This window comes from Bos grunniens, chromosome 20, assembly GCF_055505025.1.
Source record: "Bos grunniens cultivar Pamir isolate PY7600 chromosome 20, Bosgru_T2T1.0, whole genome shotgun sequence".
Taxonomy (NCBI): Eukaryota; Metazoa; Chordata; class Mammalia; order Artiodactyla; family Bovidae; genus Bos; species Bos grunniens.
In genome coordinates, this window is record NC_141184.1 from 33,260,758 (window position 1) to 33,519,751 (window position 258,994).

At 40.1% G+C, this 258,994-nt stretch overlaps 1 protein-coding gene and 1 long non-coding RNA gene across 11 annotated transcripts; one reads left to right on the forward strand and one right to left on the reverse strand.

The window, feature by feature from the left end:
- Window positions 1-18,775: 18,775 nt before the first annotated feature.
- SPEF2 (sperm flagellar and cilia associated 2) lies at window positions 18,776-226,852 on the forward strand. 10 transcript variants are annotated; one of them, XM_086361399.1, is made up of 36 exons: window positions 18,776-18,920; window positions 29,910-30,012; window positions 39,798-40,050; window positions 42,551-42,691; window positions 44,266-44,330; window positions 48,466-48,652; window positions 62,447-62,635; window positions 66,988-67,175; window positions 75,015-75,183; window positions 91,761-91,980; window positions 95,041-95,195; window positions 97,189-97,270; window positions 99,410-99,471; window positions 101,846-101,949; window positions 104,969-105,225; window positions 110,161-110,269; window positions 111,422-111,579; window positions 119,723-119,899; window positions 124,942-125,016; window positions 135,664-135,812; window positions 142,108-142,235; window positions 142,319-142,457; window positions 145,961-146,098; window positions 152,454-152,605; window positions 155,460-155,640; window positions 166,876-167,041; window positions 174,922-175,050; window positions 177,586-177,724; window positions 181,361-181,590; window positions 194,472-194,578; window positions 195,681-195,863; window positions 203,744-203,836; window positions 210,906-211,085; window positions 218,951-219,190; window positions 219,385-219,507; window positions 226,583-226,852. In XM_086361399.1, exons 1-36 carry the CDS (start codon window positions 18,863-18,865, stop codon window positions 226,670-226,672), a joined length of 5,319 nt encoding a protein of 1,772 aa, XP_086217525.1. In that variant the 5' UTR covers window positions 18,776-18,862; the 3' UTR covers window positions 226,673-226,852. The 10 variants fall into 10 exon arrangements, 9 of the variants coding, with proteins under 9 accessions (XP_086217525.1, XP_086217526.1, XP_086217517.1 ...); XM_086361400.1 differs by lacking the exon at window positions 226,583-226,852 and adding an exon at window positions 222,214-223,292; XR_015148649.1 differs by lacking the exons at window positions 218,951-219,190; window positions 219,385-219,507; window positions 226,583-226,852 and adding an exon at window positions 189,977-190,179 and having other exon boundaries at window positions 210,906-210,951.
- Window positions 145,446-146,459, reverse strand: LOC147350219 (uncharacterized). The gene is made up of 2 exons (XR_015148650.1): window positions 146,312-146,459; window positions 145,446-146,089 (listed from the first exon to the last, which is right to left on the reverse strand). It is a non-coding gene; the product is annotated as an uncharacterized LOC147350219 (long non-coding RNA).
- Window positions 226,853-258,994: the final 32,142 nt, after the last annotated feature.

A 258,994-nucleotide genomic window follows, 5' to 3' on the forward strand; every position in this document is an offset into this window, starting at 1 on the left:
ATAACCCACATAATCCTTGCATTTCTTATGTTTCAATCCAGAGGTTGCTGAAAAATTTACACATACAAAATACTTCACAAATTCTCAGCAGAGATGTCACTTTAAAAGTACAAGTATTCAATTCAAATGAATCTCCCAATAAAAACAAATATACATATTTAACTTTTCCTACTGTTCTTTATATTCTACTTTCAAAATTTAATTGTTGAACAATATTTAATTGTTGGACAAAGACAGTTTGGGGTTTTTGAATTCCTGAACAGGGACACAATTGTTTTATTTATTTATTTTAATTTTCATTGGAGTTTAGTTGCTTTACAATATTGTGTTAGTTTCTATTGTACAGCAAAGTGAATTGGCTCTATGTATACACCTCCTTTCTCCTGAATTTCCTTCCCATTTAGGTCACCACAGAGCACTGAGTAGAGTTCCCTACCCAAACAATAGTTTATTAGTTATCTTTTATACATAGTATTAATAGTGCATATTTGCCAGTCCTCATCTCCCAATTCATCCGACCCCACCCTTCTCCCTTTGGTATCCATACGTTTGTTCTCTACATTTGTGTCTCTATTTCCCTTTGTAAATAAGATCATCTATACTAAGTATTTTCATATTCCACATATATGCATTAATATAGGATATTTATTTCACATTGTTCTTAAAGAGGAATAGAAGGAAGACAAGCCACTTCCTAGTATTGCATACAAAGCCTCAGCATTTCTTCATATAATACCACTGAGAAGAACTTGTCTTGAAACTTCTGAAAGACCGTGCTCCTCCACTTTGTTCCTAGAAAAAGAGTGCCCATTATAATCATTACCTGTACATTTACAGAATCCTTACTACTGGAAGTGTGCATACTAGAAACTTCTCTAAAAGTTTACCACTGCTATTCTGGAGTTACATGATAAGCTTAAAGACGGTTGCAGGAGGAAACAGACAGAACAAGCTCCATCTTGAAATCAGGACTCCATCTTGGGCCAGACTATGGACTTTGAGCGATATGCCCAGTATCTATGAAAATGACATACCAACTGGAAAACCAGACTCCCTGGATGGAAGAGTCTCAGGGCTCGTACCTAGGCTCTCCCATCGCCTAAAAGAATACACTAATTATCGGTGTAACTGAATAGAATAATAAATTCTATTATGCTTATTGGGGTATGACCACAGGCCTATTGATAATTGTCCACTGTTAACTACCTATTCTTAAGGCATACAAATCATGGGTTTAAGGCATACTAATCATGGGTTAACTTTGATTGTATCTTTCTTTTCCTTTGTTCAGACTAGTTGCAAAGAATTTGGATAGGTGGGTTTGGGCACGTACACTTAGCGTGTATAAGGTTTTCACAAGCCTCTAATTAAAATAAATAAATTTAAATTAAAAAAAAAAAACTGGTCCAGATCCTTGGCTAAGAGGAGACTCTGCCTTGGGCCTGACGGTGTAATAAACTGCACTGCACTATCTGCATTGTCCTTCTGAGTGAATTTTGTTTCCCGGAATGCGTGGCTACAACATGGTGACTTGATCTTGTATTTGAGTGGAAAAGTGATAGGCACTTTGTGCTTGGAGAATAATTTCTCCTACCCCAACTATCTAAAGTTTCACAGAAACAAAAGAATTTCCATTGCAAATCTGGAGTTCAGCTATTGTGACATTTTTAATTATAGGAAACTAAATTGTGTCTGATATTAAAATATGAAGTCTATTATTTACTTCTGAATACACAGTGGTTACAAGTCATTGTTTGAAACGATATGTAAATAACTATATGCACCAAACTGAGAATTATACATTTAATATATGTTGGCAAGACCCTATTTTTGAACAAGAGTAGTTAAATAAATAGCACACTTAATTAAAATTTAACTATTGTATTAAACAATAAGGGTGTTTTCAAAAGCATTTGGATTACTTAATGAAATTAGAACGGATTAATATAAATGCCAGAGTAAATAAAAGTTTCCTTTTTTCAAATTTAATTAAAATTTCCCTGGAAAAGAAATGTGGCATGACTTTTTAAAAAGTCTCTTCTTTGGACTTCAGAATATTTCAAATATATTTTTCAGCACATTGGGACAGAATTTGGAAATGATATAGTAACAGAAAATGGTGTGATGTGCATGATTTGAATATAATGCCATCAAGAAGTGGTGGCAATTTTTTACAATTGGAAGAGTAGATGTTTGGGTTCAGAGGGTTGTGTCTCTTCCCCTGCAGTCCCTCACACCAAGCTCAATCTCTGTGAAACATTTCTCATGAGAGTATATTGGGAGCAACACTTTTTCCCCCAGCCCCTTTCCTCTCATTTGGGCTTCCCCAGTGGCTCAGTGGCAAATAATCCATCTGCAAGGCTGGAGACACAGGAGACTTGGGTTACATCCCTGGGTCAGGGAGATCCCCTGGAGGAGAGGATGGCAACCCACTCCAGTATTCTTGCCAGGAGAATCCCATGGACAGAGGAGTCTGACAGGCTACAGTCTGTAGAGTCACAAAGAGACAGGCACGACTGAAACAACTGAGCATATCTCTGTCATGCAAAGCCTCTTTTGTTCCTTGGGCTTTGATGACTTGCTGTTGGGTCTGTCCACACCCAGTCATTCTAACCCCAGAGGCTGCTGTCTGTTTTCCCTACTTAGCAACTCATTCTGATCTGCACCGCCGCCCATCCTCCCCTTCCTGGCCACCCCGACCCCCACCCCCCACGTCATGTTATGTTTGCATCACAGCCTAGGCCCTTGCTTTTTCCTGGCATTTAACCTGGCCAGCTCTGGTTTCACTTATTTGCTAACCCAACAAGTATAGGGAACCCACTGTGGTCCAGGCACTGTGCTAAACATTTATCAAATAGTCACAAATATTATCATTATGACGGCAACCCCATGGCAGAGCTGCTGTTGTTATTAACCCCATATTATAGACAAAGAAATTAAGTAACTTGAAAGACTAGGATTCAACCTCCCAAGCCTGACTGCAGATGCCCGCTCTGAACCTATACTACCATTCCATCCAGGACTGAAGGACAGGGCAACATGTTTTGAACAGTAATCTTTAAACCATATACACAGATACCACATATATGACAACCCAGACATTTAAGATACATAGATGCATGGGGCACTAAGCAAATATCATCTTTTAAGATAAGCAGTAAGAATACATTATACGGCATTGAAAATCTAGAGTCTAGCTTGATCACTTTACCATTTATCCTTACTTAACTCTCCCTTCATTTTATTCACCCCAGGCTAATGTTATTGTTGTTGTTCAGTCACTCAGTCTGACTCTTTGTGACCCCATGGACTGCAGCACAACAGGTTTCCATGTCCTTTACCATCTCCCGGAGTTTGCTCAAACTCATGTCCACTGAGTCGGTGATGCCATCCAACCATCTCATCCTCTGTTGTCCCCTTCTTTTCCTGCCCTCTATCTTTCCCAGCATCAGGGTCCTTTCAAATGAGTCGACTCTTTGCCTCAGGTGGCCAAAGTATTGGAGTTTCAGTATCAGTCGTTCTAATGAATATTCAGTGTTGTTTCATCCACCTGGCATGTGGGATCCTAGTTCCCTAAACCCATGCCCCTTGCAGTGGAAGTGTGGAGTCTTAACCACTGGACCACCAGGGAAGTCCTTCATACATGATTTTGAATTAAAGAGTTTATTTGTTACTTACATTGAGTCTAAACCATTATGGAGGTTGGGGGAGATTTTCCAAGTGCTTTATCTTCTTCTTTGGGGTTAGTTGAGCATTTAAGTGCCTCTCGTCCTTTTCTCTGTATTTTAGATTCATTTGCTTTCTATTTTTCCTCTTTGCTACCAAAGGAAATACTTACTGCAGTAGTTGTCAAATTTTTGATCTCAGGAACTCTTCAACTTTATAAAGAAGTTTTGCTCATGTGGATTAGTACCTATCAATATTTACTACCTTTGAAATTAAAATGCAAATTTAAAGTATTCACATAATATACATTAGTTATGAATATGCATCAAAATATATTAAATGCATTATATATAATAAATATATACATAAATTATATTAGTTTAATTGAAGCATAATTATTTATGTGAGAATATAAATAAATACATTAAAATTATGTATAATACATTAATATATAACAAAACCCTTGACATATTAACAAAAATAATGTTTATGAAAAATATGTGATCAAAACCAGAAATATTTTATAGGAAGAATGGCATTATTTTGTATTTACGTAAATGTTTTTAACCTCTAGTTTGATAGAAGAAAGCAATATTCTCCCGTCTGCTTCCATATTCAGACTGTTGTGACATCACTTGTCATGCGCTCAGTTGCTCAGACGTGTCTGACTCTTTTCGGCCCCACGGATTGTAGCTTGCCAAGCTCCTCTGACTATGGAATTTCCCAGGCAAGACTAGTGGAGCTGTTTGTCATTTCCTAATCCAAGGGATCTTCCAGACCCAGGGATTGAGCCCAGCTCTCCTGAATTGGCAGGCGGATTCTTCACCACTGCAGCACTTGGGACACCACATTGCATGTCATACAGCTAAGGAAGACTCCACTGTACACTCATGGGAGAAAGAACAGGAAAGAGGAAAGTAATGTCTTACTTAGAATTACTAGGAAAATCATTCTGATGCCCTGGAAGGGTCTCTGACCACACTTTGAGAACCACTGGTTTACAGAGAACAGACACTGGTTTACAAGAGAACGGAGGGGAGAAAAAGTAGGTTCCCTGGTGTCCTGTTCCCAACTGCCAATTCATCCTTTTTACAGCATGGCAAAAGGGAAGGAGCAAGAAATAGTGAAGGAAGATTCTCTACATTGTGAGCAAAAAAGCACTGTGAAATTTTCTCTAACTTTGAAAAAAATTTTTATTCTTCTTGTAAGAGAAATGAAACAGCCTGCCTTATTATTTTTTCAGATCAGAATCTCCTTAAGTAAGTGAACATGACACTGATTTAACAAGACAATTGACAGTCACTTTGTCCTCGGAGCACTTAGGAGCAATTTGGAACTTCTATTAATATAACGTGTCTTGGAAGAGACTTTTACATTTTACTGAAAATGTTGTAAAGAGGGGAGAGTTTGATGTTAGTGCTGAGAATTTAGTTATGAACTAATTGTGACCACACAAAGGAAATAATAGTAGCCAGTGAGTCATCTTTACTATAAATTTTACACTGCTACCATTACCACCACAACCACTGCTACTACTGGCCATAATAAGAATGTTGTGTACTGCGTAACATAACTCACTGTTTCCGTTTCCAGGCTCCCGAGCAGACACTAGTGGTTCACATGATAACAACACTATATATACTGAATATTATATTAGGCAGAGTATTGCCTCCACAAAGGTCCTGGAAAAGCAGAATCCCAGAAGAGCTAGGCGTGACTTTTTCTCAAAATTCTTCATTTCATATTAATTAAATAATTAAGGTCCAGAAGAGCAAAGTGAACCATAAGTGAAACAATATCTAGTCTTTTCTATGAAAAGAACTGGAAAACAGATCTCTAGACCTTAAGTAGATCAAATATGTTTCCATTACCTCCTTACACTTAAATAACTATAATAATTCACAGTCACAGAGACCTTTTTATAGATATGCACACTTCTGATTTGATCAAATCTATTTTTAAAAATAATTTTTATCCTATCACATTAGTTTGTTCTTTTTTTAAAAAATAACTTATTTCTAATCTCCAATTTCTTGAGAAAGGCCTAGACTCATTGATTTCCAAACTTTATATTTTCTAAGATATTTATTTTAGGCAACAAATTTTCTGGTAAATATTATTTTAGTTACATCCTATAGTTTTTTATATGTAGTTCTTTAAGTGCTACTCCGTTTCAAATATTTTGTAATTTGTGTTGTGATTTTGTTTCCGATGCATTGATTGGCTCAGATGGTAAAGACTCCATCTGCAATGCAGAAGACCTGGATTCGATCCCTTGATTGGGAAGATCCCCTGGAGGAGGGCATGGCAACCCACTCCAGTATTTTTGCCTGGAAAATCCCCATGGACAGAGGAGCCTGGCAGGCTACAGTACATGGGGTCGCAAAGAGTCAGACACAACTGAGCAACAAAGCATGTGGACATGGACTGGTTACTTTCCAAGTACATATTTTGTGGGAAAAGAGTTTATTTTGTTTGTGGTTTTGTTTGTTTTTAATCACCCACAGTTCCTAGTTTACATTAGGGTTCATTTTTTGCATTGTATTGTCTCTGTTCTCACATCTGCTCAGTCTCGCACTCACTCATGTCTGACTCTTTGAGGCCCCATGGACTGTAACCCACCAAGCTCCTCTGCCCATGGAATTTTCCATGCAAGAATACTGGACTGGAGTGCCATTTCCTCGTCCAGGGGATCTTCCCTAACCAGGGATCAAAACTGAATCTCTGTAGTCTCCTGCATGCACAGGTGGGTTCTTTACCCTAGCGCCACCTGAGAAGGAGTTTTGATAAATGCATAATGTTGTGTATCCACCATCATAGTATCAGTATTTTCACTGCCTCCAAAATCCTCTGTGCTCCACTTATTCATCTTTCCCTCCCCTCAAACCCTGGCAACCACTGATCTTTATACTGTCTCCATAGTTTTGCCTGTTCCAAAATGTCCTATAGTTGGATTATATCATGTTTTAGTGCCTTTCATTTGTTTTTATGTTATTTTTTTATTTCGGTTCTAGCACCACACAGGTTGTATAAATGAAAGTCTGATACATACAATTGTCCTAAAGCTTGGGAGTTTTTTGGTTGTCCATTTGTTTGTTTTTGGATGACTTTGCCTGTATCACCAAATCTCTGAAAGATGAAAAATATTCAAAAATCAAGTTAGTTTTCTCAGCATTTCTCTGAGGTGGTAGGTGAAATCTTTTAGCCGTGAGGGAGTACTCTGAGGCAACTGAATTTATGTCAAGGATTCAGATTCTGTTCTTCCATTTTGCAGAAGCTTTGGAATGCTAAATTTGGTTAAACTTATCTCTGGGTTCTGTGTTGCCAATAAGTTTGTAAGTTTGGAGAGGAATGCATGGTCAGTTGGTACATTCACAAAGAAACAGTGAAGAGTTGCAAGGATTCATATTACATAAAAAATTCAATTACTTAGCATTTTTTGTTGATAATAATTACATGATTGATATTTTTAGTGAAAGAAAATCACCATATCAGATTTTTCATCTTTGGCCTTCTCCCTCATTAGCTATTTCCATAACATGAGTCATCTGAGAAAAATACCAAGTCAACATCAAATTGTAATTGGGTTAATTTTAAAAAAACAGCTTTTTCTCCATTCGGTTCTTGACTTTTCCCTCTCTTGCCGCATGTTGCAAACTTGTCTATAACGAGAAAGACATATATTACATCATTCATCTTTGAGTTTTTCTGCCTATTCCCTAACAGAAGGTTCTTTTGGCTCCTTACCTTCCCCTCACATCATGCTGTCATTCATGATTGTTCAAAGTGGATACCAATTCTGGGAGTCCCAATATTATATTTTGGGCTTCCTAGATTGTGCTAGTGGTAAAGAATCTGCCTGCCAATGCAGGAGATGCAAGAGATGCAGGTTCTTGCATCTCTTGGGTTGGGACGATCCCCTGGAGGAGGAAATGGCAACCAGCTCCAGTATTCTTGGCTGGAAAGTTCCATAGACAGAGGAGCCTGGTGGGCTACAGTCCATGCGGCCACAGGGAGTTGGACACAACTGAGCAACTAAGCACAATATTATATTTTATTCAGAATTTGTTTGATTTTTCCCTTATATAGCATCTCTTGACCCCAGACTTAATCTTATGTAAACCTTGCAAGGGATAAAAGTTTGTCTGTACTTTTCCTTCTTTCTTTCATTAGTTCTGCCTTCCATTTCCAGGTTTAATACCCCTTTCATTATATTCAGCTCATCAACAACTTCCTGAATCTTGTTTTCTGCTAATCTCTTTCAAGACATTCACATAAACCTACAGTGTAAGTGGAATAAGATATAAGATGTGATCCCTCAAGTTTCCAATGGCCTTTGGGTTAATAGAGGGCTCCTGATTTCTAAAAATTTCAAATACTCAAATAAAAGCAGTTTTTAGAGTTATATGATGGAAAATTGAACTTATATTTTCACAATCTTTTTACATAATTTCAGTCTGTTCTTTGCTTCCAGATACTAATGCATTTTCAACCTGTACTAGAAATAAGCACAGTGTTTTCTTATCTTTCCACTTTTTATGCAAGGTTTTATACACACATATATAAATATATATATGTATGTAAACACATATCCAAGAATATAATATGGAAATTGCTAGGAGCTAGCATGAAGAATCAAAGATAGAATCCATTCTTTGGATGTGACTTTCTGATACAGAATATCTCCATTTTGACTGCCAAATTACTTAAATTCATATGCACTAGACTTGTCCTCATGAACCTTGTGTCAGAATAAAAATTCAACCTTGACTAATGAAACAATGCTATTTTCAAAGCAGTGGAACTTAATATAATTATTGGTCACCACTTCATCACATTTCTAGCATACATTACAATCATTAATTTCCTGATGCTGTTAAAATCCTGCTTTGTCTTTGGAGATACCCTAAGTATCTTTAATAGCTATTATTTGGTAACCAGTAGGAATTTAATATAAAAGAGATCCATCTGGTAGATATATCAAATTAAGTACTTGAACACTGAGTTCCACTTTTCAGAAACTAATTAGGCATAAAAAATCAATTGCTTAACAAATATGGATGCATTTGCATTATAATTTCATCACTATTGACTTCCTCAATATCCAAACCACAAATAGTGGTTTGGAATAAATAAAGTTTTTGAAGACCTTGTATTAACTCGCTGAAATACCATAGATGATAACTAAAGTAAGAAAATTGAAGTTAATTTCATGCTTCATTTAAATGTCTGGATCCCTTTGGTCTGACTCTTGCCAGAGTTCTCAGACTTCTGGAGGATTTGACAGTTTAATCACATGCTTAGAACACATACGTAAGAATATGGCATGGAAATTGCTAGTAGCCAGAGCAAGTACAGGTCTTACTTAGGATTGGACTTCCTGATGCAATTCAAAATAGCATGATTTAGCCTTCAGTTTAGTACTATAAGAATTCAGTTGTCTCCCAAGGGGTGCATAATCTGAAAGCCATTGTTTTCTCCTTGGGGATTTGACTTGCTATAGGCAATTGTCTCCTACAATGAGGAATTCTCCAGCAGAGTTTGTGGCTGTGGTGTCAATAAACTCTATAGAAGACCTTCAAATTCTATGAAACCTTGTAGTCTTCAGGTAGCCTTAAAAATATCTCCCACCTAACATTTAACCCTGTATTTATTCTTTTGGAAGACATAGAAAGATACTTAATACTCCAAAAAGAAAAAACAAAAAGAAACTGGCTAAGGCTTGAAAAAAGTATCCACAGATAATTTTCCATTAATGTGTACACACACACACCCCATCTCACAGGTCTTGAACATTCCAACGTGGAAAGGTTGCAAACACCATGGAGATTAGGGATCCATGTTCAAGAGGTACCTAAGTGTCAGGTTCTGGAACAGAGTTTTGGCAACAGTAGGTCCAAATTATAAAGACATTCACAAGTCTCTGATGACATACTGTGGGATTTTCATAAAGTCTATTCAATTTAAAGTATGGTTCTTCATTCTCAAATTTTCTGATTTCTATTTCTTTTTTGTAAAATATTCTTTCTCATGTGAAATAATGGCCAGAAAAGATGCGGTATTTGTATTTAGGTTCTTACTTGAAAAAATCAAAAAAGAAAATTGGCAACATTACATTGTTTTCCAAATATGCTTTTAAAATATTCAGTTCAGTTCAGTTGCTCAGTCATGTCCACTCTTTGCAACCTCATCAATTGCAGCAGCCAGGCCTCCCTGTCCATCACCAACTCCCGGAGTTCACTCAAGCTCACGTCCATCGAGTCGGTGATGCCATCCAGCCATCTCATCCTCTGTCGTCCCCTTCTCCTCCTGCCCCCAATCCCTCTCAGCATCAGAGTCTTTTCCAATGAGTCAACTCTTCACATAAGGTGGCCAAAGTACTGGAGTTTCAGCTTTAGCATCATTCCTTCCAAAGAACACCCGGGACCGATCTCCTTTAGAATGTACTGGTTGGATCTCCTTGCAGTCCAAGGGACTCTCAAGAGTCTTCTCCAACACCACAGTTCAGAAGCATCAATTCTTCGGTGCTCAGCTTTCTTCACAGTCCAACTCTCACATCCATACATGACCACAGGAAAAACCATAGCCTTGACTAGACGGACCTTTGTTGGCAAAATGATATCTCTGCTTTTTAATATGCTATCTAGGTTTGTCGTAACTTTCCTTCCAAGGAGTAAGCGTCTTTTAATTTCATGGCTTCAATCACCATCTGCAGTGATTTGGGAGCCCAAAAAAATAAAGTCTGACACTGTTTCCACTGTTTCCACATCTATTTCCCATGAAGTGATGGGACCAGATGCTATGATCTTCGTTTTCTGAATGTTGAGCTTTAAGCCAACTTTTTCACTCTCCTCTTTCACTTTCATCAAGAGGCTTTTGAGTTCCTCTTCACTTTCTGCCATAAGGGTGGTGTCATCTGCATATCTGAGGTTATTGATATTTCTCCCAGCAATCTTGATTCCCTTGTGCTTCTTCCAGCCCAGCGTTTCTCATGCAAGAGTCTGGAAATTGCAATCACACTTGGAGCATAGATCACACATCCTTCCTTCATTCTTGCTAAATGAAAGGGAATTGTCATTCTGGTTTTATAAACCATTACAAAGAAATTTAGTTTTATGTTATTTCTCTGTCAATTCAGATAAGTTCCCTCCACAAAACCAAAAGCAAACAAAGATAAAACAAGATAAAAATAAACAAATAATTAATAGGGAAGTAACTATAATATAGTTATATTTTATTTTGTGAAGTGCACATATGACTGAAATTCTGCTATCATATTTCTTTCCTTCTATATTCTATTGAAAATCCCATATTTCCTATAGAATTAACATTGCTATTTCCTTTGATATAAAAATATTAAATAATTCAATAAACTTTTCTCTAGTAATCTAGGAAAATGATTATGAAATTCTTGATAACTTATTTGAAAAGGTACCAATAAAAAATGTGATTAGATGTAGTTTGAAAAAACAATGAGAGCTCAACTGTAGAGAACCTAATGCATCATGATGACAATATAGATTCACAGTGGGAAGAAAAACTAAAAGTAATTTTCTCCATGTGATTTTTGAAGTCATTAGAGTCAACCTAATCTATACCACCCCTATTTCTAGTTGTATTACTATGTAATCAGCCTTCAATGAATGCTTCCTTTCAAATTGTTTTATAAATATAAGTTATATTAATTTGATTGATATGGTGTTTTTCAAGGTTTCTATATCCTTAAAGAAAAGTTTTTCTGCTTCATCAATTGTTAAGGGTAAAGTTTTAAAGTCTCAACTATAATTGTATATACTTTTCATTTTAATTTTATATAATTTTGATTTCCCTTTAGTTCTGCCAGTTTTTGCTTTTATTATTAGGGGTATGACAAATAAGATTAAATATATTTGTGTATATATAATTTTATTGGAGTATAGTTGATTGACAATGTTGTGTTACTTTCAGGTGTACAGCAAAGTGAGTCAGTTATCCATATAGCTACATTTTTTTGATTCATGTCCCATATGGCTCATTACAGAATATAGAGTCGAGTCCCCTGTGCTATACAGTAGGTCCTTTGTGTTGCTGTTGTTCTAGTCACTAAGTTGTGTCTGACTCTTCACAGGTCCATGGACTGTAGCCCACTAGGCTCCTCTGTCCATGACATCTCCCAGGTAAGAATACTGGAGTGGGTTGCCATTTCCTCCTCCAGGGATGTTCCTGACCCAGGGATGAAATCTGTGTCTCCTGCATTGGCAAGCGGATTCTTTACCTCTGAGCCACCAGGGAAACCCACAGTAGGTCCTTATTAGTCATATATTTTATATATAGTAGTGTATATATATATATATTGGAGAAGGCAATGGCAACCCACCCCAGTACTCTTGCCTGGAAAATCCCACGGGCGGAGGAGCCTGGTAGGCTGCAGTCCATGGGGTCGCTAAGAGTCAGATACAACTGAGCAACTTCACTTTGACACTTCACTTTCATGCATTGGAGAAGGAAATGGAAACCCACTCCAGTGTTCTTGCCTGGAGAATCCCAGGGATGGGGGAGCCTGGTGGACTGCCATCTATGGGGTTGCACAGAGTCAGACACGACTGAAGCAACTTAGCAGCAGCAGCAGCAGCAGTGTATATATGTCAATCCCAATCTTCAAATTATTCTTCCCTTCTCTTCCCCACTGTCAGCTATAAGTTTGTTTTCTACGTCTTTGACTCTGGCCTCTGTTTTGTAAATTAGTTCATTTGTACCACTTTTTTTAGATCCTACATATAAGCGATATCATATGACATTTGGCTTTGTCCAACTTACTTCACTCAATGTGACAATCCTTAAGTCCATTCATGTTGCTGCAAATGGCATTACTTCATTCTTTTTATGGCTGAGTAGTATTCCATTGTATATATCACATCAATATCCACTCCCCTGTTGATGTATATTTAGGTTGCTTCCATGTTTTGGCTACTGTAAATAATACTCCAATGAACAACAGGATGCCTATATTTTCAAATTATGGCTTTCTCTGTATATATGCCTGGAACGGGATAGCTGGATTATATGCTAGATCTACATCTAGTTTTTCAAGGAACCTCCATACTGTTCTCCATAATCATTGGGCCAATTTACCTTCCTACTAATAGTGTAAGAGGGTTGCCTTTTCTCCACACCCTCTCCAGCATTATTATTTGTAGATGTTTTGATGATGGCCATTCTCACTGGTGTGGGGTAATACCTCATTGTAGTTTTGATTTACATTTCTCTAATATTTAGTGATGTTGAGCATGTTTTCATGTGCTTTTTGCCCATCTGTATGTCTTCTTTCAGAGAAGGCAATGGCACCCCACTCCAGTACTTTTGCCTGGAAAATCCCATGGACAGAGGAGCCTGGTGGGCTGCAGTCCATGGGGTCACTAGAGTTGGACACGACTGAACGACTTCACTTTCACTTTTCACTTTCATGCATTGGAGAAGGAAATGGCAACCCACTCCAGTGTTCTTGCCTGGAGAATCCCAGAGACGGGGGAGCCTGATGGGCTGCCATCTATGGGGTCACAAGGAGTCAGACATGACTAAAGTGACTAGCAGCAGCAGCATGTATAATGTATATTTACTGGATAAATATATGGAGAAATGTATATTTATTTGATCACATTCAGCAAAACTAAAAAGGTTTTCTAGTAATATTTAACTTTTTTCTGAGTAAGGAAAAAGTAAAACAGAAATTCACAGCCCTAAATTTAAGATACTAAAGGGTGATTTGGCTTTTCTGAAAACTTCAACATGTAAGAAATTAAAGCAAGAATTCTGATAAATGAACTTAGGTTTATCTCAGTCTTAGAACATATGACTCACTTTTTCTCGTAAGGTACCTAGTTTTTTGTCTCATGTTGTTTTCTTTGTAATTTTATTTTGTTTCAAATCTGATTGCTCTTTAAGATTGAATTTTAAATGTTTGCTTAAGAAAGCCAATCGATATATAAGACAAATCATGTGGGCCTGGAAAATACGACACATTAAATAAAAGGTTATATCTGCTTCAATAGAAAAGACTTAAAAAAAAAAAGGAAGAAAAGACTTAAAGAATTTTGAAACAGAATTAAACTTTAACAGCATGACTGCTATTTGACACAAATAATATGAACCTAAATCAATACTTGTTTGAAAATGTGTTGAGAAAGACTTGTAGAAGATTGCCAAACTGAGTCGTTGGCCAAGCTGTGGGTAGTTGGTAAGAGGTAGGTGTCTTGGATGGAAGTTGAAAGGAAAGCACTTATTTTGAGCTTTCAGAAGAGAGAAGGAATTAGGGAGATGGAGAGAGTAGGATGTTTTGTGAAGGTGGTAACTGATGAGTTGGGTCCTCAATTAAGGATTGGCTGAGATAGAAAGTTGCTCTTTTTTTTTTTTTTTGCCAAAAGAAGATGCAGAGATGAGAAAAGTGGGATCTAGTGAAGAAATGTGTGCAAGCTGTGCAAAGGGAATTTGTGGCTCACAGTTAAGTTTGCATTCAGGCTGTATTGTAAATAGCCTCCAGTGGGGTCTTTATCCTCCAGGACAGTGACTCCAAAAATGTTTCCACCCTTGTTTCCACCCTCATTTCACATTAACCCTCCTTCATGAAATGCCCTCTGATATTTTCTATTCTGTTTTATTCTTCACTGTTTCATTTATAAAGAATTCTAGCATGATCCATCTTAGAAATTATGTTTAGATCCATCTTAGAAATTGCGTTTTAAGAAGTCAAAACGCACAGTCTGTAAATGATGCTCTAGTTAAATTAATGGGAAGTGTCTGAGTTGCAAAATAGAGAAGGAATATGAGCTTGACTGGTTGCAGAGAGTGACTAGAGGGGAAGGGACAGGGAAATCTAGCTTGGCTGCTTATTGTGGACACTGGGAAAATATTTGTTGAATTAATTAATATAAAATGAGCAAAGGCATTGTAAAACAGGCTGAGCAGAAGGAATGAGAGAATGAGAGAATGATCTTAAGGTGATGAGAGAGAAATGAAGAAATGCATGCAACACACACATAGAAGACCACATAAGATTTTCTAAAAATCCTTCAGTATGTATGTCCTTATGTATATATAAACACTGAATTAGTCATTAATAAAATCAAAGCAGATTTAGGAAACAAATGTCTCAAAAACTTCTTGAAATGCTATAAACATGTCCAAACTATTTAAAACTAAGCCAACTAGCCATGTAATGGAAAAAAAAAATTATATAGCTTTTTTTGGTGAAAAGAAAAAACTTTGCCTTAATTTTGTATCTCTTCTTCATTTATCTAATTTCTGTATATAAATTTCTTTTCCAAAATATTGCATTGGCAAATTATGTTGTTTGGAGCTGAGTTCCAAAGACAAACACTACAAATAACTGAAACAAAACAATAAGCAATAAACAAACAGCTCCTCTAGATGGTACAGAAATATTTGCTCTGATGTGGGAATAATAGCATATATCTGAGAAACCTGTATGCAGGTCAGGAAGCAACAATTAGAACTGGACATGGAACAACAGACTGGTTCCAAATAGGAAAAGGAGTACGTCAAGGCTGTATATTATCACCCTGCTTATTTAACTTCTATGCAGAGTACATCATGAGAAACGCTGGGCTGGAAGAAGCACAAGCTGGAATCAAGATTGCCGGGAGAAATACCAATAACCTCAGAGATGCAGATGACACCACCCTTATGGCAGAAAATGAAAAAACTAAAAAACCTCTTGATGAAAGTGAAAGAGGAGAGTGAAAAAGTTGGCTTAAAGCTCAACATTCAGAAAACGAAGATCATGGCATCTGGTTCCATCACTTCATGGGAAATAGATGGGGAAACAGTGGAACGAGTATCAGACTTAATTTTTTTTGGCTCCAAAATCACTGCAGATGGTGATTGCAGCCACGAAATTAAAAGGTGCTTACTCCTTAGAAGGAAAGTTATGACCAACCTAGATAGCATATTCAAAAGCAGAGATATCACTTTGCCAACAAAGGTCCGTCTAGTCAGGCTATGGTTTTTCCAGTGGTCATGTATGGATGTGAGAGTTGGACTGTGAAGAAAGCTGAGTGCCGAAGACTTTATGCTTTTGAACTGTGGTGTTGGAGAAGACTCTTGAGAGTCCCTAAGACTGCAGGAGATCCAACCAGTCCATCCTAAAGGAGATCAGTCCTGGGTGTTCATTGGAAGGACTGATGCTGAAGCTGAAACTCCAATACTTTGGCCACCTCATGCGAAGAGTTGATTCATTGGAAAAGACCCTGATGCTTTGGGAGGGACTGGGGGCAGGAGGAGAAGGGGACGACAGAGGATGAGATGGCTGGATGGCATCACCGACTCAATGGACATGAGTTTGAGTGAACTCTGGGAGTTGGTGATGGACAGGGAGGCCTGGCATGCTGCGATTCATGGGGTCACAAAGAGTCAGACACGACTGAGCAACTGAACTTAACTGAACTGATGGACACCTTATGAGGTCAGACATTTTATTCTGGTGCAGCTGTGGAATCTGATGTGCCTTCATTTACATCCTTCCCACAAGCAATTTTCTCAGCAATCTAGAAAACAATAGTTTCTACCCCCCAGGCTCTACAGACTGAAATTAAAGCTTGGAACTTCTTAATGTGTAACACTAGTCTTCAGTTTAAATGTACAACTGGGATGACTAGCCACAGGAGTGTCTTGGAGGTCATTTCTAGGCAGGTATTCATCTTTTAGAAGCATTTTCAGGGATGACATATTTCTAATGTTTAAAGGTTTATTAGATACATCCCCTAAGCTAAACAGGCTATTTAGAATATAACCTTTTGAATTTGGATAACTCTAATATGATGCATATCAAGTGTATCAGGCTCCAATTCTGTTGGCAATAAATCTCCCTCAGAATTCCCATTGTAGTTATTCCCATTGTAATTATGGATAGAGGAGCTTCGTGGGCTACAGTTCATGGGGGTCAAAAAGAATCAGGCATAACTCTCATCGGGTGAGAGATTTCAATGTTAAGTAAAGCCAGCAGAGAAATGGTACTAACTTTTATCCAATCAGGACACACAGATCAATTTCAGATTAATTTTAAGAGAATTTCACCTATTAGGACATTACTGTCATCATTCTTACAGTTTAAAATAATTTGATGAATTCAAGCTTTTGGGGGGAAATTACTTATCTTTGTGAGGCACACACACATATGTGCACACACACACACACACACACACACACATATATATATATATATATATATATATATATATATATATATATATACTGGCATCCCTGGTGACTCAGAAAGTAATGAATCCGCCTGCAATGCAGGAGACCTGGGTTCAATCCCTGGGTTGGCAAGATCCCCTAGAGAAGGGCATGGCAACCCACTCCAGTATTCTTGCCTGGAGAATCCCCATGGACAGAGGAGCTTCGTGGTCTACAGTTCATGGGGGTCAAAAAGAGTCAGACTCAACTGAGTGACTAAGCACATTATATATGTAAGTAATTTTTCCATTATTCCATCTAAACTTTTAGAAATTATTAAAGGAGAATGTTTCTTACTGTTGCTAAAGACCATAAGAAAGACTTTATTGAGGGGACTACTGCAATGGGGTTTTGCAATAGTGGATAGAGATAGGGCTCAATTCTGAATATAATAAGGAAAAGTGGGGATTTACAGCCAAGGAGTGCATTTGAGGTCTTTGGATGGAAAACTACTACAAAGAAACATCAGAGTTAAAGACGAAACTGACTAGACAGGATATTTGCTGAAAACAGGCCAGAATGATCAGGTATCAAGGGTGAGGGACAGGGAACTAGATCAGATATGGAGGGTGGAGGATTTTCACTAAACTCATCCAGCAGAATTTTTGCCAAAACTTGACAAAGGAGCCAAGGACAGAGTTCAAGGTAGGACCTCAGGGAGAAGAGGGCTCAGAGGACTCTGACTCAGATTTGGTCAAGGTGAGAGTCTTTCCCAAAATACAATTTAAAATAATACCTGAAAGGAAAAAAAAAAAAACTGACCAGAAAAGAAGTTTGTTAAACACTCACCTCTCGAAACAATATAAAGATATGAATTACCCTAAATGTTAGTTCTGTCACCACCACCAATAAAAAGTATAGAAAGCTTGCTACAGGTCAGGACCTCTACCAGCTCTGGGACTAAAAGTTGTATAAGCCCTATTCAGTCCCTGTCTGGGTAGCCCATCAGTTCAGTTCAGTTCAGTTGCTCAGTCCTGTCCACCTCTTTGCGACCCCATGAATCGCAGCATGCCAGGCCTCCCTGTCCATCACCAACTCCCGGAGTTCACTCAAACTCATGTCCATCGAGTCAGTGATGCCATCCAGCCTCTCATCCTCTCTTGTCCCCTTCTCCTCCTGCCTCCAGTCTTTTCCAATGAGTCAACTCTTCGCATGAGGTGGCCAAAGTATTGGAGTTTCAGCTTCAGCATCCGTCCTTCCAATGAACACCCAGGACTGATCATCTTCAGAATGGACTGGTTGGATCTCCTGCAGTCCAAGGGACTCTCAAGAGTCTTCTCCAACACCACAGTTCAAAAGCATCAATTCTTTGGCGCTCAGCTTTCTTCATAGTCCAACTCTCACATCCATACATGACCACTGGAAAAACCATAGCCTTGACTAGGAGGACTTTTGTTGGCAAAGTAATATCTCTGCTTTTGAATATGCTATCTAGGTTGGTCATAACTTTCCTTCCAAGAAGTAAGCGTCTTTTAATTTCATGGCTGCATATAATACAGCAATTAAAACTGGCAGTTTGTAAGTTAAAGACAAAACTGAGGTCACTGGAGCAGGGGCTTCCATAAGTTTCTTTAGGAGGCAAACAGGAAGAAAAAAAATTCCCCTTCAATCAAGATTCTTTCTTTAGAGAGGCTCCCTTGCCTCTCCTCCTCCACACACCAACCCTGCTAACATCTCCTGGCTGTTGTGTTAATAGCGCTCCACCGCTTTCCCCAAGCCCGCTGAAGCCCACCGCCCCTGCGCACGTCTCGGTCTTACCTACCAGCAGGGGGCAAGCCACGATTTTCTGTCCTCCCGGGCTGAGCTCTGGCACCCCTCTTCTCCCAGCCTTTCCCCTAGCTCCGGCCTGAATACGCTTCCTTAGCAACGGGTCGCCCTTGGCAACCGGAGGACGCGGGCAGGCAGGCGGGCTAGGTTTCCCGCGCGTTCCTGGCACCTGCGTGCGGTGGGAGGCACAGGCCTAACCATGTCGGAGATCCTGTGCCAGTGGCTCAACCAGGAACTGAAGGTGTCCCAGACCGTGAGTGAGTGACACAGCCTGGGGCGAGCGGACCGGGGGCGAACGGGGCGCGGAGCCTGGGGCGCGGCGAGCTGATGGAGTCTGGCGGGGTAGGCTAGCTGCCGCTCTGGCTCACTTCAGCCACCGCGGAGCCTGGCTTCTCCACTCCCCAGCTCGGCTCTGAGTTACCCATCATCACGGTGGTCCCAGCCCCGCGGGTTCTGACCTACCACGGTTCTGAGGCTATAGGGACGGCGCCCTTGCTCCAGTAGAGAGAAGAACTTTCTGGACTCTTTAGTCTAGCCCTGACATTGCTCCTTTCACACTCTCAGAAGCGTGGTGTGCTGGCAAACCAGCGAAATGTGAATCCTGAAAGCCAGCTACCGCCCTATTAGTTGTGTGCCCCTGGACAAGTTAGAATACCTTCTCGCAGTGTGTTCCCTCCAGTATAAAGGGCTGTGTGTGAAATGAGTTAATGCAGAATATATTAACATTTACAAATTTCAGCAGTTTTAACTCAGTATGTGCACATTCGCTACTTCTGACCACTTTTCACTCTTCCCAAAGCTGACTTCTTCACTAACCTGAATTTATCCCAGCCATAAAGTTGTCATCCAAATTTCCTAAATCCCACAACCACAGACGCAGTTTTACATGCTGACAACTTTTGTAACAACCAAGTAATTCCAGAATAGCACTATACCCCATTCAACTTCTTTTTCTTGTTTCTTAATCAAGAGTTCATTTTCCAACTGGTATGGTTTTGCTCAAAGCAAGAGGTTTGCAGGCCAAATCATTTCAATCTGTTTTTCCCAGAAGCATTCTTGCATAATGTCAACTTGCTTCCAGAGGGGCAATAATGCCAACTCAGTCTTAAGTCATCCACAGCATTTGGTCAACCAGTAGTGTTTCTGCAGCTGCTAAGTGTTTGTTATCAGCACTAGGATCTTTCAATTTGGAGCATTTGCAGTAGCCTTTGGAGAAAGGAATGGCAACCCACTCCAGTATTCTTGCCTGGAGACTTCCATGGACAGAGGAGCCTGGTGGGCTACAGTCCCGGGGGTCGCAGAGTCAGACACGAACTGAGCAACCATCATTCACTCCAGTTGCCTTTCTTGAGGCATAAACCCAGACTTTTTCTTTGCCAAACTGCCACCCACACAGTAAGTTTTTTTCCCCAGGAGTCCATGATCATCCCACGTGTCTCTGACTGTTCCTTATCTAAAATATGATGCTTATCTCAGGATGGTGTTAGCATTTTTCTTTTCTTATTTCTTTCTCACCATAGGAGCCAAAATGTAGTATCATGGCCTTAAGGTATACTCTTATTAAGAAAAGCAGTTACAGATTGCTGAGTTTACTTTGGTTCATTTACTTGATTAATAAAAGCCATATTCTTTGCTCAAGTCCACAAGACTCTGTTGCATATTCAAACACTTTTGAGAAAAGTAAATAAAATTTACAAGAAATCTAAAAACAGTAATATGCCATTCTTAATTATAATCAGTTTGAGGAGTTTTGGTTTTGAAAGGAGGAGGAAGAATTACTTCATTCCCTGAAGATTAAAAGACTGGAGATTTTATTTATTTTTTGGCCCCACCTAGAGGCATGCAGAAACTGAGTTTTTTGACCAGGGATTGAACCCCTACCCCCTGCAGTAGAGGTGCTGAGTTTTTACCACTGGACCACCAGGGAAGTCCCAAGACTGAAGATTTTTAAAGAATTTAAATAGCATAAACTATAAATGGAAAATTTCTGATGTCTGCTTTCCCCAAGTGTAAAGCTGGAAGTTGTTAGCAGAGACAGCTAATATATTCTGCATCCCATTCACTAGCAATACATATTCATTTCTTGATCCCAACTGCTAAGAGGAGTCAAAGGAGAAAGAGACAATTCCTGAGATTACCTAAATCCATGTTGTAAAAGGCTTTTCAGACTATAGGGAACGCACTCAACTGTGTTTGGAAACAGATAAGATAGGATCTGTGTGCCTAAGAAGCATGCTGCCAGTTGATTTCTGTCATTAGATAAGCCATTCTGTGGTGTACAATGGAAAACTTAAAACAGTTTATAGGAACTCTCTTGGAAGGACCATAGTGGATGCAACTTCTGGGGAAAATAATTGGGCAAGTTCTGGATAAGCGTCCTGTTAAGAGCAAGGATTTGGAGGCCAGACTGTTTAGGTTAAAATCACTTATTCACACTTACTAGCCAGTGCTTGTGAGCAATTTATTTACCTAAATTTTATAATACTCAAAATAATAATACTTCATCAAGTAGTGTTAAGATTAAATGAGATAATAAATGCACAGCATTTAAAACAGTCCCTGACACACAGTAAATGCTAAATCTTACTTTTTAGAAAATATCATACAAAAATAAAATCACCAATGTGTAAGGACATTTGAACAAGGATGTTTATTGCCACATGGATTGTAGGGGCAAAAAGAAAAGAAATGGAGACAATATAAATTTGCTTCAATAATAGAACACTTGGGTAAATGATGCTGTATTTATGCTATGGTTTATCATGCAGTGGTTAGAGCAAATGAGTTAGTTACTCTAACTTTTAACCTAAAATGTGCTCATGTAATTTTGTCAAGTGAAAAACAAAATTAAAACTTACTGGAACCAATATAATACCATTTTGCACGAGGATATGTGAGAGAAAAGTGTGGAGAGGCATATACTGGACTGTTGATATATACATGACTCTTAATCTTTGTGTAAGCATAGAGAGAGATGTGGGAGCATATAAGCCAGTGTATTGGTATTGCTTACCCTGGAAAGGAGATGATTGCTAGCTTTTCTTTATACATCTGTGTTATTTGATGTTTTGCTTGTATTCCCTTCATAATTTGAAAGTAAAATTCAGTATAGCCTTACAAATGCAAAATCAAAAAAAGATCAAATGTCACATGACAATGTAGGAGAAAAAGAGGCTTAACACTTTAGATGAAATATAGTAAGCATCTTGAAGTATTGCTGGGACAGGGGAGTACCTAAGAGTTATTTTCTCAAATGAAATTTATACATGAAATAATAATAATAATAAAAGTTAATCTTTGTTGAGCACTTAGATTCTTACGCCAGACCCTGTGCTAAGCCTTTTACATAGGCTTTCATATTTGAGATTTTAAAAAGTCCTAAGACACATTGTCTCCATTGAACAGATGTGTAAAAGAGGCTGAAAAAGCTTGGTAATTTGTTCTAAGTCATCCATCTAGTAAGTCCTAGAACTAGAATTTAGAGCTAGATCTTTGACTAGTGCTCTTAGGATGTATTATACATTTGATTTTATGCTTAGGGAATTTACTATTTAAAAATTAACCCTCCCAAAGATATTCATTTGAGCTCCTTTTAAGGAGGATTATTGTTCAGTTGAAGTCACAAGAAGTACAGAAATTCAACCAGATGGTTAAATGGTTAAATGGCAGTGGTGGAGTTATTAGTATTTGTTTAGAAGTAGTTCAGTCCACATGTTGCTTCCTGAGACAAAGCAAACAGAATGAGAATGCCAAGTGCATGCATTGCTGCCTCGGTGAGACTCAATAATGGTTTAGTCATTAGAGAGGCAGGTAAAGCTGATTGATTTCTGGATTATTTTGAAAAGTAGAAATCAATTTGGATAAAGCATCTCATATTGAATTTTGTGTTGCCTGGATGACCCTGAATATCAGCAGTAAAGAAAATAAATTCCAATGATCCTCAGTTAAGAACAGTCTCCCTCCACTTAATGAGGTTTCTGGGAGTCACCAGAGGTTTGATTAGTCTCAGCATATGAAGATTCAGATCTATGTTACTAAAGCTAAGGATCTCCAGTGAGTTAAGTTTAACTAGACCATTTGTCCTGGAAAATAATGCTTAGACGTATGTTAATGAAATGTCTTAAAATACCAAAAGTTGTTAAATAGAAAATAATTCAAGCAATTATTTTTGTAATAAAAAATAAGCAATATAGAATAATGTTACTAAGAGATTTGCTGTAAAAGTCTTTACAGACTCTCAGTTATTTTCAAGCCTAACCATTGCCTCTGTTTTACAAAATGTTTATGAATTCACTGTAAGAGGAAGTTGGCATCAGAATGTCATAATTAAACATTCTCCACAAATGTAGAGCATTCAAATTCCATGTACTGTATACATCTGATTCATTGTAAAAATTGATATACAGCAGTCCATATTCTTTTGGATTCTGGGTGGGGTCATATTGAAAATTGTAGATACTTTATTGTGGGTATTTTTGTTTCAATAGTCTCAGACATCGTTATCACAAGTAACAAAGAATCAATAAATAGAAAACTGAGTTGAAAATTTAGTATCTCCAAAGTCCTGATTTTCTAGTATCCGAACTAGAAACAGTAATCTTTAGTCACAATTTTATACCCTGAGAGGTAATAATAATAATTACTGTATATTTGGGAGGTATCAATTGATATTACAAGTGGAAAATATCTACCACAGTGCCTATCATCTATCTAGGTCTCAGTTCAGTTCAGTTCAGTCGCTCAGTCGTGTCCGACTCTTTGCGACCCCATGAATAGCAGCACGCCAGGCCTCCCTGTCCATCACCAACTCCCGGAGTTCACTCAGACTCACATCCATAGAGTCAGTGATGCCACCCAGCCATCTCATCCTCTGTTGTCCCTTCTCCTCTTGCCCCCAGTCCCTCCCAACATCAGAGTCTTTTCCAATGAGTCAACTCTTCGCATGAGGTGGCCAAAGTACTGGAGTTTCAGCTTTAGCATCATTCCTTCCAGAGAAATCCCAGGGCTGATGTCCTTCAGAATGGACTGGTTGGATCTCCTTGCAGTCCAAGGGACTCTCAAGAGTCTTTTCCAACATCACAGTTCAAAAGCATCAATTCTTCGGTGCTCAGCTTTCTTCACAGTCCAACTCTCACATCCATACATGCATGACCACTGGAAAAACCATAGCCTTGACTAGACGGACCTTTGTTGGCAAAGTAATGTCTCTGCTTTTCAATATGCTATTTTTAATTTCATGGCTGCAGTCACCATCTGCAGTGATTTTGGAGCCCCCAAAAATAAAGTCTGATACTGTTTCCACTGTTTCCCCATCTATTTCCCATGAAGTGATGGGACCAGATGCCATGATCTTCGTTTTCTGAATATTGAGCCTTAAGCCAACTTTTTCACTCTCCCCTTTCACTTTCATCAAGAGGCTTTTTAGTTCCTCTTCACTTTCTGCCATAAGGATGGTGTCATCTGCGTCTCTGAAGTTATTGATATTTCTCCTGGCAATCTTGATTCCAGCTGTGCTTCTTCCAGCCCAGCATTTCTCATGATGTACTCTGCATATAAGTTAAATAAGCAGGGTGACAATATACGGCCTTGACGTACTCCTTTTCCTATTTTGACCCAGTCTGTTGTTCCATGTCTAGTTCTAACTGTTGCTTCCTGATCTGCATATAAGTTTCTCAAGATGCAGGTCAGGTGGTCTGGTATTCCCATCTCTTTCAGAATTTTCCACAGTTTATTGTGATCTACACAGTCAAAGGCTTTGGCATAGTCAATAAAGCAGAAATAGATGTCTTTCTGGAACTCTCTTGCTTTTTCCATGATCCAGTGGATGTTGGCAATTTGATCTCTGGTTCCTCTGCCTTTTCTAAAACCAGCTTGAACATCTGGAAGTAGATAATATTATTTCAACAACTTTTGTGTCTCTCACTTTAGAAGAATACCTATTATGATGCCTGCCACATAATAGGCACCTAGTAAATATTTTATTATATGAGGATGCATGAGTGAGGCAAAAATAGGGTAAAGTATTGTTTTTAGCTGAACTCGATGGATTTGTTCATCTCGGGAAGGTCATCCTAGGTACTTTGATCCTCACTTTTGTGATTTCAGAGGCTCCGCTTTATTACTTTAAGCAACTTCTTAGGAATTGTCACATGCTAACAGACATTGCATTCTGTTGATTTTATAAGCCACAGCACCAATTCATCTTGCAGAAAAGGACACCAGAATAACCTATTCTGTTAATGGAAGTGGGGATAACAAAGCAAGGAGGGAAAAACAGTAGCAACCACTCACATTAGTCAGAATAGGGGGGTGACATTTGGTCATTTTTTTGTGTTTTGGGCAATACTATTTCACTCCGAGTTCAGACATGTTTATAGAGGGATTTTGTTTTTGTCTTAGTCCATCAGGGTCACTGAGTAATCTTGTCTCGTCTTGGTGTGCTGTGAAATTGATTATGGCCAGCAGGAGAAGGCCAAAGTCTAGCCATGAGTGCTGGCCCAGCTTCTAGGAATACCAGGGCCTAATGGGGTCAGGCCAGTGCCCAGCCACCAGCAGCAGCTTTTCTGTCTCTCAAATGAAAGTAAATTTGTTTGGTTTTTTAAATGTTGCTGATAACCTGAGCTAGGTCTTTGCTCTTCTAGTAAAGGAGGAACAAAGGCCACTTGATAGAATATGTAGGTCTATAGGCCCTCATCTACGACCCCCACATCCCCAAATCTCTTTAGTTATTTGGTAGCAAAACTTGACCACAAATGCTGTGAGGCTATGTTCAGTCATTATTTCCTTCCCTTTAATGGTTTGCTGTAAAAATCAACTACATTTGATTATATGTGCTTCCCCAGACCGGGGAGAGTGTTATCGTTTATATGGACCCAAGAGTAGGTCTGTATCTGACTTTAAGGACAGGGTCAAATATTTGCTATCTAAGTTTTAAGTTATCTTTAAATAAGGATCTTTGTACTATAGTCATTGCATGTGTGAGTGCATGCATGCCTGCTAAGTCACTTCAGTCATGTCCAACTCTTTGTTACCCTATAGACTGTAGGCCACCAGTCTCCTCTGTCCGTGCGATTCTCCAGGCAAGAATACAGGAGTGGGTTGCCATGCCCTCCTCCAGGGGATCTTTCTGACCCAGGCTTTAAAGCCTTGGCTCTGGCATCTCCTTTATTGGCAGGCAGGTGCTTTACCACTAACACCACGTGGGAAGCCCCATACTATTGTCATTGAGGATATTACTGAGCTTATGAATTGTGTAATTGATATAACATGTTGTCTTAAATTAGGAAGCAGCACCTGGTGGCTCAGATGATAAAGAATCTGCCTCCACTACAAACCCAGGTTTGATCCCTGAGTTGGGAAGATCCCCTGGAGAAGGGAATGGCTACCCACTCCAGTATTCTTGCCTGGAGAATTCCATGAACAGAAGAGCCTAGTGGGTTACAGTCCATTGGGTCACAAAGAATTGGATGTGACTGAGCAGCTAACACTTTCAATAATAATAAAAGTGATCACTGGGCACTTACTATAGGCTGTGAATTATGCTAAGCACTTTACATTATCTCATTTAATCAATTATCTCATTTAATTAAACCAACTGTCAGGAGGTAGAACCCATCACTCTCCCTCTTTTAAAGAGAAGAAACTGAGGCTGTGTAACTATCCAAAGTCCAGGGTCTTATAAATGGTCCAAGAGTCAAACCAGAGAATATTTCTCTCTCCAGAGCCTGTGCTGACCGCATTACCGTATGGAATGTAGAAGGCTTATCTTTTGTCTTTTCTCCAGCTGGCTCAGGTGAAAAGCACATAGACCCTTTGCCCTCCGTCCCAGAAAATTCACAAAAGCTCACATCAAAGATTTCTGCAACTGAAAGCTTTAGTGAATGGGATCAGACCTGTGGCTTGGAAGACTGGAGGTGTGGCTGAGTTGTTACTGAACAACATTTTTCCAGATGTAGATCATTTCAGAGCCCAGAGAGAAGACTGTTACTGAGCTCCTGTGGTTCATTTCTTTCCCACATTCTTCATTGTTCCTTATCCTGGAGTCAATCCACCTTTTATTTCCCCTAGGTAATTCCAGTGATGAGTGCAAATTAACTTACAGAGGTGTCCATCATTAGTTGTGGTATTCCGGAACATTTACTGGAAAGGAAAATTTGATAAAGCAAAAAGAAAAAAAAAATCTTTCCTTTGTGTTTCTTTTTTCCTTACTGTTTTTCTCCCCTAACCTCTCTCCATTTCGCTTTCTCTCTCTGGCTTCTTATCTTCCTTCTCATACTTTTTAATTTATATATTCCTAGATTATCTGCTTTTTCTTCATCTAATTTCTTGCACGTATTCTTTTTTCTCTCCATTTTTTTCTACATGTTTTCTCTCTGTTGTTTTTGCTTCTTCCTATAGCTTTTCTCTGATTTCTTCTGTATTCCTGTAGCACAGGAAAAAAAGAAAAAAGAAACACTGAAAGTGTCTAATGCACACAGAGCTGCAAAACAGGTTTTCAAACTTATTTATAGTAGCCTACTTGACAGTGAAATAATGTGTTTGCTATTCTTCTTTGACCTTTATAGCCAAAATGCCTCTATTTTATCCATATCAGAATAGTCTTATTAAGAAGTCCTGCCATTTCAAAGGAAGTAGATTATGATTTTATTTTTCTCCTGACCTTTTTGTAGCTATGAGTTTGCTACAGACCATTTGCCTGATAAGTTGAATGTGATGGATTAGGATACAGTTATTCCCCAGTTATTCCCAGATTAGATTTCAGGTCTTCTGTCAACAGGAGCAACAGGCAAAAATGCAAAATCCAGAGAGAGTAGGAGAACAAAATCACCAGATATAGCAGCAGCTCCTGAATGCAAAGTAGTAGTCTTTAGATTTTTAATAGGATTCCATAGTTTGACAATGGCACTTCAGAAAACTAAGAATAGGGACAGGCTAGAGGGAGAAAAAAGGGAAAGAAGCCAAACAGAGAAAACAACAGACAGAAGCGGTGCAAGGCACAGCCAGAGCAGCCCAGATGGCACAGCAAGGACAGTGGTGGCAACCAAAAAGCAGGGAACAGCTTTGGAGGTCAGCAGTGGTGGGTCCTGAGGGAAGGGGAAAGCAACAGTGACTCAGCGGGAGGACAAGGCACACCTCTGCCTTTAGGGGCAGAAGGAGCTCTTTGGATTTCAGTTGCTGCAAAGACTACTGGTGTATGATGCTGGAAAAGGAAAGGAATGTTTGTTGTAGTCATGTCTGACTCTTTGCAATCCCATGAACTGTAGCCAGCCAGGTTCTCTGTCCATGGAATTCTCCAGGCAAGAGTACTGGAGTGGGTTGCCATTCTCTTCTCCAGGGGATCTTCCTGACCAGGGATCGAACCTAAGTCTCCTGCATTGCAGGCAGACTCTTTACCAACTGAGCCACTAGGGAAGCCCCATGATGCTGGAAGGCAGAGTCAAAAGATTCTAATGCTAGATAGTTCAGGAACTCACCCTGAGTAAACAGAATCAATGAGAATTGTTTACATCTTTTTAAGCTACTTTATATTGATTTTACCTAAGAAGTAGGGTATTATTAAAGCATAAAATACTTTGAGAGCAGATACTAGGGAAGCTTTGGGCAAAATTGTGGGCTGGTGTCAGATATGCAGGAGCCTTATGATGATGTAAAGTCTTCTGAGTAAGGTCTCCCTTCACCTCTGTGCAATCACACACCAAGCACCAGCTCTACGAATCGTGAAATCATTCTAACTTCTTTTGCAGCTAGCCACCTTGTTAATAGTCAAATAGATAAAAGAGGATAATTCCATATGAATGAGTTTGTGATACTGTGATAATGTATACATTTAATAGATATTTAATATTGCAGTTGCCTAAAGGACTCTAATAGAAACACACTGAAGATTTTTGGAGGGTTTTGAAATCCTTTGAGAGATGATGGCTTTGTCCTATGATAATGTATTATGTATCAACTTTGAATAGCATTCTTGAATACCAAGCACCCCTATATCCTTCATAAGAAAAATATAAGTGACCCCAAACTAAGGACATTTTTAAAGAAAGCAAATTCTGTTTTACACTTAATATTTTTTCCTTCCCTCATCATTATGTGCATACTTTGTGGCAGGCATGATACCAAGAAATTCTCATATATTGCCTCTAATCTTAAAACAGCTCACCAAGATAGATATAGATAGGATGGGACAGAAATTCAGGAAGGTTAAGCAGCTTGTCAGAGGTTGCACAGCTAGTTAAAGGCAGAGACAAGATTTCAGCATAGATATCTCTAGCTCTAAAACCTGTCTTCCTCTGGGCCACCTCCATCATTGTACAGGACACCAGCTATACTGGAGTAAACCACAGAACCACCAATGTAAATCTTGTTTATAATATGCTGCTGCTGCTAGACTCTGTGCGACCCCATTTGGGCTGTACTGGATCTTCGTTGATTCACAGGCTTTTCTCTAGTTGTGGTGAGCGGGGGCTACTCTAGTTGTGGTGGGCAGGCATCTCAATGAAGTGGCTTCTCTTATTGCAGAGTACAGGCTCTAGGACACACAGGCTTCTGTAGTTGAGGCCCATGGGCTCAGTAGTTGCAGCTCCAGGCTCTGGAGCACGAGCTCAGTAGTTTGGTGCATGGGCTTAGTTGCTCCGAGATATGTGGGCTTCCTGGATCAGGGATTGAATCCGTGTCTCCTGCATTGGCTGGTGGATTCTTTACCACTGAGGCACCAGGGAAGCCCAAGGAAAATCGATTATGTTCAGTAGGCTTTATTTAAGAAGGTGCAGGTGACTTTTGTAAAATTTCCATTGCATAAAGGTTAGAATTAAGTTTTGAGGTTTAAAGAAGTTGGATTGTACCTCACTTGGTCAAGAATATGAAATCATCCACAGGTTGTATTGATAATGGAAGTATTAGAGCATAATTTTATAAAATACACTGAAGATTTGTTTTTAGATCTAAGGTTATATATTTTGTTGGTTGTGTTTGGTTTGGTTTGATCAGAAGTTGTCTTTTCTTTCAAAATATCATATATTATCAATTACTGACCCACATTTATTCAGGGATCTTTATAAGATACCTAAAATTAAGTTAAAATTCAGTATTTTCCTCTGATTATTGAAAGATATTTTCAGAACTATTTTGATGGCATTCTGAGTTCAAGTTAAATTATGGGATTTTACTCTGTATGTACATACTGAAAATATATAAGCTCTGTGTAAAGCATTATATTTACTTTTTTATCTCTGTGTTTTAAAAATCAGGTCCCAAGTCATTTGCAAAGGCATTTTCCAGTGGCTATCTAATTGGAGAAGTTTTGCACAAGTTTGCACTTCAGGATGATTTTGCAGACTTTTCAGAAAGCAGGTTAGTGAGATTATTCTTTATTTTATAAAAGGTCAATTCCTTTGGCACTTGGATGGATTTAGCTTCCAAAGTTAACATTAAGGAACCATTTATCACAAGATTCCTTCCAAACCTAAACCAGGCAAGCACACCATCGGTATGAAAATTGCCGCTTCCTCACGTATACATACGTCATTTTCCCAGGAGTACAAAGGAGAAAAAGTTACAGGCTGTTGCAAGACCTCATCTCTCGATGGGCCCCATTTTAATGGCTTCCATAATCCTGCACTCCTGCGTTTAATCAGATTTGTGAAACTTTTGCTCCTCATTTCTCCAAAAGTTCTGTTTCCCCATTTCTTTTCATCTCTCTTCTCTTTTTGGGACTCCTATTATGTGTATGTTGGTGTACTTGATGGTATCCCATAGGTCTCGGGAGCTTTGTTGATTTTTAAAACTAAACTTTTTATTTTAGAACAATTTTAGGTTTACAGAAAAGTTGCAAAGATAGTACAGAGATTTCCCATGTTGTTCACATCCAGTTTTCCCTCCTGTTGTCATCTTATATTGGTATGGTACATTTTTTATCAAAGATTTGTTATAATTCTTATCTAATGTCTTTTTTGTTCCAATATCTTATCAGGATATCATTTTCTCAGACTTTCCTTGTTTTTGATAATCTTTACAGTTTTGAAAAAATTAAAAACTGGTCAAGTATTTTGATATTGCTCCTCAGTTGGAATTAGTCTGAAATTTTCTTTCATGATTAGAATGAGTTTATGTGTTTTGGGATTCTGTTCATTTTTCATTCTTTTTCCTTTTTGTAACCCCTGTGAATAGTTTCAATTGATCTATCTTTGAGTTTACTGCTTCTTTCTTCTGCCAACTCAAATGTCCTGTTGAGCTATTCTAGTGACTTTTTACATCTCAGTTATTATACTTTTTAATTTTAGAATTCCACTTGGTTCTCATTTTTACAATTTCTATTTCCTTATTGATACTCTGTTTTTGTTGAGATGTTGTTTTCATACTTTCTTTTATAATTTTTTAAAAATGAATTATTTTAGTTTTTAACACTTATAATAGCCAACTTAAGGTCTTCATCTAATAAATTAAACATCTGGGCTTCCTCAGAGAGTTTCTATTGACCTTTTCCCCCTAGATATGAACAGTGTTTCCTATTTCTCTATATGTCTCATAATTGTTGAAAACAGACATCTAAAATAATACAGTGAGGTAACGCAGATTATTCCACCTTCCCAGGGTTTGTTGTTGTTGTTGCTGTTTGTTGTTGCTCTGCTGCTACTTTTTGTTTGTTTAATGACTCTCTTGGACTAATTTTGGAAAATCTGTATTCCCTGTTGTGTATAGCACCTGAAGACTCTGCTTGGTTAGCTTAGTGAACAGAGCTCAGCAAATAAATGGAGATATTTTAAAATATCTTGAATTGATAAATCTTCCTTGGCTGAGATGCTGAGTTTGTTGAGGTATATCTTCAGTGCTTTCACAGTTTACAACTCTGCCTTAACCTTTACTTCCTGATTGTACAGGAGCTTAAGGTCAGCCAAAAGTGAGAGATTTGGGCCTCCTCCTGTCTTTCCTGGGTATCCAAACATTCCTACACATGCATATGTATGGGGAGCCGGCGGGAGGCACTCTGCCTGTGGCAAAGGTCATGAGGAAGGAGGCTCGAATACGCAAAGGCAGGATTGAGCCTCAGGAGTCCCCCTGGAAATCCTCAAGCATCTACCCCCATAACCAGAGCCTGCCTACTTTACTACTCTGTGCTCTCACCTACACCTCTGACTTTACAGGGGGCTGTCCCCCACCACCTCTTTCGGAGAAGGAGTTAACTTAGAGCTCCAGTTAATAAAAACTCCTGGGCGTGACAAGAGTGTTTTAACCTACAAACTCCTCTGAAGGTTCTCTAGCCTGCCTGACAGGCTTGTCCGGCCACATGTGATTGCTCACAGCCTCCCAACTGTGAGAGGCACGAGATGCTTTAAACCTTCTAAAAACAGGTTCCTTAGAAAAGTTAGAAAACCATTAGTATAAGTATAGTGGGCTGATTAGAAATTGTATTGGTGAAGGGTTTTTCATTTGTTGATCCAATGTTTGTTGCTAAGTCTCCACATCCCCTGCCCTTACACACATTAATGAATATATAGAAGAAATAAGTATTAACCTTTGATATTAATCACGTTAGACCTTAGGCTAAGCAAATTCTTTCCTGAATTAAAACCCACTACACCCTCACCCTATAGGAATGTAACTTTATCTGGTACCTTTGGAAGGTGGCATCTGTTTTAAGAATAATCACCCCTGGAGAAATAAGTGTCCTGGTTGACTGACCGCTGTCACAAGGAGAGGGTCATAAATTGTCAGCAGGCCCCCTGGCCAGAAGATGATGTAACACCCCTAAGACCTCTGTATACATTTGTATGAAGCACCTGACTTTGATAAAAGTCAGGACTACTGACCCCACATGACTTTTGCATAATATCTCAGTGTATAAAAGTAGACCATGGAAAATAAAGAATTGGCATCAGTTCCTCGAAAGACTGGTCTCCCCATGTCGCTCTCTCTCTCTCAAACTCTGGCTGAGTCTCCATCTGGAGTGCGGAACGCGCCATGCTTACTAATTATGCCTGGGCTTCTAATATCCAACCGGGAGGCCTCAGTGTCTCCTCTCCTTCGGGAGAACGGAAGGATGCCTGCAGCCTACGTAAGTTGTGCAAACTTCTTGTCTTGAAGTTTTATTGGTCTCCCGCATAAACCAAGCTATTCAGCCTCTTTTCTCCACTGAATTTTCCTACTGAGCTATCCTTATTCTAGTACTCTTTATATCTCTAATTAATATCTAATTGAAGCTATTGTATCCTGATCCTCACTGACGCCGTCCCCGCTTCGAATACCCTGGATCAGCCTGGGCTGGACCTTGCACATATGGTCCTTTCGATCCCCAGGAATGTATCAGAGCTTTTCAAAGTTCCCAGTGGATGCTGCTGCTGCTGCTAAGTCGCTTCAGTTGTGTCCGACTCTGTGCGACCCCAGAGACAGCAGCCCACCAGGCTTCCCTGTCCCTGGGATTCTCCAGGCAAGAACACTGGAGTGGGTTGCCATTTCCTTCTCCAATGCATGAAAGTGAAAAGTGAAAGTGAAGTTGCTCAGTCATGTCCGACTCTAGCGACCTCATGGACTGCAGCCCACCAGGCTCCTCTGTCCATAGGATTTTCCAGGCAAAAGTACTGGAGTGGGGTGCCATTGCCTTCTCCTCCCAGTGGATATTTCATTCTTATATCTTCCTTTTAAGTTTTTGGGCAGCTCTTGTTTGCACCAGTGGTATTACTGCCTTAGGTGGTGGTGGTGGTTCAGTCACTAAGTTGTGTCTGACTCTGTGAGCCCATGGACAGTAGCCTGCCAGGCTCCTCTGTCCATGGGATTCTCCAGGCAAGAATACTGGAGTGGGTTGCCATTTGGAAAACCCTATTCCCAGGGTATTAGCAAAAAGCAATCACTGGCAACTGTTAAAGATCACAGCTACCTAAGGCAGTGATTGAGCTCTAAATTATGTTAAATAATGACAGTGTTCTGAGGATAGAACTTCTTGAGGAGTTTCAAACCTGTCTGTCTTCTCAGATGGCTGTTAGGCTGCTGGTTTTTACTGCAAGGCTACTGATTTTCAAGAGCTGGGAAGAAGGAAATGGGAATAGGGCAAGTTAAAATGACTAAAAGCTCTCTGTTCTTACTGAGATTAAGGTTTTTTCTTGAATGAATTTTATTTATATTGTTACATGCCTTTGGCTAATTTCTAGTGTTATGAAGAAGTTAATTTTGTCAGTTTTATTATTGTCTTTTTGAGGAATAGATTTTTGGAGGTCCTTATTCTGCCATTCGTGACATCCTGCTGCATATCCATAGTGTTTTAACCTGATATTTCCCACTCAAGTATTTCTTAGTTTTTGGTTCCTTGGGATGGTAGACCTCCATTGAGCATTACCTACATTGCAAGAGTTTAAGGAAAAGAAATCTATTACCTCCATTCTAGAGGTGAGTCATTCTTTCACAATCCAGATTATGCTGGTTGTGCAGGTAATGATAGTGTAATTCAAGAGAAGCCATGGATTGTAAATATATTTTTAGACCAAGTTAGCCTCTTTTGCTAATCCCTGACAATTTCTTAAGCTTCTAGGGTACTAGGTAACATTCTAGTGCATATCCTACTCTTCATGTCTCACATCTCTTCCTCAAGAGCAAGGTATACACTGTCCTTCACTGCTTAAACCAAGTTGCCTCCTCTTCTTGATCTTCTAGCCCTGTGCCCACTCTGCTTCTACCTAAATCTCCTCCCTTCCAATAGAAGCCAGGATCAGCCTCTAAGGTATAAGATTTCCAGGGTAGGTAAGTCAGTGTACATTCCTTTCTTTTCTCTTTTTTGCTTTCTCACGAGTTCTCATATGCACAGATTGATTTGTGATGATCTCTGTGTAACCAGGTTTCCAATCCATGTTTGGTGTCATTGCTTATTATCCCTTCATGAAAGTTATAAACTTATCTTGTATAGTTACTTGTTATAATATTGGTCACTTTGTTGTCAGTTTCTTTGTTTGTATCTCTTTCAGTTGTACATTGTACCTTCAGAGGATTTTGTAGTTGTAGTATGAATTATTTTTCTTTGCATCACTAGGGCTAAAAGGGCCTGGCACATGTTTAGCTTTCAGTAGATGTTTTGTGAATTAATGAATGGCTGCATATTCTTATAAGTCCTGCATTAAGCCCCTTGTTTGAACTTCTCCATAGGCAGATAGAACTCTACACCCACATCTTTAGGTGTGGTTTCCTCCATCAGCTTAAAAAGCTTTAGGTATTCCAGTTTCTTTTTCTCAAGGCTTCTCTTACAAAATGCTTCCCTTGTGACCCTCATCCACTGTTTCCAGTCATATTTTCCACCAGTCTGTAGCTCTAACGTAAGCAACTTTGGTCCACAAATATGTCATGTGCTTTTGTTATGCTTTGAACCTTTAGATATCATTCTTTGCTCACTTTCACCCTGAGAAACTCATTCAATTCAGCTAAAAATCCACCCTTTTCTAGACTCTTTGTTTTCTCCCCAGCAGATTTAATTTACTTTTCCTCTTTGTTTTTTTTTCTGTTTGTTTCAACAACACTTCAGACATCCCTTTTTTATTACTTTAAGGTATATTTTTTATTTATATGTCAGTTCTTATCAGAGTTACTACCACCTGAAGGAGCCCAAACCATATATGATGAGTGAATATATGAATGTTTGTGTCTTAACTACTTTGCAAAGATGCTCAAAGTTGCAGACTATGTTTATTCTTTGTGCTCCAGGCATTGTCCCTGACCCACTGCAGGCACACCATCGTGTTTCTCTAATTGAATAAAAATGACTGACTTTTGAAAGTGTATCTGGTTCTGAATTAGGTATGGAAAACTTAAAAGAACCATACTAATCAGATCATGCATGCAGTATTTCATGTGTACTGAGTTGGCTCTTGTTAGCAAGACCATGGAAGGCCTTTGCATGAAATAGAAATAGGGACCCATATGGATGGAGGTAATCAAAAAGACACAGGTCTTAGTGAATAGGAAAGCCCTTGTGCAAAAAGGTCTTAGTGAATAGGATAGCCTTTGTGCAAAGAACAAAAAGCCCCATTTTGGATGAAGCTGCCTCATGCCAAGGTCCTGGGCTTGGCAAGCTGACCCCAGGGTAGATTTCACACCTTTTCCTGCCTCTGCATAGGTATATGTCCTGAGTATCATCCTGTGTTGCAGCCCTGCCCTTCACTTACTGCAAAGGATGAACTTTCTGTTCCACTGAGCATCATCATATTTCTTAACATGGGGAGATGGATCTATTTGTCTTAACAACCAAATACTATCAACCTTTAGTTCCTAGGACAACCCACTGTTTTTCTAGGGCACGTGATATTCTAAAGAAGACAAACATCAGTAAATCCATGCATCTGAGCTTTCTATTATTCAGTGGGGAAAAGGACCCTTCTTTGTAAAGCTTAATTTTTAAACAGCTGTCTAGTGCCAGAGCTCATGATTTGGGGATTTTTGTGTAATATTTTTATTTTCTTTAGTTTAAAATGTAAACAGTAAACTAAATCTGCATTGCACATAACTTGAAGTTAACTTGCTTTGGAAATTACTTCATCCTAAGAATAACTCATCTAACTCTGAAAGAATTCTGTTTTAGGATATATGTAGTCCAACTCAGAGGGTGAGAAATGAGCAGATTAGTTAAAAAAATAAAAAGTAAAGGAGCATGGATATCCCTGTTCTAATGACCTTTTGAGTTGTATTCCCGTACAAGGTGTCAAGGAGGAGAAGAGACAAGTAATCCCTTGGCAGATAAGGACTGCAGGTAGAGAGGGAGAAGGCTTTTCCCAGAACACATTCTTTATCCCCTCAAGGGTCAGCATTTACATCATATGCTCTGTCTCCAGAGCAAAAATGTCCCAGTGGTTTCTCTAGGTTTAAAAACAACTGTTGATTATCATGGTATACTGATTGAGCATACATTATAACAAGAGTGGACTTCCATCCATTTACATACCAGTTATATTCCCAAAATTTTGGTTGGATATTTAGAATATATATTATTAAAAGCTTCCAGAAAGAAGTACTATTACACCTGGACACTTCGGCCAGACCATAAAAGCCATTTGAAGCCTACCGTGTCACTGAACCCTAGTATTAGCAGGCTACACTGCATTCTGGAGGTTGTGTAAAACAAGTAAGAGGAAGGGTAGTGTGCTTTACTTTCATTGGGCACAGGGCTAAATTTTGATAAAATTTGGAAATGAATGGTGTTTGCTTTTGGATTTTCCTTCCCAAATTATGGTGCCTCTGATCTCTGAAGCCTAAGGGTATGTCAAAGGCAAAACCTCAAAAAGGTGTCCCTCTGGCCATATCTTTGCACGTAAGTGTAGTGGAGAAAACATACAAACTCCTGAGATAAGCAAGACATGAAAAGATGAACTGGGGTGAAAGATCAAAAGTGGGCGTCAGGTGCCCATCCAAGGAATGTGAACGCAAGTCATTGACCTGACCATCCTCTCTCACAATCACACTCTTCAAAGCATGGTCTATATAGTACCCTAATCATTTTAGGTCAATGTTTGTTATCTCAAACTGTAGGTCATTTGTGGGAAAACAAATTGCGACACTGGACATGACATGAGAAGACCTAAAAAAATGTTTTACTTTTGTTGTTGATAAGATTGCCTTGTAGCATTCCTTATCTCTTCTCATTCCTTCTAAGATCTGTTTTATCTTTTATCGATTTAAAATACTTTATTTAAAGTTTGGCCAATGTGGCATGCCATGCTAAATATACTTGACCAAATAGAGGAAATAGGACACTGAGTTATACCACATGACTGGAAAAGGAATTCAGTGTCTTCTGTCAATACGTTTGTTGCCTTGGCCTTTCTATGGCACTGGCTTCTTTATTTATATTTATAAATCATTCCTTTATTTTCCCCACCCCGCCTCCTTTACAGTTAGTAGGCACTTTTAGGCTAGATTTTTAAAAGATTTACAAATACCCCAAAATTGCCTACACATTTTGTGTATATGCATGGATGTGTGTTTTCTTTTCTGGGGAAAAGGTTTCATAGCTCTCATCATATTTCCAAAGGATAGTATATATGATTTAAAAAGTTTAGAATCACTGCTTGAGATCTCTTGAGAAATAATATACTAGAAACAGTATGACAGTATATAAAGTTTGTGTTAAGTGCTATTTACAATAGCTAGGACATGCAAGCAACCTAGATGTCTCTTGACAGTTGAATGGATAAATAAATTGTGATACATATATATAATGGAATATTACTCAGCTATAGAAAGGAATGCATTTGAGTCAATTCTAATGAGGTGGATGACCCTAGAGCCTGTTAAACAAAATGGTGGTTTAGTTGCTAAGTTGTGTCTGACTCTTGGGATCCCTTGGACTGTACCGCTCCAGGCTCCTCTCTCCGTGGTATTCTGTAAGCAAGAATACTGGAGTGGGTTGCTAGTTCCTTCACCAGGGATACAAAGTGAAGTAAGGCAGAAAGAAAAAGACAAATGTCGTATATTAATGCATATATGTGGAATCTAGACCTGGAGAAGGGAATGGAAACCTACTCCAGTATTCTTGCCTGGAGAGCTCCATGGACAGAGAAGCCTGGTGGCCTACAGTCCCAGCAACTAACAGACACACACATACACACACACACACACACGTGCGCACGCACAGAATCTAGAAAGATACTGATGAACCTATCTACAGAGCAGCAATGGAGATACAGACATAGAGAACAGACTTTTGGACATAGTGGAGGAGAGAGAAGGTGGGATAATCTGAAAAAGTAGCATTGAAGTATATACATTACCATATGTAAAGTAGATAGCCAGTAAGAATCTGCTGTATGACACAGGGAACCCAAAGCCGATGATTTATGACAACCTAGAGGTCTGGGATGCAGAGGGAGGTGGGGGGAGGTTTTAGAGAGAAAGGACACATGTATACCTATGGCTGATTCTTGTTGATGTGTGGCAGATACCATCACAATATTGTAAAGTTATTATCCTCCAATTAAACATAAAATTTTAAAAGTTTAAGTGCTAAGTGATCTCTCAGCTTCTGAAAATTCAGCAGAGGCCATTGTATCTTCCCTAAATAGTTTTATAGTCTAAAATGAAGTTATTGAGTGAGTAACCCTATAATATTAGAAATTCTGCCAACTCCCTCTGTTCTAAGGTATCCTCTTTTTTCAGGGACAAGATGGGACTTTGACTTATATTCAAGTATATTCAGTATATTTTTTTCTATCAAAGAATGTCACTGATGTTTGAAAGTTAAAGTAAAGAGAAAATGTGCCAGTGGATAAAATTGACATTTGCATCCAGTTTGAACATACGAGAGGCACAAAAGTTGAAAATGCATCTAACATCTTTTTGCTTTTATTCTGCGGCTGTATCCATAGGCTTATTGATGGCCCTTGGTCATTTGAGACCTTTATTACAACAGTTGCATTAATTTATCACTACTTATTACACTTGTTTTCCTGCTATGAACTGCTAAAGGACAGGGGGTCTTATTCATCTTTGTAAGACCTTAATAATTTTATAAACATTTATTAAATTAAATAAGTTATTGGTATAGTTGGGAGAGTAAATTAATAATGAATTAATTAGTTCTTCTAAAATGTGAGCCTCATTTGATAATAGATGATTCAACAATACATATATTTTAGAAAGTCTTTAGTGATTTTTGAAGAAGTGATATAAACTATACAGTGATGACCTCATGACTCATCTAGTTGTATGGCTAATATTGTGTAACTATTTCTGATAATGCCTGAGAGGATAATGGTGAGAGTCATCACTTTCAGTCATCACTGAAAATAAGGTCATTTTCAGGTGATACCAATTAAAGAAATGGATATTTAAAGTGAAGTTTTGTCTTCTGAGTAAAATATTTTCCAAAACTACAGTTAAGTTTTTCGATTTCGAAGAAGACATTTAGGTATGTTTTTGTACTGACTTCCTGTAGAAATTCTAAAGTAGAAGAGTATATGAAAGTAATGAGTTTTAGTTTAGCCAATCAAGAGAAATAAATGCATGGAGCTAGGGCAATAGACAAAATCTCAATCTGTCTAGAGGATTAAGTGGTTTTTGCAAGGACTGATACATTTAAAAGAACATGGTATTTGGTTATGAAAATCCTCTGATATTTGTTGTTTGCTTTTAACTCAATGTCTTATTATGTGAAATATTTTAATGCCTAGGATTTCCAGTGCCAAACTTAACAATTTTTCTCGCTTGGAGCCCACACTTCACCTTTTGGGTGTGCAATTTGATCAGAATGTGGCCCACAATATCATCACAGAGAAGCCTGGGGCTGCCATGAAACTCTTATATCAGTTGTACATTGCTCTCCAGAGGAAAAAGAAAGGTGTTCAGACTGGAGTGGAAATGCCAACTGTGCAGCCCCTGATGAGCACAAAAGTTCAAAACATGAAAAGCGAGGCTTTTCGAGATGTAAGTACATAAAGAAAAATTATAAACATATCAGAATATAAAGCTTTCTGAAGAGACACGGCAAGGATGTTGCATTTTCAAAGAAGCCCCTTAAAGCATTTATGTCCCTGATTATGTTATTGTCCCTATTCAGGTTTTATCTTTTCTTTCCATTTATTCATTGTTGATGCCTCCCTCCATCCTATCCACTAATCGCCAGTAACTTATCAAATTCTGTTTGCTCCTAGTTCCTTGTGTGTCTTAGGCCTGCTCTTTTTCTTCTATACCCCTCTCACATCCACTCAGATTTCCTGCTGCAACCTATGAATGAATCTCTGATCTTCAGGCTTGTCTCCTAGAGTTTAATCAACTGCTAGGAGAGTCTACCCTCAATTCCACTTTTGTTGGCTGCTTCTTCTCAGAAACCTGCTATTCTACAAATATGTTGTGTTTTGTTAGTTGCTCAGTTGTGTCCAACTCTGCAACCCCATGGACTGTAGCCTGCCAAGCTCTTCTATCCGTAGAATTCTCCAGGCAAGAATACTGGAGTGCATTGCCATTTCCTTCTCCAAAGGAGCTTCTCAACCCAGGAACTGAACCTGGATCTCCTGCATTGCAGGCAGATTCTTTACCATCTGAGCCACCTGGGAAGCTATTCTACAAATATCTTGCCCCTTGATTTGACTAGCATTCAAATTTTTTCACTGAACAGTCTCAACCTGTCTTTCTGTATCTTTTCATAACCCTCAGCATTGTCTGAATGTTATTACACTGGCAGCCTGTCATTGAATGCTGCTGCTGCTGCTAAGTCGCTTCAGTTGTGTCCGACTCTGTGCAACCCCATAGACAGCAGCCCACTAGGCTCCTCTGTCCCTGGGATTCTCCAGGCAAGAATACTAGAGTGGGTTGCCGTTTCCTTCTCCAATGCATGAAAGTGAAAAGTGAAAGGGAAGTCACTCAGTCGTGCCCAACTCTTAGCGACCCCATGGACTGCAGCCCACCAGGCTCCTCCATCCATGGGATTTTCCAGGCAAGAGTACTGGAGTGGGGTGCCATTGCCTTCTCCGTGTCATTGAATAGGACTCATTTATTTCTGCTCTTCCCTCTCTCGTACCCAAGCTCACTGTTCTCCTCTCCCGTCTTCCCCTAAACTTCCCTCCATCTACTCTGCAACCTTCCCAGTACACATAGACTCTTTCTGGGGAACTCCTAGGGCACAGGTAATTCTCACTCTTTGGTGTTAACCACCTCTTGCTGATATTATTGACTTTCATTATTTACCTGTCATATGACCTCATAAGATTTTTAGTTCCTCCAATAAAAAAAATTTGCCTAGTACAATGCTTTGAGCATTGAAAATACTCATTAAATGTCCTTTGATTATTATTTTTAATTGAAGTATAGTTGCTTTACACTGCTGTATCAGTTTCTGCTTTACAGCAGAGTGGGTTTCCTTCCCATTTAGGTCACCACAAAGCACCAAGTAGAATTCTGTGTGCTATACAGTAGGTTCATAGTGGTGTATATATGTCAATTGCAGTCTCTCAATTCATTCATATGTTTGTTCTCAACATCCGTGCGTCTATTTCTGCTTTGCAAATAAGATCATCTTTACCATTTTTCAAGATTCCACATATATGCATTAATGCATAACATTTTTTTCTTTCTGACTTACTTCACTATGTATGACAGTCTCCAGGTCCATTTAAGTCTCTGCAGATGACACAATTTTGTTTCTTTTTTATTACTGAGTAATATTTCATTGTATATATTGATACATAACACATCTTCTTTATCCATCCCTTTGTTGATGGACATTTTGGTTGCTTCCATGTACTGGCTGTTGTAAATAGTGCTGCAGTGAACATTGGAGTGCGTGGTTTTCCCTGGATCATGCCCAGCAGTAGATTGCTGCGTCATATGGTAGTCCTATTTTAGTATTTTGAGGAACCTCCATATTGTTCTCCATAGTGGCTGTGCCAATTTACATTCCCACCAACAGTGTAAGGAGGTTTCCTTTTCTCCACACCCTCTCCAGCATTTATTGTTTTGAGACTTTTTGGTTATGGCCCTTCTGACTGTTGTGAGGTGATATTTCATTGTAGTTTTGATTTGCATTTCTCTAATAATTAGTGATGTTGGGAGCCATCCTAGACACGTGTCCCAGATTGAATTTTTTCTTTCCATGATTAGGCAGGTCATGAAGGTGGAACTGGGAAAGAATTACATTCATTTTTCGTATTGGGGATGCCTTTATTAGCCTTTTAGTATCACCACCCATAAAGAAAATAGACACATTCCATCTGCATAATTTAGGGACTCCCAAATTGTGTTTCAATATCATACTTTTCAAAATTAGTTATTTTGATACTTCCTTCCTAATGTTACCTAGTCCGTCAGTTAATGCTAAGTTTAAAAAATTTGAATGGAAAATTTACATATCTGTGTACCTGTGAGTGTATTACATTGCATATTATTCTGATAAACTGAATAACTAAACTTATGTATATGGAATATTTAGCAACGCTTGAGCAGAAGACGACAAAATGAAATCATGGCCAAAATCCAAGCAGCTATCATACAGATTCCTAAACCCACATCAAATCGTACTCTGAAAACCCTTGATGCCCAAAAATTAATGAAAAAGAAAAAAGAGGCAGAGGTAAGTGATAATCCTTTAACATTGTGTTGTGTTTATCTTAATGAAAGGATGATCTTTCCCTAAGAGAGAAACTTCCCTGAACTTCCTACTTCCTTTTCAAATTACGTCTGGCATTGTCCCTTCTCATTTAAAACACCTGCACTGCATGCATGTCCAATCCATCTTAGTCCATTATTTGTTTAGAAACAGAGAATATAGATTTAGGATATGGATGACAAACTGCTGTTAAACGAGAATACCTGTGTGGACTTTTGTGTGGTGGATTCTGTGGTCACTAGCAAACTGTGCCGGAGTGGGTGCTGTTGTGATGGGTCATGACACCCATGTATACAACAGGGGCCAGTCTAGGTACCCAAAATACCATGTATGTGCCATTACTACTATTTGCTTTTCCTGGATACTTCCTCCCCATGTTGCACTTTCTATGAATCCTAGAAATGTTAAGCGATTTGCTTGCTCTCATCATATTTAGATTTAAGATACACTATTGATAAATATATCTTATTACTTAGACTTATCAGTCATCCATATAGGATACGATCTCATTATATTTCATGGGGGAGCAGTACTATCTGTACATTTTTATACTAATTCCTGTAATCTATACTTCATGCTGCTATAATGATTGTTATTGATATTCTCCCCTTTAACTTAAGATAATAGCTACCATTTATTCATCATCTGCTGTATGTCAGGCTGTGGGTTGGGCACTTCTAATTGTCTTGAATTTGTAAACAACTCTCTAAGTAGGGTATTGCTTTCCCCATTTTTTGGATAAGGAAACTGAGGCTCAGAAAATTGGCATGTTTTACCCAAGTTCACAATGCTGATAAAGCAAAGATTGGCAGATCACTCTGAAGTCTAAATCCATTGCATTTTATTTTAACTCACACTTAATTTTTAATATTAAAATCCTATAGTTAGAGTCTAAAAATGTTACCCACAGAGGCTTTTTTCTGACCCCATTTTAGTAAAAATATTTAATTCTTATGTTTCCTTGAGTTGATTAAAGTTTATGAAAAAGGATTTGCAGTAGGCAGATCAGCTAAAATTAACTTTCCAACAGCAAATTAATAGTGCCTATAGGAGTACAAAAGAAATGTTTAAAACACCCAAGATAATTTTTGAAGAAATATTTACATCCTAAAAATGCTTCAGTTCAGTTCAGTTGCTCAGTCGTGTCCGACTCTTTGCGACCCCATGAACTGCAGCATGCCAGGCCTTCCTGTCCATCACCAACTCCCGGAGTTATTCTCATTTAAAATAATTGTAATTAAAAGTGCACATCCTAACTTTTTGATAATCTTTTTTCTTATTATATGCCTTTTGATGTACTGTCAGAGCTAGACTTGTGAACTGAATAATTCAGATTAAGCAATTTTCACCTTCTTTTAGGTAACTTTAGCCTACACTAGAAGTAACAAATTGGAATAGAAGAATATTCTAGAATATTTATAAATCCTAACTAGCTTGAATTATTAGTACATATCACTTTTAATAAATTTGAATGAAAGTGATAAATGAAAAAGTTTCAATATATTTAGAGGTAAAAAATTGATGAATTTTCTTTAAAGGATGTGGCCAATGAAATTAAGAAGTTTGAAGCATTAATAAAAAAGGATCTCCAGGCAAAAGAAAGGTGAGTTAAAATTATTTTAATAATCAAAAATTTGATTTTTATTTAAAAAAGTTCATTTTACTTTAACTTTTGAATGTTTAGAAGCAGTTTACCTGAAATAGCTATTCCAAGGATGTTTTCACTTTGTAAAGTCTTCATTGATAGAGTATATTAAGGAAGATAAATGATATAAAATTCAGATTAGTTGTTTATTAACAATTTTGTAAATATCAAGAAGGCAAGTGGCTATTATGATTTGTGAGGTTAATTTTTTTTTCTCTGCTATACTTATCACACATACCATTCACTAACATTTTTCCAAGTTACTATCCGTTTACATTTTTCACCGCACTGCCTTTATTAGACTCTAGCTGCTCTCACCTTGCATCCTCAGCATTCAGCACAGGGACCAGCAATAAAGAACTGCTGAATGAGTGTCGACCAAATATCACTAAGAGTTTCAGTGGGTTCTTTACAGAAAGCGCCTGGTTAATGGGCTTCTTTTGCCTAAAGATAAAGATCTTCTCCACTTTTGTTTCCTATCAGGGGTCACTGACTCACAGAAAACAGCTAACGAGGGACTGCATGTATAGAAGCAGCTTGAATTCTGCATTTTTTCATGGAAACTATCCAAAGTCTACTCGTTTACATTTTATAGAATAGGAAATAAATCTCTGTTAAGGAAGAAAAATAGGCACAAATTATATACTTCAGTTCCATATTAATATTTCTGAAGAAAGGGAATAGAGTCAAATGAAGTGGAATAAGACTAAGCTGAAAGAAGAAATGGTGAGGAAGTCAGGTGTGAATGAAAATGAAGTAGAATGCGGAATGTATGTGTTAATTGCCTTTCCTCCTTCCTTCTGCAGAAACTCCTGATGCCCTACTCTAAGCCCTGCTCATGTTTATCTGTGCTTCCCTGACTCCTAAAATAACCACAGCCCAAGCCTACTCTCCCCTGCAGCTGCCATCTGAACCCCTCCACACCCTCCCTGACCTTGGCCCATGAAATCACTCCATTTCTTTCAATTCTTTCACTCATCTCACCAGTCTCATGCTCGGGAGTGACAAACGGATGGTGTCTACCAAAATGACCATCTTAAAATATTGAAATACTTTTAGTGAATGGCATTCTCTGTAGCTCTACCTTCTACTCCTTTCTTGGGACCCCTTGATTTCCACACAGTTAACAAACCAGGATTAACACCAATATGCCAACATCTTCCACTCCCTACATCAGCATCTATTTGGATTAATTAGTGTCATCACCATGTCAGTGGTTAAATATTTGAAAGATCACACCCGCATAAACATTCACTCTAATCTTCACTGCTTTCCCAGCCTGTTCTGAATTTAGACCTCTAAGGTAGCTTTGAAACCTGGAAACCAGAGGGGTTGAATTAGATGGGTGTATTCTTCTCTCCGGAGAAGGCAATGGCACCCACTCCAGTACTCTTGCCTGGAGAATCCCATGGACGGAAGAGCCTGGTGGGCTGCAGTCCATGGGGTCACACAGAGTCAGACACAACTGAAGTGGCAGCAGCAGCAGCATTTTTCTCTCTCTTGTAACAGAAATCAGAATGTAAGCAGCCAAGGGTATGTGTTGTTGCCCCAAGGTTATCAAGGACTGAATCTTCCCTTTCGTTCCACTGTCCTGAAATGTGGCTTTTGTCTTTAGACTCACATTCACAATGTAAGATAGCTTCTAGGCCCCTGGCCATTTGGCCCATGTTCCAATATCAGGAAGGAGGACAGGCAAAAAGTGCATGCTAATTTGCTTCAGTCACGTCTGACTCTTTGCAACCCCATGGACTGCACCCCGCCAGGCTCCTCTGTCCATGGGATTCTCCAGGCAAGAATACTGGATAGGGTGGCCATGTCCTCCTCCAGGGGATCTTTCTGACCCAGGGATTGAACCCACATCTCATTATGTTTCTTGCACTGGCAGGTGGGTTCTTTACCACTAGCACCACCTAGGAAGCCCCAGGCATAAAGTGGGTATCTCTAATCTAAAATAGTTCTTTATACCAGCCTTCCCAGAATGCCCACGTAACATTTCTGCATACACGTTACTGGCCAGAATTCAGTTACATGGCCATAATCTAGCAGAATGGGAGACTGGGAATTGTAGTCTTCATCTGAGTATGTTGTTTCCCTGAATAAAACTGGGGCTCTGCTTTGAAGGAAAAGGGAGGGAAATGGCAGTGTCTATCTCAAGTCCTTTCTCTGAAGAAACCCCCACTTGGTCTTGCCAGAGATTTACCACCAGGGCCCATGAGATATGGACATGCTTACTTCTCAGAGCAGAAGGATAGGGCCTGGGGTCCCTGGAGTCCCTGGATCGGTCACCTCTGACTGTGAGCAGCCCCAGCGGTGACTCCAAATCCCTTCCAGTACACTTCACAAAGGGCATTTCCTCTGATGGACCCCCAGATAAAAAAATGCTGGGAGGTACTGGCCTAGAGCAAACTTTTAAAGAAACAAAAAAGCTATGGTACAATATGGCCTTTCTTAATCCCTGTTATTGACCACTACTTCTTTAGTTCATTCTGAATCCTTAGCTTAGAATCAAGCATGTTCTGGACTCTTCCAGAAATTTCACACTACTTGATGGCAAAAAGCACTAAAATCATCTTTTAGGGTGACCTAAGGAGCAATTTCTGCAGCTGCCTCTTTCAAAGCCTGCTCCCAAAACACTTTCTCATGGATGTCACTTCAAAGTCTGTCGTTTCTTTTGTGAAAGGATGAAATGAATGCTCAGTGAGAGCAATGCAAGAACAACCATTGCTGCTTTTCCCTCACGTATACTCTTTATTCTTTAAAACAAATAGTAAATGCCACCTGCTTTTTTGTTCTTTGTTTCTTTTCTGAGGCTGTTGGCTGCTGTAACTTGACATTTCGAGTCATAGATTTACGTTAGTTTCCTTCTAACAACTGCTTTTTAACACACACATGAATTTAACCAAGGTTCCTATCACTAATAATTCACACTCATACAATTACTAACTCTATGGCGGCTTGGCAAACAGATATAAAGTAAACATAATTATTGCCCCTAAGAAACCCACATCACATAAAATGAATATTTATTCAAGAAAATATCATGTAACTTTCTTCAGGCCTTGATTGGCATAAGACAGAAGATGGGTATATGTATGGTTGGATAGACTGATTGCTGAACAAAGGAGAATCAATATCTTAAGTACATTGGTAGCAGCCAAACACAATGTTGAGGGAGACCTATTAACCCATGCTCAGTGTAAGGCAGACTCTTAAACATCACATTTAAGTAAAAATATAATAAGAATTTTGATGAAGGATCTAAAAAAGTTATGCTACACTTTCATAAATTCATATTAATTTCATTAATTAATATTCATAAGAATTATACTAAATCTTGGTAAATAAAGTTAAAATTTGTCTTTGATCTTCCTGAGGCTTTGCTAGCTACACAATTTCTGCTGAACGACTCTCAGTTGACAGAATACAATCAAAGGTTGAGCACCTGCTGATAAAATAACCAGAATTTCAGTGTGTAATTTTTTTGAAATTGTATTATACTTGTATAGTGCTTCGTAGCATGTGATTTGAAATTTAGCAAACATCATCTACATGTCAGTACTGTGAGGCATGGGTACATAGAAAAGTAAAAATAGTATACTTTTCTTTGCTCAGAGTTCAGCTGGAAGCAGCAAATATAGAAATAATGAACTATAATAAAATATGATCTGTGCCATAAATATGTGATTATTAAGTAGAACTAATTATAATTTAAGAATTTTGATTCAACTATGTAAATGGGTTTGATCTTTGATTTAATAAAACTGTATGTACTCAGATTAGGAAAGAACATGTGTGATTATTACTTTGTTAAACATGAATTAACTATGCTTTCATAAAAACACTTCTGTCTGTATGAGAATTGATGACTGTTTAATCCCTGAATACCATAATAATGTTTCCCTGTCTTTTGAATAACATTATAAGTTATATTTTAAATTGAACACTGAAGTTCTAATATTTGCTTTAATGCTTGTATTAATAAATGAACAGAGCACCCAAGGGAGCCATCCCCTGAGGTCTTCCTCTATAGTCACAAGTAGTGGTGTGTGATTGAGTTGTACTTTCAAATCTAAATAAAAACTATTGTTCTTAGTGCATCCAAGACTTCTCTAGATACAGCAGGCCAGACGACCACTGATTTGTTAAACACTTATTCAGATGATGACTACATTAAAAAAATCCAAAAACGCCTTGAAGAAGATGCTTTTGCACGAGAGCAAAGGGAGAAAAGACGGCGGAGACTCTTAATGGATCAGTTAATAGCTCATGAAGCCCAAGAGGTAAGATGTGTAGTTATTGATTAAATAAAAGTCCTGGAAATTTTTACAAAATACAGTCTTTTATACACTCTTATGTATATCTTCTGTATGTGCTATGTGCTACTCTGAATCAGCGTTTCATCTTCACACCATGGCGGCAAATACACTCAGGAAAAAAAGTACATACAACACTTAGCAAAGAATCTAAAATCTGGTGATGCTTATGCAGCGTTTTGAATTTACTTAATTGTACACTGAATTGTACATTTAAAAATGGTTGAAATGGTAAATTTTATATTGCATATATTTTACCACAATAAAAAATACTGACAAAATAGGAATCTAAAAGTTATGGCAACCATGTTTATCTGTTGTTACTTTTAGAGGAAAAAGAGAACTTTTTGTCCCAGGTTTACTGAGGTATAATTGACAAATAAAAATTGTATATATTTAAAGTATATAATTGATGTTTTGATATATGTATGCATTGTGAAATGATTACCATAATCAAACTAATTAGCACACCCATCACCTTAACAAAAAAAAAAAGTTACCATTTGTGTGTGTGTGTTTGGTGAAAATACTTAAGATCTGCTTTTGTTCAAGTTCAACTTTTTTAGATTCCACATTTAGTAAGATTATGTAATATTTGTCTCACTATGTCTGGCTTATTTTTCTTGGTGTAATGTTCTCCAGGTTTAAACATATTATCACAAATGATAAGATTTTCTTCTTTTTTAAGATTGATCATATTCTATATATGCATGCATGTGTACTAAGTCACTTCATTTGTGTCTGACTCTTTGTGACCCTATGGACCATAGCCCACAGTGGGTTGTCATGTCCTCCTCCAGGGGATCTTACCAACCTAGGGATTGAATCCACATCTCTTATGCCTCCTGCATTGGCAGGTAGGTTCTTTACCACTAGCGCCACCTAGAAAGCTCATTCTAGATATAAATATATACATATATATATATATATTTATGTGTGTGTATATATATATATAAAATATTTATATATATAAAGAAAATGTGACATGCATATCTATACTCACTTAAGTGTCCATTCATCCACCAATGGACACTTAGATTGTTTCTGTATCATGGCCGTTGTGAATAGTGCTGCAGTGTACATAGGGTTGCAAACATCTCTTTGAGATACTGATTTCATCTCCTTTCATTTCCATTGGATATATACCCAGAAGTAGGATTTCAGGGTCATATGGTAATTCTATTTTTAATTTTTAAAGGAAGCACTATACTATTTTCCACAGTGGCTATACCACCTTACATCCCAGCAACAGTTTACAAGGGTTCCATTTTTATCACATCCTTGCCAACACTTATCTCATTTTTGTTTTATGTTTTTTGATAATAGCTATTGGAAACAGTATCAGACTTTATTTTGGGGGGCTCCAAAATCACTGCAGATGGTGACTGCAGCCATGAAATTAAAAGATGCTTACTCCTTGGAAGGAAAGTTATGACCAACCTAGATAGCATATTGAAAGGCAGAGATATTACTTTGCCAACAAGGGTCCGTCTGGTCAAGGCTATGGTTTTTCCAGTGGTCATTTATGGATGTGAGAGTTGGACTGTGAAGAAGGCTGAGTGCCAAAGAATTGATGCTTTTGAACTGTGGTATTGGAGAAGACTCTTGGGAGTCCCATGGACTGCAAGGAGATCCAACCAGTCCATTCTGAAGGAAATCAGCCCTGGGATTTCTTTGGAAGGAATGATGCTAAAGCTGAGACTCCAGTACTTTGGCCACCTCATGCAAAGAGTTGACTCATTGGAAAAGACTCTAATGCTGGGAGGGATTGGGGGCAGGAGGAGAAGGGGACGACAGAGGATGAGATGGCTGGATGGCATCACTGACTCGATGGACGTGAGTCTGAGGGAACTCCAGGAGTTGGTGATGGACAGGGAGGCCTGGAGTGCTGCGATTCATGGGATCGCAAACAATCGGACATGACTGAGCGACTGAACTGAACTGATTCTAACAGAAATTTGCAACAGTGCCCAGTTGTGAATATGACTGATGACAAAAGTAAAGTCCAATGCTGTAAAGAACAATATTGCATAGGAAACTGGAATGTTAGGTCCATAAATCAAGATACATTAGAAGTGTTCAAGCAAGAGATGACAAGAGTGACCATCAACATTTTAAGCATCAGTGAACTCAAACAGACTGGAATGGGTGAATTTAATACACATGACCGTTATACCTACTACTGTGGGCAAGAATCCCTTAGAAGAAATGGAGTAGCCCTCATAGTTAAAAAAAGAGTACTTGGGTGCAAACTCAGACAGCGTGATCTCTGTTCATTTCCAAGGCAAACCATTCAACATCACATTAATGCAAGTCTATGGCCCAACCAGAAGAAGCTGAAGTTGAACGGTTCTATGAAGACCTACAAGACCTTCTAGAACTAACACCCCCAAAAGATGTCCTTTTCATCATGGGGGAATGGAATGCCAAAGTAGGAAGTCAAGAGATACCTAGAGTAACAGGCAAAATTGGCCTTGGAGTACATAATGAAGCAGGGAAAAGGCTAACAGAGTTTTGCCAAGGGAAAGCACTGGTCATAGCTAACACCCTCTTCCAACAACACAGGGGAAGACTCTACACATGGACATCACCAGATGTTCAATACAAAAATCAGATTGATTATATTCTTTGCAGCCAAAAATGGAGAAGCTGTATACAGTCAGCAAAAACAAGGCCGGGAGCTGACTATGGTTCAGATCATGAACTCCTTATTGCCAAATTCAGACTTAAACTGAAAAAAGTAGGGAAAATCACTAAACCATTCAAGTATGGCCTAAATCAAATCCCTTATGATTATACAGTGGAAGTGAGAAATAGATTCAAGGGATTAGATCTGATAGAGTGCTTGAAGAACTATGGACAGAGGTTCATGACATTGTACAAGAGGCAGTGATGAAGACCATCCCCAAGAAAAAGAAATGCAAAAAGGCAAAATAGTTGTCTGAGGAGGCATTACAAATAGCTGAGAAAAGAAGAGAAGCTAAAGGCAAAGGAAGAAAGGAAAGATATATCCATTTGAATGCAGAGTTCCAAAGAATAGAAAGGAGACATAAGAAAGCCTTCCTAAGTGATCAATGCAAAGAAATAGAGGAAAACAATAGAATGAGAAAGACTAGAGATCCCTTCAAGAAAATTAGAGATACCAAGGGAACGTTTCATGCAAAGATGGACACAATAAAATTGGACAGAAATGGTATGGACCTAACAAAAGCAGAAGATATTAGGAAGAGGTGGCAACAATACACAGAAGAACTATACAAAAAAGATCTTCGTGACCCAGATAACCACTATGGTGTGATCACTCACCTAGAGCCAGACATCCTGGAATGGAAGTCAAGTGGGCCTTAGGAAACATGACTACGAACAAAGCTGGTGGAGATGATGGCATTCCAGTTGAGCTATTTCAAATCCTAAAAGTTGATGCTGTGAAAGTGCTGCACTCAATATGCCAGCAAATTAGGAAAACTCAGCAGTGGCCACAGGCCTGGAAAAGGTCAGTTTTCATTCCAATCCCAAAGAAAGGCAATGCCGAAGAATTTTCAAACTACTGCATAGTCGCACTCATCTCACATGCTAGCAAAGTAATGCTGAAAATTATCCAAGCCGGGAGTCAAAAGTATGTGAACCGTGAACTTCCATATGTTTAAGCTGGATTTACAAAAGACAGAGGAAGCATAGATCAAATTGCCAACATCTGTTGGATCATTGAAGAAGCGAGAGAATTCCAGAAAACATGTACTTCTGTTTTATTGATTATGCCAAAGTCTTTGATTGTGTAGATCACAACAAACTGTGGAAGATTCTTCCAGAGATGGGAATACCAGACCACCTTACCTGCCTCCTGAGAAATCTGTTTGCAGGTCAAGAAGCAACAGTTAGAACCAGATATGGAACAACAGACTGGTTCCAAACTGGGAAAGGAGTATCTCAAGGCCGTATATTGTCACCCTGCTTATTTAACTTATATGCAGAGTACATCATGCAAAATGCTGGGTTGGATGAGGCATAAGCTGGAATCAAGATTGCCGTGAGAAAAATCAGTAACCTCAGATACACAGATGACACCATCCTTATGGCAGAAAGTGAAGGGGAACTGAAAAGCCTCTTGGTGAAAGTGAAAGAGGAGAGTGAAAATGCTGGCTTAAAACTCAACATTCAGAAAACTAAGATCATGACATCTGGTCCCATCACTTCATGGCAAATAGATAAGGAAACAATGGAAACAGTGACAGCCTTTATTTTCTTGGGCTCCAAGATCACTGCAGATGGTGACTACAGCCATGATATTAAAAGACCCTTGCTCCTTGGAAGAAAAGCTATGATAAATATAGATAGCATATTAAAAAGCAGAAACATTACTTTACTGACAGAGGTTTGTCTTGTCAAAGCTGTGGTTTTTCTAGTAGTCATGTATGGATGTGAGAGTTGGGCTATATAGAACACAGAGCAGAGAAGAATTGATGCTTTTGAACTGTGGTGTTGGAGAAGACTCTTGAGAGTCCCTTGGACTGCAAGGAAATCCAAACAGTCCATCCTAAAGGAAATCAGTGCTGAATATTCATTGGAAGGACTTATACTGAAGCTGAAACTCCAATACTTTGGCCATCTGGTGCGAAGAACTGACTCCTTGGAAAAGATCCTGATGCTGGGAAAGATTGAAGGCAGGAGGAGAAGGGGATGACAGAGGATGAGATGGTTGGATGGCATCACTGACTCAATGGACATGAATTTGAGCAAGCTCTAGGTGTTGGTAATGGACAGGGAAGCCTGGTGTGCTGCAGTCCTTTGGGTCGCAAAGAGTTAGACACTACCTGGCAACTAAACTGAACTTACTCTAACAGATGGTTTTGATTTGCATTTTCTGATGATTAGGAGTGTTGATCACCTTTCCATATACCTGTTGGCCATTTGTTTGTCTTCTTTAGAGAAATGTCTTTTCAGGTCCTTTGACCATTTCTAAATCCGGGCGTTTGGTTTTTGGCTATCGAGTTGTTTGAGTTCCTTGTATATTTTGGATATTAGCCAACATGTATGGTTTGCAAATAGTACTCTTCCCTATCTATTTGTACTTTTGTTGCCTGTGCTTTTAGGGTCAGATTAAAAAATTAATTGCCTAGACCAATGTCAAGATGTGTTTTTCCCTACATTTGCTTCTGTTAGTTTTATAGTTTTTGATCTTATGTGTAAGTCTCTAATCCGTTTTGAATTGATTTTTATACGTGGTATGAGATGAGGGTATAGTACCATTCTATTGCATGTGGATATCCAGTTTTTCCAGAACCATGTGTTATAGAGACATCTATAACATTCCTCCATTGTGTAGCCTTGGCACCCTTACTGAAAGTCAGTTGACTGCACATATGTGGATTTATTTCTGGGCTCTTTATTCTATTCCATTTTCCTATAGTTCTGTTTTTATTTCAATACCATACTATTTTGAGTACTGAAGCTTTGTAATTTATTTTGAAATCAGGAAGCTTGATATTCTTCTTACTCCAAACTGGTTTGGCTCTTTGGAGTCTTTTCTGGCTCCAAATGAATGTTAGGATTGTTTTTGTATTTCTGTGAAAATGCTATTGGAATTTGGTTAGGAATTGCATTGCATCTGTAGATCACTTTAGGTATTATGGACATTTCAATGTTATTAGTTCTTCAAATCCATGAACATCTTTTTCATTTATTCATATCTTCTTCAGCTCTTCTTATTAATGTTTTTTAGTTTTCAGTGTATAGATCTTTTGCCTCCTTGGTTGAATCTATTCTTACATTTTTTTTTTTAACTTTTATGCTATTGTAAATGGGATTGGTTTCTTATTTCCATTTCAGATAATTCTTTGTTAGTGTGTAGGAACAAGAATTATTTTCATATGTTTATTTTGTGTGTCCTGCAGTTTTACTGAATTTGTTTTTTGGTTCTAACATTTTTTTGTGTGAAAGTCTAGAGTTTTCTGTATGTAAAAAGCATGTCATCTGCAAACAGAGACATTTTACTTTTTCCTTTATGATTTAGATGCCTGCTTTTTCTTTTTCTTTCCAATTTCCTTGGCTAGGATTTCCAGTACCAGTAGAAATGGTGAGAGTGGACGTCTTGTCTTATTTTTTATGTTTGAGGAATGGTGAAAACCTAAAAGCTTTTAGCATCATATTTTAGGTATGATGTTAACTGTGAGCTTATCATATATGACCTTTATTATGTTGAGTTACATTCCTTACCTAATTTGTTGAGAATTTTTATCATGAAAGGATACTGAATTTTTTCAAGTTTTTTTTCTATATTAATTGATACTATCAAAAAGGGAGCACTTAAATGAAAACATGGAAAATTCGTTAGACCTGTCAGTTTGATCTACTCCAGTGGCCCTCAAAGTGTGGCCCTTGGACCAGCAGCATCAGCATCACCAGGAAACTTTTAGGAATGTGAATAATTAGGTCCCACCTCAGACCTTCTGAGTCAGAACTCGAATCACAGCTCTCTGGCTTGGGGCCCATCATCTGTGTTAATAGGCCCTCCAGGTGATTTGATTCAGCTATGGATTGAGAATCACTGATCAACTCTTACATTGAACACATATTTACTGGATCTCTTCTATGCTCTGGAACTTGTCCTAGGCCTAGGATACAACAGTGAACAAGAATAACAGGAAACCTGCTCTCACAGAGCTTGCTGTTTGGGGGGGATCTGTAAACAACCAACTACATTGGAGTGTGGAGGTGCAATGAAAGTGAGGAGAGGAAAGTCCAGCTCTGGCCTGCCTCAGAGACCATTTCTAGAGTAGGAGAGCACTGAAGCATGAGGGAGGGTTGAAGTTAGACAATTGAAGATGGGAGTGGTTCTGGGTATAGGGTGAGGAGTTAGTTTCCAGCAGAGGTAGAGATGTGGAAGGTAAAGTGTGTCTTCAGAGAGAATATTGCATAGATGGCTCAGGGCTTTTAGCAAATTAAATGTTATCTGGCAGGAGTCCCCAGAGGCCAAGCCATCAGAGGCCTTATAAGCTGTAAAGAGGGACTGTGTGGATCACAATAAACTGTGGAAAATTCTTCAAGAGATGGGAATACCAGACCACCTGATCTGCCTCTTGAGAAATTTGTATGCAGGTCAGGAAGCAACAGTTAGAACTGGACATGGAACAACAGACTGGTTCCAAATAGGAAAAGGAGTTCGTCAAGGCTGTATATTGTCAACCTGTTTATTTAACTTATATGCAGAGTACATCATGAGAAACGCTGGACTGGAAGAAACACAAGCTGGAATCAAGATTGCTGGGAGAAATATCAATAACCTCAGATATGCAGATGACACCACCCTTATGGCAGAAAGTGAAGAGGAACTCAAAAGCCTATTGATGAAAGTGAAAGTGGAGAGTGAAAAAGTTGGCTTGAAGCTCAACGTTCAGAAAATGAAGATGATGGCATCCGGTCCCACCACTTCATGGGAAATAGATGGGGAAACTGGAAACAGTATCAGACTTTATTTTTCTGGGCTCCAAAATCACTGCAGACGGTGACTGCAGCCATGAAATTGAAAGACTCTTACTCCTTGGAAGGAAAGTTATGACCAACCTAGATAGCATATTCAAAAGCAGAGACATTAATTTGCCAACAAAGGTTCGTCTAGTCAAGGCTATGGTTTTTCCAGTGGTCATATATGGATGTGAGAGTTGGACTGTGAAGAAGGCTGAGCACTGAAGAATTGATGCTTTTGAACTGTGGTGTTGGAGAAGACTCTTGAGAGTCCCTTGGACTGCAAGGAGATCCAACCAGTCCATTCTGAAGGACATCAGCCCTGGGATTTCTTTGGAAGGAATGATGCTAAAGCTGAAACTCCAGTCCTTTGGCCACCTCATGCGAAGAGTTGACTCATTGGAAAAGACTCTGATGCTGGGAGGGATTGGGGGCAAGAGGAGAAGGGGACGACAGAGGATGAGATGGCTGGATGGCATCACTGACTCGATGGATGTGAGTCTGAGTGCACTCCGGGGAGTTGGTGAGGGACATGGGGTTGCAAAGAGTCGGACACGACTGAGCGACTGATCTGATCTGATCTGATCCTGAGTGCAAAGGGGAACAAGAGTGACAGGCCAGACTGACATTTAGGAAGGTCAGTCTGGCTTCACTTTTAAAAATAGATGACAGGAGGATGACCAAGTTATAGCTGTTTCTGTAATCCAGGTAAGGAATTATTCCAGTTTACATTTAGAGTAGTAGCAGTAGTGATGGAAAGGAGTGGCTTCAGGAGCTATTTGAGAAGTAAAATCAATGAGAAAAACTGACTGCTTAGACATGGAGAAGTGAAAAGTGGGATGAGCAGCCAGGTGTCTGGCGTGGGCAGCCGAGTGCATGGAGGAGTCGTTAGCTATGATACAGAAGATGGTAAGAACAGACGGGGAGGAAGGTGATTCAGGTTGTGAATGTAAGTAGGACAAATCTGTGTGTCTGAAATATGAAGGGCCATTTGAAGGCACTTCTTTTATTCACCTAATTACATCTATCTGGTCTACTCAGTGGTGTTCTGTTAACTGAAGAGAAATCCAGGCTTCTTAGACATATGAAGAAGTAATACTGTTTATCCAGTATCAGAGTCACTCTGATAGAGTCACTCCTTTTTCAGTGAAAAATTCAAAGAATAACTCTGCCATCTCTTTGTGCTGAAAGGTAATTTCTTACTTTGAATTCACATTTATTAATATTTTTGCTCAGCCAGCTTGATAGTCACTCTTTTCATTAGATGAATTACAGGTTATGAAAATTCGATGATTAAAAAGTAGCTTTTAAAATAACTACCTATTTCACATTTCATTAACGAGCAGTGAGATTTTGAACACATTTTCATTTATATTATAAAACAGCTGTGTGTTGGCTGCTAGGTTTTTTCTTTCTACTTTTTTGCTTGTAATTCAGGACTGACATTTACTTAGAAAATGTTACTTAGAGATATTACTTAGAAAACTGGGTGAATAAATGCTTTCTGGCTTCCGTCACTTTCTACCAGAATGTTCACAGCTTCGATTTTTTCAGTCTCTAGCTAGAGATCTGTTCAGGGATCTAGCAACCTAAGGGACACTGAATAAAGTTGGTTCTCTGACTAATATTTCCACTAAAGGAACTCCATCTCTGTGCTGCTTCTTCTGTGTGTTTGGTGAAGCCACTGTCCTCCAAGAGAGCTACTCGGACATATTTAGAGAATTAAAGCAATGATATGCACCAGAGTTAGCTCCTAGCTCCAACTCATGGGAAAGGCAGAGGTCGTGACAATCAAACTGAGCATGTTTTGGATTGTGTATATGTATAAATCTTCCCCAAATATAATTATATATAGTTAAAAGAGAAATGTGACTTCTATTATTTTCTATTTTATTCATTGCAGATATAGACTATTTCATGTACATTATGGGTTAAACACACATCTATAGGCTTCCCTGAACACCTAAGCATAACATATTTTCTTTCTGTGAGAAAATGTGTCCCAAATTCTAATGAAATTTTGAGGAAAAGTCTATACATAAAACATGAACTACTTGTACAATGGAACAAAAAAATCTTTTCCACTCAACTGTTTAGTACAAGTCCTAATACAGTTGACGGTTCTTCATACTGAAGCTTTATATATGTAACATTGACTCAGCCATTCAACAGTAATTTTGCTTTCCTTTTCAATCACAATATGTTGTCATCTAAGCAATAGCCAAGACCTATCTAACCAGCCCAGTTTTTATAAGGATCAGAATGACCAGCTCTCATCTCAACAACCAAATTGCCTTGCCATATAAACACAGCCAAATATATTCCACATTAATACTCCACATTAAGTATAGAATTCACTTGGAATAATAAATCAAGGCTATACTTTTAATAAATATGGCTTTGACTGTGCCATCACAAACCACCCCCAAATGTGGTAGATAACTTGGGCAGGGATCAGCTGTATGCCTTTGCTGGTCTTACTTGTCCTGTCTCAGAGGCTGGCTGAGGCTGACTGACTTGGGAGAGTTTCATCAGTTCCAACTGAGAAGGCTGGTATCTCTCCATCTATGGTTTCTCATTTTTTAACTGAGCAGAAAATATGGTAACAGTGGCAGAGGTCACAGGAGAATTAATTCAGGCCCCAAGTGTTTTGTTTCATTTTATTTTGTGTTCACTAATGTCCCATTGGCCAGTTCAAGTCAGAGGCCACCCCTTACCCATTTAAAAAGTGGCAAAATAGATTCTGCTTTTTGATGGGAATATCTGCAGGATAGCACTGCAAGGCTATGGATGAAGAAAGATGAAGAACCTATAGTCGTTTTTACATTCTGCCTGACCTCCACTGGCAACACAGGCAACAAATTATTAACGTAAAAAACTTCTAGAATGTTATAACTAGATGAAACAGGTTTCAAAGTTGTTCATGATTTTATTTTTTATTTGATATGTTACTAATAGAAAAAAAAATTTATGTTTATTTTCTTTTTTTTTTTTGATTACTGTGTTTTTTATTTCTGTATAAAAAGTTAGCAAACTGAGATTCTTTTTTTTTTTTTTTAATTTTACTAAGGTATACATGTGTTCCCCATCCTGAACCCTCCTCCCTCCTCCCTCCCCATACCATCCCTCTGGGTCGTCCCAGTGCACCAGCTCCAAGCATCCAGCATCGTGCATTGAACCTGGACTGGCATCTCGTTTCATACATGACATTTCACATGTTTCAATGCCATTCTCCCAAATCTTCCCACCCTCTCCCTCTCCCACAGAGTCCATAAGCCTGTTCTATACATCAGTGTCTCTTTTGCTGTCTCGTATACAGGGTTATCGTTACCATCTTTCTAAATTCCATATATATGCGTTAGTATACTGTATTGGTGTTTTTCCTTCTGGCTTGCTTCACTCTGTATAATAGGCTCCAGTTTCATCCACCTCATTAGAACTGATTCAAATGTATTCTTTTTAATGGCTGAGTAATACTCCATTGTGTATATGTACCACAGCTTTCTTATCCATTCATCTGCTGATGGACATCTAGGTTGCTTCCATGTCCTGGCTATTATAAACAGTGCTGCGATGAACATTGGGGTACATGTGTCTCTTTCCCTTCTGGTTTCCTCAGTGTGTATGCCCAGCAGTGGGATTGCTGGATCATAAGGCAGTTCTATTTCCAGTTTTTTAAGGAATCTCCACACTGTTCTCCATAGTGGCTGTACTAGTTTGCATTCCCACCAACAGTGTAAGAGGGTTCCCTTTTCTCCACACCCTCTCCAGCATTTATTATTTGTAGACTTTTGGATCGCAGCCATTCTGACTGGTGTGAAATGGTATCTCATAGTGGTTTTGATTTGCATTTCTCTGATAACGAGTGATGTTGAGCATCTTTTCATGTGTTTGTTAGCCATCTGTATGTCTTCTTTGGAGAAATGTCTATTTAGATCTTTGGCCCATTTTTTGATTGGGTCATTTATTTTTCTGGAGTTGAGCTGTAGGAGTTGCTTGTATATTTTTGAGATTAGTTGTTTGTCAGTTGCTTCATTTGCTATTATTTTCTCCCATTCTGAAGGCTGTCTTTTCACCTTGCTAATAGTTTCCTTTGATGTGCAGAAGCTTTTAAGTTTAATTAGGTCCCATTTGTTTATTTTTGTTTTTATTTCCGATATTCTGGGAGGTGGGTCATAGAGGATCCTGCTGTGATGTATGTCAGAGAGTGTTTTGCCTACCACCAGAAAATTACTAGAACTAATCAATGATTATAGTAAAGTTGCAGGATATAAAATCAACACACAGAAATCCCTTGCATTCCTATACACTAATAATGAGAAAACAGAAAGAGAAATTAAGGAAACAATTCCATTCACCATTGCAACGAAAAGAATAAAATACTTAGGAATATATCTACCTAAAGAAACTAAAGACCTATATATAGAAAACTATAAAACACTGGTGAAAGAAATCAAAGAGGACACTAATAGATGGAGAAATATACCATGTTCATGGATTGGAAGAATAAATATAGTGAAAATGAGTATATTACCCAAAGCAATTTATAGACTCAATGCAATCCCTATCAAGCTACCAACAGTATTCTTCACAGAGCTAGAACAAATAATTTCACAATTTGTATGGAAATACAAAAAACCTCGAATAGCCAAAGCGATCTTGAGAAAGAAAAATGGAACTGGAGGAATCAACCTACCTGACTTCAGGCTCTACTGCAAAGCCACAGTTATCAAGACAGTATGGTACTGGCACAAAGACAGAAATATAGATCAATGGAACAAAATAGAAAGCCCAGAGATAAATCCACGCACATATGGACACCTTATCTTTGACAAAGGAGGCAAGAATATACAATGGATTAAAGACAATCTCTTTAACAAGTGGTGCTGGGAAATCTGGTCAACCACTTGTAAAAGAATGAAACTAGAACACTTTCTAACACCATATACAAAAATAAACTCAAAATGGATTAAAGATCTCAACGTAAGACCAGAAACTATAAAACTCCTAGAGGAGAATATGTTTATTTTCAATTGAACTTTTATTTAATCTACATTTTTATATAGTTCCCAAGTTCAAGTTTTGCTACTTTCCATAGAGTGTTGTTGTTTGTATCTTGATTCTGAAAATATATATAGTATTTCTCCCTTAATCTGAAACACTGTCGTTAGTGATGCCAGATTTTATTCCTAAACAACTGGATTGAAAGTGAAAGAGTTAGTTGCTCAGTTGTGTCTGACTCTTTGTGATCCCATGGATTGCACCCACCAGGCTCCTCTGTCCATGGAATTCTCCAGACAAGAATACTGGAGTAGGTTGCCATTCCCTTCTCCAGGGGATCTTCCCAACCCAGGGATTGAACCCAGGTCTCCTGCTTTACAGGCAGATTCTTTACCATCTAGTGTTAAATAGACAACTGACATGTAGATGTTCTTCCAAGTCTTCTCCCTGGAGAAGTTTAATTACCTCCTCCTTCCACATGGTGTCTCTGTTTAGACAGACTGAGAGAACTTAAAGATGCCTTGGAGACCATCTTCTACCCAAACCCCTCATTTCACCTGTCAAGAAATACTCCCTGAAAATCCAAGGTACTTGCCCAAGGCCACACAGCCAATCAATGGTAGAGGTGGAGCTGCAGTGACCAAGGCCTCCGATTGCCAGTTTAATGCTTCTTCCACTGTTAATGCTTGTTCCCCTTCTTTCTCTTAAAATAGCCAAGGGACGAGTGCATCTAGTTTCTCTCTCAGGTTACAACCACTCTCGGGTTTTCTAAGGTAAACTGTAGGTCATTTCCTCTTAGACTCTTCTCCAGTCTCCCCATCCTATCACGTAGAAATTGAGATGGCCCTGCCGGGAACTTATCAGATCTGCCATTCTCAGACAGACAATGTCTGCATTTGTCTTTATCACTAATATTTATATTGAGTGCATAGAGCACAATTCCAAGTTTCTGAAAACATACTTAAAATTTGAGAATTAGCCTTTGTTTATAAAACCTTGAAAACAATTACCTAAATTATTTTTGATCAGATGTTAAAGGAAGTAATCATCATTTAAGATGACTGAGTTGCAAGACCGTATGCTTCTGGATACCAAAATTATATAACCCTTGGTGGAAATTTTCATTTTTATAGCTTGAATTTTTTGCCATGTTTGACTTGAAATCAAATGGCAAAAACTGATGCAGGTGAATACTATGCCTTTTACACATGATGTATGTGTAAGCTTCTCAGCTCAGTGGGCTGAGCAAAAGTGGACATGGCCTTGACAAATGACTGGCTCTTGCAATGGTGTTTCCAGGAGGCTTATCGGGAGGAGCAGTTGATCAACCGGCTGATGCGACAGTCCCAGCAGGAACGCAGGATCGCTGTGCAGCTCATGCATGTTCGGCACGAAAAGGAAGTTTTGTGGCAAAACAGAATTTTCAGAGAAAAACAATATGAGGAAAGACGGCTTAAAGACTTCCAGGATGCTCTTGATCGAGAAGCGGTAAACAATACCTCCCTTAGCAATCCTTCTAAGGTTTCTTTTGATCCTTTCTACCGCGTCAAGGTAAACAGGTCTCCATTTAGGTGCCAATCATTTCACGAGTCAGTTTTTTTATATGATCTCTCTATTATCTCCCTGTTTTTACTTTTGTACAGCTACACCAACAGTGCACATCCACATACTATGCTCTCTCCCTTCAGTCTTGATTCTTCAAATATTTCACACTCACCACCAGTCCTTGTGTCCACGTCTCTCTGATCTTTTTGGTTGTCTGAAGGTCTCCAGTAGATTCTTCAAGAACTGCTCATGGGAACACTATTCCCTGAGTGCTTGTGTATTGATAACAATATGTGCCTTTTATACGAGTCAGTTTTGCCCTGTATAAAATCCTTAGTTCACATTTTCTACCTTTGACTATCTTAAACACTTTATTCCATTTTCTTCAGGTATTAAGTGTTGCTGTCCAAAAAAAAAAAAAAAAAAAACCAGATAATCTAAGTTTCATCTCCTTGAGTCATTACTGTTGTTTTTTAGATGCATAAAGGACTTTCTTTTTCTTTAAAATCCACTAAGTTTACTGGGATGTTATTAGTGTTCATTATTCTAGATGGATACTCTTCTCAGGAAATGGGAGCATTTTCAAGCTGCCTCCTTTTTATAAGATACCATGAGTCTTTAATAAGCAATACCTTGCTTTCTGGTAAAACAAGATTTCCCAGACCCATATTGTAGTCTTTTTTCCTCAGAACTAGAACAAGCCATTTTTACTGGGGACCCTGGTTCAATGTAGTTGAGAATGGTTACAGAGCCAAGATATGGGTGCCAGGTATGCTCTTGGCCAACGTGTATCATTGTGTTGAGGTCCTCTATAGCTCTGAAAGTCAAAGTATCTAATCTTTTAGTTATTTGATATATTAGCATCTTCCTTATTTTTATATGTATTACAGTTTTAATAACCAAAATAGATTTATATTATCAAGGGATTTATATGGATCACTTCTTATCTTTTTCCTATTGAGGTTGTTTCAAATTTATACAATCCATTAATCCAGATTTGATTGAAGAAGTATAAAACTTATATGGGAAGCATTTTAGATAGCTTGTCTTTACTGTCATAAACTATTCATAAAACCAGGCTGTGCAGAAGAGAAAAGCTTACAGAAAATAGGAAGGCAATGCTTTATGTATAAATCAATATAAATTTGCTTTATAAACCATGCTGATCATGATTTCCACTGTGATATTTCATGAAAATGAATTGCAGCTTGTGTCAAAATTAGGCAATTTTTATTTTATTCCCCAGAGTCAGGAAACTGACCAGTGCTTTTGCCTTTGTAGAACAGATATAGCCAAAACGTTAGGAGGAGGGCAGGGAGCCATACCCCCTGTATTAGACCTGCATAATCTCAAGTGTCTTCAAGAGGTGAATTATCTGGAGGATTGTTTCATTTCTCTTCTTTGACAAGAGTAAACTTGAATGGATTCTGTGGCATTTGCTTACATGAGAAATAAGTGCCTATTTACTAAATATATTTTTTTCACAAGCCTAGTTAATTCTGTGCAGAATAGCAAAGCCCTAGTCTCTTGGAGCAGGACTGCTCTCACTGTGGTAAGCAGCATGACCTGTTCTCTCCTTACCTGACTTGAACTCACTTCAGATGATTGAGACACTTGGTCTCCCAGAGCCTCGGTGGTCAGAATTGTGAGGCTCTGAATCCCCTGAAAAAAAAAATTCACATCCCTTTCTCTTACATGATTACTTTTTCCCAAAGCTCAGGTATCTGCCTCCCCAGCACCCTTCTCTCTGAGATAACTTGTTTTCACAGTTTGAATGTATTACCTCTTGCAGTAGGAGTGCATGGTGCCTAAGTAGGGAGTGGGGAGGAAAGGAAGAAAGAGAGAGAGAATTTCATGTTTCTGACCATCAGGAGTTGGTTTTGCTTTTAAGTTAAATATGCTGATCTCTTTTTTGAAGGCAACTGGGCATCAATTCTATTTTAATTAAAACGGTTCCTGGTTTCAAATTTCAGTGCCACCTGCTATTATTATCAATAATTCATTGCAGTAATGTTTACCACTTGTGAGTATTCACTTTGAGTCCAGCACTGAGTTGTGTTCATCTCATGCATTATCATTCTCACAGCGTCATTGGCAGTGGACACTGCTCGTGTCTACATATCACACGTCAGGAAAATGAAACTTAGAAAGCTCAAAGTTGCACAGCTTGGTGGAGAAGCCAGAGCACAGTGGCTCTCAGAGTCTAGGCTCATCACCACTGAGATTTACTGCCTCCCACAGATTTCCTTTCTCCTTTTCCTTCTTTATTTAGGGCTGCAACCCACTTTGCTGTGATGGGACCGGAAATTGTGGTGGGTTTAGCATGGGGGAGGAGAAAGGGGTAGAAATAGCAGACTCTGAGGCTAAAAAAGAAGGAAGAAAGGCCTGGAAGGAAAGAGAGAGTGAGGAGAGAGGAAGGGAGGGAGGAGAACTGAGAGGAAGCTGCTTTGTTCCTGCAGAAGGAATTCCTGGGCTCCTGAGGTTTGAGTTCCATAGCATCCTAAATATTCCACATGCCTTCCAGGCTCTTTGTAGTATCAATAAACCCACCTCACAACCCATTTCACTGGCTTGCTCCATAAAGTCTCACCTAACTTCTCCTAGACTCTTGGATTTCTCTTCCCTTCACACTTTGAGAAGCATGCCGTAAGCATACTTACGCTTAAACCAGGTGCTTTCTCCATGACAACAGGGCCTATGAAGCAATACAGCAACAATAACAAGTACTAGTGTAATTCCTGAACTGCCAAATGTTCAGAATCTACCTTAGAGGTCACCTAAGCTAACTCCTTTCCCAGCAAAAATAAAGCAAACTAACAAAATAAAGCAGCAACAGCAAAACAAATGAAGCTCCCCTTTGATTCAGTGGACAGCAGCAGCCCATTGTCATGTATTTCGCCCCTTGTGACTAAGGTATTTGCTCTCACAGTTAATTTCTGTTCATGCCAAGTCTTTATACCATCCCGGCCTCACAGTAGAGAAATGGAGATGTAGGAGCTTTCAGTTTGGCCCAGGTCCCGTAGCTAGTGGGGCTTCCCAGGCGGTGCAGTGGTAAAGAATCTGCCTGCCAATGCAGGAGACACTGAAGGCGCGGGTTTGGTTCCTGGGTTGAGAAGATCACTTGGAGTAGGAAATGACACACCACCCCAATATTCTGGCCTGGAAAATCCCAGGGACAGAGAAGCCTGGGGAGCTACAATCCAGCAGCTGAGCACTCATGCCATGCCCGCAGCTAGGACTTGATCCCTGTACAAACTGAGGCTTGAATTCAACCACAGCTCCTCTAGGCCCACATTAACCACCACTGTACATTCATTGGGTTACCTTGGGAGGTAGGTTACACTGGGAGGCAGGTCTTGTTTCTGGAGCATGTCAGCACATGATTGAATTTCTCAAGGAGTTGGTATAACTATTTGAAAACATTTGGTTGTGCCAAGTTTGGCCTTTTACTTGGTATAAGGAAAGGGTTCCCTAAACAAAATAAGAATGCAAACCAAGCAGAGAGTGATGCCAAACCATTTAAATATTTTCTTACTTTCTATACAAATACATGTCTTTATGAATTTATCAATTTATTAAGGCTGTAACAGCAGAAGGCTTCATTGTCTAAACACATTTAACATTTGTTGGCAAATGTATGATATTCTCAAGCCAGTATAATTAGGGAATTTCCAAAATATTTTCTAAGTATAAGTCAGTATTCCAGAAGTCTCATGCTAAAAGACATAGGGCATTAGCCAGAGTAGATATGTTAGATTAATTTGTCTTCTGAGATGGGCACGAAGGGGCCACTATGCCTGGTGCCCTGCACAACTTGCCTGTTTCTCTGTGACCCCCAACTCTCTTTGCAGCCCATGAACTCAGGACTTCTTAAATACTTCAGATCTAATTTATCATTAATCCATGCAGAATACTTTTCTCTGCACTAGGTTTTGCTGATAACATAAGCTAAGGGTGAACTATTTCTAATAAATTGTCTTTACCATGATATTTAGTACTTAATGTATTAAGGAGAAAGTGCTCTCTTATGATTTATCATTTTCCTGATATAAAAGGAGATTTCATTCTATTTAGAGATTTTTTTTTTTAGCTATTGAAATTATGACATTATTTTTACTGAATCTCTGTCCAGTTATGGTGATTTATGGGAGAGGAGTTTGGGGGAAAATGGATACATGTATATGTATGACTGAATCCCTTTGCTGTTCATCTGAAACTGTCACAGCATTGTTTGTTAATTGGCTGTACCCCAATACAAAATCAAATCTTTAAAATCTATGTCTTTTCCTTCTCAGGCTTTAGCCAGACAAGCCAAGATTGATTTTGAAGAACAAGCCCTCAGAGATAAGGAAATTCATGAGCAGATCGCCATAGAAAGAGCTCAAGCTCGTTATGAAAAGCATTACTCGATATGTGCAGAAATTTTGGATCAGATACTTGATTTGTCCACTAAGGTGGCAGACTATCGATTGTTGACAAATAAGTAAGTGTTTTTTTTTTTTATAGTTAATACAATAGAGACACCAAAGAAAATGAGAAAAGAGTAAGATTGTGGCACTAAACTGATGAGTAAAGAGAGACAGTGATTATTCTTGAAAGACTAAGAAGTGGGGTCCAGAATACCTTGATTACAGACTTATTTCACCCACTTACTAGCCTGATTTAATTTGTATTTATGTCTTTTAACATTTAAACCTTGTGTCTAAATTATCTATAATTTATAAAGATGACTATAATAATTTATTTAAAATATTAGGATCTTCCTAGAAGACTGGAATTAAAGTTTTTTGTTTTACTAATCAAAATCACTTTTCATTGCACATTCTTTCTAAAATGAGTCAACCTATTGTAAAGAAACATTTAACAGTACAGAAAATATTAAGAATACACTGTATGCCAAAATCAGAACAAAAGGATAGGACTTCCTGGTTGTCTAGTGGTTAGGATTCTGGGCTTTCACTGACGTGGCCTGGATTAAATCCCTGCTTGGCGAACTGAGATCGTGCAAGCCATTCAGCACTGCCAGATAAAGTAGAAAGTTAAAAATAAGGAATACGTTGAAACATAGTTATAGAGGTGTCAGTAGATATGCCAGTTCATGCAACTGAGCTGCAAATTTTATCTGTGCTTCCAAGTGGAAAAAGGAAAAAGAGCAATACAGTTTGTCATATGATGTCTAATTTCCATTTCTAGCTCTTTACAGAATACATCACTCTTCTTAGTTCTCAGTTTAGAGTAATGGTTTTCTCTTGTGGCCCCAGCTAAGATACAATGAGTAGTGTAGTGGATCTGTGGAGAATGATCTCAGCAACAGCTTTTAAGCAAATATGGCATCTGGCTTCAGAGACCAATTTCTTGTGATGTCCTTTGCTGGAAGCTGAAGGGGAGTGATATCACTGCAGATCTCAGCAAGAGCAAAAGGTTAAGGCACTCCACTTAAGTCTGTACACTTTTGATGTCATCCAGACTGAGATCTTCTTGAAAACCCACAGTGAAAAGAATGAAGGCCCCATGATATTCAGGGTCAATAGAAGATGGGGAGATAATCCCATCACCTCTGGACTTGACAAGAACTTTCTCCACTGCTCTCACCCTGACAGCCATGTTTCTGACATCAGTTCAGTTCAGTTGCTCCTTATCTGACTCTTTGTGACGCCATGGACTGCAGCACGCCAGGCTTCCCGGTCCATCACCAACTCTGGGAACTTTCTCAAACTCATGTCCATTGAGTCGGTGATGCCATCCAACCATCTCATCCTCTGTCGTCCGCTTCTCCTCCTGGCTTCAATCTTTCCCAACATCAGGGTCTTTTCCAATGAGTCGGTTCTTTGCATCATGTGGCCAAAGTATTTGAGCATCAGCATTGGTCCTTCCAATGAATATTCAGGACCAATTTCCTTTACGATTGACTGATTTGATCTCCCCACAGTCCAAGGGACTCTCAAGAGTCTTCTCTAACACCACGGTTCAAAAGTATGTTTCTGACATAATGCTGTATAAAAACTACTAAATGCAATAACATAATGATGAAGACATTTGAAAATAAAACTATAACGGTACAAGATTGAGAAAAGAAAAGTAAGACTAAAAATTGAAAGGTGATACAATGCATTATGATGATAAAAATAGAGTAATAAGATAAAAACAGAGTAATAGAATAAAAATAGAATATACTAGAGTTAAATATAAAAACATAAAAAGATAATTCAGAGTGGGGGAAGTACAGCTTGTTTTCCCTAAATAAAAGCTCATAATTCAAAATTAAAACATAAACAGAAATCTTGTTCTACTGTGGGAAAATGGAGTGGATGCCCCTTTCCCTATTTCTCCCACTAAGTACAGTGAAAAACCCTGGACATTGTGAATGAAACAAGCATAAGAAGTCTCTGAAGATGGAAGGAAGAAGTGGGACTGGCTGATGACCTCAGGACTCTGTAACGAGCTTCCTCAGTTCTTTCTCTTTTTGCCTCACACATCCCAGATTGGAACTGAAAATTCTGGAAACAGAGATACTAATGGTGTAGACAAAAAATAGACCCAACAAGAACCTGCTGTCTCTAGTCAGTTAAGGAGCAGCCTAGAAAGATGAAAAACTTTCAGACGATAACCAGTCTTTTCCAACTATCACATGCAAGAAAAATGTAGCCCCACTTCCACCTCGGCCAGCAAAGGCAAGGAGGGAGCCTGTCTTCCACCCTCACAAGACTGTAATAAGGGACCCCATCACCCCCACCAGGGTACAATCCCAGAGGCCAGGTAGGAAGCATGGACTTCCACCCCTACCAGGCACGACTGACCACTGCTCCCTCCCCATGAAGGTCATGTTAGAGAAGCCAAGGGAGGTTCAGGACGTTCACCATCACCCGGTGGTCACAAGGCTACCCCCACTGTGGTAGAGACCTTGTGAGGGGACAGAACTGCCACCTCCTTCATCAGCAACAAAGATGCCCTTCCCTCAGGTGATGAGGAAGTCCACATGGGGACTTTTGTCCACACTGGTCAGTAACATGATGGCCCCTTCTCCTTCCCTTGCTCAAGCAATGTCAGAAAAAAACAGCTAGAACAGAAGGCTTATTCATGATCCAGAGTGTCATAGCATGATCCAAAAATGTGCAGACTTCAATAAAAAGAAAAGCCGTGCATCATACCAAATACCAGGGAGAGTTCAAACTGAATGTAAAAACGAAATATATAAAATGAAATTTCCAGAGTTATTAATAGCATAAGTTTTTAAGGGGCCTTTACTTTGAAATTTTGTGTCTAAAAAGCAGTATAGAAGTGCTTATATATGGGTTGAATTGTTCCCCTGCCCCAGAAAGCTATATTAAAAGTTCTACCTGCCCCATATCCCAGAGTGTAATTTTGTTTGGAGATAGTCTTCACTGATTATTTAAGATCAGGTCATACCCATGGAAGGTGGGGCCCTGATTAAAGATGCCTGGTGTCCTTATAAGAAATAGAAAAGATGCATATAGTTTTCTATATGTAGGTCTTTAGTTTCTTTAGGTAGATATATTCCTAAGTATTTTATTCTTTTCGTTGCAATGGTGAATGGAATTGTTTCCTTAATTTCTCTTTCTGTTTTCTCATTATTAGTGTATAGGAATGCAAGGGATTTCTGTGTGTTGATTTTATATCCTGCAACTTTACTATAGTCATTGATTAGTTCTAGTAATTTTCTGGTGGAGTCTTTAGGGTTTTCTATGTAGAGGATCATGTCATCTGCAAATAGTGAGAGTTTTACTTCTTCTTTTCCAATTTGGATTCCTTTTATTTCTTTTTCTGCTCTGATTGCTGTGGCCAAAACTTCCAAAACTATGTTGAATAGTAATGGTGAAAGTGGGCACCCTTGTCTTGTTCCTGTCTTTAGAGGAAATGCTTTCAATTTTTCACCATTGAGGATAATGTTTGCTGTGGGTCTGTCATATATAGCTTTTATTATGTTGAGGTATGTTCCTTCTATTCCTGCTTTCTGGAGAGTTTTTATCATAAATGGGTGTTGAATTTTGTCAAAGGCTTTCTCTGCATCTATTGAGATAATCATATGGTTTTTATTTTTCAATTTGTTAATGTGGTGTATTACATTGATTGATTTGCGGATATTGAAGAATCCTTGCATCCCTGGGATAAAGCCCACTTGGTCATGGTGTATGATCTTTTTAATGTGTTGTTGGATTCTGGTTGCTAGAATTTTGTTAAGGATTTTTGCATCTATGTTCATCAGTGATATTGGCCTGTAGTTTTCTTTTTTTGTGGGATCTTTGTCAGGTTTTGGTATTAGGGTGATGGTGGCCTCATAGAATGAGTTTGGAAGTTTACCTTCCTCTGCAATTTTCTGGAAGAGTTTGAACAGGATAGGTCTTAGCTCTTCTCTAAATTTTTGGTAGAATTCAGCTGTGAAGCCATCTGGACCTGGGCTTTTGTTTGCTGGAAGATTTTTGATTACAGTTTCAATTTCCATGCTTGTATTGGGTCTAAGAGGACACTAATAGGTAGAGAAATATACCATGTTCATGGATTGGAAGAATAAATATAGTGAAAATGAGTATACTACCCAAAGCAATCTATAGATTCAATGCAATCCCTATCAAGCTACCAACAATATTCTTCACAGAGCTAGAACAAATAATTTCACAATTTGTATGGAAATACAAAAAACCTCGAATAGCCAAAGCAATCTTGAGAAAAAAGAATGGAACTGGAGGAATCAACCTACCTGACTTCAGGCTCTACTGCAAAGCCACAGTTATCAAGACAGTATGGTACTGGCACAAAGACAGAAATATAGATCAATGGAACAAAATAGAAAGCCCAGAGATAAATCCACACACATATGGACACCTTATCTTTGACAAAGGAGGCAAGAATATACAATGGATTAAAGACAATCTCTTTAACAAGTGGTGCTGGGAAAACTGGTCAACCACTTGTAAAAGAATGAAACTAGAACACTTTCTAACACCATACACAAAAATAAACTCAAAATGGATTAAAGATCTAAACGTAAGACCAGAAACTATAAAACTCCTAGAGGAGAACATAGGCAAAACACTCTCTGACATACATCACAGCAGGATCCTCTATGACCCACCTCCCAGAATATCGGAAATAAAAGCAAAAATAAACAAATGGGACCTAATTAACCTTAAAAGCTTCTGCACATCAAAGGAAACTATCAGCAAGGTGAAAAGACAGACTTCAGAATGGGAGAAAATAATAGCAAATGAAGCAACTGACAAACAACTAATCTCAAAAATATACAAGCAACTCCTCCAGCTCAACTCCAGAAAAATAAATGACCCAATCAAAAAATGGGCCAAAGAACTAAATAGACATTTCTCCAAAGAAGACATACAGATGGCTAACAAACACATGAAAAGATGCTCAACATCACTCATTATCAGAGAAATGCAAATCAAGACCACTATGAGGTACCATTTCACACCAGTCAGAATGGCTGCGATCCAAAAGTCTACAAATAATAAATGTTGGAGAGGGTGTGGAGGAAAGGGAAGCCTCTTACACTGTTGGTGGGAATGCAAACTAGTACAGCCACTATGGAGAACAGTGTGGAGATTCCTTAAAAAACTGGAAATAGAACTGCCTTATGATCCAGCAATCCCACTGCTGGGCATACACACTGAGGAAACCAGAAGGGAAAGAGACACGTGTACCCCAATGTTCATCGCAGCACTGTTTATAATAGCCAGGACATGAAAGCAACCTAGATGTCCATCAGCAGATGAATGGATAAGAAAGCTGTGGTACATATACACAATGGAGTATTACTCAGCCATTAAAAAGAATACATTTGAATCAGTTCTAATGAGGTGGATGAAACTGAAGCCTATTATACAGAGTGAAGTAAGCCAGAAAGAAAAACACCAATACAGTATACTAACGCATATATATGGAATTTAGAAAGATGATAACAATAACCCTGTGTATGAGACAGCAAAAGTGACGCTGACGTATGGAACAGTCTTATGGACTCTGTGGGAGAGGGAGAGGGTGGGAAGATTTGGGAGAATGGCGTTGAAACATGTAAAATATCATGTATGAAACGAGATGCCAGTCCAGGTTCAATGCACGATACTGGATGCTTGGGGCTGGTGCACTGGGACGACCTGGAGGGATGGTGTGGGGAGGGAGGGGGAGGAGGGTTCAGGAGGGGGAGCACATGTATGCCTGTGATGGATTCATTTTGATGTTTGGCAAAACTAATACAATTATGTAAAGTTTAAAAATAAAATAAAATTAAAATAAAAAAAAAAAAAAAGAAAAGATGCATATAGAGAGAACACCTTGTGATCACATCAGGACAGAATCACACAGCTGCCAGTCAGAGAATGCCACCCCTGGTAGAGACTGGAAAGGAGACTGTGAGAAGCGGGTTTCTCACATACCTGCTCCATGAATGCTTCTGTTGGGTGAGGCTGTGGAGATAGTCTCATCCATGCTGGCTGGGGGCCAGCATGAAAGGAGCTAGACGGTAATCAACTGTCCTAGGGGCAACGTTGAGTTTTCTTTTCACCCATAGAAGGATTATGTCTGTGTCAAATAGGTGACCTAAAAATCCCCTTACAGAGCACAAACTTAACTAGTAAGGTGAGGACTTCCTGTGTGCATTGTTTTTGACTATCATAATATTTTGTAGAGTCGTATACTAGTCTGACTTCTGTTACTCTCTAAATCCTGCTTTGTGAAAATTAATATTGAGAGAACATTGATTATATGAAGTCATTTTTATTTTAATGAAAAATACACAAAATTTTAAAATTCCAGGAGCATTAATATCAAACTTTGAAGGGGTCATTTGCTTTTAAGTGTCTTTTACTTGCAAGTCAATACAGTGTTTACACATATATGTTAAGATCTTTTTAGTCTCTACTACTAACTGTCAAGATAACGTTATTCTCTCTGTACTTTCCTAAACAAGATGTTATCAACATTTTTTTTTTTTTCCAAGAGCACAGGGATATTTTTGGTATCAGACTTCTTACATGAACTGACTTTTGTTAAGACTTAACAAAATTATCAATATTCAGATAAGAGAATATTGATTCAGTAATTGCCACATTAAGTTTTTGACAATATATAAGTTGTTAGTCATTTCCTTCAACGCAGGAGCCCATGCCATTTTAATAATTCTTATGTTAGAATTTTTCTGTGCCTGAGTATATTAGTTTAAAAACTTCATATCTCTGTAATCTCTAATAAATATAAATATTTTATTAATGGAAAACAAAATATATTTGAGGTTTGCATTTAATGAAAAACTACTGTTGTGGATAAAAATACACAACATAAAATTTACCATTTTAACCTTTTTTAAGTGACTTCCAACCCTTTCAAAGTTCACTAGCATTGGGTACGGTCACACTGTTGTGCAACCATTCCCATCATCCATCTCCAGAACTTTTTCATCATCCCAAACTGAAGTGATGTACCCATTACATAATAACTCCCCATTCCCCTTCCCTCCAGCCCCTTGTAACCTCTGTTCTGTTCTCCGTTTCTATGAATCTGTCTATTTTAGGTACCACATATTAGTAAAATCATATTTGTCCTTTTGTATCTGGCTTATTTCATTTTAGTATGATGTCTTCAAGGTTTATGCATGTTGTAGCATGTCTCACGATGAAATACAGCTTTTTAGGTTGTAATTTCAAGCTCTAGTCCCACTATTTTTAGAGAAATGCATCTGAGTTATGTTAGGCTCTTTCCTTCTTTTGCACATTTTGTTCCTCTTGGAACTATTTTTTGATTACTCTGTCCTGACTACCTCCAAGTCATTCATCTGACTTAAATAGAAAAAGTACTGAAAAATAATTGCAAAGGTTACCAGATGTTCAGTGACAATAAAAGCCACCATACCTTGGATTTTTCTGTTACAATTACTTGCAAATATGCAAACTAGTTATCATATTAAAGGGGCCTTGGAAAGTATTTAGTCTATTTTGCAAAAGAGGACACTGATATTGGAACAGTTAAATGATATTCAAAGCTTGTACAGCCATTTAGTATCACAGCTGGAAATCAAAGAACCTAAGTTTTATGATTAGTGGTCATTATGTTTAGATATAGTGTGCTTTTAGTGCACAGTCAAAGCAAGTTTGGCTTTAGGTAACATTCATTCATTCATACTACTAAGTTTCAGCCATTTTACTGGCTGTTAGGAATGTCATAGTAAGTGGAACCTCTGGCCTCAAATAGCAGACCCTGGGAAATGAACATGGTAATAGAAAGGCTAAGATTTAAGATGTGTATTTAAGTAACCATTGATTTATCTCAACCTTTTTTTTTTCCTTTGTTGCTGTAGCCTGATCCCATATAAGTTGATGCATGATTGGAAGGAACTGTTTTTTCATGGAAAACCCATATATGAGCAAGCCTCTCTTAGACATCTACCAACTAAGCTCTCTGCAGAACACCTTATAGAACTGGAGAAAAGGAACTTGCTAGATAACAATGATTATGAAGAATATAAGGTACCTATCAATGTGGAATAATTAAAGAGCATGCAACATAATAAATGCCATTGCTTTAGCATTAATTTTGTGATATTATTTCTCTTCATCTCTATTAAATAAAATGGGGTGTTTTGTGTTCCCTTAGTTTAATTTGTATTTATAGTAATAACTTAAATGCCTAGCCTATTCATAATCCATTATCTATTACTTCCAGTAATATTGGAGAGTGGTCTGAAATAAAACTAAGCATAATGCAATAGGTGGATTTCAGAAGTTTGAAGTTTTTAATTTATTCATTAGCAGTTTTCTTTGTGTGAGCTATCTACCTTTGCTTCAAAACCCCTGGTTAAATGTGTTTTCCTAGTAATTTATCTACATAGCATATTGCTTTTAGAGGAAAATAAGAGGGGAGAAGATCTGAGTTTTTGAGTGACATAGATGCATTTTTATTCAATAATTTGATTCAGTGGTTTTTTTTTTTTTTTTTTTTTTAATATGGGTGCCAGCTGTGCTTCTTAAAAGAGCTGCTGAAAGACCATTGGGATAAACCAGACTGAGATCTCATTCCTGGCACTGCCAACTGCTAACTATGAGGCCTTAAGTGCTAAGAGTCTTGATTTCATATCTGATATATGAAATGGGGATACCAATATGACTACCTTATTGTGTTGTTGCGAAACTTGTTTAAGATAATATGTGTTAAACACTTAGCCAAGTACAATACATGTTGAATGCACATGCTGCTGCTGCTGCTAAGTCGCTTCAGTCGTGTCCGACTCTGTGCCACCCCATAGACGGAAGCCCACCAGGGTCCCCCGTCCCTGGGATTCTCCAGGCAAGAACACTGGAGTGGGTTGCCATTTCCTTCTCCAGTGCATGAAAGTGAAAAGTGAAAGTGAAGTCACTCAGTCGTGTCCGACTCTGTGTGACCCCATGGACTGCAGCCCACCAGGCTCCTCCGTCCATGGGATTTGCCAGGCAAGAGTACTGGAGTAGGGTACCATTGCCTTCTCCGTGAAAGCACATAATATGTACTAATTTCTTTCCTGACCACCCTGCCCTCCCTATCCCACTTCATCTCACCTTTAGCAGGAAAGATGTGAAACAAATAGCTATGGGATAGAAGTTCTGGAGAAATATGATTGAATGAGTTTTAGAAGGGTAGTAAGTACAATATGAAAAAAAAAGATAATTTGACCCAATCATTTCCTGATATTTAGCAAATACTCAATGTTTATTGAAAGAAGGCACAAATAAAATGAATGAGTGACAATAAACAGGGCAAAGTGTAAAATAACACTAATATGAAAATATTAAAAGAAGATAAGCATTTTATAAAGAGAGAGACTTTGTTGTTATTATGAGAAACTAAATGTATATCATATTTTAATTGGGTAAGTCTATATATACATCTCACTAAAATAATTGCTTATTAAGGATTGACCAGAACCTCATAGGATATATGTTCATATTTATTTGCATGGTCATAGAATTTTGGCATCCCACTCCAGTACTCTTGCCTGGAAAATCCCACGGACGGAGGAGCCTGGAAGGCTGCAGTCCATGGGGTCGCTGAGGGTCAGACACGACTGAGCAACTTCACTTTCGCTTTTCGCTTTCATGCATTGGAGAAGGAAATGGCAACCCACTCCAGTGTTCTTGCCTTGAGAATCCCAGGGATGGGGGAGCCTGGTGGGCTGCCGTCTATGGGGTCGCACAGAGTCGGACATGACTGAAGCGACTTAGCAGCAGCAGAATATTCTAGATCTAGTATGTCAACCTAAAATACAATGCTCCCTAATAAAATTCTTTGACATTCTTAACCTATGTGAAGGTATTTATTTCCACTGTAGATTCAAAGTCATTTTATTTGACAGATTTTGCTGACTCATGAAATACTTCTTTCTGAATTATTTCTTAACCAGATCTATCTTGTTGCTTTCATAAATCAAGAGACCTGGTAGTCTGCAGCTTAGCAAAAACTTGTCTTTTTAACTTTTTTTCTTGTTTGGGAAATTGTTACCACAGGAACATGCTTGTCTTAGCCACATCCTGAAGCAGCTGGTACATTTCTTTTGCAGCAAATTATAAACATTTTTTAGGAGTATGTGAACGTCTGATAATGCAATGTATTTTGTTTCTGGATTTTGCTGTTGTCCTGGAAGTGAATATTACCTTAGAATATCTGATACGTGTTTATATACTGTGTTCCTTTTGACTTTGTGATAGAAACTATACCATATACGGGTGTTAACGGATGTATTGTAAACAGTCCTTTATTATTCCCTATTATTAGAACTTTCATTTCTTCAGATACTTGTTAAATGTTTTGCATTTAAGTAAAAAATAAATGTCTCAACTTTGAAAATACATTATCTGGCTTAAATCAGTTCAGTTCAGTTCAGCTGCTCAGTCATGTCTGACTCTTTGTGACCCCATGGACTGCAGCACTCCAGGCTTCCCTGTCCATCACCAACTCCCAGAGCTTGCTCAAACTCATGTCCATCAAGTCAGTGATGCCATCCAACCATCTTATCCTCTGGCTTAAATAGTCTTTCACAAGAGACAGGGGATCAACACATGTGGCTTAATAAACATGGAACAGTTTTAGCAAAGTGCTAACTTTGCTCAGAATTTTTAATCCTTCAGCCAAATGCATAGCTTAAAAATTGATCTTCAAAAAGTTTACATTCTTAGCATATTTTATTAGTGCCTATAATCCACCATCCATCCATCCAATACCTTGGCCACCTAATTCGAAGAGCCAACTTATTGGAAAAGACCTTGAGTCTGGGAAAGATGGAGTGCAGGAGGGGAAGGGGGTGACAGAGGATGAGATGGTTGGATGGCATCACCAACTCAATGGACATGAGTTTGAGCAAACTCTGGGAGATTGTGAAGGACAGGGAAGTCTGGCATGCTATAGTCCATGAGGTTTCAAAGAATCAGACACAGCTAGCAACTCAACACCAGTATCTACCATCTGTATAGAACTGATGCTTCCTGGTTTTGAGATCATACTTTTAAAACTTGGTTAGAGAAAGCTATCATGTTTTTTAAAAAATGTAAATATTGAACCTAGAAACTAACATAAGAACAATTTTTTGCTCATGTCCATGTCATATATAGCCACCAAAAATTTGACTCCTTTTTCCTCACATTATTTCCCAATCATCATACTCTCTTCTTAGAATGGCTACATGTGAGAGAACTCTGGACCAGGAATGGTGTGGCCAAAAATATAATTTATCTCTCCTAAGAGGGAGGCAGAAGCCTCCTCATAGAGCCATACCCTACTGGGATTCCCAAGCAACCACTACAGGATAAGAAACAGTTGTTTAATGGAAAGTGGGGAGGAGTCCAAAATCCTATGGACCATGAACAACAGGCTAAGCCAAGAGCGCAACTGCTCCAGTTCAGTTGACAGCACGGCCCTCACACAGCAGCCACTGGTTCTCAGTTATTTGGTGGACTCCTGTTGGTAAACCCCAAACTCCCCCAAATGCAAATCCCTTCCATGCTTCTTACAGGCAAAGGACTCACAGGTCCATAGTATTTCATTTTAACATAAGCTGCTTATTAGCAATTAGCTACTGAATGAGTTTGAGTTACTATAACTGGGTATTCAAACTAAATTTAGCTCATGGCCATGGTTTCCTGCTGATGCAGATATTTCTAAGAAGTCCCTACCACAAAGCACTTGGCAATTTGAGGGCTCTACTGTGCATGCCCAAGAGCAAGGTGTAATTGGAATTCCTACAATTTGGAAGGAGGATATTTTGTGTCCAGCACATCATCCGTGTTGTCTGATGCTGGTCATAGTTTTTCATTGCTGTTATTTTTGTTTTCAATGAAAATTGCTATTTAATGATCTCTTGAGTTTGCTGTAGTTGTTAGGTTAACCCTACAATGTGTGTTGTAATGAATGTTTTTATCAGCAACACTTTGACTCATGATTTACATTAACTAGACTTTAAGATGTAGCTGTATATGTTAGGGTTTAACATTCATATTCTTGTCACTACTGCAGATATATCCCCAAATTTATTTATACAATAGAACTTATTATCACTGGATTTTTTTTTCCCACTTGGAAATAGGGTTGTGGGACTAAATGAGCCATGGGGAGGTCTGTCTTCCTATATAAGTTTCATCTGACTTATCTGGCCCAAAGGCACTATCCAAATACTAACTTCTTCTTACTCTCCAACTCCAGCCTTTGTTGTTTATCCAGTGGCTCTTTAGATTTGGCATTTGACAGCGGACTCTCCAGCCTAGCTCTTGTGTGGCTCTCTGACTTCCCAGTGAACAACCCAAATTTTTATGGTTTAGTATTTAATCAGGCTTCCCTGATAGCTCAGTTGGTAAAGAATCCTCCTGCAATACAGGAGAGCCCAGTTCAATTCCTGGGTTGGGAAGATCCGCTGGAAAAGGGATAGGCTACCCACTCCAGTGCTCTTGGGCTTCCCTTGTGGCTCAGCTGGTAAAGAATCCACTTGCAATGTGGGAAACCGGGATTCAATCCTTCGGTTGGGAAGATCCCCTAGAGAAGGGAAAGGCTACCCACTCCAGTATTCTGGCCTGGAGAATTCCATGAACTGTATGGTCCTTGGGGTCACAAAGAGTAGAACCCAACTGAGTGAATTTGTTCCTGTGAGCTGAATATCAGTTTGAAGCCTGTGTTACTCAGGAGGTGTTGCTGGATAACTGACTGAAGTAAAGTGATAGATTTTAGTAGATGAGTCTTAAGGTCATTGAAGAGGTCTTTTTTTTTTAATTGTGGTTGCTGTGTTGTTTGAGTGTGTATGTTTAAAGATATGCATTGTATTAGCTCAGGCTACCAAAAGAAAATACTGTAGACTTGGTGGCTTCAACAACAGGGATTTATTTCTCATAGTTCTGGGAAATCCAAGACCAAAATTCCAGCTGATTTGATTTCCTGGTGAGAACGCTCTTTCTGAATTTCTGACGGCCACCTTCTTGTCATGTCCTCACATAGAGGAGACATAAAGAGAACTTTGATCTCTCTTCTTCTTCTTCTTCAAAGGACCCTAATCCTGTCACGGAGCCTCCACCCTTATCAGTTCAGTTCAGTTGCTCAGTCGTGTCCAACTTTTTGTGACCCCAGGAATCGCAGCACACCAGGCCTCCCTGTCCATCACCAACTCCCGGAGTTCACCCAAACTCATGTCCATCGAGTCAGTGATGCTATCCAGCCATCTCATCCTCTGTTGTCCCCTTCTCCTCCTGCCCCCAATCCCTCCCAGCATCAGAGTCTTTTCCAATGAGTCAACTCTTCGCATGAGGTGGCCAAATTATTGGAGTTTCAGCTTCAGCATCAGTCCCTCCAATGATCACCCAGAACTGATCTCCTTTAGAATGGACTGGTTGGATCTCCTTGCAGTCCAAGGCACTCTCAAGAGCCTTCTCAAACACCACACTTCAAAAGCATCAAATCTTCAGCGCTCAGCTTTCTTCACAGTCCAACTCTCACATCCATACGTGACCACTGGAAAAACCATAGCCTTGACTAGACAGACCTTTGTTGGCAGAATAATGTCTCTGCTTTTCAATATGCTATCTAGGTTGGTCATAACTTTCCAAGGAGTAAGCGTCTTTTGATTTCATGGCTGCAATCACCATTTGCAGTGATTTTGGAGCCCCCCAAAATAAAGTCTGACACTGTTTCCACTGTTTCCCCATCTATTTCCCATGAAGTGATGGGACCAGATGCCATGATCTTAGTTTTCTGAATGTTGAGTTTTAAGCCAACTTTTGCACTCTCCTCTTTAACCTCATCTAAATCTAACTGCCACCCAAAGGCCCCACCTCCAAATACCATTACAGTGGAGAGACACAACATATGAATTTTGGAGAGACAGAATTCAGTCCATTACATATGTGTTTATTCAAGACACATAAAATGTCTCAAGGTGCAAACTTACTAGTTAAGTAAAGAATCCCTGGTTTCTCTGTGGGAGAGGGAGAGGGTGGGAAGATTTGGGAGAATGGCATTGAAACATGTAAAATATCATGTAAGAAACGAGTTGCCAGTCCAGGTTCGATGCATGATACTGGATGCTTGGGGCTAGTGCACTGGGACAACCCAGAGGGATGGTATGGGGAGGGAGGAGGGAGGAGGGTTCAGGATGGGGAACACGTGTATACCTGTGGTGGATTCATTTTGATATTTGGCAAAACTAAAAAAAAAAAAAAAGAATCCCTGGTTTCAAATGAAATTGTTTCATGGCCTCTTTTGTGCCCTTCTGGGAAAGAAGTCTTAATGACTTACCTTCTGACTATGAAATTATGATGGTTTTATCTTTTAGTTTCAAACATGCAAGAATATATGTGACTGTTAAGTAGGTAGAGTAAATAGTTGCTTATATGATGGGAGGGGAGATTTTCTGCCGGGGCATTGTGCTCTAACAATTCTGCCAGCCTTTGTACCTGATGCCCCATATTATCATGTGTGCTGAAGACAAGAATGGATGCATCAGAGGAACCTGCTAAAATACAAACATTTCCCAAAGTAGATAACCAGAATCATGATCCACCTCTAAAATAGGAGCCAAGAAGGAAGCTTGTTACTGAACAGAATGTTCTCATGTTTGCCGTATGCATTTCATAGCTGTAATGTTCTTTTGTCTTTGCTTAAATTTTTGCCTCCAACTACCTAAGTGAAGTGTAAGTTGCTCAGTTGTGTCCAACTCCTTGCAACCCCATGTACTGTACAGACTGTGGAATTCTCCAGGCTAGAATACTGGAGTGGGTAGCCTTTCCTTTCTCCAGTGGATCTTCCTGACCCAGGAATCAAAACTGGGTCTCCTGCATTGCAGGCAGATTCTTTACCAAATGAGCTATCAATAAAGCCCAACTCTCTAAATTTCTCCTCAAATGGTAAGGCTTTCTAGACTAGGCTTCATCATGTAGCTGTGTCCTGGTAGAATCACCATTATGCCCTAGAATACTCATTAATGGCCATCAAGTGTACTGATACTAACTCACAAAGCAAAAAAATCATTGTATTAGTTTTCAAAAGTATACCTATAGATGGCTTAGCCCCAAGAAGGCTAACCCCCACTATTGTGGGCCAAGAACTTCAGATGACTGGAATAGGCTTGGCCAGAAGTCTGGCACTGTGCCTGTGGGGTATGTGTATTATGTAATGGAAGGGGAGCCTGGGTCACTGGTAGAGTGAAAAGAAAGTGAAGTCACTCAGTCGTGTCCAACTCTTTGCAACCCCATGGACTGTAGCCTACCAGGCTCCTCAGTCCATGGAATTTTCCAGGCAAGAATACTAGAGTGGGTTGTCATTTCCTTCTCCAGAGGATCTTCCCAACCCAGGGATTTAACCTGGGTCTCCCACATTGTAGGCAGATGCTTTACCATCTGAGCTACCACTGGCAGAGTATTTAGCTTCAAATTACTGGAGTTGAAGACAAACTAAGTTCATTGGAAAACCATGGTAGGAGCAGTTGAATTCAGGTAACAAGATCAAGGCATTAGACCAGAATAGGGAAATGATTTGCAAAATTAAAGAATTGGTACCTATATAGAAGTAGGATGGAAAAAGGAGTAAGAAGGACATAGCCAGAAAGAAGAGCCCTGGGTGACTGATATGAAGTTCACCATTCATTGTTATTTGCTCTGGATCACATAAAATAGGGAGAATCTAATTCTGCCCCTGGCTCCTTCTCATCTAGAACCAGCCAAGACAAGGTGGTGAAAATCTTCCCTTGGCTTCCTGATTTTCTTGTTCATCCTTTGCCTACTTTGACAACTATAGGATCCAACTTCTGTACCATAAGTCCAACTTCTCTTCAATCAACTGCTCAGACTTCCCATCAAGTATTTTAGAGATAGCTCTAAGGATCTGGTAGATAAATATAGCCAGAACACAGTGGGGTTAGTAACCTCAAAAAACTTTAATGGATCCAAGAAAGTCTTTGACTTTTGGTGTTGGGCAGATGTGTTGGGCTGAGGACTAGAGAAACTTCCATCCAAATGATGCCTTACTCCACCACTCCTATCCAGTACCAGGGTCTGTCAGCCATATCCTTGAGTACACTGACCCTACAGTAGCCTTTCATTCATTGGTCAATGCTATTCCTAAGCTATTTTGGAGTGTTGTATACCTCTTTGGTGGCTCAGATGGTAAAGAATCTGCTTACAGTGCAGAAGACCTGAGTTTGATCTGGGTCAGGAAGATTCCCTACAGAAGGGAATGGCAACCCACTCTAGTATTCATGCCTGGGAAACCCCATGGACAGAAGAGCCTGGCAGGCTACAGTCCATGGAGTCACAAACAGTCAGACACACCCAAGCGACTAGCACTTTCACACCTCTTTGAGATATCAATGTTTAGTAGTGAAACATGAAAATAGAGTGACAGTGGTCATTCTTATGAGAGAAGGTATGCTGTTTGGAAAAACCGTGTGAATTTTGCAGTGACAAGATTAGAGCAAGTCATAGTGTCTCCATGCTTTGTGACATTTGAGAACTTCTAACCAAGCCTGTCTGACTGTCCCTGGCTGGTCAATGGCAACAGATGGGCGAATTCCAATGTAGAGGCCTCTGGAAAAGTTCTATGGTCTGCAAGACCATAGATTTTAGTAAAAAAGTGATCTGGAGGGAGACTGCCACCTCTCTGATGATGAACAGAGCATAGTTTGAGCATCTAAGGGAAGATTACTGTTTTAATGAGGGTAGTCACCACCACCAGAATTGTTTGTAGCACAAAGAGAGATCTGATACAAAGTCCATTGTGATGCTGTCCTAAGGGCACTTGGACATCAGGAGAAATGAAGTAACTTTATTCTTATTTTGTTTTAGACTCAGGCAACTGAGCTTTGAAAAGTGCTAGGCTAGCTACACAGCTGCTGCAACTCCCAGGGTGTCACATTCAATGCCTTGGAGGGCCATCTGGCTTGCCAGGTCACAGAATGAACCAGTAGTGGGAGCCTGTCATTTCGGGGCAAATAAGGTATTCTTTCCCATGATCTCAGTGGGTCACTTTGCGTATGTGGAGTCAGACTGCTAAGCAGAATCTCCTGCCTGCTGTTCACCTCTGATTTGTCCTTGCATTTCAGTAAAACTGAAATGTGTCTGGAACAGGAGATCTCTTAGAGTGGCTTCATCTCAGTTACCCCTGGTAATCAAACCTGAAGACAAAGTATCAGCCCAGTGATTCCAGCTGCATGACTTACAAGTAATTGGTAGCTCAGAATTTTGGAAAAAGAAGCCTGTTGTGGCTCACAGCTGCTGAGCTTGCTGAATTTCTAAACTTGTCAGAAGCTAGAGTTATTGGATTGCATAGGGAGGTGTCATGTGGGCTTGTAGGCTTTGACAGTGGTCTTTGTCACTTTCTTGGTGACTGACCATAGCCAATTTGAATTTTCCTCCTTCCCTCCCATCTACAGCCATATCACCCTAAACGCACTCGATCTTGTCTGAATTTTCCTCCAAAAATAACCATAAGGATGGTACATGGATGTTGTTATCCTGGGTCTTCTTTTGTGACAGGCTAGAAGTAAACATGTCTGTTTCCATAGTATAATATTGGAGAAGACTGGGGAAGACTGCCTCTGGGACAGAAGTGAGCAGGCTTCTGAGTGAAAGCCATTATAGGATCAGAACCAGTTCTTCAAATTTCCTAATGAGCCAGAATTAACCATGGGATCAATTGATAGGAAGGCACTGGCTATTCACAGTGCTGCTTCTAGCCAGAACAGTCTTCAGCTGAGCAGAGCAGGTGAAGCTGTGATAACATCTGCTTTTCCTTTGTTACCATGGGTGACACTAGCACTTCCTGGCCACAGATAAGATGTGGTCCAGACTGAGCAATCTAGCTTAGAGGGATGTGGTGGCATACCTTCTCCCCGGAGGTGCACCCATGCCAACATCAGTCAGTGAGAGCTGCCCAGCACCATGCCCCTGCCTCATCTGGAAGTCAAGGGCCAGTCTGTCTGGCAAGAAGTCGTAGCCAGACATCTGACCACACTCTGACCTGACTGGGGGTCAGGTGACCTTAGAAAGGCTGCCAGTCTCACTCAGCCAGCTCATCTTTTCAGGTTGTTCTGAGTTCTTCTTGGAACTGGATCTTGATACAGAGCCTGTTACATGACAGCTCTTGGAAGAGAGGTCAGGATTGAGCTGCCCATCACCTAACTGGACCTCTTTTCTTCCTCCTTGTTAGAGGCAAAAGAGCACAACATCCATTTTTCCACCAATCTTTCCCATCTTTGATAGGAACCTGCCTCTCAAATAGGTCCCACACAGTAGTCAAGCCCTGTAGGGTTGCCAGTCTACATGAGCTGAATTTCCCATCTGGCAGAATACCCAAGGACCCTTTCTTCTTCTGAGAACTGGGGGTGGTTATAAGAAACTTTAAAGTCTGAATTACAAACATAAGCAGTTCCTCCAGATTCCCTCAGGGTTTGGGGGTGGTTGGAGGAGAAAGTCTGGGACAGCAAGGCAAAGGTCAGAGGCTCCAAAAAGCTACCAGGTTGTACCTTAGTACTTCCCTGTGGAATTTGGTGTCTTACTGAGTGCCAGATCCTCCAAGCACAGTAACCGGAATGCAGCTACTAGACTTTCCATGTTGCCATAATAATAGATGTGCTTCTGTGATATCTGATTCCCTCTGGTAGGAGACAGGACAGACCTGAACAGAAGGTCAGCCATGAGAACTAGCTCCAGGGCTCATTGAGTTCTGAGCTGGAACAAAGGTGGTCAAGATAATTTACCTGAAGCAGTCAGAAACAGGAAGAGACAAAGGTGGGATCAAGCCAAGTCCTTTGAGCAGGCCAATGATCAAAGCTGAGATTGGGTAAGAACCAGACTAGAGAATGGAGATGAAGCCAGACATCAGAAAGCTAGCTTTCTGACTGGAAGCTAGGCAGAACTGGAACAGGCCAGGACTCAGATGAAAGGCTTGGAAGTTAATTGCCACAAACAGAGCTAGAATTTCTGCAGCTTACTTTTATTATCTGCCAGTCACGTGGAATACCCTGAGTCAACGTAATCTGTGAGACCCAAGACAAATATCCAGTTAGGAAAATGAAACTAACCAGATCATAATAGCTTGCCTTAGAGCAGACCTTACCTATTCATTCAGTCAGGCTGCTCCTTACCCCGCCTCAGCACCCTGTAAAAATCTCTGGCAGAACTTCGTACAAAGTCCCACTTTATAAATTCTTTATAATTTAGTACATTTTAACTGAGATGCTTCCTGCTGCCATGAAAAAGGATGCCTTGGTTTAACGGAGAAGCTCTTTGGAAATCATACTACAAGCTGTTGCTTCCACACACGCTTCCAGGGTTAGCTAGTTTCATGCATTGTGGATTCTTGTTAACTTCCATCTGTGAGGGTGGCTCTTGCTGATCTTATCCTAGATTTTAGGTTGGCTTGTGTCTATCTTATTTGGAGAACTAAGTCATCCTTGTATTTAATCAAAATTAATAAGAGGCCATATCCATGTATTCACTCATTTATTTCGTTCACATATATTGAGCCTACAATTGATTGATTCACTCATTCATTCAATAAGTATTGAATGCCTATTAGGTTCCAGCATGGTTCTGGGAATTGGGAATAAAAAAAAAAGAACCTTCAAAAACAAAGTCTCTTTAGCTCATAGCCATTGTCCTTGAACTAGTCATCTTTATTCTGGCCTAATTTCCCTCTTTTTTCAGTTTTCCTTTTCTCTCATCATGTTCTTAGTCCAACCTGACACATCTCCCTTTACTTACCCTTTATCTTTAGTCTTATTAGGAATTTCACAACTGTATTTTTAAGGTGATGCTGTAAAATATGTTATACCAAATCCTCAATCTGTCCGTCTCCACTGGTCAGGCTTCAGTCCTCTGCCTGACCTAAGCCTTCAGTTCTCTTCATGGTCAACATTCTATCCCATTGTGTCTGACCACATTCTACAACTAACCAGTGAGGGAAGAGGGCTTTATTCTGACCCCTTTGTGAGGACGCATGCCTTTCTGATTACAGTGCACTTCTTGTTGGGCAAAAATGTGGCTGCTGTCTCCCTTAAGGGTATTACCATGTGTGCTTCAAGCAGCAACAGGAGAACTTCTATTAATAGTCAAGCATTCAAAGTCAGTGGTCACACAGGCCTTTCACTCAACCTTTATAACAACCCTGTGAAATAGATATTGTTATCATACAAAGATGAAGGAATTGACAAGAGTACAAAGCACTGAGTACTCATTCAGTCATGTTTGACTGTTTATAACCACATGGACTTGTAGCCCACGAGGCTCCTCTGTCCATGGAATTTCCCAGGCAAGAATATTGGAGTGGGTTGCCATGCCTCCTCCAGGGGATCTTCCCGAACCAGGGATTGAACCACATCTCTTTCATCTCTTGCATTAGCAAGTGGATTCTTTACCACTGCGCCACCTAGGAAGTCCTCATAAGTTATTAATAAGTGCTTTAATATCTCTGATTAGGCAACAAACCCACATTTCTTTCCTTTTTAAGTACATATTTTTATCTGTACAGTTCTTTTTATGCTTCAACTTTACAACCATTTGTGATATCCTGAAGGAAAAATAAATAAATAGCACTAACACTTTTGTTTCATTACATTAAATCAGATTACTTTGGAGAAGAATTAAGTGGCTTATAATTTTGGACTTTTTTGAATTTCTCTTTATTCAAGTCATTTTTCTTACACTCGTCAGTAGAAATGCGAGACTGCTTATGTTATATATTTCTCATCAATTCCAATTATTTTTGTCAAAGTTTCTAACTGCAATTTAAAAAGTTGACTTATGCTAAGTAAGCAGAAAAAATATCCAAAATATGTTAGGTAGTTCAGTGACTCAGTAGGTTAAATTCAAGAACCATGCTCAAGGTTAAACTTCCAAGGAAAATTACCAAAACCATCACAGCAAGATCTGATGAGAAGACTGTCACCAGCACAGAGCACTGGAAATTCAGGTTGTACCAGCTACCTCTGCACCAGGAACTCAGCTGCTAATTCTAGGAGCGCTACTACTTTTTCTTTTCTTTTTTAAAATTTTGTTGATATTTACAATGATGTGTTAACTTCTGCTGTCCAGCAAAATGCTTCAGTTATAAATATATGTGCATTCCTTTTCATATTCTTTTCCATTATGCTTTATCACAGGCTATTGATTAGAGTTTCCTGTGCTGTACAATAGGACCTTATTAGTTATCCATCCTGTATATACTAGTTTGCATCTGCTAAATCTGCTAACCCTAAACTGCCAGTTCTTCCCTCCCTCCCTTGCCTCCCCCTTGGCAACCACAAGTCTGTTCTCTGTGTCTGTGAATGTGTTTTGTAGATATGTTAATTTTCTACTTCTTTCTTTATCTTATTTGCATTGGCTAGAACTTCCAGAATAATGTGACTATTAATGTAAATGATGAACATCTTTTCCTTATTCCTACCTTTAATAGAAAAATGTGTTGTTCACTTTGGCTCATCGTTACATATTGGTAAGATATGTAAAAAATGTTAGGCCACTCATCTTCAGTTTGTAGCATACTAAGAAATTTGTTTAATTTTTTTTCTCATCAGAAATGAATTTTGAATTTATCAGATGCTTCTTGGTCAAAATGATCATATGCTTGTATTTTAACCTATTAATGTGATATATGATAGGTTTTCTCATTTTTAACCTTCCTTATATTCATGAAGTAACTTGTATTCAGTCATATAGTATAAAGGTTTTGAGCACATGTTCTGCAGTCAGTCTGCCTGAGTCCTTACTAAGCTCTGCCATTACTATTTATTGTGACTATGAACTTCCCAGGCGGCACTATAGGTAAAGAACCTACCTGCTAATTCAGGAGACGTGAGACTCAGGTTTGATCCCTGAGTCAGGAAAATCCCCTGAAGAAGGGAATGGCAACCCACTGCAGTACTTTTGCCTAGAAAAATCCCATGGACAAGGATCCTGGTGGGCTACAGTCCATGGGGTCACAGAGTCAGATATGACTGAGTATATGAGCACACACACACATAGACAAATATAACTTAGTTTCTATAATTCTCAGGGTTTTCTTCTGCAACATTGGCAAGATAATTATACTTATGTAAGAGTTATGTGAGAATCATTAGAAATAATTCATGAAAACAGCAGTATATGGGATATACTGAATGTGTAGTAAATGTCAATTAATATAATTGTTTTGTCTTAATATAGGCTGGTTTTTGTCAGTATTTTATTCATGATTCTTGCAGTATATTTGCAAATGAGATTGGTTTGTTATTTTCTTTTTTGGATGCTGTTTTTGTCAATGATCTTTGATACCTTTTTAGTATCAGTGTTACATTAGTCTCACCAAGCAAACCGGAAAGCTATCTTCTTCCATATTTCAGAAGACTTTTAAATAACATTTAAATTTCTGTTTAAGAAATGAAAAAAATTTTTTTTTTCTGTTAGCAGTGTCATCAAGTTTCCTAGATACAGTTCTTCAATAATGTTTTTCTTTCTTTCATGCCTTTCATATTTACAAATATTCCTTTTAAATTAATTTTAATCATCTGTACTTTCTTAAAATATCATTTTACCACACATTAATAAATTCAAATTTATCATAGTAGAGTTGTATGTAATATTTTCTTAAGGATTTTTAAGTCTCCTTAAAATCTGTTGTTACCGCCTTTCCTATGTTACAAAATTGATACTTGCTATACTTCACCTTTGTGCTTAACTGGTAGCAATTTCATTATGATTAATATGAATAAGTTCTAGAATTATATCAATAAAAATATCTGAATAGTATTGCTCTCTAATTTATCAATCTCCATTATCATGATTTTCTTCCTCCATGTACTTTTCTGGTTATTTAAAAAAATTTTTTTCCTATTTTCAACCTTAGTTCATTTATTTTCCTTCCTTTTATTTTATTTTATTTTTTTTTCTATTCTTCAAGCAATTTTATTTTTATTTATTTTTTTTCTAATTTTATTTTATTTTTAAACTTTACATAATTGTATTAGTTTTGCCAAATATCAAAATGAATCCGCCACAGGTATACATGTGTTCCCCATCCCGAACCCTCCTCCCTCCTCCCTCCCCATACCATCCCTCTGGGCCGTCCCAGTGCACCAGCCCCAAGCATCCAGCATCGTGCATCGAACCTGGACTGGCAACTCGTTTCCTACATGATATTTTACATGTTTCATTGCCATTCTCCCAAATCTTCCCACCCTCTCCCTCTCCCACAGAGTCCATAAGACTGTTCTATACATCAGTGTCTCTTTTGCTGTCTCGTACACAGGGTTATTGTTACCATCTTTCTAAATTCCATATATATGCGTTAGTATACTGTATTTATGTTTTTCCTTCTGGCTTACTTCACTCTGTATAATAGGCTCCAGTTTCATCCACCTCATTAGAACTGATTCAAATGTATTCTTTTTAATGGCTGAGTAATACTCCATTGTGTATATGTACCACAGCTTTCTTATCCATTCATCTGCTGATGGACATCTAGATTGCTTCCATGTCTTGGCTATTATAAACAGTGCTGCGATGAACATTGGGGTACACGTGTCTCTTTCCCTTCTGGTTTCCTCAGTGTGTATGCCCAGCAGTGGGGTTGCTGGATCATAAGGCAGTTCTATTTCTACTTCCTTTTATTTTAGATCAAAGCATTTTAAGCTAAGGGACTATGAGTTTTCCTCTAACTACAGCTTGATTTCATCTCATATTTTTTGTTGTTGTGTTGTTTTTTTGCATTTTTATTATTATTATTATTATTTTTTACTTTACAATATTGTATTGGTTTTGCCATACATCAACATGCATCCGCCACAAGTGTACATGTGTTCCCCATCCTGAAACATGTATAATATCATATAAGAAACAAATCACCAGTCCAGGTTCGATGCAGGATATAGGAAGTTTGGGGCTGGTGCACTCGTCTCATATTTTAAAATAAATCTGTCATTTTAATATTTTTATCAATCTGTTATTTACAAATGTTTACAGTTTTAATTTTTCATTAAGAATCATTCAGAAAGGCAATGTTTAATTATTAAAAATAAAATTTATTTCTGGTTTTGGTGCACAGAAGTCAGAGAATGTGAACTGTATAGTTGTTGTTTTGTCTGTTTTACTTTTCCTCTAATTGTTTGATCATTTAAGCCATAAACTTAAAGAAACTGGAAGACAAATATAGGAAACTCAGAAGACAACATATTGGTCATGAAAATTCTCTTTTATGTATCTTTAAAATATTTAAAAATAAGTTTAGTATTTGCATACAGTAGCCAAATAACTCTTACTGTCTTTTATCTATCTACTGATAACATCAATTTAAGTGTCTTAATATTCAACTTGCATTACAATTTGTCTCAAGTCAATATGTCTACTTTCATAAAGTGTTAAGTATTTTAGAATTTATTTTTTATTTCTATATGGGAAGCTTATTTTTCACCAATATGAAAGTATTATGTTATTATTTATTTATGTAATATAACTATTTAAAGTACTGATTCACTTTTGTTTCTTATCATCTGTATTTACTTTCAGTTTCCTACATGCTTAAATTCCACTTTTAAGAATATTTCTGTTTTGTTTTATTATTATTTTTACAGAACATGGTTGGAGAATGGGCCTTACCAGAAGAAATGGTTGAAAACTTACCACCCTCCAACAATTGCATATTGGGCCATGTGATTCACAGACTAATTGAAAGTTCTCTTCCTCCTCAAGTTGAATCTACAGTACCTGAGTTACCTTCATTTGCTATAAAAGGATGCTTGTTGGGGAAAACCTTTAGTGGAAAAACTACTGCTCTAAAGGCTCTAGAGAAAAGTAAAATTTATTTTCTTTTTTTTCCCCTTTATTGATTTCTATTTACAGTGAATATAGCTGCAAATGGCTCTGTCTGTAGAAAACATACATGAAAATCTGCTAATACATTGGGAAGTTCTAGCATTAAGAATATTGTAATAAAGTGATCACATAACTTATTGTCCAAAGCAGACACTTTTAAGAGTATAGAGTCATGAATCAGAACTGTCCCAAGGAAACCTGGATCTATGAGCTTGCTATATAAGGATGATGTATAGTATAAAGGGAAATAATATCTTAAACCTTTCATCATAGAGTTTACTTAATTTTCCAATAGATGAAATATGAAAATAATAACTTGTTACAAATAGAAAAGATATAGACTTAAAATTATAAATGTTTTCATCCTTCACATCAATTGAGTTATTTCCCTTTCATGAACTTTTGGCTTTTTCTCTAGAAGTTCTTTCAATTAGAAGTGAAATCACAGATTTCCATCTATTTAATATTTTTTCTTTGATAATACTTACCTATTACTGTTGTTAATAAGTGAGTATTATCAAAGAAAAGCTAATTAAATAGAATATGCCAACAAATTCGGAAAACTCAGCAGTGGGCACAGGACTGGAAAAGATCAGTTTTCAGTTCCAATCCCAAAGAAAGGCAGTGCCAAAGAATGTTCAAACTACCTCACAATTGCACTCATTTCACATGCTAGCAAAGTAATGCTCAAAATTTTCCAAGATCAAATTGGCAATATCCATTGGATCATAGAAAAAGAAAGAGAATTCCAGAAAAACATTTACTTCTGCTTCTTTGACTGTGTGGATCACAACAAACTGTGGAAAAATCTTCAAGAGATGGGAATACCAGACCACCTTACCTGCCTCCTGAGAAATCTGTATGCAGGTCAAGAAGCAACAGTTAGAACCAGACATGGAACAATGAACTGGTTCCAAATTGGGAAAAGGGTATGTCAAGGCTGTATATTGTCACCCTGCTTATTTAACTTATATGTAGAATACATCATGAGAAATGCTGGGCTGGATGAAGCACAAGCTGGAATCAAGATTGCTGGGAGAAATATCAATAACCTCAGATATGCAGATGACACCACTCATGGTAGAAAGCAAAGAGGAGCTAAAGAACCTCTTGATGAAAGTGAAAGAGGAGAGTGAAAAACATAGCTTAAAGCTCAACATTCAAAAAACTAAGATCATGGCATCTGGTCCCATCACTTCATGGCAAATAGATGGGGAAACAATGGAAATAGTGACAGACTTTATTTTCTTGGGCTCCAAAATCACTGCAGATGGTGACTTCAGCCTTAAAATTTAAAGACACTTGCTCCTTGAAAGAAAAGCTATGACAAACATAGACAGCATATTAAAGAAGCAGAGATATCACTTTGCCAATAGAGGTCTGTATAGTCAATGCTATGGTTTTTCCAGTAGTCATGTATGGATATGAGAGGTGGACCATAAAGAAAACTGAGTGCAGAAGAATTGATGCTTTTGAACTGTGGTGTTGGAAAAGACTCTTGAGAGTCCCTTGGACTGCAGGGAGATCAAACCAGTCAATCCTAATAGAAATCAGTCCTGGATATTCATTGGAAGGACTGATGCTGAAGCTGAAGCTCCAATAGTTTGGCCACCTGATGCAAAGAGCTGACTCATTGGAAAAGACCCTGATGCTGGGAAAGATTGGAGGTGGGAGGAGAAGAGAAAGACAGAGGATGAGGTGGTTGGATGGCATCATCGACTCAATGGACATGAGTTTGAGCAAGCTCCAGTCGACAGTGAAGGACAGGGAAGCCTGGTGTGCTGCAGTCCATGGGGTCGCAAAGAGTCAGACATGACTGAGCAGCTGAACAATGATTACTGTTTTTACTAGAAATTTCAAAATTTTTACTAAGATCAGTCTGTATTGACTGGTAGGTCATATTGAGATGTTAAATAGACCTGTTTAAAGCCTGACAAAAGTTCAATGAGATACCAGTCCACACCCAAAGAGTATAATTTTTTAGGAAATGGAAAATATGTGTTGGTGAGGATATAGAGAAGTTGGAACTCTCATACATTGCTTTTGAGAACGTAAAATGTTGTAACCACTATGGAAAAATAGTTGGTGATTCCTCAATAAGTTAAATAATTACTATATGACCACAGCAATTCCACCACTGGTATATACTCTAAAGAGCTGAAAACAGGTTATCCCACCCCCCCAAAAAAATCCCATGTACAGGAATATTCATAGCAGCATTATTAATGATAGAGAAAAGGTGGAAACAACCCAAATGTTCATCACCAATGAATCATTAACAAAATGTGTTATATCCATACTATGGAATACTACTCAGTCATAAAAGGAGTAAAGTGCTCTTATGTGCTACAATATGGATGGACTTTGAAAACATCATACTAAGTGAAAGAAGTCAGATACAAAAGACCACATATTGTTTGATTCCTTGGATATAAAATGTCTAGAAAAGGCAAATCTCCAGACAGAAAGCAATTTGTTCTTGGGGTCAAGGGTAGGGAGATAGGAAGTGACTGCTTAATTGATGCAGGGTTTCCTTTGGGATGATCAGAATTTCTGGAAAAAAGATATAATGATTGAACAACATTGTAAATGACCGTAATATTGAATTGTATCTTTTAGACAGGTTAAAATGGGATTATTTTACGTCATGTAAATTTTTGTTGTTGTTTAATTGCCAAGTTGTGTCCACCTCTTTTGCGATCCCATGGACTGTAGCCTGCTAGTTTTCTCTGTCCATAGGATTTTCCAGGCAAGATTACTGGAGTGGGTTGCCATTTCCTTCTCCAGGGGATCTTCCCAACTCAAAAATTGAACCCACACCTCCTGAATCTGCTGCATCGGCAGGCAGACTCTTTACCACTGAGCCACCAGAGAAGCCCCAGGTGAATTTTACCACAGTGTTAAAAAAAAAATCTTGATCCAAAAAACATTTCTAAGAGACCCTAAAGAGAATGTTCTAAGTTTGAAGCCAGCACTGAAGAACAAAGATTCAATTTCCTAAATGAAAAGCTATTCATAAAATAATCTTTTGTATTTTAGGCTTTCCTATTCAGGTACTTTCTATTGACACTCTTGTTCAAGAAGCTATCCAAGCATTTCATGACAAAGAAAGTGTCAGCGGGGCCCACGGACTTCAGAAAGCACCTGAAGAAAAGGCTTTACCAGTTAGGCAAGAGAGTGGTGAGGAAAACCAGGCAAGTGTGGCTTTAGTTTTCTTCTCTGTGCCTCATACATTAGAGATTTCCAGCTGGATGGCATCTAAGAGATCCTCTAGACTAGAGATTGGCAGAGTTTTCTGTAAAGGTCCAGAGGGTAAATATTTTAAGTCTTATGGGCCCAGAGGCAACATCAAGGATATATTACATGGATACTTACATAACAAGAGAGAAAATTTCAACCCCCATCCCTACTGTCCTAATACATACACACAAACACACACATATCATTACCTAGGTGGGCCATCCAGTATGGTGGGCTAGACTTGAGCTCAGTTACCATCAGCTCAGGCATTCTCCTGAAGAAAGAACCACTGGTTGGTAAGGGGGTTCATTCAGTCGCTAAGTCGTGTCCAACTCTTTGCAACACCGTGGACTACAACATGCCAGGTTCCTCTGTCCTCTACTATTTCCTGGAGTTTGCTCAAATTCATGTCCATTTGTAAGGTAAGGGGGTGGAAGGCTCAACTGTAAGGGCTTGGGGGAGGGGTGAGACGTCGGCGTTTTGGGAAAGTTCACGAAGTGATCAGCTCTCAGAGTAGAATTCCACTACTGAAAGTTTGGCAGTGGCCAGCAGCAAGTCCCCATCTTGTAGATGCAGCCCAGTGCGGGTCCTGGGCAGCAGCCAAGGAAGGTGTTGGAGAGGAGCAGACAGATGGCGAGGGGGACGCCTTGCAGTGCTATTCCCTGGAGTGATGCTTATGGACTGTGTATAAACAACCAGCCTATTTTGGTCCAGGGATCGTCGTTTGCAGACCTCTGATTAGACTAATACATCTCAGTTTTGGGGGGTGGCTGGTAGGGCAAGTTTTCTTACGGTTTACTTGCATTACTGTTTCCATCAGTGTTGCATCTTGCTTATTACGTAAAGAGTCTAGGGCAGGAACTTGGAGAGTATGGCCCCACGTTGAGAATTATGATGTGGTCTTGTTATAGTTCATTTGCTAAGTCATGTCTGACTCTTTGTGACACCATGGACTGCAGCATGCCAGGCTTCCCTGTCCTTCACCATCTCCCAGAGTTTGCTCTAACTCAAATCCATTGAGTTGATGATGCCATCCAACCATTTCATCCTCTGTTGTCCCCTTCTCCTCCTGCCTTCAATCTTTCCCAGCATCAGGGTCTTTTCCAATGAGTTGGCTCTTTGCCATCAGGTGGCCAAACTATTGGAGCTTCAGCTTCAGCATCAGTCCTTTCAGTGAATATTCAGACTTGATTTCCTTTAGGATTAACTGATTTGAACTCCTTGCTGTCCAAGGGAGTCTCAAGAGTCTTCTCCAGCACCAGATATAGTCTAATCTGCTCTTTTAAAGGGAAATAGTAGCAGTTCTAAGCATGAATTGATTCATTTGGCATCAGAGGCTTGTTGATGGTTAGGCTTTGAGGAATCCCAGATTCTAAATCCACTGTTCTTTTCCCTACCTTATGCTGTCTCTGAAATTGAATAAATTAACAGAGACTCTAATCCAGGTCATTTGCATGAGCTGCAAGGAAAATACCATTTAACCATGATTCTGAAAATAACTGGGAGGGTTTTTCTTCATTGTGGGCTGCCTCTTCTTCTGTGTTGTGGTACTCTGTATTCTAATTGATGAGGTAATAGATAATGTACATATTTTTTCTTTATTTTCATTATGGCTATAACTGACCCCTCTAGGTCTGATCTTTCTAAGGTGGTTTTCCACAAACTCTACCTCTTTCTCAGCTCCCATTATCCTTTCCAAATGGCAGTTGTGTATTTTACATAGAAACTGAAGACCAGCTGATAGACAGATTATACCACAGGTTACTATGTGTTTCTCTAAGTACAATTATCATCAAATTGTATTCATTTCCCCAGAACTCATTCAGTTCTTCCTAATATCATTAATGTTTTAGATTAATGAGTTCATGGTTGTAAACCTTACTTACAGAAGTAAAATCAAGAATGTTATTAAAATCTGACAATGTTAAAATCTCTCCACGTGTGCAGGCATGTACTTCCTCCCCAAGGGACGTGCAAGATGGATCTTTAGCTGAAGCACTACCAAAAAAAGAAGATAAAACCAGACTTGGTAAGTAAGATATCAAAACAAATCATCCATCATTTACATAAGTGAGACTAATAGTAGGAGCACATGGATGTGAGCACAAACCAGCTTTCAGGACAAGAGAGGAGAGATGGGGAGGGTTACACAATTGTCTAAGTGGTCACAAGACAGACAGGACAAGATCAACACAGCTGTCCCTAGCCACTGTCTGCCGCTGGCGATAAGAGACGACAATTTCAAAGGAATCTTCTCACATCCCTTCAAGTAGTTGCTCAGTTTTGTTGTGGTTTTGAAAACAGCCAGGCCAAATCATCGTCACTCTTCCTGGCTCTGCAGGGAGACAGCAGTTACTGTTTCTTCTCACCTCCGCAGGTGGGCGTGTACCACTGTGCTGTCTGCTCGCAGCCGCTTTCGTTCACTGTGGTGAGGGAGGCTGTGGCTCTGTCTCATCCACCCACTCAACAGTGGTTCCTCAGATATTATAAAAGTTAACATTTATTCTCAGCCTTGTGCAAAGCAAATAGAACCAAGCTTCTCAAACCCAACAAAACATTATCTTCCTTGGGATCTGGGCTTCAGTCCTACAGATCCTTGGTAAAACCACTGAAGGAAAACAATTTTAAATCTTGAATATGTTTTCTATTTGTGCTAGTTAAGGCTTTGCCATATTTAATCATTGCATAAAATTTGGTTCCCTCTGTACCATCACCATTGGAGAAGGAAATGGCAACCCACTCCAGTATTCTTGCCTGGAGAATCCCATGGACAGAGGAGCCTAGTTGTCTACAGTCCATGGGGTCACAAAGAGTCAGACACGACTGAGCAACTAAGCACAGTACCATCACCATAATAGCCATCAACCTTGGACAACATGCATGTTTATTATGAGCAGGCAATTCTGCCAGAGAGGCCAAGTTTCCTGTCTTTTAAAAAAATATAAACTGTCCCTTGTTCAGTTATTTGTTTCTTACAGGATAATTCTAATTGATTTTTAAACTATTGTTAAGTATTTTATGACATTCTATTATGAAAATCCATGAAATTAAAAGACGCTTACTCCTTGGAAGGAAAGTTATGGCCAACCTAGATAGCATATTCAAAAGCAGAGACATTACTTTGCCAACAAAGGTTCGTCTAGTCAAGGCTATGGTTTTTCCTGTGGTCATGTATGGATGTGAGAGTTGGACTGTGAAGAAGGCTGAGCACCGAAGAATTGATGCTTTTGAACTGTGGTGTTGGAGAAGACTCTTGAGAGTCCCTTGGACTGCAAGGAGATCCAACCAGTCCATTCGGAAGGAGATCAGCCCTGGGTGTTCTTTGGAAGGAATGATGCTAAAGCTGAAACTCCAGTACTTTGGCCACCTCATGCGAAGAGTTGACTCATTGGAAAAGACTGATGCTGGGAGGGATTGGGGGCAAGAGCAGAAGGGGACGACAGAGGATGAGATGGCTGGATGGTATCACTGACTCGAAGGACGTGAGTTTGAGTGAACTCCGGGAGTTGGTGATGGACAGGGAGACCTGGCGTGCTGCGATACATGGGGTCGCAAAGAGTCGGACACGACTGAGCGACTGATCTGATCTGATCTGATTATGAAAGTCCAGTAAATTATAAAAAGACTCTGAAAACTAATTTTTTACATAGAATTGAACTAAAAAATCTCTGACTTCTAGAATTTTCCACCTTCAGACATGTTTATTACCTATAATTTGACAACCCAGGAAAGTAATATGAACGTGAAAATCACTTAGTCGTGTCCAGCTCTTTGCGACCTCATGGACTGTGGCCTGCCAGGCTCCTCTATCTGTGGGATTCTCCAGGGAAGAATACAGGAAAGTAAAGATATAGTTAACTAATTATATTTTTGGCTCGTTTTCCAAGAAGAGAAACTGTACTAAAGTATTTCTAATGATATTGTTATGAGTGAGCCACACTGGAACAAAACAAGTAGAAAACACGGAGCCACATAGTGGCCAGAATTTAATGGTGTGAAATGAAGGTAAATGCCATGCTGGGCTGCTGCTTTTACTTCCTTCCTCTGCGTATCTCAGACACAGCTAAATCCAATAACCCGTAGGTCCAAAACCACAGATGGTCAAATACTAACATGGCTGTTAGTTGTCAGTACCGGAGTATATTCTCATCACTTTTTCCATTGCTAGATACCGATGCTAGAAAAGCAGCAAAAGCTGAAGAAGTCGTAGCGAGTGATAGTTTCTCTGAAGTAAGTACTATAATCTAATTTTGGCTACTAGCATATTGAAATGTGTTGTGATTCATAGCCTTTTCGTAGCATTTTCATTTTCATATGAAATAGCAATATGCTCCTCTTTGGCTTAAACCTGATGATGAAATACTAAACCTGAGTTTATTTGATATTTTTTATATCTTTAATATAGTTTGCATCTAAAGCAGTGGAAATTGCTTTCAGTTGCTCCTGGTAAGAAAGTAAACACATGCTTTTAAAAATTTTAGACTTACACCACATTTATATTGATGTGTTTTTCTTTACCACTTATTATTTTTATTTCTTTCACAATCTCTTTACCTTTAAATTTTTTCCAGAATTTATCCTTAGACTTATTGGTGACTCTGAAAAATTTTTCATTAACCCCTGAAAAAATGTTTACAACAATTTGCCAACTATTGCTTTTAATGAAAACTAATATTTCCATATATAGGATTGCTTTACTATATATGGAAATATAATGGTCAAATAGAATGGTCAGATTAATCAAGTGGGATTTTATAAAATATAATTAAGGTAAATAAATAAAAGTATATTTTTTAATTTATTGTTTCCCCCCCCAAGGAAATCAATTTTGTAATATTTTAGATTTCAAAACTGCTTTAAGATAGAAAAAGTTTTGGAAGAATATACACCAAGCTATAAACATGATGACATATAGGGAGAAAAATGAGTTTAGAGAAAATGATCAAAAGGAACTCATAATTTTTTCTCTGAATTTTTGAAATATAAATTAGCATAAATACTAAATATATTTTTATATTTACATTTATTGAATTACAAATCTCCTGTGTTCCACATTCAATTCAGTGCTAAGGGCATACTTTGTTCCATGTCTTATAATCTGAGGTGGGAGTGTATATCAGTGAGCAAAAGTGACAGGGCTCCCAAACTTTAAGGAGTTTACAGTCTAAAAGAGAGGGACCATAAACTCATATGTAAATGAGTTTATATGAACCAGCAGATGCTGATGATGTCACCTGAAAAGAAAAAGTAGAGTCAGGGAGATGGCTTTGAGAGAGTGAGGTTTAAACAGATTGAAAGACGATTGACAGAATCAGCCACTGGCTCTGGGGAACCATTTCAGGTCACCAGAAGAGCTGAGTGATGGCCTTGAGGCAGAAAGGTGCTTGTGCAGCAAGGTAGGGGAAGAGAAGGGAGGAGGTTAGAGAGGTGAGCAGGAAGGGAGAGGGATCAGGTCAGCTAGGGTCATGGAGGCCATGATGAGGATGTTGAGAGTCCAGGGGAGTCTTTGCAGGGTTTAAATAGAGACTTCCCCGATGGCTCAGTAGGTAAAGAATCTGCCTGCAATGCAGGAGACACAAGAGACTCGATTTCAGTCCCTAGGTTGTGAAGTTTTCCTGGAATAGGAAACGGCAACCCATTCCAGTATTCTTGCCTGGGAAATCCCATGGACAGAGGAGCCTGGTGGGCTACAGTCCATGCGATTACAAAGAATTGAGCACACTAGCACATAGTATCATTTGACTCATAAAATGCTCACTCTAGTGGCCGAGTTCAGGATAGACGCTTGGGATGTTCTGTTCATCTAACAATATAAATGCTGGAAAAAATAGAAAGGCTAACTATCTGAGGGCCAAAATCAGGCATCAGAAAAGCAAACGGTATTATTCAGCCATAGAAAAGAATGGAATAATGCCATTTGCAACAACATGGAAAGATCTAGAGATTATCATAACAGGTGAGGTAAGTCAGAGAAAGACAAATATTATATTCTATCAAATGAATTTATTTATAAAACAGAAACAACTTGCAGACTTAGAAGACAAACTTATGGTTACCAGAGAGGAAGATAGGAGAGGGATAGTGTGGGAGTATGGGATTAACAGATGTATGCTACTGTATATAAAGTAAACAACAAAGATTTACTGTGTAAAATAGAGAACTATATTTAACATCTTATAATAAACTACAAGGGAAAAGGAAGAAATATATCAGATTTGACCATTGATAGAAGAGAACTTCAGTGGGCAAAAGTCAGGCTTACACAGGTCACCCCAGAAGGCATGCTCCCTCTTCGTGGCATGAGTGACTAGAACTCAAGCCGAAAGCCCCAATCTCTTTGATTTAACATATTAGAGGATGAAATCTGGGGACACCAGAGCAACTAAGAATTAAAGAGGAAGATCTTGAAAAGGAAGGAGCTAGAGGAGGAGCTCCCACATCTGTATATACATTTTCCTTAACTGCTTGCTGGATTCCAGAATTGTACTAAAGGATCAGTGTCTTCACCAGAGGACATGACCATTTAATTTTTTTTCCCCTCCAGATATTTAGAATCTGGCTTTTAAATGAGCTCTTCCCTACCATCCCTTGTTTATTTTCACAGCTCACTGTGCGTGCTCAGCTTGGTGCAAAATCAGAAAAGCTGCTGAAGAAAGGAAAGAGCATATCTGATATATTGCTAGTCAGCATCATGGTAAATGCCATTAAGTATGTATCTATGTACCACAATTTCTTTCTTATGTCTTTTAATATATTAGCAGGTAGAGCTTTATAAAGAATAATATAGAAGTCATTTTAATTTTTAATATCTAATGAATACATACAGAAAGAAAAAGATGTATTTTGTGATTTTCATGCCTGTATTTCACTTTCCTCCCTTTTTCAAACTTGACTTCACTCACCCAGATGGGACTTCAAGTTAGGTTCTGTTCTCTTTTTTTTCAGCTGTGCTGGGTCTTCCTTGTGATTCTTAGTCTTAGTTACCCCAGGGTATGTGAGATCTTAGTTCCCTGACCAGGGATGGAACCCGTGTGTCCTGCATTGGGAGGCAGATTCTCAACCACTGGACCACCAGGGAAGTCCCAAGTTCTATTCTGTATGGGGAATTCAAGGAGAAATTAGACAATTGGAAAAGCCACGGAACAGGTTTGGGAGAGGAGAAACCCTCACTATATGGCCTTGGGTCAAAGTGTTTCCTCATTTTGTGTTTCGGGAGGAGAGAGTGATCCCAGGGGTCCAAAGGCCGGGCAGCACAGGGTAGGAAGGCAAGGAGAAAGTAGAGGTTGCACAGGCAAGGAATAGCATATGCATAGCACAGAGGTGATATGTGATAGGATAAAGAAAAAAATTTAAATAGGCTATAATTTTGTGATTCCTCCTTTCTAAGAAAAAAAAGATTCTTGTCAGCCCTCCTTTACAATTGAGAAAAGACAGAAATTTTAAAAAGCCATAGCGGCTCGGTTAATTAATTCATGCAATAAAGAAATGAGGCAGAGCAGGATGCTAAAAGAAAAACGGCTCGTGTGAAAGACCTTTGCAGAGCATCAAGTGGGTGAGGGGTTGGGGGTTGTGCTGCTTGGGAAACATTATGACCAAGAGAATGAAGACAGGAGGCTTTGGAGAATTTTTCCTGGGAGTCTGCAATGGACTCTCCCTTTCGAGTTTCCTTAAGAGGCTTCATTCAAGGTTTAAGTTGCCTCTCAGTGGCGATATATCTTGGACTGATTGCTTTTTTGAAGAAACTTGGCCACAGGGATGCTATTCCCAAAGCTGAAAGGGATCTCATTCTAACAATTGTAGCATTTTTCAAAAACTGGAATAAAACATGTCTTAGCCATGGCATTCATCATTCAAAGAAAATTGCAAATGAAGAGCATCAGCTCTAAAATGGATCTTAGCTTTGGTTTCCATGGAGTTGGAGTGTCTACACCCCACCCTCAGAACTCTGCTACCTTCCCACTACCACCATCCTCTCTGCACCTGAGACATGTTCAGAGAATTGCCATCAGCCTGAGAGCCTTCCATTTAGTCCAAGTGCATCCTTCTTCGATAAGGAAAGGAAGGCACGTGGCAGTTCAGCTGGGCAGTCCAGTCACATGACAGGTTAGTGGCGTAGCCAAAGCGGAAGTCTCCTCATTCCCTGTCGTCTGGTGTCCTCATACTACAGTCTGACAAGCATGCCTTGGCCTCCTCCTCCCCTTGAAGTAGCTCCTGAGACAGGAGGTGGGAGAAGGTTCCTCAGATCTGGTAAAGTGCTCAAGAAGTTTCTTCTCAGACTGAGGCCAATGAATTAACAATCCCATTCTCTGCAGAATGTTTGCCATGTTCTAAAAAAGTCATAAAAGCAAAATGCAGGCTTTCCTTGCCCTTCATAGCCTAATAGGAGTAATAGAAGCAGTGACCTGAAGGCAGCTTAATACTATGGAAAGATCACTAGATTTGGGGTCACTTGCACTTGTGTGACTTTGAACAAGTAATTAATTAAACCTCTCTGAACCTGAGTTTTCCCATTCCTTCCTTGCCACACTGTCAGAAGAATCATACACAGGCACCAAAACACACTTCCAAACCTTTAGAAAGGGAATTCTAAGTATTTAAATGAGTTTTAATGGAGAAAGAAATGAAATTACAATTTTTCACCCAAAAGTCAAAGTCTTAACTGTACATAATTTAAGGATTTTGCAAGAGCAAAGTTGAAGTTGTGTTCCAATTTAAAGAACTAAAATAATAGTTTTTGGAGCACCTATTGTCTTTAAAGGATATGACATTGAATGCAAAAACTGAAGAAATGATCCTTACATTTCAGCAACTTAGAATTTAGTTGAGATAAAGAAGACACACTTGAATTTTTCTAAGTCAAGAAATGTAAGAGTTAACCAATTGTGTGAGGAAGTGAATGAGAATCCAAAGGAGTTCAGATCAGGCTCTTATGACTCCATGCTGGATTGGGTGGGGTAGGAAGAACCTTCCAGGTTGGCAATGTGAGTTTCCACCATATGCTAAATTCTGTGCTGAGTTCTTAAAATGTGTTATTTCAGCTCGTCCTCACCAGCATCCTGTGAGGTATGTTATGTTATCCTGCTGTATAAATGAGGAAATTGATGTTCTAAAGAGGAACAGCCTATGAACGCAGCTAGAAAGTACTATTTATATGCACGTAACAGCGAGGAGATTGGTGTGTTCAAAGTGAATGGTTCAAAACTGTGAGAGAGAAGTTAAAGGGGAGCAAGTTGTGGCTAGTTCATTTTAAATACCACGTTGTGGCTTCTGGAATGGATTTGGAGGGCAGCAGGGACCCACAGAAGGATTTTGAGCAAGGCAGTGTTTGTGGTACAATAGGAAGCCTGATTTTGGCTGTGTGTGCGTGCTAAGTCACTCCAGTCATGCCCAACTCTGTGCGACCCTATGGACTGTAGCCCACCAGGCTCCTCTGTCCATGGGATTCTCCAGGCAAGAATACTGGAGTAGGTTGCCATGCCATCCTCCAGGTGACCTTCCCAACCCAGGGATGGAACCCAAGTCTCCTGTGGCTCCTGCATTGGCAGGCAGATTCTTTACCATCAGCGCCACCAGGAAGCCCAATTTTGGCTGTAAAGAAGTAAAATTTATGCAGAAAGAGGTTAATGTGAAGTTGAAAGAAAGATAAAGTCAAGATTCATTGTGTTATTATTTCTAAAGGGACTTGTATCTATCAAACTATTAATTATTTGTCCTTTCTTTAATTTAGTCAGATACCTATGTATAAAGGCTGGATCCTGGATGGCTTTCCAATGACATTAAACCAAGCAAAGCTTCTGGAGGAAGCACTCACAGGCTACAACAGAAACCTCATAGAACTGGAGGGAAAGAAATCACGCACATCCACATTAGCTGTTGACCCTACAGCTTCCAAAGAAGTGCCTCTTCCCCCTTCTGCATTTGATTTTGTCATGTTATTAGACATTTCAGATAATTCCTCACTGAATCGCATGAATGACATCATGGGTAAGCTGGACACCTTTCTAAAAATGTCCTTTTATGTAATTCAGAGTTCTTTACTTTTCTTTGAAATGGTGAATATTCCCATTTACAATTGTAAGTGGATAATAAAGAATCCATTTCTGACTTCCAAAGAATTACCTAGCACAGCTTAGTTGCCTCCTGCTCTGTCTGTATTCAGCACTCTAGCCCAAACCTGAAGCTAGTAGAGAATTCCATGGTGACCGAAAGCATCTCATTCAACCCTTCCATCAACTTGGCCACTCCCCTGGCCCTGAGGTGCCCTCTTTGAGACTTGCATGAATGAAGGAGCTTCTCGTGGCTACTTAGTATATCTTGATGTGTTACTCTAGTGAAGTTCATGAACCACATTGGGGCTACAAGCAAAGATTGCTAACATCCTTCCCTTGGATTGTGTATTAACTGAGGAGCAGTTATCAGTTGACTGAAGTCCTTACATCATGAGGTCAAATAGTCTTTCAAGATGAAAATATCACTTTATTCCATAAATTAAGTAGTTATGAGTAAGAGCACACATTCTTAGCTTTGCAAGTTATTTAGGCATTTGACCTTTGGAAAGCTAATTCTTTCTTTCTTTCTTCTAAACCTCCATCTCACGATATATATAATAGAATGGCTCATTGCATTATTACTGGATAATTAAAGGGAAACTGTTTCATTGCTCACAACACTTCTGACACCAAAGGTGTATGGGTTTTCCCTACCACCCAGTTCTTCAGTTCTTAATAAACACCAATTGGGTGTCCTAGAATTTAATTCAATCCTGGCAGTAACTTCCCAGAGTTATCACAGATTTTCACAGTTGGCTCAGTCCCACAAGACTTCTTCCCACTTCAGATGTCTGCCTCAGTGCAGTGGATCCCCAGGTTACCCACGCTTCTGTCTGACTTGACTATAAATTAGGGGTTTCCATGACCCCTCCTCAGGTCTGATAGATTATCTGTAATTATCTGTAATGACTCACAGAATTCAGGGAAGCACTGTACTTACTACTACTGTTTCGTTGTAAAGACTGACATAGAAGATACAAATGAACAGCCAGTTGAAGGGGTACACAGGGCAGAGTGTGGAAGAATTCCAAGCTCAGGCCCTTCCCCCGTGGAGTCTGGTGTGTGACACGCTCCTGGCACATGGATGCATTCACCAACCCACAAGCTCTCTGAACCCCTTCTTTAGAGTTTTTATGGGAGTTCCATTATGTAGGTATGACTGACTATATAACTGAGCATTGGTGATCAGCCTCTAGCCTCTTCCCATCCCTAGAGACCTGGGGTTAGGACTGAAATTTCTACTCTGTGGTCAGCTGGTTGCTCAGGCAGAAGGGCTCCACCCTCCCAAGAGTCACGTCTTTGGCATAAACTCAGATAAGGTTGAAAGAGGCTAATTATGAATAATATAATATAAAAACCCTCCTCTTACCGCTATAGGAAATTACAAGGGTTTTCAAAGCTCTGTGTCAGGAGACAAAAACCAAATATACATTTCTTATTGTCTCACATATATTAAGTGAGATAAATGTTAAACACTTAGTATAGAATCTGGTTGGAGAAGGAAATGGCAATCCACTCCAGCACTCTTGCCTGGAAAATCCCATGGATGGAGGAGCCTGATAGGCTACAGTCCATGGTGTTGCAAAGAGTCGGACACGACCGAGCGAATCTGGTACATGCATCAGGAACAAGAGTGGCAGGACATCAGGAAACACATCGGGAAAAACAGTGGAAGACTTTGAAATGAACACAAGATTATTGGATGTTCTTTCACTAGAAGACTATTGTCTATAGGACCCCTTGGAGTATTTGGTTTCATAGGATTCTGTACCTTTCACTGGCTTAACTCATCTCTTCTATAACCATAAATTGTAGAAATTGATGGTTATTCAAATGATTCTTGTCCATAGACATACAAATGAATTTTATTCAATTAAGATAGTTAATTTCTATATGCTGAAAAAGATAATTTCAAGTATGACATTATTCTATACATAGTAACCAGTTTTTTCTTCTATTACCATCTATTTTATCATTCCTGTCTGTGACTATGTCTCTTATTCAGATTTTCATTTGAACTAGTTGTAATATCTTGCTGATTCCCTCATTAATTAAAGAATTAGATGATATTATTGTACACTGTATATGTACAATATATTTGCTGTTACAACTAATATAATGACATTTGTGGCTAAGAGAGACTTAGGGAATCATTTCCTCCTATATTTATAGGTGGACATTTAAAGCATGAGCACTTGACTCTTCCTTATTTTGAGTTTGTATAATTTTGAGATCTTCCTTTCACTGTTTATTTAAATAAAAGGACAAAACCATTAGGTACTACTTCAGCTCTTGAGCACAGTACTTTACACTGAATGCTGTCCATCAAATTCCCAAAGGGAGAATTTACTTCTCTCCATACAAGGAAGTAGGGACTATACTGACAGTAGTGATGGGTGTTCAGCTAACTTCCTATTCTTGTTCAAGGATATCTGAGGATTGGTGAAGATACTGCCAATCCATGGCTGTTTATTGGCAGAACAGAGCCCACAACTCAAAGCAATCCAACTTGCTTTCAAGATTCTTGATCTCGGCGCTATTTATGCTATTTTCAGTTTGGGAAGCCACTGAGCTGTATATTCACATATGCATTCTTTTGGAAGGTATAGTTCAATAAGCAGTTTGAAAATTTAAAAAGAAATTCAGAACTTGGAGTGAGATAACTGGAATCAAATGCTTTTTCTTTCATTTATAAACTATGCCATTTGGGGCCAATTTTAGAATCGCAATCCTACTTTACAAGTTTTGTTGTGGATATAAAATAATGTACTACAGTCTTCCCTTAGTATTCACAGGGGATTAATTCCAGAACCCATTTGGATACCAAGAGGAGGGCATGGCAACCCACTCCAGTATTCCTGCCTGGAGAATTCTCATGGACAGAGGAGTCTGGCAGGCTACAGTCCATGGGGTCACAAACAGACACAACTGAGTGACCAAAATCCAAGGATGCACAAGTCTCTTATATAAAATTATACAAGATTTGCATATAACCTGTGCACATCCTCCTGTATACTTTAAATCATCTCTAGATTACTTATAATACCTAATACAATGTGACTGCTATATAGTTGCTACACCTGGAAGAATCAAGTTTTGCTTTTGGGCCCTTTCTGAAATTAGTTTTCCAGATATTTTCAATCTGTGGTTTTTTGACTCCACTGATATGGAGGGCTGACTATATGTGTAAAAACATTTAAGAACTGTGTGCTAAATTTTACCTATAAATCAAGTAAGACAAAGACTGAAACATTTCCATTGGGTTGATGTCTTTGATAACCAGAAGGAGAGCTGTTTCAATGGAGTGGGGGACAGGAAAGGATGGATTGCTATGGAACGGAATGTGAATGGGGGTGAGGAGGTGGAGAGTGTGAATATAGATACCTCTCAAGAAACTTGTCTCTGAACAAAAGGAAAGAACAATGGAAACAGGATATTTTTATCATTATTGTTATTGTATTCCTTTTCTCTCTCCCTCTCTGTCTCTTTCTCATCTCTGTCTTTGTCTGCCTCCCACCCTGTTTTAGGAAAGGGTACACTTATATGAAAGAGCTCAGCTGATTTTTGAGCCAGAGAGTCAGTGAGGTTACAAGTCAAAAAGAGAGATGGATATCATCTAAAGGCTGGTGCAGCAGAAAGATATAAACTGAAGTTGTCAGATGAGGGAGAGAAGTTGAAATGTTCAACCGTGCAACTCAGGTTTGCTAAAATAATAAAATCAAGTCAGTATAGTGCTTGTCAATTTGGGGAAAACGATGTACAAATTTAGGGGGATGGGTCATAGAGACTCATCAACTATAGAGGAGTGCTGGCAGGACAATAAGGGTATAGATAAGGGTATTGATCATTAATATTGCAGAGATGGGGCCATTCCAGAGGTGGAGCCCTTCGAGGTGATCAAAAAATCCAAGATATGGCCATGTTAGTGATGTGGAGAGAAGAGGAAGGGTCCAAAGCCTGGGTGCAGTTTGGGAAGAGAAGAATGCTGATACATGTTCTGAAGTCCTTGACAACAATGAGCTAGTGACCATGGATGGTTCATGATAGTTCCCACAGTCTTCTTCCATCACTCATTGTCGTCAGCATCTTTGGGTTTTCTGAATAACCTAAAAGCATATTCTGTTTTGTGAACTAATTTCCTCTTTTTGTATCATGAATATAGATGGAGGACAATTGATTGCTGTATCCTGTGAGGGGTCTTCATCTTCTTGAGTGCTATTAATTTGCTCTTCAGTGTTCTCTTGCATTAACTGAGTAATCTAGTTCCTTTTAACCTAGTTCAAGGCTTTCTTTCCCTCTTTATGATTTTCCATTTATTCTGAATTCATAAGTATTCTGGACATTGTTCCTTAATCCTTGCTAGGACTCAATCAGAGGAGTTGAAATTGGTTTTGGCTTCAGTCTCCTGTGGTATGTTCCTTTCTGTCTCTTCTACAGGGAAAAAATCATAAAGTCTAGAAAGATAAATTATTGTGACAAATAACATGCATATTTGACTTTATGGCTACCCTGTTATTTCATCCTTAATTTTTACATCATGGTGTTGATTTCCTTGTTTGTTATTTATGACAAACCATCATTTTTCAGTACCTTCTCTTCATGGTCAATCCCAAGATGTTCTACCTTGAAACTAGAGCTCCTCTTAAATGTTGTATCTTACCTCCTTCTCCTAATTTCTAAGGGAAATTTGAATTCTGACCTCAAAACTATACTTTACTTTTTCAGTATTTTGTTAAACATTTTAATTAATATTCAGCCAAAGAGGAAGACCATATTCATTTGGCTTTTTTGTATCAGTATATTTTGGCAGTGCTACTGCAACTTTGATTGGTGTAGCAGATTGTCTAATTAAGTAATTTCAATATCATAGCTGAAGCATTTTCAAGTGAAACTCCTCTTGAAGATATCAATCAGCGTGTAGCTGCTAAAAACAAAGATACAGATGAGGACCAGAATTTAAGAGATCAAATACAGCACAGGTTAGTTTAAAACTCATTGTCTTCTTGTTTCTTGCCCTGTGAACAAACTACCAACTAGTCACTTTAGAATCATCAGATCTAGGGGGAAAATGTATTTCCTAGCGTTCACTGTTTTATAGGTAAAACAAAACTAAGTAGCTTTGATATTGAGTGAAATATTTGTGTGCTAGCTTTTATATTCAGAGTATAAGTCATCATAGTCACAGAAAAAAAGAATTAAATCAAGCAACATTTCCCTTTATGGCTACATGAACTTACAAGTTCATTAGAGGGAATCCTAATTCAGCTCTCTTTCAACAAATGCCAATGAAGATCTTGGAATTTGAAAGATCTAGGCATCAGATTATAGAGTGTAGTTCTAAAACTAAAATTAAATGATGCTTAATAAGCATTCTTTTGGTTGTATGCAGTTTGCTCATTGGAGAAGAAAAATTAGACAAAATTAAACAATATTTTGAAAACTTGAGAACTCTGAAAACATGAGTTGAGGCAACAAAGAGGAATTTGATTCATGAAGCCTATCTACTCTCAGAGGACCAAACTCATTCCAAGAGTATGTTTGAGTAAAGCAAATTCCCAAGGACAGAGGAGTCTGGTAGACTCACAAGAGTCAGACATGACTTAGTGACTGACTAAACCACCACCACCATTGACACTTACTCAAGGGTCTCTTGAACTTCTCTATCTATGAAAAAGTAGATAACCTATGTGGCTCAGGCTATAGCTGCCAGGAGAAGGGTACTCAGTCTACTATAAGTACAGGTGATGTTTCCTTAGAACTTCATTTAGAAAACTAAACCCACATCAAAAGTTTCCTGAAATGGTAGGATTTCCAAATCTTCTCTTACTCTTTCCTATACCTCAAAACATATGGCTAGTTGGCATTAAATGATGTCTTCTTTAAAGTGGATGTATTTCATTGCCTGTAGACTTCTTAAAGTTGCTTTTTTCAGATATATTGGCAGCTGGTTTTTTCATCATGTACATTAGATAAATCATGCTTAATATTACTTCAACATTTCAATCAGTATGTGATATTCATATGTGATGTGTGATATATATGATATATTCAGTATGTGATATTCACATATTCAGTATGTGATATTCATATAATTCATGATATTATATTCATATAATATTTGGGTTTTGCAGAATTGTAGGCTTCCTGGACAACTGGCCTTCATTGGAGCAGTGGTTTACAGAGCCAGAAAACATTTTGATAAAAATCAATGCTGAAGTAGATAAACAGTCATTGTGCCAAAAAGTAAAGGAAATGTTTATGACTGAAATAATGAAAAAAGAGAATAAAGGTAATTACAATTCTTTTATAATTTTGAGTTTATGTAACAAAAATGTAATGTGTGGTTTTGATGAGCTTAGGAAGAAATGAAATGTTACCCTTTTGTTTATCAATCATACTTGACTTCACTGACAACTGTAATTTCTTGGTATAATAAAAAATAGTCAAAATTATCAATATCACAAAGGTTCTAAAACTGTCTTGGTAGAATACTTTCTCCCATCCCCAAATTTGTGACCTAACTACTATGATTTATCAGTGAACTGACACCGAAATAGTGCATAAGTGTAAGCCGCGATCACCTTGGGAACCCAGGAGTTCACACTTAGAAAGACAAGCTTCCACATCTAAATGTCCACTCCCCCAAAACATCCATGTGAAACTTTCACACAAAACAAATATATAAAAGGCTTAACATGTTATTTTGACAGTCAGAAATTAGGCTGAGAGGAGGAAGGTAACCTCTAGAGTTGAGATTGAAAAGCAAAAACAAATTGAGTCTAGGTTGTAGCTTCAACAAGTCTGACCCAGACTTGCCTGGGAGTGTCCAGGAGTCTCCAGCAGAGGCGTGGGTCAGTGGTGGCCTGATGCTGGGTTGGGGGCAGTGGGTGTAGCAGTACATAAGTTCAGTTCAGTTCAGTCACTCAGTCGTGTCCGACTCTTTGTGACCCCATGAATCGCAACACGCCAGGCCTCCCTGTCCATCACCAACTCCCGGAGTTCACTCAAGCTCATGTCCATTGAGTCGGTGATGCCATCCAGCCATCTCAGCCTCTGTCGTCCCCTTCTCCTCCTGCCCCCAATCCCTCCCAGCATCAGAGTCTTTTCCAATGAGTCAACTCTTCGCATGAGGTGGCCAAAGTACTGGAGTTTCAGCTTCAGCATCATTCCCTCCAAAGAAATCCCAGGGCTGATCTCCTTCAGACTGGACTGGTTGGATCTCCTTGCAGTCCAAGGGACTCTCAAGAGTCTTCTCCAACACCACAGTTCAAAAGCATTAATTCTTCGGTGCTCAGCCTTCTTCACAGTCCAACTCTCACATCCATACATGACCACAGGAAAAACCATAGCCTTGACTAGACGAACCTTTATTGGCAAAGGAATGTCTCTGCTTTTTAATATGCTTTCTAGGTTGGTCATAACTTTCCTTCCAAGGAGTAAGCGTCTTTTAATTTCATGGCTGCAGTCACCATCTGCAGTGATTTTGGAGCCCCCCAAAAATAAAGTCTGACACTGTTTCCACTGTTTCCCCATCTATTTCCCATGAAGTGATGGGACCGGATGCAATGATCTTCATTTTCTGAATGTTGAGCTTTAAGCCAACTTTTTCACTCTCCTCTTTCACTTTCATCAAGAGGCTTTTGAGTTCCTCTTCACTTTCATAGCAGTACATGCATGGGATCTTTTGAAGGAGGTCACCATTATCTTCATTACCTCCACCATAGTTTGGCCTCAGGTAAATAGCAGGGAGGGAACACAGCTCCACCCATCAACAGAAAATTGGATTAATGATTTACTGAGCATGGCCCATCAGAACAAGACCCAGTTTCCCCTCAGTCAGTCTCTCCCATGAGGAAGCCTCCATAAGCCTCATATCCTTCTCCATCAAAGGGCAGACAGACTGAAAACCACAATAACAGAAAACTAACCAATTAATCACATGGACCACAGTCTTGTCTAACTCAGTGAAACAAAGAGCCATGCCTTGTAGGGCCACCTAAGACGAACGGGTCATGATGGAGAGTTCTGACAAAAAGTGGTCCACAGAGAAGGGAATGGTGAACCACTTCAGTATCCTTGCCTTGAGAACCCCATGAACAATATGAAAAGGCAAAAAGATAGGACACTGAAAGATGAACTCCCCAGGTCAGTACATGCCCAATATGCTACTGGAGATCAGTGGAGAAATAACTCCAGAAAGAATGAAGAGATAGAGCCAAAGCAAAAATAACACCCAGTTGTGGATGTGACTGGTGATGGAAGCAAGGTCTGATGCTGTAAAGAGCAATATTGCATGGGAACTGGGAATGTTATGTCCATGAATCAAGGGAAATTGGAAGTGGTCAAACAGGAGATGGCAAGAGTGAATGTCGACATTTTAGGAATCAACGAACTAAAATGGACTGGATTGGGTAAATTTAATCAGATGACCATTATCTCTACTACTGTGGCAAGAATCCCTTAGAAGAAATGGAGTAGCCATCATAGTCAATAAAAGGCTCAGAAATTCAGTACTTGGATGCCATCTCAAAAATGACAAAATGATCTCTATTCATTTCCAAGGCAAACCATTTAATATCACAGTAATCCAAGTCTATGCCCTAACCAGTAATGCTGAAGAAGCTGAAGTTGAACAGTTCTCTGAAGACCTACAAGACCTTCTAGAACTAACACCCAAAAAAGATGTCCTTTTCATTATAGGGAACTAGAATGCTAAAGTAGGAACTCAAGAAACATCTGGAATAACAGGCAACTTTGGCCTTGGAGTACAGAATGAAGCAGGGAAAAGGCTAACAGAGTTTTGCCAAGAGAACACACTGGTCATAGCAAACACCCTCTTCCAACAACACAAGAGAAAACTCTACATGTGGACATCACCAGATGGTCAATGCTGAAATCAGATTGATTATATTCTTTGCAGCCAAAGATGAAGAAGCTCTATATAGTCAGCAAAAACAAGACCGGGAGCTGACTGTGGCTCAGATCATGAACTCCTTATTGCAAAATTCAGACTTAAATTGAAGAAAGTAGGGAAAACAAATAGACCATTCAGGTATGACCTAAATTAAATCCCTTACAATTATACAATGGAAGTGAGAAATAGATTCAAGGGATTAGATCTGATAGAGTGCCTGATGAACTATGGACAGAGGTTCGTGACATTGTACAGGAGACAGGGATCAAGACCATCCCCAAGAAAAAGAAATGCAAAGAAGCAAAATGGCTGTCTGAGGAGGCCTTACAAATAGCTGTGAAAAGAATAGAAGCAAAAAGCAAAGGAGAAAAGGAAAGATATACCCATTTGAAGGCAGAGTTCCAAAGAATAGCAAGGAGAGATAAGAAAGCCTTCTTCGGTGGTCAGTGCAAAGAAATAGATGAAAACAATAGAATGGGAAAGACTAGAGATCTGTTCAAGAAAATAAGAGATACCAAGGGACATTTCATGCAAAGATGGGCTCAATAAAGGACAGAAATGGTATGGACCTAACAGAAACAGAAGATATTAAGAAGAGGTGACAAGAATACACAGAAGAACTATACCAAAAAGATCTTCACAACCAAGATAATCACAATGGTGTGATCACTCACCTAGAGCCAGACATCCTGGAATGTGAAGTCAAGTGGGACTTAGAAAGCATCACTATGAATAAAGCTAGTGGAGGTGATGCAATTCCAGTTGAGCTCTTTCAAATCTTAAAAGATGATGCTGTGAAAGTGCTGCACTCAATATGCCAGCAAATTTGGAAAACTCAGCAGTGGCCACAGAACTGGAAAAGGTCAGTTTTCATTCCAATCCCAAAGAAAGGCAATGCCAAAGAATGCTCAAACTACTGCACAATTGCACTCATCTCACATGCTAGTAAAGTAATGCTCAAAATTCTCCAAGCCAGGCTTCAACAGTACGTAAGCCGTGAACTTCCAGATGTTCAAGCTGGTTTTAGAAAAGTCAGAGGAAAAGAGACGCTGATGTATAGAACAATCTTTTGGACTCTGTGGGAGAGGGAGAGGGTGGGATGCTTTGGGAGAATGGCATTGAAACATGTATAATATCATATATGAAACGAGTCGCCAGTCCAGGTTCGATGCATGATACTCGATGCTTGGGGCTGGTGCACTGGGATGACCCAGAGGGATGGTATAGGGAGGGAGGAGGGAGGAAGGTTCAGGATGGGGAGCACATGTATACCATTGGCGGATTCATTTTGATATATGGCAAAACCAATACAATATTGTAAAGTTAAAAAATAAAATAATAAAATACAAAAAAAAGAGAAAAGTCAGAGGAACCAGAGATCAAATTGCCAACATCTGCTAGATTATTGAAAAAGCAAGAGAGTTCCAGAAAAACATCTATTTCTGCTTTATTGACTATGCCAAAGTCTTTGAGTGTGTGGATCACAACAAACTGTGGAAAATTCTGAAAGATATGGGAATACCAGACCACCTTACCTGCCTCTTGAGAAATCTGTATGCAGGTTAGGAAGCAACAGTTTGAACTGGACATGGAACAACAGACTGGTTGCAAATGGGGAAAGGAGTACATCAAGGCTGTATATTGTCACCCTGCTTATTTAACTTATATGCAGAGTACATCATGCAAAATGCTGGGCTGGATAAGGCACAAAATGGAATCAAGATTGCCGGAAGAAATAACAATAACCTCAGGTATGCAGATTACACCAACCTTATGGCAGAAAGCAAAGAAAAACTAAAGGGCCTTTTGATGAAAGTGAAAGAGGAGAGTGAAAAAGTTGGCTTAAAGCTCAACATTCAGAAAACTAAGATCATGGCATCTGGTCCAATCACTTCATGGCAAATAGATGGGGAACCAGTAGAAACAGTTTTTATTTTGGGGTGGGAAACAGACTGTTTTTGGGGGGCTCCAAAATCACTGCAGACTGTGACTGCAGCCATGAAATTAAAAGACGCTTACTCCTTGGAAGAAAAGTTATGACCAAGCTCGACAGCATATTAAGAAGCAGAGACAGTACTTTGCCAACAAAGGCCTGTCTAGTCAAGGCTATGGTTTTTCCAGTCATCATATATGGATGTGACAGTTGGACTATAAAGAAAGCTGAGCACTGAAGAATTAATGGTTTTGAACTGTGGTGTTGGAGAAGACTCTTGAGAGTCCCTTGGACTGCAAGGAGATAGAACCAGTCTGTCCTAAAGGAAATCAGTCCTGAATATTCATTGGAAGGACAGATGCTGAAGCTGAAACTCTATTCCTTTGGCCACCTTATGCGAAGAACTGACTCATTGGAAAAGACTCTGATTCTGGGAAAGATTGAAGGCGAGAGGAGAAGGGGACAACAGAGGATTAGATTGTTGGATGGCATCACCTACTCAATGGACATGAGTTTGAGTAGGCTCCAGGAGTTGGTGATGGACAGGGAGGCCTGGCGTGCTGCAGTCAATGGGGTTACAAAGAGTCAGACATGACTGAGCGACTGAACTGAACTGAACTGTAGCTTCAAACATCTAGAAATTTGAATCAGTGTTTTTTCCAGCTATCAGAATCACTTCAACATTCTCCTAAAGATTTTATATTCCAGTCACTTATTACATGAACAGAATCCACTGCCACTTATTTAAGATTTACATTCCAATCCGTTCATTATTTTTAACAAATATTTTGTCATTAAAATAATAAATATTTACCTAGTCCATGTTACTAAACATCCTAATTAAGTTAAAAACAAAAAATAAAAGGATATGGTACTTCTATGAACAGTCTGCTGTTTTAAAATAAGCATAATATACTGTTAAGTGGGAAAAATCAGGTTATATTTAAATTTTCCCTTTTTTGTTTTTAAAAGTATATCTATTATTAAATTTGAGCTGTCCAGGTGGCTCAGTGGTAAAGAATCTGTCTATGCAGGAGCCATGGGTTCTATCCCTGGGTTGGGAAGATTTTCTGGAGGCAACGCCCTCCAGTATTCCTGCTTGGCAAATACCATGGACAGAGGAGCCTGATGGGCTGCAGTCCATGGGGTCACAAAAGAGTCAGACATGACTAAGCAATTAAAACAACAGCAACAATTATTAAAAGCCAATGGCAACCCACTCCAGTACTCTTGCTTGGAAAATCCCATGGACGGAAAAGCATTCCGTCCATGGTAGCCTGCATTCCGTGGGGTTGCTAAGAGTCAGGCACGACTGAGAGACTTCACTTTCACTTTTCACTTTCATGCACTGGAGAAGGAAATGGCAACCCACTCCAGTATTCTTGCCTGGAGCACCCCAGGGACGAGGAGCCTAACGGGCTGCCGTCTATGGGGTCGCACAGAGTCAGACATGACTGAAGCAACTTCGCAGCAGCAGCAGCAGCACAGAAAATAGTGACAGTATATGCTAATAAAAAAATAAACTTCAACCCAGGAAATCTGAAGCTCTAACTTGCTTTATTCAACTATTCCTGACCAAACAGTGTCCCATCTAACATTCTGAAGGGAAGTAAAAAGTAGAAGTTTTCATAGACACGAGGGACACGAGGGTGGAACAGGGAAGTCTTTAGCAAAAGGGGGAAAAAATGGTTACTTTGGGCCAGGACATCTTTTGGGCGAAGGGAACTGCAGGGGTCTTTGCCATACAGATTGACTCTTCTTCTTTGATAAAGAGGGGAGGTGATATAGAGAGGGCCAAATGACAGATCATCTCATTGGTGCCAACCAGAAAATTCCAAACTGATTGATTAAAATTACGAGGAAGGTAGAAACTGCAACTGAGGCAGGTAGTATAGGTTTGGTATCATGGACTTTATTTATTTAGCACAAGTGATGCCATTTTGGGCTTATGGTTTTCTCTTTAACAATAATACAGTCTTTGATGAGGAGGGAAGAAGGAGGACGAAGAGAATTAACAAGAAATTTCTCTTTCAGCTTATTTGTCTACATTGTTGAATTTTAAAGGCAATAATTATATATTACTTTCATAATCAGAAAAGACATTAATTTCCAGGTTGAAAAAAAATCCAATAAAACAAATCCTCCTTATCTTGCCAAGGTGAAAAGAACGATCTAAGGGCAATGGGAGAAATAGCCATACAAGGGTGCAGGTATCCACTGCCATTGGTACAGGGGTAAAGTTGTGGCCATTTCCAGGGTGGAGCCCTGGGAAGTCAGGGAGGGTGGGAAGGGCACACTGGGTAAGGTGAGCCTGAATCCGGAAGGGCAAAGGGCCCTAACAATTATAGGAGCCTAGACAATCCAGAAACACCCCAGAGCTGTCTCCTCTGCCTGGAACGCACACTCCCTCAGTGTCTTCAAGTCTTTGCTCAATAGCCACCTCCTCAGTGGGTCTACCCTGCAAAGCACGCCATTTAAACAAACTGTAAAAGCTGCCCCACAGCACTTGACGCCCTTCCTTCTGCTCTATGTACTTTCTCTAGAGCACTTACCACCTTCCAGCTTCTTATGTGACTTACTTTATTCATGTTTATGGTTTGCAAGCTTCACAAGGCAGTGATTTTTCTCTTTTGTTTTACTTTTGTATCTCTGGCAGCCACAACTGTGCCTAGCATTGTTTGTATTACTATTATTTACAGTATTGGTATAGTTTTACCTATTGATGGTATTGGCTCGCATGCATACTTAGTCCCTTCAGTCGTGTCCAGCTCTTTGTGAACCTATGGACCATAGCTTACCAGGCTCCTCTGTCCATGGGATTCTCCTGGCAAGAACACTGAGTGGGTAGCCATGCCTTCCTCCAGGGGAGCTTCCCTACCCAGGGATTGAACCTGTGTCTTTTATGTCTCCTACATTGGCAGATGGGTTCTTTACCACCAGTGCCACCTCGGAACCGCACAGTATTGGCATAGTTTATCTTATTGTTATAAGGCTTCCTTTCCTTCAGGGCACAACTGAGATTGAATAACTAGCTAGTGCATGAATGGATGAATTTTATTAAGCCTTATTTGAGTACTGAGCACCATTATAAATGCTTTATATGTATTTACCCCTAGAAGTTGGTGCCGCATGCTTTTCTGTTCCCTTCTATGTCCTCCTGATCCTCACCTCTTCTGTCATATTGCCCTTCACCTTCTCTTTAGGCTTTTTTCACCTCGTTTATCCAGTAGGAAATTTGACGTAATTCTTTAGTTTCCTATCCCAGTAGATTAGCTAATTCTAGATTGTTAGTTTTAAAGTCAGCACCCTATCAGCAAGTCTTCTACCTGCTATAGATACACACACACACACACACACACACACACACGTCATCACCATCTCCATCAGAGGCAGGGGAAATAGTATTTCTAACCAGACAGAGATGACGTCAAATGTCAGCTTTAAGGACTGGATAATTTAAAACATGAATTTAGCCTTAATTCAGTGAGAGCAATTTTATATTAAGTTAGGTTTATCTTAGTTTATGTGAAATAGTAGGTGTCTGGAGTTGCTAATAAAGATCCATTCTTATCATCCTGTTTGAAGTGAAAAAGAAATTAGAAGAAAAGGAAGCTGAGAGAAAAGAAGAAGTTTCCCTGACTGAGAAGACATCCCCTCCTCCTCCTCCTCCTCCTCCCCCTCCGGAACCAGAGAAAGAGAAAGAAGTCCACCTTCCACAGGAGCGGTCCAAAACTCCCGCTGCGAAAGGAAAGCAAGCATCAGGTGACTGACAGTGATTGCTAACCCTGTCTACAGGTTTCTCATTTTCACTTAGAAAGCAATTGTAAATAATAGTACCAGTCCATTTATCTATCAGTAGCGTTCACTTTCATGCACTGGAGAAGGAAATGGCCACCCACTCCAGTGTTCTTGCCTGGAGAATCCCAGGGACAGGGGAGCCTGGTGAGCTGCAGCCTATGGGGTCGCACAGAGTCAGACATGACTGAAGCAACTTAGCAGCAGCAGCAGAGTCAGGCTTTGAACAGCATCAGTCATGTGAAAGGAAGCTGTCTGCTCAGATGAAGTGGAGAGGCAGCAGTAGCTGAGAGCACAGCTGTCCCAAAGTGCAGGTACCTGACCAAGTGGGATCCCTCTGTGTGGGCATCCTCATGCCCAGATCTACTGATTAGAATAAGACCACAGACAAGAGAAGGGGAGGCACAGACAGAATAACCATAAGGAGCATAGAGCAGATCAAGGGGACAGACTTCTGTTTGTTGGAGTGGTAGAGCTGAGTTTATGGACACTGAGACCTCCTTACCAAAATGAGAACATAACCAGTTGCCCACAAGAATAAGGGAACAAATCAACAGCATCCATTAGAGGCTAGAATACATATGTAACTGTTATTCTTTTGTGCTATGCAATTATAAAAGGCTAGAAACAAGCTCCCGACATCTCAGTAAACTTGTATCTTTACAACATATAGCATACATGGATAGTTTATATAGAGAATATTTTTTAGCTTAAGTTTTTTCTGTATCCTTAACCACTATGGACCATGAAATGGTAGAATATATAATGACAAAAGTCAAATGCTCAACTGTTGGGATGTATGATACTGGGAGCGTGACAGGATCAACTTAGTGCTGTGTATATGAAACAAACGTGACTTATTTTCTGGTTTTGGCTTCGTAAGTGGTCAGCTGTGCAGTTACCAAGTCCACCTAGGTTTGCTTGTTATTGTGTCATGATTGCATTTCTAAAGACTATAATCTTTCTTCTTCATGGAGATCAGAGATGGGTCTGATTTTTCAAAATTAAGTTTACTTATATTAAACAAATAAATTTGAAAACTTTAATAACATTTATGATGGTCTGCTAAAGACCATTATATTCCACAAAATGGGACTTAACTAAAGACAAGATACACAAAAATGTTTTTATCATATGAACAATGAAGCACAAAGCCTTTCATTAAACATACATAGTATTTCCCTTTAAAAAACAAAGCAGAGGTCTGGAGGACTAGTGGAAACCTTAAAAATGCTATTTAACTGGGGAAGACAATTTCCACAGAGGCTCAGTGGGGCCTGGCATTGTCCACCCAGGCCTCAAACCCAAGACCATGGCCTTCCCTCCCTTTCTTCACCTCAGCCTCATGACCAGGAATCTCTATGTACTGGAGCCATTCCCTGAAACCAATCTGTAGCAGTCTTCTAAGTTTCTTAAGTTTGCTTGTGAATTTAAAATTGTATAGTTGAATACTGTGCATTTGGAGGAATAATAAAGCTGTTGTTGCTTCAAAGAGTGGTTGTATGTATCTGTCTCATTCTTCCCGCAAGGGCCGGGCTACTGCCTGAGCTTTTAAAATGCATGGCTGATTCATGTCAGTGTATGGCAAAAACCACTACAATATTGTAAAGTAATTAGCCTGCAATTAAAAGAAATACATTTAAAAAAATAAATAAAATAAAATGCACAGAAGCGTTCACCCCCAGAGGCCTAATTACTGTCTTCCAACCGCAAGGCATCACTGTAAGGAGATCTCAGTGCTAATAGATGCTGATGGTGCCACAGCACAGGTCACCCTGCCCTTACAGCTCGGGGAATCTGGGATAAGCGGTTTTATGGAGGGAAGTTCCCAGCAGGTTTATTTATATTTATATTAAAAAATTTAGTGGTTTTCAAAGAACACATTTTCAGAATTGAAAGCCAGAGACTTCTGAACAAGCCCAAAGCAAACATCCAATTACAATTTTCTTTAAAAGTTGAGAAGAAAAGAGAAATGATTTACTAAAAAAAAAAAAAAAACCAAGTTAGAAATGGGGTAAAGAAGGAAGCATTGTACACTGAGTACTAAAGGTCATTTTGCTCAAATACATTTCTACAATAGTGAGAGACTATTTTGGGGGGCTCCAAAATCACTGCAGATGGTGACTGCAACCAAGAAATTAAAAGACACTTGCTCCTTGGAAGAAAAGCTATGACCAACCTAGACAGCATTTTAAAAAACAGAGACATTACTTTGCCAACAAAGTTCTGTCTAGTCAAAGCTATGGTTTTTCCAGTAGACATGTATGGATGTGAGAGTTAAACTATAAAGGAAGCTGAGTGCAGAAAAATTGTTGCTTTTGAACTGTGGTTGGAGAAGACTCTTGAGAGTCCCTTGGACTGCAAAGAGATAGAACCAGTCCATCCTAAAGAAAATCAGTCCTGAATATTCATTGGAAGGACTGATGCTGAAGCTGAAACTCCAATACTTTGGCGCTGACTCATTGGAAAAGACCTTCATGCTGGAAAAGACTGAAGGCAGGAGGAGAAGGGGATGATAGAGGATGAGATGGTTGGATGGCATCACCAACTCAATGGACATGAGTTTGAGTAAGTTCTGGGAGTTGGTGATGGACAGGGAAGCCTGGTGTACTGCAGTCCATGGAGTCCCAAAGAGTCGGACATGTCTGAGCGACTGAACTGAACTGAACTGACAGTTCTACACTGTATATGGGTTTGTTGACCTGAAATGAATAGAGTGTCAGATATTTCTCCAGTGAAGGTGGGTTTATTCAGAATTAGCAGGGAATGATAATGCAGGGTCTGCAACTATGGCAAGCCCTATATAAGTCCTCATATGACTAGGGAAGGAGAATGCTTCTATAGAGGGAAAAGGAAGTTGGAAGGTCCATAGTACCCCATGAGTCCATGGCTTTTCATTGGCTGAATCCGTGTCAGGAAAGAAGAGGAATCTTTCTTCCTCCTGTTGGGTAATACTATCCTCTTAGGGCCAAAGATCTCCCCCTTTTGGTTTCTCAACTTTGTTTAATTGTGATTTCTATTTATTAATTTTTTACAGTTCTTAATTTTTTATCTTCTTCAAGTACACTTGAGATTAAATTTTTAACACTTCACAATTTTGTTCCATTAAAGGGTTTATTATCAAGTCCACTATCAAATGTCAGAATGTAATTTAAAACTAAAGTTCTGAGTGTGACAAAGCATGGTAGTGCTATCCATGCTGCTAAGAGTACATTTGGAGATTTCAGAATACATTTTGGAAATAAGTTTCAAAGAGGCAGAATTCATGCTACTCCCAGAAGAAATTAGACTTGCTCACAATATTTTGTAAGTTCAGCATCTCAGGTGTCCCTATTTTCACCCCCTTTTCTATTGCCTTCTGCTAAAGTTTGGAGCTAAAATGTTGGTTACCCAGAGTATTGTTATTAAAGGTACTAAGAGGTTATCTAGGCTTTTTTTATTAACCTTACCTCTAAAAAAAAAAAAAAAAATTTCAAACCTTTGTATTTATTTATTTATGAATGAGTTTGGTGTTTAACTATTTAACTATTTGGATGTTTAAAAGTCCTTTTATAGAGATTAACAAAAGAGGTTGTCTTATTTCTATGGAATCTTGTTTTTGGAGCTGAGATATTTAAACATAAGTGATATGTTATGCATTTACACATTCTTATAACTGTCACTTCTAAATACGAAGAATAGGTCAGACAAACTCTATCACAGACATTTAAATTGCCCTATATGTGCATCCTTATGACAAGGGGGACAAACTGTAACGTAGGGCAAACGGAGAAAGATGACTGAACCTGTTTGGTGAATTATGTGGGATGTAGTGATTTTTTCAAAGACCAAATTATTATTTGGGAAATCTCATTGACCTCCAGGTCATCAGTTTCCCATTTCCCCCTTTCCAGCATGTCTTTTAATTAGATTCCAGGCAATCCAATGTATATATTCCCAAACAATCCTTTGTATTACAAGTTACAGTCAAGGCACAATGGAAGGTGAAAGTCACAGGCAACCAAGTATGAGGTCAAGAATGTGCCATATCAAAACAATGGTTTATTTAACTCTCCTTCAAAGTGTTTTGGCATCATTCTTATTATAGATCCAGTCATCTTATTGTATAACAATCATTTCAGTGAACTATCTCCAAATACTAATAGAGCCATCTGCTTCCAATGTACTTGTGACTAACTTTTAAAACTCTGCATGTATGTTGCATTAAAGAGTTTATAATCAAACTCACTGACAAACCTAGACAGTGTGTTAAAAAGCAAAGACATCACTTTGCTGACAAAGGTCTGTATGGTTAAGTCTATAGTCTTTCCAGTGGTCACATACTGTTGTGAGAGGTGGACCATAAAGAAGACAGAGCACCGAAGAATTGATGCTTTCGAACTGTGGTGCTGGACAAGACTGTTGAGAGTCCCTTGAACAGCAAGGAGATCAAACCAGTCAATCTTAAAGGAAATCAACCCTGAATACTCATTGGAAGGATTGATGCTGAAGTTGAAGCTCCAATACTTTGGCCACCTGATGGCAAGAGCTGATTCATTGGAAAACACCCTGATGCTGGGAAAGATTGAAGGCAGAAGGAGAAGTGGGTGACAGAGGATGAGATGGTTGGATGACATCACCAACAGAATGGACATGAATTTGGAGAAACTCTGGGAAATGGTGAGGGACGGGGAAGCCTGCCGTGCTGCAGTCCATGTCTGACAAAAAGAGTCAGACATGACTTAGCAACTGAACAACAACAATCAAATTCACTACCAAATGCTGATGTTAAACTTAGGACTCAACTTCTCAATGTCACAAAATAGAATAGTCCTATCAGGGTTGTCATTCAAGAATTTTCAATCCATAGTCTAACTTCAGATTAATTTTAACTCACAGTAAAGGTCTTAGCCATTTTAGGCAGTTCACAAATATAGCTGTTTTGAGAAATCACATTTGATTGCTTACAAATCATAAACCAGCTATCAGAAAAAATCACAAATGATATTTGTGTGTTAAATTTTGTTTAGAACCCCCGCATGGTAATCGAGAACCTCTTCAGGAAGGAAAAGGGAAGAAAAGTGAAACTTCACTCAAAAGAAAAGGTACAGATTAAGATAAATATGATTAAATAGAATTCTGCATTTTATAACTCTCAGTGAAAATAGTGATATTTATGTAGTAATGTACATTGGGCCCTTCTATCAGGCATTTGTAAATCATAAACTCTTGCCAAAGAAAACCTCAGTCTTTCTGTAGCCTGGCTCAGCAAAGGTCCTGCTGAGGAAAGTGATGCTTGTGAGGAATAATTTAGAGAATATGCAAGAGTACTGGAGTTGGGTGCCATTGCCTTCTCTGATATCTAAGATACAGAATATTCAATCATCATAGATATTATAAGTGTTATCCTTGGGCTAAATTATGCATCAGAAAACTACATGCTGAACCATATTTTCTTGGAAAGCTTCCATGAAATTGCTTTCACTGATAAGTTCTTTGATTAAAGTCCTCAACACAACAGCAGTGGAGATGAAACTTTCATTATACTAATAATAACCTGGTATTTCATTTTCTGAAGGGATAGTATGCCCATTACATCATTCAGTGGCCTCTGTGTAAAATCCTAGGTGGGAAATTTCATTCAGAAGAAAGGGACTGAAATTTTTTTCTTCCTCTACATGGCTAAATAATTAGTACCTCTAAATGATAGCACTGCCTTTTCTATATTGGCTGCCTAGAAATTCAGAACCAAATTAGCATCTAAGATTTTAGTTTCTAAGCAAGGACCTATATCCTGGAGTCTGCTTTCTAATTCCTCTCCCTGCTTTGACCTCCTAATTTAGGTTGTATTTTTCCTGATCTAGTTTCATTTATTTTCTATCTTAACTGTTTCTGTGAAATAAGGGGGATACAATTTTGTAAATAATTGATAGTTGGCAGAAGAAATGCCAGGCTCTTAAAAGCATATTTAGTTGCATTGTATGTTGAAGCCACTGGGCTTCCCAGGTGGCTTAGTGATAAAGAATCCTCCTGCCAACACAGGAGACACAGGTTTGATCCCTGGGTTGGGACGATCCTGTGGAAAAGAAAATGGCAACCCACTCCAGTATTCTTGCCTGGGAAATCCTAACAGAAGATTGGTGGACTACAGTCCGTGGTGTTGCAAAAGAGTCAATTGTGACTTAGAGACTAAACAACAATAGTGTTGAAGCTGCTACATGCGTGCCTGCTCAGTCTTTAAGTTGTGTCTGACTCTTTGCAACTCCATGGTCTATAACCCAACAGGCTTCTTTGTCCATGGAATTTCTCAGGCAAAACCACTGGAGGGAGTTACCATTTTCTTCTTCAGGGAATCTTCTCAGCCTAGGGATCGAACCCACATCTCCTGCATTGGCAGGTGAATTCTTTACCACTGAGCCACCAGAAAAGCCCTGGAGCTGCTACAGCAACAAATCAAAGATTGGAATGCAGTTATGGACACACCCAGTTGACTTCTGCGGAGTACATGCTCAGGGGGTTGTCATGATGTACCACTGCTTACTTTTTCATTAGAGATTGCCAATGCAATAGCAGCCCAAGAATGTACAATGTTCACAAAATGATGGCTTAAAAGGATCTCTATTTTGGCATTCAAAAATGCATATCCATGATTCTCAAAGCATCTCACCCTTTTCTGATTATATAACCTGATAGGTTTATGTAACTAGTCATTGTGAGTCAACATTGGTGAGATTAAAAATTTAGCTAGAGTTTTGGCTATAATTTATATGCTTTCTCTCACCTGTTTACAAACAGGAGAATAGTTTCCACATTTACATTATGAATCCCTTACTTTCTCATTGTGATCAGCAAAAGCAAATGAAGGATCTGCACAGAATCATCAAAAATAGAAATCAAATATACTTATGCATTGTTGTGGTTTTTCAGTCGCTCAGTCATGTCCAACTTTTTGTGATCCCAAGGACTGCAGCACACCAGGCTTCCCTGTCCTTCACTACCTCCCAGGGTTTGCTCAAACTCATGTCCATTGAGTCAGTGATGCTATCTAACCATCTTATCCTCTGTCATCCCCTTCTCTTCCTGCCCTCATTCTTTGCCAGCATCAGGGTCTTTTCCAATGAGTGGGCTCTTCACACCAAGTGGCCAAAGTATTGGAGCCTCAGCTTCAGCATCAGTCCTTCCAATGAATATTCAGGGTCAATTTACTTTAGGATTGACTGGTTTGATCTCCTTGCAATCCAAGGGACTCTTAAGAGTCTTCTCCAGCACCACAATTTGAAAGCATAAATTTTTAGGTCGTCAGCCTTCCTGCTGGTCCAACTCTCACATCCATACATGACTATTGGAAAAGCCATGGCTTTGACTATACAGACTTTTGTCAGCTGTTGGTGAAGTGATGTCTCTGCTCTTTAATATGCTGTGTAGGTTTGTCATAACTTTCCTTCCAAGGAGCAAGAATCTCTTAATTTCATGGCTGCATTCACCATCGACAGGCATCTTGGAGCCCAAGAAAATAAAATCTGTCACTGTTTCCACTTTTTTCCTTCTATTTGCTATAAAGTGATAGGACCAGATGCCAGTATCCTAGTTTTTTAAATGTTGAGTTTTAAGCTAGCTTTTTCATTCTCCTCTTTCTCCCTCATCAAAATATTCTTTAGCTCCTCTTTGCTTTCTGCCATTAGAGTGGTATCATCTGCATATCTGAGGTTGTTGATAATTCTCCTGGCAATCTTGATTCTAGCTTGTAATTCATCCAGCCCAGAATTTCGCATGATGTACTCTGCATGTAAGTTAAATAAGCAGGGTGACATTATACAACCTTGACATACTTCTTTCCAAATTTTGAATCAATCCTTTGTTACATGTCTGGTTCTAACTGTTGCTTCTTGACCTGTATACAGGTTTCTCTGGAAACAGGTAAGGTGCTCTGGTTTTCAGATCCCTTTAAGAATTTTCCACAGTTTGTTGTGATCCACACAGTCAAAGGCTTTAGTGTAGTCAATGAAGCAGTAGATGTTTTTTCTGGAATTTCTTTGTTTTCTCTATGATCTAACAAAAGTTGGCAATTGATCTCTGGTTCCTCTGCCTTTTCTAAACTCAGCTTGTACATCTGGAAGTTCTCTGTTCACATACTGCTGAAGCCTAGCTTGAAGGATCTTGAGCATTACCTTGCTAGCGTGTGAGATGAGCACAACTGTACGGTAACTTGAACATTCTTTGACATTGCTCTTTGGAATTAAAATGAAAACTTACCTTTTCCAGTCCTGTCCAAATCATCATTAGACCTAATAATGCACATGCTTTGAGAGCATCTAGGTAAAAGTATACTCAAACAAACCATAAGCAAATACAGCTTCACCCAGCAAAATATACATCCATTTAAATCATGCAGTTAGCTCAGTTTAAGTAAATTCAAGAACTCTTTTTTCTTTTATTTTACTAGTCTGTTTCTATTTCCATAAACATAGTTTCTACTGTATTGAATAATATTTGAAATAGATGAACTCTTGATCAAGATTTAGAAGTCTTTCTTCTACATAGAAGTACTGTTGTTTTGGCATGTATAACAGGATTTACTTCATTAAGAGGAAGTCTTAGTAATTTTAATTCTTTATATTTGGAACTAATACCTTTGGGAGCTGAATGCTATTAATTGGTTAACTGTTTACTTCACAAGCTATTTGATACCAATTAATTATATTGAAAGCGTGGCTTGAGGAGCCACCTCCTTTTTCCTTCCTTCAAATTTATCCTTGTTTCCTGTTGTTGGCATCTTTGACTCATCTTTATTTTTCCCTGCATATCCGATCAATCCCTACCCTTCTCCCTGCTACTCTTGACACTGAAATGCCATTTGCAATTGTATTTATGGTATTCTTAAAGAATTTATTATCTTCAACCATCTGCCATGGCCCTATTTTATTCCTTCATAAAATAAGGACTTTTCTACTCTGTGACCTTACCTAGGAGGCATTACATAAGGGCTAATTGAAGAGTTTTCCTTAATCAACCAATTTCAGAAAAATGCTGTGTTACACCAAATTAAAATATATTTACTCTCCATGGAGATAGATGATATAGATATGTATGTCCTGTGATCATCTATCTCTAAGGCAGTGGCAGGCACACTATGTAATATCTCAAAACATTGTGACTGCAGAACTCTCTCGGAGGAGTATCCTCTGGGACTAAAAAGTGAAAGTGTTGCTCAGTCATGTCTGCCTCTTTGAGACCCCATAGACTGTAGCCCACCAAGCTCCTTTGTCCAAAGGATTCTCCAGGCAAGAATACTGGAATGGGTTGCCATTTCCTTCTCCAGGGGATCTTCCCGACCCAGGGACTGAACCTGGGTCTCCGGTATTGCAGGCAGATTCTTTACCATCTGAGCCACCGGGGAAGCCCCCATTGGGACTAGAGTTCTATAAATAAATGCTTGGAAATCTCGTCCTCTTTAGTTCTGTCGACCTGTATTAGTACTAATACATGTATTAGTACTGGGACTGTTCCAGTGCTAGCCTTCTGATTTAACTCATAGTTTAGGTGCTGCCAAGCCACTTAGCTGTAAATATTTTGTCAATGTTATAAACATTAATGACATTTCATTTTAAGGACATGTAAGAACAGAGGAAAAAAAAGATGAAAGTGAAATGGAATTGAAATCCCTAGATCATCTATTAACACCGTGGTTCTTTAAGTTCAGCCCTAGATCAGTAGCATCTGCATCACCTGGGAACTTTTTAGAAAAACAGATACTTGGTCCCACCCCAGACCTACTGAATATGAAACTCCTGGAGGGGCCAAGCAATTTGTATTTTAAAAAGCCCTCTAGGGAATTCTGGTGCTCACTAAAGTTGAAGAACTACCATGTTGATGCCAAAGACTGATTGCTCAATTTTAGCCATTGGAATATAAGAAACCTTCTGTTATTTCTAATGTATTATATATAATACGTCCTGGTTCCCAAAATGTTTAAGGTGGATTACAATTTAAAAAACAACATGTGTTTAACAATACTTTGACACAGAAGTAAAAAGCCCTAAGCTTTTCTAGGATTAATTTCTAAAATACTCTTTTTTAATGACCTTGGACCTTAAACAGGGAACAGTATGTGTTACTACATACAAAACCTTAATAGATTTTAGAATAAATGCAAAACATGTTAGGTTTTATCTGAAAGTTGATGCCACACATTAGAAAGTTGATGATCAATTTACAATCATGGTTCAGATGGCAAAATTCAACATTCTCCTTGTACAATATAATTCATAGTAATAATAATAACAACGAACTACCTCTTGTAGAATGCCTACCATATGTCAGGCACTATGCAAGATCATTTTTATGTATAATCTCACTAAATCCTCATAACCACCTGTGAAGTAGCAATGATCATTTCCTTCAAAGATGAGGAAATTGAGAGTCAAAATAAATAAGGTAATATTTTGTTAGGAATCATTAATCTGAGAGAAGGGAAAGTCAGTCTCGTCACACTTTGGTGAATGCAATCTACACTCCATATTAACTCTCCACAGGGTCAGAACTTCCTTGGATTTTTCCTTAACACCATCATCTAATTTAAATGAATTAAATAATATTATCTATACTCTATTATCTAGCCTTTCAATGAATTGATTTCTCAGGCTGAACTTTTAATAGATTTTTCACTACAAGCAGAAAAATTAAATTGTAACAATTATAATGCAAATAGAACAGTCTTAAAATCAATTTATAAGCCAAGTAAATAGTATTAAAATGACAACTCTAAAACTTGCAGATTTCTAAATATCAAACTAATGAACACTTCTGAACATGAATTACATCAATAAACAGTAAAGGCAATCAAATATGATAGTCAAATGCATGGACCCTGGAGTGGGCCTGCCTGGACTGAGATTCTAGCTCTGCCTGTTTACCATCTAAGTGGCATCCAAGTGACTAAGGACAGACAACTTGACCTTGGCTTGTCTCAGTTCCCTCGTGTGTAAAATGAGGTCATAAAAGTACTTCCCTGTGGCTATTGCAGGGAATAAGTAAATATACAAAAAAAAAAAAAAAACAGGATCCAGCTCAGAGTACATGGGACTAAATAAATGTGGGATATAATTATTGATTCCAGATCAGGTTATCAAAGACTGTGGGCAGAAAGGCGAATCCTTTGCAAAGTTGACTTAAGGAGTTCCCAGTGTTTATCACTGATTATAATTATACTAAAATCAGGTCCTATATGTGATCCCAAATAACCAGTCCTCATTACTTTATAGTAGTCTACATTTCACATCTCCAGCCCCACACAATATTCAGCAAATCTGGAAAACTCAGCAGTGGCCACAGGACCAGTGGTCAGTTTTCATTACAACCCCAAAGAAAGGCAATACCAAAGAATTTTTGAACTACCACACAGTTGCACTCATCCCACACACTAGCAAAGTAATGCTGAAAATTCTCCAAGCCAGGCTTCAACAGTATGTGAACCCTGAACTTCCAGATGTTCAAGCTGGATTTAGAGAAGGCAGAGGAACTAGAGATCAAATTGCCAACATCCGCTGGATCATTGAAAAAGCAAGAGAGTTACAGAAAAACATCTTTTTCTGCTTTATTGACTATGCCAAAGCATTTGACTGTGTGGAAAATTCTGAAAGAGATGGGAATACCAGACCACCTTAACTGCCTCCTGAGAAATCTGTATGCAGGTCAAGAAGCAACAGTTAGAACTGGACATGGAACAACAGACTGGTTGCAAATGGGGAAAGGAGTACGTCAAGGCTGAATATTGTCACCCTGCTTATTTAACCTATATGCAGAGTACATCATGAGAAATGCTGGGCTGGATGAAGCACAAAGTGGAATCAAGATTGCCAGGAGAATTATCAGTAACCTCAGATATGTGGATGACACCCTTCTTATGGCAGAAAGCGAAGAAGAACTAAAGAACCTCTTGATGAAAGTCAAAGAGGAGAGTGAAAAAGTTGGCTTAAAGCTCAACATGCAGAAAACTAAGATCATGGCGTCTGGTCCCATCACTTCATGGCAAATAGATGGGGAAACAGTGGAAACAGTGAGAGACTTTATTTTTGGGGGGACTCCAAAGTCACTGTACGTGGTAACTACGGCCATGAAATTAAAAGACGCTTGCTGCTTGGAAGAAAAGCTATAACCAACCTAGACAGCCTATTAAAAAGCAGTTCTAATGAGGTGGATGAAACTGGAGCCTATTATACAGAGTGAAGTAAGCCAGAAGGAAAAACAGAAATACAGTATACTAACGCACATATATGGAATTTAGAAAGATGGTAACAATAACCCGGTGTACGAGACAGCAAAAGAGACACTGATGTATAGAACAGTCTTATGGACTCTGTGGGAGAGGGAGAGGGTGGGAAGATTTGGGAGAATGGCAATGAAACATGTAAAATATCATGTAGGAAACGAGTTGCCAGTCCAGGTTCAATGCATGATGCTGGATGCTTGGGGCTGGTGCACTGGGACGGCCCAGAGGGATGGTATGGGGAGGGAGGAGGGAGGAGGGTTCGGGATGGGGAACACATGTATACCTGTGGCGGATTCATTTTGATATTTGGCAAAACTAATACAATTATGTAAAGTTTAAAAATAAAATAAAATTGGAAGAATTAAAAAAAATAAATAAAAAAAATAAAAAAATAAAAAAAAAAAATAAAAAGCAGAGACATTACTTTGCCGACAAAGGTCCATCTAGTCAAGGCTATGGTTTTTCTAGTAGTCATGTGTGGATGTGAGAGTTGGACTACAAAGAAAACTAAGTGCCAAAGAATTGATGCTTTTGAACTGCGGTGTTGGAGAAGACTCTTGAGAGTCCCTTGGACTGCAAGGACACCCTACCAGTCCATCCTAAAGCAAATCAGTCCTGAATATTCATTGGAAGGATTGATGCCGAAGCTGAAACTCCAATACTTTGGCCACCTAATGCGAAGAACCGACTCATTGGAAAAGACCCTGATGCTGGGAAAGATTGGAGGCAGGAGGAGAAGGGGATGACAGAGGATGAGATGGTTGGATTGCATCACCAATGCAATGGACATGAGTTTGAGTAAGCTCCAGGAGTTGATGATGGACAGGGAAGCCTGGTGTGCTACAGTCCATGGGGTCTCAGAGTCAGACACGACTGAGCGACTAAACTGAACTGAACTGAGCTCCACACAGAGAAACAACATGAATTCTAGGACACCAAGGAGAGAAAACTCTTCCAAAATAGCTTCTCAGTAGTGATTTAGAGAATAAGCTGGTTCATGCCCCATATCTGGCTCCTTACCTAACACTGACACCCTTCTCTTCCTGGCCACGTTGCTTCAGAGCTAAAATTTTCATTTATCCAAGGCATCCTGAGTCTCTACTTCATTTGCCAATGTTTGCAGCCCAGGCAACTATTAGCACCATATGTTAACAACGAAATGTTTTCTTGCTGAAGCAAAAACAATAAGGAAGCTGTCACTGTTAACCAATCTTCTTGTTTCTACCCAGTGAGGTTCTTAATTAAATCTGATTCTACTAGGGCATGTTTTAAGACTGAAAGGTAATAAAAATGCCTTTCTTTTAAAGAAAAATCAGACTTTTTACATCTTATCCTCCTTCCTACAATCTTAATTCACTGAATAGTGCCAACTTAATGTAAAAGTGTTCCAGTTTTCTTAAATTCCTTTCTTCAATTGATGAAGTTTTTTTCTTACCTTTCCTGAGCTCCTAGTATGTTATTATCATTGCTCAAATCTGTTGCTCTGCTGTTTCAACTTTGACTATTTATTCACAGATAAAATCATTAAACAAATCCCATGTTCATGTTGTAAAATTTTGTTTTTCTTTTATACCTCATTTTATCTACTTGTTCTCACTCCATGGGCTTCTGCATGATACAGTTAGATTCTAATAACTGGACTAAAAACTGCTAAAATCTGCCTTTACCATGTGCTAAGAACAGATTACCCTTCAAACTTCTCATGCAAGAAGAATGGCTGCCCTGAGAACTCAATAATTCAACCTCCAATGAAAGCAAACATCTTAGAAATGGAAACCTTCACATGGTCACATGAGTAATACTTTAAAAGGACTGCCTTTTGTAAACTCGAGATGTTGATAGATTTTGTTCAAATGTGATATCTATTTTCACTCTCTATGCCAATAGATACATTTTAATTCATTTACATCTTTTCCTCTTAGCATTTTGATTGTTTAAAACAATTAGATAAAATTTAAACAAGATCAAAGCACAGTGGTTCAAAAATACTTCCTGGCTGTCGTAGTTTTCACTGAATGATCATGATATGTAAGAAAATAAGAAAAAGAAACTCATTCCAATCTCATAATTACAAAGTTATCCTTAGAAATTCTCCTTAGAAAAATTCATCTTAAAGTAGTAGTGTTATCACATATTTTACCAGAAACTCAGGTCAGAGAATTAAAAAATTACCATATAGAAACATTTCTCAAATTATGAACATTTTTGGTTATTACCTGAATAAAGATGTTCTTAAATTTTTCTAATTTAAAATAAAATCTAGATACAACTTTAAACTTGTAGATAGCAGTACTGTTTTTAGCACTGAACTGTCCACAGTACATAATTGACAATTTCTCCTCTACTTATAATCCATATATTTTTAACTATTATAAAAATGGAAGATGTATTTACTTTCCTAAACAGCATATCATTAAATAATATTCACTAAAGAAATATATTTTGGGGAAAGAAAGTGCTGCAAATTCTATAGGCATTTATAAACTGCATCTAAAATCTTAACAACATATCTGAAAGTAAGTGAAATTTAAACTGAATGAATTCCTAAATTATAACTTTGATCCTTTAAGGAAATATAGGCGCTTTCTGAGTTAAGGTAGTTTCATCAGTCACAAGATCTTTCAGACCACATGGATACCACTTCACTGGCCTGAATTCCCCCTTGATATTCTCAGATAGCGCATGCCCTTTCTGGATTCTGAGCTGAAATGAGGCCTCTCTTTCTGCTCCTCCAACCTCCTTTTCTTCCTCCTTCTCTTCCTTCCCCTCTCTTTCCCTTCTCACTCTTCCTCTCCTCTCTCCTTCCCTCCCCTCTCCCCACCACCTTATGCCTTAATTCAGCCAGGCTTTTGGCACAGAGGTTGCCTTCATCCATACAACCTGACTGTAGTAAGAAATATAGTTTCCCTGATTAGAAACCCTCTGTCTGATCCAGGGAATATGGAACTATTCAAGAGCTACAATACCTCTTCTCCTCCCCTGCACCCCTCATTGACTCCAGCCGACTCATAACAGCATCCTTTCTCCCGGCAATTTCTCCTGGGTTTCAGTAAACAAGAACACTGCTCCTGTTGTGACTACCCTCTTTCTTTTTCAGGGTGATAGTTCAATTTGCCAGTTTTTTGCAATAGTAAATTGCACTTTTCTCTGGAGTCTAAACTTTATAAAAACCATGTGTTCATTGTAGAAGCAAGGACAGAGATGAAAATGAAGTATCAAGTTGCTTTCCACAGCTAATTGGACAAGAGAAGTATAGTATTGCTTTAAAAAAAAAAAAAAAAAACCTGCTGTTGGTATCATTGATACATTTAGGGGCTGTAGAGAATGAGATTTTTTGTTTTTGATTTGATAAATCTGCCCAAAGTTGCTTAAAGAGCAATTAATGAATTGCATGAAGCTCATGGCAATCATAAATTTAATCCTCCACCAGAATCTGTCCCCATCCATATCCTTGAAATTTCATGATTTAATATACATGTTGAAGGTTCTCCTAGAGGAAAATCGCTAGGAGGAAAGATTCCACTCAAGAAATCACCTGCTGAGTCTACAGATGTTTCACCGGTCCCAGTAGTGCCAGCCCCATCGAAGCCCGGATCAGAAGAGTGGGTGTATGTAAATGAACCAATTCCTGAGGTATGGCAGTTTAGACTCAAACTAGTAGAATTTCTTCTTTCTCCTCTTTATGGTAAGATTCACATTGCACCATCCAAAAGGCCTTTCTTGGCTGATAATATATGTATTTATCAAAAAAGCAGAGATGATCATTTGAGAATATTCATTGAACCACATTTCATGTTTTTCTCTGCACCCTCAAGTTTCTGAGTCATGCTTTGAGCGGCTGGTGAGTGATGCAATCAGGAGAGTAAATGGTCTCTGTGAGGACCAATTTTCTCCCCAAGGAGGAGCAGAGATGCAATTTTCTGGAAAGACAGCTTCCCCAGAACACAGACCCAGAAAATTACAGCCCTCCAACCCAGCTCTCATACCCACATCATAAGGCTTTCATATGAAGTTTAACCCCTGAATTTTCAGAAATAGAAGGAAAATTTTGAAGCTAACTCAACTCATAAATGAGTAGGGAGCTACCTGGCCTGACCTCCTTAATAAATCCGGCAAGGGGATGTCCAGCTGAGCCCTGAAGCTTAAATTGGTTCTTCATTCTCTGACAGCTGCAAGGCCCAGTTGTCACCTTGGCAACTTTACTGGAGTATAGTTGTTATGCAATGCTATATTGTTTTCTGCTGTATAGAAAAGTGAATCAGCTATGTGTTTACATATATCCCCTCTTTTGGGGATTTCCTTCCCATACAGAACACTGAGTAGATGGGCTGCTTAAATAGATAAGTCATCTTGGGAAAATTACACAGAATGGCCTTTCTTTTAAGACTTTTTGAACAACTTAGTCCCTGTCTTCTTTATTTCAGTCCTCCATGGTTTTCGACTCTTATGAGCTCTCAGCCCTGACGATCTATGCCAGATACTTGAGACCCAGCCATGAGTTGCAGTTATTATTGAGCATTCCTAGGGAAACATCTTCTTTATCTCCCCAATTAAATGATAAACCCTTTGGAGGAGGGTAGAAGGATGTAAAATAATTCACTGCATTCAATACAGAGTCAAATACAGTGACAACTGTGTTAGAGATTCTTTATAGAGCTCTGAAGAGTTAATTAATTAGCATTGACGGGGAGATTAGAACAGGAAATATTAGAAGATTAAAACTTTATATGATATTAATATAGATGTGTATAATTAATATCACTCAGCCAAATAGTAGCTACTTTGAAAACTAAATATATTCAAAAACTGTCATAGCAGCAGTATACAGAAGTGGTTGATGGGACGGAGATAAAATTAAAATGATATTATTGGGCGGGAGTTGGACAGTGAGAGACAAAAATAGTGAAATCTAATCCTTAACTCCAAACCCTGATGCCCTTGAAAGAAATAAATTCATAGAGGACAAGAGGGAACTAAAAGGAGTACAAAATAAACATTTACATTGAGATAAGATGCAAGCTTCCCTTGTATGAGATCTTCTAGTCAGGATCCTGGCAGAAAGCAGATGATGATTTAAAGACAGCTGAACAAAGGCTGATTTATATTTATATATATATATATATATATATATAAAGAGTCGGATATGATTGAAGCAACATAGCACTTACATATATATATAAGTGCTATGTCGTGCTATGCACTTCAATCATAAGTGCTATGTCACTGCAATCATATCTGACTCTTTCATGACCTTATGGGTTGCTGCCCACCAGGCTCCTCTGTCCATGGAATTTTCCAAACAAGACTACTGGAGTGGCTTGCCATGCCCTACTCCAGGGGATCTTCCTGACCCAAGGATCGAACCCTCATTGCCTGTATCACAGGTGGATTTTTTACCCATTGAGCCACCAGAAAGCCCATATATATGTTTGTGTGTGTATGTGTATATATATATATATATATATATGGATGTGTGTGTGTGTGTATGAAAGAAAAAGTGAAAGTCATGTATGACTCTTTGCAACCCCATGGACTATACAGTCCATGGAATTCTGCAGGCCAGAATACTGGAGTGGGTAGCCATTCCCTTCTCCAGGGGATCTTCCCAAACCAAGGATCGAACCCAGGTCTCCCACATTTCAGGCAAATTCTTTACCAGTTGAGCCACCAGAGAAGCCCAAGAATTCTGGAGTACCCTGTCCCTTCTTCAGGGAAGCCCAAGAATTCTGGAGTACCTTGTCCCTTCTTCAGGGCATCTTCCTGACCCAGGAATCGAACTGGGGTTTCCTGCATTGCAGATGGATTCTTTATCAACTGAGCTACCAGGGAAGCTCATGTGTGTGTGTGTGTGTAGTCAATAAATAAGGAAATCTACAAGAGTTAGATTGTTACCCCCAATGGGAGCTATTATCGCTCCTGGGCCTGAGAAGGTGAGGACAGGGAGCACAGGTGAAGACCTCAAGAAGACCTGTGCACAGAGAGAACCACCTGCCAGGGCTGTGGCCTTCCCAGAGGATGCAGCCCCCTGCAGCGACCAGCAGAGAGGAGCAGGGAAACACTTAACCAGACCTCATGTCCTTTCTGTTTTCGTAGTCCCTGCCTGGGAGGAGGAAGGCAAGGGAGGAAGGTAAGGGAGGTTCCTAAAGTAATTTACGTGAGTTGGCCTCCCAGGGCACCAAGCAGGGTGAAGCGTGAAGGATGGGGAGTCAGTCTGTAGGGACTACAGAAGGATATACAGCCCAGACCTCTAGTTACCTAAGTGACACCATGGAGAGTACTCCTTTTGCTGTGACCAGAAGTAGCCTAGAACCTGGAAACAAAGCAGGCCACATGCTCTCCTCTGCTCCTTTTCCATTCTAAGCTTCTCACATGTGAGCTGCAGAGCTTACCTGCAAACAGAGAAGAAAGACAGATGCCCAGTTAAAAAATTTGAGTTTCATATAATCAATAAAATAGATATATATGTGCATAATCAATTATATATATATATATATATATGTTCTTCCTACACTTTATCAGGTAAACCTAGTTCCAGGCCTTCCAGGGACCCCAGATGTACTTCAATAGGCATGTGGAAAGACACAGAGATAGTTATTGCTTCCACATCTGGCTCTTGCAGGGGGAGGCAGCAACCAAGTTCGAGGGAAACCTGGGTCCTTCCCCCTTTGCCAGACACAAGGAAGGTGTGGAGAAAACTAAGGAGGCAGTGGAGTGAGGGGTCTTTGCTTTCTAGCTTCTCAAGCTTGGGGGATACTTGCCTTGGCTACCCAATTTCCTATTATGCTTCAGTCAATGAAGAGAAGATTATTTAATTGGAAAGGACAGGTCTTAGCATCTAGTCACGGCACATAACCTCAAGTCCCTAGACCCAGAAAAATCACATCCCAGAGAATTAAAGAAACTACAGATAGACATTATCAATAACTCACAGAAATCCACAGAAGATACAGTATAATATGGAAGATCAGATGTGGACAAAGGCCTAAATATTTAATTAAAGGCAGATGAGATTTAATAGCATGTCTTCCCACATTGCAGGCAGATTCTTTATCGTCTGAGCCACAAGGAAAGCCCAAGACCAGTGATCCAAAGATTAATCCCTGACAAAATGTAAAAGAAAATTATTAAACATATGCCTTCTGAGCATCTATAACATACAAAATAACCACACAAATCTCAGATAGGTTCACTAAGCCTGAGTCCTGCTGGACTGGCCCTTTCCTTTTCTCTGATAGCAAGGTTGGGTTGGTGGGTCAGGGAAGGATCATAAACATAGTATATTTTGAATTCAAAATAGTATTTGACAATTTCTTATGAAGTTTTTGTAGATAAATGAGAGCAGTGAGCAGGATATTAGTTCAATGAGGTCCATTCCTGGGTGGTAACTCTCCACGCACTGAGTGTTAATGTCTTGAAGTCACTAGGAGGGAGTTTTGGTGTGTGCATGCGTGGGTGCATGCTCAGTCATGTCCGACTCTTTTGTGACCCTATGGACTATAGCCTGCCGGGCTCCTCTGTCCATGGGATTTTCCAGGCAAGAATACTGGAGTGGGATGCCATTTCTTCCTCCAGGGGATCTTCCCGACCCAGAGATAGAACCCACATCTCCTGTATCGGTAGGTGGATTCTTTACCCCTGAGTCACCTGGGAATTCTGAGGTTTAGTAGTGGACTTATGTAAAATGGTCTTAAGCACCACTCTGGATACCATATCTTTTAAGAGAGATTATTTTTACAAAACTGGAAACCAGAAGGGAATCTATGTAGGAGAAAGGTGTTAAAATGATATGAGAGAAGCATTGAAAGAACTGTAAATGTTTAATTTAGATAAATGAAATACTAAGGTATGGTTGAACACAGAATCATACATGGAGGGAGAGATTAATCAGAAGTTTGAGTTGAACACACACACACTATTATATATAAGATAGATAACCATAAAGGGCCTACTGTGTAGCACAGGGAACTCTACTCAATATTCTGTGATAAGCTATTTGAAAAAAGAATCTAAAAAAGAATGAAGATACATATACATATAACTGAATCACTTTGCTGTACATGTGAAACTAACACAATATTGTAAATCAGCTATACTCCAATAAAATATTGAAAGTGTTAGTCGCTCAATCATGTCTGACTCTGCAACTCCATGGACTGTACCCCTCCAGGCTTCTCTGCCCATGGGATTCTCCAGGCAAGAATCCTGGAGTGGGTAGCCATTCCCTTCTCCAGGGGATCTTCCTGACCGAGAAGTTGTACCCTGGTCTCCTGCATTACATGCAGATTCTTTGCCACCTGAGCCACCAGGAAAGCCCCAATAAAATATTAATAAAATTAAATTAAATAGAACTAGATTGAGCCATCCAGGCTCTTAAAAATTTAACTGATGATAAATTGGGTTTAATTGAGTCTACTCAATTATCAACGTTTGTTAAGTACCTGTTATTTGCAAATGCTCTATCAGATGCCAGGAATACAAAATTAAGCAAGTTTCATCCTGAATGACAGCCTACATCTCCCCTCTCACATCTTTAAATATTTAACAGGCTGTCACAGGGAAGACAGTATGAATGCAGCCTGTCCTCTGAAAGGCACAGCTAGGGCTTATAAGTAGAAACTACAGGAAGGCGAATAATACAGGAAGAACTTTCCACCAGCACAAGTGTGACCTGGAGGGGGGTTGCTTTGAAATCAATCAGGTCCACAGGAAGACTGGATAATCTATCCCTGGATCTCTTGTCATTTCTCAGTTGGAGAGGAAATTAGCCCAAATGACCTCCAAGGCCCATGTGTGTGTTCCCTGACTAACAAATGCACAGCCAATAAGGGAATAACTACTATACAAAGTTTGTATTAAATATAATAAATATCTTCAATTTTATTTCTTGTTTCATTATCTCTTGGTTTTGATGGTTGATTTGCCTCATTAAAGATAACATAAAAGAAACTTTATGAGTTTCATGGTGCACTTTAAAGCAAATGTGAAACCTCAAGGGGGAATTCAGAGGAATAACTCACCAATCACTGTGACATGAGCCCATAGATGTTCTCCAACTTAGGCAAGATAAGATGTCTGTGATCATTCAATCCATTCATTCGATAAATATTTCTTGAGCACCTAACATGCCCCAGATGCTGTGCTAATTATAGGAAAAACTGTTCAGCAGTGAATAAGATAACCATTCTTCCTGGTTTTATGAGATTGCCATTTTAGAGGTGAATATAGACAAATAACATAAGCAGTTACAACTAATGCCATCAGTGCTCTAAAGGGAGAAGTACAGGGTGCTCAAGTGGGACATCTGAACTTCAGGGGATGAAGGATGACCCTATACACTTGTGGGTTTGGGGAAGGATTTCTGGAAACAAACATGTCTGAGCTGAGACATGAAGAATGGTTTGAAATAGGAATTAACTGGGGGAGGAGCTAGAAGTTGCACAGGGATCATTTAAGTAGCCACAGTTGCATCTTTTAAAAAATATTTATTTATTTGTTTTTTTTAATTGTTTACAGAGTTTTTATTTTTTTATTATTTTTTTTAATTTAATTTTATTTTTAAACTTTACCTAATTGTATTAGTTTTGCCAAATATCAAAATGAATCCATCACAGGTATACATGTGCTCCCCATCCTGAACCCTCCTCCCTCCTCCCTCCCCATACCATCCCTCTGGGTCGTCCCAGTGCACTATTTATTTGATTGTGCTGGCTCTCAGTTGCTGCATGCTGGATCTTTTAGTTACCACATGTGAAATCTAGGTCCCTGACCAGGGATCAAACCCAGGCCCCCTGCATTGGGAGTGTGGACCACCAGGGAAGTCCCAGTGCAGTTGCATCTTGATCTCCCACTTAGTAGTGCCCTTTGGCTCAATTGCACAGAAGCATTTTGCCCTTTGAAATTATGATTTTTATGCTTTGTCATTTAACAGGAAATACCATCATTTTTAGTACCATACTGGAAACTGATAGAAAATTCCTATATAAATTCCATCAAAACAGTACTCAGGCAGTTGAGAGAAGGCCAGCATGCCGTACTTGCTTACTTATATGATATTAGGTAAGTAAAGTTCCCACCGTTCCAGTCATGTAGTTTACAGCGAGGACATGTAAGCTCTGTCTCCTTCCCCCAATGCCTTACAGAACAGGCTTCCAGCAGTTTCTGAGGCGTCCAGACCACAAGCAAGACTTCGTGTCTCAGTGGCAGGCGGATTTCAACTCCCTTCCTGACGACCTGTGGGATGATGAGGAAACAAAGGCTGAGCTGCACCAAAGAGTGAATGTAAGGGAATCTGTGACTCACAGGGCCCAGGTCTCCACACTCTCAAACCTCCCGCTGCAAAAGCCTCATTTATCCCCTCATTATTTTCATGAGGTGTGACGATGAGGAGGGAAATGGTTTGAACATCAACCTGCTGACTTTCAAGAGCAATGGCTCTTCAGCACTTTGAGTTCAGAGTGAGAATCCAATGGTCCATGCTTCTGGAAGGAGGAGTCAAGGCCAGGGATCTAAGATCATTCCAGCCTCTATTTATTTTGTACACTCTTAAGCACTTTGTCAGGTCATGTAAGCATGTGAATGTATGGTATTAACACCAAGTCTGGTATTAAGTATGTGCCTGTCTTGGAGGCAATTAAATCGTTGGTTGATGTCAATGAGAAGGGGAATGAAGGAACATTCCAGAAAGCCTGAAGTGTTGCCTCTATTGAATAGATCCCTTGAGGGAAGCTACCAAATCTTATACATTTTTGTATCTCCAGCAAGCACAGTGCCTGGTACTTGGTCAACAGGCAGATTTTCATAAATTCATAAATGGAGTATACATTTAAGTATGTATGTATATATATTACCCTGATGCTTTAGAAAAGATCCTCTGATGTGTAAGAAGCCTGATTTTGATTTCTTACATTTCCTGTCTCTTGCCTTTTCCTGTCAGGGGAATTCTTTCCCTTGCCACAACTGAAGCCCACCAGGCTCCTCTGTCCATGGGCTTTCCCAGGCAAGAATACTGGAGTGGGTTGCCATTCCCTTCTCCAGAGGATCTTCCCAACCTAGGAATCAAACTGAGTCTCCTACATTGCAGGAAGATTCTTTACCATCTGGGCCACCAGGAAAAGCCCTAAATATAGGCTACTAGTGGTCAAATCTGATTATAGTCTCAATGTTTATTTGTACAACAACAACAACAAATTGCCAAGCTCTACCCCATGGCCCATGCATCTGCTCTGTTAATATTTATTGAACATCTACCAGGGCCTCAGCACTGTTCCAGGGGCTAGGGATTGAACAGTGGAAAAAAAGCCTGTGACGTCAGGATGTTTACATTCTGGGGGCCAGAATGCAAAGAATAAGCAATAAACACATACACGTACAGCGAGTATATCACTGGTAAGAGCTAGGTGAAGGACAAAGAGCTTGGAGGAAAAAACACTGATGTACTATTTGGTATCCAGTGATTGTATAAAGGCCCACTCTGAGAAGGTGATATTTGAGCAAACTCAGGAAAGGAGAGAGTGAATGAGCCAGGCAGATCTGGGGAGGAAGAGTGTATTAGGCAGAGAGAAAAGCAAAGGCACTAGAGGAGGAGGATGCTTGGTGTGTTTAAGAGCCACTGGGAAACCAACTGGGGAGCCATTGAAGTTAAGTGAAGGCATGACGGTAACTTGGATGAGCAGGGTGCTGGTAGGTTCTATCAAGCAGGTATTGAATTAACAAATGCCCCAGTACTGAAGCACCTGTTCTTAATCCTAAAACATATCTGCCTTTTCCTGTTTCCTACTTATTCACAAAGCTGGCCCTCCTATCAACTCTTGCCCCAGATTAATAAGATGATTGCTAATAGAATGAGAAGGTTTGGGGACTTAAAATATCTTATGAGCATTTTCCCCCTAATTCCTGAAGTACTGTTTGTTTATTGTACACAAATTAGATACTTAAAACAAACAAAAATTTTAAATGACAAAACCATAATCCTATTTGCCAGTAGTTAACCTCTTTATTTGGGGTAACAGTCCTTGTTCTTGGCTTATTTCATTTCAATCCTGAGAAGTTAATAGCTCTGCTATCGTGTTATCCTCACCTTACCATTAGAAAACCAAACTACAGAGATAACAGTACTTGCTAAGACCTCCAAATGAGTCAGAAACAGAATGAGAGCTAGAAACAAGTCCCCTGCTTCCTCTGCTGTCTTTTTAAAAATGTATAAATGTGTGGGGAGTACAAGCCAGTCCTCACTGACTGTCCAACATAGCATTTGTGGAAAGACCCCAGAGACACCCAGATCAGCTCTAAATAATAGTGTATTCTTCTGCCATGAGCACACAGCTATAAAAATGGCATTGATCTTTTCATTTCACATGAAGCCCCCACAAGATAACAAACCAAAACGCTAAGTGTTCCATAAACACAGCATCACAGAAATAAAACTCTCTGTAGATACTGGAATAAAACTTCTTGCTCTTGAATTCCTGACTTCACCACGTTGAAACCATTGACAAGTGATTTAATCACTCTGGGCATACAATTTCTCATCAGGAACTTCTCTCTTGGTTATTGTGGGGATGAATGAGGTAATCAATGTCAGGCACTAAACACAATGCCCAATGCACCGTTAACATTCAATAAATTATTAATGTTATGAAAACTGTCAAGTTTTATTGGGCTACATATATTTTATTAATGGGATTTTTATTAAACAGATGTTTTATTTTTATGAATTTCTATGATAGTGTTTATAATTGAGAAATTATTGTGTGCTGAATACTGTGCTAAGTGCTTTATGCAAGCTAAGTCACTTCAGTTGTATCCAACTCTTTGAGACTCCATGGGCTGTAGCCCTCCAGACTCCTCTGTCCATGGAATTCTCCAGGCAAGAATACTGGAGTTAGTTGCCATACCCTCCCCCAGGGATCTCCACAACCCAGGGATCAAAGTGATTTATAGGCTTAGGCTGACTATAGCACATCCAAAGGGTAAACAATATCCCCATTTCACAGGTCAAGTAACTGAGCCCTAATCTAGTGGTACATCTTACTCAAGCCCACAGGCTCATATCCTGACTCCACCACTCGCTCATAGGGTGACTTTAGGAAAAAAACCTCTCTGTGGCTGACTCAGATCCTCACCTGCAAAAGGAAGATAATAAGAGTACCTAAGTTTGTTGGGAGGCATTCATTGAGTCAATATAAGTTCACTGACTTCTATTCTGATGCAGTGACACACACAGAAAGGTATCATCACTATTGTTCCGGACCTAGTAAATGGCAGAGATGGGATCTTCAAAAGATTTTATTTTACTGCTAACTCTGTAGTACAAAGCTTATCTTCAGATTAAGTTCAAACACCATTTCTTGATGAATGACATGTTTCACCCATGATTCATTAACAAGCCTATGTATGTCCTTGGATTGCACAGAGCTGCAGATTTCTTCCATCAACAATACACCATTTCCTCCAAAATTCCCTGAGAGGTCTTTTTTCAACCAAAGAAGTCTTGTGAGGAAGGATTAGAATACAGAAACCATAGCCCCCCATGAAGAAAGTGAACTGCAGCGGGTTTGAATATGGGCACAGGGTATGCTGAGGGGGGTCTTAGAAACCGAGGCCCTGACAGAGTAGAAGCAAAATAAAGATTTGTTGAGCAAAAGGATAAAATACATGAATGCATTAGATCTAAATCTTCTTCAGGCACATTTTTAAGACAGGCAAAGGATTTTAGTTTCATTACACGGAGGTCATCCAAGCTGCGATTCTGAAGCCTCACAGCATTGCTTCTCTGTGTTCAGGATTTACGGGACCGCCTGTGGGACATTTGCGATGCCCGCAAGGAAGAAGCAGAGCAGGAGCGTCTGGACATCATTAACGAGAGCTGGTTGCAGGACTCGACGGGAATTGCCATGAACCATTTCTTCTCACTGATGCAGGTAAGAGTGGCTGGTCAGAATGACACAGACTCTGCCCTCTATGGCTACAGCCCTCCTATTAACCACCCTTCTGGGAATGTAAGGGGCCATTTGGAGCTCATTTCACTCAGAGCACCCGACCCAGGCTTGAGCCCCAACTTGCCAAGGAATTCAGCTGAAATAAACCATTTCAAGCAAACACCAGAACTGGGAACATCTCAAGCGACACCTCACCAGTTGTTTCCAGGTGGCCTGGAGCTGTGGAGGGGACAGCAGAGATGGTGTCTGTCCTGGGTCATTACCTCACCAGCCCCCCGCAGCAGATACCCGAAGCCTTGCCACAGAACATGAGCAGGATCAGTCTCAGCCGGCACTTGATTCCTGAAAAACATTTATGTTCAGATTGGCAACACAGACCATTCATCAGAACAACCTGATTAACTTGCTTTTGCATCCATTTAAATAATGAATCGTGCTGGACCAGCTAATGAGGCACACGTTGATTTCATCCCAAGAAATTAGTCAACAATAGGGGAGGGCTGCTAAGTCACTTCAGTCATGTCCAACTCTGTGCAACCCCATAGACAGCAGCCCACCAGGCTCCCCATCCCTGGGATTCTCCAGGCAAGAACACTGGAATGGGTTGCCATTTCCTTCTCCAGTGCATGAAAGTGAAAAGTGAAAGTGAAGTCGCTCAGTCGTGTCCGACCCTCAACGACCCCATGGACTTCAGCCTTCCAGGCTCCTCCATCCATGGGATTTTCCAGGCAAGAGTACTGGAGTGGGATGCCATTACCAAGTCTGGAGACCCAGCTCTCCCAAGAAGAAGGGCTGGAGTGTTTCTAAGAGCTGGAGCGGAGTGGGGTGTCATGGGCAACTTGTGTTTCTCGACTGGCCTCACTTAAAGGAAAAGTAAACTTCCTCCTCTCTTCTTGATGCAAGTAGTTTTACAGCTTGGAGCAGGATGTCTTCCTAAGTCAGGCTCCTCTCCTCCCAGAGGACAGGGACCTAGGGCTACTTCTTTCACTTCATATGATGCCATCTCAAAGAGGTGGTTCCCAGGTCCTTGACAGAGACAGTTCTGGTTCCTAGAACCTGAGGAAAGATCTGAAGAGATTTACATCTCAAAGTGACAGAGAATAGGCTTACAAAGACAAGTTTCCTAAAGTAAATACTCTCAGACAAGGAAGATCAGGAGCCTGGAGTTAGGGAGAAACCTGTTTATAATCTGTTCACACTGAGGGGAATATGAAGGGTATCTTGGTAATCAAGCTGTGTCTACAGGAGTATTCTTTCCTAAGAAACAGCAGTGAGGATACAGTGGAAAAGGGTACCTTACAGGTCTTGAACTTGTTAGTTTACAGGAGAAGTTATTTCCAGAAAAGAGGATAGTTAGCTGAGGCTCGCCAGACCTGTGCACAGGAGGTGTTCAGTAAATCCTTGTTCAACAAGTGACTTTGAAGGCGAGGACTTCCAGCACTCCAAGAGACAATCATGGACCACTGGAAGCAGAAACCTAAGAGACAGGAGCTGCCTCCCTGATTGCCGGCTCTGGGATGCAGGAGAGAGCCGCAAGACATGGGTTGTGCTGCATATGAAGGCGAGACACCCAGCAGCCTAAACCCGCTGGGGTGACGCCCCTGGGGCACCACTTTGAGTAAACGGACATTGAATGTTGGTAAAGGTGTGTCAAAAGTTTAGGGTAGAAATAACAGAAATCCAATAGTGAAGGGAAAGGGATTAGAGAATTTTTGTAAATCATTCCCAGAAGTCCAAGCAATTATGCACCTCTTGTGAAAATGGCATAACTCTTATACCCCACAATACCTGCCTTTCAGACTCTCCCTGAGATACAGAATCTACATCTAAAACCAACTAGGGGTGGGGGAAAAGAAGGTAAAGGAAAGGAGAGCAAATAAAGGCTAATATGTATTAAATTCTTAATCTGTATGTGCCAGATACAGTTCTAAGGATTCTTCCTGTGCAATACATTAAACCCTCACAGGAACCCTAGGCTGTACATTCTATCTTAATGCTCATTTCACAGAGGAGGAAACCGAGGCAAACATAGATGAAGTAATTTGACCAATGCCACACGCCAGTCAAGAGAGAACTGGGATTTGGACTCAGGGAGTCTAACTCCTGGGCCAGTACCTCTGACCACTGGTTTGTCATCAGTGTTTCCATAGTTAAAGGTTAGCCAATAGAACAGAAAAGGCCTTGTTCTGCATGGATTGACAGAATCCTATAAAAAAGGGAAAAAACAAAGCTGTAAACTACAGAAGAGTAGTAGATTTCAGTTCAGTAAGTGAAAAAAGAGCCTAATGATTGGAACTGTCCATCAAATAACAGACTTTGCAGGCCCTTGAGCTGCTGGTCCAGGAGCCCATGAGCAGAATCTTGTGCATATTTGTGAAGGGGAGGAAAATCTTTGTGAAAGTTTTCAAGGGTTTATGGCTAGATAAGTGTTTCCCAAGGTGGATTCTGTAGAACACTACTCCTACAAGATGTTTCACAAAACAAGGACTTGAGTCAAAAGACTTTGGGAAGGGCTATGTACTCTACCATTCCTTCTTGCTGGGACATTAACAAAAATATTGACATATTATTATTATCAAGATGCTCTGCAATATAGAAACTCTTTGAGTGTGCCAACCCAGGATTTCTGAAACTGATGTTGCAAAGTTTTTCTTTGTTTTATCCCCAAAGTGGCACTCATTAACAGTCTATAAGACAAGATTGACATGTCAAATAGATGGGGAAACAATGGAAACAATGAGAAACTTTATTTGGGGGCCAGGGGGCTCCAAAATCACTGCACATGGTAACTATGGCCATGAAATTAAAAGACACTTGCTGCTTTGAAGAAAAGCTATGACCAAACTAGACAGCCTATTAAAAAGCAGAGACATTACTTTGCTGACAAAGGTCTGTCTAGTCAAAGCTATGGTTTTTCCAGTAGTCATGCATGGGTGTGAGAGTTGGACTATAAAGAAAGCTGAGTGCCAAAGAATTGATGCTTTTGAACTGTGGTGTTGGAGAAGACTCTTGAGAGTCCCTTGGACTGCAAGGACATCCAACCAGTCCATCCTAAAGGAAATCAGTCCTGAATATTCACTGGAAGGACTGGTGCTGAAACTGAAACTCCAGTACTTGAGCCACTTGTTTCGAAGAACTGACTCATTGGAAAAGACCCTGATGCTGGGAAAGATTGGAGGCAGGAGGAGAAGGGGATGACAGAGGATGAAATCATTAAATGACATCACCAACTTGATGGACATGAGTTTGAGCAAGCTCCAGGAGTTGGTGATGGACAGGGAAGCCTGGCTTGCTGCAGTACACAGGGTTGCAAAGAGTCGGACACAACTGAGCAACTAAACTGAATTGAAGACAAGGTTTGTACAAGACAAATTGTAGAAAATGCTATGCAAGATGATTTCTAAGTTTGCTTTCAAAACTGAGATTCTATGAAGACAGAAACAATGAGAAAGAATGATTTACTAGCTATCACAAGTGTGAAAATAATCTTAATTCTGCTTATATGGGTATTGTGGATGTACAATGGCATCTTATTCATAGTTAGCTGTATACTTAGTCAAATTATGTCCCCCCAAAAATAAATTAATATTTTATATAAAATAATATAACAGGGTCAGTCTGAGGCATGGATACCAGCACTGTCTGAAATACCAGTTATATAAAATAGGACCTACTAATCTTAATCATAACTAAAGAGGTCAGTTCTCTAAGTTACAGAGGAAATAATTTCCTGATTTCTAAATATATTTAACAAATAATGCTAATTTGGTAAGCATTATTAAACCATAATGCTTATAGTTTAATAACTAACAATTTGTATAGCCTCACAATACTTCAGTCCCCCAAATTTATTTGTCAATATCCAATTTGTACAAATTGGGTTTATTAATACATTTGCATGCCACACACTGGAAATGTGGTATCATGAAGATTCTCTTGAGTATCAGTTCAGTTCAGTTCAGTTGCTCAGTCATGTCCAACTCTTTGTGACTCTGTGGACTGCAGCATACCAGGTTTCCCTGTCCATCAACAAATCCTGGAGCTTGCTCAAACTCACGTCCATCGAGTCAGTGATGCCATCCAACCATCTCATTCTCTGTCATCCCCTTCTCCTCCTGCCTCCAATCTTTCCCAGCATCAGGGTCTTTTCCAATGAGTCAGTTCTTCGAAACAAGTGGCTGAAGTACTGGAGTTTCAGTTTCAGCACCAGTCCTTCCAATGAATATTCAGGACTGATTTCCTTTAGGATGGACTGGTTGGATGTCCTTGCAGTCCAAGGGACTCTCAAGAGTCTTCTCCAACACCACACATTATAAGCATCAATTCTTTGGCACTCAGCTTTCTTTATAGTCCAATTCTCACATCCATACATGACCTCTGGAAAAACCATAGCTTTGACTAGATGGACCTTTGTCAGCAAAGTAATGTCTCTGCTTTTTAATATGCTGTCTGGGTTGGTCATAGGTTTTCTTCATATCTTATGATATCTTAAGATAATATATAAATGGTAATTTTATTTACAGTATAGAATTAACCAAAGGAATTTTTTCCTATTTCAGTTATTTAGCTAGAAAAGTTTAATACTGCAGAGAGCAACTTTTTAGGATCAGATTGGCCCCTCCTTTCCTGTATCAAAAACAAATCTATTGAAACTATCCTTGTCTTTTGTTGTTGACTACAATGCAAAGCAGACATTTATTTTTTCCAAACTCAGTATGGCAGTACAAGACTGTTCCTTGATGTTTTATTACATATATGACAACATTACTTGGTTGCTGAATATAGGGACCCCTTTATAAATATTCTGCCATGCTCCTCTGTCCATGGGACTCTCCAGGCAAAAATACTGGAGTGGGTAGCCATTCCCTTCTCCACGGGATCTTCCCCACCCAGGGATCGAACCAGAGTCTCCCACATAGCAGGCAGACTCTACCATCTGAGCCACCAGGGAAGCCCCTATAAATATCCTGAGTTAGGTTCAGCAAAGGGCTTTGAACACCAGGTGAGTTTTGTTCTTTTTAGAAAAGATGCTTTCTATAATTAACTAGCTGTTGTGGAATACATCTGCATAAGAGCTTCCATCTTGAGAGTCCCTTGGACTGCAAGGAGATCAAACCAGTCAATCCTAATGGAAATCAGTCCTGAATATTCATTGGAAGGACTGATGCTGAAGCTGAAGCTCCAATACTTGGCCACATGATGCAAAGAACTGACTTATTGGAAAAGACCCTGATGCTGGGAAAAAGTGAAAGCAGAAAAAGAAGGGGATGACAGAGAATGAGATGGTTGGATGGCCTCACTGACTTGATGGATATGAGTTTAGGCAAGCTCTGGGAATTGGTGATGGTCAGGGAAGCCTGGCTTGCTGCAGTCCACAGGGTCACAAGTAGTCGGACCTGACTGAGCAACTGAACTGAACTGAACTGGTTTAAGTAGCCCTACTAATAAAAGCAAAGACTGAAGGTCATGGTTACACTACCAGAGAGAAGCACCGATATGCCCACTGGTCTGACATCTGGTAGGAGAGCAGGTTGGAAAACTCATGGTCTGTTTGTGTAATTGACAATGTGCAGGATCTCACTGCACATCCATGTCACAATTACCACAAACAGAGGCGACCTGCTGGGAGGGAGTCACTCAGGAATAACGGATGCTCCTCTGTGCTTCTTCATTTCCTGTCCCCCAAGATGTCTACTGGCAAACTTAGCAGAGGCATTTCGTTTTGAGCTTGGAGGAGTGACCTCCCTTCTGTTCATGTTGAGCAGGAATGGAAATTGTGAGAAAAAGACTATTCGTTATCACTTCACCTCACCATTTGTTAGTTCTCTGCAGCTACGTTTCATGGTTCTACAGGACCAATACCTAGTCTTATTTTGTGTTCCAGTTCTTTTATAGCAGTATATGTACTTATATTATGTATTTTCTGTGTACTTTTAGTATTTACCAAGTCAACTAATGTGTTATGTATGATGAAACACACTCAAATGTTTGTTAATGTATTGGTTGGTTGAATATAAGGCACAAAGAATTCCTAATGTCAAAATAATGACTAATATGTGCTACTTCAGACATCATACTATCTTTTGTAACATTATTAAGAGACATGGAAATGTCATCTCGTTAAGTGGACTCATATTCAATAAGTACAGAGAATGCAAACTCACCAACTTTCTTTAATTTTTATGAAATCTTAAACACTTAAAACCACTTCTCTTAGTTTCTAGAAAGCTGATTTCAACCTACTGTTTTTAAATAGTGTTTACAGAGCTTATATGGAAAATATGTGCAGATTATCTTGTTCTGTCTTGGGTTTTAACATTCATATTTGCTATTAAAGGCAGAACTGAACCGTTTCCAAGATACGAAGAGACTCCTGCAAGATTATTACAGAGCCATGGAGTGTAAAATTCCAATGGATGACACTAAGAGATTCACTCGAGTCCCACTGGTCCAACTGGATAGTAAAGATATTTTGGAAAGCCAGCTTAGGTAAGGTAGACTATCATGTCGCACTGTAATTAGTCTGAACATAAAGCTTTGTGATTTTAAATTGAATACCATTATAAAACCACACTCCTGTATCTTCTAATCCAAAATCCAAAAAAAAAAGTCTGAAAACTGAATTTCTTTTCTAACTTTGACAAAGACTATTGATATGCATTATTCATTCTACTTATCTACTCATTGATTACTCATTTTTGCTGCAGAGATATAGTGTGTTTTGTAATAGAGTGCTTCCACCAAACTGCTGGGGATAGTAGGGAATATATAGTATATACAAATTCTGAATTCTGAAACACTTTTGACCAGAAGGCTTTCTGGTAAGGGATCATGACCACTTTTATGAAAGGTCCCATGCTGTTCTGTGTGCATGGGTGTGTCTGTGTGTGATATCATGTAAATGAAACTGCAAGGCATTATGTGTCTTCTTTTACAGTATAGGAAACTGAGAAACAGTAAAGACTCAAACTTATGTGGTTATGTCTTTGTGAGACTGAAACGTCTTAGTGATCTAACATCAGATTCCCACCAGCATGAAAATAAACTTGGTGGTAAGGGTAGAATGAAGATTACATTTTTAGCCAATTACTAGTTATATGTAAGTAAATTAAAACAATTTATTTGGAAAAGTCACCCCCAACTCTCTTAAGCCTTGGTTTCATTATCTGTAAGAGTAGGGTAGTTATGAAAACTGCAGAAAATGAAATCCTCAGAACATAGAGCACCATGTCTGAGAGTCAGAAAACTTGAACCTAGTCCCAGTGACTCTCGATAAGTGGTAACTCTTATCTTTATTGCATAATATGACAACGAACTATTCTTCCTCACATACACTGTTGTAATTGTGAGTACCTCTTGTTTTACCCTCCCTTATACCATCAAGAATTTGAAATGGCCTGAGCACAACAGGATTCCACAGTGATCTGAGGCCCATTTCTCTGTAGGCTTCTTCCATCTAGTCCCATCATGTCCCTGTCAGGACCATGCGTAAACAAGAAAACACAAAAAGGAAAGTCTGTACCCTCTTTTTGACTCAAATACAAGATCAATGTTTTAACTCAGCCAGTGCTGAAAGAGAACATTGCAATTAAAAACAATAAGAAAATTTCCAAAGAGATATGAACCATCAAGAGTCATCAAGAGAGGCCAAGTTTCAGTGTCCCCAGTAGCAGTGCGTTTTGTTCTTAGCACAAAATAGCAGGGCAGGCATAATGGGGAAGCTGTTAATGTTGGTTAGTAGAATGAGATGAGCAAAAGAACAGCCAGTTCTTATTTTCTGCAAAACTACTCTACACCAATCTCAACCTCAAGTCACTGCTGTAAGTATCTCCTGGAACTCTCAGCCAATGGATGTGTCAACCGGCCAACCAACCAGTCAACCAGTCTCTTTAACATGTGTAGGGAAATGAGCACAACATCAAGCATTTTCCCATAGTTTGTCTATTTTATTCCTCCAACAACCTAATAGTAATAATAATGGTATTAACTAATAACAAATAATGTATAAAAATAATAGTCATAATATTATTATTATATTTGTATTCTTCCAAGAGGAATGGAGCCTCAGAAAGTCAAGGGACATGCCCCAGTTAATATCTACTGAAATATCTACTGGTAGTGAGAGAACTGGCTAGACCAGAATTTTTCTCAGTAGATGAATTCTAAACCCAGATTCCTTTTTCAAATGATATGCTGCCACTGCAGTCCTCCAAAGCAAGGTGTTCAGAAATGCCTGTTGCCCCATCTTAAATGTCTAGAGATAATCACACAACCTTTACCTTAACTGATTAGGCACATGAATCTAATATGCCTCGGTGACTGAGACTGAGCATTACTTGATTATTAAAGTGTCAGCTGGCCTTGTGGGTAGGTGGGTACTGAGTCATAAACACATGGCCTCCATAGGTACTGTGTACTGTCAAAATTCCAAACATTGTGATAATCAAAGAGCCAGCTTCAGAAAACCTCATCTGATGCTTCAAAACATGACCAAGCCAGTGATTTGCAAAAATTCACAGCCAGCTTTCTGCATCACTGCTCCATTCCCCAGCAACTTGAGTCTGCCAAGCTAAATGCTTGCTCTTCTCAAGTTTTAGCCAAGGCATCCTGAGAGCTCCTTTCTGCCCACGCTGAAAGCCCTTCCTATGTTCTATCACTGAGCAGGATCCCAGTCACAGTAAGCATTCTGATCTGTGGATCACTGCCTGCAGTTGGCCTCTGAGATCCTGGGATCCTTCAGGGATTGGATATTCCCAGGGGCAGCTCTAAAATCTCTACACAGGGGCAGCAGCAATATGGTTGAGAGCAGGGGGAAAGCTTAACTCTGTGTTCTCACAGCACTTTGCAAAACAGTTCATCATCCATTCTCAAGGTGGGGGGAGGGATGCTGGAGCTCTCAAACCTCGGTGAGACACCCCTTGCAGACCTCACATCTATTATAATATATCCCACTTTTAACTGTTCATTTCCGGAAGCCAAGTGCTAGTCATATTAAAGAAGTGATGCTCAAATCTATTTGATTTGCTTTTTCATGACTGATTTATTCCTTGTCAGAAGTTTATATCCCAGATAAATTCCAAAATTGAATTTCTTCATAAAATTGCCTTCCTCATAATTACCAAGAATTAGTCCTAAAGATTATATTTTAGCATTGCTTGTCTCTAGTTTCCTCTTGTTAATAAGAGTCTCTGGATCATAAAAACTTGAATACAGCCTTTCATAGTCTTTTCTCCATCTAAAGGGTTCTTCTTAGAACAAGAGAACAGAATTTACCGAGTTGCTTGGCCACAAAATTAGAATTCTGTTAAAGTCTTTATATTTCTTTTTTGTTGATTTTCCCAAGAATTCCCCTGGTTCCTCGAAGATCCATTTCTCCAGAGTCAGCTTTATCCAAACCAAAAACAAAAAGCATCCTGAAGGGCAAGATCGATTACACGCTGGAAAGTGTAGAGTTAAACTTTGAGGCTGATGAGAAGATGGTGATGGATACGTGGCAGCAGTCTTCTTTGGCGATATCTCACATGGTAAGCAATGCTGGTTATTACATTTTCTTTTAGTAACACCCATTCATTGAATTCCAAAGTTGGTAATATGCTATAAATATAAAGTTTACACAGTGTTCACGATATACATTTATATCTCCCAGAAGTTTTTTTTTTTTTTTTTTTTCCCTAAAAGAAATAAGAGAAACAGAGAAGCCAAATTTGCCATTTAAGAATGGGACCCAGTAGGGCCAGATTTTTTAAGTCAGGAATTCAGCCTACACTTTCTTTAAGTCTTAGTATTACCTTCATTACCAACCAATCAGTTGTCTGTTTCCCGAAGCCCAAACCTTCTGTGATTATATGCTCTTCCAATCCTGGTAGAAGTTATTGTCTCTCCTACTCTTGACTCTTATTGTCTAGGTTATTGTTTATAATTTTTATCTCATTAATGTTTTCCTGAATACTTAACAATTCTAAAACTTTCTGTGTCTGCTGCACCTAGCATAATGCCCACATCTAACACAATATTGAGTCCTCAGTACATTCTTGAGATGCTTCGGCTGCTATGCTAGTGACACTGATGGCAGTGGCAATGAGCTGTAGCCTGCAAAGACCACAACCACCAAGCACCAGAGAGTAGGAAACCAGATCTAGAAGTTCTAAAAAGAGAAGTTGATTAATTATTATTCTTCATTTAATTGAACATAAATATAATTTATAAGTCTTATGCATCCCACTAAAATTATCTAGGAAAATAAGTTTTAAAATATTAGATTCTTAGTATCATACAGCACCAAGAGCCCTGGCCATACCTCTTGGTTAAGCTGTGTGATCTCAGGAAAATCACTTAACCTCTCTGAGTCTTCAGTTCCTTATCTGTAAGATGGGAGACATTCTACCTAGCCTTTCTTGAATGATTGAAAAGATCCAATGAAATAATGAATATGAAAGTTTTTTGGAAACTAAATATAATAGATCATTATGTTAAGATATTTGTTTAAAACTGTACCACTTTGCTTGCAGATTTTTGAAAACCATACAGAAAGCATAGGAGGAAGGATTGTTCAGTAATTAATATTCCCAATAATTACATTTGAATCCTGATTTTATGACTTAACCCAGGTCTCCCGCATTGCAGGCAGATTCTTTACCAGCTGAGCTACAAGGGAAGCCAAGAATACTGGAGTGGGTAGCCTATCCCTTCTCCAGTGGACCTTCCTGACCCAGGAATCGAACTGGGGTCTCCTGCATTGCAGGTGGATTCTTTACCAACTGAGTTATTAGGGAAGCCCTTTATATTTCTAGTAGACTTCCAAATGATTTTGACATTAAATGACTGTAAGAGAACTTTCCCTGCTGGCTCAGACAGTAAAGAATCCACCTGCAATGCAGAAGACCTAGGTTCGATCCCTGGGTTGGGAAGATCCCCTAGAGAAGGGAATGGCTATGCACTCCAGTATTCTTGCCTGGAGAATTCCATGGATGGAGGAGTCTGGACCCCTACAGTCCATGGGGTCACAACAAGTCAGACACAACTGAGCAACTAACACACACAAGAGAACTTTGAGTTTCAAATAAGAAAGGCTTGATTCAATAAAGTGATACAGGGAGAACAGGACCAGCTGAGATCGGGGCAATTGAAATAACAGCACTTTAGCCTGGGCTTTTTCTGTACACAGCAGCTTTACTGAGAGCTATCCACTTAGTGTGTTATGTTCATTTTTAGCAGAACTTTCTTCTAATTAGCAGGTATGCAATGATTTCAAAGAAACTAGTCATGTTTAACGCCCACTATGTCAAAGCATTATTTCTAGAGTTTCTTCAGCCTTACAAGCTAGATTACTAGGTATATTGTGAATTATGTTAATTTTTGAAAGAGACCCAGAGGTATTTGAGGGAAGTGGACCGGAAAAATGCAGATAATGATAATCACCGTCACCATTATCACAAGGCTGTTTACAGAGGAGAAAAATCCAATTTTAAAGGAAATTACTAACTTATTGTGCCTTGCAAGAACGGATTCAAAAATGAATTGCTTGCAATTTAGGGGAGAATGTTAACAGTTTTACCAAGAATTTGAAAGTACAGTATATATCATGAAATTCATTTTTATCAAAAGAGCATCTGATTAAAAAAACACATGCACACACACCAAAAAAAACTGCCTTGCTCTGTGAAACCTTTCTGCATCCCTTCGAGGTTCCGCTAATACCGAAAGAGCTGTGGGTGTGTGTGTGTGCTCAGTCACTCAGTCATGCCCAACTCTTCATGACTCCATGGACTGTAGCACACCAGGCTTCTCTGTCTATGGAATTTTCCAGGCAAGAATGCTGGAGGGAGTTGCCTTTTCCTATTCCAAGGGATCTTCCTGATCCAGGGATAGAACCTGCATCTCTTATAGCTCCTGCATTAGCATATGGATTCTTGACCACTGCGCCAGAAGCTGTGGATATATTCTGTAGCATATGGTTGTTTTAAAAGAAATCCTGTCAATCAGTAAGCCTTTCCTGAGCATCTTCTATGAGTATTAACACAGATGCTAAAAGCTATGGATAAAACAAAGACGCAGGGCTGACTTAGCTCTTGGGAACTCTCAGCCCATTTCAAGAGTGGAGATGAGAATTAACAGCCATAGAACAGTTGACGGCTTCCCTGGAGGCTTAGATGGTAAAGAGTCTGCCTGCAATGTGGGAGACCCAGTTTCGATCCCTGGGTCGGGACGATTCCCTGGAGAAGTAAATGGCAACCCACTCCAGTATTCTTGCCTGGAAAATCCCATGGACAGAGAAGCCTGGCAGGCTACAGTTATGGGGTTGCAAAGAGTCAGACACAACTAAGTGACTAACATACAGAACAGTTGAGGACAGTTACATGCCGATCCACAGTTGTGAAGCGTGGTGGGACTCTGCAGCAGGGATCTGGAGAGCGCAGGAATTGGCTGGTCTGTGTTGCCCACAAGACAGCAAACTTCTTTGAAGGTAAACATTCAGTTCAGTTCAGTCCTCAGTCGTGTCCGACTCTTTGCGACCCCATGAATCGCAGCACGCCAGGCCTCCCTGTCTATCACCAAGTCCCGGGGTTCACCCAGACTCACATCCATCGAGTCAGTGATGCCATCCAGCCATCTCATCCTCTGTTGTCCCCGCCTCCTCCTGCCCCCAATCCCTCCCAGCATCAGAGTCTTTTCCAATGAGTCAACTCTTCACATGAGGTGGCCAAAGTACTGGAGTTTCAGCTTTAGCATCATTCTTTCCAAAGAAACCCCGGGCTGATCTCCTTCAGAAAGGACTGGTTGGATCTCCTCGCAGTCCAAGGGACTCTCAAGAGTCTTCTCCAACACCACAGTTCAAAAGCATCAATTCTTTGGCACTCAGCTTTCTTCACAGTCCAACTCTCACATCCATACATGACCACAGGAAAAATCATAGCCTTAACTAGACGAACCTTTGTTGGCAAAGTAATGTCTCTGCTTTTGAATATGCTATCTAGGTTGGTCATAACTTTCCTTCCAAGGAGTAAGAGTCTTTTAATTTCATGGCTGCAGTTACCATCTGCAGTGATTTTGGAGCCCCAAAAGATAAAGTCTGACACTGTTTCCACTGTTTCCCCATCTATTTCCCATGAAGTGATGGGATCAGATGCCATAATCTTTGTTTTCTGAATGTTGAGCCTTAAGGCAACTTTTTCACTCTCCACTTTCACTTTCATCAAGAGGCTTTTGAGTTCCTCTTCACTTTCTGCCATAAGGGTGGTGTCATCTGCATATCTGAGGTTATTGATATTTCTCCTGGAACTCTTGATTCCAGCTTGTGTTTCTTCCAGTCCAGGGTTGCTCATGATGTACTCTGCATATAAGTTAAATAAATAGGGTGACAATATACAGCCTTGACGTACTCTTTTTCCTATTTGGAACCAGTCTGTTGTTCCATGTCCAGTTCTAACTGTTGCTTCCTGACCTGCATACAAATTTCTCAAGAGGCAGATCAGGTGGTCTGGTATTCCTATCTCTTTCAGAATTTTCCACAGTTTATTGTGATCCACACAGTCAAAGGCTTTGGCATAGTCAATAAAGCAGAAATAGATGTTTTTCTGGAACTCTCTTGCTTTTTCCATGATCCAGCGGATGTTGGCAATTTGATCTCTGGTGCCTCTGCCTTTTCTAAAACCAGCTTGAACATCAGGAAGTTCATGGTTCACATATTGCTGAAGCCTGGCTTGGAGAACTTTGAGCATTACTTTACTAGCGTGTGAGATGAGTGAAATTGTGCGATAGTTTGAGCATTCTTTGGCATTGCCTCTCTTTGGGATTGGAATGAAAACTGACCTTTTCCAGCCCTGTGGCCATTGCTGAGTTTCCCAAATTTGCTGGCATATTGAGTGCAGCACTTTCACAGCATCATCTTTCAGGATTTGGAATAGCTCAACTGGAATTCCATCACCTCCTCTAGCTTTGTTCGTAGTGATGCTTTCTAAGGCCCACTTGACTTCACATTCCAGGATGTCCGGCTCTAGGTCAGTGATCATACCATCGTGATTATCTGGGTCGTGAAGATCTTTTTTGTACAGTTCTTCTGTGTATTCTTGCCACCTCTTCTTAATATCTTCTGCTTCTGTTAGGTCCGTACCATTTCTGTCCTTTATTGAGCCCATCTTTGCATGAAATGTTCCCTTGTTATCTCTAATTTTTTTGAAGAGATCTCTAGTCTTTCCCATTTTGTTTTCCTCTATTTCTTTGCATTGATCACTGAAGAAGGCTTTCCTATCTCTTCTTGCTATTCTTTGGAACTCTGCATTCAGATGCTTATATCTTTCCTTTTCTCCTTTGCTTTTCACTTCTCTTCTTTTCACAGCTATTTGTAAGGCCTCCCCAGACAGCCATTTTGCTTTTTTGCATTTCTTTTCCATGGGAATGGTCTTGATCCCTGTCTCCTATACAATGTCATGAACCTCATTCCATAGTTTATCAGGCAGTCTATCTATCAGATCTAGGCCCTTAAATCTATTTCTTACTTCCACTGTATAATCATAAGGGATTTGATTTAGGTCATACCTGAATGGTCTAGTGGTTTTCCCTACTTTCTTCAATCTAAGTCTGAATTGGCAATAAGGAGTTCATGATCTGAGCCACAGTCAGCTCCTGGTCTTGTTTTTGCTGACTGTATAGAATTTCTCCATCTTTGGCTGCAAAGAATATAATCAATCTGATTTCAGTGTTGACCATCTGGTGATGTCCATGTATAGAGTCTTCTCTTGTGTTGTTGGAAGAGGGTGTTTGCTATGACCAGTGCATTTTCTTGGCAAAACTCTATTAGTCTTTGCCCTGCTTCATTCCATATTCCAAGGCTAAATTTGCCTGTTACTCCAGGTGTTTCTTGACTTCCTACTTTTGCATTCCAGTCCCCTATAATGAAAAGGACATCTTTTTTGGGTGTTAGTTCTAAAAGGTCTTGTAGGTCTTCATAGAACCGTTCAACTTCAGCTTCTTCAGCATTACTGGTTGGGGCATAGACTTGGATTACTGTGATATTGAATGGTTTGCCTTGGAAACGAACAGAGATCATTCTGTCATTTTTGAGATTGCATCCAAGTACTGCATTTCAGACTCTTTTGTTGACCATGATGGCTACTCCATTTCTTCTGAGGGATTCCTGCCTGCAGTAGTAGATATAATGGTCATCTGAGTTAAATTCACCCTTTCCAGTCCATTTTAGTTCGCTGATTCCTAGAATGTCGACATTCACTCTTGCCATCTCTTGTTTGACCACTTTTAATTTGCCTTAATTCATGGACCTGACATTCCAGGTTCCTATGCAATATTGCTCTTTACAGCATCAAACCTTGCTTCTATCACCAGTCACATCCACAGCTGGGTATTCTTTTTGCTTTGACTCCATCCCTGCATTCTTTCTGGAGTTATTTCTCCACTGATCTCCAGTAGCTATTGGGCACCTACTGACCTGGGGAGTCCCTCTTTCAGTATCCTATCATTTTGCCTTTTCATACTGTTCATGGGGTTATCAAGGCACAAATACTGAAGTGGTTTGCCATTCCCTTCTCCAGTGGACCACATTCTGTCAGATCTCTCCACCATGACCTGCCCATCTTGGGCTGCCCCACAGGCATGGCTTAGTTTCATTGAGTTAGACAAGGCTGTGGTCCTAGTGTGATTAGATTGACTAGTTTTCTGTGAGTATGGTTTCAGTGTGTCTGCCCTCTGGTGCCCTCTTGCAACTCCTATGGTCTTACTTGGGTTTTTCTTACCTTGGGCGTGGGGTATCTCTTCATGGCTGCTCCAGCAAAGCGCAGCCACTGCTCCTTACCTTGAACGAGGGGTATCTCCTCACCGCCGCCCTTCCTGACCTTCAGTGTGGGATAGCTCCTCTAGGCCCTCCTGCACCCGCGCAGCCATGGCTCCTTGGACGTGGGGTTGGTCCTCCTGGCCGCCGCCCCTGGCCTGGAGCGTGGGGTAGCTCCTCCCAGCCCCGCCCCTGACCTCAGGGGTAGCTCCTCTCGACCGTTCCTGCGCCGTCGCAGCCTGGCACTCTCAGCCACTGCCCCTGACCTCAGACGTGGGGTAACTCCTCTTGGCCGCCGCCCTTCGGGCATCAGGTCCTCCCGGCTTCTGCCCCTGACCTCCGACGTGGGGTAGCTCCTCTCAGCCACGCTTAGTGCGCTGGTTGCAGCCGCCTGCGCTTAAACAGTAGATTGTGCCTTTTTCATCTTTCTGTTCACCTCTATCCAACTTCCCCTTTCTCCTCCAGGACCCTAACCCAATTCTCCCCAGAAATATCATCAGACTTGGACACAGTAAGAACATTATAAACAAATTCCGTGGATGTCCATTTCCTCACCAGTTGCCTTACTGAGATTTTAAGTTTTCAACCATTTGTTGCTACCACCCCCATGGTGTGTGGGGCACACACCATGTGTGTGTGAAAGGGAGAAAGAAAACTTTGAAAACCTTGTCTCAGCTTTCATTTCTCAGTTTGATACCCATAAATGCCCTTCACCTCTCCAGTAGCCATTGGACAAATTTTAGCAGGTCTAGTCTTTCTTTTGTAATTTATTTTATTTTTAATTTTTATTTTACCTTGGATCATAGTTGATTAACAACATTGTGTTAGTTTCAGGTGTGCAGCAAAGTTTATATATATATATATGTATATATGTATATGTATATATATATATATATATATATATATATATATACTCTGCCTGCAGTACAGGAGACCTGGGTTTGAGTTCTGGATGAGAAAGATCCCCTGAAGAAGGAAAGGGCAACCCACTCCAGTATTCTTGCCTGGAGAATCCCATGGACAGAGGAATGGGGTCGCAAGAGTCAGACATGACTGAATGACTTTCACTACTACCCACTCCAGTATTCTTGCCTGAAGAATTCCATGAACAGAGGAGCCTGGCGGCCTATAGTTCATGGGGTCACAAAGAGTCAGACATAACTGAGCTACTAACACATATACTTTTTCAAATTCAATCTCACTCCTGGGCATATATCCGGAAGATAATATGGTTTGAAAGTTTCGATCTTTCTAACTGCAGGCACAGCCACAGCTGCACAAGCCCCAAGACAAGGTTTTACTGAGGCCCACAGAACAGGGAGAGGGAGGGTCCCAGCAGCAGCTCACCCCACCCCATTCATCAGCTGTTGTGACCACACAGTTAATCTCTTATACCAGGAAATCTGTGAGAGTGAAAGGAGGAGGGTACAGATATGGAGAGAAGCTCAAAGTCTCCCAGGGAGAGAAAGTTAAGAACCAGCAATATGGTTAGCTGGGGGACAGGTCATCCTCCATGAACACTGTACATTCCTGGGATGATGTCTAGTGTTAGAATAGAATGGGAGCCCAGGATTCAAGTGTCGGTGAGCCCAGTTAATACAGGGCATGGACTCCCAAAACTTGACTGAAGAACAAGACAGATTCTCACTAACTTTATGTACAAAGCACAGACATACATAACGTACGTGGGCAGGTACACTTCTTCAGTATTCAGGTTTCATGGAGGGGAATGTAATTAGGAGAAATGGACATAAAAACAATCAGTAATGAAAAACAAACAAAAAAGACTGAGATCCAAAAGTCTACAAGCAATAAATGCTGGAGAGGGTGTGGAGAAAAGGGAACCCTCTTACACTGTTAGTGGGAATGCAAACTAGTACAGCCACTATGGAGAACAGTGTGGAGATTCCTTAAAAAACTGGAAATAGAACTGCCCTATGACCCAGCAATCCCACAGCTGGGCATACACACTGAGGAAACCAAAAGGGAAAGAGACACGTGTACCCCAATGTTCATTGCAGCACTGTTTATAATAGCCAGGACATGGAAGCAACCTAGATGCCCATCAGCAGATTAATGGATAAGAAAGCTGTGGTACATATACACAATGGAGTATTACTCAGCCATTAAAAAGAATACATTTGAATCAGTTCTAATGAGGTGGATGAAACTGGAGCCTATTATACAGAGTGAAGTAAGGCAGAAAGAAAAACACCAATACAGTATACTAACGCATATATATGGAATTTAGAAAGATGGTAACAATAACCCTGTGTACGAGACAGCAAAAGAGACACTGATGTATAGATCAGTCTTATGGCTCTGTGGGAGAGGGAGAAGGTGGGGAGATTTGGGAGAATGGCATTGAAACAGGTATAATATCATGTATGAAACGAGTCACCAGTCCAGGTTCCATGCACGATACTGGATGCTTGGGGCTGGTGCACTGGGACGACCCAGAGGGAGGGTATGAGGAGGGAGGAGGGAGGAGGGTTCAGGATGGGGAACACAGGTATACCTGTGGCAGATTCATTTCGATATTTGGCAAAACTAATACAATATTGTAAAGTTTAAAAATAAAATAAAATTAAAATTAAATAAAATGTTAAAAAAAAAAAAAAAAAAGATTGAGAAACACTGATTTAGGGGAATGCCCCAGATTGAAAGCCAAGAAATAACAGGAACTTGGAAGAATCAGTCCAATTCAGTTCAGTCACTCAGTCATGTCCAACTCTTTGCGATCCCATGGACTGCAGGATGCCAGGCTTCCTTGTCCATCACCAACTCTTAGAGCTTGCTCAAACTCACATCCATCAAGTCGGTGATGCCATCCAACCATATCATCCTCTGTCATCCCCTTCTCCTCCCACTTTCAATCTTTCCCAGCATCAGGGTCTTTTCCAGTGAGTCTGTTCTTTGCATCAGGTGGCCAGAGGATTGGAGTTTCAGCTTCAGCATCAGTCCTTCCAATGAATATTCAGGACTGATTTTCTTTAGAATGGACTAGTTTGATCTCCTTGCAGTCCAAGGGACTCTCAAGAGTCTTCTCCAACACCACAGTTCAAAAGCATCGATTTTTCAGAACTCAGCTTTCTTTATAGTCCAACTCTCACATCCATACATGACTACTGAAAAAGCCATAGCTTTGACTAGACGGACCTTTATTAATAAAGTAATGTCTCTGCTTTTTAATATGCTGTATAGGTTGGCCATAGCTTTTCCTCCAAAGAGCAAGTGTCTTTTAATTTCATGGCTATAGTCACCATCTGCAGTGATTTTGGAGCCCCAAAAATAAAGTCTGTCACTGTTTCCGTTGTTTCCACACTATTTGCCTTGAAGTGATGGGACCGGATGCCATGATCATTGTTTTTTGAATGTTGAGTTTTAAGCCAACTTTTTCACTCTACTCTTTCACTTTCATCAAGAGGCTCTTTAGTTCTTCTCTGCTTTCTGCTATAAGGGTGGTGTCATCTACATATCTGAGGTTATTGATATTTCTCCCGTCAATCTTGATTCCAGCTTGTACTTCATCCAGCCTGGCATTCCATGTAATGTACTCTATTCTGAAAGAGATGGGAATACCAGACCACCTGACCTGCCTCTTGAGAAATCTGTATGCAGGTCAGGAAGCAACAGTTAGAACTGGACATGGAACAACAGACTGGTTCCAAATAGGAAAAGGAGTACGTCAAGGCTGTATATTGTCACCCTGCTTATTTAACTTATATGCAGAGTACATCATGAGCAACCCTGGACTGGAAGAAACACAAGCTGGAATCAAGACTGCCAGGAGAAATATCAAAAACATCAAATATGCAAATGACACCACCCTTATGGCAGAAAGTGAAGAGGAACTCAAAAGCCTCTTGATGAAAGTGAAAGTGGAGAGTGAAAAAGTTGGCTTAAAGCTCAACATTTAGAAAACGAAGATCATGGCATCTGGTCCCATCACTTCATGGGAAATAGATGGGGAAACAGTGGAAACAGTGTCAGACTTTATTTTTTCTGGGCTCCCAAATCACTGCAGATGGTGACTGCAGCCATGAAATTAAAAGATGCTTACTCCTTGGAAGGAAAGTTATGACCAACCTTTGATAGCATATTGAAAAGCAGAGACATTACTTTGCCAACAAAGGTCCATCTAGTCAAGGCTATGGTTTTTCCAGTGGTCATGTATGGATGTGAGAGTTGGACTGTGAAGAAGGCTGAGCGCCGAAGAATTGATGCTTTTGAACTGTGGTGTTGGAGAAGACTCTTGAGAGTCCCTTGGACTGCAAGGAGATCCAACCAGTCCATTCTGAAGGAGATCAGCCCTGGGATTTCTTTGGAAGAAATGATGCTAAAGCTGAAACTCCAGTACTTTGGCCACCTCATGTGAAGAGTTGACTCATTGGAAAAGACTCTGATGCTGGGAGGGATTGAGGGCAGGAGGAGGCAGGGACAACAGAGGATGAGATGGCTGGATGGCTTCACTGACTCAATGGATGTGAGTCTGAGTGAACTCCGGGAATTGGTGATGGACAGGGAGGCCTGGCGTGCTGCGATTCATGGGGTCGCAAAGAGTCGGACACGACTGAGTGACTGAACTGAACTGAACTGAACTCTGCATATAAGTTAAATAACTTGGAAAAATAGTGAGCATTCAATCCATAGGTCTGAGATTGAGAAAGAAATGCTTGCATGACTCTGAAGCTTTCCAGGTTTGGAGGCAGCAATGAGGAAACAGAAAGACACATGGCAGGCAGGGCTTGAGAAAGTGAGTGGCTGCCACACAGATGGCCTCAGGAAGCCACATCTCAGGACAGAGACAGGTTCCCATTTAAGTGAAACATCAAAGTGTGTTCTGTAAAGACTTAATACATGGCATGGTTGTTTCAGTAAAAGGAGGTTTCAATGACATTGGGTGATGACTCAATCCAAATAGTTATCATCTTTCATAAATGTTGCATGTACTGAAGTATTGCTCTTATACAACCAGGTGGCTGCTGAAATTCACCAGAGGCTCATGGAAGAAGAAAAAGAAAACCAGCCAGCAGAAACAAAAGAAAAACTTCCTCAGGTGGCTGCAAATAAAAAAGTGAAAAAGGAGCCTCCGCCACCACCACCGCCACCCAAGAAAAAAAAAGAGGACAAAAAAGGAAAAGGTATTCGCAGCTTTAGCATCCAGAACCGTGGATGCTTAACCTCTCCTTGGTGGAAAATAAGCACTTAACCAGGCACATGAGCCTCTGAGCTACTAGAATGCTGTTCATTAGGTTTTATTTAGAGACTCAGGTGTCTGTAAGCTTGAATGTTAGTTGGCAAACATTCTCCATGCCAGCCCCTTTTAAGTTGTTTATCCACATAACCAAGTGTATTCAGGGTGAAATAAATCTCAAAGACAGTTTAAAACATGTGAAAAGAACCCCAAGATGACACTGTGCAATCTGAAAAGTATGTGCAAGGGGACTGATAGTAGCTGCCTTAATCAAGAGAGGGTTACAAGCAACAGGTGGTAGTTTAGTCACTCAGTCGTGTCCAACTTTTTTGTAACCCCATGGACCATTGTAGGCTGCCAGGCTCCTCTGTCCATGGAATTTTCCAGGCAAGAATATTGGAGTGGATTGCCATTTCCTTCTCCAGGGGATCTTCCCGACCCAGGGATGGAACCAGCATCTCTTGCATCTCCTGTATTGCAGGCGATTCTTTACCGCTGAGCCACCAGGGAAGCCCAAAAGCTAGTTCTGTGTGTGTAAATTTCAGGCTTGAAGTGAAAGTGAGGAAGTGTTAGTCACTCAGTCATGCCCTACTCTTTGTGACCATATGGACTGTAGCCCACCAGGCTCCTCTGTCATGGGATTCTCCAAGCAAGAATACTGGAGTGGGTTGCCATGCCTTTAGGTTTAATTCAGATCTCAGGTTTAACTTAACCTCCTGGAGGCCTCTTCCTGCCTAAAATTCTTTAAGATAGAGAAAAAAGAGGAAAAAGAGGTCCCTGGGGAGCACAGTCATCTCACTCCATCTGAGGAAGTAGGAAGTGCTTCCTGGGTGGAGTCCATCCAGGTATCTACAGTGGGAGTTACAACAAAGCCTTGAGGATGAGGGAGGCGTGAGGTGATGGCCCCTGGAACAGAGGAAAGAGTAGCACTACAATTAAGAACTTGTGACCCTCATTTGTCTCAAACGGTGAACATAAAGGAAATAATCAGCATTTGAAGAAAATGATTCAATTTACTTTAATGGAATAGTTAGTTGGGTCAAATTTCCTAATTTTACAGATGCTAATACAGAAAACCAGAGAGATTAAGGGCTCTTTCATCTGTAACTTATACTCACATCCACTACTGCAAATAAGATGCAACACATCTAATTACAATTTCTTTGTTAATATTTGTCTTCTTCCCAAAATTTGAACCCCTTGAGATCAGAACTTCAAGAAAGATTTATTGAACTAAGTAGAATTGTATATGGCGAAGGAAATGGCAACCCACTCCAGTGTTCTTGCCTGGAGAATCCCAGGGACAGGGGAGACTGGTGGGCTGCCGTCTCTGGGGTCACACAGAGTCGGACACGACTGAAGTGATGCAGCAGAATTGTATAAGCTGGGCTTGCAGCTAGAATCACACTGCCATTTCTTATGGGTACATTCTCAGGCAAACACTGGCAAATCCTTATTTTCTAATTCTCATAGACTATCTCTGAACTACTCATACTTAAGTACTAGTTAAAAAACAATGAAGTGGGGGGGGTGGTCCTAAGATGGTGGAGGAATAGGACAGGGAGACCACTTTCTCGCCCACAAATTCATCGAAAGATCATTGGAACGCTGAGAAAATTCCACAAAACAACTTCTGAACTCTGGCAGAGGACACCAGACACCCATAAAGGCAGCCCATTATCTTCAAAAGAAGATGGTTTATCATCGGTGCAGTATGGATGGAGAAGTCTCGAGACTACTGTAAGAATAAGACTGAAAACCAGAGGCAGGAGGCTTAAATTCAAAACTTGAGAACACCAGAATACTCCTGACTCCAGGGAACATTAATTGACAAGAGCTCATCCAAAAACCTCCATACCTACACTGAAACCAAGCTCCACTCAAGAGTCAACAAGTTTCAGAGCAAGACATACCAAGCTAATTCTCCAACAGCGCAGGAACATTACCCTAAGCATTAAAATACAGGTGGCCAAAAGTCACACCAAACCCATAGACACCTCAAAACTCACTACTGGACACTTCATTGCACTCCAGAGAGAAGAGATCCAGCTCCACCCACCACAACAGTGATGCAAGCTTCCCTAACTGGGAAACCTTGACAAGCCACTCGTCCAACTCCACCCACAGGGAGGAACCTCCATAATAAAGAGGAACCACAAACTTCCAGCATACAGAAAGGCCACCCCAAACACAGCAATCTAAACAAGATGAAAAGGCAGAGAAATATTTAGCAGGTAAAGGAACATGATAAATGCCCACCAAACCAAACAAAAGAGGAGGAGATAGGGAGTCTACCTGGAAAAGAATTCAGAATAATGATAGTAAAAATGATCCAAAATCTTGAAAACAAAATGAAGTTACAGATAGTCTGGAGACAAGGATTGAGAAGATGCAAGAAATGTTTAACAAGGACCTAAAAGAAATAAAAGAGTCAATCAATAATGAATAACGCAATAACTGAGATCAAAAACACTCTGGAGGGAACCAACAGTAGAATAACTGAGGCAGAAGATAGGATAAGTGAGGTGGAAGGTATAATGGGGGAAATAAATGAAACAGAGAGGAAAAAAGAAGAAAGAATTAAAAGAAATGAGGACAATCTCAGAGACCTCTGGGATAATGTCAAACACCCCAACATTCGAATCATAGGAGTCCCAGAAGAAGAAGACAAAAGAAAAGCCATGAGAAAATATTTGAGGAGATAATAGGTGAAAATGTCCCTAAAATGGGAAAGGAAATAGCCACCCAAGTCCAAGAAACCCGGAGAGTCCCAAACAGGATAAACCCAAGGCGAAACACCCCAAGACACGTGTTACTCAAATTAACTAAGATCAAACACAAAGAAAAATGTTAAAAGCAGCAAGGAAAAAACAACAAATAACACACAAGGTGATTCCCATAAGGATAACAGCTGATCTTTCTAAAGAAACTCTTCAGGCCAGAGGGAATGGCAGGACATACTTAAAGTGATGAAAAGAAAAATCTACAACCCAGATTACTGTACCCAGAAAGGATCTCATTCAAATATGATAGAGAAATCAAAAGCTTTATAGACAAGCAAAAGCTGGGAATTCAGCACCACCAAACCAGCTCTTCAACAAATGCTAAAAGATCTTCTCTAGACAGGAAAGACAGAAAAGGTGTATAAACTCAAACCCCAAACAATAAAGTAAATGGCAACAGGATCATACTTATCAATAATTACCTTAAATGTAAATGGGTTGAATGCCCCAACCAAAAGACAAAGACTGGCTGAATGGATACAAAAACAAGATATGCTGTCTATATATGCTGTCTACAAGAGACTTACCTCAAAACAAGGGACACATACAGACTGAAAGTGAAGGGCTGGAAAAAGATATTTCACACAAATGGAGACCAAAAGAAAGCAGAAGTAGCAATACTCATATCAGATAAAATAGACTTTGAAATAAAGGCTGTGAAGAGAGACAAAGAAGGACACTACATAATGATCAAAGGATCAATCCAAGAAGAAGATATAACAATTACAAATATATATAGAGAGAGACTATATATATATAAATATATATATATATAAGCACCACAATATGTAAGGCAAATGCTAACAAGTATGAAAGTGGAAATTTACAGTGACACAATAATAGTAGGAGACTTTAATACCACACTCACACCTATGGATAGATCAACTAAACAGAAAATTAACACGGAAACACAAAGTTTAAATGATACAATGGACCAGTTAGACCTAATTGATATCTATAGGACATTTCACCACAAAACAATGAATTTAACCTTTTTCTAAAGTGCACACGGAACATTCTACAGGACAGATCACATCCTGGGCCATAAATCAGGCCTTGGTAAATTAAAAAAAATTGAAATCATTCCAGACATCTTTTCTGATTACACTGTGGTAAGATTAGATGTCAACTACAGGAAAAAAACTATTAAAAATACAAACATATGGAGGCTAAACAATATGCTTCTGAATAACCAACAAATCACAGAAGAAATCAAAAAATGCACAGAAACTAATGAAAATGAAAACACAACAACCCAACACCTATGGGATTCAGCAAAAGCAGTGCTAAGGGGAACATTCATAGCAATACAAGCTTACCCCAAGAAACAAGATAAAAATCAAATAAATAACCTAACCCTATACCTAACGCAACTAGAAAAAGAAGAAATGAAGAACCCCAGGGTTAGTAGAAGGAAAAAACTCATAAAAATTAAAGCAGAAATAAATGAAAAAGAAACAAAGAAGACCATACCAAAAATCAGCAAAGCTAAAAGCTAGTTCTTTGAGAAGATAAATAAAATAAACAAACCATTAGCCAGATTCATCAAGAAAAAAGGGAGAAGAATCAAATTAACAAAATCAAAAATGAAAATGGAGAAATCACAACAGACAACACAGAAATACAAAGGATCATAAGAGACTACATGGAGGAAATGGACGAATTCTTAGAAAAGTATAACTTTCCAAAACTGAACCAGGAAGAAATAGAAAATCTTAACAGATTTTCCCATCACAACATGGAAATCAAAACTGTAATCAGCAATCTTCCAGAAAAAAAAAACCCAGGTCCAGATGGCTTCACAGTTGAATTCTACCAAAAATTTAGAGAAGAGCTAATATCTATCCTACTCAAACTCTTCCAGAAAACTGCAGAGGAAGGTAAACTTCCAAACTCATTCTATGAGGCCACCATCACCCTAATACCAAAACCAGACAAAGACGCCACACAAAAAAGCAAACTACAGGCCAATAGATGAACATAGATGCAAAAATCCTTAACAAAATTCTAGCAAACAGAATCCAACAACATATTAAAAAGATCATACATCATGACCAAGTGGGCTTTATCCCAGGGTTGCAAGGATTCTTTAATATCCATAAATCAATCAATGTGATACACCACATTAACAAATTGAAAGATAAAAATTATATGATCATCTCAATAGATGCAGAGAAAGCCTTTGACAAAATTCAACATGCATTTGTGATAAAAACCCTCCAGAAAGCAGGAATAGATGGAATGTACCTCAACATAATAAAAGCCATATATGATAAACCCATGGCAAGCATTATCCTGAATGGTGAAAAATTGAAAGCATTTCCCCTAAAATCAGGAACAAGACAAGGGTGCCCACTCTCACCACTACTATTCAACACAGTTTTGGAAGTTTTAGCCACAGCAATCAGAGCAGAAAAAGAAATAAAAGGAATCTAGACTGGAAAATAAGAAGTAAAACTCTCACTGTTTGCAGATGGCATGATCCTCTACATAGAGAACCCTGAAGACTCCACCAAAAAATTTCTAGAGCTAATCAATGAATGTAGTAAAGTTTCAGGATATAAATTTAACACTCAGAAATCCCTTTCATTCCTATACACTAACAATGAGAAAACAGAAAGAGAAATTAAGGAAACAATTCCATTCACCATTGCAACAAAAAGCATAAAATACTTCGGAATAACTATACCTAAAGAAACAAAGACCTATATATAAACTGATAAACTATAAAACACTGATGAAAGAAATCAAAGATGATACAAATAGATGGAGAAATATACCATGTTCATGGATCAGAAGAATGAATATAGTGAAAATGAGTATACTACCCAAAGCAATCTATAGATTCAATGCAATCCCTATCAAGCTACCAATGGTATTTTTCAGAGAACTAGAACAAATAATTTCACAGTTTGTATGGAAATACAAAAAACCTCGAATAGCCAAAGCAATCTTGAGAAAGAAGAATGGAACTGGAGGAATCAACCTGCCTGACTTCAGACTATACTACAGAGCTACAGTCATCAAGACAGTATGGTACTGGCACAAAGACAGAAATATAGATCAATGGAACAAAATAGAAAGCCCAGAAATAAATCCACACACCTATGGACACCTTATCTTTGACAAAGGAGGCAAGAATATACAATAGAGAAAAGACAATCTCTTTAACAAGTGGTGCTGGGTAAACTGGTCAACCACTTGTAAAAGAATGAAACTAGAACACTTTCTAACACCATACACAAAAATAAACTCAAAATGGATTAAAGATCTAAACGTAAGACCAGAAACTATAAAACTCCTAGAGGAAAACATAGGCAGAACACCCTCTGACATAAATCACAGAAGGATCCTCTAATGACCCACCTCCCAGAGTAATGGAAATCAAAGCAAAAATAAACAAATGGTACATAATTAAACTTAAAAGCTTTTGTACAACAAAGGAAACTATAAGCAAGGTGAAAAGACAGCCTTCAGAATGGGAGAAAATAATAGCAAACAAAGCAACTGACAAAGAATTAATCTCAAAAATATACAAGCAGCTCCTGCAGCTCAATTCCAGAAAAATAAATGACCCAATCAAAAAATGGGCCAAAGAACTAAATAGACATTTCTCCAAAGAAGACATACAGATGGCTAACAAACACATGAAAAGATGCTCAACATCACTCATTATCAGAGAAATGCAAATCAAAACCACAATGAGGTACCATTTCATGCCAGTCAGAATGGCTGCTATCAAAAAGTCTACAAACAATAAATGCTGGAGAACGTGCGGATAAAAGGGAACACTATTACACTGTTGGTGGGAATGCAAACTAGTACAGCCACTATGCAGAACAGTGTGGAGATTCCTTAAAAAACTGGAAGTAGAACTGCCATATGACCCAGCAAACCCACTGCTGAGCATACACAGCCAGGAAACCAGAATTGAAAGAGACACGTGTACTCCAATGTTCATTTCAGCACTAATATTTACAATAGCCAGGACATGGAAGCAACCTAGATGTCTATCAGCAGGAGAATGGATAAGAAAGGTGTGGTACATACACACAATGGAATATTACTCAGCAATTAAAAAGAATGTATTTGAATCAGTTCTAAAGAGGTGAATGAAACTGGAGCCTACTATACAGAGTGAAGTAAGCCAGAAAGAAAAACACCAATACCGTATATTAACACATATATATGGAGTTTAGAAAGATGGTAACTATGACCCTATATGTGAGACAGCAAAAAAGACACAGATGTAAAGTACAGTCTTTTGGACTCTGTGGGAGAAGGCGAGGGTGGGATGATTTGAGAGAATAGCATTGAAACATGTATATTATCATATGTGAAATAGATCGCCAGTCCAGGTTTGATGCATGAGACAGGGTGCTCAGGGCCGGTGCACTGGGATGACCCTGAGGGAGGGGATGGGAAGGGAGGTGGGAGGGGGGTTCAGGATGGGGAACACATGTACACCTATGGATGATTCATGTGAATGTATGGCAAAAACCACTACAATATTGTAAAGTGATTAATCTCCAATTAAAATAAATAAATTAATTTTTTTTAAATGAAGTGAATTACAGATTCTTGACCATAGGCTACATTTCCACTGTATCTGCATGAGGCTGTTCTCTGGTCTTTCTTGATGAGGACCTGGGGAACACTGGTCAGTGCAAATATCCTTTGAAGACTGTTGTTTCTCCAGGTGGCCAGCACAATCTTGGGGTTTGCTAATTTCTGTCCCCAAACTCTAAATTGAACCCTCTTTGGAGTCTGTGATCATGTCTGCACTAGCCGCATATCTCATCTTTCCATGATGCTACATGAATGGGGCGTTTTTATATGTGTCCAGCCAGATACCACATGGAGAATTCTCAAGGAAGGATTATTAATGTTTCATCACTCACACTGTCTGGCCCGGGGTCTCTCCTTCCCAAATCACTAGACATGTATAGCTCTACACACTCCACTTTGTATGCATTTTATCCAAGACCCTGTGTGTATACTTGCCCATTAGCAGATAACTCAGCATAATTCATTACCCTTTCAGGTAAATCCCCACCTATGGCAGAAGCTGCTCCTGTAGTAGTGCCAGCAGAAGAGACTGAGGAAGTGGAAGTGAAAAACGAACTGAAGCTCAGAATAAAGGAAGAGCATCTTGCTGCCCTGCAATTTGAAGGTAGCAATTAGAAAGAACTAAGATGATATTTTGAGTAGAAAATAGACCAGTAGGCAAGCAGCCCTTGGCTGATTTTGTGTCTATGAGGCACAAGCAAACTGACTGAAAGGCATAACACTCATTTGGCTGTTTTCATGCAACCATATGAAAACTAGATCTGACTACTGTATGATTGTCTGCTGGGATCTCAAAAAGGGAATTTGGGAAGAGGTTAGGAGAGCATCAGTTCAGTTCAGTTCAGTCGCTCAGTCGTGTCTGACTCTTTGCGACCCCATGAATCGCAGCACGCCAGGCCTCCCTGTCCATCACCAACTCCCAGAGTTCACTCAAACTCATGTCCATTGAGTCGGTGATGCCATCCAGCCATCTCATCCTCTGTCATCCCCTTCTCCTCCTGCCCCCAATCCCTCCCAGCATCAGGGTCTTTTCCAATGAGTCAACTGTTTGCATGAGGTGGCCAAAGTATTGGAGTTTCAGCTTCAGCATCAGTCCTTCCAATGAACACCCAGGACTGATCTCCTTTAGGATGGACTTGTTGGATGTCCTTGCAGTCCAAGGGACTCTGAAGAGTCTTCTCCAACACCAAAGTTCAAAAGCATCAATTCTTCGGTGCTTAGCTTTCTTCACAGTCCAACACTTACATCCATACATGACCACTGGAAAAACCATAGCCTTGACTAGACGGACTTTGTTGGCAAAGTAATATCTCTGCTTTTGAATATGCTATCTAGGTTGGTCATAACTTTCCTTCCAAGGAGTAAGCATCTTTTAATTTCATGGCTGCAATCAGCAGTAATTAAAATCTCAAAGTCAAAAAAGAGAAGCAATGTTTTAAAGTTGGTGTGATCTTATAGGCTGAAAGAAGGCTTAAGGTTATGCTTCTATAATATAATAAGAATAATTTAGGCATTTCATTAGGCAAGTAAACCCTGACTAAAGGTTAACCAGTCCTGAAAGGGAGCTCTTGGGAGTAGACCCCATGGAAGAGTTAGTGACGTATCAATAACATTCAAGGGCCTCCTCTATGGAGAGCGACAATTTTATACAACATAAACTCCTCCTGGCTCTTCCAAGTGTCCTATAATACAATTCAAAACAGAATTTGAAAAGATCAAGAAATTGAACCAAAGTATCCTCATTGGAAAGAAGCCATGGTCAATATACTAGATGTCAAAACTGTAAAAATGCAGTGTTGGATACGCTGGGACCCATTAACTACTCAATGACGATTAGCTACTAAAGATACTTTCCATCCCTTGATTCTCTCCTTTTCTCCCCTCTCTTCATCATCCTACCACCTGCTTTATTATTTTCAAGAGTAAAATCTGAAGGATGTTGAACACAGGAAGTCAAGACACATGCTTGTCACATTGCCTGTTCCCACATCTGCTTTCAGTGGCTAAGTATATGTCATCCTTCAGTTCATTGCGTACGTGGTTCCTAGTGTGGCTGAATTCACATATTTACATAATAAAGGTTTTCTGAGTTTCTACTGTATGCCAGTCCTACAGTAGGTGAAAAAATATACACATATATACACAAACACAAAGCATCAAAAGAAAAAAAATAGGAACAGAACTGCAAATGATCACTTACAATATGTTGTGATATTGGAGCTCGGTGGACAGGACAAAGGGCACAAGCAGGAAGTCAAGAAAGACTTCCATGCGGTTGAATTCATGCTTGAGCTGAACAAGAAGAATGTGAGAAATGTGTGCAGGGGACAATGGGGGCACAGATTGGAGAGGGGAACTATGCGACCCACCGATGGGGAGTAGCTGTGGAGTCTGAGGCACATTCTGGATCTGGGAGGTGGAGGGTCACATAGGCGCTGCCCAGAAAGTTCCGTTTCCCTTATGGCAACTGGGAGCTAGTAAAGAATTCTGGGCAGAAAGTGCTCAGAAGCATGTGTGCAGGTGAGACAGGTCACTCTGGGATTGGTGGATTTGGATTTGAGGTGGGGAAGGGAACTTAGAGAAAGCAGGGTGGAGGTGGTTGCCATAGTGGAGGCGAGATATAAATCAGTGTCAAAACGTGGCAATAGAAAAAGCAAAGAAGAAAGACTGGACAGATATTTTAGAGGGAAATCACAGACCTCACCGTGTGCCGAGAATATCAATAGGCCCTGGGACCACGGGCTTCACCCTCCTCTCACCTCTGCTGAAGAATATGGTGTCGTCTCCCCAAGGTTCTAAGAAGAGAAATCAAGAGACGTAGTTAGCCTCCCCCTTTTTAAAATTCAGAAATTATCTATTTCTGTTTTCCCATTCCAATTTATCAAATGCTATATGACAAAGTGCAATTATATGTAAAATTGAATTACAATTTTGGTTTAAGTAAACTGTCAAATGACTCTACCACATGCTGTTTTGTTTCCAAGGTGGATAGGTTATTAATTATCCATCTTGGTATATCAAAGATGTGCCAAAATTTCCACAAACTAAAGCATAATTGGTTCAAAATTGAATTTGGTTTATCAGAAAGTTCATGCCATATAATACATTAAAAACATCTTTATTTCTCTTTTTTAAATAGAGATAGCTACACAGTTCCGACTTGAACTGATAAAGGTAAAAGCATTGGCTTTCCTGGAAGAGTTAGTAATAAAGGCGGTTGATGTATATAGACTCATGGAAAAGTGGCTCGGTGAGAGGTACTTGAATGAAATGGCCAGGTAAAGAACTGCATGACATTTTAAGTATTTTGAGTATTTACTTTGCTAATGCCTGAAGACCAAAATTGACCAAAAAATGTTAAGATGTTTACAAATGTGAATTGCATTTATAAATAGAATTTTGACCTTTTAGGAAATCACCTATACACTTGTGTTGCTTCTTAACCACAGTTAAGTCATGTATTAAAGGGCACTACTGCACATTATTTATGATAGTTTGGTTTTCCCACTGCTCCATGAGGACCTTAGTGTACAAGGTAAGCATATAAGCAATTTAAAATTATTCTTTAGACATGATATAATGTTTCATATCTTTCTAATGCCAGGCTTCTTATTAGTCAGGGCCAGTGAGCAGGAGATGGAGAAGGCATTTACAGGAATGCTTTCCCTGTTAGGCTGATTGCCTTGTGACAGCCAATTTACTTTTCTGTTAGATTCTAAAGACTTTCTAGATCCTCATTTCTAGTGAGGAACAGAACTGTAGTCTAGAGCAGAAACAGACCTGTGACCGATCATTGTTCTTTATGGGGAGGTACAGGTCCTTAGAGAACATCTCATCCTCTTAATTCTCCCCTGAAAGGTGTAAGAAAGCAGCTCAGCAGAGAGAAATGCCCTCAACAGTCAGGAGACCAAGAGATGGGAACTCTCTCCTTGTCCACAAATTACAGCACGCCTAATCACCTCCTACCCCACAAGCCTCATCTGTAAAAGAAAACACTCCAACCAGGCTCTTCTAGAGGTTTCTGCTAGATTCTGGGCCATACTACAGTTTGCAATAAACATTTACTGATAAGTTGGAAGTCACGGCATACATAGAATACAAACGGCAAGTGTTCTTAGAAGCAACATGGGCCAGCTAGAAGATGGTTGTTATGGTTTGTTTTCTCCAGTGCTTGCCTCATTGTGAAAGTTCTGTTGTAAAATCCTCAGCTTCATTGTTTGTATCTAAGTAGCTCTCTCTCTCACATACACACACACACGCACAGACATACCCCTCAGCCTGGTCACCTCATTGCCATCATGCTTAACTCATAGAACAGTGGTGTACAGTCCTGATCTCTGCCTGCCACTTACAAATGAAAGCATACCTTCTTCATTCTTAGGGTTCACAGCGCCCATCCTTGTGGCACATTTACTAAGTGTAAATTCTTATTTTTATCTGACATGCCTATTTCTCAGATGGATTCTGTGTGTATGTCTCTCTCTGATACCTGAATATGGCCACAAGAAATGAAAACCTAGTACTGTTCAGCTATGCTCTTGGTTTTGGTTCTTGCAAAAATCCTCAAGTGGCAAGAAAAAATGAATAGGGAGACCTATCAGATCTCTTTCAACTTCAAATCCCACTTTTCATTCTCCTGGCATTTCTCCTTACCCTACCCTCCTTTTGAGGGTACTCTTCATAACTTTCCACTAGATGGCGCACTTATTTTGATACCCTGGTTCTGGCTGGGTCTCTGCATGCACTTGGCGTCCCTCCTAACCCAGTGCCCCTTCTCTGCCCCACCCACAAACACCATCAAGCAGAAAGTACCTAGATGATACCTACTATATGGGCACTCACAAATACCTCACAAATACAGTGTACTGGAATTAAATTCAAGATTGTCTTTTGAAAGAAAATGACTAATATGATTTGTTGTTGTTGTTGTTGGGGGGGAGGTTTATTTTGGTGTTCCTGAGTTATATAAATGGAGAAGGAAATGGCAACCCACTCCATTGTTCTTGCCTGGAGAATCCCAGGGACAGGGGAGCCTGGTGGGCTGCCGTCTATGGGGTCACACAGAGTCAGACACGACTGAAGTGACACAGTAGCAGCAGCAGAGTTATATAAAAGCAGATTAAATATGCACTTTTCTGCCATGTTCAATCTTTATTGCAAGATGTAAGATTCTTTCTGTATTACAGTGATATTTTAGTTATTGTATAAAACTTCTCTGGCCTTTAAAGTAGCCTTTCAGTTCAGTTCAGTCGCTCAGTCATGTTCGACTCTTTGCGACCCCGTGAATCCTTTAGTTAGACCCATAACTATAATCCCTGCTGCTTCTGCTGCTGCTGCTGTCACTTCAGTCGTGTCTGACTCTGTGCAATGGCAGCCCACTAGGCTCCCCTGTCCCTGGGATTCTCCAGGCAAGGACACTGGCGTGGGTTGCCATTTCCTTCTCCAATGCATGAAAGTGAAAGTGAAAGTGAAGTCACTCAGTCGTGTCGGACTCTTAGCGACCCCATGGACTGCAGCCTACCAGGCTCCTTCATCCATGGGATTTTCCAGGCAAGAGTACTGGAGTGGGGTGCCATTGCCTTCTCCGAACTATAATCCCTGCTGCTGCTAAGTCGCTTCAGTCGTGTCCGACTCTGTGCGACCCCATAGACGGTAGCCCACCAGGCTCCGGCATCCCTGGGATTCTCCAGGCAAGAACACTGGAGTGGGTTGCCATTTCCTTCTCCAATGCATGAAAGTGAAAAGTGAAAGTGAAGTCGCTCAGTCCTGTCTGACTCTTAGCGACCCCATGGACTGCAGCCTACCAGCCTCCTCCATCCGTGGGATTTTCCAGGCAAGAGTACAGGAGTGGGGTGCCATTGCCTTCTCCTAACTATAATCCCTAGGAAAACCTAAATCCATGCTCTATGTGATTTCACATTAATAACCATAAGGTATGGAGTTATGTGTTTTGGGCTCCCTTGCAAAGATGAGGAAATTGGAGAGCTTAAATCACTAACTCAAGGACCCAGGGCTGGAGAAGGTGTACAATGAGAGCTCAGCTTCCAGGGTTCTTTCCACCGCACCACAGTCGCTCCAAACTGTGACTGCTTATACCATGTGATTTAGCTGGGAATTACTATTCACCAGGTTTCCCAGGTGACTCAGTGGTAAAGAATCCGCCTGCAATGCAGGAGATGTGGGTTCAGTGCCTAGGTCAGAAAGATTCCCTGGAGAAGGTAGTGGCAACCCATGTCAGTATTCTTGCATGGAGAATCCCATGGACAGAGGAACCTGGTGGGCTACAGTTCATTGTGTCACAAAAGAGTCAGACACAACTAAACAATACCAACAACGTTATTCTCCATAAACATAGGAAAGCAATTTCAACGGGCTATCTTGTCAGAGTCCATTCTGTCAAATGGGTCTTAGGTAACACCAAACTCCTTGATATAAAGTTGGAGAAAAGCCACTTTTCTTGAAATCCATTATCAACTTTAATTCACTTTACACACAACTTGTCCTCATTCCAAATAAATGTGTTATACTAATAGTCATATTTTACAGGATTTTCTGTCATATAACCTTATTCTGGTCCATATTTAGAATGAAATATATCTCTTGACATAATCTTGCCTAATACTAGTAAAATCATTTTAATGGAATCTCTTTTTGTTCAGTTTTGTATAAAATGTGGGACTATTAGCCCTGTAATGAGCATATATTTTACTTCTAATCTATATTTATTTATTTTTACCCTGCCTTTGTACAAATGGACTTGAGGATAAATTATAATTTTTAAACATGCAGACTGAATTTTCTAACATAGCTATATTTTCTAATGTGTTAACTCTTTGTGTATGTCTAAGAAGAAAACACTATTAATCTGATAGTATTTTCAGTGAGGATAAACCTATTCATGTTTCCATTTTTAGTGTGGAAAAACTAACTGGGGTAGCTCGCTATCACATTGAAACATCAACCAAAATTCAGAATGAACTTTATTTAGACCAAGAAGACTTCTTCATTAATGGCGATATCAAAGTCTTTCCAGATCCACCTCCTCCGGTACGCCCTCCACCTGTGGAAAAGGAGGAAAACGGCACCCTGACCATCGAGCAGCTGGACAACCTCCGGGATCAGTTCTTAGATATAGCGCCCAAAGGTAGGAAAAGTGATTATTGTGAAAAGAGGACAAAAAAAAAAACAAAAAAGTTTGAGGTTAACCAGGAAGGCAATCACCTGTCCACAAGTAAAACAGCCTTCTGTGGTCATGTGGTGCTGAAACGAGCCCTTGCTTCATTCTAGTTTATCTAGTATTTGCTTCATACAACATAGATCTGAATTAAACAGAGCAAAACAGTGTCTAACACTTCGGCGGTATGGCGACTCTCATCCCTGATAATTCTCCTCTCCTGCTCTCCCTGCCCCTGGCTAGCCATTTGGCAAACTTGAGCATTACTTCATCTGGTAGTTGAGAAGCAGCCTTCATGCATCCTTCAAGTTTAAGTTTCATTGGGAATTTACTGGGATTATGAGCTATGTTTCTATGTTCCCCAACTAGTCTAGGGAGGGAGACCAGGGAGTAGAGAACTTCCCATTTATGTATGCCTTTTCCTGCAATGTTTTGTAGACCAAGAGCAGAACCTTTGTGAACACATACTTGCTTAATCAATTGATTAATTAATCTGTTCACATGTAAGTGGACACATTATTTTCTGCACACAAATTCTTGATTTCCTTCACCTTTTATTATTATGACTCTAGCACCTACACAGGCTTTTTTTTTAAGTTTTGGATGTTTCTACTTATAGATATTCAGCAGTGAGTGCCATCAACTGACAGCACACATAATTCAGACAGAACATGGAGGATCATCATCTCCGTTTTATGGGTCAGGATACTGAGTGGCAGAGCAGTTGAGAACTTGCCTATGGTCACATATCCCTCAGGACACTTCAGGTTCAAAGGTCTTGTCCCTTCTCACTGAACCAAGTTGCCTCACATAAAGAGACTTGTCTTCCAAAATCTCCTACTTACTAGAAAATCATTTGCTTTTCCTAAGAATAGTCAGCTGACCTTTGTCCATTACTAACACAGTTTCACTTTCATAATGGTTGTACTTCACTTTTTTTTTTTAAGTTCAGTATTTCCAGAAAACCACATTAGATCTCATTAGTCAAGAGAGTATTGCTTTACTTTAAGCCTAAAGACTTCCTTGCTAAGCCCAGTGGGTGAAATAGATGTACCCACTGTATCCCTGAGTAGTCCCCTACCCTGGGAAGTGTCACCTCATCTAATCAGCTTGAGTGGGTCTACACCTCCAGGATATAAAGGCACAGCAACTCAGGTTGGCAGCATTTGAGTAGGGAGCAGAAGGCCCCAAAGTATGGCCATCAGCAGCTACAGAAAAAAAAAAAACAAACTCAATTATATAGAGCCAGCACATGAAATTCCTTCAGTCCTTCAGTCAGGCAGATTCCAGCCTCTTTGCCATTGTGTGGGCTTACAAGGTCTTTTTATTACATAGTTCCTTCTTCAAAGTTTCTTTTGCTTTTTATTTTATCCAGACTATTATTTATATATAAAATAAGACAGAGCTATAAAAATTCAAATATGAAATATAATTTGCTTTAATTCTAAATGAGGGTGACTGGAAGCAGGTCAAAATTTAAAGTTTTGGGGGACATTTGAGTAGGTGGAAAATTATCAACCACTCATAGTCCCTTTCAGAAGAGACTTTACATTCATCACAATAGCCGTAAAACATTCTTGGCTCCAACCTCAAAATCAAGAGTTTGCATTTCAACTAAAAGTTTAAAAATAAATTACAGGGACTTCCCTAGTGGTCCAGTGGCTAAGACTCTGCACTTTCACTACAGGGGGCGCTGGTTCAATCCCTGGTCCACTCCTGCCGCAAGGAGTGGCCAAAAAGTAAAAAAATAAATAAATTACAAATATCAGTTATAACTTGACATGTGTATGTCTTAGATTAACACTAGAAACTGGACCAAAAGATATCAACTGATACACTGTCTATTTTCAGAGTATGGTAGGGTACAACAGTTCTCAAAGTATGGTAGGAAGAGGAAGGGAGGGAGAAGAAAGAAAGGGAGGTAGAGGAAGAAGGAGATAGTTATATATGATATATGAAAGTGAAGTCGCTCAGTCGTGTCCGTCTCTTTGCGAGCCCATGGACTGTAGTCTACCAGGCTTCTCTGTCCAAGGGATTTTCCAGGCAAGAGTACTGGAGTGGGTTACCATTTCCTTCATATATATATATATATATATATATATATATGTATGTATGTATAAAAGTAGATGTAAAAGGAAAACCACTTGCCCTAGGGACTTAGAGCATGATTTGAAAAGGCATCCAAAGAAGAAGAAAATATAAACTTCTATTTAGATTCTTTCCAAAACAAAATCTGAACTTGATCAAAACAAAACAAAAAACAAAGTGCTCAAGAATGCAAACAAGGGAGAATCAGTGTGCAAAGAGGTTGGTCAGGGAAACTGCAGAAAAACAGCTTGGAGGGAGGAACTGAAAGAAGTAAAGAGTGACTAGATGGCAAGGACACAGAGGATATTTAAAGTTGGGGGAACAGTCACCAGAAACCATGGAGCTATGAGGCTTGAGTACAGATGCTCATGGAAAGGTCAGGGACTTCTCTGCTTCTCCTTCCCCAGTTGTGTGAACTGCAGGAAAACAGATACAGAGACCAACTCTTTCTGTGGAACCACCTCCACCACCTGTGCTGGAGAATTGTCCAGATTTAAGAACAACAGTTATAATTGACACAGAATTGAAAAAGCTATATAATACCATGGGATTTGGAGATCTCGATGGTTCAAAATGAGTTACGGTCTATAAGCAAAAAGTTTAAACCCTTTCTTTGTTATTAGCTCAGTTATACTATTTGAAAAAATATATGTTGCATATGGCACTTTTTCAGTTCATGTGAAACAGCAGATTTGGGTGGTCTACCAACAGAAATAATATTCATTGTTGTCATTTTGCTCATGTATAAAAGGTAAGACAAAATAATAATCATTCTATTTCCTGTATCCCAGAGTCACAGAATTAGAGGTTCTCTGATGACATCTTAGAAGTTAATTACCACTCGCCCTTTCTCCCAGTTCCTTTGACACCTAAAACATCCTCTGACTTAAGTCTTTCTTCTTCATTAATTGTTATTAATGATTATTAATAGACATACATCGATCTGTTTTTTACATGAAGTTTTTGTGGTATTCCTTTCAAGAATTAGAAAATCTTTTAGGATGACACTTACCCTAAAAATCTATAATTTCAAAAGACCCTCTTAATTGAAGTGATAACCATTTTGAAAATATAGAGCAACTGGCTGAAAGTAGTAACTTTCCAAATGTGGGCTCCTACAAAACTTCCTGCTTCAACTTGAAAATTGCTGTTATATCTAAGCCAAGAAATGTGAGCATTTTCTTATACTATTTCACATAGTCCAATGCAACCTATGATATCTAAGATGCAAGCATCAAGCTCACTGAAATATATTAAAATATGATGAATAGATGAATCTTTTCTAGGAAAAAAACATACATATTTGCACGTAACAATCATCATGTTACTAGGCCCGTCGTAAGAGTATTTTAGCAAATTTACAAGGGCTATCAATGTCATTAAGTTACACTTTGTTACATTTAATTATGCTACATAAATAAAATTATTGAGTGAAATGGATAATCTTTCATTAAAACAAGTGACTGAATAAATACTTGTGAACAACTAGTATCAAAATATTAATAGAAAGAACTAAAGCTTAAAGAGTTTTTGCTGAGTACTGGTTATCCACATGAAAATTAAGTCATTAAGATAGTGCTTACTGAAAATAACAGAAAATTAAAAGTGTGTAATATACTGTCATGCTTTTATTCAGCCCTGCTTTCCTCATCAAATTAGGCACGTGTCATATTTCTAAATCTCCTTTGATAAAGGCAGTAATTAGACATAAAATACCATTTGTTGATTGTCACAAATATGCCAGAAAAAAAAGATCTTATATGTGATAATCATACAAAATTATGCAAAATGTAATTAAAGGACTTATCATGCTAACATTTTTATTACCACCCAACAAAGATCCAACAAAGATCTATACTTAAAATTTTAAGAGCAGCTTAAGTCAGTAAGACAGCCTGAATCTTCAGGACCTTCTTTCTACTGCCTGTCCCAGGGATCATTCCCATGAGCATACTCCCAGCACGGAATGGATTTTGTGGATATTTTCTGAATTATGACAGAAGTCAATATTGGAATGGCGTCAAGCCCTGTGTGTCAGCCCCTACTCAAGCATCTTCACGTTAATTCACTTCTTACCCATGGCTGGATGAGGAAGAAGACCCATCCGTGGGTAAGAAGAGTCAGACAGCTCTTTCCAACTCCACCTCATGTCAAATGACTGTAATATGATCTTGAGCAAATTATTTAACCTCTTTTTGTCACACTTTCCTCATCTGAAAAATGGGGTATTTCACTGTTATGACCATTAAAGTAATTAATGCTCATAAAGTGCTTTAAAAGTGTCTGGCACACTGGATGTGCAATTCAGGTGTGATATAAGCCATTATCACTTAATAATATAATTACAGTAATGTTATATTCTTATGTAATATATAACATTATGCAATATGGATACAAACTCTGCGTATTATTACGCAGAATGTGAGCTCGGTATCCTGAAGGTGCACATGCCCTAAGAGGTACCTTCAGAGATTTCCTGGTGGTTCACCGGGTAAAGAATACATATGCAATGCAAGAGACGCAGGAGACACAGGTTCAATTCCCCAGATCCCCTGGAGAAGGGTATGGCAACCCACTCCAGATTTCTTGCCTGGAGAATCTCATGGACAGAGGAGCCTGGCAGGCTACAGTCCATTGGGTCACAGAATCAGACACGACTAAGTGACAGAACACATAGGAACACAGTGTTATCTTAGAACGATTCCAGAAAAAAAAGAAAGAAATGAAAATTCACAACACCAGGTGGAACTGAACCCTGAGGTATGCAGCTCCCTGGGGACTGTAAGCCTCCAAACCAAAAACATTCAGCTATGTACCGAGTGAGCTCTGGGTAGTTACATCCTGTCCAAACATCAAGTGCTAAGCATATCAGAAAGAGAGTCTTTCTCCAATGCAAGCAATTTGGAGTCTGTTGAAGCTAGAACACTTTAGCAATGTTCCAGTGTCCCCACTTAAGCCATAAGGACTCCTTTTCTTTGTAAGCTCATCAGTACTTGATGTAATATCTTATAGAGATTTGGTTCATAGTTATTTTGATTTCTGCTCAGAGGCTATCCAGAGAAACACTATTCAGCAAATTCTGTACCCTCAACTCCTTCTTCAAGAGAGGCAGTGCTTAGTTTTTCAAGGCCTGCAACTTTGTTTTAAAAAATGACAAGTGTCCCTCTCAACGCCCTCTTGGAGACCCTGGGAGTCAATGACTGGTCTCAGAGACGGGGCACAAATTCAGGAAGTCTAGGCTGTAGTGGCCGAGCTCCATCACCCAGCTCCGTGGTTTTTACAAGAATCCAAGGAGGAAGTAGTTGTTTCTCCTGTGTGGGTCAGCAAAGGATGTAGTCCATGGGAAACTTCTGGCAGAAGCTTCCAGGAAGAGAAGCAGGGGCAGAGTTTTCTAGGCACAGGAGAAAATGGAATCAACACTGAGATTTTGAAGTTGCATGACCTATTTAGGGAATGGGCAACAGACAAGCCAGGAAATGAGGGCCACAAAGAGCTTGTGGTCAGGCTGTGAAATCTTAAGATTGTGTGATCAGTCACTCAGGCGTGTCCGGCTCTTTGCAACCACATGGGCCATAGCCCGCCAGGGATTTCCCAGGCAAGAATACTGGAGTGGGTTGCCATTTTATCCTCCATGGGATCTTCCCAACCCTCAGTTCCTGCACTGGCAGGCAAATTTTTACCAGTGCAACACCTGGGAAGCCCACGTGAAGCCTCAGGCTGCCCCCAAAGGCCACAATGGAGAGAATTATCAAAAACATTTAGAGCCAAAGGATGTGGAGATTGGATTGGAGGGAGGATGACTGTATCTGAGAGCAGCAGACACTACTGTCTCCCTAGAAAGCCTCAGCTAACCTAGAAGCAAGAGTAAGGGCACCTGGTGATTCCCTGAAAGGAGAAACTAGACAGTTGTGTGGGTTTTCCCAGGCTTAGTGTCTGAGAAAATTCTAGAACTATGACACCATACTTTGCAGAGAAATAAGCTCCCTATTTTGATCTGAAAAGTAAATTAGTCTGACATTTACTCAAATCAAGAAATACAGAAAAATTTCTTAGAAAAGTGGAGAAGGAAATGGCTACCCACTCCAGTATTCTTTCCTGAAGAATTCCACGGACAGAGGAGCCTAGTGGGCTACAGTCCATGGGGTCGCAAAGAGTCAGAGACAACTGAGCGACCAACACTTTCACGCTTCTTAGAAAAGGTAAAAGAAAGGATTGATGTTATTAACAGGAATATCTAAGCAGGTGGCAAGTCCTAGAGATTAGGGCAAGAAGGAGTGCGGCACTCAGCCTGGAAACTCCTTCCACTCGCTCGAGTCACATCACAGAAATGCAGTAGTAAATCTAGAAGCCTTTGGACCTGGTAGAATAGTCTGTGGGCACAGTTCCAGGTGTCTCTTCAGGGGGAATGTAGTCTCATGAAGCCGGAGAATTACATGTGGCCAGTGATAAAGTGTGTGCTCAGAATTCAAGATAGCATTTCTGGAAAATCTGGCCAGAAAGCTAATGATATGAAAACTAGCTAAATTAGTAGTGAAAGTTAGTCTTTTCATTCAACAGCCAGAGTCTGCTTTTTTTCACGCAGCTGTTCATGTATTCACCAACTCTCTCGTGTGTAGAGCAGGCAGCCAGCATGGCGCTAAGGGTCTAGTGTGGGAAGCTTGAAAGTTACCCAACCTGCACGAAAGATAGTGGAGGCAGTGGGTCCCGGCTATAAGGAGACTAGGTTTAAATGAAAACAGGAAAATTTAGGATCTAAAAATAAATACATAAATAAGGATTTGTTTTAACAACAACAATTGCAAAAGGATTGGTTAAAAGGCAAAATATAAATTAGAGGCCAATAAAGTAGGAGACAGAAGCAGACTGACAAAGGTTTTCAATTTAAAGATGTTAAGAGACATGAGATTCAAAAGATCAATTAGGAAAGGAGATTTATTTTCTTGAACATCTCCCTAGTGCTTAGCAGTCATCTGGCACGTGACAAAGCACAGAAGAAGGGTGGTTCTGTCTGTTGAGGAGGGAAAGCCTGGGACCCTAAAGCCTTAACCTGAAGCAAACACTGAGTGTGTGTGTCAACATGAGTCATTTTAGTATCAAGTCACACAAGCACATGTTCCAAGTTTCATTGTGCTGTGAAATAGGACAATGTAATCTCATGACCAGGAGTTTCACAGAAGTTGTAGGAGGAGAGAGAGATGTTGGTCCAGGCTCTCTGCCTTTAGGAAGAAATGTATTTTAGGAGTTTTGTGTGATTTTAATTATTTTGTCCTTCTGTCCAGATAAATACATATTCTTCTCTCTGGCAGATAAATGAGTGTCAGAAATTAGACCTTAAGGGAAAAGAAAAAGATGAGGCACAACTCCTTTGCAAAATAATCTAGGAAGGATGCCCTCCCCCCCTTTTTTATAGATCTAAATGTAAAATCTAAACTGTATAACTTCTTTTAGTATCAGTAAATTTTTAAAATTTATTTTTAATTGGAGGATAATAGCTTTACAGTGTTGTGTTGGTTTCTGCTGTACAATAAGGTGAGTCAGCTGTAAGTATACACATATCCCCTCCCTCTTGAGCCTCCCTTCCACACCTACCCTCCCTTCACTCAACCCACCTCTAGGTCATCACAGAGCACTGAACTGAGCTCCCTGCGCTATACAACAGCTTCCCACTAGGACCCCCTATTTGTAGCAGCCAACCAATGCCAAAGAAAGTAGAGCTGAGGCGGGAGGGGAGAGGTGTCCAAAGCAAACCCTGCAGAGGCAAGGCCCTACGTGTCCTGTGATTCTTGTGTTTTCACCCAGAGAACGCAGTAACAGCAAAAGACCATGCCCCTCTCCTGCCTGGAGAAACAGGTTCTAGGGAGAAGGAGACCATAGCACCCTTCGCCCACAGGAAAAACCTGTAATATGTAGTGTGTAACAGTGGGGGGCTAGGTAAGACCACCTGCTAGCTAACCCCAACTCCACCATGGATGGCCATTGTGACACTGGACAAATTAATTACCCTCTCTGTGCCTTAGGTTTTTTAATCCACAAACTGGCTATCAGTACTAGTAACTGACCCACTTTCTTACCTATATAAAATAGGGACACTGGGTGATGAAAAGTAAATGATACAAAGCACTTGGAGCACTACTCAAAATGCCTGGTAAGTGGTAAGCCCTCCCTAGGATTGTTCTAGAAATAATAAGTTCGGAGAGGGGGACAGTAATTAAAATTGCCCGTAGGCATCAGAAATTACTTAAAATAACAACATGGAGTTATTTTAAAGGCAGGGATCCTCCAGACGATGTGAGTGGATTCACCAAGAAGCAGAAAAGGCCTCAGAAGCTTGACCATTACCTCCCAAAGAAGAACAATCAATTTTTGAAAATTTGGCTTAAAAAATACCCTTGGCTTGTATACGATGAGATACTAAATCTTATGTTCTGTGGCCTGTGTCGTAAACATGGAGTGACATCAAAGGGAAATCAGGTGAGTTTTTTTTATGGCACGGATAACTTCAGGACTGAATTTCTCAACGCGCATCATCTGAGCGAGCCTCACGCCAAGGCGTCCCTCATGGAAGCCACATGTGGTTCTCCAGGGAGCAGAGCAACCACGGAGCTGATGGTGAGGACCATGAGCAAGGTGACCCTCGGCAGGGTGGAGAACCTGTTCCGGTCCTGCCACGCCATCGCCAAAACCGGACGTCCCCTCAAAGACTTCCTCTGGATGTGTTCGCTGGACGATATGAAGGGAGTTGATATTGGCCCGGTGTTCAGAACCAGTAAATCGGCCAGAACTTTTACGTACTTTATTGCTGAAGTGGAACGGAGAGCTCTAAGAGAGAAGTTAGAAAAAAGTCAGTTCTTCTCCGTCCTCAGTGATGGGATTGCAGCCAGTTCAGTTGAGGAAGCTGAACTCGTATATGTGCAGTTTGCACGCGCAGGGAGAGTGCACTGCCAAATCGTCGGGGTACAGACCGTGGAGAAGAAGGAGCCCCGGGCGATAAAACATGCCATCGAGAAAACTCTAGAGAGAAATCTTCAACTTCGGCTGTCGAACCAAGACTGGGCAAAGAAACTGGTGGGTTTCGGAAGTGATGGAGCTCCGGGTTCAGAGGGAGAAAACAGCAGCGAGGTGGCCCTGCTTTTAAGGGAAATCCAGCCAGGTGTGCTGCCTGTTTACTGCTTTGCCCATCACCTCGAACTATCTTACCAGGCGGTGTTCCGGAACGTTCCCCTCTACAACCATGTGAAAGACCTTCTTCATAGCATGTACTGCTTCTATCACGATTCTCCTGCTCACAGGAGTGCTCTGCTAACTGCTTTCAAGGGCCTCCACCTTCGACCTGCAATGCCCTCTCAAGTCAGCAGCCAGAGGTGGCTTCAGGGATTGCAGACTGCCCTCCAGAACTTTCTCAAGGGATATCCAGCAATTGTCCAGCAGCTGCATTCAGTAAGTAATTTTGAAATATGGTACTATTTCAGATTTTCAGAATTTAAAAAAAAATACTTTTATTGAGCAATTTGAGATAATTTTGAGAAAGATAAACCACTATTTTATTCCCAACCTGTATTACAGGCAGAAGAAAGCAGAAGCGACAGCAGTCATCAGAAAGCCAAAGAACTCCTGGAGTCTCTCCTCCAGGCAGACGTCGTCAAATTTGTCCACTTCTTGTTGGATGTCGTCAATGTCCTTAGCATACTGTCCCACGTCAGTCAGAACAGAAATTCCTCAATTGCTGATATATTTGCCACCTTAGAGTCAACACTGGAAATGCTCCAAATCTATCAGACAAGGTGAGGAGTCCAGGATGATCTGAGAGTCTATCAAAACCAGACAGCTGGACTTGGGAAACCATTTGCCAGAAGCTTTTGCATGTAATCATCTCTTGGGGCATTTTTTTTTTCCCCCTCCCAGACCAGGGCCGAAAGAATGTGGGGTGGATTCAGTCACACACTTTCATGGTAACTGCCTAGGAGGAAAGGGAAACATTTCTGATGTGAGAAACATGGTTTTAACACATCTTATCAAGAAGCTGCGAGGCTGTTTCAGAGATGCCAACCAAGATGTGGTGAAGGCAACCATGATTGGAAGCTTTAAACTGTGGCCGGCAAAAATAAATCAAGGTAACCCATGAATACTGGCTCCGATTCTGTTGTTCTTTGATCGTCTGTACACATGTCTGTCAGATATGTGACTTTTTCTTTGGCATATTGATTGCAGAATTTGGAGAAAAAGAGGTGGCCATCCTGATTGCACATTATGAACCAGTATTAGAGGCAGCCAAGGTGAAAATTGACCAAGTAGACACAGAATGGAGCATGTTGAAATTGGAGATCTACTCTAGGTAAGCATAAGTAACCTCGTTGATTTATAAATATTGGGGTAAAACTTAGGAGTCTCCATCTCTCACAGTTTTTATTTTTTTTCTCCTAGATTTCAGAACATTCGCAAACTGACCTGGGATTTTGTGAATTCTGTTTATTTACACAAGTATCCAAACATCCTGACACTCATTGACCTCGTGCTGAGCCTGCCTGCAAGTTCAGCTGAGGCAGGACGCGGCTTTAGTCAGATGAAGCGCATCAGGTCCCAAATGCATGCCAAGGTCAAGGCTGACAGCATGACGGATCTCCTGATAATTCAGTTGAATTCTCCAGACATTAACAACTTTGACCCTAGGAAAGCCATTCATTTATGGAATACAAGAACACCATCCTCAACTGAGGACACAAGACCTAACTCAGATTGCTCATCAAACTCAGAAAGCCTTGGGGAAAGTGACTAGTAATGTGATAAATATCGACCTCATCATTGATCCTAGCAAAAAGAACTGTTTTCAAAAACCTGAAATTTAAAAGTCACCAGTCTTCACATCAAACACAAAAGGCATTTGGCATCATCCAGACATACAAAGCAAAAATCCAAACCTTCCAATTCTAGTCCTATATTCGCACATTCTTTCACACTCTTTGGGTGAAGTGTATACTTCTAAGCAATGGTACTATCTTGATGTCGTCTTTCTGAGAGTTATTGCTAAGGGTAACCGGACAATAATTATGATCAAGAGTGCCTTTAGGCCTGGCTTACAATTAACTGTTTTTTTCTGGATAATTGTAATGGATGGCTGCATTAGATAAGTAACTTAGGGCCAATTGGAAAGAACTTTTTTTTTTTTAATCTGTAAACAAAATTTGTAAGCTTATCCATTTCTATTACTGCATTATATGTGAAAGTCATATTATTATATGCCTTGATCATTTAAGAAACAAGGCCAAAGATCAAAATAGTTTTTGCATTTCACACTAAAGTCCCCAGATAAATAATCTCTATGTGAGCTGAAAGTATTTTCTTAGAACACTTTGCTTGTGCCATAGATATTAGAGACAGTGGAACTATTTTACAAATCTACCAGAAATTTTAAATACTTTGAGCCTCTTCATGGTTTCAATTGAGTTTATTTCTGGTTTCATTTTAAGGAAGATGAATGATTTATTTCTAACTTATCTGAAAACCAATGTAGTATCATACAAAGCTCATTTTACCAAAAATTCCACTACCTGGGGAAGTTATTCTCATTTCTATAAAATTGGATATTCAGGTTTGGTCAAAAAGGATAGAGAATCTGTTTCTGAACAACCTGCTGAATGGCCAGTTGCATCAAAGAAAGAAATATTCTACTCTTGCTACACAGAAAATTACCTTTCAGATCTGAACCTTGTGTATTTTATATGAACTACTGAAATTTTAAAATGATTACTACATTTTCCCAAAGGTTAGAGGAAATTATTAATAAAATTCATGTTGGACTTGAGAAATGCTAAAAACTTAGATATAGGAAGAAAAATGTGAGACTCTACACCTATTTCACTCTTTTTATTCCTAAACAAAGAAGAATAGCTGTATACTCTGGACCTGACAGTTACCCTAATACATGTAGGAGTGTCTCCTGGCTCTAGAAGGTACCTCTGCTATGGGAGTTAGACATTATTTTAAGCAGATACACTTATTTTTGCTTTCCTACTTCTTTTTTAATGCATGTGCATGAAATTTGAAATAAGCAACAGACTAAACAAATATCTCATAGTAAAGTAGATTCATGTTTAAGAGCAAAAGCCTTCGAAATATTAGTGACCTTTTATAAAATATATCAGAATGTTTGAGCCAATTAAGTAACTAAATTAGCACTTTCAACCCAGTAATTTAGTAATTCAAATATCCCTAAATTTAACCCAAACAAATATATTCTGATCTAAAGAAAGCAAAATGAGGATAAATGTGTTATTTTGATCACAGTGGTGATATGCATGCGTTTTAAACACCTTTATCCCATATTTGCCAAAGTGTTGTACTCTAGTGGCCTACACTAGGAACTAACAGGAATAACAGGAATATTACTGTAAATAATAATAGTATTCATTTTAATAATATAAATAATAATAGGAATAATGAACTATTTTTTAATTCAACCTATTCTGAATAAAAGGTCAAAGAAGACTCCAAACCAAAATATAAAGTCTCAGTATTTTACCCAGTCTGGAATGAGTTATCACTAAGCCAAAAAAGACATGTTGACTTAGACGAGAAACAACCATGAAAGAGAATCGGGAAATTGATTAATATTTTTGTATTTTCAAAATGTCTAATGTTTCTCTAAAGGTTGAAGTTTTAAATAAAATGAATAAAATGATTATACAAATATCCATTATTTATTCAATTTTTAGCAAAAGAAACAGATCGTATAATAACACCAAAAAATATTTCTCCTTGTATTGTAGGTATAATAGGAAATAAAGCATTTGCTGACCTTCTGCTGGATTTGGTAACCCTGAACCTTGGAACAAACAACTTTCCTAGTAGTTGGATGAACCTCACTCAACCTGAAGTAAGCTTCAATTTTGTTTGGGTTTCAAGCCTTGAGAATTCTCTTCTTTGATTGATAAGTCAATAATTTTAAAATAACCAGTCCATTCATGGTATCTGACCTTTAGCAGAAAGTGAAGTCATTCAGTCGTGTCCGACTCTTTGTGACCCCATGGACTGTAGCCTACCAGGCTTCTCCATCCGTGGGATTTTCCAGGCAAGAGTACTGGAGTGGATTGCCATTGCCTTTTCCAGGGGATCTTCCCAATCCAGGAGTCAAACCCGGGTCTCTCGCATTGTAGGCAGCCAATAAACTCGAATAAACCAATGAAAGAACTTCAAGTTAAGACATGTAGTATGTTCAGGCACAGTATTTGAAAACAAGTGATGATGCTGACAGTCAGTGAAACTTTACAGAGACTGTGAGGGTCAGCCAATGAGTTAGTATCTATTACTACCAGATGGAGTGATCCTAACAAGTAACAGTAGATGATTCAGGCTTGCTTTCATCATATTCTTCTCCTTAAGAAAACAAGACGGTTAAAGAATATTTCCCTACAAGCTGTCGAGCCCTCCCACATTCATATCATCTTTATTCCACCTCTGTTGGAAAGGTACGAAGTGTACTATGGTCACAAACATTAATTCCTTGTGTGCGTACGTGTGTGCTAAGTCACTTCAATCGTGTCTGACTCTTTGTGACCCCGTGAACTGCAGCCTTCGAGACTCCTCTGTCCATTGGATTCTCCAGGCAAGAATACTGGAGTGGGTTGCCGTGCCCTCCAGGGGATCTTCCCAACCCAGGGATCAGACCCACATCTCTTGCGTCTCCTGTATTGGCAGGCGGTTTCTTTACCACTAGTGCCACCTGGGAAATCCAGTTCCTTGTATAACAGTAAGCAAAACCCACAAATGTCAAGGAAGCAAAAATGGAAACACTCTCTAGGTTCTGTCTGGCATGGATTGCTTCGTAGGACCTGAGGGAGCAAGTCAGCTCTGACCCTATTAACCAAGCTAAAAATTTTACCTCCTTTGCCAGAACCTGTCACTATGAAATGCAAGCAGGTAGAATGTCACAAGAGAATCATACAAATATCCCAATGGCATTTCCTGTTTTCTTCTAGTTGCAGGAGTTAGCATCTTTGTTGGTAACAAACTCGGAGTCCGTGGACTGGCGGAAATTCTTGTTAGTAGTAGCGCTGCCTTGGCCCATCCCCCTGGAGGAGGAGCTTCTGGAGACCCTGCAGAGGTTCAAGGCCCTGGATGCGGAACAGCTGGGCACCGTCACTTACGAACAGTATAAGCAGGTCACTCCTGGCCCCTGGCGGCACTAATCCTATCAGAGTACTTTTGACCTAAGAAGTATATTACTCCCTGATCTCACCATGCCAGGTCTTATGGCCCATGTTTAGGCTCCCAGAGGCAGCACAGGCACTGCCCAGGTCCTAGGCAGAAGTCTGCTCCCACCTACCCCCACTTCACCCCCTGGGAAAGGGAGGGTCTGAAAAAGTCCAAACTTTTGCAGAGCTAAGGGCTCTTAAAGAAATCACAGCAAACATCATTGTCCTCTTCCCAAGTTCTTAACCTTGGCTTTTCATTAGACTCGCCTGCAGAGATTTTAATCAGCCCAATGCCCAATACCCAATACTCTGCGAGTCACAACAACAGTTACAGCTAACACAGACAGGGAAAGGGCAGGTTTTTGGTTTTTTTTCCCTTTGATCATGAGCATGCTGAATGATGAGATGGTTTTTGACAAGTTGACTTTGAAATGTCTGTGGGAAATGCAGGCAGAAATGTCCCACCTGATATGGCAGATGCAGAAGTCAGGCAAATGTTGAAGTTATGAATGGATAAGATCACCCGAGAGAAGTGAGTAAAGTGATGGATAATCCAGTAACATGGTACCTGGCCAATGGATTTGCAGATAGGATATAACTGTGACCCTCACCAGAACAATTTGAAGAGAGTACAGAATCTAGATTGCAGAGGACTGATGGAATAAATTGTTCTTTAGGAAGTGACGATAAGACAGTCGATTCATCTTTTTAGAAGTTTGAGTAAGAAGAGAGTGAGTTAGAATGAAATACCATAACCAAGAAGGGTGTAAATGACTTAATTTGTGTCTGCTAATGGAATTCAAGGTTTCCCTAAAGTGGCGAAGAATCTGCCTACCAATGCAGGAGACACCGGCTTCAATCACTGAATCAGGAAGATCCCCTGGAGAAGGAAATGGCAACCCACTCCAGTATTCTTGCCTGGAAATCCCATGGACAGAGGAGCCTAGCAGGTTACAGTTTATGGGATTGCAAAAGAATGGGATACGGCTGAGCAACTGAACAACAGCAAAGAAATTTATCTTAGTGCCCACCACTTCGCAAAGCTGGTAGACACGAAAGGTTCATAACGTGCTGATTTTGAATCAGGGTGATAATCTCTCAGTGCCTGTATCTCCTGTGTATTTCACCACTGAAAGATCACATCTCTTCCTGCTTCTCTTTTCTTCCTCAATTAATGGATGACGTGCTCATAGACAACCCTGACATTCCCACACTCAGACAGCTGAGCCAGCGGAGACAGCACTGGCACACTGAAGAGGTTCTTCAAGGCTGATGAACAAAGACACATAACTGACCGGGCTGACTTACTTCCCAAGTAGAGCAATCTGTGAATTCTTTCACTGTCCTGGACCTGGACTTACAACTTCTAAAGATGATTTTGTGTAAAAACACAAACAGCAGAGCAAAACTTGTTGGCTTAGGATTTTAACAAGCACGCAGTCACGAAAGTACCAACCTTCACTCTTGGCAGTATGTGCCAGTGAACACAGGATATCCATTTAAACATCTTTTTGCATAAACATGAGTTGAACATAGGTGTTGGTAATTTGTACCAACAAGTGCTGAGTAAAACCAGAAAGCTCCTTCACCAAAGGTGTGAATTTCTTAGAGAAAGTTGACTGCTGCATGAAACAGAAACTCAAATACACATATCAGAACACCACCTGGGTTCTGGGAGCAGTTGATTTCTGAGCTCTTCCCTCGCCCCTGGCCCACCCAGTGCCCACTCCTCAGAAAGCACACGACAAAGACGCCATTGGAGAGGCCTACTTGATTCCCCATGTGACTTACATATTCCCAGCACTTGCCAGATCACACCGCAATACAGAGTTCTTTTATGGGACTGCCAAAACAGCTGCTTCAGCAATGTTATGATTTGTGGAAAATGTCACCTTAGAATAGCCAAATAGTACAATTGCATTGCTGAAATGAAGTTCCCTGGGGGGGGGGGGAAGAGAGAGAGATAGACTCTCTACTCTGCTTTTTATTTTATTTTTTATTTTTTTCTTTTCTTGACTAATTGCACGTTCACCACAACTGCCACCTGAGAATGTGTTGACTTCCCCAGCTTCTAAAATGGAATGAGACACAGGGTTTATGAAGCTGCTCTGACTGTGTACCTGGGCTGAGCCACGCGAGCGTGAAACTGCCTTGCCTCTGCTCCCAGCCCTCAGGCAGCTGTGACACGCTGGCCTCTCGTGTGTGGGTGTCTAGTCACACTCACGCTGAATTCTTTGATGGCGAACTCTCTCGACTCACCTTCTTTCAGTAAGAATGCATGTTATCACAGGTTTAATGAGTCAGATGTTCTAGGATCCAAACAGCACAGCACTTATTCTAAGGAAAAGTAAACCTCAAATTCCTTGGCCATATTTTAGCAAGAGAGTACAAAGGGACATTTCCACATTTCAAGGAGAAATCCCCTGATTATCCAGCAGGGCAGGATGTGGTTGACTAAACCCTGCTTGATCAATTTAAACCCAACCCTACAGTTCACGTGTACCATTTCACACGGCAAAATTTTCTTGGGCAACTTTTTAACATTAACATTAACATTAATGTTAATTAATTAACATTAATTAATTAATTAACATTAACATTAATGTTAATTAACATAAATTAACATAAATTTAACATTAACATTAACTTTTTAACTTTAACATTAACATTAACATTAATGTTAATTAATTAACATTAATTAATTAATTAATTAACATTAACATTAATGTTAATTAACATTAATTAACATAAATTTAACATTAACATTAACATTAAAAGTTGTTCTCTAATTAGGTTCTTTCTTCTCTGGCGCTTGGGCAACTTTTTAACATTAACATTAACATTAACATTAATGTTAATTAATTAACATTAACATTAACATTAATGTTAATTAACAATTAACATAAATTTAACATTAACATTAACATTAACTTTTTAACATTTAACATTAACATTAACATTAATGTTAATTAATTAACATTAATTAATTAATTAACATTAACATTAATGTTAATTAACATTAATTAACATAAATTTAACATTAACATTAACATTAAAAGTTGTTCTCTAATTAGGTTCTTTCTTCTCTGGCGCTCTTGTTGTGTGAAATACTTTGAAACAGCTTCCTAATTTTTAAAATACATCTATTATATTTTTTTTTATGTGACCGAATGAATTCTTGGTTTTAAAAATCAGGGGAAATTCCTATGTGTTGAAACAACTGGATATGTAATTGATGGTAGAGAAATTGGGGATGAAAAGGAATCCTTTTAACATTTCCTCTTTCTTGCTGGTTTTCAGCAATTTGATTATTGTGTCCCTCAGTGTGGTTTTCTTCACATTTATTTTGTTTGGGGCTCACTGAACTTCTTGAATCTGTGGGTTTGTAGTTTTTGTCAAATTTGGAAATTTTTCAGAAGTTTTTTTTCATACTCCCCCCACTACCATTTTCAAAATCCAATCACATGTGTGTCCCAAAGTTGCTGATCCTGAATTCTTTTATTTATTTTTTTCATTATTTTCTCTCTAATTCTATTTTGTATTCATTTCGACTCCTCCATTTTTTCCATTCACTGATCATTTCCTTTGTAGCACCAAATCTGTGATTAATACAATCCAGTGTGTTTTCATTGGAAATATACTTTTATTTCTTGAAGTTTAAGTTGGATCTTTTTTATATCCTTCATTTCTCTCTTCATCATATGCAATTTTTCCCTCTATCTCCTTGAACAAATGAAATTTATTTCAGTTCAGTTCAGTTCAGTTCAGTCACTCAGTCGTGTCCAACTCTTTGCGACCCCATGAATCGCAGCACGCCAGGCCTCCCTGTCCATCACCAACTCCCGGAGTTCACCCAACTCACATCCATCGAGTCAGTGATGCCATCCAGCCATCTCATCCTCTGTTGTCCCCGCCTCCTCCTGCCCCCAATCCCTCCCAGCATCAGAGTCTTTTCCAATGAGTCAGCTCTTCACATGAGGTGGCCAAAGTACTGGAGTTTCAGCTTTAGCATCATTCCTTCCAAAGAAATCCCAGGGCTGATCTTCAGAATGGACTGGTTAGATCTCCTTGCAGTCCAAGGGACTCTCAAGAGTCTTCTCCAACACCACAGTTCAAAGGCATCAATTCTTCGGTGCTCAGCCTTCTTCACAGTCCAACTCTCACATCCATACATGACCACAGGAGAAACATAGCCTTGACTAGACGGACCTTTGTTGGCAAAATAATGTCTCTGCTTTTGAATATGCTATCTAGGTTGGTCATAACTTTTCTTCCAAGGAGCAAGCGTCTTTTAATTTCATGGCTTGCAATCACCATCTGCAGTGATTTTGGATCCCCCCAAAATAAAGTCTGACACTGTTTCCCCATCCATTTCCCATGAAGTGATGGGACCAGATGCCATGATCTTCGTTTTCTGAATGTTGAGCTTTAATCCAACTTTTCACTCTCCTCTTTCACCTTCATCAAGAGACTTTTTAGTTCCTCTTCACTTTCTGCCATAAGGGTGGTGTCATCTGCATATCTGAGGTTATTGATATTTCTCCCCGTGATCTTGATTCCAGCTTGTGCTTCTTCCAGCCCAACGTTTCTTATGATGTACTCTGCATATTTATTTAGAAGACCTAAATGAACATCCTTGTCTGTTCATTCTATCATCTATGTATTGCTGTGTTTGTTCCTATTAATTGATGTTTCTTCTGACTATGGGTTATATTTTCTGGCTTTTTTGAATGCCTTTGTATGGAATGCCACATGTTACAAATTTTATATGGCTGAGCGCCCAATTTTATATGCCTTTAAATATTATTGGGCATGCAATAATGTTATATGCAATCAGTTTTATCCTTTCAAGGTTACATTAAGATTGGTAAGGGTGGGTCCAAAACAGCCTTTTATCATAGGGCTAATTGGGCCCTGGTTTCCCAGGTGGCTCAGCAGTAAAGAATCTGCCTGCCAATGTAGGAGGCACAGGTTTGATCCCTGGGTTGGGAAGATCCCCTGGAGGATGATATGGCTACTCACTCCAGTATTCTTGCCTGGAGAATCCCATCAACAGAGTAGCCTGGCAGGCTATATAGTCCATGGGGTCACAAAAGAGTCAGACACAACTGAACCACTAGATAACAACATTCTGGGCCCACTACTCAGGCAGTATCCTCCTGGGGACACTACTCAATACCTTATGCATCAGAAGGTCCTTCCCTGCCTGGTGGTCACATTTTCCCTGGTGGTAATATAGTCCCAGCCCTATGTAAGTTTTAGGAATTGTTAAACTTACTCCCTTCCTGTGATTCTTTCTCCCACTTCTAGTATTTTCCATACACATCTGCACAAGTCAGCTCTCAGCCAAGACTTGAGGAGATCTTTCTGCACATCTCTAGGGCTCACCTTCTCTTTCTGTGCACCTCTAGTGTTTTTCCCTGAAAATTCTATTAATAGTCATCATAGTGGTTAGTGTTGTTAGTGGCTAGTCATCTCCGACTCTGCAATCCCATGGACTGTAGCCTGCCAGGCTACTGTGCCCATGGAATTCTCCAGGCAAGAATACTGGAATGGGTTGCCATTTCCTTCTCCAGGGGATCTTCCCAACCTAGGAATGGAACCCAGGTCTCCTACACTGCAGGCAGATTCTTTACCAACTGAGCTACCAGTGAAGCTGCCCTTCCCTCAAATCCAAGTCTATCTTCTCAGCCCAGCAGGACATCCCAGTTCGATTTGGATGCCTCCCCTGGCTCTGTAGACTGAACCATAGTTGGGCTCCTCATTGTTCTCCTTATTTCAGGAATCACCATCCTGTGTTGCCTGTTGTTTAATGTCTGAAATAATTGTTATATATATATATATAAACACATATATTTCATTTTTCTTAATTTTTTAGGCAGGAGGTAATTCTGAGCTTTGTCACTCCATCCTGTCCCAAAGCATGAATGTTAACTGTGCTCCTCATCTCTCTATTCTCCATGGAGTGGTGAAGTAAAGGCGAAAGTGTTAGTTATTCAGTCATGTCTGACTTTTTTTGACCCCATGAACTGTAACCCACCAGGCTCCTCTGTCCATGGAATTCTCCAAGCAAGAATACTGAAGTGGGTTGTCATGCCCTTCTCCAGGGGATCTTCCTGACCCAGGGATTGAACTCAGGTCTCCCACATTACAGGCAGTTCCTTTACCATCTAAGCCACCAGGGAAGCCCCCATGGAGTGATACTTACTGTCAACAGTTTAGCCACTGGGCAAAGCAAAGCACTTACATTCAAACCTTGAGCCCATGATGGACCCTAGCTTCTCCTGGATCTTCTCCCTCACACGCTTATGCATGGCCAGAATCTCCCACCCAGCACTCTTCTGTTCTAAATGAAAACCCAGTCTCCACCTCTGGAGGCTGCATCCTCTTATAAGCTACCCAGCACCACTCCAGCCTTCTCTCCCAGCACAGGTAATTCTCGGAAGGAAAGAAGGCACAAAGCATAGGCCAGAGTCAGATTAGACCTGCCAATGGTTCTTGGCAGTAGGCAGTGCCAAGGGTAGGTTGTCAGTGTGGAAGACAGCAAGGGAGCAAGACCTAGGAACAAAAGGAAGTATTTGCCATATGGAAGCTTGGCAAGACACATTCTTTGAACCCAAGGAAGTAATACCTGATGTTCAATAGCAAATATGAATGAGGCAACCCAAAACATACTGAATGCCCAAATGTGTGATATAAACAAGTCAAACTGGAGTTCAGAGGAGAGAACAAAGATGAGAGGACCTCTCTGAGGAGGTGTAATTTAAGCTGGGTCTGGAGAGATAAGCAGGTTGACATTGGTGGACAGGTAATCACCTGGAGGAGGAATGATGTGAGCAAAACAGCAAGAAAAGGAAATGGTTCTGAGTAGAGGCTGACATGACAAGAATCACGTTTAGGGAAAATTGATAGTCGAATGGTCTAAGTTGAAACAAAGAGAGAGACTGGAAATGAAGACAGCTCAAAGGCTGCTGGAGCAGCTCATGATGGAGGCAACAGGGCTCTACACCAGCATGGGAGCAGTGGGGTAGGGGAAAGGGGGAGAGGGGCAAGGCATGCCCAGACAGCAATCAAGGGATTTGGTAATTAGTGTCAGACATGGGCTGAGGACAAGTGCTGTCTTTTCAAAATCGGTCCTTGAGCTCTTGAGTCAGTCAGTCACTCAGCCAAGATTTCCAACACCAACAACCTGCCCCAGCAGGACACTAGGCTCCAAGACATATACAAACATGGACAGGACACTTGCAGTGTGACGGAGGACACAGACACCAGCAGAGTGTGCTTAGTTGCTCAGTCATGTCCAACTTTTTGCAACCCCATGAACTGTAGCTTGCCGGGCTCCTCTGTTCATAGGATTCTCCAGGCAAGAATACTGGAGTGGGTTGCCATGCCCTCCTCCAGGGAATCTTCCCCAGCCAGGGGTCGAACTCAGGTCTCCTGATTGCAGGTGAATTCTTTATTGTCTGAGCCACGATACTGCTGTGCCATCCACATCCAGGGTGAGGACCTCCAAGCTTCACTGCACACTCCAATAGTTACAGCATAGTCAAAGTGCAGCTGGTGCCCTGGCCTGTGGGTTTTCATTTATAAATCATTCCTGTGTACTGCTGCACTAATGCATTCTATACATTATCAATTTTTTAAAAAATTATTACAAAAGAATGAGATCTCATACACATGAATGGAATTTCTAGAATTTGCTTCAGCACCCCCATGGTTTCTGCACCTTACTTTGTGGACCTCTGCTCTAGACATCTTGCAAAGATCAATTCAACCTCTGTGGCTCTGAAAGCAACAATTATATCTCAGCATAACTTTAATGATTCTTATTTTTGTTTTTTGTGTAGGCTGGCCTGTGGTTTACAGGAGATGAAGATATCAAAATTCCAGAAAATCCTCTTGAACCCCTGCCATTCAATAGGCAGGAGCATCTTATAGAGGTAATTACTGAGGTCTTTTTTAAAATGTGTATGTGGCACCATATCACAGTAACATTGATCAATTTCTTGTGTAATTAGTCTTAGACTCCATCCCCATCCCCTGTTCCTTTAATGTATTCCCAAAGTGTAGAGTTTAATATTCACCCAGGTGGCACTAGTGACTAAGAATCTGCCTGCCAATGCAGGAGACACAAGAGACTCAGGTTCAATCACTGGGTCAGGAAGATCCCCTGTAGAAGGAAATGCCCAACCCACTCCAGTATTCTTGCCTGGAAAATTCCATGGACAGAGGAGCCTGGTGGGCTACAGTCCATGGGGTCCCAAAGAGTCAAACAAGACCAAGCAACTGAGTATGAGGCTGCAGTACAGAGAAGTCTGGAGAGGAGGCAGGGGTCAAATCTTAAACAGTCCTCCTGTTAACTCCCTGTGTGATCTTGGACAATATCCTTAAGCTCTCTGGGCTTCACTTTTCTCATCTAGCAAATCAGCTGTTACTGAGCATATTCTTCACTAAAGGTCCTTACAATTGTAAAAGCTTTGGATAAGAACTGCCTTTTACCCATATGTGCCTTCGTTCATTTCTCTTTGATTTTGACTAACTCATGTAACATTCCAAGAGTTTGCATACCCATCAGATTATTATTATCATCAAAACTATCATCATCATTATTGGGTTGGCCAAAAAATTCATTTGGGCTTTTCATATCATGTTATGGAAAATCCTAAATGAACACTTTGGCCGTTACCTTCTATCATTAACTTCTATCCCTGAGGCCACAATAGTATATAAGATCTTAAAATCTGAAAACTATTCTGACTTCAGTATAAATGTTAAAAATATGAAACTATATCCAACACAATGAAGTTTGATAAGATATGAGAAACATTGAACGGTAGATTTAGACATGACAGCAAGCTATGTTTATTGATTAATCAATTCAGCCAGCCATTAGTGTAAAATTACAATGCAAAATTGAACACAACTTGTTGTAACATGAAAATTAGCAATTCTCTTCCATTGGATGCATATTTCAAGCATCTCTGCTAGATGCTAGCAGGAAAGCAGGTGAAAGAAAGGGGTCAGTTACCAAAAAAGTTCAAAACATGAGGCTGGCAGTTGTGGGGCAGCTTTTTGTTTTGGTTGTTGTTGATTGTTTTATAACCCAAGGACTGAGTTCAATTCTCCTGTAAAGCTTTGGAAAGCATATCTATATAGAAATAGGTTCTTCATTCCATGGGAAGAGGCCAGTAGTCTGAATAGGATGTCAACTACAAAGCACTTTCCTTTTCTGCGAGAAGTTGTTAGAAATGTCCATCACAGCAGAGCCTTTCAGTTGCTCATGGAGCTGCTGAAAGCAGGAGGCAGCCTATGCTGGTCAGCCCTAAGGACTGCAAGGCAGGGAAGCCAGAGAGGCCTCTGGGTGCCAAGGAGGAGTATGGCTCCCATCTGCTGCTGCCCAAACTGCTGGAACAAAGTGTGCGGGGGAGGGTAGAGGCAGAACCACAAAGTCTGAGAAAGATGTGCTCTATGGGGAAGATTCATTAGAAAAGACCCTGATGCTGGAAAAGATTGTGGGCAGGAGGAAAAAGTGGCAAAGAGGATGAGATGGTTAAAGAGCATCACTGACTCAATGGAGAGTGAGTCTGAGCAAACTTGGTGAAGGACAGGAAGCCTGACATGCTGCAGTCCATGGAGTCGCAAAGAATCGGACATGACTTGGCAGCTGAACAATAATGGGGCAAAGGATGGCTGACAGATGTGTGTGAGAGTGTGTGTGTAGTGTCCAGAGGGCAGAAGGGAGTGGAATTTTCCATGCCTCTCTGTCCCACAGACTTGATGCTCAACATTACATAAATCTCAACACCCTTCAACTGGGACTAGAAGCACAGATGCCATGGCTGACAAGCTGTGAGGTCTTGATGGAGTTACCTAACCTCTCTGTGCCGTGGTTTTATTTTCATCCTTTGCTGCTGGGGTTGTTGTACAGCATGAGTTCATATATGTGGCCCTTTTAGAACAGTGATCAGCACACAGTAGGCCCTATGTAAGTGTCAACTAAACAGAAGCTAACCATGCTAACCCTACCTGGTGAAACAACCCTTAATGGTTAACATCCTAAAGAAGTTGCACAAAGGGAAAACATAAAACAAAATAATAAGTTTACTTTTTGGCCATTATTAGAATAGTAAAGACCAAATTGGGGGAAAACACCCCATAAATAGGAATTCTAAGGGTCAGGAACCCTGGGCTATGTTCCAATTCTGCCAGGAATCACCGTAGGACCTTGAACTGGAGGTTCTTTCACCTGCCAGGGCTTCTGCATGGTCTTAAGAGGGCTTAAGAAGAGGGCTTAAGTCTAGGGCCACACCCAGCTCTCCTGCTTGTCACCTGTATTCTCTATGATCCAGGACTGGCAGGGCTCCTGGATACAGGTCATTGTCACTGTCCATGAGTTCTGATGAGTCCCAGGCACTGGGTGAAAGGTCTCTTTACATCCAAAAAAGGACCCCTGAGACACGTGTGTGTTGCAGTCACATCATTGTCTCCTCACAGTGACTGCACTTCCTTATAACTGATGAGGCTCAGCCACGTCCTGGCTTCCCAGCTGGCCACACAATACCAAGTGTTGTAAAAAATTTACAGGAGTATCCTGAGAAAAGGCAGTTTAATTCATCATGCTCAGATTCACACATTTTTTGGTCATAATCTCTTCTCCACATCTTCCGACATGACAAGCTGATGATCTCACTGAAGTTGATGGCTCACCACAGTGATCTCAAGATCTTGTTTTTGCTGACTGTATACAGCTTCTCCATCTTCAGCTACAAAGAATGTAATCAATCTGGTTTTGGTATTGCCCATCAGATGATGTCCATGTGTAGAGCTGTCTCTTGGATTGTTGAAAGAGGGTGTTTGCTATGACCAGTGCATTCTTTTGGCAAAACTCTGTTAGCCTTTGGCCTACTTCATTTTGTACTCCAAGGCCAAACTTACCTGTTACTCCAAGTATCTCTTGACTTTCTATTTTTGTATTCCAATCCCCTCTGATGAAAAAGACATCTTTTTTTGGTGTTAGTTCTAGAAGGTCTTGTAGATCTTCATAGAATCCAGTTAACTTCAGCTTCTTCAGCATCAGTGGTTGGGGCATAGACTTGGATTACTGTGATGTTGAATGGTTTGCCTTGGAAATGAACCGAGATCATTCTGTCATTTTTGAGATTGCACCCAAGTACTACATTAGGAACTCTTTTGTTGATTATGAGGGCAGCTCCATTTCTTCTAAGGGATTCTTGCCCACAGTAGTATATATAATGATCATCTGAATTAAATCCATCCATTCCCATCCATTTTAGTTCACTGACTCCTAAAATGTCGATGTTCACTCTTGCCATCTCTGTTTGACCACTTCCAGTTTACCTTGGAATTTACAATTGACCTGACATTCCAGTTTCCTATGCAGTATCGTACTTTACAGCATCACTTTTTTTTCACCACCTAACACATCCACAACTGGGCGTCATTTCCACTTTGGTCCAGCCTCTTCATTCTTTCTGAAGCTATTTCTCCTCTCTTCCCAGGAGCATGTTGGACACCTACCGACCTGGCGGGGGTGTTCATTTTCTGGTGTCATTTCTTTTGCCTTTTCCTACTGTTTATGGGGTTCAGAAATACTGAAGTAGTCTTCCATTTCCCCCTGCAGCGGACCTTGGACTATTATCGTTTGTTGAAGCCAGACTTGTGTTTTGAAATACTATTTGCTGACAAATCCCAAGAGTCTATTTCAACCCCAAACCTCTCTCCCAAACATGAGACTCCTAAACAGAGCTGCTTATTGGACCTCTGCACTTGGATGTTCTAGCAGACATTTCCAACTTCCCGCATCCGAGTCTGCGTCCCTGACCCCCCATCTCCCCACCCTGCTGCCCTGCCCTCACCCAGAGCCCTCGCCCTCTTGGTCAGTGGACATTCTGACCTTTCTATTGGGCAGCCCAAAACCCTAGAGTCATCCCCAGTTCTTTTCCTTTTTTTTTCTTCAAACTCTCACATCCAATCCTTTAGGAAGCCTAGGTAGTTCTACCATCAAAACACAGGGTTGATTGGTTCCAGGACTGGCTGCTGCAGAATTATCTTGTAGGACTGAGAACTGCAACTCCAAGAGGCTGCCTATTCCCTGCCACATGGCCTTTTTACAGTTTGAGATTTGCTTCTTCGCCAACAGGAGAGCATCTCACTGGCTTCAAATCCCTAATCTCTGCCTTAAGACCTTCCTTAAAAACAGTCCTTTTTAAAACACCTCACATGATTAAATCAGGGCCCAAGTTTGGGGTCTCTTTTGATTAACTCAAAACCCATTGATTAAGTACCTTAATTGTCTGCAGAATCTCCTTGCCTTTACTCCTGGGAATGACTTTCTCATCAAATTTAAAATCCCTCACACTCAAGGGGAAGGGGTTATACAAGATATGTATTCAATGTACTTATGTATTCATGTGTATGTACATATGTATGTACATATGCTAAAGCTGAAACTCCAGTACTTTGGCCACCTCATGCGAAGAGTTGACTCATTGGAAAAGACTCTGATGCTGGGAGGGATTGGGGGCAAGAGGAGAAGGAGACGACAGAGGATGAGATGGCTGGATGGCATCACTGACTCGATGGACGTGAGTCTTGAGTGAACTCCGGGAGTTGGTGATGGACAGGGAGGCCTGGCGTGCTGCGATTCATGGGGTCACAAAGAGTCGGACACGACTGAGTGACTGATCTGATCTGACCTGATGTATTCAATGTATATGTATTCACATGTACATATATATATGTACTCCAGGGGGCGGGAAACTTCAAAGCCTTCTTAGAATTCTTCCCATAACAACATTTTAAATGATCTTAAGAATATAGCAGGCCTTACCTTTTTTACATGTCTCATCCACTGATTTAAAATCAAGCCTGTGTAATTAGAGAAGGAGTTCACATATCAGTTCACTTTATTTTTTCACATCTTCCTTCAATATATCATATTCAGCCTCTTTGTTAATAGAAATAATGTGTTGCACCTACATAGCATTTTCAAGAGCATTTCAGTGGAAATAATACTAAACGTCAAGGATTCATATGAAAGAGATGGAAGATAAGCATGAAAGGACAATGCCATGGTTATCTATTGGTGTCAACGCCCTTCTACCCCATGTCCTGCTGGAAATCCCTGAGGAATCCCAGTGACAAGTGGGAGGAGGAAATAAATACAAGGTCCTGAACCAACCCAAAAGCTGGATCATGACTCTTGAAAAATCTAAGGCTGCCTGACCATCTGAGCCTGGCTCTGTGCCTGATTACAGCAAATACTCAGTAAACTTTTGATTAAGGTAGGACTGAATGATTGAGCTTACAGAGCCCATTGACCTCAAAAATTCTTTTCTGCTTCATAGCATAACTTTATGCTATGAAGTTTAGTTTGTGCTATGCTTTAGACTTTAGTGTTTTCCTATTAAAGTTATTTTTATTTAAATTTGCATTAGATTTGTCAAATATCAGGAATTTATTTTTCCAATTTGTCATGGATGTCTAATTGAATTTGCTAATAGTTGTAAGGATTGCTAGTAATAAAGAATGACATGATGTGTAAAACAGATAGCTAGTGGGTAGCTGCTGTGTAGTATAGGGAGCTCAGCTTGGTGCTCTGTGATGACCTAGAGGAGTGGGATGGAGGGGTCAGAGGGAGGCTCAAGAGAGAGGGCATACAGCTGACACACATTGTACAGAAGAAACAACACAAAGTTGTAAAGCAATTATACTCCAATTAAAAAACTTTTTTTAAAGAATGACATGCTATCTCTAGATCTAGATACTTGCTTCTCAAAATGTAGGTCAGAACTAGCAGTTTCGGAATCACCCAGGAGCTTGCTAAACATGAAGAAACTTAGGCCATCTACTAAGCATCCAGAAAAGAAAGAAAGAAAATGTGAAAGTCGCTCAGTTGTGTCCAACTCTTTGCAACCCAGGCCAGAATACTCGAGTGGGTAGCCTTTCCCTTCTCCAGAGGATCTTCCCAATCCAGGAATCAAACCCAGGTCTCCCACATTGCAGGCAGATTCTTTCCCAGCTGTGCCACAAGGGAAGCCCAAGAATACTGGAGTGGGTATACCCTTTCTCCAGGGTATCTTCCCGACCCAGGAATCAAATGGGGGTCTCCCACAAACATCCAGAACCATCTACTTAATTAGAGGCTACATTTTTAAAAGGTTACTAAACACACATGTTTGAGAAGAGCCAGTCGCCTCCCGGAACAGAAGTCCCTAGGTATTTAGGTGTGGCCTGTATGTCCCAAGGTTTGGCCTGGGCTTTGCCGGGCCCCAGAGGATGATATTAGATCCCCAAGCACCAACTCTTCATGCTGTCAAATGCATGAGACAATGCGTCTAGAACTGACTGGAAGCTCAGTCATTCAGGTTGTGGGAGAGACTTGCTGAAAAAGCTGGTATTCAGTGATGAGCACACTCTTCCTCTAGGATGGACAGACGGGTCCTTGCTCTCTTTTTCTACCTAATATGCACCACTTTAATTAGCACATGCATCTTATCTGTCTCTTCAAGCCCATGTACTGTAGCTCACAGGGCTCCTCTATCCATGGGATTCTCCAGGCAAGAATAGTGGAGTGGGTTGCCATTTCCTACTCCAGGGGATCTTCCTGACCAGGGATCAAAGCTGCATCTCTTGTGTCTCCTGTATATATATATATATATATATATATATATATATATATATATGTACGTGTATACACATACACATGGATATTGTCTTCCTCTTTCTGACTTACTTCGTTCTGTCTAATAGGCTCCAGGTTCACCTACCTCATTAGAACATCAGAATTTTTAGAGCCCTACTTTTTTTTTTAATATTTAGCTTACTTTTCAGTTAATACCATTCATTACATGTTAGTTTTAGTAATTCAGTCCTCAGAAAATGACCTTATTCCAACACCCCTGGAGAGATTCTTCATTGCCCGTGCATCCACTTTCTACCCGATGGTTTGCGTTCTCTCTCTGGCTGAAATTCTTTTTTGTGTGACAGTTTTTCTTTAGGTTGTTTGCTAACTGCGAGAAGGATCCACCCCAGCTTGACTACACGCAGATGCTGCTTTATTTTGCTTGCCATCCAGACAGTACAGAAGGGGTCTACAGGGCCCTCAGCGTAGCCATTGGGACTCACGTCTTCCAGCCAATTGAAATGCCTCATCCTGTTGCAGAAAAGGTAATTGTGTTCCAGAAATGGACTAGCGCTGGGGTCTGGAGGGGATCCCAGAAGATTCTGAACTTTTCCTCACACAATGCTTTACTAGGTCTTCAATAGACTTGGCCTTACTCAGTTGGATTAAGAACTTGGGGCCAACACTCCAAAAAAAATGCTTTGGTAGTAAAATCCAAAATTTGCTCAAAGTTTCTCGGTGGAACCAAAATTGCTCTGTCGGGGACAGTCTTTATTTTGCATGAAGTGCTAATCCTGATAAATGAGAATGAACTGGGTATTCATCCAGGCTGTTTGTCACACCGTGTGGAAATTCTATGTAAAACAAGTTCAACCTTCGAACATATACCACAGGTTTGTAACACTTGATAGGGTTTCAGGCCCAAACTTGGCCACCTAAGGTGCATAGGCAATCCTTGTGTCACCTGCCTCCAAGGACAGAAAGCCTTAATGTCCAATAAAACCTCACATCCCACCGTAGATTTATAAAGGGTTAACATTCCCTGGCTTTGTTGGGGGGCAGGGCGGATAGAAAAGTCTCAGAACAGGGTACTGACTTATGAGGTGCCCACTGCTCTGACTTTTTAGTCTGCATCAGACCTTGTGAGGGGAGCTGTGGCCCTCATGGTGGAACGCTTTCCTCTGTTCTTCTTTGTGGATACGGAGGGCAGAGGGATACTATGCGTCCAGACTCCTCAGATATCCCAGCCGCAGTTCTTTTCCTTTCATACAAAAAATATGCTGGGTTCTCTGAGTAAAAATGGGAAGCTCCTGTGATAGCTTTCACATCCCAAAAGACATAGATAGACCCTCTCATCTCCAAATGTCAGCCCTGGGCAGATGGCCAGGAGGAACTCCTCCCCTTCTATCAGGACCAGGGCGAGGCTGGACTATTGTCTAGGAAGCTGACAGCTCAGGGCTCTTCACCCCAGTGCTCTGTCAATGCAGCATTAACACTGACTCAACAACACAAAGCTCAGCAACAAGTTATTGTTATTCCCACTCGGGAATGCTGTCTTCCTAGACCATAGGAGGGCCGCTTACATTTTCCCACATGGATGACAAGCCAGATGCTGTCTGCCTTTACTTGGAACTGCTTTTGCCGCTTTCCCAGGGCTTCCCAGGTGACGCTAGTGATACAGACCCTGCCTGCCAATAGAAGAGACAGAGATGCTACGGGTTTGATCCCTGGGTTGAGGGGGTTGGAGGGGGAAATGGCAAGCCACTCCAGTATTTTTGTCTGCGAAATCCCATAGACAGAGGAGCCTGGCAGGCTACAGTCCATGGGGTCGCAAAGAGTTGGACACGACTGAAATGACTTAGCACGCACACACGCAGGGGTGTTTCTGCATTTCGGTATGGATTGCGCCTCCTTCACCCATCTCTGGCATGGATCATGACCTACCTTGAGATCTCTATGAAATGTCTGTCCTCTAGGAGGCCTTCCCTGACTTGGAGTGGTGGCAGCACCCTGCCTGCGTTCCCATAGCTCCCTGCGCTTCCCGCCTCACAGTAACCCTCACAGATAACTGCTTTACATGGTCAGCTTCCATTCTGGGCTTTGGGCCCCCGGTGGTCAGGGAAGGGCCATCTGTCTTGTTCTGCATCCTCAAACCTGCATTCCTGAACCTGAATTACTGCTATGGAGCTCAGTAAACACATTTCATTGAGTGGAACAATTAACTCACGATTAGCTTTGTAAATTGTACCCTTTGTGTAGTCCTGTGATCTGCAAGGGTTACACATCCAGTTGCCCATACCCATACAGGGCTTCCCTGTTGGCTCAGACTGTAAAGAATTTCCCTGCAATGCAGGAGACCCGGGTTCAATTCCTAGGTCAGGAAAGTCCCCTGGGGAAGGAAATGGCTACCCACTCTTCTTGCCTGGAAGATCTCATGGACAGAGGACACAACTGAGTGACTGACACTTTCACTTTCACCATACAAGAAAGAATGGGAAGACGAGGGAATGATGGCCCGAACACGGAGGGAACACAGGATAAAAGACAGATTAGCATGGGGCCTTACTGATCCAAAGAGAGGTCTGCGCCTTCTTTTTTGCCCCCTCTGTGTCTTTGCTCTTGCTGTTCCCTCCACCTGGAGCACCTGCCGGCTCATCTCGAAAGGCTCAAGGCCTCTCCAGTATCCAAGGCCTATTTCCTACACCAGCTCATTCATGAAGCTCCCCCGACACACTGAGCACTCCCTCACCTGGGCCCCATTTATATTCAGATCCCTTCTGGCAAGACAGAACCATGCCACACACCCAGGCATTTACTCAATTACTTATCCAGCACCTTGGTGACTTTGGAACTACCCTTGACCTGGGGATAAAGCAAGTAAAGTGAAGGCTAAATCAAATGGTGATGAATGCCACAGATGAAAAAGAAGATAGGGAAAAATGCAGGAGTCTGGGAAGGAGTTGCAGTGTTAAATAGGGTCTTCACAGAAGGTGTCTCTGTGCAAAGACCTATAGGCAAAGGCCCAGAGAGGTGAGCAAGAGAGCCAGGCAGGTAGACCTCTGGAGGAAGAGCATTTAAATGAAGACTGCAGTGGATGCAAAAGACCTCAGTGGGGCCATGCCTGGTGCATCCCAAAGAACCGCAAGTCAGCACTTGCAGAGCACTGAGCTGGAGGAGAGCAGCAGGAAAGGACAGTGATGAGGAGAGGACTCTGAGGCCCCTGGAGGGACCTTGGCTTTGGCTGTGCCAAGAGATGAGATAAGAAGGCACTGGAGCAGCGTCATTTCATTTAAAATGGATGCCCATATAGAACAGACTGTAGGGAGCACAGGAGGGAAGCAGGGCTAGTAATGCAAGCAGGGGGTGGTTTATCTAGTGACTCCTACTGCTGTTATTTCTACTGTGCACTGGAGACAACTTGTTACCCCTCTTTGCGTCCTCTGAAGTAGCAAGTGCTCAGCAATGCACATAACAAGTTCTCCATGAGTGTTGGTAAAAGGGAAGAAAGAGAGGAAGAGAGAAGGAAGGGGTGGACTCCCGTCTCTGAGGCAGAAGAGGAGAGCAGACATTCAAGTGGCAGAAGTAATAGCAGATTCGGAGGCTGTACTGCTGCTGCTAAGTCGCGTCAGTCGTGTCCGACTCTGTGCGACCCCATAGACGGCAGCCCACCAGGCTCCTCTGTCTCTGGGATTCTCCAGGCAAGAATACTGGAGTGGGTTGCCATTTCCTTCTCCCAGAGGCTACACTGAGTCACCAGAAAAACCAGGAAAAGGCAGCCTGTGCTAGAACGGTTGCCATAGCAACAGACAGCTGTCTGAATGGGTAGCACCCAGGCCAGCTAGCACCAGCACCGTAAGAGTCTGCATCCCTTCTGGCCTTGACCCCGGAGCTAGTGCTCGCCCAGGAAGCAGCTCCCTGGGTTACTTCTCTTAAGAACTCTTTTAAAGTCCAAGGACACTGTGCGAGAATTCTCCCACAACCACTGCACAGCAGCGAAGAAACCAGGGTGCGGGCAGGTCTGTCACATGCCACACACACAAGCCTGCTCCTGGCTGGGAGTGAAGCATAGGAGCTTTTGGTGTACAGGAGCCACCGCCTCCCCGATTCTTGCCTCCTCCTAGCTCTCACCATCCTGCCTCCAATTATCCTGCTGCCTCTCTGTGCCCTTTCCAACTGTGTTCTGGTTTCCTGGGCAACCTGATCCCAGGAAGTTAAAATGAGCCTGCTCAGAAACAATGCCTCTAACAGGTTAACAGGTCTGTGTTTACTCCCAAGACATTTAATCAGATCTCGATTTTTGCTTTCCAAATAAACAACTGGAAATCTCCCCGATGTTTCATTCTTCCTCACTGTATTCTTCCTTACACACTGGTTTATTCAGTGTGGCACAGACCTCCTGTTTAAATCCACAGCTTCTTTGGGTAGTTTAAAAGAAGCTCGAGAGCCAAGCACTCATGAGCAGGCACTAGTCAATGTGAAACATCAAAGAAGTTGATGTTTGTTCATCCTGGCCTGTGGGATTTGGGGTTATGATATTGTAATTTAGTAAATTAGAAGCTTGAACTGCCCATGTTTTGAGAGTCTTATTAAAGCATCTTGACAGGTGGGTTGAGGCCTTGGGGTTCAAATAACTTAAATGATCCTCCCATTCTGTTCTTTGATGCTTTGTTGACATTAGTCTGGAGGACTGACCTTCTGTTCTGCCTCTGAGATGTGGGGAACTAAACAGATTGAATGGTAGAAATGCACACTCAGGCACCATTCCAAGGACATGTTGCTGGGAGTCCTCAAGGGCTGCCTCTGAGAGTGTGACAAAGTGCTTGCCAGCCCCACAGTCTGCCTGCTGCTTAGACAATAATGTGACTCACACAGAGTTTTGATGCCTCTAATAATTGCTCATTCAGAAGCCCTGGCTTTTCTCCAAACCGGCATGTCTGGTTTTGTTCACCCATCCATATCCACAATCGCAGTCTGTTGGAGAGCGCCTCCTCCCGTGCACACCCTGCAGCCCCGCCAGGAGACTGAGCTGGCTCCTTGGGTTCTGATCTTGGCCTCCCTTCACTCCCTCCCTTCCCACCGAATCACTAAATCTATTCTGTCCAACCCCTTAAAGAGCAAAACTAGCAAATGCTTATAAAATATCCTCTGACCTAATAAGACCTAATGACATAATGCCATTTGAATGACATTCTTCATTCAGATGTTTAATTTATTATTTTTTGGCTAAAATTTTAAAAAATCCATTTATCCCATGATGACAATATCAAGGGTTTGAGACTTTGGGCCCTCTCTAGTTCCAGAAATGATGAAGAGAGACCAGGTTCTTGCTCTTTAATTTTGGTATCGCCTGCTCATCCATCCCAGTTCATCATGTGCTCACCTACAGTTTCTGTCTGAATAGAAATTCATTCATTCTTCATACTATCAACAAGACATTCTATGTCTCAACACTGTTCTTTTCACCACACTCAATGTTTTGTCTCTCCAGGGGATTATTGACGGGAAGCCAGTGTGATGATTCCCAAGCTTCCTGCTGCTGCTGCCGCTGCTAAGTCACTTCAGTTGTGTCCAACTCTGTGTGACCCCATAGACGGCAGCCCACCAGGCTCCCCTGTCCCTGGGATTCTCCAGGCAAGAATACTGGAGTGGGTTGCCATTTCTTACTCCAATGCATGAAAGTGAAAAGTGAAAGTGAAAAGTGAAAGTGAAGTTGCTCAGTTGTGTCCGACTCCTAGCGACCCCATGGACTGCAGCTCACCAGGCTCCTCTGTCCATGGGATTTTCCAGGCAAGAGTGCTGGAGTGGGGTGCCATTGCCTACTTCGCCCAAGCTTCCTAGGTAGAGACAAAAAAGTCAGTTTCACATTTCTGCCAAGTAAATCAATATTGCAGTTGCTTAAAATGGAGAAGAAGCTAATTGGATAGGTAGACAGATAAACAAGGAAGAGTAGATAGAAAGATATGTTCAGTTCCAAGAACTTCAAGATTAGATTAAATTTCTAATTTAGCAAAGGATGCAGAAACTCAACTAAAGCAAGGTGACCACACAGAACTAGGCCAAATGCAACCTATATCCATTGCACCACCCTCCACCCCTACACATCCTTCAGAGGGGCTTACAATGACCAGAGGCTTAATTCTGTGCCCTGGTATAGTCTTTTTACACATGGGGCTTCAGTGGCTGTTTGGAAAGAACTTGTATGATCTATGCACTTAATGCTTCTACTGAATTGAGTATGTACAGGCAATGGCACCCTCTTCTAATTTTAAGCCTAAATTAGCATTTTTCCTTCCTCAGAATAAAGGAGAACCAGCCCTCAGGTGTTCTATGATATCGGGCCAGTCAACATTCTGAAAACACTCATTTTTTCATGGCAAATCATTGAATATCTATTACCTCATCATTAGAAACACACACACACATTTATTACAATAAATATTATAAATACAAATCTACTGTAGAGAACTTGAAAAGTACAAAATAAAGTAAAAAGTAGTCACCTGTTTGACTAATCAGAGGTAGTAACTGCTGTCAGTTCTTTATCCGTTTCTCTTCATTTTCATTAATAAGTATTAGATATATAAGGAAATGAGGACCCTGGTGTGTTTATTTTTTGTATTTTATTCCCTTTTGCACTTATCCCATGAGTGTTTTCTCACTGTCATTTTCACTATCATTCTAAGCTAAAATGCTCACAGCAGCACAGCATTCCATCACAGACCGATACTATCATCATTCCCTGTTGTTGGAATCATAGGTTTTCTATTTTTGCTGTTAAGTAACACAGAATGAACATCCGTATACAAAATTCTTGGTGCACATGAATATTTCTTTAGAATCAGTTCCTAGATCAGTAATTACTGGGTCAAAAGGTAGGCAATATTTTTCAGGCTTTTGATACATAAGAAACTATGCTATGCTATGCTAAGTCACTTCAGTCGTGTCCGACTCTGTGCGACCCCATAGACGGCAGCCCACCAGGCTCCCCCGTCCCTGGGATTCTCCAGGCAAGAACACTGGAGTGGGTTTCCATTTCCTTCTCCAATGCGTGAAAGTGAAAAGTGAAAGTGAAGTCACTCAGTCGTGTCCCACTCTTGGCGACCCCACGGACTGCAGCCTAACAGGCTCCTCCGTCCATGGGATTTTCCAAGCAAGAGTACTGGAGTGGGGTGCCATTGCCTTCTCTGATATCAGAAACAATTTACTCTTTCCCATGCTCAGAATGCCAGCATCTAAATTCATGGCTCTTGGCCAAGTTTCAAAGAGCAGCAATATGAATCCCAATCTGTCTGTATTCAATCTGTTTTCTATTTTACTTTCTGAATGCCTCATTGAATTTAACATCCAGTATCCAAACAAAGGCCCCAAAGTTTCTCAGAATTTATCAAACTTGAGAAATTAACCCACCACAACCTCTAGACTGCAGTTTCCAAAGCAAATCCTGTCCAAAATCTAGATTCATGTGTAAAAGTTTGACAGAAGTCACACAATTCATTTCAGTGTTCTTTTATTGAGTAATACAATGTATCTGGGGCTTCCCAGGTGGCATTAGTGGTAAAGAACCTGCCTGCAGGAGAGATGCAGGTTCTATCCCTGGATGGAGATCGCCTAGAGAAGGAAATGGCAGCTCACCCCAGTATTCTTGCCTGGAGAAGCCCATGGACAGGGGAGCCTGGTGGGCTGCAGTCCATAGGGTCACCAAGAATGGAACATGACTGAGGGGACTTAGTACAAGTGCACACTGTATATCTGAAAGAGTGATAAGCAAAAGCATGTATGAAAGTAAATAAAACTCACCCCACACTAAGGCCTCTGTCAAGTACCAGCAGAATTGGTCTAGAACTTTTACATGATTTCCAGTGCAGCCGGCATATTCTACTTCTTTTCTTTTTATTCTTTTTACTTTATTATTTTTTATTGAAGTATAATTGATCTACAATGCTGTGTTAATTTCAGGCATACAGCAAAGTGATTCAGTTATACATATATATATTTTTCAGATTCATTTCCCTCATAGGTTATTACAAAGTATTGAGTATACAGTAGGACATTGGTTATCCATTTTATAGATATATTCATGTGTATATGTTAATTACAAACTCCTAATTTACCCTCCCCCACCCTTCCCAGTTGGTAACCACTTTTGCTGCTTCTTGCTGTTGTTTCTGAGTTGGAGAAGGAAGAAAGACTTGTCTTATTGTCTAGCAAATTCTATCTTTAGACTTTGTTTAGCTAGTCTGTGGTTGTTGCTCAGTAGCTAAGTCGTGTTCAGCTCTCTGCAACCCCACGGACTGCAGCATGCCAGTAGGCATTACCATCTCGAGGCATGAAAAGTTCAGGACGAAATTGGTGTTTTCTAAATATCTCTATTACTGGAAAGACTTCATCTTCTCTTTATTTAATTCCACAGACCTCTTCCTTTACTGATATGAGTCCCATTGAGGAATATCCTGAACTTGAGGACAACTTTATGAGTGAGGAAAGGGAATTACAAGAGGATGGGGAGGAAAAGGAAGAAGAAATCCCTGAAAATGCAAATACGGAAATGATTTCCATGCAAACATTACTCCAAGTGTTCCGAGGAGGAAATGAAGTACTGGACGCTAACAGATTTGCCAGCCACCAAAAGTTAGAGAACATTTATTTAGAGGTTGGTTGGATTCTTTCATTAAAGAGACAACCTATACCCACGAAAATTTCCATCAATTTTGAGTGTATGGTCATAGAATTTCTCCTGAAATGTCTCAACGTGTAGAAATCATGATGATTCCTTTAGTAAATAAAATCATTTTTAGCATCATCAGGATCATAGATTTAATTAACTTATTTTTTTTTCTTTTTAAGAACTTCATAAAAGTGTTTCAGGACCTAGGTTCCAAGAACTTAGAGCCAATTGAAGTTGCTGTTCTTCTGAAGCATCCTTTTATTCAAGACCTGATTTCAAGTTATCCAGATTATAAGATCCCTGTGAGTATTACCCAAAGATCCTAATACAGTCTTTTTTAAAATTGTCATTATAATTTTATTTTATTTTTATTGGAGGATAATTGCTTTATAAATGTTGCATTGTTATATATATATAATATATAAATATATATGCATATATATATATATATGTATATCCCTTCCCTTGTGAGCCTCCCTCCCCCCTAGCATCCCACCCCTCTAAGTCATCAGACAGCACCAGGCTGGGCTGTCTGTTATATAATAGCTTCCCACTGGCTATCTACTCTACGCATGATACACATATCTACACATGCATATGTCAATGCCACTTTCTCAATTTCTCCCACCCTCTCCTTCCCCCACTGTGTCCGCAAGTCCATTCTCTATGTCTGCGTCTCCATTTCTTCCCTGTAAATAGGTTCATCATTACTGTTTTTCTTGATTGTCTTAACGTGGTTGAATTCAGGTTCAGGGCTTGGTGGGATAAAACAAGCGTGGAGGAAGAGAAGGAGGGAAGAAGCTGGACTAGGCTAGACCAGGGTCTCGGGAAGCTAAGCTGGTAACAGCATCAGGCCAAAAAGGCCAGCCCTCAATACCGCAAGGCAGTGAGTTCAGGCAGAGTAGAAGTGACTATCAGTACACGGGTACCATGATAGTTAGCACTACCAGTATATGCGTAATATGATTAGTACCACCAATAGGCCTACCAATATTAGGGATAATACCATAGAGCTGCTCCACCAGGACTCTGAGGCCTTGAGTCTACCACAGAAGGCTGGAGGTAAATGGCAGTAAAAGCTGGATGGGTGGCTATATTCATGTTCTGCATTATTCCAGCCATCGAATGACCCTGGCCTATGATTGAAGAGCATGGGGAATAGAATCCCCCTGCGCAAGAGAACAAAGGAGACCCTGATCCCCAGCCAAGCGCTGATTTATTCACCAAACTCTCATCACAGTACACATTGTTGCTGTAACTCATCCAGTGACCATGTTTCTGAAAGAAGGGATAAGGGTTCCATCAGAGAAACTGTTCAGGGTAGGAACATTGAGGACCAAACCCAGAGAGGCTGGACCAAGACAGCAGAATAAAGGAAGGAAGAGAGGAAGAGCTGGGCCTCAGAGCTCACACCATCACCTCGCACATCAACCACACATGCTGAATGTGCATCTACCTGGCAAGTGCCGGGTCCCCAACAGCAAGGGCTACGGAAGGCTGGGGGTGACCACCTTTCAGAATGTGGCAGGTTGCTACAACCTTCTCAGAAGCCTCACACACTTAATAGCATGCAGTCTCCCTATTTGGCTTCTGCTAATGGTTTATTGGACTACAGAGAGTTAGCTGAGTTTTTGATAAAAGCACTTTCACTTTGATAAGATGCAAGTGATCTAAAGCTGAGCACTGAAGAATTGATGCTTTTGAACTGTGGTATTGGAGAAGACTCTTGAGAGTCCCTTGGACTGCAAGGAGATCAAACCAGTCAGTCCTAAAGGAAATCAGTCCTGAATATTCATTGGAAGGACTGATGCTAAAGCTGAATTCTCTAATACTTTGGCCACCTGATGTGAAGAGCTGACTCATCAGAAAAGATCCTCATGCTGGGAAAGATTGAAGGCAGGAAGAGGATGACAGGGGATGAGATTGTTGGATGTCATCACCGACTTGATGGACATGAGTTTGAGCAAGCTCCAGGAGTTGGTGATGGACAGGGAAGCCTGGTGTACTGGAGTCCATGGAGTCGCAAAGAGTTGGACACGACTGAGCAACTGAACTGAACTGAAATGTTTCCTTATCTCTAACCATCGTTGTTGTTGTTGCTTAGTTGCTCAGTCATGCCCTACTCTTTTGTGACCCCATGGACTGTAGCCCACCAGGCTCCTCTGTCCGTGGGATTTCCCAGACATGAGTACTGGAGTGGGTTCCCCAGAGGATCTGCCCAACCCAGGGATCGAACCCGCGTGTCTCCTGCATTGGCAGATGGTTTCTTTACCACTGAGCCACCAGGGAAGCCCTCTTAACAATATCACATCATTATATCTTTACAATTAACCATCCTCTTTGTAAAATTATTTGGGTCTCTTTATTTAAACAGGCCCAAAATACTTGGATATGTGGTTGGCAATATTCCAAGTAATTGTCTCATACATCCCACAAACGTCTACTCTTCACAATGAAACCCATATGTCACAGGTTCCTTTTTAGCATCTTACACTCCTACTTTCACTCATAAAGACCAGCTTTCTTCCCCACTTAGGATGAGAATGGGATAAATCAGTGTCACCCTGGATTTAGTGGGAACAGCACACATCAGAACTAGACAAAGAGGTGGAGAGAGGTGGGTGAGTGGGTGCATGGTTGTCACAGGCAGGATGGGGGGCAGTCCGCCAATTGAGGGATATCCCTGCCTTTTCTGTCATCTGAGCAACCACCATTCTATGTGAGGTGGGTTCCAGAAGCCCATCTCTTTAGACTGCATTTCATCCTACACATTCTGTTCCACATTTCAGGGAAAAAAAAACCCCATTTTAAACCAGCAAAATAATTTTCAGCTCCTTAGAATAATGTGCAGTAGGGTTTACCTTATCTTACCAACAACAACTAGGACCCTAAAATGATTCCACCATCACTTCCTCCTATTATGGGAGAAGAACTCCCTGCAAAGTCAGGATGATTTGGGGAACATTTTTACTCTGGCCAGAATGTCTAACTATTACTGACTTTTGCAGAGACGATTCTATCTGGCACGTTCCTGAAGAAAAAACTCTGGCAATAGATGACTGACTGCCTTCGAAGATCAATCCCCTGAAGATGGATTCTGATCCTCAGGGAAAGCTGGAGTCAGCAGGGTTCTTATTACTTTGTGCATTTCTCTTATTTAGCAAGGAGTTTTATCAGCGTGCACCCCAGCTGAAATACTCCTGGCATTTTGAATAGCACAGGACCGACTCTGGCATGGCAGAACGTCTGACATTCTGAATTGCTGCTCACTATATTCCGGGAGCACCTTGATGCACTGATGACCAAAAAGATCTCTTCACGTTCCCCAAATCCTGCTTGGTGCACAGACCCCTTGGGTTGAGAGCACCTGCCCTCCCTCCCCCCACCCTCACCCCACAGCTGGAGCTTGTTCTGACCTCCAGCTTCAGAGTATGAATGTCACCTGACACCCTAATAGTAGAAAGAGAGCTTGTCAGTCTGTCTAGCTGTCCAGTGGTTCATTCCTTCATTGCCAGGGCGCTTCTGCAAAGTCAGCTTCTTCAACCCTCCCCCGTCCTGGTCCTTCATCTCTCCTCCCTGTCATCACTCCACCCTGGAATCTGAAGAGAGGACATTGAACCACCTGCTAGAATCTAGTCGGGGCACCGTTCCGACGAGAATTGAGCCTTTGACCTGAAAAACCTAAATGTGATGCTTGAAAAGGAAAGAGGTTCCCTTTCCAGTAAGATGCTCTATTCTCATTTTTACTAAGCAAATAAAGAAAAGGAAGAAAGGAAAAGAAAAAAAATCTCTGAAGACTTAGTTACTAACACTCTCATCCTGTCATCAATTTTTTTGCTCCAGATATCCATGTGCAAGTAAATAGATCACATTTTTAAAATGAACTTTAACCACAGTGATGTTGTTTGAAGATCTTTCAAGATAAGTAGAGCAAAAACTAGAGTGTGGTTTTTCGGGTTAAAATGTTGTTTGCTGTTATAAACAGTGGGAAGTAAAGGTTGTCACCCAACAGCCCTGTGTTTACAAGATTCGTGTTTGGAACTAGCAAACATTTTAAAATACATATGAAAAAGACCAGTTTGGGTAATTATTTTGATACGTGTTATTTTTTGCTCCTGTGGAGAGGTGGCCTGGCTTTGTGGTTAGGAGAGCAGACTCAGGAGCCATGTTGATTGGGTTCATAGCTACTGTGTGACCTTGGGCAAGTGACCCCGTGGTGCCTTGGTTTCTCTGTAAAATACGGTTAATTCTCAAATATGCCTCTCAAGGTCCTTGTACAGAGTAAATGACTTAAGCCATACAAAGTGCTCAGCTCCGTACTTGGTAGACAGAAAGCCCTCACTACATAGTAGGGGCTTCCCTGGTGGCTCAGATGGTAAAGAATCTGCCTGCAATGCAGGAGACCTGGTTTGATTCCTGGGTCAGGAAGATCCCCTGGATCACTCCAGTATTCTTGCCTGGAGAATTCCATGGACAGAGGAGCCTGGCAGGCTATAGCCCATGGGATGGCAAAGAATCAGACACAACTGAGTGACTAACACTACAGAGTAATGTTTATTACTATTATTATTACTGCCGGCCTCTTGGTGGTTGCAGTGCATAAGAAGTAATTCTGACCCATGCAAAATATTCACAGGTGAACTAAAAGCCGGCATTTCATCTGCCAAGTTCGGTGTCTGCTCTCTGGAAAGAAAGGAGACTTTCACTGCAGAGTGTCATGATGACAGGGGGTCCAAACCAAAGTCCCAGGAATCCACATGTGGTCAAATACAACTCAGAAGATCCATGTTTTGTTTTGGATTTTATAGTTATTCAACTCAAGCTCATTTATTTAACTTCTTCTTTCATAGATTTTTATATAGAGAGGTTATTTTCAAGGAAGGTTCCTAAATTCTTAAGAAAATGCTTTGCTTAAATATAATAAGATCATTGAGGACACCGTCACTGGGTGGTTAGTGAAGAAAGTTAATTTCCTCCAATAAGTAGATTTACGCGTGTAAGTGGACATTGGATTTTCTGCACCAACTCACCAAAGGTAGTTTCTAGTGATGCACACATATGCTGCATAAAATGTGAGTCTCTTTTAACAAAACCTGTACATCCAGCAGATAGCCTTAATATCAAGGGTTCCATTCACTAGGAGATAAAAATAAATCTTTCAGTGTTAAAGTAAGAATGTCACAGGAGAATTTCTTAGAAACAAATGAGTCAGGACCTGAGTACATGAGGGCAAAGGACCTATAAATATAAATGTACCCGGAGGGGACACAGTCTTCAAGGTATCTGACTTTAAGATACACTCCAACCGCCTCTATTATGTTTATAACAAAATACAATGGCTGCTTCAGCGCTTTGCATTTTCGAGGCACCCATGCCAAACATTTCTAGACTCTCTCAGCCTTTTCTCCACTGTTACTTAAAATTATGGCCCTTGATTTCAGCCATAAATCTAGCCAAGACTGATTGAAATATCTAGAGCTTATAATTTTCCCCCATGCTATGGAGTGTCAAATAATCACAGGTCAACTCATTCCTTAATCCCCAAGTAAATAGTCACTAGTCAGCAATAGCTGTTACAAATAATATTCTCTGCAAAGAAGACCTGTCAGTAAGTACTGTGGAGGGTAGGACGAGAAAGGTCAATGGCAAGCAGCTGGTCTTTTTCACTTAACTTGCCCAAGATTGCCCTTCAGCTGTGGGAGATCTATATTTTTAAAGAACAAGCTCCTTCAAGAAAATGATTCACTATGTTTCCTGGCAGTGACTGATACAGCCATGTGGGTGTCACTCAGCAGGGCTCTGTTCAGATGCCGAACTAATTCATGTTTTCATGAGTAAAATGACTACAATCAAATAGAAACTTTTGGAACTCAGCTCTGAAGTAAAGAAACTTATATTCTTGAATAGTTCCCTAAAAAAAAAAAACCTGGAAACTGAATAAATGTAATTTTACATTTTCGCCTTATGCTAGCTAGTACCCATTCTATTCAGAAAACTAAGATCATGGCATCTGGTCCCATCACTTCATGGGAAATAGATGGGGAAACAGTGGAAACAGTGTCAGACTTTATTTTTCTAGGCTCCAAAATCACTACAGATGATGACTGCAGCCATGAAATTAAAAGACACTTACTCCTTGGAAGGAAAGTTATGACCAACCTAGATAGCATATTGAAAAACAGAGACATTACTTTGCCAACAAAGGTCCGTCTAGTCAAGGCTATGGTTTTTCCAGTGGTCATGTATGGATGTGAGAATTGGACTGTGAAGAAAGCTGAGCGCCGAAGAATTGATGCTTTTGAACTGTGGTGTTGGAGAAGACTCTTGAGAGTCCCTTGGACTGCAAGGAGATCCAACCAGTCCATCAGTCCTGGGTGTTCTTTGGAAAGACTGATGCTAAAGCTGAAACTCCAGTACTTTGGCCACCTCATGCGAAGAGTTGACTCACTGGAAAAGACCCTGATGCTGGGAGGGATTGGGGGCAGGAGGAGAAGGGGACGACAGAAGATGAGATGGCTGGGTGGCATCATCGACTCGATGGACATGAGTTTGAGTGAACTCCGGGAGTTGGTGACGGACAGGGATGCCTGGCGTGCTGCGATTCATGGGGTCGCAAAGAGTCAGACACGACTGAGCGACTGAACTGAACTGAACCCCTTCTATTAATACATTGTGATAATATCTTAAATTTATTTTATAAACATCTGTGATTTAAAATGTAGCATAGTTGGATATTTTAAGTGGACAAAAAACAGATCATTCTATCCCTAATATTAAAAAAAAAAAAAAACGGGATAATTCCCTGCCTCAAAATAATCTGCTGTTCTAAAAGTCTACAAATCTGTAAACATGATTAATTTAGCATTAGAATTTTCCTTTAATAGAAGATGAATATTGTTTTTTATTGGTTAATAGGGAAATAATGTTTTGCCTTGCCCGTTTTGTGCCAAACTCTGTGTAATTGCCGGAGAAGGAAATGGCAACCCACTCCAGTATTTTTGCCTGGAGAATTTCATGGACAGAAGAGCCTGGTGGGCTACAGTCCAGGGGGTCACAAAGGAGTCACACATGACTTAGCAACTAAACAAGAACTGTGTAATTGCTTTTACAAATGTTATCTAATTAATCTAATAAGACATCTCTATTATTAGATCTTACTAGATGGGGAAATGAAGTCTCTAAGATCTTTGATATCTTTCCATTGGCAAAATTAATAAGTTGCAAGGCAGGATTCACACTAGAGAACAATTTTCTCAAAGGAAAAAATAAAAACTCACTGTTTAATCCTGCCACATATTGAAGCCCATATTATTAATAATCATTACTTCTAATTCATTTATTAAGAGTTGTAACTTCTCTTTAAATCTCTTCTCTTAGGATGTTAAGATAATTCTCCAAAGGAGTGAGCATGTACAAGGAAGTGATGAAGAGAGGTCTCCTTCAAGACTTACAGAGGAAAAGAAATGAAGGCACAGGAGTGGCAATGAATCTTCCAAACAACCCATGTAAACATGGTGTTTGTTGTATACATTGTCATTGTAAGTGAAGAAATGGCCCCTACCAGCCTATGAGGGACACTGTAAAGGGAGTCCTCCTTCCTTAATTCAAAGAATATTCTGTAATAAACCTTAAATTTCTGAGCCAAAATCCAAAGTAAGAAGGAATGCATTCTGAAGTGATTCTGAAAACAGAAGACACCAAAACAGTATTTTCAAAAGTAAACAAGCACTTATGTCATGATGTGTCCCTGTGAGAAGTATCTGCATTAGGCAGATACATTAAAAATTCTCCCAAAGCTCAAATCAGGGCAGCATGGCTTCATACAGTTTGTATTAATAGTTCTTGCTCCGTAAAATCCCAAGGTGTGTCTCACCAGTCAAAGAAAAGGCTGTTGTCTCAGCTGCTGGTATAGTCACGATCCTGTTGTCTATGCATAGTCCTTAATTAATAGAATATGTGTCTTGTAGAGATTGATGTACAATGATAGTCTTTACTTGTGTAAATGAGTGAATCTAATTCAGTGATACTTATCTCAAGAAAGTGATTTTGTTTTGTTGTATTTTTTAGCTTTTTATTTTATTAATATATAGCCATTAACAATGTTGTGACAGTTTCAGGTGGACAGCAAAGGGACTCAGCCACACACACACACATGTATCTATTCTCCCCCAAAGTCCCCTCCTATCCAGGCTGCCACATCGAGCAGTGTTCCCTGTGCCATACAGAAGGACCATGTTGGTTATCCATTAAGCATAGCAGTGTGTACATGTCCATCCTAAACTCCCTAACTATCCCTTCCCCTCTGGCAACCATAAGTCTGTTCTCTAAGTCTGCAAGCCCGTTTCTGTTTTGTAAATAAGTTCATTTGTATCATTTCTTTTAGATTCCACATATAACAGACGTCATACATTATTTCTCCTTCTCTGTCTGACTTACTTCACTCGGTGTGACAACCTCTGCTGCTGCTGCTAAGTCACTTCAGTCATGTCTGACTCTGTGCGACCCCATAGACGGCAGCCCACTAGGCTCCCCCGTCCCTGGGATTCTCCAGGCAAGAACACTGGAGTGGGCCGCCATTTCCTTCTCCAATGCAAGAAAGTGAAAAGTGAAAGGGATGTTGCTCAGTCGTGTCTGACTCTTAGCGACCCCATGGACTGGAGCCTACCAGGCTCTTCCGTCCATGGGATTTTCCAGGCAAGAGTACTGGAGTGGGGTGCCATTGCCTTCTCCAGGTCCATCCATATTTCCGCAAAGTGAACAATAATGCTCTTTTCAGTGGCTGTGCCTCTTTGAAACCCTTCTGGGTCCCCTCACTGGCTACTTCTTCTGAGAATCTTTGCTGGACCTCACGCACACCTCTTCTATTCAGCCCCTAAGAGTTGAAGGCCCCAGCACTCAGCCTCCTCTATCCACAGCCGATTCCTGGAAGACTCATCCTTTTCCAAGACTTTATGAGGCCAAAGTTGAAATTTCTATTCCCATCTTCTTTCCCCGAAATCCAAACTTCTAGAGAGAAGTTTGCTGTGGACTTGATTACCACCTGGATGGCTTATCATCATCACAGACTCAACATATCCAAGCCAAGGAGAGGGAGCCTTCAAGTCACCCCATTGCTCTAACCTTCTATTAGAGTCCCATGTCGTGCAGAGGTTCATCCAGGTCCTCACCTGGATCTTACCCCTTGCTGCCTCTCTGATCTCATTTCCCACTATTCTCCCCGCAGCTCACTCTTCATAAGCAACAAGTATGCATTGTTTATTTTGGAACACAGAGGACACATGCCTACCTCAAGGCCTTTGCACTTGCTTTTCTCTCTGCCTGGAGTGATTTTCTCCCAAATATCTTCATGGCTTGTCCCAGTTTCCTTCAGGCCTTTGTTCAAATGACACTTTGTCAGTAAGGCCTTCCCTCAACACATAATACAAAATAGAAATAACCTACCATCCCCATACATCTCAAACCCACTTTAATTTTTTTTTCCATTGCGCTTATCAACAACTGATAAATTGTATGTTTACTCTTGTCTATCACTCCACTAGGTTTAAGTTCCATGAAATCAGGGATGTTGTGAATTTTCTTTATTGCTATGTTCCCGAACCTAAGACTAAAAGCATAGCCAACTTTAAGTTGCATTAGAATACACTTGTGCAGAATGTGTAGGCAGATCACATCTTGACTGGTCACTAAAACTGAGTGATTCAAAGACGATTTCAATTACCAGTGAGAATGGTATTCTATTTCTGGAGAGTGACACATTGCCTAAATCTGCTTCTTGTCAGCTCCATTCCCAGAACCCTTGCCTTCAGGATTATGGGGGTAGGGGTGGTGATACAGAAGATTGGGAGGTGGAGAGGAAACCCAGCTAAAGATTTCACAATTTCAATTTAGTTGGTTCAAATGTAGTTCTAGTTATTCTAGAGAAGGAAATGGAAGAGTATCCGCAAATAGGATTCAAACAAATAACATTGTGACAAGGACGCAGGCAGTCAACTAATCCACTTTTTATTAAAGATTGAACTAGACAAGGCAACATTATATGGCAATGGAAAGAAATGAAAAGCAGAGACAATGGCTCTGTAGCAATTCCTTGTTTATTTCCTTATAATTTCTTGCCGTAATAATGTTCTTGCACAGTGTGAAGGAGGAAATGGCAGAATTCCCCTCCTGAGGCCCATTATCTCATCTAAACAGTGGGAGAGCAACCCCCACAAAGGTCTCCCAGGTTGGCATTTGCCGCCATGTGAGACTCCGATCATCATCAGGATTGAGCGGACCTGGGGGAGGAAGATGACCTAGAGATGAATGTAAACAGAGCTCTTGCATTGTGCAGGTTCCAGAGCAGGCAAGGGCGGAACTCCACACTCAAACCAGAGGCTGCATGGGATTCTGCCAGAATGTTCCAGGAGTTCTTCTCCCCAAGGGCCTTTCAGGTCTCATAATTCTAGTGAATGCCCAACCATCTTCAAACCATCTGGTATCGCTTTTGCCTTCCACATCACCATGTTCCCCAGCTATTGCTTTCCTGAGGTGTCTCTGAAGTCTCTGATCTGGGTTGCTCTCTTCTGGATACACCACCATGGCATCCCTCTTAATCCACCCCAGAGTGTCAAACCCATTGTGTATGGATGTGCACGCGCACACACACACACACACATACACACACTCACACTCATACTCACACACACACACACACTCACACATACTCACACACACACACACACACACACACACACACACGCCAGGAGTCTGTGATGACCAAAAGAAACTGATGACTTAAATTTACAAGTAACTAAAACTTCTAAGTCCTTGTTTCATGTGCTTTAATCACCTTTTCACTTATCTTAACAGAGCCCACATTTAAAAAAAAAAAAACTAAAGTACAGGTATTTTCACATAACCCTATTAAATTCATCTCTAACATATGCTCTTGTATTCTGTTGTCAAGGTGTTAGAAGATGGTTTCCAATGTAATCCTACCATATAGTACAAGGATATTGTCCACTGAAAAGGTGACATAATGTGTCCTGGTCTCGGGACCCTGAGGCAGTAAGGCTCTTCACTCTCCCTCCTTGGAAACTCATGGTTTTTCATCTGCCCTGGTGTTTCGTCTGCCCTCTCCCATGATAGAACCTGTGCTCCCCTGCAAGTTCTCATCTAATTCAAAACTAAAGAGTTCATTTGATTTTAAATCTCCCAAAGGAGGCTGTCCATTTCAGGACTCTGGACATTCAACCCAAACACCAGTCTTGAAAAGCCAGCCTTTAAGAAGCCATCTGTCACATGATGAACAGCTGAGCCAACCTTTCTACCAGACAATGGTTCTGATGTACATCACTGCACTTTTGCTGTAAGTTAGATGACAAAATCCAGGGATCACCCATTTTAAAACTGTCTAAAAAAATAATGTTATAGCATTTCCTATGAAAAGGAAGGGAGGCTGATGCTGTTCTCTTCTAAAATAAATATTGCACTAGTGATATCTCAGTGAAGGGATCAGCTGGGCAAAAGATGGTAAAGGAAGCAGAATGACTGTTAACCTATGGTAGAAGCATAAAATGCCTCCTTCACCACTTCCATTGGTTTCCACACATCTAACATGAATGATGGCAGAGAAGCTGGGGAAGTCCACTACTTAACCATAGTTTCTATTCTCTTTCTTCCCCTGATTGGATAGCTTCCTCTTTCTTGCCTAGCTGTCCATGTCCACTTATTTCAAAGATCCATTCCCTTCTCTTTACAAAAAATTGGTATTTTAGATTAATTAATGGGAAAAACATGAAAGGGGACTACCATTTCTTACAAATTATAGGTCAAGGAGGTATTGGCATGGCCTGAAATAGCTACTTCCAGGATCATTTCCTGCCAACATAAGACTGGCCTCCTTGGATGCTCATGCCACCCAGGCCCACCTTCTCTCCATCCTCATCCAACTCACCCACCAAACTGTCACCCTCTTCAGTATCTACATTTATACTATCTCCTCTTTTTTGGCTCTAAATAATACTCTGTCCTCCAACTCTCGCTCCTATGAGATGAATCTGAGTCTTATCCTAGTTGCTCTCCTCTGGATAAGAATGTGGCATTTTACAGGGTTATCCATGACATCTTCATGATATCCTTGGGAACAAGGCAAACAAATAAGGACTGAATGACAAGTGAATGTGTGATGGTGGAGTGAGTTTAGTGAACACAGAAGATTCATAACGTGAATTATTCCTTTTCCCTCTCCCTCAGTGGACTGGGACTAGTTAGATACAGGAGAAACTGACCATGTCTGTCTTACTCACTTCTGTGATACAAACCATCAACAAAGAAATCAAAGAGAGAGAGAATTCATATGAATTATACTTGTGGTTGGCACAGTGTTTGAAGAAATTTGAGTTAAATAATGCTTAATAAGCTTCCTTGATGGCTCAGTGGGTGAAGAATCTGCCTAAAATACAGGAGATGTGAGTTTGATCCCTGGGTCAGGAAGCTCCCCTGGAGAAGGCCATGGCAACCCACTCCAGTATCCTTGCCTGAAAAATCCCACGGACAGAGTAGCCCGGCAGGCTATAGTCCAAAGAGTTGCAAAGAGTAGGACGTGACTGAGCATACCCACACACATACATGTTTAATAAGAAAAAGAGGAGCCAATAACAAAATCAGAAGATCAATAATGGTAACAATAGATAATAATGGCTAATATTATTATTGAAAATTTTCTGTGAGTCAGGCACAGTGATGAATGCTTTACAGGCAATATCTTACTTAGTCTCATAACTGTGAAGTAAGTACTCTTAAGATGGACATTTATACATAATGAAAATAACAGCTAGAGAGATCCTATAACTTTCCCAAAGTCACAAGCTTGTAAATTATAGATTAGGAACCCAGTAAGAACCCCCAAAGCCATTGTCTTACCTAGTTTGCTCAACTGGAGTACAAACATCCAATTGCACAAGCCCAAGATAGAGGAAGTATGACCTATCAGTGTTTAAAAATAAAAAGCAGAAGGTTTTTAGTCAAAGTAAATTGAATCTAATTTGCTGTGTGATGAGTCCCCCAAATAATCTGGTGTCCACAGAGCATCAGTGGTAGGAAGGCAGATGCTGATTTTCCTCTGATCAGATCTGGTTAGACCTCACCTGCAATTCTGTGTAGAGTTTGTAGCCACACACTTGAATACATGCACCATTTATTTGTGCAGAGGAACTGATACATATGCTCAGAAGGGAGGAAATTCAAAGCCCTATAGCTTTAGCCTTAAGTAGAAAAGCTTCCAATGTAAGGGACAAAGGAGCCATCTCCAAACTATTTGAAAAGCTGTCCAGCTGAGGTAGCTTTTCTGTGGTCCCCAGGATGGGTCAATACCAGTGGCAGATTGCAGTTGACAATGAGAAACTACAAGCTCCGTATTACAAGAAGTGTTGGCAGATGAAGGGCACCAAGAAGCAGGGAAGTTGACGGCTGTGACAGGAACTTAGAATTTGACCCCTTTGACCTACCCTGACTGCAATTCTCTTTCTACTGAATCAGGTCCTCAGCTCTACTACCCCAATTTCCATCTCCCAGAAGGATGACTCCCATTCTCAGAACTGGGGCTCCATCCTTCCCTTCTCATTCTCCTCCCGCTACCTATCACTTCTTACAAACATCTCTCACATGTCTCCTTTCCTTTCAATGCCCACTCACCACCCTATTTCAAAATCCCTCCAAATCATTCTTCTAGACTCTAGAAATAGCATTCATTTGACCCCCTATTTTCATATCTTCTCCCAAAGCCTCCATCATTCAAACCAGCCTCTACATTATTCCCAAAATAATCTTCCTGAATCCTTACTTAAGCATATCTCATTTTTGCTGAAAAACCTTCCCCCTGACTCCTTACTTGCTTGCTAAGTTGCTTCAGTCGTGTCCGACTCTGTGCGACCCCATAGATGGCAGCCCAGCAGGCTCCCCCATCCCTGAGATTCTCCAGGCAAGAGCACTGGAGTGGGTTGCCATTTCCTTCTCCAATGCATGAAAGTGAAAAGTGAAAGTGAAGTTGCTCAGTCGTGTCCCACTCTTAGCGACCCCATGGACTGCAGCCCACCAGGCTCCTCCATACATGGGATTTTCCAGGCAAGAGTACTGGAGTGGGGTGCCATCGCCTTCTCTGCAATGTTATTCCACACTTCTTAGGATGTTATTTAGAGTCTGATTCTATCTCTCTATGCTTATCATCTTTTTCTACTCAATTTTACACAGCTTCCCTCAACATTTCTCATACTTATTAATATGAGATAATAAATATTAGATACTCAATAAATATGAAACGGATTAATGAATGACAAGGAATGTCTCCTTTAACAGAAATTCTAGCAAGTGGAGAGTAACTTTTTACAGTAAAGATATTCCCATAATCTTGCTTGGATGCATGCTCAGTCATGTCTGACTCTTGGCGACCCCATGGACAGTAGCCCACCAGGCTCCTCTCTCCAGGCAAAAATACTTGACTAGGTTGCCATTTTCCTCCTCCAGGGTATCTTCCAGACCCAGGGATCGAATTCACATCTCTTGGACCTTCTGCATTGGCAGGTGGATTCTGGACCATTGCACCACCTAGGAAGCCCTCCTATAATCTTATATGCTCCATATTCTAGATCTGTGGAGAGAACCTATTTCATCTTGTCAGTATTATTTGTGTGTGTGTGTGTGTGTGTGTGTGTGTGTAAAAGGAGGCTCACTTTCCTCTTCAAGTGGCCCCCTGCAGCTCTGGAGAAGGGAGGCTGCCTGACATCAGGGTACATCTGCTAGAGGCCGAATGACTCTGGAAACTAATGAGAGCCAGGACTTCTATTACAGTCAGCTCCTTTTAGCACTGGGAGCCTAGTCTAACTCCAAGCACATCAGCCCAGCAACCCCCGCCATCTGGGCTCCTTCAGGCCCCTCCCCCATTCCTACTCCTTTTTTTCTCTAAACAAAAGACTTCCTAAATCCAACACCTTTTGCACCTTATTCTGTCTCCTCTTCTACTTTGCTGGCAAACTGGACTTACTAACAAATTTACATTGCCTGTTGGAACAGCTTCTTCTGCCTCCAAAGTTTTCTCCGCATAGACGTAGAGCATCCTCCATTGCTCAAGGCATCACCAGAGAGTCTGTTGCGCCAGGCTAAACAAATCTACAAGCACACTCCCTGTCAGATTCTTGTCAGAAGGACAGAGTGAAATCTTGTTTTTGAGTGAGCGTCAAAACAAATCTGGAAAAAGATGCCACTAGCGTCTTGTGGCCACAGTTCAAAGCCCCAGAAGGGCCGCACAGGGCTCAAAGCAGCACCCCGAGCTCTTGAGCACCAAGCACAGGCAGTTGTGTCTTTGCTCACTTCATGCTAACCGCAGGGAGACAGCAACACTGAGCTCTGTCTGAAGCAGCTTCACCTGGCTGTGCCCCCACAAACCAGGCTGAAACCACAGCATCCTTGTGCTCTGCATAGGGCAAACCGAGCCATGCCCTCCCGCGGGCGAGGGCTGAGTCTTCTCCCACCCATGTCGCCACCGTTTGAGCCCCTTTCATGGTAAAGCTCCTGTAAATCAAGGAGAGGCTTTGCCACCAGGCTCCTTGCACAAGTGTCTGCAGGAAGAGTGCCCCAAATAGGAAGCCATCTCCTAACTTCTCACTCTCCAGGAGAACTTCACATCTCCTTTCTGAATGGAGTGACTCTAAATATACGCTGCTCTCATTTCTTTCAGAGCGTGACTTCCTCCAAGCTGATAACCATGTTTCTGAATATTGCATTTTCCTAAGGTAGGTGGGAAAGACAGCAAGCTGGTAGTAATAAGTACTTCTTGGGTATTTGACATGTGCCAGCCACTCTTCTAAGCACTTTCTAAGAATTAACTCAATTCTCTTCTATAGGTAACCTTATAAAATAGATATGTACCTATCCTCATTATAAAACAGGAGAAATAAAGGGCAAAGAGGGGAAGGAGCTCACAGAACTCGCATTGCTAAGAGGCTAGGATTCCTACCTGGCAGGGAAGGAATCAGTTTTCAGGGTCTTTGCCCTTGACCCTTGGACCACACTACTTTTCTGCCATGTGTGGGTCAGGTAGAGGCAACACAAGGTATGAACACGGGTGTCAAATTTCCAGTGGTCCCCTCAGCTAAGAACTGGTCTCTTCAGCCCTCTGCCCTTTGAGCATCGCCTCCCTACAAACAGAACTTGGCCATCAGGGGACTTGGCTTATGAAATCTGACACCATTGACCTAGATACCTGACTTTTTTGTGGCCACCTGGCTTGTCTTGCCTGTGTTTGAATTTTCTCTGTCCTTCCCCGCCCCACCATTTAGATTCCATATTTCTGACCACAGTATCTTTCTATCTGACACTTGACCTGGACTTGTGTGTTCCACTCATCAGCTAGCCCCGCAGCTCAGCAAGAGGGTGAAAACCCTCCATTCTGACAAACACTGAGGGCAGAGGGATGGGTCAGCTCAGTTCAGTCACTCAGTTGTGTCTGACTCTGCAACTCCATGGACTGCAGCATGCCAAGCTTCCCTGTCCATCAGCAACTCCCAGAGCTTGCTCAAACTCACGTGCATCCGGTCGGTGATGCCATCCAACTGCCATCAGAGCGACAGGTAAATCCCCCAAACACACCTCCCAACCTAAACTCCACTGAAGAGGAGTCATGATAAGCCAAGCTGCTTCTGTTGGCCTAGGCGCTTAATGTAACAGCCCAGTGAAGGAGCATGGGCTTTCGGGGAACTTCTCCAATTTTTTTATTATGTGTTTATGAGATGATTTCACATGACAGTGCAGGGTGCAATCACAAATGCCCGAGGGACTTGGCAGGTATCTAAAAAGTACGTCAACAGAATTTTTTGAAAGTGGCTTCTTAGTCTACCTTTAATGTTCCCGCTTTTCAAAGACAGCCCAGGGTAGATTTCACTTGTCTCTTAATTCTACTACAAGGAAACAGAGCACAAGTACTATAATAAGCATCAGTGAAGTCTCATCCTCAGTGCTGGAGAGCCCACGGGGCACGGTGAGGATGGTCACACCCTAACTGCCTGCAACCACATGCCCCCTGGCTGTGCCATGGGAAGGCAGGAATTCCGATCCGAATGCAAAATCTCTTGCATTATAAATATTGACTGTTAATTCAAATAGTTTAAAACATTGTGTGGGCCAATTTTGTATAAGCTAAATGATTACCCTCTTGAGCCATGTGTGTGGTCCGTGGCCTCAGCTTTCCACCATCAGAATTCCTAGAGGTAGTCTCTTCAAGCGCATCAGAGAATTGGTTGTGGCAGCAAGAATGGAGGTTGCTGCCAAACTCAACGCTTCACAGTTTCCATTAAACCCTACACCCAGGGCCACCACTAACTCGTGACAGCACCTTCATCTGACTCTCCACCAGGCACCATGCAGGAGACATCCCTTCCTGCAGCCTGACACAGCTTCATGGCAGGCCTAGTTCAGGGCTAATAGAGCCCAGGCCCCATTCTCTCTCAGCTGGTTGCATTTTCACAGTGCAGAAACTGCCCAACCATACACAGCCGCCTTGACACAGCTTGTGTGGACACTCCAACCATGTGGATGAAAAGGTAAAATAATCTGAAGGAGGAAGACAGTAAGTGACCAAGGTTCTCCAGCTGGTCCTTCTGCAAGTCCTGAGCTAGGCATGCAGGGCTAGACCGCGATCAGAGGTACAACCCTCTCTGCAGCCCATCTTCTTATTGCCTGCATCTCCTATCCATGCTAGACATGGAATGGTGGAAGAGAAACATGCATGAGATAGATGAGGCTGAGCCTTGACGAGACCTGGAGGTGGTGAACTAGGGCAGGTCTGAGAAGAAGCACACAAAGCCTCCAGCCATCTTCCCCAGCATTTGCCCACAAGTTCTTTTGATTAGGGGGTGGTTTAGCCATGCACCTCTTACCTAACTCTCAACTTCACCTGCAAGACTAAATCTAGATGGAAGAACCAATACCGCTTCCTGTCGCCACCCCTCCCCCTATGTCTAGGAACAGGCAAGGCCACTGAAGTGGTGATTACTACAATGCAGGTATCAATTGTGATCACACTGTCGTTCCGGAAACCACAGCTTGTGGGTCTCTCCTGAAACTGGCTGCAGACTCACTTTGTAAGGCACCCCCTTCTTTTCACAGAAATTCCCAAAGACAGAAGAGCAGGGTCAGATGTATTCTCCATGCCCACCATGTCAGCCTGTCCCCTTTTATTGCCACCACCTTCACTCTTTGAGGAAATTAAATAATACTGTATAAAAATAAAACTTATGCTTTGAAAAGCTCATTATGAATTTTAGGGGCGCTGTGGGCAAAGGTACTCCCCCATTCTCCTCCCATCCTCTGGTTCCTCACCTCCACCCCAGCACCCACGCATCCACCCACCAACACCAAACATCCCCACCACTGAGCTGAACATGCAGCAGCAGCTCTGAAGCACCATGGGCCCAGAGGACGGAGCACAATCTCTTCTCCCTGAGCTTCTCTGTGAGGCAGTGAGGCAGTTCTCTCCCACACAGGATGGAACATCGCCACTTCCATGCTAGAGAGGGCAAGAGAAGTGGCTGAAGAGTAGGAAGAACTGGCCTTCCCATGGAACCCAGAACTGAACAGCTGGATGGCCCCCTATCCCAGAAGCTCCTAGAGAATGGAGTAGGTGGCATCTGTTTGGCCATGGAAACCTCTTATTTAGATGCCAAATCCCAGAAAGGTCCTGGTAATAAACCATTGTTTCTCATGAGGATACTTAGAGTTTCTACTGAGGATAGAGCCAAATCCCAGAAAGGTCCTGGTAATAAACCATTGTTTCTCATGAGGAAACGTAGAGTTTCCACTGAGGATAAAGCAGGAACCCCAACATAAACTTGGGTTTCTGGCAGGCAGAAACCCATTGGCAGAAGATAAAATCCTAAGACAAAAATGTACCTGGAACATAGAAAGAGCTAGAGAAACTAGGTTCAATAACAATGAAATGGCCATGAACTCAAGACAGAGGGAACTGTAAGGACAAGCTAAAAGGGCTGTTTCACAAGAACCCTGGGACACAGGGCCTCTAAGGGAGACTAACACCAAAAGAAGACTAAGTTCTTTGCTCCCATCCAGAAGAAAACCCTGCAGCCTCAACCCCTCCCACTCCCCACACTTGCCAGGACTCCAGTGTCCCAGATACATCTGGAGACAGATGCCCACTAGGAGAAAGGAGATACAGTAAGTTCCCTACCTACAAACCTTCAAGTTGCAAACTTTCAAAGATGCAAACTTTCAAAGATTCAAACATGTGTGCCAGTCCCTGTAGGCCAACTGTTGTACAATATGACTGTACTTTTAAAGGTACTATACTCCAAGATTAAAAATGTTTTATTTTTTGTGTTTGTTTTCCATGTATGTATTGTTTGTGTGAAAAGTGTTATAAACTTATTACAGTACAGAATTATATAGCCAATTGTGTTAGTTGGGTACCCAGGCTAACTTTGTCGAACTTACAAACAAATTGAACTTACGAATGCACTCTCAGAACAGAATTTGTGCATATGTAGGGGACTTACTGTGAAAGTGAAAGTCACTCAGTTGTGTCCAACTCTTTGTGACCCCATGGACTATAGTCCATTGAATTCTCCAGGCCAGAATACTAGAGTGGGTAGCCTATCCCTTCTCCAGCGGATCTTCCTGACCCAGCAATCGAATTGGGGTCTCCTACGTTGCAGGTAGATTCTTTACCAACTAAGCCATGAGGGAAGCCTTCTGGACTTACTGTCTGCAAAAAAAAAAAAAAAATGAAAGAAATTCCTGAAAAGAGTGGTGATGCTCAGAGGAAGGGGCCAAAGTCAGTGAAAAGTAAGAAATGGATAATTTTTGGTGGCTCACCTGGTTTACTTGTGAGCATATGTAAAAACCACCACCACCCTCCCAAAAGTTCTCCAAAATACCTGGGCAACATTTTTCAGGAGGCTGGTGGTCCTGAGAGTAGGTGTATTCAAGGGCCAGAGAACTTTAAATTACCGTGCTTATTATAAAGCCAGTTAGACCCACAAAGTGAGAAAATCTGGAGAAACTAGATTTAAAAGATTGATTTATTTTAACCTTCAGAGTCTGTTTAACACTTCCATATATTTTCACTGTAGCCTGTATGAAATATTTCCCAAAAACACATTGCACTATATACAATGGATCATTGAGGGAAAAGGGGATTCTTGTCACAAGAAGATTCCAGGCACCAAGAGGGCAGTGAGGATGGTCCATTTCTAACCTCCCAAGATGAAGCTGCCTCCCATTCTTCTTGAAACCTGCAGGCATCCAGGTGCCAGCAGATCCAGTGTGAACTCTGAAACTGAGATGTTCCAAACCAGCTTTCCAGCTCTCTGATTTACAATAAACCCAAGAATTCTTGTATTTCAAGAAGTTAAATCAGTCACAACACTTAAAGTGCAATTTTCTCTTGTGGGGGAATTGTATACTATTGCAACATGAACACTGGGGTGATGATCACAGTTCAGACTATGGGGATGTTACAGAAAAAGTTCAAAGGTACCCCCATGACACTGACTCACTGTCTGCCCTGTCGAGGTTTCCCTTGTCAGATAAACCCCTGCTGACATCATTACATTTTCATATCCTCAAAAAGCAAGTTGTGTGGCTTGGAAAGTTTTTCTTTTCCATCATGCTGTTAAACTGGAGGCCACTAACATGACAAAGTCAGCAGGAGTGTGTGAGGAGTAAACGTGGAACCACTGGGCAACCATGTCCCTGGAGATTTGTGGGTGGAAAGTAGTCGTTAAATTTGTAAGAGGGTGTTCTTAAATATTCTTCATTTAGATAATACATGCACATGGAAAAGTTCAAAGCTTATGAGACTGTATGGTGATGAGCAAGTTTCCATCTCAGTTCTCTATGCCAGTCCCACAATGTCCCACCCAAGAGTCAATTACCGTTACCAATTTCTTAATTCTCCTTCCAGAGAAGATATTTCATCAATACAACCCCTGTCAATTTAACACAGGTTGCAAGTGATTAAAAACGGAAATTTTCAAATAGTCAAGTATATGTGAATCACCCAGGGATCTTATTACAATGCAGATTCTGACTGAGTCAGACTTGAGTAGGGCTAAGATTCTGCACTTCTAACAACTTTTAAGGTAATGCCAAGGCTGCTGGTCCTTGGATCACACATTGAATAGCAAGTATTTAAAACATTATATTGACTCTAATATATCCTGGTAAGAAACATGAATTACTTTTTGTAAATTGATCTGACAGCATTTATTAAAATTAGGAGTATTAGAAGTCTTCAACCCAACAATGCCATTCTGAGGCTCTAGCTAAGAAGGAATAAATTATAAAATAGGAGTCTCTGATATACTTAGAACTTGGTCTTCTTGTCTTAATTACTTCAAAATGACTTTCATATGAATGTTCAAGAAGCTTTTCTTAGCTCGCTGATGTTTACATGGTACTTTCCAGTTTGGTTGCTTCCAGCAGAAAAAAAGAAAACATCATAGTGATGATTGATATGTCAATAATGACCAGAGATGATGTGATTTGGGATTCCCAAAATCAATCGCTCTGAAGGGTAGGCTCCATAACTGATTAAATCCCCTTGACATCTTCACCAAGCAGTATCATCAGGTTCTCTTCATAGAGCACAGAAGTTGTCACTTATCTGTAACTGTGCTTTTTTCAAAGTTCGTTTTCCCCGAAAGAAATAATCACCGAATTAGCAATATATATCCCACATCATGGCGCAGAATATGGGGCAGATTACCAAAGTATGTGAAGTGCATCTAATTTCAGGTCTTTTTATCCTCAGAGTTAAGAAACATTATTTTTTCCTCCCCACCACTTACCCACATCTGAGTGCGATCAGACAGACACCTAAAACAAGCATATGGCAGATCAGCTAGAAGAAAAAAAAAAAAATACGGCCACACTTGCATTTTGTTTTGAAGATTTTCAGATAATATCAAAGATTGTTTCCAAGCCACAGTCCTGGTTTTAGAATCCAGGGCAATGCTTTAACCGTTTCAGAAATGAAGCAACATATAGAGTTCTAGTCCCTTCATCCTTCCAAAATGCAGAACACATTTTAATTTAATTTCAATGGCAAAAACATTAAACCTGGATTTCTCTGGTGGTCCAGTGGTTAAGAATCTACCTTCTGATGCAAGAGACACGGGTTCCATCCCTGGTCAGCGAACTAAGATCCCTCATGCCCTGGGGCAACTAAGCCCATGTGCAGCAACTACTGAGACTATGCTGCAGCAAAGGTTCAATCCAGCCAAAATAAAATAAGCAAAACATTTTTTTTAATTAAAAAACCACTATACCTAAACAAATATGTAATCTGATACATTCAGTTATTAGCACCCTAAATGTTTATTTTTATAGCAAATTGAAAAGTACTAAGACATCTAGACATCCAGACATCTAAAACATCTTCTATCTGCTTTCTTATTTTTCTGAGAAGTTTCCTTCATGAAATAAAAGATTAGGACTAAGATTGTCTTCCTTGTCACCTGCATTAACTGTTCTCACAGTAGTGCTGATGGGTAGCATACTGTTTACTTACAGATTGTTAAGGCAAGTCTTCGAAAGTTGATGTTCTGAGGGCTTCAGATACCTACCATCGGTAAACATTTAGTCTTCCTTGGGACATACCTTTGGGGCCTTCCCTCCATTCATGGGAAACATCATGTGGACAAAGAGTCCCCACGCTTGTCTGAATGAGATGATGGGGGCCAGCGGCAAGGCAACTGGAAGAACCATAGCCTCTGATTCATTATAACTTTCCCTTCCAGCCACATACTGAACTACCCCCATGCGGTAAGTATCTGGGACCACTCCTTCTCACAGAGCATTAAGCCTTGATAGATTAAGAAGGCACCAGGGAGACAAAGTCCCACTCTGACTCTTCCCCATCACCTTTAGAACATTAAAGTCAATTGAGAATTCAGAGTTCTAGACCTGTTGCTAGTTCCTGGAAACGCAGCCCAACAGTATTTCAGGGGACAATAGGGTGATCCACAGACTGAGAGGGACAACTCTTAATAAGACATAATATTTGGCGCGTATGAGTCATGTGCTTTTACAACTTGAGTGCCCCTTATCTTACAACTTCATGGCATGGTACATCGTAATTTGTATGAATTAATATGGCATCCTCTCTGAATTAAGGACAAGAATAAGAAATATGATATTCTCTAAGCAGTACCATTCTATAGTTCACAAATATTAAAGACAAACATTTATAGTAACTGGGGGGACAAAAGTGCTTCCTAATCAAAGGACAGTTTTTAAAAGATTAACTTTTTTCCCACAAGTTAACATCTATGAAATTGGCATGAACCTTCCAAATAATGTCATCTAGATTTGGTGAATTGCAATAATTAATTCCAAATTCACATATGAATGTTTTTTGTTCTAAAGCAATTGTAAATATTTGTAAAATTAGTGGTTCTCTTAATTATACCATCTCAGGATTTTTGGTTTTTTCTTTTAAAAATATTAACCTAGGAAATATTTTATTTATTGATAGCACCTCATTAAACATCCTTCTAGCTTACATAATTGACCAACATTCTGAAGTATTTGGTGCTACACTAAAGATATTTTCCTTTAAAGGTAATTTTTCTGTTACTATGGTTGTCTCTCTCTTTCCATCTTGGCTTGAAGCCTTACTGGCCAGGTCATTCTACCCAAATTCATTGACTGGATTACAACTCATGCTGCATCACTGTGGAAGAAGAGCTATATAACTTTAATTTTATTCCTCCTTGTTTTCAAACATTACATAGATTTTTGTTGTGAGAGCTGAGCTCCTGCTTATCAGCAGGATACTGGCCTGAGCTACTTTGATGGCAGTGGGTCTTACCTGTGCGTTTCACTTATCGTCACTGGCTGACCTCTTTACAATTACGTAAGGCTTCTCTGGAACACTTACAGGGCACGTGGATTAAAATCATTATGGAATTGCCTCTTCAATCAGACAGAAGCAAAATGACAGAAAATGCTACTATCAAAGCCTCTTCTACTCGGCTATTCAGATGTCAATCTTTTCTGTGTTTTTTTTTTTTTTCCTCCTTGTGTACTCCTAATGATTCATTAAGAATTATCCTTAGGAACCAAATTGCTCCTATAGACAGCTCTTACCTCCTTTTAACTGACCAGTTTAATTCATCTTGCTGGAAGGATGACTCATAGCAGAACAAATTTACTTAATCCAAGTATTAAAAAGCTGCTTGCAGGACTTGATCAAATTACATGGCAGTGTTTTTTGTTTTTTGTTTTTTTTTAGTATCATGTCAGATATTGCCTGAATATCACTATTTTGATCCGGAACACTGCAGCACATAAAATATTCTCTACTTAGGCCACATGGAAATACAACTCAAAATGGTACTAGATTTAAGCTTTTGGAGGGTCTAGTGTTTGTAAATTCTAGAATTACCCAGATAAATCATCTATCCATTCATTTTTATTATATAATTGCCAGAGTGTTTTTTACATGTACTTTGGGTGTTCCCTTATTGGGGAAAATGTTTCTAACACCTATAAACCACAAGCAGAGTGTCAGATTAAACAAACTCTTTGTTCCCGCAGTTTGTTCAAGAACAATTTGTATCCGTAAGCAAAACTTGGTATTAACGTGGTTCTGGCCCAAGCTGCTGACTTAAGAGAGATGCTGGTTAACAACTGAAAAGGTAACGAGTCTACAAGATAAAGGGCTTCAAAAACCAAGCAGAAGTGAAGTGTGGAGAATCATTTTCATTTCAACTCAAAATTGGCTCAGGATTTTTATTGTTTTCATTGCTTGATAAACAAGATCAAATCCATATCTTTGAACTCAGGCTCATAGCATGCCACTACTTCAAATCAACTGCTGGTACATCACAAAAATAAAAGCCGATGTGTCAGGATAGAACTGTTGTCTAAACTACGTAAACAGGAAAACCTAAAGTCTCTAAAACTTCCTACCTGAACACCTTTTGTTGTTGTTCAGCAACCGTGTTGGTAAATCAAGATGCTGCCAGCAATGGTTGAGATTTTGCTTTTTTAATGTAGCAACTTACTTAGTAACTCATAGCAAGATAACAAGGCAGGAATAGTTGTAGCCAATCAGATAAGTTAATTGTGTGTTATCTGCAAAAAAAAAAAGCAGGAAAGGGACCAAAGAGAAAGAGGAGCAAAAACATGTTTAAGATTATGACTTGCTTTTATTGATTGAAATAATGAGAGGGCATACTGAATTGGGTTGGTTAACAAATTTCTTTTTAAACTCAAAGTCAATCCATTTATTTTAATATTAAAATCTTCATATAAAAAAACAGTTTTTCCCTGAAAAAAAAATGAACAATTGTTCTTTTCTATTTATTTCATTGAAATAATATCAACATATGCATTTGTCCTCATGGAAGATATAGGAGTATTTTTTCAGATTATAGCAAATATGGAAGGACTTTCAAGAGACTCAGTGCTAATGGGCATTTGCTGACATTCCGAATCCCATTCTGTGATCTTAATCCAGGCAGAAGGATTTGTAGAGACATTAAAAAACCATTCAGAGAGCTAATGGAGATGTGTGTGTGCACATGCTCAGTCACTCACTCATGTCCGACTGTTTGCGACCCCGTGGACTGTAGCCCACCAGGCTCCTCTGTCCATGGGATTCTCCAGACAAGAATACTGGGATGGATTGCCATTTCTTCCTCCAGGAGATCTTCCTGACCCAGGGATCAAATCTGCATCTCCTGGGCCTCCTGCATTGGACATTAGGTTTTTCAACCACCAAGCCACTAGGGAAGCCCTAATGCAGATGACACAGCAATAAAAATACATAGGATTTAAGATTTGTGCGTCCTTTCTTCATATATGTGAAGGCTCCTCTGAAAACCAATGAGTAGCAATTCTTGATGTTTACTGACTTCAACAAAAGAAAATGAGCCTAAACTACTGCATGAAGGAATGAGCTTAACGTTCAAGAGCTTTCGTTACTCAGGGAACTTTTCATAAGGAATTAAACTAGAAGATTTCTAATGAAGTTCCACATGGATACAATTCTGGGACTCCTGCTCCACAACAAAAACTACAAATATTCACTAATGCATTTTCTTGTTAATGTTTATTGAGTACCAGTCGTGTACCAGATACTATGATGGTGCTATGGAAATGGACATGGCATCAAGTTTGTGGTTTTTTTTTCCAGAAACTTCCCACTTACTAAAGGACACTGACCAATAAACAGATCATTACTCCCCATTACCATGAGCACTTAGGAGGCAATGGGAATGCAACAGAGAGACAATTAAAGAGTGTTTCTGCCCAGTACAAAAGGACTGTCTAGCATTGGAGTCAAAGAAGCTTATGGAGTCCATTTCTCTGAGATAGAATTCAGTTTTCTCTTACTGGGATGGTTTTCACAATCTTTCTAGGTCTAAACCAACTTTTAGAGTTTGGCTCATTCCAAGGTATACCACATCTCTAAATTGTGTACTTTAGGACATATTAGTATAGCACTGAAGAGAATGGGTTTGAAATCATACAGATTTGCATTCTCCTAAAAATAGCAGTGTGGTCCCGGAAGGTTATTTAACATCTCAAAGTCCCAGTCCCCTGCTAAATAAGGCTGTAAAAATTAAATGAGATCAAATAAGGTGCTTAGCACATACTAGCAACGATCATGCTGATGACAATGAAGATGATATAGGAAAGTGAGCCTGGTGCATAGGCACATGCTAATTTGGCTCTCATTGCTATTTGCAAGCCTGCTAAGAGTTGCCCTTCCCTCATTGCAATGTCACCAACCAGGGAATTGCTTTTTCACTGGTAGTTTTCCTACTATGAGCTATATTTCTCTCTCCTGCCTGGAGTTCTTTCCACTCACTTTTCAGAACTTTCAGACTTTTCTTTTGATAAAAGTCCCTTGTGATTCTCCACCCTCAATTATTGTCTTAGTGATTCCTGTCTGCTAGCATTCATAAAGGATTCTTACTTTGCATCACAGTCAACCCCTTAAATACTTCATAAACAAACACTTCTTGTAATTGCAAAACATCTACCTAGAAAGTTGAGGGAAAGGAGTAGCGGCACCAGTTTCTTTTTTCAGTGTTAATCAGAGAAAGACTGAAAGTGATGCCTTATGACTAAACTTTGAAGAAATGAAACTATTCAAGTTGAATGGAGTTGGTGGTTAGCATTAAGTACATACTTCCTACATTCTTTTTCACTAATTAAATTTTTTATTAAATTTTCCAGGTGAAGAAATTTAAAATTTCCAAATAACCATGAGTATAGTGAAATAAACTTCTGGATCCCATTTCTCTGTTCATTGTGAATGTGAAACACAGTGATGAACTATCACCTCAGTGACCAAAACGGAGAAAATGTTCTGCGCAACAGTGAACCAAAATTGATGGGAACACTAAAGGGGAAAAAACTCTATTTACATTCATAAAAACCAACAGTTTGCCAATTCAAAAATATCTTTATTTTGCCAAGTGAGAGGCAAATAAAAACTCATATAAGAAGAAAAGATAAATGTAGGAAATATTTGTCTACCATGAAGTGTTGAAATAAATGCAGACCATTGTGAAGACTGCTTAATTCATACCCTCCCTCTGTCAAAGATGACTTTCTAAAACCATTCCAGACTGAGCAACTTTGTTCCTTCTTCCCTGGCTACCCGTCTCCTCCAACACTGTGGGGTCAGGTTCGCTAGGAGACAACACTCAAATGTTGCATCTGTTATCAAAGGCAAATTTGTGTACCTGACACACAGAGAGGCTAAACAAACTGAAATGTCCGAGGTTAGAGCAGAGAAAGGTTTATTGCAAAGTCAAGCAAGGAGCATGGGTGGCTTGTGCTCAAAAAACCTGAACTCTGATGGTTTTAGGGGAAGAATTTGTATAGGAAAACTTTGAGGTGAGAGCTGCATGGGACATGACTTTCTTCTGATTGGTTGGTGGTGAAATAACAGGGAGGTGTTCCAGAAATCTCAATCATCAATTTTCTGGTTCCAGCCTGTCTAGGGTCTCAGCATGTAATTACTATCCTCCACCCAGGTAAAGGCATTAGTTCCTATAGATATACTTTGGATATAGTAAAAGATATACTGTTCCTATAAATATACTTTGGGTACATTCAAGGATATAGTGTTATGCATACTCCTTGAGAAGGAATCAGGACTCTGCTTTTTTTTTTCCTTGACTGTTCCTCCTTTGTTTTTGCACCCCTTCACTATCCTAATTAGAAGCTGTTTGAATCTGCCCTTTGGAACTCAGCAAAATTCTCAGAGGCTAAAAGAGACTATTTCCTACAAACAAGAAATGAGACAAGGAAAGTATTTGTACCCAAGAGGTACCCCTAGTGTCCTGTTCAGTTTCAAAAATAATAGAGAGTAGAATTACTTAAAATCCATAATCTAAACTTTTTTTATTTAAATTAATATGTATCCATTTACCAATATCTTGATACAAGACTAAGGGCTTTTTTTTTCTTTTGTATGTGTCCTCTTACTGAAACAGAAGGGAAGAGGCAGAGCACAGCTTTTAAAAGTTTGACACACCTATTGAGGATACAACATAAACTGGTTAGAACCAACCAGGTCCAAGATTGCAGGAGATTCTACTTCCAGTGGACCACTGAGACTCATTACACACTCATTGTAATATTACACTGTGCTAAATGACACACACCCCCCATCACCATGACAATTCCAAGGCTAACAATGAAAGACCAAAAAGTGGGTGGTGGCCCAATTCCTGGAAATCCCTACCTCTTCTCCAAAACTCATTAGCCTATGAAAGTATCCAGCCCATAAAAAGTAACCACCCATATTTGGGGGCCTCTCACCTTCTGAGCTGGCCCACACTCTGTCTACAGAGTGTGTTTCTTCCAAGTCTGTCTTGCTTTTTGAGACAGACCACATTCTGTCTGTGGAATGTGTATCTTTCTAAATAAATCTACTTCTTACCTATAACTTTATCTCTCACTGAATTCTTTCTGTGATGAGACACAAAGAACTTGAGCTTCCTTAAGTCCTGAGACCAGTGTGTGACTTCAATTAAAAGACAGTGGGTTCAAGACCCAATCTGAGTTGCGCAGTTTCATTATTGCAGTTCATTGTTGTTTTCCACATTCACACCCAAGGCTTCATCCAATAATTTTGAGTTTATATTTCTTTTAAATGGACTAATACACTAATGTTACTTGTGAAACTGAGTGAAGAATGTGGTTAAATGTTTATGAATTTTCCTTGCAATCATTATTAGTTGCCTCACACCTAATTTGACCCAAATATTTCCATGCAATGGATGAATCAAGTTCTTTTTCAAATAATGCAAATGTGTCTTCCTAGAAATAACTGTTTGTATATTACATTAATAGTTCATCAGTTTATGTAGCATTCTAACTAATCTGTGTAATTACAACAAGTACATCTGACACAAACAGGGTGGCAGACAAATACAATTTATCTTCAGTAAATAAACAGCTCTGCTGATCAAAGCAGGGTTTCTGGAGTGGTCAGTGTGCCCCAAGTATGTGTTTATAGAGGAATGTATGTATTTACAGTATGTGTTTGCAAAGACCATTGATTAATCTGAAGAGTCAGTTATAGGAAACATCTGTTATACAAGGTTGTTATTACAGTCGGTTCCCTCTCTTTGCACACAGCCTAGGACAGAACGTATTAAACACTCCAGTCAAAAGAAGAGCAGACAGCTTAGTCTTACCTTCTTGGATCAGTTTATCAGATTATTGATACTGCTGTGCCTCCCGAGTTTCATGTTGAATAACAAGATGCAAAGGAAGGCAGATGGAAAGATCTAGGCAGTGCCAAAGCTTCAACTAGACAAGAAGGGAGTCCAAAGAATGGAGGCACAGGATAAATAAGTCACAGAAATAAATTTCACCTCTTTAAGACTTTAGATTGTCTCTCTTGAGTGTTCACTGCCCCCCTCTGTTTCTCCCTTACTATTGCTAATAACAAAAGTGCTAGAAAATTCAAAAGCTCAGATGTATCTTCTGCTTTCTTTCTTTAATGTGTTTACATTTTTTCTGTAACTCTACAGCAATGACTTTGGAGATCATCTACTTCCTTGTTTTCAGTCAAAAGCTCTTAAGAGTGAAATTTTCTCTTCGTGTTGTAAAAGGAGTTCCAGTTTTTACAGTATTTTGGTACAGTTTTTTTTTTTTTTTTTTGTATCAAAGAAACTAACAGGGGACCTGTACTAATTATAGAGGAAGCAGGTGGTGCTGGTGCTACACTCTTCCCAGGTCTGCTGAGGATCTCCACAGAGGCCTAGAGCTCTGTGAAAGCCATCAGATACTTTTATAACCTCGTTCCTGCCAGCCAGTCTAAATCTAGCAGTATTACATACACACACTCTCACACACCACAGTAAAAGTGAAGTAAGTCAGACAGAGAAAGACAAATCACATGAAAGATGTCATATGCTTTCATTTATATGCAGAATCTTTTAAAAAAAAAAAAAGTGATACAAATGAATTTATCTACAAAAGAGAAAAAGACTCACAGACTTCGAGAATGAACTTCTGGTTATCAGTGGAGGAAGGTGGGAGGAGGGATAGACTGGGAGTTTGAAATTGACATGTACACATTGCTATATTTAAAATAGATAACCAACAAGGATCTACTGTATAGCACAGGGAACTCTGCTCAATATTCTGTAATAATCTAAATGACAAAATAATTTGAAAAAGAATAGAAAAAATAAATTTTACTGCAGATTTATTAGGAATTTGGAGCAGAGCTATTATATGCTACAAAATGCCATAGCATAGCCTAAGACTCTCAATTAATCCAAAGGTCTCTGCCATATGGTGGTTGTCACATCAGCTCAGTGTGTCTCTGTCTGTCCTTCATCACTCATCCACTTCTCTTCTCTAGCTACTTAAGTTCTCCACATCCATGCCCATGTTTTCTCCTATACACACAGCAGCCATTTATTTTTTAAAGGAAAACAGAGCAAGTCAGCTGTCCACCAATACTAATACCTGGTTCTCAGCCGCATGGGATCACCATGCCTGTGACCAAGCCCCTGGAGAGCAAGCCACCATTCTCTCAACCACACACTAATCCTGTCCAATTTCTCAGGCCCAAAGAGAACACATCAGGAGCTTATCAGTCCAGATGCTTTCCAGCATGCTTGTGGCCACCATGAAATAAAATGCAGTTTGAAAGAGAGACCCCCATTTTCTATGAACATCTGTGAGCTTTATCACATAATGTGAAAAGAGAGATTTTCAATCAATCTCACTGGAGTCCCATGAACAATATATAATTCTTCAAATCACATCATCTTAACTATGACTCGTCTCTTCCTGTATTTGTGCTGTGATTCTAGCTAATCAGAATAGAATATTAAACTATGACTCTCTTGTTAGTAATACTTTACCTAGTCAATATGAGAATGGAACTTTACAGAATATCCTCTCCTCTTTTCTTCTCTCAGCTATTCTCTTAATATATATATATGGTAAATTAGAAAAACATTTGACAAGATCAACAAAATTTACACAGACTTAATTAGACCAGGAAAAATTCAAATTACTAAAATCAGGAATGAAATCGGAGACAGCACTATTGATTTTAAAACAACGAAAAGAATTATAAGGGGAATGCTATAAACAGCTGTATGCCAATAAATTAGATAATGTAGATGGTGGACAAATTTCTAGAAAGATGCAAAATACCAAAACTGACTCAAGAAGAAATAGAAAATCTGAACAACCCTAAACAAGAGATTGAATTAGTAATTTTAAAACTTCCCACAATGAAAAGCCCAGTCTTAAATAGTAAATTTAAGTCTTCACTGATAAATTCCACCAAACATTTAAAGATTTAATGCTAACTCTTCACAAACTACTCCCCTCAAACAGAAGAGGATGGAAGATTTTTCAATTTATTCTATGATGTCAGTATTACCCTACACCAAAACCAAACAAATACACTGCAAGAAAATTACAATGTTTTGTATGAATATGTATGCAAAATTCCTTAGCAAAATACTAGCAAACTTGAATCCAGCCCCATATTTAGGCCATAATCAAGGAATGCAAGTTTGGTTTAACATCTGAAAATTAATAAAAATAATATATTATATTAGTAACATAAAAGACAAAATACACATAATCACCTCAATAATTTTTTTTAAAAAAAAGCATTTGACAAAGCACAACTTGCTTTCATGATTTAAATACTCAACAGAGTAGCAATCAGAAGAAAATTACTCAACCTGATAAAGTTTATTTATGAAAAAGCCATAATTAAGGTCATGTTTAATGATGTAAGACTGAATGCTTTCTATCTATAGTTGGGAACAAAACAAGGACGTCCATTCTCTTCAGTTCTATTCAGCATTGAACTGGAAATTTTAACTTAGGCAATTAGTAAAATAAAAGAAATAGAAGTATTTCAGACTAGAAAGAGAAAAATAAAATCATCTATATATCAATGATATGATTTTGTGGGTATCAAATCTTTAGAAATCCACAAGAAAAAAATTAACTATAATAGCTAATGAGTTCAAACAGATTGCAGGATATTCAATCAATATTCTGAAAGCAATTGTATTTTTACAATTAAGCAATTATCCATATGAAAAGGAAATTAAGAAGATGAGTCTTTGATGTACAAGACCATCAAAGACATTAAAATACTCTGGAATAAAAATAAGAACAACAATAACAACAACAACAAAAAAAAGAGTCTAAGACTTTTAAACTGAAAACTACAAAGAAAAGTAAGAAAAAAAATAAAATTGAGTTACAAAAATAAACATCTCATGAATATGAAGGCATTCTTTGTGGCTTCACATGGATAGAAACAAAGACCAGCTGCAGTAGAATCAGCACAGCATACAGTGCTCAGTGGAGCTCATCAGGAATCTCTTGCTCACCAGAAGGTCTCTCTGAACCAAAACAGTTTTAGGTAACATCCAAAATCGTCTTCTTAGAACAGTTAAAAGAGCTCCACCTATAAAATTTCCCCTTAATTTGCTGAAGCCAATTCTTTAGACAAGCACTTAAACTTAAAATAGACTTCCTTTATTTTAATTCTCTCTAATAAGAAAGGATCCATGTAAATAGTCTCCTAAACACCCCGTGTCCCACTTCCAGTTTTGAAATTCTACTGTTCAGCTACAGTGATTCATTTGGGATTTTCTCTTTTCCCTGCTCGTCTTCTATGGCTGACTTTTAGTTTTGTCTGGGGTTTGACATTGATAGTTTTGGATTGTCATGTCATCAGAGGAGTAGCCCTTGAGCCCATGGTCCTCCAAAAGTGTCTTTCCCCTCTCTGGCATCTTCTAGAATGTGTTATTTTACCCAGATATCATGCAGGTTATCTCTCCCAGTGGCATCTGCAGAGGTGTCTGAGATCCTACCTGGCCCCCAACATATCCATGCTCATGAAATCTGTGGACAGTAGTCCCTCACCCCAGAGCATCTCAGTGTTATATCAGAAATGCTGAGAGAAATCTCAGGCTCTTCCTGGGACTTTGGGACACACAGAGACTCTGAGACAAGCTCAGGCCTTTCTGCATTGGCACCATTGGTACCCATCTCTACTCTCTTCCCCAACCCCCTGATGCTCTAGGGAAACCTCTGGGGTGGTCCAGATTCCAGCATGCAAGTGAGAATTGCAGCATAGTTTCCCTCTGCTCTTACATCCCCCAAGCCTGCTTCTCCTTCTCCTTGGACTTATAGCCCAGTGCAGGGAGGTGTTGGGATTCTAGGCTTTTTCTCCTAAGTGTTCATCAGCATGCAACTGTCTATATTCCAGTCTTTTTTCCTCCCCCTTTCCAGTTAGATTCCCTTTATTTAGTTGAGAGAGAGAGAGAAGTGGATTGGCTTAGGATGAGAGAGGGAGGGGAGAAGTGTCTTGCCTGACAAATAGTTGTTCCAGATCTTTCCTGTCTTTGGAATGTGGCTTATGAAATGGAAAACTAGGAATTTAAAGTCTCTGTTTTCTAGTATCACAATTTTCACTTGGAGAACTGTGGGAGGAAGGGCTAAAAGTTAATGGGGAAAATGTTAATTGCAGCACTATTTACAATAACCAAGACATGAAAGCAACCTAAATGTCCATCAACAGATGAATGGATAAAGAACTTGTGGTACATATATACCATGGACTATTAATCAAACATTAAAAAGAGTGAAATGATGCCATTTGCTGCAACATGGGTGGCCCTAGAGATTGTCATACTGAGTAAAGTCAGACAGAGAGGAAGAAATATTGTATGACATCCCTTATATGCAGAATCTAAAGAGAAATGATGCAAACGAAATCATCTGCAAAACAGAAACAGATTCACAGACTTAGAGAACAAACTTATGGTTGTCAGGGGAAGAATGGGGGGATGAGACAGTTAGGGAGTTGGGGCCCAACATGTACACTTTGATATATTTAAAGTGGATAACCAAAAAGGTCCTACTGTATGGCACAGGGAACTCTGCTCAAGGGCATGTGGCAGCCTGGATTAGGGGAGAATGTATACGTGTATATGTATGCCTGAGTCCCTTTGCTGTCCACCCGAAACTATCACAACACTGTTAATCAGTTATACTCAGATATAAACTAAAAAGCTTTTTTTTTAAGTAAATGGGGGAAAGACACATGGTTTAACATTTTACAGTATCATTTGCCACATTTGTTACCTTCTTGACTAAAGCAAATGCTGGAAAAAACATACATGCACGGAATACTTGTGTGACAGGCAGGGAACCATGTACTTCAACAACAGAGCAACCCTCAGAACCAGATACTATTGTCCCATTTTGCAAATTAGGCAAGTGCAGGTGGACAGGACTGCCAGGGACAGAATCAGAACCCAAGTATGATTCCAAGCACATGCACTATTTACTAGAATTCAAAGATTTTTAAATTTTAAGCAGTAGAACTCCTTTATATCCTACACAGAGAACGATACTATAAAACAGTCTTTTGTGCAGGAGGAAGGTTGCCATTCTGTCTCAGAGCACTCTGACATTATTTTTGTCAGTTCTTCAAGTATAGGTTCATGGTGAGGATAAAAGAGAGAGACTTTCTTTTTTTCTTGTATTGTAGAATAGTTACATTACCATGCTGTGTTTGTTTCTGCTTACAGCAAAGAGAATCAGCTATATGTATACATATATTCCCTCTTTTTTTGATTTCTTTCCCATTTAGGTCACCACAGAGCATTGAGTAGAGTTTCCTATGCTATACAGTAGGTTCTCGTTAGTTATCTATTTTATACATAGTCATGTATATGTCAATCCCAGTCTTCCAATTCATCCCATCCATCTTCCCTCCTTGGTAGCCATACATTTGTTCTCTATGTCTGTCTCTATTTTTGCTTTGTCTCTATCTTTGCTTTGAAAGTAAGTTCATCTACATCATTTTTCTAGATCCCACATAAATGTGTTAACTTATGATATTTGTTTTCTCTTTCTGACTTACCTCACTCTGTATGAGAGTCTCTAGGTCCATCCACATCTCTGCAAATGACACAATTTCATTCCTTTTTGTGGCTGAGTAATATTCCATTGTAGATATGTATCACATCTTCTCTATCCATTCCTCTGTTGATGGACATCTAGGTTGCTTCCATGTCCTGTCTATTGTAAATAGTGCTGCAATGAACATTGGGGTGCATGTATTTTTTGAATTATGGTTTTCTCTGCTATACACCCAGAAGTAGAATTGCTGGATCATATGGTTGCTCTTGGAGAAGGCAATGCCACCCCACTCTGGTACTCCTGCCTGGAGAATCCCGTGGACAGAGGAGCCTGGAAGACTGCGGTCAATGGTTGCTCTATTTTTATTTTTTTATGGAACCTCCATACTGTTCTCCATAGTGGCTGTATCCATTTATATTCCAAACAATACTGTAAGAGGGTTCCCTTTTCTAGAGGGGGATTCTCTTTTCCCTATTTCTAGTCTCTTTTCAATATCCAAGGTTGTACTTTTCTTCTTCTTGGGACTTTGCAATTACCTGAAACTTTTTTGGAAGAAAAATCAGACCACCTGCTGTGTTGAAGTTAAACTCTTCATTGGACCCATGGGAACAACAGATGGCAGAGCTCTGAGTTATGTGGTCTGCAGAGACACCAGAGTGGAGAGATGGAGGCCTGGTGCTCCTGATAAGGAGGCCCTAGATAAAGGTGGACACTTTGCAGCCCTGGGTTCCATCACTTGCCATCTGATCTCCTCTAGATTCTCCCTCTTGGCCTAGGAATCTGCCCTCTTTGAGTGACGTGCATTGATATAAACTAGTTCCCTGCCTGCCCGTGATCCTTTATTATTCTACATTTAACAAAAAGGAATCCCCTTCCTTCTGCTTCCGGCAGGGAAGAGAGTTTAGCTAAGACAGCACAGGACTTGAGCAGAGTTGGAGAATAGTTTATGCTGCTTGTAGAGAGAAAGACAGTTGCTTTGGAAAAGACATAGGCAGCATTTACAACGGAGAAAATGGTGGGAAGCTTCCCCAGGAGCAGGGCCAACCTCCCTCCAGTCATGGGGCTGGAATAAGAAAGGGCTGTCTTCTGCCATCTTCTCCTGAGCAGGGAAGGCAGGACCAGCACACATGCTCAATGTGTGAGTTGCACTCTTGTCACTTGCACTCCCCTCACCTGCCAAAATGGAGGGGAAAGAACCAGCCAAGATCCTGCAGGATCTCAGTATACAGAAACCCAAATCAAGAGTCTCAGACATGGCTGCTCAGTCTCTCATAGTCCAGGGTCCCCGTGATGACAGGTCAACTGCTTCAGTATGGAATTCCCTTCTGGGTTAATGTGGGGGAGTTTAAAGTTTTGAATCACTCACACTGAGATTCTAACAAAAGAAAAGACCTTTGACCACTTCAAGTTTTAGGAGATTCGTGGAGTACGCAGATTTGGAACACTGGCTTTAGACTTCTGATTCTCTTTGAAGTCTCTCGGGATCAGAAATTGGAAATTAGAGAAAATGGCCCTGATATAAGCCTTAAAAGTTTTATTTCCTTAAGGACCAAGTGCAACTCTGCCCTGCACAGATCTAAGCCCACTCATCTGATAGGTCATTTAGAATCCTTTCATCCCAAGATGGGATGCCTACCCCATATCCCACAGGCGGAGAAAGATACTACTACGTGTGTTCTTCCTCGAGCACAATTTTGCAAAACTACTAAGTGTACAGCTCTTGCACAGGCTACTTGTTCTCCCCAACAGTCATTCTCTTCCTCTTCATTTTACTAATATCATCTCCAGTTTTACTCGAGGACATAGTTACCCCTTTGCAGGCTACATTTTCCCTTTTTTCTTGAAGCTAAAGATAAAAGTGTGTTAGCCACTCAGTTGTGTCTAATTCTTTTCGACCCCATGGACTACAGCCCACCAGGCTCCTTTATCCATGGGGCTCTCCAGGCAAGAGTACTGGAGTGGGTTGCCATGCCTTCCTTCAAAGAATCTTCCCAACCCAAGGATCAAACCCGGGTCTCCTATAGCTCTTGTATTGTAGGCAGATTCTTTACCACTAAGCCACCAGGAATGCCCCTTAAAAACTTGGCCAAGGGTCACATCATGTGGGAACTGTGCTGCCTCTCTGTGGCAATTCCATGAATAGTATCAGTCAGGGTCACTTTTCATGTGGACTTTGCCTATTCTGCTAGCAGTTCTTGGAGGTGCTGGGATCTAAAAGAATAGGTGAAGCATGGGATATAGAATTGAGGGCTCTTGCTAATTCTCCCATTGCCTGAGTTTAGAGGCAGGTATGGCCATCAGCACAACAGTCCTTCCAAAACTGTTTTGTGGGGTGGTAGGAGCTAACCCCAAGGCAAAGAAATCTGTGCAAGGTCATGAGTCACAGCCTAGAATGTGTCAATCCTGATTTTTCTCCAAAACATAGCAGAGGTGCTATGCCTGACAGTTGTGAGTAGGAGCATGCAAGGACTGTCTCCAGAAGGGCCTAGGAAAGACCAGAGGCTGTAGGTAGATCTACAACTTGGCAGCTGCCCATGGAAGCTCTGGAGCCTATAGCCATAGCCAGACAGCGTCCCACTTTCCCGAAGGCTCAACACTCTTGTTCACACTTTTATTGAAATTTGGGCACCTCCTGCTATCAGACACTATTTCTGACAGAAACATCTTTAACAAAGGGTGACCAACTGGCACTCCAATATTTCCTTTTTGTTGCTTCCAAAGACAAAGACTAAGATCTTGTAAAGATACAATAGCTCTGGCATGTCATCTCTGACCAGAAAGAACACAAGCGACAGCAAGGCATGAGGCTGAAGACATGGGGTAAGGAGGAAAGGGAAATGAAAGAAGAGCCACAACAAGGAAAATATTGTGCTCCTGGAAATGAAACTTCACGGTGCTGGGACTCCCCCTTAGAAGCCTGGGGCCTGACTCAGCACACACTGATAAATGCTAAAGAGGATTTGCTCAGGAGGAGAGCAAAGTGAGACTTCCCCACAGCCATCTTCGCCCACTTGACACACTTGGGTGTCTCCTTTCTCTTTTCCCATAGTGCTTGGGGCTCCCCAGTCACCCCACTGAGCTGGTCTGGATGTCCCTTTTCTGGCAGAAGGCAGGCCCCATGGTTGCTTTCCACCTTATGGATAAAATCTAATCATTAATCAAAGAAGGTAAGTGACAGTGAGAGGGGGAGGTTAATACAGATCTCAGAGAATGTCTTTTGGGACTTTTTGAGTATTTTTTCAACAACAGATTTTAGCCAGTATATCTCTATAGCAATGTACTATCTATTATTACTATTGTTGCTGTTATTTCACTTTATTGTCCTTTAATATTCAATCTCAAGATGAATGAATTTTACATTTTTCTCATTTGGGACAAATTACTAAGTGTTTAAGGGGCTATTTTATAGGCTTCATTTAAAAAATGACTCAAAGAAATACTTTTGTTCTTGAAACAGTTGTTTCCCAAGGGTATTGAAAGAGGCAATACATTGATGTCTGTCCACTAACTCTATAACTTCTGTCAAGGATAGAAATAAAATTTCTGTTCATAAAAGAAGAGTTGAGATAGCGAAGATTAACAAGAAGTTAAGATCTCAGCCTGAATTTTCCCAGGAGCATCTTTATCCTTTTTAATCAGGGAAAAAGAGAAAACATGGGGTTTCCTAAAGGAACTTGTACCAAGTGAAAAACAACAAACAATCCAAGAGTGCACACCCCTCCAACTGGAATACAAATTTCAAATCTTGCTAGAAGGCCAGTTCTCTGAGCTCTTTAGGACTCTAACCAGTTATACACAAAGGGCATGTACCTTACTACAGTGTGAAAATATAAGAAAATCTTATCCGTGTGCTTTGTCAGTTTCACAAATGGTCTGAACGATCACAAAAAAAAGAAAGAAAGGAGAGACAGGATCAACTGATCCTGGGAGTCTTACAAAGTCACTCTATTCTGCTTGTATTTGAGAAAAAAATAAAACACCTTTGCTATGATTGACCACATCATAAGGAACTCAAGAAGCTAGAGGAAGACAACATAAGAAGGAAGAGAAAGGACGCGACGAGAAGAAATGATGAGAGACGAGAAGGAGAAAATGTCAGCTCCAATCAAGCTGCCCCATCAAAGGACTGCTTGCTCAGATCCTGATTCCATGGTCAGAGGCTCCAGTGCCCTGAGCATCTTTCCATTTTTGCGGTTCTCATCTCTTCACTTCTCCCATAGCCAATAATGACAAGAAATAGAATAAATGTCTCTGTTTAGGTGGTAGGTGGAGCAAGGGGTTTTCTAAGTTTCTTAGAAACTTAGTTTTCTTAAGTTTCCAAAGGAGCAGCGAGATCTG

What these genes read in the sequence shown, in the direction of transcription:
- SPEF2 (XM_086361391.1), top strand. Translation starts at nt 18,863, where the DNA reads ATGTCGGAGATCCTGTGCCAGTGGCTCAACCAGGAACTGAAGGTGTCC. An exon ending in AACTTCACTCAAAAGAAAAG is followed by an intron (nt 125,017 to 135,663) that starts GTACAGATTAAG and finishes TACATGTTGAAG; the next exon opens with GTTCTCCTAGAGGAAAATCG. An exon ending in ATTTCTTCTCACTGATGCAG is followed by an intron (nt 146,099 to 152,453) that starts GTAAGAGTGGCT and finishes TTGCTATTAAAG; the next exon opens with GCAGAACTGAACCGTTTCCA.